Source organism: Ovis canadensis, chromosome 3, assembly GCF_042477335.2.
Source record: "Ovis canadensis isolate MfBH-ARS-UI-01 breed Bighorn chromosome 3, ARS-UI_OviCan_v2, whole genome shotgun sequence".
Taxonomy (NCBI): Eukaryota; Metazoa; Chordata; class Mammalia; order Artiodactyla; family Bovidae; genus Ovis; species Ovis canadensis.
The window spans coordinates 57958713-58202146 of NC_091247.1; the positions used below are offsets into that span (position 1 = coordinate 57958713).

At 45.3% G+C, this 243434-nt stretch overlaps 4 protein-coding genes, 3 long non-coding RNA genes, 2 other non-coding genes and 1 pseudogene across 27 annotated transcripts; 6 read left to right on the forward strand and 4 right to left on the reverse strand.

Moving 5' to 3' along the window:
* Window positions 1–31102: 31102 nt before the first annotated feature.
* LOC138438102 (uncharacterized) lies at window positions 31103–45177 on the forward strand. The gene is made up of 4 exons (XR_011256261.1): window positions 31103–31342; window positions 35969–35994; window positions 36659–36822; window positions 44618–45177. It is a non-coding gene; the product is annotated as an uncharacterized lncRNA (long non-coding RNA).
* A 23428-nt stretch (window positions 45178–68605) lies between these two features.
* Window positions 68606–75540, forward strand: LOC138436878 (uncharacterized). The gene is made up of 3 exons (XR_011255651.1): window positions 68606–68670; window positions 72038–72378; window positions 74700–75540. It is a non-coding gene; the product is annotated as an uncharacterized lncRNA (long non-coding RNA).
* Window positions 72783–74243, reverse strand: LOC138435157 (small ribosomal subunit protein eS19-like; annotated as a pseudogene).
* Window positions 75541–77228: 1688 nt separating the features above from the next.
* Window positions 77229–162662, reverse strand: POLR1A (RNA polymerase I subunit A). The gene is made up of 34 exons (XM_069583088.1): window positions 162479–162662; window positions 156023–156227; window positions 154525–154674; window positions 150668–150775; window positions 149439–149524; window positions 148936–149039; window positions 141983–142069; window positions 141276–141381; window positions 140846–141008; window positions 138902–139072; window positions 138008–138130; window positions 135150–135380; window positions 127212–127466; window positions 121601–121792; window positions 105173–105322; window positions 103403–103586; window positions 100737–100819; window positions 100463–100621; window positions 98698–98796; window positions 97554–97706; window positions 96205–96287; window positions 95585–95750; window positions 94552–94773; window positions 93224–93438; window positions 90737–90904; window positions 89562–89697; window positions 88933–89090; window positions 84022–84148; window positions 82357–82467; window positions 81460–81768; window positions 80600–80800; window positions 79254–79371; window positions 78611–78775; window positions 77229–78236 (listed from the first exon to the last, which is right to left on the reverse strand). The coding sequence occupies exons 1-34, from the start codon at window positions 162553–162555 to the stop codon at window positions 78136–78138; spliced, it is 5166 nt and encodes a 1721-aa protein (XP_069439189.1). The 5' UTR covers window positions 162556–162662; the 3' UTR covers window positions 77229–78135.
* On the forward strand, window positions 154805–154931 carry LOC138438502 (small nucleolar RNA SNORA76). Its single transcript, XR_011256427.1, has one exon. It is a non-coding gene; the product is annotated as a small nucleolar RNA SNORA76 (small nucleolar RNA).
* Window positions 162663–162973: 311 nt separating the features above from the next.
* PTCD3 (pentatricopeptide repeat domain 3) lies at window positions 162974–192967 on the forward strand. The gene is made up of 24 exons (XM_069583109.1): window positions 162974–163118; window positions 164701–164753; window positions 164860–164896; window positions 168813–168858; window positions 172292–172360; window positions 172836–172940; window positions 174379–174502; window positions 176280–176395; window positions 176883–176953; window positions 178246–178333; window positions 178788–178848; window positions 179326–179411; window positions 180509–180653; window positions 181318–181368; window positions 185318–185407; window positions 185700–185728; window positions 186573–186679; window positions 187736–187814; window positions 187935–188025; window positions 188895–188980; window positions 189519–189667; window positions 191399–191440; window positions 191899–192057; window positions 192341–192967. The coding sequence occupies exons 1-24, from the start codon at window positions 163015–163017 to the stop codon at window positions 192417–192419; spliced, it is 2067 nt and encodes a 688-aa protein (XP_069439210.1). The 5' UTR covers window positions 162974–163014; the 3' UTR covers window positions 192420–192967.
* On the reverse strand, window positions 181507–184565 carry LOC138436851 (eukaryotic translation initiation factor 4B). The gene has a single exon (XM_069583110.1). It carries the CDS (start codon window positions 183614–183616, stop codon window positions 181784–181786), a length of 1833 nt encoding a protein of 610 aa, XP_069439211.1. The 5' UTR covers window positions 183617–184565; the 3' UTR covers window positions 181507–181783.
* LOC138438503 (small nucleolar RNA SNORD94) lies at window positions 190847–190982 on the forward strand. Its single transcript, XR_011256428.1, has one exon. It is a non-coding gene; the product is annotated as a small nucleolar RNA SNORD94 (small nucleolar RNA).
* A 5223-nt stretch (window positions 192968–198190) lies between the features above and the next one.
* On the reverse strand, window positions 198191–238930 carry IMMT (inner membrane mitochondrial protein). Of its 19 annotated transcripts, none has more exons than XM_069583092.1 (15): window positions 238201–238405; window positions 226212–226285; window positions 225308–225497; window positions 220469–220580; window positions 218246–218350; window positions 217807–217902; window positions 215096–215232; window positions 210914–211017; window positions 208241–208376; window positions 207568–207697; window positions 206166–206180; window positions 204605–204828; window positions 201811–201942; window positions 200482–200611; window positions 198191–199132 (listed from the first exon to the last, which is right to left on the reverse strand). In XM_069583092.1, the coding sequence occupies exons 1-15, from the start codon at window positions 238243–238245 to the stop codon at window positions 198498–198500; spliced, it is 2265 nt and encodes a 754-aa protein (XP_069439193.1). In that variant the 5' UTR covers window positions 238246–238405; the 3' UTR covers window positions 198191–198497. The 19 variants fall into 19 exon arrangements, 17 of the variants coding, with proteins under 17 accessions (XP_069439193.1, XP_069439200.1, XP_069439194.1 ...); XM_069583099.1 differs by having other exon boundaries at window positions 210890–211017; window positions 218246–218383; window positions 238201–238392; XM_069583093.1 differs by having other exon boundaries at window positions 218246–218347; window positions 238201–238380.
* Window positions 199126–200923, forward strand: LOC138436874 (uncharacterized). Its single transcript, XR_011255647.1, has 2 exons — window positions 199126–199492; window positions 200823–200923. It is a non-coding gene; the product is annotated as an uncharacterized lncRNA (long non-coding RNA).
* Window positions 238931–243434: the final 4504 nt, after the last annotated feature.

The window sequence follows — 243434 nt, forward strand, 5'->3', positions numbered from 1 at the left end:
CCGAAGAATTGATACTTTCTACCTGTGATGTTGAAGAAGACTCTTGAGAGTCCCTTGGATAGCAAGGAGGTCAAACTAGTCCATCCTAAAGGAAATCAGTCCTGAATATTCATTGGAAGGACTGCTGCTGAAGTTGACGCTCCAATACTTTGGCCACCTGATGGGAAGAACTGACTCATTGAAGATGAGAAAGATTGAAGGCAGGAGGAAAAGGGAATGACAGAAGATGAAAAGTTTGGATGGCATCACTGGCTTGATGGACATGAGTCTGAGCAAGCTCCAGGAGTTGGTGATGGACAGGGAAGCCTGGCATGCTGTAGTCAATGGGGTCACAAAGAGTTGGACATGATTGAGCAACTGAAGTGAACTCAACTGAGCCTTGTCTTATCTGTAGCAATAGGTAAGTAACAAGCACCTACAAGGTGCTAAGCTCAGCCCCTGCCTTTAGACTGCCCTGGAAGAGGGCATGGGGGGCAGACACTATAGAGCTGAGGCACTGAGGCCCCATGTGGGAGTCACAGCAAGCTTCTGAGAACCGAGTGACAAGCATGCTAATGGAAAGAGAAGGTGCAACCATTTCTGCTTCGGATCTAGGAGGATAGGGACCAATTTTCCAGGAGAGGCACGGTGTGTGCACACAGGATGTCGTTAGGAACCAGTGCTGGGTGCAGTGCATGCTGGCAGGAGGGAAGGCAGAGTCATTCTGAGCAGTTTGTTGGGGCAGAATAAAGGGCAACTGAGATGCAGATGTAACAGTGAAGATCAGATATGCTTATTGACTGGACAAATGGCTCAGATGGGCATTTTAAGTCATTCTGGCCAGCCTGGGGATGGTCGAGTACATAAGGGAGGCTGATAATGTGTCTGTGGTCTAGAAAGATTCCATTCAGGTCTCGACACACCAGGGCATGAGTTCCACAGGAGCTATACGGACTGAGTGTGCCCAGCCATGGTGAGAAGGCTGGTTCTACTCCGAGCAGCTAAGCTTCAGGCAGATATCACCCTGTGAAAACGTGATGATCCGAGGAAGGGCCTAGAGGCAGAGTTCGGATGCCTGTATATGTGAGGGATGAATCAATCCACACGGTCCAGAGTGTCACAGCAACACTCCAGGGAGCTGGATGAAGTCTGTGACCTTCCAAGGAAACAAGCCACCTAAGAGATGGTTGCATGCTGCTGGTGAATCCCGGGGTTTCCTGTGGCAGGACGTGTCCTCCCAAAGTCTCTCCCCACCCCGGGGTAGGAGTCAACTGACACAAGACCAACAGAAGCCTGAGAGGCACAGCTGCTCTTTCACCTCAGAAGAAATGATTTTGAACAACCAAGGAGTATTGAGGAACTGGAACCATTTGGGTGGCTTTGTTTGTTTGGGAAATAACTGAGTCAAAAGCTACTAGACTGGGTCTAGCAGCTAAGACTCTGCATTCCCAGTGCAGGGACCCAGGTTCAATCCCTGGTTGGGGGACTAGATCCTATGTGCCACAACTAAGATCCAGGGCAGCCAAATAAATATATAAATATAAATAAATATTATTTTTAAAATAACTGTTGTTTTTTTAAAGCTGCTAAATCAAAGGAAAGAAAGAAAAAGAGGAAGAGGAAACATGAGGGGAGGGAAAGAAGAGGGTTTGATCCTCAGGAGCCATAACTGAGCAGGGGCCCTGCCCCTTGTCAACTGCCTGCCCCTCGTATTCCTGATGGAGCCTTTGTCACCTTTTGGTAGCCCAGGCTTCCTTCTGCTGGATCTGCCCTGTCCTGATCTGGTGTTTTCTGTCAAGCTAACTAATCTGCCTCAACCTCCAGAGGACCTCTTCCATGTTGGCTAGGGGCTCAGGCCATCCCCTCTGGACACCAGCGATGGGCCTAGAGGTGAGCATGCATGTGAGTGCCTGCCAAGTTGCTTCAGTCACGTCTGACTCTGCAATCCCATGGACTGTAGCCCATAAGACTCCTCTGTCCATGGGATTCTCCAGGCAGAATACTGCAGTGGGTTGCCCCGCCCTCCTCCAGGGGATCTTCCCAACGCAGGGATGGAACCCTTGTCTCTTATATCTCCTGTATTGGCAGATAGGTTCTTTACCACTAGCGCCACCTGGGAAGCCTGACGGTGAGCCTAGTGACAGCTGTGTTACTTGGGGACTTAGACATGGGGAAGCCCCTCCCCAGGGCTGGGTGTGCAAAAACAGCTGTTTGTTATGAGCAGCTTGTGGCCACAGGTCCTTTCTCAGTGTCTGTGGTTTCTTCCCAAAGCAGCAAGTACTGGGCAGGTACCTAGAATTGCGTCCTGTGTGCAGCCTGCAATGCATTGTTAGACTATGGGGCCCTACCATCTTTTGATGGAGCCCCTGCCTTAGCTCTAGGGAAAGCCCACAGCTAGATAGTAGGTGGGGCCATCTGGTTCAGCTGGGGCTCTGACGCATTGTTGGTTGTGCCTTGGACGTGTGATGAAGAGCCAAGGAAGGGAAAGAAAGTTCTCTTCAGCTTCCTACCGTGTTTCCTCTTCTGTTCCCTGCTGCTCTCCTTGGGCACTTGCTTCTGAGTTGCTTCCATCCTGTTCCCCGACCAGCTCTGAGAGTTCCTGGCCGCCACTTCAGTTTTCCCTCTGGACGCAGGCAAGGGACTTCTGGTGTCCATGGCAACAACACTGCTTTGGATCCCAGACAGAAAGCCAAGCCGGGCTCTCAGAAATGACTGCTGATTCTTTGGCTTCGTGCCTGGTAATCTGACCCAGATGGACCACCTGCTTCTCATCCTGGGACACAGACGGCAGCTCCGACACCCTGGAAACCCCATGGGCCGAGGCAGGGTGATAATAGCAGACACCTGCTCGAGACCCCGCTGTTTATGAGGCTCTGTCATCTCAGGCTTTCTCCCATTCTCCATGGCTGCCCTCTGAGAAAGCACGGCCACCATGTTCAGAGTGAAGAAGGGGGCTAGGGCTTGGCTGTCTGTACGCAGACTGGACCACGTGGGGGGTCAGAAGCGATGGAAGCAGCTGTCACTCTCCTCTGCTTCCCAGGGGAGTCCCTTCCCCTTCACTCCTGGACAGAGCAACACATGCTGGCCACCCTGGTGGCATGTGACTCACTGGTTTTGAGCTTGAGATGAAGGAAATTCAGGGCAGTCCCTGTAAGAGTGGTCCATCCTCTATCCTGAGAAAAGACATTCAAGGTAGAAGCAGAGCCCACGGTGCTCTGAGCACAGGGCAGAGTGGAGCAACAGGGTGGTGGGGTATGTGTTCCCTATCCTTGCCTCTGGGAGTTTAAGTAGCTTCTGTCCTAAAGTGTTTAATCAGCCAGCCAAAGTGCACATGAAAAATAAAAATGTAAAAGTAAACAATTTTTCCATTTGTACACAGTTAAGAGCTTGCAGAAGGGCAATTTCTGGTTTTTCTACATAGTTTCAGATCACAAGTAGACTTGTAACCCTTATTACTGCTCCAGGCTCCCTTTGCCCTTGAACAAAGCTCTGCCTTTCAGACTTCCTGGGGCCACCATAATTAATGTCTTCCGTGCAAACTGTTTTTCCTTTTGTTTAAATTTGAGGGCTCCTTCTGGTCTGCCCTTCTCCTTAGATTCAAGCCACATTGTGTTAGGGGTTTCCACCTGCACAGTCTCATGAAATTCTCCCAGGCAGCCCATGAGATTGGTTACTTCTCTTGGTTTTTGAGATAAAGAAACAGTTTTTGATTGAATCATTGAAGCATCTGTTCAAGGTGACCAGGCACTGCTGGCCGATGTCACACTGGCATGTGTGAACATAACACGAGCCCACCCAAACCTTTCCTAATCCCACTCATTCTCAATTGTCCTGTTTGTGTTTCTCTTAAAACTTCCCCCTCCCCTGACCTCAACCGCATCTTTCAAGTTATTCAGTTATTCATGTGTCTGGATTTATCAATCCAGCCTCTTCACAACGCGTAACCTTCCCCAGTGCCCCTTCTCATCCTCTCAGGACAAGGAGCTTCGTCATAGACTACAGAGACTCTCTGAAGATCTGTTAAGAATGTATAGGGACTTCCCTGGTAGTCCAATGGCCAAGGCTCCATGCTCCCAATGCAGAGGGCCTGGGCTCAATCCCTGGTCAGGCAGCTAGATCCCAAATGCCACAACTAGGAGTTCACATGCCACGACTAAAGATCCCACATGCCACAGTGGAGATCAAATATCCTGCATGGCACAACTAAGACCTCGTGCAACCAAATAAATAAAAATAAATTTAAAGAAACGGTACTCTCTCTACACGAAACATCTCTCTCTCTGCCCCAGTTACTCCTGCGATAGTGTTGGAAGTACCTATACATTTTATTTATTCAATAATTTTTCTCATCCTCAGTATTCTGGTAATAGTACTCTTTTTTTTTTCCCCTGTGGGGGAACTGCCCCTCTCCGAGTCCTGATCCTGCCCATCATGGTTCTCCTCCATCCCCTGGCAACAAAGGAGAGATGCATGACTGAGGTTCAGCCGGTCAAAGGACCTGATCCCTCTGGTTGTCATAAGGGCACGTGACCCAATCCAGTGCTTACAATTTCCCCCTCTTTGAGTAATGATGCAATGAATATACTCTACTGGCACAGACATCTTCTTTCATTTGTCCAATCATTCCCATAGGCCTGGTTTGGAATTGCTGAGTCACGTGTATGTGCATTTTCAACACGGGCACATTGCATGAAGTTGCCCTGTGGAAAGACTGGCCCAAATTTACACCAACCCAGCAACGTGTGAGTGCTGGCTCTGCACACCCCGACAACACCTGGTATTGTCAGTCCTTAAGTGTCTGCCAGCCTGAAAAGAGAAGACAGCTGTTGAAATCTGTTCCGTTCTGGGCCTCTTTCTGGGTCATGCTTGTGCATGCCTGCCCCTGAAGTTACCTACCCCCAACCTTGCTTCTAAATTGCTTGTCTGGTCCTTTGTCCAACTTTATCAGTCTCTTCTGTTCTGGTCTCACTGTACTAGACTGGAACATGAGTCTCTCCCTTTTCTCTTTAAGGTCCTTGCCAGTGCCAAGAATTGAACTATCTAACATGCTTGCCTGCATGCATGCATGCTAAGTTGCTTCAGTCGTGTCTGACTCTTTGTGACCTTATGGACTGTAGCCCACCAGGATCCTCTGTCCATGGGATTTTCCAGACATGACTACTGCAGTGGGTTGCCATTTCCTTCTCCAGGGGATCTTCCCAACCCAGGGATCGAACCTGTATCTCTTAGGTCTCCTGTACTGGCAAGCAGGTTCTTTACCACTAGCACCCCCAGGGATGGGGGAGCCTGGTGGGCTGCCGTCTATGGGGTCGCACAGAATCAGACACGACTGAAGCGACTTAGCAGCAGCAGCAGCAGCAGGAGTCTTGTAATATTTTTAGATACCAAGAGAAATTAGACAAACAAATCCCTGGTGGCTCAGATGGTAAAGAATCTGCCAGCAAAGCAGGAGACCTGGGTTCAATCCCTGGGTTGGGAAGACCTCCCAGAGAAGGGGATGGCTACCCACTCCAGTATCCTGGCCTGGAAAATCCCACGGACAGAGAAGCCTGGTGGGCTACAGTCCATGGAGTAGCAAAAAGCTGGACTCAACTGAGCGACTAACAACCCAGGTTAGCACTGACTCAAATACATGCTGCTGCTGTTGCTAAGTCGCTTCAGTCATGTCCGACTCTGTGTGACCCCATAGACGGCAGCCCACCAGGCTCCCCCGTCCCTGGGATTCTCCAGGCAAGAACACTGGAGTGGGTTGCCATTTCCTTCTACAATGCGAGAAAGTGAAAAGTGAAAGTGAAGTCACTCAGTCGTGTCTGACTCTTCGTGACCCCATGGACTGTAGCCCACCAGGCTCCTCCATCCATGGGATTTTCCAGGCAAGAGTACTGGAGTGGGGTGCCATTGCCTTCTCTGACAGGGTTCCTACGTGGTGCCAATGGTAAAGAATCCACCTGCCAATGCAGGAGATGCAGGTTCAATTCCTATATCGAGAAGATAGACCCTGCAGTAGGAAATGGTAACCCACTCCAGTATTTCTAGTCTGGAAAATTCCACGGACAGAGGAGCCTGGCAGTCTACAGCCTATGGAGTTGCAAAGAGTCAGACACGACTGAGCATGCACACACGCTTAGGAACCTGGGTTGATAAATGCCCAAGAACATCACATTTCAAAGATCCTGATATCTTAACCACTATATTGGGTGTTTAGAATCAGAACACAACTATCCCATTCCAGACTGACACTCCCCATGGGATGTCCTTGACTAACACATTTTTACTGAAATCTTCATATCTCTAGTGTGGAATCAAAAGACACAGTCGCTGATCTCCAGTAGCTTAGTCTCTGTGAGAAGGAAAACTAACCAGAAAAGGATTTGAAGTGGGAGCTCTGTCCTGTGACATTTAGGAAACACAATCCCTTGGGGAAAGGGGAGCCTAATTTGAGCTGGAAACATTTGAGAATGTTTTATCAAAGAGGCAGCTGTTAAAGGGATATTCATGAGGATTAGTGTACCACCATAGGTACCCCACTTACCTCTGGGAAGACCTGAAGTCACAGCTCTTCTAATATGAAGCACTAAAAAGTCTCTAGCATTTTTTCTATGTTTCTTAAGCTGAGTTATTCACCTTCTTGGTTCTTGGATTTGGCTACTTGATGGTCAAGAATTCAGTGTTTTGGGAGGAATGTCACAAATTGTCAAAAGCTCACCAGGAGAGGAAGCAAACATTTCTGAGTTAGGAGTGAGTGCTGGAGTAGCCAGGGCTTCCTGGGTGGCCTAGTGGTAAAGAACCTGCCTGCCAATGCAGGAGAGAGAGGAGACCTGGGTTCGATCCCTGGGTCAGGTAGATACCCTGGAGGAGAGCATGGCAACCCACTCCAGTGTTCTTCCCTGGAGAATCCCATAGACAGAGGAGTCTGGCAGGCTACAGTACACAGGGTTGCAAAGAGTCAGACAGGACTGAAGTGACTTAGCATAACACACATGCTGGAGTGGCCAGGATTGCTCACAGGTTTCCCAGGTAATAAAAATTCTCAAGCTGAGACTTCTCTAGTGGTCCAGTGGTTAAGACTCTGAGCTTCCAATCCAGGGGCTGTGGGTTCCATCCCTGGTCAGGGAACTAAGATTCCACAAGCAGCGTGGGGTGGCCAAAAAAAGAGAAAGAAACAAAAGTACAAAACAAAAAGTCCCAAACGACTTCAAAGGAATCTGGATTTTGTCTTCTCTTTACTGGTACCAGGACCCAGAGGGATATAGCTGTTAGAATAGAGGACTCTAGCACTCTGAACAGGGAACTGGGGACTCCCCTGGTCATCCAGCAGCTAAAACTCCATGCTCCCAAAGGAGGGGACCAAGGTTCAATCCCTGGTCAAGGAACTAGATCCTGCATGCTGAAATGAAGCTCCCTCACAGCCAAATAAATAAATGAATAATAAGTATACATACTGCCTACCATCAAACCAGTCAATCCTAAAGGAAATCAACCCTTAACATTCATTGGAAGGACTGATGCTGACGCCTTACAAATAGCTTAGGAAAGAAAAGAAATGAAAAGCAAAGGAGAAAAGGAAAGATATACCCATCTAAATGCAGAGTTCTAAAGAATAGCAAGGAGAGATAAGAAAGCCTTTCTAAGTGATCAATGCAAAGAAATAGAGGAAAACAACAGAATGGGAAAGACTAGAGATCTCTTCAAGAAAATTAGAGATACCAAGGGAACATTTCATGCAAAGATGGGCACAAAAAAAGGACAGAAATGGTATGGACCTAACAGAAGAAGAAGATATTAGAAAGTGGTGGCAAGAATACACAAAAGAATTGTACAAAAAAGATCTCCATGACCCAGATAATTATAATGGTGTGACCACTCACCTAGAGCCAGACATCCTGGAGTTTGAAGTTAAGCAGGCCTTAGGAAGCATCACTATGAAAAAAGCTAGAGGAGGTGATGGAATTTCAGCCAAGCTATTTCAAATCCTAAGAGATGATGCTGTGAAAGTGCTACACTCAATATGCCAACAAATTTGGAAAACTCAGCAGTGGCCACAGGACTGGAAAAGGTCAGTTTTCATTCCAATCCCAAAGAAAGGCAATGCCAAAGAATGTTCAAACTACCACACAATTGCACTCATTTCACATGCTAGCAAAGTAAAGCTCAAAATTCCCCAAGCCAGGCTTCAACAGTACATGAATTGAGAACTTCCTTATGTTCAAGCTGGATTTAGAAAAGGCAGAGGAACCAGAGATCAAATTGCCAACATCCGCTGGATCATAGAAAAAGCAAGAGAATTCCAGAAAAGTATCTACTTAGGCTTCATGGACTACGCTAAAGCCTTTGACTGTGTGCATCAAAACAAACTATGGAAAATTCTGAAAGAGATGGGAATACCAGACCATCTTACCTGCCTCCTGAGAAACCTGCATGCAGGTCACGAAGCAATAGTTAGAACTGGACATGGAACAAAGGACTGGTTCCAAATAGGAAAAGGAGTATGTCAAGGCTGCATATTGTCACCCTGCTTATTTACTTATATGCAGAGGACATCATGTGAAATGCCAGGCTGGATGAAGCACAAACTGGGATCAAGATTGCTGGGAGAAATACCAGTAATGTCAGATATGCAGATGACACCGCCCTTATGTCAGAAAGCAAAGAGGAACTAAAGAGCTTCTTGAAAGTGAAAGAGGAGAGTGAAAAATCTGGCTTAAAACTCAACTTTAAAAAAAAAAGGTCATGGTATCTGGTCTCATCACCTCATGGCAAATAGATGGGGAAACTATGGAAACAGTGAGAGACTTTATTTTCTTCGGCTCCAAAATCACTTCGGATGGTGACTGCAGCCATGAAATTAAAAGACACTTGCTTCTTGGAAGGACAGTTATGACCAAACTAGACAGCATATTAAAAAGCAGAGACATCACTTTGCCGACAAAGGTTGTTCTAGTTGAACCTATCGCTTTTCCAGTGGTCATGCATGGATGTGAGAGTTGGACCATAAAGAAAGCTGAGCGCTGAAGAATTGATGCTTTTGAACTGTGGTATTGGAAAAGACTCTTGAGAGTCCCATGGACTGCAAGGAGATCCAACCAGTCCATCCTAAAGGATATCAGTCCTGAATATTCATTAGAAGCACTGATGCTGAAGCATATAATTTGGCCACCTAATGCAAAGAATTGACTCATTGGAAAAGACCCAATGAGTCTGGGAAACAACCCAATGCTGGGAAAGACTGAAGGCAGGAAGAGAAGGGGAGGACAGAGGATAAGATAGTTGGATGGCATCACTGACTTGATGGACATGAATTTGAGCAAGCTCTGGGAGTCGGTGATGAACAGGGAAGCCTGGCATGCGGCAGTCCATGGGATCCCAAAGAGTTGAACAAAACTGAGCTACTGAACTGATGCTGATGCTGAGGCTCCAGTACTTTGACCACCTGATGCAAAGAGCCAACCCTTTGGAAAAAGCCCTAATGCTGAGAAAAACTGAAGGCAAAAGGAGAAGAGGGCAGCAGAGTATGGTATACTTATATAGCATCATCAACTTAATGGACATGAATGTGAGTAAACTCCAGGAGACAGTGGAGGACAGAGAAGCCTGGCATGCTGCAGTCCATGGGGTCGCAAAGAGTCAGACATGACTTAGCGACTGAACAACGTAATAACATACTATCTAACTCCATAAAACAAACAAAAAAAGCAGGGAATTAGACCCAGCCTCTGAATGGGGGATAGACATTAGATAAAGGCTGGGGATGAGGGGACAGTGAATTCCAGGTAGATGAATGAAGAGCATGTTCAGGGGATTTTGATTTTTTTTTTTTTTGAAGGCTAATTACTTTACAATGTTGTATTGGTTTTTTATAAGCGACTTTAGCCAGCAGCTTTCTGTATAACCCTAAAGTGGTTGTTATTATCATAACTGTTCTAGGCTAAAGAAAACCTGAGATTCAGAAAGGTTAAAAATCTTCTTCGAGGTGTCTCAGTTACAATTCAAGCATAGCCTTGAATTTACATTCTCTGCCTGGACCTGGCATCCAAAATAATTAACGGTGAAAGTGGTACAATTTAACCCATTTCCTCTTCTTGGATCAGCACCGAGACCAGATTTCCCAGCCTCCTTGTAATTAGAGTGGTGTGTGCCATTTCCCAGCCAACACCCAAATCTTTCACACAAAGTCCCTTTGTGGTCTTTCTCCCTCTTCTAACTTGGAGCAGTGACTCTGGAAGACATGCATTCAGAGGGCAAAGTGTAGAAGGAGGAGCCCAGGCTCCAATGCCCGCTTAGAGGAGATCCAATCACAAATCAGGAAGAGCCACTTTGTTGTCTTCTTCTTCTTTTTTTTGGTCAGGCCTGTGGCATGTGGGATCATAATTCCCAGTGAAAATGTTAGTTGCTCAGACATGTCTGACTCTTTGCAACCTCATGGACTATAGCCCACCAGGCTTCTGTGTCCATGTAATTCTCCAGGCAAGAATATTGGAGTGAGTAGCCATTTCCTTCTCCAGGATATCTTCCCGACCCAGGGATTGAACCCGGGTCTCACACATTGCAGGCAGATGCTTTACCGTCTGAGCCACCAGGTAAGGCCTAGATCAGGAATCAAACCCACATCGCTCGCATTGGAATTGTGGAGTCTTAACCACTGGACTGCACAATTGCACTCATCTCACACGCTAGTAAAGTAATGCTCAAAACTCTCCAAGCCAGGCTTCAGCAGTACGTGAACCATGAACTTCCAGATGTTCAAGCTGGTTTTAGAAAAGGCAGTGGAACCAGAGATCAAATTGCCAACATCTGCTGGATCATCAAAAAAGCAAGAGAGTTCCAGAAAAACATCTATTTCTGCTTGATTGACTATGCCAAAGCCTTTGACTGTGTGGATCACAATAAACTGGAAAATTCTGAAAGAGATGGGAATACCAGACCACCTGATTTGCCTCTTGAGAAACCTATATGCAGGTCAGGAAGCAACAGGTAGAACTGGACATGAAACAACAGACTAGTTCCAAACAGGAAAAGGAGTATGTCAAGGCTATATATTGTCACCCTGCTTATTTAACTTATATGCAGAGTACATCATGAGAAACGCTGGGCTGGAAGAAGCACAAGCTGGAATCAAGATTGCTGGGAGAAATATCAATAACCTCAGATATGCAGATGACACCACCCTTATAGCAGAAAGTGAAGAGGAACTAAAAAGCCTCTTGATGAAAGTGAAAGAGGAGAGTGAAAAAGTTGGCTTAAAGCTCAACATTCAGAAAACTAAGATCATGGCATCTGGTCCCATCACTTCATGGGAAATAGATGGGGAAACAGTGGAAACAGTGTCAGACTTTATTTTGGGGGGCTCTATTTTTGGGGGCTCCAAAATCACTGCAGATGGTGACTGCAGCCATGTAATTAAAAGACGCTTACTTCTTGGAAGGAAAGTTATGAGCAACTTAGACAGCATATTAAAAAGGAAAGACATTACTTTGTCAACAAAGGTCCGTCTAGTCAAGGCTATGGTTTTTCCTGTGGTCATATATGGATGTGAGAGTTGGACTGTGAAGAAGGCTGAGCACCGAAGAATTGATGCTTTTGAACTGTGGTGTTGGAGAAGACTCTTGAGAGTCCCCTGGACTGCAAGGAGATCCAACCAGTCCATTCTGAAGGAGACCAGCCCTGGGATTTCTTTGGAAGGAATGATGCTAAAGCTGAAACTCTAGTACTTTGGCCACCTCATGCAAAGAGTTGACTCATTGGAAAAGACTCTGATGCTCAGAGGGATTGGGGGCAGGAGGAGAAGGGGACGACAGAGGATGAGATGACTGGATGGCATCACTGACTCGATGAACGTGAGTCTGAGTAAACTCTGGGAGTTGGTGATAGACAGGCAGGCCTGGCGTGCTGCGATTCATGGGGTCTCAAAGAGTCAGACGTGACTGAGCGACTGAACTGAACTGAACTGAACCACTGGACCACCAGGGAAGTCCCAGGGATACCCACTTTGGACGTTATCTGAAAAATAAGCTGTGTTCATCCTTGAGACACTCTACATTTTTTGTTACAGCATCTTGAAAAAGTGGAAGTGTTAGTCGTTCAGTCATTCCTGACTCTGCAACCCCATGGACTGCAGCCCACCAGGCTCCTTGGTCGGTGGGATTCTCCAGGCAAGAATACTGGAGTGGGTTGCCATTTCCCTCTCCAGGGGATCTTCCTGACCCAGGTATCAAATCCAGATCTCCTGCCTTACAGGCAGATTCTTTACAGTCAGAGCCACCAGTACTTTATCCTAATTAATTCAGACCCCAACATACTGGAACAGAGGTCAGCTGTAGCACTCTATTAATTGTTAGGGGAAAGTAAATTCCCAGGCAGGTTCAGCTCTCCATAGCCTCAGGATGGCCTTCTGAGAGTGAACTGCAGGTGCTGGATGTGGGGGGGTGCAGTGGGGGAAGGAGAACAAAGTGATTAAAAAAAAAAAGTCAAGCTAAGCACTGGCATTGTCCAGTGGGGCCAGATTACAGCTAGAGAGGAATTTGAGCTTAATGCTCCATGCAGAGGGGACTGGAGTAGGTCACTGATTTGGGGTGTTTGGGATGGACTTGAGGGTGTCCCATGGTCTCATGATCTGCTCTCCCCACCTGCACACACACACTGAGTCAGTCTTGTTTCTAAACTAGAATGGCTCATTTTCCTATGAGCTCTCACCTCCAATCTCTTCCTATCTCTTACCAGGGAAGCCCAAGAATACTGGAGTGGGTAGCCTATCCCTTCTCCAGCGGATCTTCCTGACCCAGAAATCAAACCAGGGTCTCCTGCCTTGCAGGTGAATTCTTTACCAGCTGAGCTACCAGGAAAGCCCTACCTCCAGTCAGCTCCCCTCATCTCAGTGGCATATTTAGTTCAGAGAAATGTCACACTCCTTCCTGAGCATTTCTGTCAGTCCAGCCAATTCACTAACACCATTGGATCAAATTCAACTTTTGATTTCTGTGACCCTGAGTTCTAGCCATGCATGGAATCTAGAAAAATAATTAACATGTGTTAAATGCTATTTCCCAGACTTTGTGCCAGGTGTTTAAAGCAGTTCATTAGCCACATGCTTCACGGTCCCTGTGAGGTCCAGAGGCACTTCTAAAAAGAATTCCCCTCATAGCCATTCCTGAATGGGGGGGAGGGGCACACCGGGAAAATGCTCTACACCTCAGTTTGTTTCCAGCAGTAAAAATTGTATTGTTTCTATTTATTTTTGAGAGTTACTTTGTTATATTTTCATTTGTTTATTTGACTGTGCCAGGTTTTAGTTGAGTCATGCAAGCTCTAGTTCCCTGACCGGGGATTGAACCCAGACCTCCTGCATTGGGAGTGCAGTCTTAGCCACTAGACCACAAGGGAAGACCCATATTGTTTTTAAATTTGAGTCTTGCACATTTCTTATTGGGTCTATTAGTTTTGTGTGTAGTAAATAGGATTCTTTTTCTGTGTTGCTTTGAAATGGGCTGTGGTGTGGAGTATTCAGTCATGTCCAAATCTTTGCAGCCCCATGAACTGTAGGCCATCATTCTCCTCTGTCCATGGGATTTCCCAAGCAAGAGTGCTGGAGTGGGTTGCCATGTCCTTCTCCAGGGGCTCTTCCTGACCCAGGGATCCAACCTGTGTCTCCTGTGTCTCCTGCATTGCAGGACGATTCTTTACCTGTGAGCCGTTGAAATTGGCTACTAGTTTTTAGGTTTATTCTCTTTGATTTTCTAAGTCGAGAAGTATCTTCTAAGTAGTAAAATCTTGTTGTGGAGAAAATATTGATTTTTAACAGCTTTGAGGGATATAATTCAGATACCACACAATTTGCCTATTTAAGTGGTATAATTCAATGTTTCTTTCGTATATTCACAGAGTTGGGCAACTATCATCACAATCAACTTCAGAACAATGAATGGCGATTTAAATGAAAATTTTCCCCTTATTGAATTGGTTAGTGTCACCAGTAGACTGTTAAACAGTGATGATGATCACGGTCAGCTTTGTCTCCTTCCTGATTTTTCTGGAATGTCTGATTTTTCATCATCAAATAGGGTAATTACAAACAGTTTTTGGTAGTTAGGCTTTATCAGGGTAAGAAAAGTTCCTTCTACCTCAGCTTCCCAAGAATTTTATGTTCTTACTTACAAATAGGCGTCTATGTTATCTAATTCATTTATCAAAACATTTATTTTAATGGGAATACATTTGCTCCCTTTCAATCTATTCCTATAGCAAATTAATTGTTCTTGCTTAAAATCATCTTTGGATTATTTACGTATAATCCTTTTAAAATACCATTGGATTTCCTTGGCTAATGGTCTGTTGAGAATTTTTGCCTCTAAGTGTTTAGTATGATTAGTTTCCTTCTTACCTCCCTTGCTTCTATCCTCCCTTCCACCCTTCCTTCTTTCCTTAATGGATATGGTGAACCAAGGTCACACTTTTCTCAGGGTGCTTCCAGGTAGTGACTAAGCAAGACTAAAAAAGGTACAGGTGCCTGCCCATTTCTGTAGGATCCTCTAAGGCAGCAGTCCCCAACATTTTTGGCACCAAGGACTGATTTTGTGGAAGACAATCTCTCCATGGACTAGGATGTGGGGGTGGGTTGGGTTGGTGGGATAGTTTCGGGATGATTCAAGGGTATTACATTTATTATGCATTTTATTTCTATTATCATTACATCAGCTCCACCTCAGACCACCAGGCATTAGGTCCTAGAGGTTGGGGACCCCTGCTCTAATGCAGTCTTTGCTCTGGAGCTTCTTGTTAGGCTAGCAAAGACTTGGTCAGATCTACCTCTTGGTCTGACAGCTTTCCCTGCCCAGTTTGGATTCTGCCCTTTCCCTTTCACAGCTGTTACTTGCCCTAAAACTGCACACCCAATTCCAGTCAGCATCTGCTTCCCAGAGCCCCAGCTGACACACATACGCTACCTTTCCCAGCTTGGTGTGAAGTCTTGTTCATTTCTAGACTCTGGAAAAAGTTATGCATTGTAGAAATGATCAGATCCTTGAGAATCAGATGTAATTCACCAATAAAACCATCTTAGCCTGTTGAGGTTTTTTTTTTTAAGGGAAAAAACTTTGACAACAATTCTAATTTCCTCTGTGTTTATTGGTCTATTCAGGCTTTCTATGTCACCTTGTATGGATTTTGGTAATTTGTGTTTTCTTAGAAATTTTTGTATTTAAATCTAGATTTTTAATTTTTTCATTAATGCAGAGGCCCCTTCTCTGCTAGCTGGAGGAGAATTACAGATATCTAAGTAGTCTTCTAAGACCTGGTTTATTGCTGGAACCCTGGAGGTTCCAGGGCAATGTGAGAAAGTTCTGGAACCCAACTTGGTTCCTAAGCCCTAAGGAAAAAGTAGTAGAGTGCAGACATGTTAGCACCGAAGGGACCTTAGATGCCAGTGTACCAGTAAGGGAACAGGTCCAGACAAGGGGAATGGCTGGCCCATGCCCTCACAGCTCTGTGAGAGCAAAGGCAGTGTGTCTGTGTGTCTGTGTGTCTGTGTGTCTGTGTGTCTGTGTGCGTGCGCTAAGTTGCTTCAGTCATGTTCAACTCTTTGCGACCCCATGGACTGTAGCCCACCAGTCTCCTGTGTCCATGGAATTCTCCAGGCAAGAATACTGGAGTGGGTTGCCAAGCCCTCTTCCAGGGGATCTTCCCAACCCAGGGATCAAACCCACATCTCCTATGTCTCGTGCATTGCAGGCGGATTCTTTACCACTAAGCCACCTGGAAAGCCCAGCAAACTCAGTTGCTGCTGCTGCTAAGTTGCTTCAGTCGTGTCCAACTCTGTGTGACCCCATAAACGGCAGCCCACCAGGCTCCGCCATCCCTGGGATTCTCCAGGCAAGAACACTGGAGTGGGTTGCCATTTCTATCTCCAATGCATGAACGTGAAAAGTGAAAGTAAAGTCACTCAGTCGTGTCCGACTCTTCGCGACCCCATGGACTGCAGCCTATCAGACTCCTCCATCCATGGGGTTTTCCAGACAAGAGTACTGGAGTGGGGTGCCATTGGCTTCTCCGAACAAACTCAGTACTGCATCCCAAGTCTCCCCACTGCCAGCCCCACCCCTATTTGGGGCTATAGACAGTCTGACAGTTTACTAAGAGACACTGATGGCACCCCAGAGGTACTATAAGAATAATAGTATCTTTCTCCTTGGGGTATTGTGAGATTTAAATGGAACACTGTCTATGGAACAGTTAGCACAATGCCTGGACCCCATAGGCGTTCACTCCGTAGTAAATGGACAGCAAACAAATCTGTCTTTAATGGCACTAACTGCAAAGGGAAAGGCATATTTCTGCTTTGAGGGGTGGTGAGCACACAGGCAGGGTTTACAGCCTCCTTAGGACCTGAGACACCACGTGGCAAGAAGTGACTCCCAGGAAATCTGGATCTTGATTCAAAAAATGTCAGGATCCTGTGTTTTTGACTTGAACTTGACTTTGGTGTTTAGCTTCTATTTTCTGCCACTGATAGAATTCATGAGGTGGTAACAACCTTATTGTGGGCGGGGCCCCTGGCTCTGAGACCACGGGCAAGTTAATTCATCTCGCAGCTTGAGCTTCCCCAAAGGTGCTGGAAGACTAATATCTTCCTCCTTGTGGTATTGTGAGGTTTAAATGGAACATTGTCTGTGGAGCAGTTAGCACAGTGCCTGGACTCAGTCCATGGGAACCACTAATAATGTTGTTACTAATACATGCACTGTTCTGAGATTATGAGAAGCCAGATTTGGGCTCTGGTGCTTCACTTACTATCTGTGACTTTAATCCTAACAGTTAGCTAGTAGAATTTTTTGTACTTTACTAATAAGGAAACTAATATGCATGTCCAACCTCAAGTCTTAAGATCTGGGTCACACACAGCTATTGTTTTCTAACAAACCTTTTTAGGTATGGTCTCAGCAAAATGATTGTTCAACAAGTTTGTTTGAAGAAAAGAAAGGTGAAAGCAGTCTGATATTCCTGGGTGAGAGTAACACCCTAAGGAACCACATTTCCCAGGAGCCCTCAAGACAATCTAGAAAATTATTCATTCTCCCGGCACTGGCAGACAAATCCAGCCAGGATGCAAGAGGGTCCACTTATAATCGACCTAAGGCACGGCCACTCAGTAAACCTGCCGACTGAGAGCCAATGTGTGGACGAGGAGAAAGTTTCCCTCAACCCTCTTAGGGTCCACCCTGAGTGGATCTGGAAATTAAATGGACAAAGACAGATTTATAGGAGATTAAATTCATACAAAACTTATTGAACTTTTACATGCACATGGAGCCTTCACAAGAGAATGAAAACACAAAGATGTGACCAGAGCAAGAACTTCTAAGTCCTTAGACAAAGAAATAGTTTGTGAAGACTTGGCAAAACAAAGAGAGATTGGGGCTAGGGGCAGTAAGTGGTGAAGAATTGGCTAGGAAGATAAGGGTTGGTTTAACAGTGATTTCTTTGCCCCGGTTCCCTGTCTCTGGTGATGAGAATATATTCCTTCTTCCTGGGGACCTTTCACATGGGAATTTCATGACTTGTTTCAAGCAAGAAGTGGGCAGTGATCAGAATGGCCTGCCTGTTCCTGCCATTTTCTCAGACTCAGTTTAAGATATCCAACATGTCAAAGTACCATATTTTTGGCTAGTATGTCCTGAACTCAGGTAGCTCAGTGGTAAAGAGTCCACTTGCAAAGCAGGAGATTTGGGTTCGATCCCTGGATTTGGAAGATCTCCTGGAAAAGGAAATGGCAACCCACTCCAGTATTCTTGCCTGGGAAATCCCATGAATGGAGGAGTCTGGAAGGCTACAGTCAATGAGGTGGCAAAGAGTCAGACATGACTTAGTGAATGAGTATGTATGTACATCCTGAACCCCATTATATACATCTGGGAGCTTGTCAGAAATTATGATTCTAGGGATTCCTTGGTGGTCCAGTGGTTAGGACTCAGCTTCCACTGCAGGGGGCATGGGTTCCATCACTGGTCACAGAACCAAGATTCCACATGCCTCACAGTGCAACCAAAAAAAAAAAGAAAGGATGATTCTTCCTCCCCAACCCAGACCTATTGAAACTTCAGTTTGGAGGTGGGGGGCCAGCAGTGTGTTTTGGCAGGCTCTGCAGGTGCCTCATTGGCACAACAAGGTTTGAGAAGGGAACAAATGAGAGCACATATGTGTGGACAGCATCTGTGATGCCTTTCCCAAAGTGGGACCACTGATCTGCTCTCAGGATCTTTGCCAAGGAGGAAATAGGATGAAAAGAAGAAATTGCATCAAGAATGTGGGGTTTGTTTTTTTTTTTGGTTATTCTCCCAGCTTTCATCCAACATAGTTTTTTTTTTTTTTTTTTTGCCTTCAGCAGAATGCCAAAGTGAACACAATGGGTGTGGTGTGTTTGGCAGTGTAGAACAAATCTGAGGGGTATGAAATGGATTCACGCTCCACACGTGTAAGCCAGGCAGGAAAGCAGCTGGACTGGAGGACTTGGCGGGTGTGACAGGGTCTCAGAGGTGGGCCTCGGTCTGTGAAAGAAAGAAGGAAGGAAGGAAGAGAAGAAGGAAAGAAGGGAGGCAGGAAGGGAAGGAAGAAAGAAAGAAGGCTTCATCTGTGGGGCACACATCAGCCTGAATTCAGCCGCTGCCCTGTTATGTCACTTGCCATGGAAACTTGGCCGGGGGATGTGGCTTCTCTCAGCTGGGGGAACAATGTGTGTGAGAGTACCTGGCACCCAGCAGGCAGTCAACAAGGTCAGAGTAACCCCAACTCAGGCTCTTGCTGTGAAGGGGGTGGTGGCCCAGGGCATAGGCCAAACCATCTTTCCACCTGGCCTCCATCATGCCAGGGGCTCCCAGGATCCCTGGCTTCAGGTGTCTCCCAGATAAGCCACAGAGTATCAGGGTTTGCTGTGACCCCTCCATCCCATTCAATGTGTCCTTATGGAAAAGGTGTCCCAACGTGGAAAACTCAGAGCACTTGATGTGGCCACAAGCATACCCTCTCTTTCCTTTGGAGTCCCTGCTTCTTACTCTCCCCACACCTCCAGCCCCTGGGCCCTTTTTACGTGCTTCCCACTGCGCCTGGTCTCCAGTATGGATGGCAGGTCCTTCCCAGCCATGTTTGGTTCCATGGCTGGTTAATGGGCAAAGAGAGGTAAGAGGTGGGATGGTGGGTTTGACTAGGTTTTGTAAGGATCAGCTTTGCAGTGGTACATCTATAGCATTAGATGTTCAATCTATTATACAAAGAGTAAACCTCCTGCCTGCATTTCTGCTCTAGTTTTTTATGCTAAAATTGTATTTGTCTCTGCTCAGTGGTAAAGAATCTGGCTGCCAAGAAGGACACATGGATTTGATCTCTGGGTCGGGAAGATTCCCCTGGAGAAAGAAATGGCAACCCTCTCCAATATTCTTGCCTGGGAAATCCTGTGGACAGAAGAGCCTGGCAGGCTACAGTCCATAGGGCCACAAAGAGTTGGACACAACTGAGTGACTAACACTTTTTTCACTTTCAGCCTTGAGTGCATTGTGGAGGTCTCAGGAATCCCCAGCCTCCAAGAAAACAGGTGTAGAGATGGGAAGAACACTTGCCTCTCCAACCCTATTATTACTGATTTTTCATTTTTATTATTTTTTTAATTTTTGGCCACACTGGATTTTCATTGCAACATGAGTGCTCTTTGTTGTTACTCCAAGGCCTGTGGGATCTTGGTTCTTTGACCAGGGATTCATCCCATGTCCCGGGCATTGGAAGGCAGATTCTTAACCACTGGACCACCAGGAAAGTCCCTTCGCATCATTATTATTGATTGATGTTTCCTAGGGCATCCTCAAAAGTGCTTGTAGAGCCTCACTCTGAAAGTTTCTCCTCTTCACCTTGCTGGAGAACATAAGCACTTTGGTCATCAAATGAGGATTGTATCATACACTCAAGAGCCAAAGGGATAGCTTGTGAGGACTCTTCCCCAAGCCGTAGTCCTGTGCCCTCATGGTTGAAACAGTGCTTCGTGGAACCAAACAAAGCTGCTCAACCCCACAGGAGGCTCCAAAGTGAGCCATATATTTCCTTGACGACAACCGCCTCAATATGATTTGGGGCATCCCTGGTGGCTCAGATGGTAAAGAATCTGCCTGTGTGATGTGGGAGCCCTGGATTCAATCCTTGGGTTGGGAAGATCCCCTGGAGAAGAGAATGGCAACCACTCCAGTATTCTTGCCTGGAGAATTCCATGGACAGATGAGCCTGACGGGCTATAGTCCATGAGGTCGCAGACAGTTGAGCAAAACTGAGCGACTGACATTTTCACTTTCACTGTTCAGAAACTCATTATGTGTTATCAGAATGTGCAATCTCAGAACTCTCAAAGCCAACTCTACTCCAGACAATTGCTTGCTGAAATAAAATTTATATTTTTAAGATAGGACAATGAAAAAATTAAATATCAAATTTTCTGTGTGTTTGGGCCCCCTCTCCCCCTAATCTTCAGTGTATAACTGCATTATCCATTAACCAGAACTCCTCAAAGTATGGGGGGGGGCCTGATCCAACATACAAGATCCTTCTTTTTTTCTTCCTTCTGATGTTAGCCATATAACTTCTTTTTTTGTTATATTCATTATTTTTATACTTTATTTATTTTTTGTTGAAAGATAGTTACACTATTGTGTTGGTTTCTGCCAGACATCCACATGCATCACCCATAGGTGTGCATATGTCTCCCCTTCCTCTTGAGCCTCCCTCCCACCCCCAACCCCATCCCACTCATCTAGGCCATCACAACAGTGGTTTACTTCTTAAAAGAGGGTTCTTGCCCAGCTCTGTAGCAGGTCATGAGCAGCACTTTGTACCTACCTACTTGGACTATGTATCCTTGATGAACTTTATGTAAAATAGCAATATGTCATTTTAATGTGTGATGCTTTGACTCAAAGATGTATATGATTGTGCCTTTGACTTCTAACAAGTGGAACAGTTCTCAGAGCTTTCTGAGAATCTGCTTCCTAGGTTATAATCCTGAGTTTGGCTCAACTAAAATTCTCTTTCTCTTTTTTTTTTTGTTTTTGGCCCCTATATTTTGGTAACACTGAGTGTGGCACGTGGGATCTTTGTTCCCCCACCAGGGGTCAAACCTACTCTCCCTGCAATGAAAGAACAGAGTCTTAACCACTGGACTGCTTGGGAAGTCTTTCCCTTTTTTCCTTCTTAATTTGATAGTTCATTGAATTTTCACTGACAGGCTTCCTGGAGAGAGGGGGTGGTTAGGGGCATAGAAGATTGGAGAGGCTTTTAGCGACACTGTTTATTTTCTCCTCCTCCTGTCCACACCCAGCTTCTCTGACTGCCCTCAGTTATGTTTTATTGACATCTTTCTTTTTAAAACAAAATCATTTGTTTATTTATTTATAGCTGGGTCTCTATTGCTTTTCTCTAGTTGCTGCAAGCAGAGGCAGTCAACTCTTTAGCTGCAGTGCACAGGCTTCTCTCTTGTTGTGAAGCATGGGCTTTATGGGCTGTGGGCTCAGTATCTGTGGCGCATGGGCTTAGCTGCTCTGCCACCTGTGGGATCTTCCCGGACCAGGGTTCAAACCTATGTCTCCTGCATTGGCAGGTGGATTCTTTACCACTGAGCCACCAGAAGCCCTATTTATGTCTTTCTATTATAGCTCCTGCCTTTCATCCCTCCCAGTTGAGATGGCCTCTAAACTCCATCACCAAGTTCCTCGATGCAGATGGAAAACACCCTGGAGTTTTTGCATCCGGCAGTGAATATCTCACCTTTTAACCATACTTCATCACTGACGGGGAGAACTTTCTTCCAAACCTGGCCCTCTGCCCAGCGGGATCAAGAGCCAGCGTGTGATTGCCGCAAGATGGAGTTCTGTAATGGATTAACAGGAGAGTTGCATTTAATAAAAGCCAAAGAACTTCTGAACACACATATTGGAGGAGAAAAGAAGCAAGTTAGAACTCAGCAACTGAACAGACACAGGGCATGGGGTGGGCGTTGGGGAGAAGATGGTTCTCTCAGGACCATAGGCACAAGGTCCTAAGGGCCAAGACGGAATCCTTGCCAGGAGGCAATATTATTGTGCCGTGTGTTCAGTTATGTCCAACTCTTAGTGACTCCATGGACTGTAGCCCACCAGGCTGCTCTGTCCGTGAAATTTTCCAGGCTAGAATGCTGGAGTGGATTGCCATTTCCTTACTTCAGGGGATCTTCCTGACCCAGGGATCAAATCCATGTCTCCTGCATCTCCTGCTTTGGCAGGGAGATTCTTTACCACTGCACCAATAGTAATAATTCATGCTTCAGACAGGCACTGCTCTAGACCCTGAGCCTATAAAAATGAGCACCAGAGATGGATGAATATAAGGCAAGGATGTTTTTTCTGAAAACGATTTCCCAGAAAAGACTAACTCCAAGGAGTCTTACTTTGGAGTCCTTGCTCGCATGCTGCCTCCCTTCCCCTTCCTTCCTACCCCTTCCCTCATACCCTCTTCCTTGCCTCTTTTTTTCTCCCTCCCTCCCTCCTTTCTTTCTTCCTTCCTCTGCTTAAGTGATGACAACTGTCTGGAGAGGCTGCTTTAGCCTGAAATGACCTCAACCAGTGTTAGTTTGTCTGTTTGTGAAGGTATTTTGATGACACTGGTGAAAAAAAAAATAGGCAAAAAAACTTTAAACACAAATAGAGTGAGTCTCCCTGGGGATAAGAACTCACCACAAAAAGAGTGGTGTGTTTTCATAAACAAGGTTTTTAAAGGTCATTTAAAAATATGAGCTCTGAAGATGACAGCTATATATATACCTTCTGGGTAGATGCAGGAGAAAAACCGTCCTAATGTTATGTGGAGGGGTAATTGTTGTTTGGGGTGAGATTTCCGATGTCAGCATCACGTGTGTCTTCACAAAGTACCACCGCTCAAGCAATTTAGATGATGTGAAAATGAGATATAGAAAACTGAGTCAGAGGCTCAGAAAATGCTCCTTGAGAGGCTGTTAGTTTCCTGCAGCCAGTAAAGCTCTGTTCGCTCTCCAGCTCTCAGACCTCAGGTCTCGGGGGAGGGAAGGTCAGTGTCATCTTAGCTCCTCAATGCTGCTTCCAAACCATTCTCCCTCCTTCCTTCCTAAAAAACCAGCCACTTAAATCTCCCTTTGAATCTCATCAAAGCTCACTGCTGACCCCTTTGCTTGTTGCCAGCGCGTGCTGACCCCAGCCTCCATGAGGATTTTGAGTTCACACTCACTCTCTCCAGCACTGCTTTTCTTTGCTTTCTCTTGTTTTTGTCTGTGCCAGATCTAAGTTGCAGCACACAGGATCTTTGGGTGTAGCATGTGGAATCTAGTTCCCTGACCAGGGATCGAACCCCAGCCCCCTGCTTTGGGAATTTTAATCACTGGCCTGCCTGCTAAGTCGCTTCAGTCATGTCCAGCTGTTTGTGATCCTATGGATTGTAACCCACCAGGCTCCTCTGTCCATGGGATTCTCCAGGCAAGAATACTGGAGCGTGTTGCCATGACCTCCCTCCCGGGGATGTTCCTGACTCAGGGATCATACCTGTGTCTCTTAAGTCTCCTGCATTGGCAGGTGGGTTCTTTACCATGAGTGCCACCTGGAAAGCCCCTTAACCACACCAAGGAAGTTCCGTCTCCAGCATTACTTTTATTTATCTCATGATGATTTCAGCACCCACAGAGAAGATCCTCTCCGTATCCCAGTGACTTCATCTGTCTAGGTTGATGTAACAGCCACAGACTGAGTGGCTTATAAACAACAGAAATTTATTTCTCACATTTCCCGACACTGGGAAGTCAAACCATCCAGCCACACACAGATGATAACCCACTTCCTGGTTCCTAGAACCAGGCCATCTTTCTGTTGTGTCCTCACCTCGTGGAAGGTGCAAGGGAATGCTCTGGGTCTTCTTTACAAGGACACTAAACCCATGCATGATGGCTCTCATGACCTAATCACCTCCCCAAAGCCCACCTCCTAACACCATCACCTTGGGGACTAGGTTTCTACGTAAGAATTTAAGGGAGAGCTTCCCTGGTGGTCCAGTGGTAAAGAATCCACCTTTCAGTCTTAGGGGACTAGATAGAGCTACCTGGTCCTGCAAGATTCCTCATGCCTCAGGGCAACTAAACCCGTGTTCCACTACTACTGAAGCCCAAGTGCCTGAGCTCACGCTCCACAAGAGAAGCCACCGCAGTGAGAAGCCCAAGCACCATAACTAGAGAGGAAGCCCCACTGGCTGCAACTGCGGAAGGCCCATGTGCAGCAACAAAGACCCAGTGCAGTTGTAAATAAATAAAATAAAAGTAAATAAATCTTAAAGAAAAGAACTGAGGGGGCACAAGCATGCAGTGTCCTTTCAGGTCATGACCTACTCTCCGCTCCTAACCTTGACACCTCCGACCCTAGCACCCCCTCCCACCTTCATACCCTGGAACCTGTCGCCACCACTGACTACAGCTCTTCCTTATCTTCACTGCTGGCGGCCCGCTCTCCAGACACTACACCCTGTCTTTCCAGCTCACTCCTTCTCTTAGATTCCAATAACTCTTCTTCCAGCTGAGACCTACAATCTCTGACTCAACCATGTCTTCACTGATAACTAGCCCCTTCCTTGCCTCTTTCCCCTTCTGACCCAACCTAGAATTCACAGCTCATCATCACAGAATTTCCTGCCCACACCCACATCCTCTGTTGATGTGCCTGGCAGAATCTGAGCACAGCTGGCCTATTCAGGGACAAGATGGAGAAACAAAGCAACACAGAGGTCTCTCCCTTTCTCTCTCATCCCACTTCCCATTGTTTCCTTTCTCTGCTTCCCCTAAGAAAATTATCCATTTACTATCCCAATTCCTCTTCTCCCCTCCTGCTGGTACTCTAACTTTACTGGCTTTGCTACCTCACTCCCCTGAAGAGCTTGTGTCAAGACCTCTGAGGACTTTCTGTTGCCAAATCTAATGGGCAACATTAATCTAATCTAACCTGACCTCATCTTGTTTGACCTTTTGATGGAGCAGCTCACCCTCCTGACACACTCCGGGTGTGGACATGCACCCTCCCCCGCCGGATTTTCTTCAACCTCATTGCCAATTCTTCACATCTCTCTGGCTCTAAACACTGGGACGTACCAGGATTCAGGCCTTGGCCCTTCCCACTCCTTTCTGCCTCATCCAGTTCTCAGGGATTGAATGACTCCCAGAGTTAGATCTCCAGCCCAAACCTCTCCCTCAAATTCCAAACTTCTATCTCCAACTTACAATGTGACCTCTCCACTTGGATGTCGAATGGACATTCCAAATTTACCATCTCCTATCCCTCCAAAGTGTTGCTCCTGACTTTCTTCATCCTTGAAAAGGACAATCCCAGGCGAATCAATGCTCAGGCGAAATAACCCTTGAAAGTTATTCTGGATTCCTCACTTCTTCTCATGCCCTACATACAATAATTACTAAATCATGTTGGCTTACCTTCAGAATACATCAGAACCCAGTGCTTCTGTTTCACTGCTTCTAACATGGTCCAAGCCACGACCGTCTCTCACCCGAATTATTGCTGTAGCCTCCTACCTGGTCTCCCTGTCCCTGCCCTCATCTTTACCATCCACTCAAAGAACCAGAGAAAACCTTTTAAAGCTCAAGTCAGATCAAATTACTCCTTTGCTCAAAACCCTCCTGTGGCTTCTCATCTCATACAAAACAAAAGCCCAAGTTCTGGGACTTCCCTGGTGGTCCAGAGGTTAAAACTCCTCAGTCCCAATGGAGGGGGTGTGGGTTGGGGATTGAACATGCCACTCAGCACCACCCCCTGAAAAAAGCCCAAGTCCTTACAATGGCCCACAGGCTTTATATTATCTGGTCTCCACCAACCCACTGACCTCATCTCTTCCTTCCTCTCCACCTCACCCTGCTTCAACTTCACTGGCCCATGTTGGATGCACTGAGCACGTTCTTGTCTTAGGGTTTTTTTCATTTTCTTGCTCCTTCTTTCTAGGACAGTTTCTCCTAGATTGTCACACGCGCCTTTGCTTTTGATGTCACCTTGTCAAAGAGGAGTTCTCTGATTGCTCTTTATCAAGAAGTATCAAGCCTACCCCTGCCCCTGTCTCCCTGTCCCCTTCAAGTCTTGCTTTACTCTTTCTTCTCAGGGTGGCGGCTCTCAGACACTAGATAGAGAGAGAACGGTGAAAGGCAGGGCCCCTGATGTTCCATCAGTGATGCTGGAACAAAAGCCAAACCCTGGCGCTTCTCCAGCCTCACCTCATGTCTTATGTTTCAAGCTGCCCAGCTTCCCTGCACATCTCCAGGTGACTTCCTGCTCAGGTGTCCTCATCACTCTCTTCCCAAACACCTGGAGTGTGGAGAAGGTCAAAAGGAGAGAAGATACCAGCCCATATGTCCTACCAGCCTCCCAGAATCTTTTCCACTGAAATCTATCTTGGCTGAGCCATGCGTTCACCACAAGGAAGGACTCTGAGTCAGAATGATTGGCCAGAGACAACCCAGAAACTAACCCCATTACTATAAAACTGAGACTGCGAGCCACACGGCAGAGTAGCCTTTCTGGGTCCCTTTCCCATGCTCTTCTCAGTCTGGGCACTTCTTCCTGATAATGCCTCTGCTTTGTCAGCACACATGTCTCCTCAAACAATTCATTTCTGAGTGTTACACAAGCGCCTGCTCTTGGGCCCTGGCAGAGGGTCCCGCCATCCTGCAACACCACACTACGTTTTGCACGCCTTCTCCCAGCATTTGTTGATGGTGAGGACCAGTCTTTCTCCTCTGGTCTGTCTGCCAGCTCCTTAGAGATGCCATAGTGTCTCATCTCTCACCTCCATCTCTGATCCCCAGTCCTTCACACTAGGTTGGTCCTCAGTACCCATTCGTTTTCCTATGAATGGTTGTCTCACAAATCTCACGGTTCACATAGTTCTGGGGTTAGGTGGGACAAAAGAGGCTTCTTGAGCAATTGTCAGCAACGGGGAACTAATTGCCACCACTTACTGGGTGGGACTCTCTATATGGAATATTTTATTTGCATTTCATAAGAATCCCTTGTGAGGGAATTCCCTAGCAGTCCAGTGGTTCAGATTTGGTCTTTCAGTGAAAAGTGTACAGGTTCAATGCCTGGCCAGGGAGCTAAGATGCCACATGCCCCATGGCCAAAAAACATAGAGCATAAACAGAAGAAGTACTGTAATAAATTCAATAAAGATTTTGAAAAAGGAAAAAAAAAAAAAAAGAATCCCTTGTGAGTGAAATGTAACCATCACCATTTCAGATATGAACAGAGGTAGTGAACCTATGTCACCGGCCTCGCCTTCTGGGGTAGCCCACTTCTCTGAGGGTAGGCCTCCCTGTGACAGCTCTCCCAGGATCTCTCATTTAATTTAACCCTACGTTTACTCTAGGAGGAAGAGGCTGGAGTTCTCACTTTATAGAAGAGGTGAAACCAAGACTTTCCTACAGGCAAATGTGTGAGTATGCTTAGTCACTCAGTCATGTCCGACTCTTCGCGACCCCATGGACTATAGCCCGCCAGGCTCTTCTGTCTATGGAATTCTCCAGGCAAGAATACTGGAGTGGGTAGTCATGCCCTTATCCAGGGGATCTTCCCAACCCAGGGATCAGACCTGGTCTCCCGCATTGCAGGCAGATTCTTTTCTGTCTGAGCCACAAGAGAAGCCACCAACTTTGGAGTAATTTGTTGTGCAGCCAGAGCTGGGACTAGGGTAAAGCAGGTGAGGACCCCAACTCTGAAAACAAATGCCTCCTTAACTCTGTGCCCTAGCTTCCTCATTTGCCTCACCTTAGTCCCAATTCTGTGTCTGTATTTAGTTGCTATGTCATGCTTGACTCTTTGCAACCCCACGGACTGAAGCCATCCAGCCTCCTCTGTCCATGAGATTTTTGAGGCAAGAATACTGGAGTGGGTTGCCGTTTCCTCCTCCAGGTGATCTTCCCAATTCAGGGATCAAACTTGCGTCTCTTACATCTCCTGCTTGTCAGGCAGGTTTCTTACCACTGTGCCACCTTAAGGCAAATCCAGGATTTTAAACACCATCATCTCAGACTAAGATTCAGATGGAAGGACCAGATGAGAGGAAAGCAAAGCCTACAGTCATGGGGGGAACATTACCTAGAGGAACTGCCGCAGCTCAGACAAGAAGGAAGTTGATATTCCTGGAGTCTAGGATCTTCCTGGCCCTCAGCCCTCAGGGACACCCAGCTTGAGCCTTCTGTCACCCTTCCAAGAGGTGTTAAATATGTATCTTAAATGCGGGGCATGCTGGGAAAGATGTCTTGGGCTTAAAAAGTCAACAGTTGGGTCTACACAGAGCTGGCTTGTTGGGACGGGTCAACCAAGGAGCAGGAGGAGACACTGAGCAAAAGCTTCTGGGGTAAATTTCTGGCTTCTGGAGAGTGCCAGCGGCTCTTCCCAGAAGCCTCACCTCCCCAGGTGTGCATCCCAAACACGGGAAGCTACAGCAGAAACCGGGTTTCCTACAATCTGTGCTGAATGCAAATAAATTTCAATTGTGTGGAAATGCAGCAGCTTGACTCCTTAGTTTAAGAAATATTTTTTAAAAGAAAAACAAAATTGTAGCACTTCCCAGAAATGTTCAAGATGTGAAAAGAACGCATGCAAATGTGCTGGGTGCACTAGAAAGGAAGCATCACTCTGTCCCCAAGGCCTAGATAGTCCCACCTTCCAAAGAAGGAGGCCCAACTCAAAGACGTAACGGAGGCCAGTGGCTCAGAAATGCCAGCAACAGTGACTGACACCCCTCAACTTAACACTGCTTTTCTACAGCACCCCAGTCCCTCTGGAGGTCAGGCCCAGACACAACAATGATCAGGGTCTCCATATTAAAAGGAAACAAAAAACATTACATGTAGTAGGACAAATGATTTCAGATTTGCGACTAAATGTACAGAGGTATTGTAGGGTTTCCCTGGTGGCTCAGTGGTAAAGAATCCTCCAGGAGAGAGTAGGGACCATACTTCAGACTTGTCCCATCTGAGAGGAGAGGGATGGGGAAGATGTCCTCCCATGCCCCTTTACTTCTGGTGAACCCCAGGACAAAGCCCTGGAATGGGGGTGGCTGCCTGCATGTGGATGTTCCTGGCAAGTGTGGGCAGGGTCCCAGCAGGGCCTCTTCCACTGGCCTTCCTCATCCAGACCACCAGCCCTACGCAACAGAGCAAAACCCCAACAACTTGCTCCTCCAGAAACTTAGACCTGAGCCAAAGTTGACCAGGGGAGGTGGTGCAGCCTGGTGGGGCAGACATGGGCTCTGGAGTCAGCCACACCTGGGGGACGACTCCTGCCCGAGTTGTATGACTTCTGGCGAGTAGTGACCTAATGGCCACAGTTTCTGCCCATAGGGTGCTAGGGGGAATCCCCTGAGGCTTTCTCACCCAGGAATTTCTCTAACACTCAACTAAGTCAGCATCTTTTGCCCCCATATCCAACTCTTCTGTGCAGCTCTGCACACAACTCACTTCACACGCATGTAAAACACACACTGTCCAGAAGCCCAGCCCCCCTCCACTTGAGAAGACCTGGGAGGACAGTCCTGAGCTGCCACAGGGAACATAGAGAGAGACAAGAAGTGTGTAGGTGTAATATCAGGCTCCCGGGCTCCAACAGAGACAAGGCGGCAGCCCACCCCGGGCTGAAAGAGGACTTTAGAACTTCTTTTATCCTCATTTGTTGTTGTTCAGTTGCTCAGTCGTGTCCGACTTTCACGACCCCATGGACTATACAGTCCACCAGGCTCCTCTGTCCATGGAATGCTCCAGACTGGAGTAGGTTGCTATTTCCTTCTCCAGGGGATCTTCCTGACCCAGGGATCAAACCCACATCTCCTGCACTGGCAGGCAGGTTCTTTACCATTGAGCCACCAGGGAAGCCCATTCTCATTTTCAGTTATCCCTTTATTTTTAAATTTCTGGCTGCTTCACACAGCTTTTGGGATCTTAGTTCCCCAGCCAAGAATCAAACCCAGGCCCCCAGCAGTGAAAGACCAGAATCCTAACCACTAAACCGCCAGGGAATTTCCCAGTTATCCTTTTAAAAGTTGGTTTTGCTTTTGTTTCATAACAACCATAATAGAATTGTGCAAGCGCATAATTTATGCATAAGTAAGATACAGATCTTAGGGCGTGTGCTCAAAAATATCTTATTAGTGTGTGATCCAGTAAGTTTGGAGACACTTGGAATAGATCTTTCTCTCTTGGCCTGGGTAACATGCACCTGGCCTCTTTCCTCTCTGGACTCTTGAAACACCCCACCCTACCTTCAGTCTCAGTCTCTCTTCATAGAGCTACCGCTTGCTGCAGTTCAGTTCTTAACCTCTCAGGCTGTATAAAGAAACGTGTAACTTGCGGGGACTTCCCTGGTGGTCCAGTGACTGAGACTCCGCACTCTCAATGCAGGTGGCCTGGGTGTGATGCCTGGTCAGGGAACTAGGTCCCACTGTATCCCTCACACCACAACCAAGACCTGCTAAGAAAGAAAGAAATAGACACACATTTTTTCTAAGTGTGAGACTTCCCTGCTGGTCCAGTGGTTGAGACATGCCTGCCAGTGAGGGGGGTGGGGGTTCTATCCCTGATCCTGGAGGATCCCACATGCCTCAGGGCAACCAAGCCCGAGAGGTGCAGCTACTGAGCCCGCATGCCCTAGAGCCCGTGCTCGGCAGCAAGAGCAACCACCACAATGAGAAGCCCGCCCACTGCAACTATAGAGTAGCTCCACTCGCCACAACTAGTGAAAGCCCACTCTCAGCAACAAAGACTCAGCGTAGCCAGAAATTAAAAATAAATTCTTTTAACTGGAAAAAAAAGTGTAACTTGTTACTTGTATGATCAACACAGGAGGCCCAATCTCGCCCCTTCCCAGCCTTAGATCTCCTTTTCTAGGCCTTTTGCCAACCCCACCATCACATTTCACACCTGTTGTTTCCCTCATCAGAAACTATCTGGGTCTTCCTGTCCGTGATCACAGGCCAAGCCCAGTTTCCAGGATCAGTTTCCAGGAGCCCACCCACTTCCTGAGTCATCTCCCATGGTTCCTGTTTCCTGGCTAGTGCTCCAGCCAGACCATGCATTTGCAGTCCCCGGAGCAGACCCAGAGTTTCCACCTCTGCTCCTTTTCTTGAGGTTGCCTCGCTCCAGCCCTGTAGGTCTAAAATCTCATCTGATTCTGAATCCCAAAGCAGTGACTCCATCTACCTTGATGCTTCCCTGGAGCCTCCAGCAAACATCCTCCAGTGGCCCCCAGAAACTATCTGCATGGCCCCCAGAAGTTATCTTCATGGCCCCAGCAAGACATCCCAGGTGCTGCTTTGGGTCAGGACTGGCTGCATGTTTTTGGGCTCGGTGTGTGTGTGTGTGTGTGTGTGTGTGTGTGTGTGCGAGTACTCAGTTGTGTCCAACTCTTTGCGACAGTATGTACTATAGTCCACCAGGCTCCTCTGTCCATGGGATTTCCCAGGCAAGAATCCTGGGTTGAGTTGCTGTTTCCTCCTCCAGGGGATCTTCCCAGCCCAGGAATTGAACCGGCATGTCTTGTGTCTCCTGCATTGGCAGGCAGATTCTTTACCACTGTGCCACATGGGAAGCCCTGTGTGCTCAGTACAAAAGGAAAATATAGCAGCCCTTGTTCAAAAAAAACGAAACAGTATCATTAAAGGTACTAAAATATAAAGTTTGTCTTTCGGCTGAAAGCTCTTTCTTGACCTGTCATGGTGCTTATTTTTTTCTTTTAAACATTGGAGTGTAATTGCTTTACAATATAGTGTTAGTTTCTGTTGTACAGGAAAGTGAATCAGCTGTATGTTAACATATATCCCCTCTTTTTTGGATTTCCTTCACAACCTGGTCATCACAAATGCATTAAGTAGAGTTCCCTATGCTATACAGCAGGTTCTCATTAGTTATCTATTTTATACATAGCATCAGTAGCGTTAGAGGATGAGATGGCTGGATGGCATCACCAATGCAATGCGCTTGATAAACTTGGGCAAACTTTGGAAGATGGTGAGGGACAGGAAGGCCTGGTGTGCTGCAGTCCATGGGGTCACAAAGGGTCAGACATGACTGGGCAACTGAACAACAGCATCAATAGTATACGTATGTTGGGCTTCCCTGGTGGCTCAGTGGTAACGGATCTACCTGGCAATGCAGGAGACGAGGGTCTGACCCTTGATCCAGGGAGATCTCACATGTGTCGGAGCAACTAAGCCAGTGCGCCACAGCTACTGAGCCTGTGCCCGAGGGCCTGGGAACCACAACTACTAAAGCCCATGCCTAGAGCCCATGCTCTGCAACGAGAGAAGCCACCACAGTGAGAAGCCCGTGCACCACAACCAGAGGGTAGCCCTCGCTTGCTGTAACTGGAGAAAGTCCAGGCAGCAACAAAGACCCAATGCAGCAATAAATAAATAATAATTTTTAAAAGTCGTGTATATATGTCAGTCCCAATTCATCCCATCCCTGCCTTCCCCTCCTTGGTATCCATACATTTGTTTTCTACGTCTGTGTCTCTATTTCTGCTTTGCAAATAAGATCATCTATATGCCACGATGCTTTTGTTTTCTGTTTAGTGTTATTGGTCCCTCAGGCTTGGGGATATTGATGGCAGATGCTCACAGGCATCCAGCCAACCTGCTCTCCTCAACTGGGTGCTCACACATCACTGGTTGTCTGATTCCCCTCCCACCATAGCTGCAGGATCAGCATGGAGAGCCATGCATCTCCCTTCCTGTGGGCCTGTGCTCCGACCCCTGGCAGACAGGTGACCCTAAGGGGGATGTGCTGGGTACATGGATCAGGGAGAGCAAGAGCCCTGCCTGAGCTGAGTGGCCCATGATACCAGTCCAGGGGAGAGATGGCTGCCCCCATCCCCTATCCCGAGACACAGCAGGGCCTATGTGCCCAGAACCCTCCAACCAGGGCTGAAAGGGGCAGTGGTTTCTGGGCAGAGGTAAGAAAGGGAGTTGGGAGAACTCAGGACACAGGTAGTCAGAGGAGTGGGCAGCCAAAACCACATCTTAGGGAGGTGGCAGAAGACAGTGTGGCGTGTGAGACAAGGCTCCAAGCCGCTGGGACGTGCTTCCTTGTCTCATGGGACTTCACTTACAACCTAGAATCTCAAAGGGACCTCTTTGGTGGTCCAGGGGTTAAGACTGCCCACCACTGCAGGGGATGACGGTTCGATCCCTGGTCCAGGAACAATGCCACAGGGCAACTAAGCCTGCATGCCATAATTAGAGAGAACCCCATGGGCCACAACTAAGACACTATGCAGCCAAAAACAAATTTAGAAAAATTTTAAAAAGCAGGGGGCTCAGGCCCAATCCCTGGTCAGAGAACCAAGATCCCACACACCACGGGGCATGGCCAAAAGTTTTTTTTAATTAAAAAAAGAACACACACACAAAAAAACCCTCAAAATTATTAAAAACTTCATGCACCCTCATATTCATTACAGTATTATTCACAATAACCAAGATGTGAAAACAACCTAAGTGTCCATCAACAGATGAATAAAGAAAATGTGGTCTCTATCTATCTACCCCTATCGATTTATAGACAGATACATGGCAGAATATTACTTGGCCATAAAAAGAATGAAACTGTGCCATTTGCAACAGCATGGATGAACCTTGAGGACATTACGCCAAGGGAAATGAGTTAGACAGGGAAAGGCAAATACTGTATGATCTCACCAACACGTGGATTCCACAGCAAAAACAAAAAACCCACAAAACTGAGCTCACACATACAGAGAACAGACTGGCCAGAGATGAGACAGTAAGGGGGTGGAGTGGGAATGTGGGTGGGAGGAATGAGTAAAGGTGGCCAAAAGTTAAACTTTCAGCTATAATATAAGTCAGTCATGGGAATGTATAGCATAGTCACTGTAGTTAATAATCCTGTATTGCATATTTGAAAGTTGATAAAGGTCTTAAGATTCTCATCTCAAGAAAAAAAAATTAGTGACAAAGAACAGTGACTGATGTTAACTAGACTTAGCCTGTGGTGAACATTCTGCAATACATACAAAATAGAATCATTATGAAACTAACATCCATCACCTGAAACTAACATAATGTTATATATCAATTATATCTCAACTTAAAAAGAAATTTAAAACTTCAAGACAATGTGCAGCAGAGCATTAAACCCCCAATACAGGACCCTTCTGACCACGGGGCCCATGACTGCCCTGGTCTCACACCCATGAGTTGGGCCCTGTTTTAGGATATGATTATTAATACATATTGTGTGTATCAGATTTCCTCTACAAAGTCAGTGTTTCCTCAAGTGCTGTTCACACTGTGGCTGACACACAAGATACCTTTAGGTGATATGTGAGCAGGTATTTAAAATATTTTAGGGACTTCCCTGGCTGTTCAGTGGTTAAGGGGGTGCAGGGCCCATCCCATTTTGGGGAACAAGATTCTGCATGCTGTATGGCCACTTTTTATAGTTTTCATTTATTGTAATGTGTATTATAAAAATTATGACTATCACATTCAGTCTATAATTTCACAGCGATACTGCCTTGTGTTCAGGCTGCTATAGGAAAAAAACCCCACTATAAACAGAGTGGCTTCCCAACAACAGAAATTTATTTAAGATATTTGTTTTTACTATTTCTTTGTGTGGCTGCTCCAGGTCTTGGTTGCAGCATGCAGGATCTTTGATCCTAGCTGTGGCATGTGGGATCTCATTCCCTAACCAAGGATTGAACCTCTGCCCCTGGCATTAGGAGGCCAGAGTCTTAGCCACTGGGCCACCAGGGAAATCCTTAGACTGTGAATTCCTTACAGTCATACATGGCTTGTCTACACATCTCCTCCACTTGCTCCATCAGCCTCCCCCAGCCCTTCCTTTAGGGGCAGCCAATGCTAAATAAATGAATAAACCAATGAATCAGTGGAAAGCTGGACACTCAGAGGTGAAGCCTCTCCTTTGAAATTTTCATTTGCAGAACTTCTTCTGATTAATCAACTTACATAGTATTCATCTACACATTTTAGGAAAAAATTGCCAAAGAAATTAATTCTTTTAAAATATACAGAGCTTATTTTAGGATAACCTGCCTACCTCCCTTTTTTTGAGTCCTCTCTATGACCACCAAATTAAAAAACTTGCCTGGTGACAATCATAGCCTAATGGAAAGTGCCATGGGCTCCCAGTTAACCTGGAGGCTGTGTCCTGTGGGTGTTCGGGTGTTCGGAGATGATGCTTTGTGATGCGTATTTCCCCGGGGGGTGGGTTAGCTTGTACGGCTCTCAGGACTAGAAATTGTTAGTTGATATCCTTGGGAGGGGGCTCCCAAGTGGCTCAGTGGGTAAAGAATCTGCCTGCAATGCAGAAGACAGGTTCGATCCCTAGGTTGGGAAGATCCTCTGGAGGAGGGCATGGCAACCCACCCCAGTATCCTTGCCTGGAGAATCCCATGGACAGAGGAGACTGGCAGGCTATAGTACATAGGGTTGCAAAGAGTCAGACACAACTGAAGCAACTAGCCATGCATGTACCCTTGGGAGGTCCTCAGTGAACAAATGGCCAAAGTTTTACCACCAAAAAGTTGTCAGTCCTTAGAAAAATGATCTCCAGCTTCACCTTTCAAGCAAATCTCACCTTGTCAAACAGCAGAGCCACAAATTATTTAAAAGGACCAAGACTGAAATGTCACCCGTGACAAACATTTTGGAAGCAAGGTTTTTTGAAAATGGAGAAAAATGAGAAACAAATTCTTACTGGTTATAGATCAAAGCCACGACCTACAGCTTCACTATTCTTTGCCAGGTGGCCTTTTTTTGAATTATAATTAATATGTGTTTATATGGGTAATTTTCTGTTAATTTTTAATCTGACAGAAAGGACATTCCTGGCATGCTGTTTGCAATCTCCTGGAACATATCACTAATATTCTCTTTATTTTTTTAGGAAAAACTTTATTTTGAAGTTTCAAGGTAAGCATCTTGAGTGAACTGGCACATTTCAGAGCTTACTCATCACATAAAAGCAAGAGATGGGTTAACAGGACTTCCCTGGTGGTCAGGTGGCTAAGACTCCATGCCCCCAATACACGGGGCCTGGGTTTGATCCCTGATCAGGGAACTAGATTCAACATGCAACTAAAGATCCAGCATGTCTCATTTAAAAAGAACCCACATGCTGCAACTAAGACCTGGCACAGCTAGAGAAGTAAATACTTTTAAAAAGAGAGAGATGGATTTACACGTTCATTGTGAAAATCCGAACATTATAGATATGGGTGACTCAGAAAATGAAAGTGCCCCCATAATTATGCTTTCTAAATATAATCAGTGTTTCTAGTGGTTGGTACATTCTTCCAGATTTGTCTGTGCTTGTGTGTAAAGATCTACCATGTAAGAGGACTTTTTGAAATGATTCCCTAGTAGCCCAGTGGTTGGAACTCTGAGCTTCCACAGCAGGGGCATGGGTTCAGTCCTGGTTAGGGAACTGTCAATAGAATCCCACATGCTGTGAGCCATGGCCAAATCAATAAATAATTAAATAAAATGATTCATCAGATTCGTATTTTTGTCAGACTCAGTAGAATGCTGTAATTCTGAAAGCCTGCTAAATCTGATGTTTTCCTCATTACCACAGGACAGAAAAGTTGATTTTCACCAACTCCTAGGAAATGGCCACCTCTTCTCTGAGACCATCCCATGCTCGCTGCCCACAACCCACAGCCTGTCTGCCTATCCCAGCTGTGGGCTCTGCTGTTGATGCCCACGGGCCTGACTGGGCCCACCCACCTGGCCTAAAAGGTGAGCCCCAGCATGCATGCTAAGTTGCTTCAGTCTTGTCCAACTCTTTGTGACCCAATGGACCATAGCCCACCAGGCTCCTCTGTCCATGGGATTCTCCAGGCAAGAATTCTGGAGTGGGTTGCCATGCCCCGCTCCGGAGGATCTTCTTGACCCAGGGATCAAACCTGCGTCTCTTAATGTCTCCTGCATTGGCAGTTGGGCTCTTTACCACAAACACCACATGGGAAGCCCCTTTAAGGTGAGCCCAGGCAGATCCAGTTTATCCACTGACCACTATCCTCACAGGAAAACTTTGCATTCTAGGGAAAAAACTTAATTTGCTCCAAAGTATACAAAAAAAAAAAAAAACCCTGTATAATCAAAATGAATACAAGTTTAATTAAATGCCTACAAAGTGAACCATTATGTCAGCTACATTAATTGGTAAATTTAGTATTTATAATAATTCCATTACATTTGACAAATGAAAGTAACATTTTCTCCTGTGCAAGAGTGTGTGGAGATCACCATAAAATAACATGTGCTGTTCATATCCTATGATTTTCAAAAGCAAAATTATTAAAGCCAGTTAAAAATACTTTGTAATAAAAATATATACAATATGTATATGAGTATATTATATGTATATATATATGCATACATCTATCATAGTCACTGTGGGTTGTATTTAACATGTTTGATACATTATTTTTCAAATTTATTTATTTTTGGCTGTGCTGGGTCTTTTTTGGTGTGTGGAGCTTTTCTCTAGTTGTGGTGCATAGGCTTCTCATCGCAGAGTGTGGGTTCTAGGGTCCTCTGGCTTCAGTAGTTTTTGCACAGGGGCTCCGTAGTTGCGGCTCCTAGGCTCTAGAGCACAGACTCAATAGTTGTGATGCACAGGCTTAGTTGCTCTGCAGCATGTGGGATCCTCCTGGATCAGGGACGCAACCCATGTCTCCTTCATTGGCAGACGGATTCTTTACCACTGAGCCACCAGGGCAGCCCTTGATATGTTATTGAACAGAGTCTTTAAACATAAGCACAGGGCCCAGGGACCGCCCAGGTTCTCATGAGGCGCAGACCACCCGCAAGAAGCCTTGTGCTCAGTCAGCATCCTTTTCTGCAGGCGAGGGATAGGAGGAATCCAGAGGAAGTTCTTCTTGAATCATCTCTAAAAATAGTCCCTATCATGTGGGGCAGGATATTAATGGTCTGGGAATCAGGAAATTCAGAGGTAGAGTTTAGAAAACTGGCAAAAATGGAATCCCACAGCCTAGAAGGGGTTCTCAAGTCTCTGTTGGCCTTCTTGAAAAATGTCAAGTTCTTTCATTAGAGCCAATGCCTTTATTGGCCTAGATCCCCACTGAACTTCAGTGAACATTCAGAAGAAAATTGCTCTATGGCAAAACCAATACAGTATTGTAAAGTAAAATAGAGTAAAAATAAAAAACTATTCACAAAAAAATAAAAAAACAAATAAATAAATAAAAAATAAAAATCCTAATGCAACATATGTAACAAAGAGCATACTTTTTTCTTTTTGGCTGCACTAGGTCTTGGTTGTGGCACATGGAGTCTTTGTTGACGCATGAAGGATCTTTAGTTGGGGCATGTGGGCTCTAGTTCCCTGACCAGGGATCAAACCCTGGGCCCGCAGCATTGGGAGCATGGAGTCTTAGCCACTGAACCACCAGGGAAGGGCTAAAAGCACATATCAAGAGTATGGCCGAATGACTTATTACCTAGATGGTAGATAGACAGATTAGACAGATAGATAGATAGACGATAGAAAGACCCTGCTCCCCAGGTTAGCACCACCCAGATCACCACCGACTATCTCTATCACTTCAGAAGTCTCCCTCTGCTCCCTCCCAGGTCAAATCCTTCTATCCAAGGTAACCTCCATTCAGATGTCCATCACAGGTTAGTTTTGCCGGTTCCTGAATTTCTTATTAATGGAATCCTGCAGGATGTACACCTTGGGGATGTCTTGCTCAACATGACATCTGTGAGATTTGTCTCTCTGCTTGAGACTGATTATAGGCCTTTCGGGTGTTCAGAGTCAGGTTTGCATGTTGCCCCACACACCTGTTACCGCCTGTCCCACAGTCCCTTCTGAGACCATGCAAAAATCTCTCACCTTCCTCCTTCCTGTATAAAGGGACAAACAAAAGCCCATTTTTTACAAGGTAAATGTAATTTTTTTCCTAAGTACAAAAATTACACATGCTCATTTTAAAAAGAAAGAAATTCTAGCCTTGAGAATCTTGCATGGCTTACCCAAACACAGCCAATAGATCGGCTGGCCAGTGGCCTTTGACTGTGTAGCCTGGCTCTGAACAAACAACTGGGTCAGTCACATTCCGCATCTCAGGAATGTGACCTCTCGAACTCAGAGGGAAGTTGCATTTGCCAGTGATGCTGGTCCCACCTGGACTGTGTGTGGTACCACTGGGACCCTCCTTCAGGACCGAGGGGCCTATCTCCCCAAGTGCCACGCTTCTTGGTCCCAACTCAGGACAGCTCTCAGAGGCCAGCCCAGGAGAATAAAATCTGTCACTGCTTCCACTTTTTCCCCTTCTGTTTGCCATGAAGTGATGAGACCAGAGGCCATAATCTTAGTTTTTTGAATATTGAGTTTCAAGACAGCTTTTTCACTCTCCTCTTTGACCTTCATCAAGAGGCCCCATGCCCCAAGATTCTCTAAACATTCCCACCTCTTCACCTTTGCTTCTACCCACTCTACCTGCTGAGGTCCAACTCTTTTACCAGCTCTTCTCCAAACCCTTCCAAGAATCCCCAGGCCACTGTCACAGTATTTTCTTTGTATAATGATGATAACATTTGCCATTAGCTGCCTTGCGCTAAGGCTTAACTAGGTGAACTAGCTACAAAAATGCCTCTTTGGTTTAAAAAAAAAAAGTGAGTGGCATGTCCTCAAGGCTTGGCAACTTGTAAAATGCCCATTCCTCCAACCTGGAGAAACTTATCATTCCTATAGATGAGTCAGTAGAGGGAAGAGTTAATTGATTGGCTTAGATTTGGGGAAAATGCAGAGAAGTGATTTGAATCACCTGGCTGTCCCTCTCCTGGGATGAGCAAGCCTAAATGGAGACCCCACACAGTGCCGTCCCAGGAAAGCCCTTCAACATCCCCCCACTTTCCCAAGGCTGAGGAGGGGATGGGGAGACGGTCCCTCTGCACAGCACTAGGGCCATTCACAGGGCTGTTTCCCCTCCCCCACCTCCACCCCCCGGAGAGAGGCGGGAGACAAGGACTCCCACACAATGTCCCCATTGACACTTGTGGCCAAATTGGGGCTGGGTGCCATGGAAACCTCTCTTGGGAGCAGAAAGGGGAAGCAATAACTCAGGCCTCCCACACTGAGCCCATTGTCCCCTGAGCTGACCTCCCTCAGTGGGCCCTTATCACTGCTCTCCTCTGCCAGGCCTTGGCTCCAGGCTCCACACCTCACTAGAGGCACCCACTTTCCTCCTGCTGGCCCCCCCGGGGAGCCACCACCCATCCTGCTCTCCCCACACACACCGCGTGAAACCCAAGGCAGCCCAGGAGTGAGGCCAGGGAGCTCATTTCACAGCCACCCTGATCCCTGAGAGCGGAGGAGACGCCAGGCAGGGAGGCCTAGGAGGCTGGTAGGTCACGGCACTACAGGCTCTGTCCTCTGGTCGGGGCAGTTTTATGCCCAGAGTGTGCCAACTGCTGTGTCCCGTTGGCCTAGAGGAGGAAAGCCAGACTCCGGAACTGGCCTTGGGGCACTAGAGTAAACCCATCTGGGCCACCCAGGCCTGGGCTCAGCTGAGACCCAGCCCATAATCTTCTCCTCACCTGAGTCTTGAAAACTGCTCCCTGGTTGTCGCTCGTCCCATCGCCTCCCTCCCAGGGCTCCTGGTGCCTAGGCCTGGCTGTATGAATCTAAAAAGAGGCCTGAGGGTTCCCCTGGCGGCTCAGTGGCAAAGAATCCACCTGCCAATCCACAAGTGTCAATGGGGACATTGTGTGGGAGCCCTTGTCTCCCACCTCTCTCCGTGGGTTCTATCTCTGATCCTAGAAGATCCTACATGCGGTGGAGTGCCGCCCCTCAGCCGGAGTGCCACCACTATCGAGCCTGCGGTCTAGAGCCGGGAGCTGCAACTCCTGAGCCCATGGGCCACGGCTACTGAAGCCTTAGATCCCGTGTTCCACAACAAGAGGAGACGTTGCAATGAGAAGCCCGGGTACTGCAACTAGAGACTGGCCCCCGCTCACCACAGTTAGAGAAAAGTCCATGCAGCAGTCAAAAAATAAATTTTTAAAAAATAAGCAAAAAATAAAAAGAGGCCTGAGAAGGGCTTCCCTGGTGTCTCAGTGGTAAAGAATTCCCAGGCAATGCAGGAGCTGCAGGAGACGTAGGTTCACTCCCTGGGTCAGAAAGATCCCCTGGAGGAGGGCATGGCAACCCACTCCGGTATTCTTGCCTGGAGAATCCCAGGGACAGAGAAGCCTGGTGGGCTACAGTCCATGGGGTCGCAAGAGTTGGACACGACTTAGTGATTAAACGATGAACAACCGCTAGATGACAGAACTTGGTGCCCACAGCACCCCTTCTCACCAGCTGTCACGTGAGTGACACAATGATATCACCAACAAGGGCACCGCCTTCAGGCAAAACCCCTGAGGCCCTCAGGCAGGGGGTGGGGTGAGGTGTCCAGATGGACAACTGAGGAGCCTGGGCTTCAGATGGGTGCAGGGACGTGGGAGAGCTTCAATCCCAGCTGGATGACCTGGGAGAAGTTAGGTAACCTCCGTGAGCCTCAGCTTTACCATCTGTAAAAAAGAGCAGCAAAAACTTTTGACAAAGGACTTCCCTGGTGGTCCAGTGGCTAAGACTGAGCTCCCAAATCAGGGGGCCTGGGTTCCATCCCTGGTCAGGAAATGAGGTCACACATGCCGCAACTAAGACCTGACACAGCCAAATGAACAAATAAACATTAAAAAAAAATGAAAACCAAAACTTTCAGCACACCTTACTAGGACGCGGTGAGGACTTGACAGGATGGTAAAGAGTGCACACTAAGTTGCCTCAGTCACATCTGTCTCTTTGCGACACAATGGACTACAGCCTGCCAGGCTTCTCTGTCCCTGGGATTCTCCAGGCAAAGATACTGGAGTGGGTCGCCATGCCCTCCTCCAGGGGATATTCCCAACCCAGGGATTGAACCTGCATCTCTTGTGTCTCCTGCCTTGGCAGTGGGGTTCTTTACCACTAGTGCCACCTGGGAAGCCCAGCAGGGCACAGAGAGCACACTGGAGGAATGGGCCAGATGCTACTATTATCCATTTGACAACCTTTAACCCCCACAACTCTGGGCACTGTGTCGGGTGCTTGGGGCTAAAAGAGCCACAGGGAGCAAGGGACAGCCATCAAGTGACCTCCCAGAGAGGCCCAACCCCCCCCACCCCGAGGGAGGAGTCCCTGAGGGAGGACAAAGCAGCAAATGATGGGGTGGCAGGGAGCATGTGGTCCCCGGCAAGAGACTCCCCCCAACATTCCCACTGGGGTTTTACACAGGGTGGCTGGTTAGTTCCTGGAATGTCTAAGAAAAACAAACTGGTTATTCTGAGTGAAATTGCAGCCTGGCTAAGGCGGGTGGGTCTGCTTTAAATTAAACACAGCGTTGCTGAGATTCTTTTCATTTCGTGGCCACTGCTGATCAGCAGAGACGTTACCTCACCTCACCTTCCTGCTCTGAGATGGGGAGGCTGATAGGGAGTGGTTCAGGGACTGGGACAAGCTGGAGGAGGCTGATGAGGCCCTTCCCCTCCAGGTTCCTGGGAGCCAGAGGTGGGAAGCCCACCCTCCTCCAACAGCTCAGTCTACCTCTAGGGCTGAGGGTTCTAAACTGTGGGAGCACAGAGATGATCTTAAGTGCATTCAACTTCGTCCTTGGTATTTAGCTGAGGAATTACGGCATTTGCAAATACACTGCTTTCCCAGGAGTACTTGAAAAAAACTTGGCGGCAGTTTTACAAGTCCAAGGTTGGTCCCTTTCAAACATTTAGGCACTGGGTGGCCGGGCCTCCTGGCTCCTCCCAGGACTCCAGCTGCTTTAGCTGGCAAGCTGATGGAGAGGCCAGCGTCCCCATGGGGTGCCTTGGTCAAGGGTGGAGTTACCTTCTGGTTTTGGAAAGTGCTTTTGACCAGGCTTGCCAGCTCATGGAGTCCTAGAAAATTCCAGAGTGTTGGAGTCAGGCAGACCTGAGTGTGTGAGGACCAGACCCCTAGGTAAAGATTGCCTAATGTTAGACCTAGGATGTGTGCATGCTCGGTCACTTAGTCTTCGCAACCCCATGGACTGTAGTCCACGAGGCTCCTCTGTCAGTGGGATTTCCCAGGAAAGAATACTGGAGTGGGTTGCCATTTCCTTCTCCAGGGGATCTTCCTGACCCAAGAGCTGAACTGGGGTCTTCTGTGTCTCCTTCATTGGCAGGCAGATTCTTTACCACTGCACCACTGAGAAACCCTAAACCTTGAATAGACTCATCTTTAAAATGGCCATAAGAGCAGAAGTCCCTGGGGGTCCAGTGGTTAGCACTCCATGTTTTTCAGTGCCAAGGGCCCCAGTTCAGTCCCTGATTGGGGAAAAACTAAAAATAATGCAGTAAAATGGGGGGACTTCCCTGGTGGCCCAGTGGTTAAGACTGTGCTGCCAATGCAGGGGGCCCAGGTTCAATCTCTGGTCAGGGAACCGTATTCTACATGAGCAACTAAGAGTTCACAAGGCGCAACCACAATATCCTGCGTGTCACAACTAAGACCTGGCACAGCCAAATAAAAAATAAATAAATATTAAAAAGCAATAAAACAATATGGGAACAAGGGAACCTACTTCTCAGGGTTGTTACATGGATTAAATGCAAACGTGTGCATAATGTTCTTTTGTTTCAAATTAAATGTATCCCTAGTTTTTTGGTAGTAAGAAATAGAAACTTCCTCAAGCTGCTGTATGTAAAAGGGAAACTTTTTCTATGGAATTCATGAAAACAGGCCCCCAGTCCCTCTCAGAGAGCTAAAACTAGGACCTGAAAATGAATTTGCTGTGTTCCTCATCCTGCTTTGTCTCCACATGTGCTTGGGTGGCCACTTCTTGCGGTCTCAGAGCATCTCCTCTCCCTGCAGACCACCTTTCAAAGAGAAAGACCTGTTTACTTACCAGCCTTGGCTTGACATCATTTCCTCACGCTAGGTCCATAGTCGGTGCTCAATAAAGAATAGCCGGTTTCTACTGTGTTTCTTTGATTTGTATGTCAATAGTAATGCACTTGGAGAAGGAAATGGCAACCCACTCCAGTACTCTTGCCTGGAGAATCCCAGGGATGGGGGAGCCTGGTTGGCTTCCATCTATGGGATCGCACAGAGTCGGACACGATTGAAGCGACTTAGCAGCAGCAGCAGGAGCAGTAATGCACCTTAGTTACTATGGGGTAACTAAGCCCCTGGGCCACAGCTACTGAGCCAACACTGTAGAGCTTTCGAGCCATGACCACTGGCCCTGTGTGCCTAGAGCCTGTGCTCCCGGAGAAGAGAAACCACTGCAATAAGAAGCCTGTGCATAGCAACAAAGAGTAGCCCCCACTCACTGCAACTAGAGAAAGTCCACGGACAGCAATGAAGAACCAACACAGCCAAAAATAAAAAGAAATAAATAAAAAATTTAAAAAACAAAACAAACTAACACAAATAGTAATGTGCTGAATATTCCCTTCATCTCTCCGAATCCATTCTCTCTTCTCCACTGTGCTCTGTCCTCAGGAGCTGACCTGCATCAGTCGTCACTGGATCTCCCTCCCCTTCTGGGCTCTGGCTGACTTCAGCCCACAGCAGACACCAGCAGGAAATAGGAGGGGACTTGGAAAGTACCAGCAGAGCGCTGACTAGTCTAACGCCCTTGCCAGTGGAGGATGGCTTGGCAGCTGTACACCTGGTTCCTACACGGAAGGCCCCAGCCGCTTTCCAGCAACCCCATCCTTCAGCTACAGGCCTCGCTGGGTTCTTTTAACCACTTCCTCTCCTGGTCCCTTCAAGCTGACAGTGCTGATGGTGCTGCATGTTTCTATCCTGGAGATGCTGCCTCATCCTTTTCGTTTTCCTTTCATCTCGCCCACGTGTCTAAAATTTCTCTGTTTATCATGTCCTCTCCAATAACACAGCTGTAACTTTGTTGCCGTCTCTCTCTTGCTGGGACTCAGATGACACCATGTGTCAAGGAGGGGAGTTGTCTCCCTGCTCCACCTCCCACTCTGGCTCTGGCAGGAAGTGGATAAAGAACTAGAAGGTCTTTGAGATAAACATTATACACAAGGAATCCAAAATCAAGATCTCCAGGATTCTTTTGGCAGGGAAGAATAATACATGTGCTGGGGTGGGGAGTGGGGAGGGTACTTCTTTTGGAAGAATCTCTCCATTTTCCTGGGAGAATGTGACCGACATAGTTCAGTTCATTTCAGTTGCTCAGTTGTGTCCAACTCTTTGCAATCCCATGGACTACAGCATGCCAGGCTTCCCTGTCCATCACCAACTCCCGGAATTTACTCAAACGCATGTCTGTTGAGTCAGTGATGCCATCCAATCATCTCATCCTCTGTTGTCCCCTTCTCTTCTTGCCTTCAATCTTTCCCAGCATCGGGGTCTTTTCAAATGAGTCAGTTCTTCCCATCAGGTGGCCAAAGCATTGGAGTTTCAGTTTCACCATCAGTCCTTCCAATGAATAGTCAGGACTGATTTCCTTTAGGATTGACAGGTTGGATCTCCTTGCAGTCCAAGGGACTCTCAAGAGACTTCTCCAACACTACACTTTGAAAGCATCAATTCTTCAGCACTCAGCTTTCTTTATAGTTCAACTCTCACATCCATACCCGACTACCGGAAAAACCATAGCTTTGATTAGACGGACCTTTGTTGGCAAAGTAATGTCTCTGCTTTTGAATATGCTATCTAGTTTGGTCATAACTTTTCTTCCAAAGAGTAAGCATCTTTTAATATCATGGCTGTAGTCACCATCTGCAGTGATTTTGGAGCTCAAGAAAATAAAGTCTGTCACTGTTTCAACTGTTTCCCCATCTATTTGCCATGAAGTGATGGGACCAGATGCCATAATCTTAGTTTTCTGAATGCTGTTTTAAGCCAACTTTTAAATTCTCCTCTTTCACTTTTATCAAGAGGCTCTTTAGTTCTTCTTAACTTTCTGCCATGAGGGTGGTGTTATCTGCATATCTGAGGTTATTGATATTTCTCCTGGCAATCTTGATTCCAGCTTGTGATTTATCCAGCCCAGTATTTCTCATGATGTACTCTGCATATAAGTTAAACAAGCAGGGTGACAATATACAGCCTTGACGTACTCCTTTTCCTATTTGGAACCAGTCTGTTGTTCCATGTCCACTTTTAACTGTTGCTTCCTGACCTGTGTACAGGTTTCTCAAGGGGCAGGTCAGGTGGTCTGGTATTCCCATCTCTTTAAGAACTTTCCACAGTTTGTTGTGATCCACATAGTCAAAGGCTTCAGCGTACTCAATGAAGCAGAAGTAGATGTTTTTCTGGAGTTCTCTTGCTTTTTCCATGATCTAATTTGATCTCTGGTTCCTCTGCCTTTTCTAAATCCAGCTTGAACATCTGCAAGTTCACAGTTCACACACTGTTGAAGCCTGGCTTGGAGAATTTTGAGCATTACTTTGCTAGCGTGTGAGATGAGTGCAATTGTGTGGTAGTTTGAGCATTCTTTGGCATTGCCTTTCTTTGGGATTGGAATGAAAACTGACCTTTTCCAGTCCTGTCGCCACTGCTGAGGTTTCCAAATTTCCTGGCATATTGAGTGCAGCACTTTTACAGCATCATCTTTCAGGATTTGAAAAGCTCAACTGATTCCATCACCTCCACTAGCTTTGTTCATAGTGATGCTTCCTAAGGCCCACTTGACTTCACATTCCAGGATGTCTGGCTCTAGATGAGTGATCATACCATCATGATTATCTGGGTTGTGAAAATCTTTTTTGTATAGTTTTTCTGTATATTCTTGCCACCTCTTCTTAATATCTTCTGTTTTCTGTTAGGTCCATACCATTTCCGTCCTTTATTGTGCCCATTTTTGCATGAAATGTTCCCTTGGTGTCTCTAATTTTCTTGAAGAGATCTCTAGTCTTTGCCATTCCAAAGAGCTGGAAATATGCATATGCTACCAATTCAGTTAGGGCTCTCTTTCTTAGAACAGAGCTACCAGAAAGCAAGCAGTCATATAGGTTGTGAACAGAGGGTTTTGTTTTTTTTTTTAAGGTGTATTTATTTCGTTTTGGCTGTGTTGGGTCTCCGTTCATGCAGCTGGGCCTTCTCCGGCTGCGGTGAGCGGGGGCTACTCTTGGTTGTGATGGCGGGCTTCTCCCTGCAGTGGCTCCCCTCGTTGCAGAGCAGGGGCTATAGGGCACAGGCTTCAGAAGCTATGGCATGTGGGCTCAGTGTTTCGGTTCCTGTTCTAGAGCGCTGGCCCAGTAGCCGTGCCTCATGGGCTTAGTTGCTCTGAGGCATGTGGGATCTTCCCGGAGCAGGGATCAAACCCCTGCCTCCGTCTTTCCCTTTCCTTTTCTAGTTTGGCCCACACACATCTCACTTTGGGCTTTGACCACAACCACAGCCGAGGATAGACCTCCCTGTCTCCAGTCTCTTGTCCAGTCTGTTCCACAGCTCACTGTCAGATTCGTCTCAGTTTCACTCAGGCTTATAGAAGTCAAGACCCACATCAGAAGCATTCCATGGCTTCCTGGTGAAGTATCTGAAAGCTTCAGCTGACCTTCAAGGCCTCTGCAGTTCGTCCCCAACTCAACTTTCTGGCCAATCCCCCCCCCCCTCACCACCACACCCAGGAACTTCCTGCTCCTGACCAATCAGGTTCTATGCTGACCTGCCAATCCTCAGCCTTCCCCTCCTCCCTCTTTTCGTCCACATGTAGTCCAAATCCCACCTCTCAGGACTTCCCTGCTGGTGCAGTGGATCAGCATCCTCCTGCCAATGTAGGGGACATGGATTTGATCCCTGGTCTGGGAAGATCCCACATGCCACAGAGCAGCTAAGCCCTTGCACCACAACCACTGAGCCTGTGCTCTAGAGCCTGTGTTTTGCGGCAAGAGATGCTCTCACAATGACAGGCTTAGGTACTGAAAGGAAGAGTGGTCCCCACTTGCTGCAACTAGAGAAAGCCCTCACACAGCAAGAAGACCCAGCGCAACCACATACAAAAAAAAGAAAACACCAGAGATTAAAAAACAAACAAATCCCACCCCCAGGTAAGCATCCCTGCCCCTCAGCCAGGGGTGATGTCTCTCAGTGAACTCCTACTATCCAGAAAGGACTGTGCCGAGTCCAGGCAGGAAAGCTGAGGGAAGGATAACTGAGTTCCCATCAATGAAAGAGCCTGTGCTTGCCCACTTGGATAGCTCTCGTGGTCACTTAGGGGAACTTGGGTGTGCCTCCCTGTGCAGAAGTTCAGCAAACTCCATCCCAGGGAAGCCAAGGGGTTGACCCTTGGTGTCGTCTCCTCTTCACTCCATTCTCTGGTTTCACTCTCTGCTTCCATCACGTGGCAGTGCCAATGGCCTCTCTTCCTCTGGCTCTACCATCTGAGTCAAAGGTCAAAGTTTAAGTCAGCATCTCGTAGATTCCTGGAGACTGGGCTGATCTCCATTCACTGGAAATCTTGACCAAGCACCAGGAAGAGCTTCCTCTAAGAGGTGCACTCACGGCATGATCTGCTTATCCTCAGATGGGGAGTCCCAACCTGGCCCATGGAAGGCCAGGACACCTCCTGCCCTCTTCCACCCATATAGAAAGCCCAAGTCTTCTCCTACCTTTGAAGTTAAGCCTCAGTTGGCTTCAGCCATCTTTGGTTTCACACACACACAGAGCCTTGAGTATCCATAACACTTTTGATCATCCATCCCAGACTTTGTAATTGCCTTGACTATAAACAAATGCCTTTACAACACTGTTACAATGAATATCATGCAATTACTTTTTGGCAATGGATTATGCATGTGTTAAGAAACCATAGATTCATAAGTTCCTTTTTATCCGTGAGAGAATGCCAGAACAATTAGCTACACATTAGACGGTCATCACTTACAATACAAACTGGAAACAAAAAGAACTTGAATATTGCCACTGCTCATCTATTAGATTGGCCAATACACTAAACAAAACAAGACTAAATGTTGATGAGGATGTGGGGTAGCCGAAGCGCTCATTCGTTGCTGGGGGGGATGCAGAATGCACCATACTTTAGAAGATGATTTGACAGTTTCTGGGTCTCTGTTACAGGGAATTGCTCCATGTGGTGCTGTACTTTTTGGTGGATCCATGAGAGGAGGGAAATTCAGGAGCCTCCTAGGTCCCCAGCCTGGTGACTTTGTGCATTACCTTTTTGTGAGAGCATTAAAATCACTGCAGATGGTGACTGCAGCCATGAAATTAAAAGACACTTACTCCTTGGAAGAAAAGTTATGACCAACCTAGATAGCATGTTGAAAAGCAGAGACATTACTTTGCCAACAAAGGTCTGTCTGGTCAAGGCTATGGTTTTTCCAGTGGTCACGTATGGATGTAAGAGTTGGACTGTGAAGAAAGCTGAGCGCCAAAGAATTGATGCATTTGAACTGTGGTGTTGGAGAAGACTCTTGAGAGTCCCTTGGACTGCAAGGAGATCCAACCAGTCTATTCTGAAGGAGATCAGCCCTGGGTGTTCTTTGGAAGGAATGATGCTAAAGCTGAAACTCCAGTACTTTGGCCACCTCATGAGAAGAGTTGACTCATTGGAAAAGACTCTGATGCTGGGAGGGATTGGGGGCAGGAGGAGAAGGGGACGACAGAGGATGAGATGGCTGGATGGCATCACCGACTCGATGGACGTGAGTTTGAGTGAACTCCGGGAGTTGGAGATGGACAGGGAGGCCTGGCGTGCTGCAGTTCATGGTCCCAAAGAACCGGACACGACTGAGTGACTGAACTGAACTGATTAGTGGTCTTGTGACATCACCAGGCATTAGCAATCCTAGATCTATGATATTCAAAATAAGATTTAGGGTAAAGATAGAAAATTAAACAGAGTTCAATAATCTATGTTAAAAAAAGGAAATTAAATTAGAATATTTTTAAGGTGGGAAAGAAAAAAAAAAGAGGGCTTCCCTAGAGGCTCAGTGGTAAAGAATTCACTTGCCAATGCAGGAGACATGGGTTCAATCCCTAATCCAGGAAGATCCCACATGCCACGGAGCAACTAAGCCTGTGCACCGCAACAACCGAGCCTGTGCTCTAGAGCCTGGGAGCCACAATTACTGAGCCCGTGCTCCACAAGAGAATCATGTGCACTGCAGCGAGAAGTAGCCCCTGCTCTGCACAACGAGAGAAAAGTCGGAAAGATCTAGCACAGACAAAAATAGAAAGAAAGAAATATAACTATTTTATTAAAAAAATAGAGAATATACCAGTCGTTAGAGCCAGTGGTTTTCCTGTTGTTGCTGTTTTGTTTTGGAGTATTTTGACTGTGCTGGGTCTTAGTTCTGACATGCAAGTCTCTATAGTTGCAGAACACAGGATCAGTAATTGCCAACCTCAGGTTTCTCCGTTGTGGTTCTCAGGCTTAGTTGCCCTGTGGCATGTGGAATCTTAGTTCCCCAACCGGGGATTGACCTGTGTCCTCTGCATTAGAAGGCGGATTCTTAACCACTGGACCAACAGGAAGTTGCAGAGCCAGTGATCAATTTACTAAGTCATGCCAAACTAATTTCATTTTCCCTGTTTATAGAGTCACCAGGCTGATAGACAGACAGTCCAGGAGCATTAGGTGAAGTGTATTGGTTTCCAGTGGCAGATCGTAAAGTCCCTCATAGTAGCTGGGATAGGCATTAGCACTGTGCACAAAGATTCCATCTCTCCTCCTCTCACCCATGTAGTGAAGCTGAATCTGGCCTCTGAACCCCAGCACTGAACTAAATCTCAGAGTTTTGGGTGAAGTAGAAAAGAATAGCATTATTGCTTCGCCAGGCAAACAGGGCCACTGTGGGCTAATGCTCTTAAAACTGTGTGATCCAACTTGGAGGAGCTAGTGAGAAGTAACAGTTCAAAGAGGGCATGATCAGCTTGTGGACATTCTTCTGCTTGGTTGGTGCGAGATAAGTGAGAGTCAGCATCCTCCACCTTCTTGTTCTAACCCTTCTGGTATCCTTGTGCTTGTGGGCAGTCTAGTGTCATTAACCTTTAACTTCGCCCACCTGGTGGGGGTTTCAGTATCTGCAAAACAGTTCAAAGATATTGTGTGTATCCCCTGCTGGGAAGCCAGAACCTTGTCCCAAGCCAGCACTGTTGTTTATTTTGGCTGTTACTTCGCTATCTCTGTCTCTGGAATCTGCCTGCAATGCAGGAAACCCAGGTTCGATTCCTGGGTTGGGAAGAGCCCCTGGAGAAGAAAATGGCAAACAACTCCAATATTCTTGCCAGGAGAATCCACATGAACAGAAGAGCCTGGTGGGCTACAGTCCATGAGGTCCCAACGAATCGGACACAACTGAACAACTAACACTTTCACTTTCAATCCTGTCTCTGCAACCCCTTCCTTCCCTAATTAGCAGCTATTTGAAACTGCTGTAGGAACTCAGGGAAGGTCATGGAGACAGAAGGAAGTCTATTTCCTGTAATCAAAGAAATGGAGAACAGGGACTTTCCTGGTGGTCCAATGACTAAGACTCCATGTGCCCAATGTAGGGGGCCAGGGTTTGATCCCTACTTAGGGAACTACATCCCACATACCACAACTGAGTTTGCGTGCCTCACCTTAAGAGCTTGCGTGCTGTAACAAAGATCAAAAATCCCAGGTGATGCAATTAAGACCTGGCACAGCCAAATAAATTCACAAATATTAAAAAACAAATGCCAGGCTCGATGAAGCACAAACTAGAATCAAGATTGCTGGGAGAAATATCAATAACCTCAAATATGCAGATGACACCACCCTTATTGCAGAAAGCAAAGAGGAACCAAAGAGCCTCTTGATGAAAGTGAAAGAGGAGAGTGAAAAATCTGGCTTAAAACTTAACATTCAAAAAACTAAGATCATGGCATCCGGTCCCATCACTTCATGGAAAATAGATGGGGAAACAATGGAAACAGTGAGAGACTTAATTTGAGGGGGGCTCCAAAATCACTGCAGATGGTGACTGCAGCCATGAAACTAAAAGAGGCTTGCGCCTTGGAAGAAAAGCTATGACCAAGCTAGATAGCACATTAAAAAGCAGAGACATTACTTTGCTGACTCTGATTACTGGTTTTTCCAGTAATCATGTATGGATGTAAGAGTCAGACCATAAAGAAAGCTGAGTGCTGAAGAACTGATGCTTTTGAACCGTGGTGTTGGAGAAGACTCTTGAGAGTCCCTTGGACTGCAAGGAGATCAAACCATTCAATCCTAATGGAAATGAGTCTTGAATATTCATTGGAAAAACTGATGCTGAAGCTGAAACTCCAGTACTCTGGCCACCTGAGCAAAGAACTGACTCATTTGAAAAGACCCTGATGCTGGGAAAGATTGAAGGTAGGAGGAGAAGGGGATGTTGAAGGATGAGAAGGTTGGATGACATCACCAACTTGATGAACATGAGTTTGAGCAAGCTCCAGGAGCTGGTAATGGACATGGAAGCCTGACATGCTGCAGTCCACAGGGTCACAAAGAGTCAGACATGACTGAGAGACTGAACTGAAAAAAACAAACTTTCAAACTGTATGGAGGAGCTGGAAGGCTTTGAGCAAATACTGAAAATGTATTTGCTCCACTCTTGATGAAGGTTACTGGTTGGGGCATAGACTTGGATAACTGTGATATTGAATGGTTTGCCTTGGAGATGAACAGAGATCATTCTGTCGTTTTTGAGATTGCATCCAAGGACTGCATTTCGGACTCTTTTGTTGACCATGATGGCTACTCCATTTCTTCTGAAGGATTCCTGCCCGCAGTAGTAGATATAATGGTCATCTGAGTTAAATTCACCCATTCCAGTCCATTTTAGTTTGCTGATTCCTAGAATGTTGACGTTCACTCTTGCCATCTCTTGTTTGACCACTTCCAATTTGCCTTGATTCATGGACCTGACATTCCAGGTTCCTATGCAATATTGCTCTTTACAGCATCGGACCTTGCTTCTATCACCAGTCACATCCACAACTGGGTATTGTTTTTGCTTTGGCTCCATCCCTTCACTCTTCCTGGAGTTATTTCTCCACTGATCTCCAGTAGCATATTGGGCACCTAATGACCTGGGGAGTTCCTCTTTTGGTATCCTATCATTTTGCCTTTTCATACTGTTCATGGGGTTCTCAAGGCAAGAATACTGAAGTGGCTTGCCATTCCCTTCTCCAGCAGACCACATTCTGTCAGACCTCTCCACCAAGTCCTATGCCCCAACCAGTAACGCTAAAGAAGCTGAAGTTGAAAGGTTTTATGAAGACCTACAAGACCTTTTAGAACTAACACTCAAAAAAGATGTCCTTTTCATTGTAGGGGACTGGAATGCAAAAGTAGGAAGTCAAGAAACACCTGGAGTAACAGGCAAATTTGGCCTTGGAATGTGGAACGAAGCAGGGCAAAGACTAATAGAGTTTTGCCAAGAAAATGCACTGGTCATAGCAAACACCCTCTTCCAACAACACAAGAGAAGACTCTACACATGGACATCACCAGATGATCAACACCGAAATCAGATTGATTATATTATTTGCAGCCAAAGATGGAGAAGCTCTATACAGTCAACAAAAACAAGACCAGGAGCTGACTGTGGCTCAGATCATGAACTCCTTATTCCCAAATTCAGACTCAAATGGAAGAAAGTAGGGAAAACTGCAAGACCATTCAGGTATGACCTAAATCAAATCCCTTATGATTATGCAGTGGAAGTGAGAAATAGATTTAAGGGCCTAGATCTGATAGATAAGAGTGCCTGATGAACTATGGACTGAGGTTCGTGACACTGTACAGGAGACAGGGATCAAGACCATCCCCATGGAAAAGAAATGCAAAAAGCAAAATGGCTGTCTGGGGAGGCCTTACAAATAGCTGTGAAAAGAAGAGAGGCAAAAAGCAAAGGAGAAAAGGAAAGATATAAGCATCTGAATGCAGTGTTCCAAAGAATAGCAAGAAGAGATAAGAAAGCCTTCCTTGGCGATCAATGCAAAGAAATAGAGGAAAACAACAGATTGGGAAAGACTAGAGATCTCTTCAAGAAAATTAGAGATACCAAGAGAACATTTCATGCAAAGATGGGCTCGATAAAGGACAGAAATGTTATGGACCTAAAAGAAGCAGAAGACATTAAGAAGAGGTGGCAAGAATACACAGAAGAACTGTATAAAAAAGATCCTCACGACCCAGATAATCATGATGATGTGATCACTAATCTAGGGCCAGACATCTTGGAAAGTGAAGTCAAGTGGGCCTTAGAAAGCATCACTATGAACAAAGCTAGTGGAGGTGATGGAATTCCAGTTGAGCTATTTCAAATCCTGAAAGATGATGCTGTGAAAGTGCTGCACTCAATATGCCAGGAAATTTGGAAAACTCAGCAGTGGCCACAGGACTGGAAAAGGTCAGTTTTCATTCCAATTCCAAAGAAAGGCAATGCAAAAGAATGCTCAAACTAACCGCACAATTGCACTCATCTCACATGCTAGTAAAGTAATACTCAAAATTCTCCAAGCCAGGCTTCAGCAATACATGAACCGTGAACTCCCTGTAGTTCAAGCTGGTTATAGAAAAGGCAGAGGAACCAGAGATCAAATTGCCAACATCTGCTGGATCATGGAAAAAGCAAGAGAGTTCCAGAAAAACATCTATTTCTGCTTTATTGACTATGCCAAAGCCTTTGACTGTGTGGATCACAATAAACTGTGGGAAATTCTGAAAGAGATGGGAATACCAGACCACCTGACCTGCCTCTTGAGAAATCTGTATGCAGGTTAGGAAGCAACAGTTAGAACTGGACATGGAACAACAGACTGGTTCCAAATAGGAAAAGGAGTATGTCAAGGCTGTATATTATCACCCTGCTTATTTAACTTATATGCAGAGTACATCATGAGAAATGCTGGGCTGGAAGAAGCACAAGCTGGAATCAAGATTGCTGGGAGAAATACCAATAACCTCAGATATGCAGATGACACCATCCTTATGGCAGAAAGTGAAGAGGAGCTAAAAAGCCTCTTGATGAAAGTGAAAGAGGAGAGTGAAAAAGTTGGCTTAAAGTTCAACACTCAGAAAACGAAGATCATGGCATCCGGTCCCATCACTTCATGGGAAATAGACGGGGAAACAGTGGAAACAGTGTCAGACTTTATTTTTTGGGGCTCCAAAATCACTGCAGATGGTGACTGCATCCATGAAATTAAAAGACTCTTACTCCTTGGAAGAAAAGTTATGACCAACCTAGATAGTATATTCAAAAGCAGAGACACTACTTTGCCAACAAAGGTCCATCTAGTCAAGGCTATGGTTTTTCCTGTGGTCATGTATGGATGTGAGAGTTGGACTGTGAAGAAAGCTAAGCGCCAAAGAATTGATGCTTTGAACTGTGGTGTTGGAGAAGACTCTTGAGAGTCCCTGGGACTGCAAGGAGATCCAACCAGTCCATTCTGAAGGAGATCAACCCTGGGATTTCTTTGGAAGGAATGATGCTAAAGCTGAAGCTCCAGTACTTTGGCCACCTCATGCGAAGAGTTGACTCATTGGAAAAGACTCTGATGCTGGGAGGGATTGGGGGCAGGAGGAGAAGGGGATGACAGAGGATGCGATGGCTGGATGGCATCACTGACTTGATGGACACGTGTCTGAGTGAACTCCGGGCAATGGTGATGGACAAGGAGGCCTGGCGTGCTGCGATTCATGGGGTCGCAAAGAGTCGGACACGACTGAGTGACTGACTGAACTCACGAAGGTTGGAAGCTGGAATGAGCATAACAAAGGTTTATGAGCATTCACCGAGTGCCTGAGGCTGGGAACGGAGAACAAAGGGTTATACGCCCCGCCTTGAGGTGTTTGAAGGCTTCCTTCTGACCACCTGTTTCTGAGAGCAAGAACTGTTGTTTCGTGATAAGACTCCCTTTAGAGTTTCACCAAAGCTACGTTATGGCTTGGGCAGTGGGAACAGTATTTTATGCTTAAGTGCTTTGATGTTTATCTGAAATGGCTACGTGCAAGTCTGTCTTATGCTCTATTCCCTGAAAATTATAAAACTACACAATTGGATAATAAACTTTGTCAGTCCACTAGAGGCTGTCCCTGAATGTCCTTTTCAGAGTGCGTTCTCCGAGCCTTACAAACTGTGGTGTTGGAGAAGACTCTTGAGAGTCCCTTGGACAGCAAGGAGATGAAACCAGTCAATCCTAAAGGAAATCAACCCAGAATATTCATTGGAAGGAGTGATGCTGAAGCTGAAGCTCCAATCCTTTGGCCACCTGATGTGAAGAGCTGACCCATTTGAAAAGACCCTGATGCTAGGAAAGATTGATGGCAGGAGGAGAAGGGGAAGACAGAAGATGAGATGGTTTGATGGTTTGATGACATCATTGATGCAATGGACCTGAATTTGAGCAAACCCCAGGAGATGGTGAAGGACAGGAAATTCTGGTGTCCTGCAGTCCATGGGGTCACAAAGAGTTGGACAGGACTGAGGGACTGAACAACAACAACAACAAAAATCAAAACAAAAAATAAATGGGGGACACAGAAAAGGCCTTTGTGCCCGGGAACCTCACAGGGTCCTGCTTGGTATCAATAGCAGTGTTGCATTTTCTTGCCTTCTTTGAAGTTAGGTGTTATTGTGTAAATAGCTTTGGACAATGAAATGTGAGTGGGAAGACATTCCATGAGTCCTTGGATAAGCACTCACGGACAGTGGACACCTTGACTGCAGCCTTGTGGGACCTTGAGCAACAGCCCAATTCAGTCATGCCCAGACTCAAGGAAACTGTATTATACTTGGGTTTCTTTTAAATAAAGTTTGTGGTTATTTGTTAGGCAACAAATACAATGTTAACATATCCTATTGTGGATCTAGGATCTTCTCCTGTGTCCAAGGAGAAGTTATGGGCTTCTTTAAGGATGAGAGTGTCAGGATCAGATCTATATATATTTTAAAGTTCACTCTGCTTTAAAGAAGGTGAGTATGGGAGCAAGGGAACCACTTGGGAGGCTACTGAGATGACAGAGCAGAGGCAGGAGATGACACAGTTGCTGCGACTCCACTAGTGGCAAAGAACAGAAAAAGATGGGCAAGTTCAAAGTATACTTGGGAGGTAGGTGACAGGTTGGGAGGGTTGGGGTCAGTGAAGGAAGAGTCAACGGTGTTTTCCTACTTTGGGTGTGAGTAGCTGTGACTCGGAATCCTAGAAGGGAAATACCTCCTTGGAACCCTTCCTGAAAATTATCTGCTATTCAGGAATGCAATGGCTGCTAGTGACAGAAAACCCAATGACTGGGGTTTAATGATAAGGATGGTTAATTACATTGCATAACAAAGGCCTGCTAAACAGGAGTACCAAGTTGGTTCAGCAATTTGTGGAAAGAGGAAACTATACGAGCCACATATTCTTTAATTCAGCCTTGGCTAGACAAGTTTAATCCAAGTTCAAGGCTGCAAGCCTGAGGTTAATGAAGAACTTTGACAGAATGGGAGTCAATGACACAGATGATTAAGGAAAACAGGCCCTGAGCCAGCCATTATATCTTGTGAGATAAAGAAAAAGCAAATATTTACATGTCTATTACTATACAATGAAAGTTAAAATGGTACTTTTGGGGGTATAATTTCATTGTAAAATTCAGTTTCTACTGGTTCACTTCTTAATGGAGAGGGACAAGATCTCTCCTGAAATAGGGAAAGTTTGCAATCATAGGTTTAAGAATCTTACAAAACCTTGAAATGTTGACTTACAAAATCTTGAAGTCAGAATATGTTTATTCCAGCAATATTTCCCAGGACACTTGTAGGAAACTGAATTTGTTCACATGCGTGCTAAGTCGTTTCAGTCATGTGTCACTCTTTGGGACCCTATGGACTGTAGGACTGTCAGGCTCCTCTGTCTGTGGGATTCCCATTTGTTCACATAAACTTTCAAATTCCATTTGAAATAGGCATTTGATCTTACCCACTGGTCCAAGTGATAGTGAACTTCCCTTGACCTCACTGATCCATTTTCATTTCCTCAACTTACATACAAGAACTGTATGTAAGATACATATTGTACATACATACAAAATTTTAAGAAGATTTTCTTAAAATTAGGAAATTAGTGAAAGGCATGGTCCTTTTTGTAAAATGTAAGAGTGATGACAATAGATGAACTTTAAAATTCTATGCAGAGGACTTCCCTGTTGGTTCAGTCACCAAGAGTCTGCCTGCCAATGTGGAGATCACAGGTTCGATCCCTGATCTGGGAAGATTCCACATGCCACAGGGCAGCCCAGCCCGTGTACCACAACTGCTGAAGCAGCACAACAAGAGAAGTCGCTGCAATGAGAAGCCTACACATTGCAGTTAGAGACTAGCCTGTGCTCACTGCAAGTGGAGAAAGCCTGTACACAGCAACAAAGACCCAGCACAGACAAAAATAAATTAAATCAAAGCAGAACTGAAACTGGTCACAGTGTTACTGAACCAAACTTGGGTCTGCTTACCCACATGGAGTAAAGCCAATCTACTGATACCAGCCTGGGGGCAAAGTGCAATGTTTCTTGCAAGGTGCCAAGCAAAGAGACCACATGGCTCACGTTCAAAGTCCCTAAACTCCCTAAAGGATTTCAGCAAAGCATTTTAAAGGCCAGGTGAGGGACAGCGTCCCAGGGTATGTGATCAGCTCGTCACAGTTCTCTGATTGGCTGATGGTGAGGGAACATGGTGGTGTCACAGGGGTTAACTTTTTTAATCCGTAGGCACTTATAATCCCCAGTAGGTCTGGGGGCTATATGCTTTTAGTCATCAATTAGTTAATTTCTTCCATTTGATTGGGGTCTTAGCATCTGTGAAAACAACTCTGCAAGTGTGCATCAGATACTATTATCTAGGAACTACAGAGAGGAGCTAAAGCAGAGGATATAGGGGAGAGGTCTGTCCCAGAAAGCCCCCACAGGGCTCTGCTCAGTGACAACAACAGACTCCATCATGTCAACCGGAGGTGGCCCTCTGTGGTGATGTGGTCTTCCAGGCAGGACGTTTGCCTCAGCTCTATACCCTTGCAGGACCACACACAGCAGGAAAGGAATGATAAGAATGGCCCTTTCCCTATGTAAATAAAAAATGTATTTTCCCAGAAGTTACTTACTTGTCATCAGCCAGGGTCAAGAGCAAAGGGACTGGAATTACTCTTGGCTTAGACCAAGCAGAGTATATTGCAGCCTGGTTGAAAGTGGGGCTCTGTTAGTAAGGGAGGCAGGGGGCCCAGGGTTGCTGATAGGGGCTGTACAGCCCTGGCCCTATTCTGGGAGCCCACAGTAGAAGACACATGATGGGCAGAAAATGGCTGTGAAAAGAGTCCATTTACTTTTTATTTATTTATTTTTTGGCCAAGCCATGTGGCTTGTGGGATCTTAGTTCCCTGACCATGTATTGAACTCTCACCCCGCTTCAGTGGAAGCACCTCGTCCTAACCACTGGACCACCAGTAAATTCCCCAATTCCATTCTTACAAAGCAATAAACATGAAACAACTTTCCTGGGGAATCAGGAGCCTCATAAAGAGTGAGTCACCCTGGCTTCTTGCCACAGGACTCAGGTTTGTCCACAAGCAGGCTTTGAACAGAGACCTGACCATTTCTCAACACACCACTGGAGGGGTCGGGTACTCAGTGGAGAGGCTGTTCCCCCAGAGCATGGGCGCCTCACCTTCTCCCTGTGACTCCACCCCAGGGGCTCCACTGCTTTCTTGGCTGGACAGGCGGGACCAGCAGGAAGATGCTGAGGAAGCGGAAAGGCCAGTGCCCTCCTTGTGGATCTCCTGAGACGACCTGGGAAGGGTCCAGGAGATGATCACTGGCTTTATGTAGCCTTGGGAAACTCGCTGGATGCCAGACCCTGGTTGAGAGCTGGGCCCTGGACCCCCACCTTAAGCACATAGCAGAACTGGGCTCAGCTTCCTTCTCTCCCAGTAGCAACTTCATGAGACAGTGGCCATGGTAAGGAGAGAGAACCCCAAGTGAATGGGCTGCAAGAAATCCTGCTTTGTTCTTGAGGTCGCGAGACCCAGAGAGCAGGCACCTGCTCTTTGCTGCCTGGGGCTTCCCCGGTGGCTCAGACAATAAAGAATCTGAGGAGACCAGGGTTCAATCCCTGGGTCAGGAAGATCCACTGAAGGAGGGCATGGCAACCCGCTGCAGTATTCTTGCCTGGAGAATCCCATGGACAGAGGAGCCTGGCAGGCTATAGTAAGTACACAGGGTTACAAAGAGTTGGGCACAACTGAAGTGACTTAGCACATTAGCGCGTGGCTCCAACAACCCCCCCAGATCTGATCTCCCCTTCCCAGCCCCGTGCTCCCACCATGACTGCAGGCAAACAGCAGGGTTCACTGGCCCAAAACACACCCACATACCACTGCGCCTGCTTACCTGTCCTTGACACCCAACCAGATGGGGGCATGGTCTCTGGCCTTCCCAACACACAGCCCAGCGTGGTCCAGTTGCTGACGCTGGCCATGAGCTCCTCGTGGGCAGGAGCACATGTCACAGGGCTAAGCATGGCACTGCCTGAGAACTAGTGCCCTGAGGGGAGATGTCTTAGCAGGCAGACCAGGAGCGAGGCCAAGGCAGGGTGTCTATCTGCAGTTCTGAAGGAGCTCAGGCACATGGCACACAGCCAGGCTGGCAGAGGCAACATGGCTGAGCATGGGCACAGGGGTGACAGGCAGGGGAGAGGCAGCCCCATAACACACACACACTCAGACACACGCTCACAATTATATGAGCTGCATTGCTAACAGGTATACTGGAGACTTCAGTGCATGCTTAGTTGCTCAGTAATGTTCAACTCTGGGACCCCATGGACTGAAGCCCAGCAGGCTTCTCTGTCCGTGGGATTTTCCAGGCAAGAATACTGGAGTGGGTTTCCATGTCCTCCTCTAGGGGATCTTCCTGACCCAGGGATTGAACCCGCATTTCCTGCATTGGCAGATGGATTCTTTACCACTGAGTCACCTGGAAAGCCCTGTGGTATACTGGAGACTTGAGTACATTTTCCCTTTAAGCGTGACACCCTTCCCCCATCACATACACCCTCACCTGCTCTCAATTTCCTGTAACACAGCAATGGTTAACACATGCCCCCAACTCCCATCAAAAGGTTAATCAGTCCCCACCCAACCCCCTTGCTCTATCAGACTCGGAGGCCACAGCATGTGTTTCACTCATTTGAAGTGACTGGTAGCCAGAGGATGGGGTTGGCGGCCCTGGGACGAGTGGGGATGCAGGAGTGTTGGGGGACAGCAGGAAGGGCGAAGGCCTCAGCTGCTCTAGGAGACAGTGGCAGCAAGAGCCACCTGTGATCCAGACAGACTCTGGTCCAGGCATCCATGCAGCCTCTAGGTCAAACGCAGCAACTCCAGAATGGAGTGAGAGACAGAGAGAGGGGTGAACACTTTCAAGATTTCTAAGCATCTTTAATTGTTTGGACCAACCTCACATTCTGCTGTGAAGCTTAAGTGAGATCATGGATGAGAAATGTGGTTTGGGACAACTACTCACTTGATTCATTCATCAAAAAATGTATTGAGAGCCTAGAATGTGTCAGGCATTGTGCTTGGGCCAAAAGAGAGAGCGGAAAAGATAAACACATAAAACAGACAAGAAAAGTACACAGTACACGAGCCGCCACAATCCCTCCTTTCTAAGCCCCAGATGAAAGTGAAAGGATCAGTCACTCAGTCATGTTCGACTCTTTGTGACCCCGTGAGCTGTAGCCCACCAGGCTTCTCTGTCCATGGGGATTCTCCAGACAAGAACACTGGAATAGGTTGTCATGCCCTCCTCCAGGGGAATCTTCCTGAACCAGGGATCAAAGATGGGTCTCCTGTGTTACAGGCAGATTCTTTACCATCTGAGCCACCAGGGAAGCCCCAGGTAGACATGAATAAACAACCATAGGTAGACGTGGCTAATCAACCATTGCTCTTTACACCACAGAACCTGGGAAGGACCTCAGAATTCTTTTTGACATAGTTCTCCTGGCTGCTGCTGCTAAGTCCCTTCAGTCGTGTCCAACTCTGTGCGACCCCATAGACGGCAGCCCACAGGCTCCGCCGTCCCTGGGATTCTCCAGGCAAGAACACTGGAGTGGGTTGCCATTTCCTTCTCCAATGCATGAGAGTGAAAAGTGAAAGTGAAGTCACTGAGTCGTGTCCAACTCTCAGCGACCCCATGGACTGCAGCCCACCAGGCTCCTCCATCCATGGGAGTTTCCGGGCAAGAGTACTGGAGTGGGGTGCCATTGCCTTCTCCGGTTCTCTAGGCAGCCACTCCTAATTTCTCTCTCTCTCTCTTTTGCCTTGCCACAAAGCTTGTGGGATCTCAATTCCCCAACCAGGATTGAACTTGTGCCCTTGGTAGGGAAAGCATGAAATCCTAAGCACTGGACAACCAGAGAATTCCCAGTCACTACTAATTGAATGTCTATTATGGATTGAATGTCTATTATGGATTGAATGTCTGTTTCCCTCCCAAATTCATACACTGAAGCCCTAACATCCATGGTGGCTGTAATTAGAGATGGGGCCCCTCCAGAAGTAACTATGGTCAAACGAAGTCATGAGGGTGGGGTTCTGATCTTATAGAATTAGTGTCCTTAAAAGAAGAGATGCCAGAGAACTCACTGCCTCTCTCCCCATGCTCACATATCATGTGAGCACATAGCCAGATGGCAGCCGCCTATAAGCCAAGACAAGAAGCATCAGGATGAAACCTACCAAGATGCTTTAAGAGCAGAATAAGGTGCAGAGGAGAAAGATGGGGAGATTGCCTGCCTCCTCTACCAATGTTTCAAAAACTCATCAAAATATGGAACAACTCCTGCGGAGCAACTTCTAAACAAGAGCAGAAGACCCCAGGCCTCCAAATAGGCAAGCTAATCTCCTTGGAACAAGGTAGAACAAAAGACAAAGACATTTAAAAAAACAAACAAACAAAAAACAGAGAATGAAACCTACCTTGATCTTGAACTTCCAGCCTCCAAGATCATGAAGGTAAATTTCTGTTGTTTAAACCACCCAGTCTGTAGTTTTCCATTAGAGCAGCCTGAACAGACCATGATACTCAGTCAACATGAAGGATGACATTTGTCATTGCTGAAGCAAAGACATGGAGCTATCAATAGGCAAAGCTGGTGTGAGAAACAGGGAGCAGCATGGCATGTCCCGTCCGTGGTATTTAGAGAAGGGAATGGACAGAGAGGGGGCTGGAGAGTGAGATAGTAGCTTTGTCACATATAGACATGTAGGTCATGCTGGGGCCGTGGGACTTGCCCTAAAGCATTGGGGAATGATCTTCAGATCTGTATTTAGAAAGATCAATCTTCTGTTTTTGTTTCTTTGGTGGCAATACATGGTTTTCAGAATCTTAGTTTCTTGACCAGGGATTGCCCCTGGGTCCCTGGCAATGAAAGTGTAGAGTTCAAACCACTGGGCCATCAGGGAATTCCCTAGAAGGATCACTATGACATCCATCTACATGTAGGCTCGATGTGGGGTGGGGAGACCAGGCAGGGAGGAAGACAGGAGGTCAGTAGATGGCTGCCCCATGGATCAAGTCTGGGATGCACTTGGGCCATGGGTGGGGACAGTCCTGGTGACCAGTTGGTTGCAGATGAAAAGGAGGTGAGGTGACTCCCTGGTCTCAGATCTGGATGATGAGTTGGATGGCTATCCCTCCCTTTGACAGGAATGTGATCTCCTGTCAAAAGATCTCCTATAGGCAAGCCCCAGGTTGAGAGCAGAAGTCCCTGAACCTCACTGCAACCACATTCTACTGGTCAGAGTTAGGCTCTGGCCAGCCCAGATCCAATGTGGGTGGCGGCTGCCTGCGGGTGTGCACACAGGACTGTACGGGTCCTGGGAGCCGCTGGGTAGCAATCTGCCACCACATCAAGGCAGCAGACAGGAGGGAAGGGGAAGGACAAGGCCCAAAGCCAGGGAAACCTGCCACCCAGGCCTGTGGCCTTTGACAAGAATTCCCTGAAGCCCTACTCTGACTTCCTCTGGGTCAGAAATGAACCAGGTCACATGACTAGGACCAGGTCACATGAGTACCCTTAGCTGCAAGGGAGTCTGGGAAACTGAGTGTTTTCACCTGAGCACATTGCCAGTCCTTCAGTGCTGGAGAAGACTCTTGAGAGTTCCTTGGACAGCAAGATCAAACAAGTCAATCCTAAAGGAAATCAATCCTGAACATACATTGGACAGACTGATGCCGAAGCTGAAGCTCCAATATGCACTGAAAAAGACCTGATGCTGGAAAAGACTGGGGGCAGGAGAAGGGGGCGACAGAGGATGAGATGGTTGGATGGCATCAATGACTCAATGGACATGAGTTTGAACAAGCTCCAGCAGATGGTGAAGGACAGAAAAGCCTGGTGTGTTGCAGTCCATGGGTTCGCAGAGTCGGACAAGACTTAGCAACTGAACAACAGAAACCTGAGTTCTCAGTAGGGAGAAGAGTAAGGCAACTCTTAAGTAGGCTATTAGCAGAGTCTTCTGTAGAAACCTCAGAGGACTGGGGAGGAAATAATAGCCACTGAGCACCTTTCTGGGAGAGAAGCCATGCTTAGCACTTTATGCAGAATCTGGTTCAGTAGGTCAAGGATGGGGCCTGATTATTTGCATCTCTAACCAGCCCCCAGGGGATGCCAAGGCTGCAAAAGCAAAACCACACTTGGAATAGCCCTGAGCTGGGTTACACCGAGGAAACAAGCAATCTCCAAATCTCAGAGGCTTCAGTGACAAAGGCTTGTTTCTTACTCATTCAACCTGTCCACTGTCAGTTGCTAGGGCTTTGCTCCCAGGAGTCAAGTGACCAGAGTGAAAGGAGAGACATCATGGCAAAGCACCATCTGGGGTGATCCAGTGGCTAAGAATCCATGCTGTCAGAGCAAGGCGCTTGGGTTGGATCCCTGGTCAAGGAACGAAGATCCCACATGCCACAGCTAAAAATTCCACATACAGTCCATGGAGTCGAAAAGAGTCAGACACGACTGAGCAACTAACACACACACACACATTGCAACAGAGATCGAGGATCCTGTGTGCCACAACTAAGGCCCAAGGCAGCCAAATAAATAAATATTTTAAAAAAGATATACTCTTAAAAAAAAAGCACCATCTGACTCTTTGAAGTTGCATGACTGTGCCAGACATCAGACACAGAGGATGAGGTGGTTTGGTGAGCCATCCTGCAGGCTATTGCAGGCTTCACAGAAAAGGTGGGATTTGAACTGGCTGGGCTTTGAAGATAAAACAGTAGCTTTCCCTGCTGCAGGCTGAGGCAACACCATACATAACTACTGTTGACTGAGCACTGGTTATGTGCTGAGAGCTTCCAGATCTCCTCCTTCCTGGCCCTCACCAGAACCCTGAGATAGTGTCCGTTCATTTCATAAAAGAAGAGACTGCAAGTTTGAAATCAGGTCACAGCATCAGAGTATGGGAGCCCAAGAAGTCAAACCCAATGTCCAGAACTTTCTCTCCCTTGTCACAGCAGAATCGTGTGGCTGTGTAGGATATTTGCCAAATGATCTGTATGCTTTGTTTCCCCGATATTGATTCCAATTTCCAGGGGATTTGGGGGTGGGGGCAGTGGGATTCGTTAATGGATAGCAATTTTTATTGTGGTGAAATAGATATGACATGAAATTGACCATTTTAACCACCTTTAAGTGTACAGTTTCAGGGGCATTAAGTACATTCACATTGTTGGACAACCATCAGCACCATCCACCTCAGACTTGCGAAACTGAAATTCATCTTGCAAAACTGAAACTCCGTACCCATTAAATGCTTCTGCTGCTACTGCTGCTGCGTCGCCTCAGTCGTGTCCGACTCTGTGCGACCCCATAGACGGATTAAATGCTAACTCCCCATTACTCCTCCCACTAGCCCCTAGCACTCACCCTTCTTCCTTTTGTCTCTATGAAGTTCACTACCTTATTTCGTAGAAATGGAATCATTTTAGTATTTGTCTTTGAATGCCTGGCTTATTTCACTTGGCATAATGTCTTTCCAGTTGTACCATGTTTTTGAAAAAGGGAAAGTGGTAGTCATTCAGTCGCGTCTGACTCTGTGACCCCAGGGACTGTAACCCCCCAGGCTCCTGTGTCCATGGGACTCTCCAGACAAGAATGCTAGAGTGGATTACCATTCCCTTCTCCAGGGGATCTTCCCATCCCAGGGACTGAACTCTGGTCTCCTGCACTGCAGACAGATCCTTTACCGTCTGAGCTACTAGGGAAGCCCCAAGCATGTTTCGGGCGGTAGATGAGGGGGGAAGCTTTTTTTATGGCTACACTGTGCAGCATGCAGAACCTTAGTTCCCTAGACCAGGGATCAAACCCTCACTCCCTGCAGTAGAAACATGGAGTCTTAACCACTGGACTGCCAGGGAATTCCTTGAACCATGTATTTGGAAAGAAAGTGACAGTCGCTTGGATGTGTCCGACTCTTTTTGACCCCGTGGACTATACAGTTCATGGAATTCTCCAGACCAGGATACTGGAGCGGGTAGCCTTTACCTTCTCCAGGAGATCTTCCCAACCCAGTGATTAGATTCAGGTCACTACTTATTTTAATGGCTCAGTAATATCCCATTGCATGTATATACCCCATTTTGTTTACCATATTCATCCATTGATAGATATCTGGGTTATTTCCACCCTTTGGCTCATGCTGCTATGAGCATGGGTGTGCAAATGCCTTTCCAAGCCCCTGATTTCAATTTTTTGTGTATATACCCAGAAGTGGAACTGATTTGTCTGGAGGAATTTTTAACATAGAGGACTTTACATGGGTAAGAGGTACTGGTGGGGTTTGTTTGGGTCCAGAGGAACATGCTGCCCACCAGCACTGTAGGAGGAGGCCCAAGGCCCACCCTGTTCCTCACTGCTCCCCTTCCCCAGGGTGTCCTATTTAGGCATCCCTCACCTAGTGAGGGGCTTCCCTGGTGGCTCAGTGGTAGAGAATCACTTTCAAAGCAGGAGACCCAGTAGACTCAGGTTCTATCCCTTGATCTGGAAGATCCCCTGGAGAAGGGAACGGCAACCCACTCCAGTATTCTTGCCAAAATAATCCTATGGACAGAGGAGCCTGGCAGGCGACAATCCATAGGGTCACAAAGAGATGGACATGACTGAAGTGACTTAGCACGCAGGCACACACCTACTGAGGGGAGAGGTGGGGCCGTAGGAGGTCAGACCTACCACTCGAGTGCAGGAAGTCTCTCCATCTGATTATTTAAACTCTTGTCAGGCATAGATCTTGCCCCTCAAGGAGTTGGGAACCCCTCTGAGCCTCTTTTTCTGTCTATTAAACTGAGGTGCTGTATTTGCCCTCACAGATTGTCAGTTCAGTTCAGTCACTCGGTTGGGTCTGACTATTATTAGTGACCCCATGGACTGCAGCATGCCAGGCCTCCCTGTCCATCACCAACTCCCGGAGTTTATTCAAACCCATGTCCATTGAGTCGGTGATGCCATCCAACCACCTCATCCTCTGTCGTCCCCCTCTCCTCCTGCCCTCAGTCTTTCCCAACATCAGGGTCTTTTCAAATGAGTCAGCTCTTCTCATCAGATCATCTCATCTCATCTCCTCTATCGGAGTTTCAGCATCAGTATCAGTCCTTCCAATGAACACCCAGGGCTGATCTCCTTCAGGATGGACTGGTTGGATCTCCTTGCAGTCCAAGGGAGTCTCAAGAGTCTTCTCCAGCACCACAGTTCAAAAGCATCAGTTCTTCAGCACTCAGCTTTCTTTATAGTCCAACTCTCACATCCATACATGACTACTGGAAAATTCGTAGCCTTGACTAGACGGACCTTTGTTGTCAAAATAATGTCTCTGCTTTTAATATGCTGTCTAGGTTGGTCCTAACTTTCCTTCCAAGGAGTGTCTTTTAATTTGTCAGGCAGCTCAAATGAATTAATGGATGTGAGGGACACAGAGGTGCCGCAGCCTGCTGGAGACCCACCGCCCTGCAAAGGCTGCCCTCCAAGTGCTGCACCCCCCATAGGTCAAACACGTGCGATGCAGGGGCAACTGTCTGGGAAGGCTGAGGCTGACTGTTTCCTGAGTTCAGCCCTGGGGCTGAACTAGCTTTTAAAAAAGGGACAGTGTGGTAAGAACACTTCCTCCTGACTTTTCTGGGGCAGTGATTTGCAAATTAGAGCCTGACCAAGAATCCCCCAGAGGGCTGTAAAAACAGAGCAGGGGCCCCACCCCAGAGTCTCTGACTCAGGAAGGTTATGGTCTGGTCCAAGGATTCGTGTTTCTACAAATGCTTGGGTGACCCTTGGGCTGCTGACCCAGGGACCGTACTTTGAGAACCACAGCTCTGCAAAACGGAGGAGAAAATGTGCTTATCTTGAAGACATGACACATGAGCTCCCTGCATCTGCCCTTTCCTCTCCTCTCCCTTTCTTAATTCTTTCCTTCCTCCTTCATCGGATATGTATTATTAGAGCACAGAGTCTGGGCTGGACTGACCAGATAGTCCTTGGCTGCCCAGGGCCTGAGCTGTGACCGGATGTGGAGGAGTCCAAGTGAGTCAAGCTGCTGGGGGAGGGAAAATACCCCTGGTCTGGGAGAGCCCAGGGCACTGTGCAAAGCCGGGGCAGCCTTCACCCGGGGTCAGCTGGTCCCCTGGCAGCAGACTGCTGGGTGAGGAACTGGTCTTGGGAGAGGCGCCTAACACAGCACCGTGCCGGGTGCAGCAGCCAGGCCCCAGGGTGCTTGCCAGGCCAGGCCTCTGAGGCAAGACTGGAAAGCAGGCTGGGAGGCTCAGAGAGTAGGGGCAGAGGTCCGTGGGCACTGGGAATGGCCAGCCCTTGGCCTTAGATGACCAGCCAGGTTGTGATATTTTTCTTTGAAGGCTTCATCACCCTTGTCCCGCCCGTGACCCACAGTGAACCCTGCCGTCCAGCTTCCTGAAGACTCATCCATCAGACTTCTCTGGACCTTTCCCCCCGACCCCAGCTCCCAACCCAGTCCCAAACAGACCTGGGTCTCATTTCCCAGGGCTCCCTTTTCTATTTTCAAAGGAGATTACAAACCCATGTGATCAATAGAACCTAAGACTCATCCTCAGTTAGTGAGTTCAGTCATTCAGTCATGTCCGATTCCTGGCAACCCCATGGACTGCAGCACACCAGGATTCCCTGTCCATCACCAACTCCTGGAGCTTGCTCAAACTTATGTCCCTCAAGTTGGTGATGCCATCCAACCATCTCATCCTCTGTCATCCCCTTCTCCTCCTGCCTTCAATCTTTCCTAGCATCAGGATCTTTTCAAATGAGTCAGTTCTTCCCATCAGGTGGCCAAAGTATCGGACTTTCAGCTTCAGTATCAGTCCTTCCAGTGAATATTCAGGATTGATTTCCTTTAGGATGGACTGGTTGGATCTCCCTGGAGTCCAAGGGACTCTCAAGAGTTTTCTCCAACAGCACAGTTCGAAAGCATCAATTCTTCGGTGCTCAGCTTTCTTTATAGTCCAACTCTCACATTCATACATGACTACTGGAAAACCATATCTTTGACTAGATGGACCTTTGTTGGCAGAGTGATGTCTCTGCTTTTTAATATGCTTTCTAGGTTGGTCAAAGCTTTTCTTCCAAGGAGTCTTTTAATGTCATGAAATGGGGTGGATAGGATGAATGCCGCTGGCCTGAGGGGATCACACCAGATAATATAAACTTCCTGATGTTCAAGCTGGTTATAGAAAAGGCAGAGGAACCAGAGATCAAATTGCCAACATCTGCTGGATCATGGAAAAAGCAAGAGAGTTCCAGAAAAACATCTATTTCTGCTTTATTGACTATGCCAAAGCCTTTGACTGTGTGGATCACCACAAACTGTGGAAAATTCTTCAAGAGATGGAAATACCAGACCACCTAACCTGCCTGTTGAGAAATCTGTATGAAGGTCAGGAAGCAACAGTTAGAACTGGACATGGAACAACAGACTGGTTCCAAATAGGAAAAGATGTATGTCAAGGCTGTATATTGTCACTCTGCTTATTTAACTTCTATGCAGAGGACATCATGAGAAACGCTGGACTGGAAGAAACACAAGCTGGAATCAAGATTGCCAGGAGAAATATCAATAACCTCAGATATGCAGATGATACCACCCTTATGGCAGAAAGTGAAGAGGAGAGTGAAAAAGTTGGCTTAAAGCTCAACATTCAGAAAACGAAGATCATGGCGTCTGGTCCCATTACTTCATGGGAAATAGACGGGGAAACAGTGGAAACAGTGTCAGACTTTATTTTTTGGGGCTCCAAAATCACTGCAGATGGTGACTGCATCCATGAAATTAAAAGATGCTTACTCCTTGGAAGAAAAGTTCTGACCAACCTAGATAGTATATTCAAAAGCAGGGACATTATTTTGCTGACTAAGGTCCGTCTAGTCAAGGCTATGGTTTTCCTGTGGTCATGTATGGATGTGAGAGTTGGACTGTGAAGAAGGCTGAGTGCTGAAGAATTGATGCTTTTGAACTGTGGTGTTGGAGAAGACTCTTGAGAGTCCCTTGGACTGCAAGGAGATCCAACCAGTCCATTCTGAAGGAGATCAACCCTGGAATTTCTTTGGAGGGAATGATGCTAAAGCTGAAGCTCCAGTACTTTGGCCCCCTCATGCGAAGAGTTGACTCACTGGAAAAGACTCTGATGCTGGGAGGGATTGGGGGCAGTAGGAGAAAGGGACGACCGAAGATGAGATGGCTGGATGGCATCACGGACTCAATGGACATGAGTCTGAGTGAACTCAGGGAGATGGTGATGAACAGGGAGGCCTGGCGTGCTGCGATTCATGGGGTTGCAAAGAGTCAGACACGACTAAGCAACTGAACTGAACTGAACTGAATATCACAGGAATCCTTGCTACCTTGTACTGCTGTCCTCTGCAGTAAAGGGCTTGCACCCAGGTTTTGAGGTTCTTTCCAGTAACACACATGATATATTTCCCCAAATCTTCAAAATTTACCTCCAAGGATTTCCCTGGTGGTTCAGTGTCTAAGACTCTGAGTTCCCAATGCAGGGACCTGTGTTTGATCCCTAGTCAGGGAACTAGATCCCACATGCCACAACTAAAGATCCTGCATGGTGCAACTGGATGCTTTTGAACTTTGGTGCTGGAAAAGACTCTTAAGAGTCACTTGGACTGCATGGAGATCAAACCAGTCAATGCTAAAGGAAATCAGTCCTGAATATTCACTGGAAGGACTGATGCTGAAGCTGAAGCTCCAATACTTTGGCTATCTGATGTGACGAGCTGACTCACTGGAAAAAACCCTGATGCTGGGAAGGATTGAAGGCAGGAGGAAAAGAGGAAGACAGAGGATGAGATGGTTGGATGGCATCACCAACTCACTGGACATGAGTTTGAGCAAACTCTGGGAGACGGTGAAGGGCAGGGAAGGCTAGCATGCTGCAGTTTATGGACACAGAGTCGGACACAACTTAGTGACTGAACAACAAGGCGCAACAAAGATCAAAGATCCTACGTGCTGCAACTAAGGCCCAGCACAGACAAATAAATAAATAAAATAAATACTAAAAAAATTTACCTCCACTTTAGATTGGGGTTCTTAGCTCCTTAATGTGGCTGCTGGCCATTTATTTGTTCCAGTTTCATCTTGTGAGCTGCCAGTTCCCCGGCCAGGCAAAGCACAGGAGCCCCTCTCCAGACCTGGCTGTCCCGTCTATATGCCCAGGAGGCATACTCAGGAGGGGTGCTCCTTGGCCTGGGGAGGCATGTGGTATCCTCACATTTACCTGCTCCTCCGATGTGAGACCCTTTCCCCAGTGCCTCAGCAGAGGGGGTGGGCACAGTGTGGAGACCGGGAGCCCAGACTCTTGAGCTGGCAGCCTGGCTCAGATCCTTGTGCTTCTGTGTGTTTTCTGTGCAGCGTTGCCATGAAAGGAGGAGCATAACTGCGTCCCTCATTGCCCTGGATGAGATGCAGGGGAGAGTGGGTTTCTGCACCTGGAACCCAGCTAAGAGCAGCCACTCAGGAGTGCAGGGCTCTCCACGCTCTGCTCCTGACTTCAGAAACTTTCTGCGGTTACCATGGTTTCTCCAGCACCATGGAAATGCTATCACATATGGAGATTCCTTGTTAGTCCCTCACAAGGGAGAACTTGCTTTGTCAATCTCTGTACCTCAGAAGATGACCAGCTGTCTTAACTAGAGTCAAGAAGTGAGCACAGCTCTGTGCAGCCAGCAGTGAATCTCCTTAACCACATGGTGGTGAGTTCTTGGTCTGTATAATCTCATTCGGGCTTCCCTGGGGGCTCAGATAGTAAACAATCTGCCTGCAGTATAGGAGACCCAATTCTTGGGTTGGGAAGTTCTGCTGGAGAAGAGAATGGTTACCCACTCCAGTATTCTTGCCTGGAAAATTCCATGGACAGAAGAGGAGCCTGGCGGGCTACAGTCCACTGGGCGGCAAAGAGTCTAGTAACACTTTCACTTTTCTTTATCTCATTCATTTAATTTGGGTGGGGGGTTGGGGGGAAGTAATGCAGCTGCCAAAGGTTATCTATTAATATAGATGTAAGAAATGAGTCCTTTAAAATTGACAGTAAAGGTCAGTGGAAACCAACCAACGGGAAATGGGCAAATGATACAAATAGACAGTCTCACAATGCAAATCAGACTAGCCAATTCACCTGTGAAAAAATGCTCAGAATTATGACAAGGGACTTGCAGACTAAAGTAACAATGAGATGGTGTTGTTCGGCTCTGAGTGGCTAAAATTTAAATGATTCCATTTTGTAAAAGAAACAATGTCACCCCCTGACACCCCCACCGCACCCCCACCGCCACACATGTGTAGGAGGCAGGGTTTCTCAGCTCTAGCACCGTGGACATTTGGGGCCAGAAAATTCTATTCATTCATTTCTTTGGCCGTGCTGAGTCTCCCCTGCTGCCCATGGGCTTTCTCTAGTGACAGCGGTGGAGGGCTGCTCTCTAGTTGTGGAGGCCTCTCATTGAGTGGCTTCTCTCTTTGCTGAGCGTGTGCTCTAGAGCACACCAGCTTCAGCAGTTGCAGCACGTGGGCTCTAGTTCTGGCACAGGCTTAGTTGCTCTGCCGCACGCGGAATCTTCCTGGACCAGAGATCGAACCCATGTCTCCTCCATTGGCAAGATGGGTTTTTAACCACTGGACCACCCCAGAAGCGCAGTTTTTCTTTTTATGAATCAAGCAGTTTATTAACCCAGTATCATTTGTTGCAATGTTTTTTTTTTAAGCTTTTTTTTTGATGTGGACCATTTTTATTTATTGAATTTGTTACAATATTGCTTTGGTTTTATGTTTTGGATTTTTTGCCTGGAGGCTCCCTGACGGGGGGTCCAACCTGCACCCCCTGCATTGGAAAGCGAAGTCCTAACCACTGAGCAGCCAGGGAAGTCCCTGTTGTAATGCTTCTTGTCTGCAGCTGCCACCTGTCTTCCCAGGTGGTGCTAGTGGTAAAGAACCCGTCTGCCAAAGCAGGAGACGCAAGAGACCCTAGGTCGGGAAGATTCCCTGGAGGAGGGCACGGCAACCCTCTCCGGTATTGTTGCCTGGCGAATTCCGTGGACAGACAGGAGCCTGGTGGGCTACACAGTTCATGGGGTCACAAAGAGTCGGACACGACTGAAGCGACTCTGCACTCTCGCAAGCCACCTGTCTGGCAATTCTGTCCAGATCTGTCCTGGACGTGTCGATTTGCAGCTCCCATCTTGGTCCTTTTCCACCATCTTCAGGCCCTCCAGGGCTAGGAGGACCTGGCAGGCCCTGCTCTTGGGGTTGGTCAGGCAGCATTTCTCTGACACTCTCTAGAACTATTGGTTATGGAACCACCTCGGCACCACCTGGGAAGTACAGATGCTGTGCTGTGGAAGCAGCTCGTGTGTAGAACCACAGGGACTGAGCTCTTTATGCTTGGCCAGCCTGACAGCATCCACCTTTCAGCTTCCTGGACTTTGTGAGAAAGGCTGCCAGGGCTCTGATGAACTCCGGCTGGTTCACGTCTTTTACGGTAACTCCAGGCATGTCCAGGCCTCCACATTGCCACCCAGGGGAATGTGCTCATGGGCTCAGTTGTGTCTGACTCTTTGTGACCCCATGAACCTTTGTGACCTCATTGACTTTTGGGACCCCATGGACTGTAGCCCGCCAGGCTCCTCTGTCCATGGGATTCTCCTGGCAAGGATACTGGAGTGGGTTGCCATTTCCTCCTCCAGAGGATCTTCCCCACTCAGGGATTGAACCTGAGTCTCCTGCATTGGCACGGGGGATTCTTCACTGAGTCACCAGGAAAGCCCGCCAGTAAGCAGAACATGGAGGGGTAATTCTTTACTGTCCTTGGATTGCAGGCGATGTAGCATTTCAGACCCCTGCCCACTAGGTAACAGTAGCACCCCCTGCTCTCCAGCTGTGATGACCAAAGATGACGGGGCCAAATGTCCAGGGGGCAAAACTGTCCCCCACTCCCACTTAAAAGACCACTTGCTATATAGGTAAACATTTATAGCCGCATGTGCTTTTATGAACACGGATTTAATTTTAATCACTTTTACAGATAAGGAAACTGAGGCACAGAGAGGCCAGCTGAGGTCCCGAGATTCCACGAGTCGTCCGATTTCACAGCTGTTTCTTGCCTGAAATGCGGCCATGCTGCTCAGCTCCATTCTTGAGGTTTGACTGGTTCAATATACCAGCACTTCATGTTTCCAGGCAAGAACCATGGGTCAGAGAAGACTTGAGGCCTGTGGTTTCTGGCTGGTATCTCTCTGAGATAACAGTGCTGGGCAGCCAGTGTGGAAAACAGTAGTCAGTGGATGCATGACCTGTGAACAGGGTTGACTACCACTTGCAAAGAAAGGCCTGGGGGGCTGCACCATCGAGGGAGAAGGTGGGGGAGCTGGGCTGGGAGTGGGTGCATGAGGAGGGTGGTGATGACTGGACTGCTGATTCTTTCTCATTCCCCTCCCTTCTGGCTTCTGGCACCCGAGTGCCTCCTCACTTCTCCTTCCCACTCTGGCTTCTCCCCAGAGCCAGCTGCGTGGGTGAGGGCCTCACCCCGAGTGGCAGGGGAGGGCAGAGTGCATGTTTATGCAATGCCTCATGACTTCCTCAGCCTCTGGCTGGGTCACACAGGCTGAATTTCCGATGTGCTTGTCAGTTTGGGGCCCTAGACCCTGAGCTCAGCAAAAGCAGGGCCTGTATACTTCCTGTATCTTTGGGAGCCTGGTGCAGTGGGCATCAAGACTGCGTGTGTGCAGAAATCCCCTGGCAGTTCAGTGGTTAGGACACTGAGCTTTCACTGCAGGGGGCAGGGGTTTGATCCCTGAATAGGGAGCTAAGATCCTGCATGCTGGCATGCAATCAGAAAAATAAAATAAACAACCTGTCGTGCTCAGTTGCTTTAGTTGTGTCCAACTCTTTGTGACACTATGGACTGTAGCCTGCCAGGCTCCTCTGTCCCTGGAATTCTCCAGGCAGGAATACTGGAGTGGGTTGCCATTTCCTCCTCCAGAGGATCTTCCTGACTCCGGGACTGAACCTGAGTCTCTTGCATCAGCAGGCAGATTCTTTACTGCTGAGCCACTGGGGAAGCTTGCCACCTCTTAAAAAAAAAAAAAAGATACCCATGGAAAGATAGTGCATCAAAAAAAAAAAAAAGATCGGGTGAGTGCAGGATGAGGGGAGGGGGAAAGAGGGGCAACTGCTTAAGCGCTGAGCAGCTCCAGGGACAATCAAGCCCAGCCCAGGTGAGCTGAGGTGCTCAGCCCTGCTCCCGGGTACCAGGTTCTGGCCTCTCCCTGGGGCTGCGAACAAACCAGAGCTATATGAACTCAACAGAGCTCTTGATTACCTCTCCAGGGAGGAGCAAGGAACTGCTTAAAGAACTCAAGGCATGATTCTCTTTCAGGAATTCAAGCTTAGCTTTTTAAATGGGAACTTCTCAGAGCTGCTTCTAGAAACACTTGCTGGTCACGTCCCCTCCTCCTGCCCCTGCAGGAGCCCTGCTGCTAGGAACTTGTAAGCTGAGCGAGCAGGTGCCCTGATGTGCTGGGCTGGGAGGCAGCTACAAACCTCTTGCTTTCTGGCCAGAAGCATCACCACCTCTTTGTTTGCTGAGGCTCCAGGTAGAGCCTATCAAGGTGTCCTTTGAATCACACTGTATTCTTGGCACCATGAGAGCTTCATCTCATACATACACACACACACACACACCCACCTGCTTCTTGAGGGCAGGTATCAGACCTTAAGATCTTTGTGGGGAAATCAGGTGTCTGACTCACACAGAGAAGTCAACTCACCAATTAAGAGGGGATGCTGGCTGTGACCTGGCACAACCCAGGGCTTATTCTAATAAGTTGGAGATTCTCAACCCTGCTCATATTAGACTCATGCTTGTTGCTCAGTGGTAAAGAATCTGCCTGCCAAAGCAAGAGACTCAGGTTCAATCCCTCAGTCAGGAAGCTCCCCTGGAGAAGGAAATGGCAACCCACTCCAGTATTCTTGCCTGGGAAATCCCATGGACAGAGGAACTTGGTGGGCTACAGTCCACAGGGTTGCAAAGAGTCGGACACAACCGAGCACACACACACACACGTGGGGTACGCAGGATCTTAGTTCCCCACCCAGGGAATGAACCCACGGCCCCTGCAGTGGAAGCGTATCATCCTAACCACTGGATCGTCAGGGGAATCCCAGGTGAGTCCTGTTTCTGCCAGCTTTCCCCTGGTGCCAGTGCAGGACACACAGGCTGAATATGGTCATCATGTGCCTGGAGGAAGCAGCGTGGGCACTGTTCTCAGACGAGGCCTCCCGTCCCAGGCCAGCCATCGCTCCCTCCCACTGGCTTCTACTCCCCTGGCCTCAGGGCTAGAAGCTGGTTGTGGACGGGGGACACCGTAGGGACTGGCTGGAGTCAGAGGGGGAGGCTGCCAAGGTTGAGCTCTCCTTCCACACCCTCTGCCAAAAAAGCAGAACAGGAACCTGAGCTCTGACTGCGCTGAGTAGTTTCACTTGTGAGCTCTCAAATCACAACACAGAAACCATAAACCAAAGAGTCAAGAACAAAAAAACCAAAAGCCTGAGGTCTCTTCCATGTTTCTCCTCCTGCTGGCTGGTTCCAACGATGTTTATTACTCAGCCTGAGTTGGAATAACATTAGACAAAAATAGAAACAGCCTCTGGTTCTACAAAGCCTGGGTCCAAGTCCTCTGACTTTTCTGTCCATGCCAGGGCCCCACGCTGCTGGTACCAGAGGTCAAGGGAGCCCCGGATGGGGCAGAGCCTAGAGAGACACAGGCCTCAGTGCTGGATTGAGAGCAGAGCTAGGGAAAGACAGCCAGGCAACTCACTCCAACAGTGCAGCCCAGCTGGGGATTCAGGGTTTCAGGTGGGAGTGAGCTGCCAGGGCCCCGGAGAGGCATGCCCCAGGCTCAGGGCTCATCTGACCAGCTGGGGTGCAAAGCCACACGCCCCAGGCACAGAAAGCGGGTGGGGAGAGGTCTCTACCATCCTGTGCTTGGTCCAGAGAGAGAGCCTCAGGAGGGACTCTTACGGAACTCTGTCCCCAGGGGCAGGTGCAGCCAGCAGAAGCAGGCCAAGGGGCAGCAGTGTTCTGCCCGTTTTGAGCCCCCAGGAAGCCTGCCTGCAGTCACCGGCTGCTCACAGCACTGAGACCTCACCTGCTTACCCTGGGGGTATCTGGGGGTTCCACCTCCGAGGTGTCCTGCAGCACAGGGGAAGGTCCAGCCACTTTGAGCCAGGGTTAGGGGGTCTGGGGGGTATCTGGTAAGGACTTCATTCGCATCCTGAGATGGGAAGGGGTGAGGATGAGCAACTCATCCACTTCCCAGGTGATCTCAGCCCAGCTCAAAGGCCAGCTGCTCTTTGGACCCCCAAAGTCACTGCCAGGCCCTGCACCATCACTGTGAACTGCCCAGGACTCTGGTCTCCCGGTTCTCTCCTGTGACGGGCGGGCTGGTGTGCAGGTGTCACTATCTTAGTGGCTGCTTGAGCTCGAAGAGGCCGGTCCCACCCTTGACGACCTTCCCGACCACGAGGCAGGCTGATGGGGACCTCAGTTCGTCATGGGATCCTGGGAGACACAGAGCACTTGTGAGGTGTAGCTGGGAGTGATGGGAGGGGAAGGGACAGGTGTGGAGGGCACTCAGCAAGACGCTTGGCGGTTAGGGCACCTCCAGGGCCACGAGGGTGGTCCTGAAGCTTGGTGCCTGGTGGGAATGATGCCGCTTTGCTTCTGCATTTTGAAGAGAGGAAGACCCTCCCCTTTCCTCCAAAATGCAGAGGCAGCCCTCCAGTCTGGTGCCCACCCACCAGCGCTTCCTGTGTGACAGCCCAGGCTCTCCCCAATGTGCGAGGTTGAGGAAGGGTGCCTGAGGGATGAGCCTTGTCTGCCCAGAACAGAGTCAGGCAGGGGTGGGGAAGGCCAACGATGTGCCCACGACTGACCCAGGAGGGTGGCCTGCTTCAGAAACTGGAAGCTGGTCTCAAACGTCATCTGCTGCAGTGGTGAGGAGTTTGACCGGATCCCAAAGCGGTTCAGGGGCTTGTAAACACCCTCGAAGCACATGTAGTCAGCCACCAGCGAGAGGTGGCGGGGGTCAACGGCGATGCCTGTCACAGGGGTGGCAACAGAAGGATGGGGGTTCAGCAGTGAAGAGGGGATGGGGAGGGGGGCAGCAGCGTCACCTGACCCCAGGGCTCCCCCCGACCCAGCTCCGTTACCTACTCACTCAGCTCTCTGACCTGACCTCGGTGGGCAGCCCTGTGTCCCCGGGCATCACGACTGAATCTAGCAGTGTGGGGAGTAGCCCTGCAGGACACGAGCCGCTACAGCGCTGTGTGCCTTTGGGAACTGAAATTCTGAAGGCGAGGTGAGGAAGAGGCTCTCCCTGAGGCCAAGATCAGAAACATGCAGGGGGGTGGGGAGGCCTTGGGGATGGGACTGACAAGACTGACACCCAGGGACCCTTCTTTATGGGGGCCCTGAGGGTCCCGTGGGCTCCACCCTCGCTGCACCCATATTTCAGCTCCTTGAAGATCTAGACTGGCACCCCGGGGCCTCCTGCCTGCCACCCGCATCCCCTCTCACCATATACGGCAAACACGTCCTTGATCTCCTTTTCAATCACGCGCAGTGCGGCCTCGATGCCGTACGTGCTGGCCATGGCATGGATGTCGTTGGAATAGAGACGGCGCAGATCTAGGACCTGCGGGAGGTGGGAGAGGATGGCGTGGAGGGCCTTGCCTTCTGCTCCCTCCCACGGACATGTTCCACCCCAGGGCCTCACTGCCTCCTTGGCTGGCGTGCTCGGGTGCAGCTGATGACAAAGTGGGCATGAGGTGGCTCAGGACTAGCCTAAGGAATGGTGTGAGTGGAGTGGCCGACAGCATGCTGGCTAGGCCCAGGGTCTCTCTCACCATCAGCCAGGGCTGGGTGATGATTTGCTACCCACTTTCAGAGTCAGGAACAAAGGTGTTTGTTTATATAACAGAGAGACCTGTTTCCGAGGGTGGAGGCTCTGCTGGTAGGTGAGGCAACTTCCCTGGCAGAGATTCAATTTCCTTCCCTGGGCACGGGGGTCTGCCAGGCCTCTCCAGGGACCTGAAGCTCCAATTCAGCCATCCCCAGGCGGGGCTCACAGTGGCTGTGTGCTAGGGCATGTCACCGCCAAAGGAAACAGCAGAGGCCCCGGCAGGGTGTGACTGATCCCACAGGCATGACTCGAGTGCGCCCTGTCAGTGGCTGGCACTGGGGAGGCCTGAGCCCTGCCCGCTCTGTCCTCTGGTGAAGCAGCTGGCAAAAGGCTCCAGGCAGAGGTTGGGCGTGTGCAGGGCAGTGCTGTGGGAGGAGGTGTGTGAGGCTGGAGGGCCCTGCCAGCTTAGTGTAGATGAGGGAAGAGTGGGCTGGTCCCAGCAACTCAGAATACAGTGGGGAAAACTTGTGCCTGGGGGTTGAGAGCACCTCAGAAGGTTCTGGGAGATGAAGCGAACTAGGGGGAAGCAAGAAAGAGCTCAGAGGAAAGGATGCGTGTGCTTGGGAAGCAGGGGGAACAGGATACAAAGCACTCTGCCGGGTGTGGGGGCCCAGGGCCCCGATCACCAGATAAACCGAGCAGCTCCCCAGCCAGCACTCAGGATAACTATTTCTTACAAGTCTATCTTCGGAGGTTTCGATTTCAAAGAAAAGAAACTGCACACAAATTAATTTTGGAAACTCTCAGTTCAGTAAAGTTAGGCAGGTTTCGTTTTGCAAATCTTAACCAGACTCATGTGCACTGGAGATCCCCCAGAGGTGGCCCGGGCTGCAGACTTGTTTTGGGAACCCTGGGTTAGAAGCATGAATAGCCCAGGGAAGGCCAGGACACAGCGGCTGGAGCCTGAGCTTGCGTGAGGACCCATCCGCAGGACAGCATGCGACCCTGAGGAGACACGCACCTCGGCATACTTGAACAGCTCCGGGAGGTTGATGCCTTCTGTGTTTAAGACAAGCTCCTTCTCGTTCTTACTGTTGGTGGTCTCATTCAGGAGGCACCTTGTGATACCCTTGGTTGCATAGATGACAGCTCCTTGGGCCAACGATGCTACCAGGGAGCTCATGTCAAAGTTGACCTTCATGAGAGGGAGCTTCAGCGTCACCTGCAAGAGGAAGGGGAGCTGAGCCAGGAGACAGGGGTGCCCCAGTGCCACACCACTCAGGGTCCCTGAGAGACCCCTCCAGAGCCCCACTGGGGCAAGCTGGGCAGTGGACTTGGCACGTGAACATGGGCTGACGTAATGACCACATGGCAGCCATGTCCGGTCCCACAGACTGAGGTGAAAACGGCAGAGCACCATCCATTTTCACAGATGTCGTTGAGGAAACTCACCTCCATACAACATGACCTCCACTCAGCATCACCCTTGATATCCTTTCAATGACCAGAAAGCATAACACACATCCCTCTGTACATGTACTCCTGGTCAATGACTCATATCTGTGCTACCATTTACGAATCACTGAACTGGATCAAACGAAAGGACTAAAGCCAGTGTATGTGTAGACGTCTAGGCATCCAGACCAGCAAGCCTTCCAGGGACACTGCAATCCTGGAAGTGATGACCAGGCAGAAAGGTGGTGTGAGGAACGCAGAGTCTGCCGGCCTCTGTGATGTGTGTCAACACACGGGTTGTATTGAGGCCTGAAGTTCCCACGTGAAAGTACCTACAGGGCCCAGGCTGTTACTGGAAAGTCAGAGTGAGTGGGCCCAGGAGGGGGCTGGGACCTGGGGTTGGCTGACCCCCTCACGGGCACTGACCTGGCACCACAGGCTGCCCTGTGTGTCGTACTGGTAGTCCTCTATGAACGGGTGGCACTCGCGCACTGCCTGTGCCCGGCGCTCCACTGCCTCGGCCCCCTGGGGCTCCCGGCTTCGGGCGCGCTTCTGTGGCTGCATCAGGGGGGCGCCGGGGAGCGAGCTCTCCTCGGGGGCCCAGCCGCCTTCCTCCTGCTCCTGCTGAACGTCTTCTTTGAGGCCGGCCCTTTCCTCCTGAACGTCCTCGTCCTCCTTCTCCTCGTCTTCCTTCTCCTCCTCCTCCTCCTCCTCCTCCTCGCTGTCGTAGTCGACCTGGTGGGGATGGAATTCAGGCCATGTCACTTGGGCCTGACCAGCAACCTGAACTTGACCTTGCAGAACAAGTGCCACGCCCCCTCCCCCACCGCCCACCCCCAGAAGAGCTCTCATCTGCTGGCCGACCCCAGCCCTACCGGCTCTATCGGCCTGGCCTCTGCCCTCTGTTTGGCCCCTGGGGACGCCAGCCCCTCAGTCCCAGGGCTCCCTCCTCGGAGCTGTATGCCCCTCTCTAGCTCTCTCCTCCACACCACCCTCTGTCCTGGCAGCAATCGTAGTGGTAAAGGACTGAAAGGGGGAAGCGGAAGGACGCATTTTCACGGTAAAGACAGAAAGTGGCCTGACTTTCCCTCCCAAAGGCCTCGGGGTCTCCCAATTTGATTCAGGTACAGGGACAGCCAGTCCTGAAAGGGAGCCCTGGGCCGGCTCCTGCCTACTCGCCACCCCATGAACACCACCTTCTCCATCGAATGATTGTGCTAGGCAGACTGGTCTTGCTTCTGCATGATGCAGAGGCATGTCCTTACACACCGGGGGGAGCCCTCAGGTGTGACAGAGGTGTCACCTCGGCCAAAGGCCCCTCACCTCCTCCTCTTGTTTTTCCTTGCGTTTGGCATCCGAGGCATCAGCATCGCCCTCCTCAGCTTCAGCGTCCACAATGTGCCCCTCCTCTTCCTCGTCGCCCTCCTGCTCTCCCTGGGGTTCCGGAATAAGGAAGAGAAAGATGAGCGCCATCTATCCATGCATCAAACTGGTCATCCATCCACCTGCCTGTCTCCTTACTCAGCCATCCAGCCACCCACCTGCCTCTCACCCATCTATTCATCACACAGTACCGACCACCTTCCCAGTTCCATCTACATCCCTTCCACCCACCTACCCAGCCCTGGATTCCATACTTCTTCTCTTCAGCCTAAATCTTTATACATACCACTTGTAAAACCTTGTATCAAGAAGAAAAAAAAAAGTGCCAAGGCTTTCCAAGTTATTAAAAGAAGATGGTGCTAATATTGTTTCAAGTATTTATGCTTTGGGTGGAGATGAAAAGAAAGAATTACCTTGGCATTTTAGAAACTAAATATTTATTCCTTTCTCCTGACCCTGGCACCTAGTTCTTTATGATCTCCTTCTGGGTGATTTAAGAATTAAGACTGGGCAGCCTTCCAAAGACATTCCAATTGGTAGACTCCAGGGCAGAAGACCTGGAATTCTGTCTAGGCCAGATCCTCATTTTAGGGATGAGGAGACAGGCCCAGAGAGAGGAGGTGTCATAGCTGAAATCACAGAGCTGGAAAAGGATGGGACCAGTCTTCACTGCACCCCTGTCCAAGCAGAGAACAGCCAGCTGTTGGCTCAGACAAGACCCAGGGAGCTGGCCACACACTGCCTCTGCGTCTCTGGGCAGATGTATGTATGTATGTCTTAGTCGTTCAGTTGTGTCCCATTCTTTGCAACCCCACGGACTGTAGCCTGCCAGACTCCTCTGTCCATGGAATTTTACAGGCAAGAATACTGGAGCAGGTTGCCATTCCCTTCTCCAGGGGATCTTCCTGACCCAGATAAGGTATCATCATTCCTGGATTATTTTGCCTCCAATGGCGTCCCTCTGGCTTCTTCCTTTTCCATCACTGGAGCCCAGCTTCCCTGCTTCAGAATGCCTCTCTGGTCCCTGCCCAGTACTCTGTGAGTCTCAGTTCATCTGGCCTAGGTAAGTCAAAGGCAGAGCCGATGAACACATAAAAAACTTCCAAAAGTCTAGTAGGTACCATTACTTTGAGTCTATCCTCAGGATAAAAAAAATTACCTACAGAGGAGAGGGGGGCCCTGAGAACAGACAGATGGATGAGCTGGGGCTCGCACCCAGGGCGAGGCAGGCCGCCCTGGGTGGCTGCCAGTGGCAGCTCCCCTCCGTGACCCTCCACACCCAAGAAGGAAACACTGCTTCTCGGCTCTCAGAGCAGCAGATAAATCCTCAGGTAAGGGACTGCCCTTGTGGTCCAGTGGTTAAGACTCCATGCTCCCAATGCAGGGTGCACAGGTTCAATCCCTGGTCAGGGAACTAAGACCCCACATGTTATGTGGACACACACACACAGACACACACACGCTAAGGTAAGCAGAGAGAGGCCAACCCTAGGAAGGGGTGCAAGGAGCACTGAAAACAGTCACAGAGCCACCGGCACCCTAAGGGGGTCCCAGCCTTGGACCTCCCTATGATGGTCCCCAGGGGCCCCCAGGGGACTCGCTCACCCGACTCCTCTCCGACTCGCCAGCATTGTCTAGATCCCGCTGGGTGGCTCTCCGTGTGTTCACACTTCTGAAAGCTGATGCTTTACTGTTCTTCTTCCTGATGGCTTCCATCAGAATTTTAAAGAATCTGAAACGAGAAGAAAGCCCCGCAGCCCCGTTCAGTACAAGCATCTCCACTTTCCCTTCACTGCGGGGACAAGATGCTCTAAGTTCTTCACCCACTTGAGGTGATGCTGGGGACGGATTCAGGAGACAGAGACCATGGCTCTCCAGTCAGCTCATTTTTCCCCCTCTTGCTATTTCTTGGCGGGGGTTGGCGGGGGGCATCAGAATGGCAGGGCTGAAAGTGTGCTCCACCATTCGCAGGGGGCATGGCCTGGATCACCACCAAAGGTCTCATGGGCCATTCCCAGGGGGTGTGGCCTCAATCACCACCGATGATCTTCTGAACTTTACTTCTCTTGTCTGGAAAGTGTGGGTGTCATGCAATCTTGCTTTAGGGATCAGAAACATCCCCATGTCCACCAAAACCTGTCATGGGGCCTGGTAGGCCGGCTGCTCAATAAGTGACAGTTGTTGGTGCTGTGTGGGGCCAGCTAACTAGTACAGCAGGGCCTTCAGTAGGAGCGGCATCCAGGCTGGGACCAGGGCTGCCCCTAGCCCACCTACTGCATCTCCAGGAAGTGCTTGGGGCTGACAACTTGTCTCCTTGGTGTGGGAGCCCTGACGATTTGATGAGAGAACTAAGCTGTGGAAGAGCTTATCAGAGTCTCCAAAGCAGTGGTAACGTGCTTTGTAGTAAATCATGTTGACAGATTGTGGTGGTGGTTGTTTAGTTGCTTAGTCCTGCCCAACTCTTTTGAGACCGCATGGACTGTAGTGTGCCAGGCTCCTCTGTCCATAGCCAGGCAAGAATACTGGAGTGGGTTGCCATTTCCTTCTCCAGGGGATCTTCCTGACCCAGGGGTTCGATTGGCAGCTAAAGTACCACTGAGCCAGCAGGGAAGCCCAACAGGTTAGGACCAAGGGAATTTAAAAGGACTAACTCGAGGCAGAAAGAGCCCAGCAGGCCTTCCCTGGCCCCTCCTCCTGGGTTATCTATTCGTCGCCCGCCCTGTCTCCTGTCCCCTGCTCCTGTCCTCGTATGTCCTCTTGCCGGCCTTCTGACCGGCAAGCAGCCCACCAAATGGGCTTTTAATTATACAAGCTATCAGTTCCTCATCTGCCCAGCCAGCCAGCCTGTGTTCTCTGAGCATCTGTGATGTGCCTGCCATGTGCCAGCCCAGGGGGCAAAGCCAGGATGAAAAGACAGGCTCTCAGGACCTTAACTGGAGGAGTGAGCCGGTCACGTGTTTACTATTTTGTTTAGTAAAAGCAACAGACTGCTACTCTCCCTCCCAATTCCCCGCCCCACCCCCGCAAGTTTCTAAAGCTGTAGATGGTTTTGGCTGAGGTTTCTGCCTTTGGAAGGCTCCTTACTCACTGATCCAGGAAAAAGCCTGGTCACCAGGCAGGAGCACAGGAATGAGAGGGCCAGACAGGGAGATGCCCGGATTGACTTTAGAAAGATATATAATCAACGGGAAAGAGAGGGAGGAAGAGATGCTTCTGAAAGGACAGGTTCAGCTCTCCACTCTGCCAGAGGCTGGAGAGAGACAGACGAGGGCCTTGACCTCGTGCAACTGTGGGGACCACTCCCGCCACACGCCCAGAGTCAGGGAGCCGGAGGCCCACAGTGATCACTCTGCGAAGGTCATGCCATCTGTCAGAATGTGACAGCTGAGGTGGAGCTGGACGGGGGCAGCAGCGGAGAAACCTCCCTCCCCCATGAATTAATTACACAGGGAACATGACTCTCGGCTGTTTCCGAAGGTGCCTGCCAACAGCTCACCACCTGCAGGGTCAGCCTCACAGAAGCCAACCTGGTGTGACACAGCTGGGGACCGGAGGTCGGAACTCTCCTCCTGCCTCTGAGCTCAGTATCCTTCCCACCTCACAGCCCCAGCCTGCCTTCTGAATCATTTACACACACACCCAACAGGATGGGTGCCGAGAGGAACATTTAGGGGAGCTTCATGGCTTATTTGTGTCCATTAGGAAAGCGCCTCACGTGTTTCTATCTTTTTTCTCTCCCATTTATGGAAAAAGAGTCTCATGAGGGACTTCCCCAGCAGTCTAGTAGTTGAGACTCCACACTTCCACTGCAGGGGCTGCGGGTTCAATCCCCGCAGTTGGGGAACTAAGATCCTATAAGCCGCACAGCGCAGTCAAGAAGATAAAGTCTCGTAATTCAAAAGAAGGGAATAACAGGAGGGGAAAACGGAAGAGAGGCGGAAAAGAGGTGGAGAGAGGTGAAAAAGGGGAGAAGGAGAAAGAAAAAAGAAAAAGCTTCTGGGGGTATGTGTGCGGGGTGTGGTCACCCTTCTGAAGGTACATTCCCATCCCTGTGTGGTCTGCATGGGGCCTGAATGGGGAAGGCCTGGCAAAGGCAGCCCAACCACTCACCCCACCATGCCACTCCCTCGCTTGAGCCCTGCCTGCGCAAGCCATAGAGTAGCTCCACCAAGGTTGAGGGCCCAAGGCTTTGTTAATCACAGCTTTTCAAGTGCTCCAGCCAAATGCAAAGTAGGAGCCGACTAAGTATTTCACCACTGAGAAGAGAAGTCAGGGCTCTCCCTAACAAGAAGAAATTTTTAAACAGTGATGGATTTTTGATTCCCCCAAATGAATATAAACAGACAGAACTCTGGGCACTGCATGGTGCATACCTCATGCGACTTTCCTGCCTACACCTGAGATGTGTGGAAATAGGGCCGATTGGCCTGCTCTCAGTAATTCTCAAGAGGCCACATGATCCTAATTCCCGTTTCTCAGACAAGGGCTGCCTGGTCAGCACAAACACGTGGCACGCTGGGAGAGATGTTCCTCCCAGTTAATTAATGAGCTGGCATCCGGTCTCCTGCAACGTGACCCAGCACCCCGAGAGCACTCCTGACAGAATGAGCCTCCTCCACCCTGGCGAGGGGTGACGCACATGCTCCCCAGGGCCTGGCCGGCTCCCCCATCCAAAGGGCTGAGCTCACATCCAAGGTCATCTAAACAACCCTGGCTGTCCTACACGCCACCTGCTTAGTGGGGCCAGGCTGCAGCCAGCCTGAGTCTTCAGGTGAGAGGAAAGAGGGCCTGGGCAAGACAGTCGCTCCCTCCTGGCCACGCTTCCCCAGGACTGCCCTGCGAGTGGGCGGCACTCATCAAATATTCGTGGGATCACTGTGTGGCTGGACATCCTGCCTCCACTCTGCCCTTGGTTCTTTGATTCTGAGTAGCACTGGAAGACCTGAGGGCTGTTTCAGACTGAAGACAGGGGCCAGGGGTCTATGGCCAAATCCTGTTAACATATCTAGTTGAACCTCAACAGGCTTTTACAAAGGTATGAATTAGCTGCCAATGCTTACAAATTAGAGACTAATTTATAAAAGTAAAAGCAAGCAAGGGCTTCCCAGGTGGCGCTAGTGGTAAAGAATCACCTGCAATGCAGGAGACATAATGAGACGTGAGTTCAATCCCTGGTTTGGGATGATCCCCTGGAGGAGGGCATGGCAACCCACTCCAGTATTCTTGCCTGGAGAATCCCCATGGACAGAGGATCCTGGTGGGCTACAGTCCATAGGGTTTCTAAGAGTCAGACATGACTGAAATGACTGAGCAAGCACACACGCAAAAAAACCCTCACAAAACCCACCAACCAACCAAAGACAGGAAAAAAAAGAGAGGTAGTTTTCTTATTACTTTTTTTGAACCAGAAGGTCTGGCTACCCTGGCCCACATTCCTGCCCTCTCGAGGCAGGTGACGTGCTCTCCAGCTGGCCAGGGGCTCCCAAATGCCTCACCAGCCTTCTTACCTGCCAACCCCACAGCCATTTCAGTCTGCGCTCCACCATCCAGGGTCAGCTGGCGGGTCACCTTTGTTGGCTCTTGCTGGCTTGCACCAGCCCTGAGATGAAACCCCCTTCCAAATCCTGGGCACTCAGCACTGTGACCCGTGCTGTCCAGTACCTAACAGTGACTTGAACTTGAGAGAAAAATGGATGCTCAATCTCCCTGCCAGAAGGGAACCAGATCTTCTCCATAAAAAGGTGGAGGTAGAACCTCCCTGGTGGGTCAGTGGTAGAGAATCTGCCTGCCAAGGCAGGAGACGTGGGTTTGATCCCTGATCCAAGAAGATACCATATGTCTCGAAGCAACTAAGCCCATGTGCCGCAACTACTGAGCCTGTGCTCTCGAGTCCAGGAGCTACAACTACTGAGTCCACGCACTGCAGCTACTGAAGCCCAAGTGCCCTAGAGCCCATGCTCCAAAACCAGAGAAGCCACCGCAATAAGAAGCCTCTGCACTGTATCTAGAGAGCAACCCCCATCTGCCGCAACTAGACGAAAGGCCACGCCATGACAAGATCCAGCACAGCCAGAATAAATAAATAAGTGAAACTATTTTTTTTAAATGAAACTATTTTTAAAAGCTGGAGGTTAATCCCACTTATAGAACCATGTGTAACAGCAGCATGTTGTTAGCACAGGGCTCCTTCCTGACAGAATATAAATGTATTAAGAACCACGTCATGTCAGAAATGACCACCACATGCTGGTCTGACACCACAGCACCATCACTCTGATAAAGTTCTGTTCTCTTTATGGTCCATGTACTCCTATACCTTAAATCCTCTAAATACGAGTAGATGAAACTCATGGGCCAGAGAGTAGGAGGCAGGCAGGGTAACGGAGTCATACCCACAAGCGAATCATCTGGGCAAGAGCCCTCAGGCCCTGGGAGTTCTGTGGCCAGGAGCCCTCAAGGTTGAAGACAAAGTCATACAATAAGAATCTGCCAAAGTCAAATGGCCTGAGCCCTGACCTGGTTTCCATGAAGTGTAAGATGTCCTCGGGCCTCATGCACTTCTCCTGCTGGTAGTACGCGTGTGGCAGGAACTGAAACCGCAGCTTGTATACCCGGAACTTGTTCTGTTTCTCCCCCATATAGAAGGACTCCTGGACATCAATTTTCTCCAACACCTAGAACCAGACAGACAGGCAGGACCCAGTGTGCCCCATACCTGGGACTGAGCATTAAAAGTGGGAAAACTGAGTTTGCAGGCACAGGGGCTGGGACCACGAGCCAGTTTTAAATGAGCGCTGCTGATGTAGATCCCTCTTGGGCTAGGGAGAGGGACCCCCAACCCTGTAGGTCACACCTTCTGAGAAGGGCCTGAGGCTGTAGGGAGAGGGCTCCAGTGGGGGTGGTAAGTTAATCAAGAAAGTATCTTTATTTGTAAGGCACATAAGAATGCTACAGAACCAGTGGTTACTTTTAAAGCTTCCTGACCCACTCCTGTTCAGCACCTGGCAGAGGAAGCCTGCCTCTCTCACTGGTGAAGTCTGAGCCCTGGGTCAGAAAAGCTGACAAAGGCCCTTCTTCCTGGATGGGAGGATGAATGGAGGGGACACAGGAAAATGCCCGCAGCTGGGTCTGAGGGAGATCATTACCTCCCCGAGACACACTCTGGTGAGTTGCTTCTTCAGGCTTTTCACTTTCTTCAGCGCTTTCTTGGTATTGAACACAGGTACACTCATCATCGGCGTCTTGATGTTGGCACTGGCCACCATGAGGATTTCCCGCAACCTGTCATGGAACAGGGGCACACCTGAGCCAAAGAAGCACCTGGAGTCTCTATTTTGCAAAGTCTTTCTCATCAACATGCTTGAGTTCTTTCAGGATCTGCAAGAGACCTTAGGATCTTGAGGAGGAAATACACTGATCAGGTGTCCCCGCTCTGGCCCTGTGACAGCAAGGGACTCTGCAGTCAGCTTCCTCCACTGAAGCATGGGCTCCTCAAGGACAGGGCTGTGTCTTCTTGCTTCCTGTCCCCTGTGCCTCACTTACAGCGCTCACTAAGGGCTTACTGAACAAACGAGAGATGTAAGGGAAACAGTGTCTGCAGCGCTCCTACTAGGCACAAGGACCACGGCCAGGCCTCAGCCACGGCTCAGTGAGCCAGCCTGGCCAGCCTGCACTGTGGCCCCTGCCCTCCTCCTCTTCGCCACAAACCCCGAAGCTGAGAAAGCTGAGGAGCCTGAGTCCCTCAGCTAGGAAGCGGCCTGGGCGGGCAGGTGAGTGTGATCTCTGTTCTCTTCTCTTGCCCAGCAGCCGTCATCCTGCAGGGTGCACACTGACCTGAAGAGCCAGGGTCCCTCTGGATTCTGTTCTAGGTGAGTGGTATCACCAGAGCCAGGCAACCAGATGGCCTGACCCCGGGAGCCTGCAGTTTCACAAGCATTCCAGGGAACTGGGATCCAGGAGTTGGTGGAGAACTAAATGGAGATGCTGAGAGGCCTGGGCATGGATCCAAGTGCAGAAACCAGTTGGGCTCCGGAAATTCCAACCCTGACCCCCGCTCTGATGACCCCATTTCTCATTCACAAACATATACTCTCAAAACTTCATACACACACACCCCCACACACTCTCACATTCATACTTACACACACTCTCACCCACACACTCATACATTCATACATACACTTTCACATTCATACACACACACACACACACATTCACACACACACACATTCACACACACACACTTTCACACTCTAATGAAATGCCCTCCTCCCCAGGAGCAGGCTTGGACAGACCCTGCCCGTGTACCCTTGAAGCCCACCTCGGAATGCCCAGGGTGACGTTCATCTCGCCTCTGCCGGCAAAGTGGAAGGTGTTCAGCGTCATCTGTGTGGAAGGCTCCCCGATGCTCTGGGCGGCCAGGAGGCCCACGGCCTCACCCGGGTCGCATAGTGAGCGCTGCCACTTGAGCTGCAGCAGAGTCCTCAAACTGGAAACAGGGCGGGAGGACATAAGGGGTCAGAGACACAGACACCACCTGCCTGTCGCGAGCTGACGACAGACCCGTGAGCAGGGTGTGTGCACCTGATGCCTCGTCCTCCTTCTGGGCTTGTTTTACCAGGCAGATGGTCCTTCTAAGCCTTCAGTTCCTGCCAACGACCCTGAAATGTCCTAAGTGACACAGCACAAAGCCCAGCTGGGTGGCTGAAGCTCTGGGTGTCCATGTTCAGACGGCTCACGTCTACCCAGAGAATGTCACGGAACCTGTGAACTCACTGTTCACATTTCCCTTGGCTAATTCTTTATTCCCCACTGGCTATGACACCTTGGAGAGGGCTGAAACCTCCCTCTGTACAAACTAGGGAGAGGTTCACCGAACAAGCATGGAGATCTGGTGGGGGAGGCGGGAATAAGGCACTTATCTTCTTAATTAGTGCAAACGGCTATGGGCCACTTTGGAAGTATGCATGCTATATGATTTTGTAACCTTTGTAACTTACTAATAACCCTTTTTCCTATTTTTAGAACAGCCACAGAAACACTGTGTGACCCCAGCACATAGGACAAGGAATCGACTCAACAAATCACGACTAAATGGACCTTACGTGTGAGTGCAGAGGGAAGTAATAAAACTACATTTCTATGCAAGTTTTTTATTAATAAAAATCAGACTTCTCACTAACCTGATGTGTATTCTCTCCCAACTACTTCAAACCAGTGAAGTCTGAGTGCATATCAGTATTCCTGACAGAAGAAACCTTCAAATACATTGGGGTTGCCCCCAGAGCTTGAGGCTTGCAAACAGAGCCTCTGAAAGTCACGGAAGCGCACTTTCCTCCCCATCTTGGCCCGCTGAACCCAAGTGATGGTCCCCGGGGCTAAGCCTGCGCCACTCCTGATGCAGCACAGTTGGAGGGAGGACCCACGTGGTCCTTCTGAAAGTAAATGGCAGCATCCTGAGTGGCAGGGGGGGAAGGTGAAAGGGAATCGGGGCCTTGCTCTTGCAGGGAAAACCCAGTTGGCAGCTCAACCACAACCTGCTGTGATTTAGTATTCCATCTTCATACCTCTGAGGCCTGGCTGGAGAAACCAGTTTAAGGCATAAAAAGTGACAGCTGTCCCTCCACTCCAGGTCCTCCACCCAAGAATCTGTCTTTGCTCCCCCACCCCCGTCGCAGTCCCACTCCCTGGACCCTCAGACTCCCCGTGTATCTGCAGGGTTTCATCAGGGACAGGACATGCAGCCAAGCTAGAGCAGATGACCTCAGGCCTCCAGCTCTGCAGGCCAGGCTGAGAGAACTGAGCGGGAAGGACCCCCTGATGACTGCTCTGAGACCAGTGCCCCAGCAGACATTCCTTGGGGGTACATGTCACCTTTCAGTTCACTCTGGCTCAGTGCTGGTCCATGCCTGGCTTCTCACTTGTCCTGTTAAGTCACTTGTCACTAAGTCGTGTCTGACTCTTTGCAACCCCATGGACTGCAGCATCCCAGGCTCTGCTGTCCAAGGAATTTTCCAGGCAAGAATACTGGAGTGGGCTGCCATTTCCTTCTCCAGGGGATCTTCCCGATCCAGGTTGAATCTATGTCTAATGCATTGGAAGGCAGGTTCTTTACCACGGCACCACCTGGGAATGGGAAGCCCAAACTCTACTTCAAAGGCAGTCAAAGACAACAACGATCAAGGAGCCATTCATTAATTCCTTAACATTCTAGTTTTAATCACGATGGTTATTTATACTGGCTTTGAGCAACAATATTACATTACGCCATACTAAATTTACAGCTGACAAAACTTTAAGTATTTTTCATATTAATTAATTTCTTTTCCCTGTTTTATTTTTCTGTGAACAAGTCCAAGCTGGGGACTCTATGTGGTCCTTCTTCCTCAAAGCTTTCAAACTCGAAGCTCAAAGGGTCACTGGAATTATCAGACCCAGCTCCTTACAAAAGGCTAAGATGTGGTGTCAAAGGGCAAAGGATGATCTGTGCCAGGTTCCAGGGTTGGCAGCTGCTGACCAGAGTCCCTGCCTCTCACTGAGCCATGCCTACCATCCCACACTCAGGAGAATGGTCATTATGTAAGTCTCCTTCCCCGCAGAGCAGTCTCCTCCATCTTGGCCCAGGTGGGGGACGCACTCCTGCCTAAGCTCTCATCTGTCCCGCAGCCCTCGGGGCTTGCAAGGTGCCCTCTGTTTCACTTCCCTCCCTCCTGCTAGAGTCTCAGGCCCAGGAGGCTGCCGGAGTGGGCAGGGAAGGGCCTGAGAGAAGCAGTCTCCCTCTGCAGGCGCCAAAGGTTGATGTTATTACCTGTCGAGAGAAAGCCCCGATTTCTCGTAACTCCTCTCTGCCTGAGCTGCCCACTCACAGCTGTAGTCGTCCATCTTCTTTTCAAACGTTTCTGACACGGATGCAAAGTAGATGTCTGGGCGCCAGACAGACAGACTGGGGTCAGGACAAGGAGCCGCCTTCTTCTGGTACTTCCTCCGGCTTTGTTCATCTAACTCAGCCCACATCCTCAGCATCTGGAAGGAAGGACAGGACTCAGCTATGTGGGACAACACCAGGAACAGGCTTCTCTTCCTGGGGTGTCCAGTAGGATGAGGAGGATCAAAAGGCCTTGCTTCAAATGACAGTATGGGAAAGAGACAGAAATCTGACAGCATAGGAAAGCCATCTTGACACTGGAAGCACAGAGAAGCCGAATCCATCCCAGGGCGTACTGCTTGACCACGACTCTAGGAACCATTCGTTGTGGCCCTTCAAGCACAAGCAGGGCGACCGTGTAAGCTTCTCTCCAAACTGCAATTCTTGTAGAATAAAATGGAACTTTATTAATAATCACCCTGGGATGAGAGGCAAACCAGGGCTGTCTCAGGCCAACGAGGACACAGTCACCATGAGCCAGGTGACCGTGCCGATCCCCGTCTATCCTCTGTCCAGGCTTTCACATGCCCGATGCCCCAAAGCTGACCCATAGCAACCGCTTCAAAGTGCTCCCCTGCCTCCTGGCTCAGCTATGCTTAGAAGGTGGGAGATCGCAGAAGAAGAGGGGAAAGAGGGAGGAGAGAAGGCTGGATATCCAGTCCCCACCCTCAGGGGTCTCTGAGCCCCAGTCTCTCAATGAGGGCTCCTGTCACGTGGTCTCTGCCCACGGCCACCTTCTCCACTCCTGGTGACTGTTCACGTCCTCGGGGAGGCTGGGGAACCCAACTTGCCAGCCCCAGTTAGCTGCCTGGAACCCTGCCCACACCTTAGTAAAGACGCCTGCACGCACGCTCAGTCGCTTCAGTCATGTCTGACTCTCTGTGACCCTATGGGCTATATAGCCTTCCAGGCTCCTCTGTCCATCGGGATTCTCCAGGCAAGAATACTGGAGTGGGTTGCCATGTCCTCCTCCAGGGGATATTCCTGACCCAGGGATTGAACCCGAGTCTCCTGCACTACAGGTGGATTCTTTACCTCTAAGCCACTGGGGAGGCCTCTTTGAAAAGATTTCTCCTCCTCAAATTGATATTTGAGTGCCTTTTTTCCTGGCCAATAGTGAATGAAGCTAGAGTTCATGGCTGGACCTTCCACCAGGAAAACAACCCCTCATCCCCTCAACCCCACTGATCCCCCGCCTCCTCCAGCATCACCTGGTAAGTCTCGGGGGTGCGGCCGTTCTGGTTTGTGCCCTCAAGGTTCAAGGCTTTCACAGCCGCCTGAATTTTCTGGGAGTAATTCAAGAAGGCGCCTTTCCTCAGGAAGGCGTTGGAATGCTTGCTGTGCCATTTTTTGACGGCTCTGAAGTGACGGAGAGCTTTCTGGGGATCCGCTCTGGATAAAACTTCATGGAGATGCTTCGATTTCATTATTACCTAGACAAACAGACCACACAAGCAAGAAAGAAGAGGTGAGGGTGTAACACAAAGGCCATGGCACACAACTCACACAACCTCATAGGAGGCGGCCCGTGTGGAGTCCTCACAATGCCCCTTGGGGGGCTGAGCACCCACTGCTAACCAGGGCCTCACTCTGTGCCAACCAGAGTCAGGAGCTGGTGGTCTCAGGAGCTGAGGTCATAGGGCAGAAACCCTGACACTCAAGAGTCCTTCCAGAACATGGGTATTTCTGAGAAGAAAGGAGGAGGGGACAGCTACCAGGATGGAAAGGAGCTGGCCCTTAACTTTCAATCTGACCACCTGCTCATGACCTTGAACAGGTCATGTCAGTTTCAGTGTCCCAATCTGCAAAACCTGGGGAACTGCTCAGCCAATGCTGACGATCCCTCTTGGGCCAATAAGGCATGGAATGAAAACCACGGGCTTGTGAGTCAGAGGGCCTGGGTGCAGACACAAGCCCTGCTCCTCACCAGCTCGTCACTTAAACTCTGATACTCAGTTGTCTTGGCTGTAAAATGGGCAGAGGGGGCCCTGTGTGCCCAGGCAGCAGTGAGGAGGCAGGCAGGCAGCAGCCACAGTGCACTCGAGTTTAGGACCGTAAATGTCCCCAACAGTGCAGCTGTTCGAAGCATCTGCCATGCCAGGTGTTCCAGGGCATTGCTTGGTGCTTATTCTCCCTACTCTAGTTTTCAGCAGTCACTCTGATTGGGTGGCAGAGCTCAGGGTGGGAGGTCCACCACATAGGCCCTACCCCGCCACCCCCAGGCTCCGAAAGGTGGCACACTACCTCATAGTTGCTGGCGAGGAAGGGGAACTGCTTAGGCTGCAGGAACTGTGTCTTGGGGATGTCCAGGCCGTCCTCCCCGTACAGGAACTGCACCACGCTGCCGTCACTGTCGCGGACTGTCAGGTCATACTGGACAACCAGCCCCTCCAGGTGTTTGATGATGCACCTGTACAGAGACCCTCGGCTCAGTGCCTACTGGGGCTCCCTGCCTCCTGGGGCAGCCTTTGATGGGGCAGGTGGAAGGCAGAGGCAGAAAGGTGGACTGCTGTTCTACAGCCAAGCAAGCCCCGGGACAGGCTGGCTCTCGTGCCCCTGTGCGACCCTCGCTCCCATCTCCAGCCGTGGCTGCCTGCCCTGCTCAGGGAAAGGGCACACCTGCTGACACCTGGACCCTTCCTGTAAACCTCTGAGTTCACGCTAAACCAATCCTCTAGAAGGAGAAGAATGCTGGCTATTTTCTGTCTCAGAACACCCATGGATTACTTTTCAGAAGTTTTTTTTTTTTTCCTTTCCCAAAGGGATCTTAAGCAAATTGGCAATGAAAATGTGAAAAAGTGACAGAGCTTGAATGGACCCGGGATGCTGAGCCACCTGAAGGTGGCAGGGCAGGTGCTTTTTACCTCTGGAGGTAGCCGGAACGGCTGGTCTTCACAGCAGTGTCCACCAGACCCTCTCGCCCGGCCATGCAGTGGAAGAAGAACTCCTGTGGGAGAAGCGGGAAGGTCCAGGGTGGCACAGTGAGGACAGCCTGCTTCCTGAAGGGCGGCTCAGGCCAATGTCCCCAGCAGCTCTGATGGCTCTGATGACGCCAGAGACATCTGCCCTCCCCTGGGGTGACCTCTGTCTTATCCTGCCTGAGAGCAGAGGAACAAGTGGAGGAAAAGGGCCAGTTCTCATTCTCAGGAGTCCATCCACAGCGCCATACTCCATTTTTCAAACAGAAATGGCACTTTTGCCTCATTACATAGTGTTTTCCAAACTTCCACAATGAGACATGTGTTTGTAACAATGATTGGCAAACGTACATACATCCACACACGTGTGTGGATAAAGATACATGATTCAAGCTAAAACTATGAAACTTTATGAAACGACCCCAGCCCTCACTCTTTATCACCCTACTCTATTTCATCACATAAAGCCAGTTGCTATCTTTTACCACGGTTTCATGATTCACTTAGGGGTCGCAACCAGATCTCAGAACTCTCTGGTCTACATCAGCTCTCCACCACCCTTTGCCAGAGGCCATGGACAACCACTGGAGAGCCTGTGTGAGACCAAGAGAGAAGCCCTGGGCGTAACCGACGGCCTTGACACAACAGGTCAGTCCTCTTCACAACCTAGACTTAGTTGTCTGACCACAAGAGGCGTCTTTGCAGAGACGCACTGGACTAGGGAACAGAAAGCCCTAATTGAAAAACCATTTCTCAAAGTCTGAAGAGAAAACCTTTCTCTTAGGGGAGAGTTCTATCGCTGATGGAGGAAAAACTAGGCATTTGCTACAACTGGTCAGTTTCCCCAGGGTTAAGGAAGAGCCATGAGGCTCTCTTAGGGGAGCTTTGTAAACTAAATCTCTGTGATGCTCCTTTTGGCAGTGGAGAGCACTCTGGCGAGGGCTCCCCCTTCCCCAGCTGCCCTCAGAGGCAGGGAAGAACCAGCTGAGAGAAGGCACGAGGCAGGAAGAGGTCAAGCTGGGCCTGATCTTGTTCGTCTTCCCACTCATCAGCAATCCTGCCTGAGCACCCACGATGTGCCAGGCACCGCCTTGGGCTCTGGCATTCCGAAGGTGAACACGATGTGGCTCTTACGGGTCTCAGGGGCCCCTGCCATCTAGAGGGTAAGCAAGGATGTGGTGGCATTTATTTATTGACTATCTTTGCTTAAAGCCGTTGGTGAAGGTCACAGGCTTCCTACTCCTGAGTGTAGAAATGAGGAGGAAAGCCAAAAGGAAAAACCAAAAAGTACATACTGGAGGCTTGATGCCAGTGAGGAACCTGCCAGTGATGAAGCCGCCAGCCCTGGGGGTGAATTCATAAGGCTCGAAGCAGGGCAACGACTTGCCGGATGCCATGAGCGGGGGTCTCCGACCTTCCAATTCAATCTGGCCCAGCAGGCACGAAATCTGGGAGAAAGGAAACCCAGATGGGACCGAAGACCCACACACGCCTTAAGTGATGCTCTGTCCCGACAGGGGATGGAGCACCTGCTCTTCAAGAAAAACTGCATGGAAATGGAGTTCCTGAAGATTAACCTACATTTCTTAATAAACCAGGAAAGCTGATGTTTCAGGGAAATAATTGTATCGTCCTTTCACTACTGATTAGAATTTTCACATTTGGGGTCAGCTGAAATAGACAGTGCTTTGCAAAAGCAGTCATGTTTCAGAAGAATCTCATGTAATACCTGAAAGGGACCTCCCTAACATGGAAACTGAGACGAGCAGAAAAAATTGTTTATTGTGATCCTGAACATTCTCAGGTCAAAAGAGAATGAAACTGCCCAGTAATGCTCTTGGGGACAGTGTGTCTGGATTTTACTTAGTCAAAAGGGCTTCCTGATGGCCTCGAGGGCTTCCTAATGGCCTCGAGCCTTGTAAGCCCATTCCTACTATTCTGTACTCACCAATGAGATGGTCCTTAAGACTCTCTCAAGGTCATCAAATTTTAAAAAAGTTGCTAAGATTTGTGAAATCATTGTGATAGCACTGCAACATGAAAATATATAACCATACAGTATCTAAATTTATAATAGGCATCTGTATGATACATTATGGAGAAGGAAATGGCAACCCACTCCAATATTCTTGCCTGGAGAATCCCATGGACAGAGAAGCCTGGTGGGTCACAGTTCATGGGGTCACAAAGAGTCGGACACGACTCAACACGTACACACACGATACACTATCTGGATATTTATCTCCATGTGTCTACAACACCGGCATGTTAACAGTGGTTAGCTCCTGTACTGATTTCGACACACACTTCTGTATTGTGCAGTACTTGGCATGCTTTACATGGAACATGGATTCTTTAAAAAACAGAAACAAATCTGCAAAGTGCCTCCTACAACCACCCCAGCCTTCTGTCAAGCAGCCAGCCCGCCTTTGCTCACACCTGCATGGTGTTCACTGTTGAACCTTTGGCCCCAGACTGCACCATCATCTGCAGATTGTTCTCTGGGAACTGTCTGTGCAGACCGAAGGGCATGCATGCCTGCGGATGGAACACACACATCGGTCAGTGACTCCTCCTTGGGAAGCTTGGGTTTAGAAGGTAAATGCGGGAGCCCACTTAGACTATGAATCTGGAGAGCAGTGCCAGATCCCATTTGAGGTTAAGAAGAAGTCTTGTCGGCATTAACCCTTTGGCTGGAAGCCCTAGAAAGAGGTCTGAACAATGGCCCCGGGTGCCACGCTCTCGACACCTCTGCCAGGAAGCCGGGAGGCAGATGTAGAGGGGCCAGCATCTTTAGTTCGTGATGCTGAGATGCAACTGATTAAAAATAAAACCTAAGGCGGTGCTCTTGGGAACTTACCCATTAGAGCATGGCCTGGCCCCGGACAAGCAGCCATGATGACCAGTGCCCGTGTCATACTCTTATCTGCCAAAAAGCTGCCCAAGCGCCAACCAGGCGCTTCGCCTCAGCTCCTGGGACAAAAGAGTAGCCAAAGCCCCCAGGTGGATTGGGGAGATGCTGTGGAGAGGAGGGGGTGGCTCTGAGTTTATCTAAGCCTCTTCCTAGGGATGCAGACACCCACTCTCACACAGGAGAGACAAGGTGGATGTCAAGAGACAGAGGAAAAGAAATACAGTAATCCTGAGGCGCTTGAGATGACCCCCACCTGCAGCATCCCCAGTGAGCCCTGGAAGCTGAGCCTCCCTGTTCTCAAGCAGTGCTGGAAGGCTGGAAGGAACCTCGCCTTGCAAGGACAAAACTGTACCAACAAGGTCTGCTGACAGCCAGTCAGAACTGAGTCAGCAAACACTGACTTCTGCTAGGCTTGGTCCTCCCTCCCTTTCTCCTCAGGTGGGGTGTGAAGGCCCAGGAGGCCGGGATGAGGGCCAGTGGGCTCCTTCAAGCCGCAGGACTGGGAGCCCCGGCTCTGGGGCAAGAATGGGGCTCCCTCTCCTTTCTCAGCTGCGAGGCTTTGGAGGACTGGTAGAGTGGCCAGACCTCACCCAGGACTCTGTGCAGATGAGTTCCTGAATCCTGCCAGCAAATCCGTAAGGCAGGCGATCTTCCCATCCCTGCCCCAGGGGAGGACACCTCGCTCAGACCGCTCACATGACACAAGGCCGGAGATCTCACAGTAAGTCCATGGAAGAGCCAGGATTCAAACATGGGCCTTCACCCCAGCTGTCCTACACACGCAGCACTGGAGGTGCTGATTCTTTACTGTGCCCCTCCGCCCTGCAGAGGCCCCTGGAAAAAGACTTTCTTCAGTCCCCTTTAAGGCCATTGCCCTACAATACAAACATTTAAAACGACAACTACTGCAGAATTCACTGGCGGTCCAGTGCTTAGGACTAGGCGCTTTCATTGCCGAGGACCTGGGTTCAACCCCTGCTTGGGGAACTAAGATCCCGCAAGCCAGGTAGTGTGGGAAAAAATAAATAAATAAAAGAAAGAAAGAATACTGCAATGCCTTCATGCTCAGCATTAATCAAAGGAAGACCTCTCCAGACCCTAACTGAGGGTACAAATCCCTTGGCTTTTCAAAGTGATCAATTCTACTCGCCCCATCTTGAGTGTCACCTAGTCAGCTGTTCAATAGTCAAATTGCTCCAAGAGGCCCAGAGTGAGACTCAAAATGTAATTAAAAAAAAAAAACCCAGCACTCAAAATGGTGGTGGTAAGTGCACATGCCGCTGGACTAACCTTGTTAATTTCATTGCTGTAATGGTTCACTTCCTCCTTGAACTTCAGGTCAATCATGTTAAAATCCCTCTGGTCTTTATTCAGATGGGCATCCTGCCATTTCCCTTGGACCTCATCACACGACGCTGCCTCTGGCAGGTTTAACGCAGCCCTGACGGCCTAGGATTAAAAGAGGAAACACTGGAGGCTGCAGGCAAGGGAGGAAGGTGTGGGCCCCATCCTGCTGGAGCCCGACCGACTCTGCTGTAGGTGGTAGCCCCCAGGCCCTCCTCACCCGTGGCCCACAGTGGGTGGACTCTTTAATGATTCCATGTCTCCTGACATCCGCCTTCGGCTTGACCAAAATGTCTTCTACTCCTATGAAGTAAAAGAGAAAAGTCTGGATGCAACTGGGCCTGACTTCTCATCAGGTTGTGAACTTGGTGAGGTCAGGGCATGGGGCACAGTAACAGGCACCCAGGGAGCACCTGAATAATGATGGTGACATCCCCATCACCTCAAAGAGACTGCTACCATCTCTTAAGTGCTTACCATCTTACAAATGACAAAGCTAAGGCTCAAACTTGAGCCCACAGGTACGGAGGTAGAAAGCCAACCCAGGGCCAAGTCCCAAACTTGGCCACCAGCTACAAGCCCTCCATTCAATAAAAACAAGTTGGATGCATGGGACAGAGGTGAAGATGACATTCTGGGTGAAAAACTGGGGTTGAGGAAAACAGAAGAGGGAGGGGGCAGACATCCCAGTTTTGACTTCCAGAAATCACATGTCAGCAAGGACTGCACTGTATAGTGGTGAGAATCCGTGGGCAAGCACACACAGACACATCCAAGCCTGGCTGACAGGGACAACCATTGCGGGGTCCTCTCTTGCTCTGGAAGGAAAAGTGCCTGGGCCACTTGAATGAAGCCTGTCCCTCTGGCTTCAAATGGCTAAGGAATTCCCCACCTTAGGCAGTAAGTCTTCCCACTTCATTTTCTGTCTATATTTGAGAGCTACTGACCTCACCAGTCCCTTAGCCAAGGTCTCAGGGGGAAGGGAATTCAAGGCTGCAGTGTTGCAAAGCTGGGCTAAGATGTCTGGGACTCCCACATGCAATGTCCTGGAAGCCTGAGTGCCTCTAAAGAACTTGAGGAGGAGAAAGAATCTGTCCCTCTGTGAGAAAGCCACACCATGACAATGGGCCCTTCCACAGGGTCGGCTCCAGGCCATCTTGCTGTCCCTTCAGTGACCTCTGGCTGCGAGGGCTGAAGGCACTTCCATTAGCCTGGACTCCCCTCTAAGCTTGACGCCCAGCTTGGCCCTGCTCCCTCTCAGTCTCGGCACCAGACAGTCTTTGCACTTCGGCCAGTTTCTCCTCGGATCACGTGCTGAGCAGAGCCGCTTGTTAGGTTTGGTGATGAGGTCACAGTCTGGGTGTGGATTCTTCCTCTACTTTTTAAAAAATTTATTTACTTTTGGCTGCGCTGGGTCTTCATTGCTTTGCTCGGGCTTTCTCTAGTTGTGGCGAGCGGGCGTTACTCTTTGTTGCCGTACGTGGACTTCTCATCGTGATGGCTTCTCTTGTTGTGCAGCACAGGCTTCAGGCGTGCAGGCTTCATTAGTTGTGGCACACAGGCTTACTTGCTCTGTGGCCTGTGGGATCTTCCTGGACCAGGGAGCGAACCCATGTCTCCTGCAATGGCAGATGGATTCTCATCCACTGTGCCACCAGGGAAGTCCATCTACTTTCCATTTTTAAAGACATTTGTTCAAGGAAGCTCATCCGAGAAATATTGTGAGAACCAGGAAAGAGCTAAAATGTCTAATAACAGGAACTGGTAAAATTAACCATGGTACGTCTACAAAAGCATAATAGTTTATAGCCACGCACCTGAGGAAGTCAGTTTATATTTGCCCACAAAAGGACATTTATAAAACATTATCTGTAAATGGTGGAGGGGTGCAGATTACAAAACACTAGGTATTACTGCAGGAACCCCTTTTTTTCTGAAAGTGTTTATACTTGGAAACTCTAGAAAGACACACATCAAGTCAATATTGGTGTTATCTCTGGCAGTTGAATGCTGGGTGATTTTTCATTATTTTCATGTCTGTGTTTATTTTGACTTTTGTACAATATAAATTTTATAATTACGATTGCCTTGCTTCAGGCCAATGAGCAAACTCCAGCAGACCCACTGGCTCCCTGTCTGCACGTGAGCCAGTCCATGAACTCAGTCTCATCAGCTGGATGATTCCCACGCTTGCTGGGGGTCCTGCTTAGTGCGAGGCCTGACACCCATTCCTCATGCATGGGAAACTGCAGAAGGGCTTGGGCTCCGCTATGCACACCGAGAGATACACCGCTCTGAATGAGCTCATGGCATGGAAAATATCGGCCCCCTTGTTTTCTTTATCAAAGTCAACTTCCTAAAACAGTGGGCAGTCATTTCCAGGGAGACAGCTCCTCTTTCTGTCTTAGGATCACTTGACAGGTCTGCCCCAATGTGGTGTTTCCAACAGAACCTGCTGTGTCAGGAGGTGCGGGCCGTTCTGACAACGGGGAAGACTCCAGGTGGAGGGCAGAGTGCCTGAAAGATTCTGGAAGGGCACTTGCAGGAGAGAATGGAGGTATGAGTGTGAAGAAAAATCAGTCTAGGAGACTGGAGACTGTAAACAAAAGCGTTGAGAAAGGGACAGAATGGAAATGCAGATGGAGGGGAGGGGCGTCACTCTGTGCTGTACGAAAAGATGAAGAGACTGGGGTGGTATGGGTGTGTGGGTGGTGGGGAAGCACAGAGAAGAAGCAAGGCTGTGCAGTGTCACTGGAGGCCCCGTGAAGATGCCCTCATGAAGGGAGCCTGGCTGTTCCCCTGTAACCGGGAGACACCCTGGCAGGTGTGCTGGCTGCGGAAGTGGACTGAGCGGGGTGGGGCCCCAGAACCACCTGCCTCACTCACCCAAGGTGAAGCCTCTGTAGAGCTGCAGGTAGGCGGTGAAGAGGCGGGCCAGGCAGGTGAGAACCCTGCCGCTGGTCTCCCCACCGTAGATCTCGTAGCAGCAGTGGACCAGGCCGTAGGCGGAGCTCCCGTAGTGCGCCTTGTCTAGCACCCCGCACAGCAGCTCCCCTGCTCTGATGATCACCTGTGGATGGATGGCCACTGGCGCTGGGTCGGGGGAGCCCCCAGCCCCTCCCTCACTCCATGTCTTACTAACCTTATAACCCTCACCTGCCTCAAATTCTTGATGCAAAGAAGGGGATAAAGCCGGTGAGCACACAGAGAACAACATTCAGGGCTTCCCTGGTGGTTCAGTGGTAAAGAATTCATCCGCCAATGCAGGAGATGTGGGTTCAATCCCTGATCTGAGAATATCCCACATGCCCTGGAGCAACTAAGTCTGTGAGCCACAACTACTGAGCCTGCACTCCAAAGCCCAGGAGCCACAACTGCTGAGGCCTGTGCTGCCCAACAGGAGGGGCCACTGCAGTGAGTAACCTCCAGGCTCTCCGCAGCTAGAGAAAAAGCCCATGCAGCAACGAGGACCCAGCACAGCCAAAAATCAAATAAATAGAATAAAAAAAAGAACATTAAACAAAATTCTTTTTCGGGGACTACACCCCCCTTCCCACTATAGACAGTTCAGTGTGTTCCTACGTGCCCCATTCCCATCACCCATCCGTTCTTAATTGGGGTCACATATCCCTGACAAAAACTTTGTGACTGAAAAGGAGTACATTTTGAGTCTAAACTTCATAACTGTGACCTTGGCCTAGGCACTTCCTCCTTGGAACCTTGGAGTAAGAAAAACATAACCTTTCTAATATCCTTCAAGGCTTGAATTTGTACTTCCCTAAAGCTTGTTTCAAGCATCAGAAGCTAATTTAAAGAAGGATTTCTAGTTTGAATTTAAATTTAAAACTAAAATTTAAACTTCTAGTTAAAGGATTTCTAATTTAAAGAAGAGTGCTATACACATTAAGCGTATGATCTACAAAGGGAAAGAAAAAGGGCATCTTGGGTTCTATTATGAATGGCATGTCTGTTAGACCCTGCGACAAAGCCTTTTTGAGTGGGGGCCCTGGGGATACTTCCCCACCAAGAAATCTTCAATGTGGGGTCACAGTCTCACTTTCCTGCAACAGCGCCGTGTCCCCAGGGTTTGGCTGTCCTGGAGCTGCTTCTGAGGCCTGGTTCCTAGGCATGGAGCTGGGAGGTGTGAAACCTCAGCACAGGGTGATGATAGCCAGCCACTCACAGGTCTCAGGTCTGCATTTCCAAGCTTTGCAGAGTAAAGTTTGAGGCCTTTTGCTGGAAGAGCCTTCCCAAGCTGGTTAAGAGCTTTACATAGGAGTCAAGTGCTAATGGTAGGGGACTTCCCTGGTGGTCTGGTGGCTAAGAGTCTGAGCTCCCAAGGCAGGGATCTCAGGTTTAATCCCTAGGTCAAGGAACTAGATACCAGATGCCGCAACTAAGAGTTCACATGCTGCAACTAAAGATCCCACTTGCCACAACTAAGACCTAGTACAGCCAAATAAATAAAGAAAATAGAAAATATAAATTTAAAAAGGAGTGCTAGCGGTTGACTCTACATAGCTCGGTACAACTCTTTCCTTCAAGGCATGCCTCCTCTTTCTATACATGTGCCTCTACTTCTCTGTCTTGGATTTAAATCAAGCCGCCTAAACCTGGGACTGGAAGTCTCCAATGCACACAGCTGGGCATCCATACCTGGGACTCGCACATGGAGTCGGGGTTAAAGCCGGGAACGGGCCGAGGAGACTCCTTCACCCAGGCCTTTCCACCGATCTTTGCCTTTCCTGACAAGTTCAGGGGGATATGGTCCTCTGGGATTATGTTGATGAGCAATGTGGACACAACCTGGAAAGAAAAAGAAGACAAAGCTGATGGAAGGAAGAAAAGCTGATATGTTTCCTTTTCGGTCCACTTATGTCTTTCTTAATCCTGAAAGGCAGACAACTTCATTCTGATGAGCTATAGGTAAAACAGAAAAAAAAAAAGAAAACCAACCAACCACCACCACCACCACCACCACCAAAGGGATAGTTCCTTGTCTGTGGGACAAGCTGACCTCAGATTTTTACTTTTTTGCTTATGTGATTTATGTATAATGTACAGCATGTGAGAGTTGGACCATAAAGAAGGCTGAGCACTAAAGAATTGATGCTTTCAAACTGTGGTGCTGGAGAAGACTCTTGAGAGTCCCTTGGACAGCAAGGGGATCAAACCAGTCAGTCCTAAAGGAAATCAACCCTGAATTCATTGAAAGGACTAATGCTGAAGCTCCAAAACTTTGGCCACCTGATACAAAGAGCCAACTCATTGGAAACGACCCTGATGCACGGAAAGATTGAGGTCAGGAAAAGAGGGTGACAGAGAATGAGATGGTTGGATAGCATCACTGACTTAACGGACATGAGTCTGAGCAAACTATGGGAGATAGGGAAGGACAGGGAAGCCTGGTGTGCTGCAGTCCGAGAGTTAGACATGACTGAGCAAATGAACAACAACAGGATTAGAAACAAACACACACTATTAAGAACCTCACTTCTTAGAGTGCATAACCCCCTGACCTGAAAGTTAAGTTCCTGAATAGATCGAGGGAAGAAAAAGAAAATAAATTGCTGTGGGCTCACAGCAGAGAAAGATTTAAATTTGTATGTGGTTTAAAAAAAAAAAGGAGGAGGACAGCAGGATTGAAGGATGCAAAGGCAGCCCTGCCATGTCAGCCCCAGGACCAGGGCGAAGGTCCAGGAACGCTCACTGGAAGCCTCCTTCTCCCATTTTCAGACCGCACCAAAGCACATGACAACTGTCCCATACAATCAGTAACGTCCTCCTGCAGAAGAGCACTGACTTTCTGGCGCCAAGGAGGAAAGGATGTGAAGACTAAGAACTCAGAGCTTTCCCTCGAAAGAGCTTCAGAGAGGAGGCCCAAGTATCTGACTGAGAAGTGAGATGCAGTGAAGCTTTGAGACTCTGGGGGTGTCCCAGTGTCCACTCCATCATACTGGTCATGAGTTGCGGTGCAAATGGTTCTGCTCTCTCAGCCTTAGCATTGTGCATGTGTAGAATACAGTTACGATCCGTTCATTCATTCAGCAATTATATGTCGAGCGCTTACTATGAACCAGGTGCTGGGGGGAGTGGTGAATAATACAGTCGCCGCCCTCAGCGGAGGCTCCAGGCCCAAGCAGATCCACACTTTGGAGGAAAATAAAGTGGTGAAGGAACAGCTAGGGTAGAGCAGGGGGAGAGAGAATACCTGGGATTTTGCATAGGATAGGCAGGGCCTTACCACCACGGAGAAGGGAGCCCAGAGGAGGTCAGATCATTCATTTCTGGCAGGAGGCTTTTCATTCAAGTGTAAAGGAAAGGTATTTGGAAGATTTTGATCACAGAAGTGACGTGCTCAGATTCCACTTTTAGCAGGATCCCCTGTTCCACATACTGACCTGGCCAAAAAGTTCCTTTGGGTTTTCCCATAACCTGTTACAGAGAAACCCAAACGAACTTTTTGGTCATCCAACACATTCCTGGCCTGGACTTCGAGGCTAAATCAATGAGGCAGAGAATAAGCCTCCCAAGTGACACTGACAAGAAGACTTGGCACTTTAGAAGCAGTCATTAAGGCAACGTGAGTGGGGAGCATGCAGGACGGAGTCTCTGTGTGGGGCCCAGCACAGGGCACACTGGTGAGGTGACAGCTTGGCCACCCGATGGGCTGCCACACGATTCACTGTTACAGAGCTGATCCCTGAAATTGATTTGCCTGGAATTAATTATGTCTACTTGAAAGGCTGGGGAGTCCTGCTTAAATCAGTATGGCCATCCTCTCAATCTGTTGTTGCTGAGTTGCTAAGTCATGTACCACTCTTTCACAACCCCTACAACTGGACTGTAGCCTGCCAGTGTCCTCTGTCCATGGGATTTCCTAGTCAAGAATACTGGAGTGGGTTGTTCTTTCTTTCTCCAAGGGATCTTCCTGACCTAGGGATCTAACCCGCTTCTCCTGTATCTCCTGCACTGGCAGGCGGACTTTTTACCACCAAGCCACCTGGGAAGCTCTCATTCACTCTATGTGTATATATGTTCAAAAAGTCACGTTTGAGTCTTTGCAACCTGCCAGGCTCCTCTGTCTATGGAAAATTTCCAGGCAAGAATACTGGAGCAGGTTGCCATTTCCTCCTCCAGGGAATCTTCCCAACCCAGGGATCAAATCCATATCTCTTGCGTCTCCTGTATGGGCAGGCAGATTCTTTACCACTGCACCACCTATGCAGCTACTAACAGAAAGTCAAGGGAGGCAACTTCACAAACAGCCCACATGGGAGCAGCTGTACCTGGGATGACCATGGGGCAGTTCTGGAGAGGCCAAGAGCATGCATTCCCAAGGAAGAAATAGGCTTGAGGCAGGCAGACCGGTTGGACAGGTCCTGGGGCGGCGAGGGGGTAGGTAGGCGGGGCAGGGTTGGACGGCATTGGGAGCCATCGGCTGGCATCAACAGCTCTTTGTATGCCTGTACCAGGCCCATAAAGAAGGTTCTGTATGTACACAATGGGGTCAGGGCGGTTACGAGAGCAGCTGTCTTTTCATGCATGTGCTCCAGGAGCTGGGGAACAGCTGGCAACAACATTGTTACAGAAAGCAGACAATACTCCTTGTATCTCTGAGGAAAATGACCAGGGAGGTCTTGGCCCTTAGTCTTCACAAGGCCAGCACTGGCAGGACAGAGGGTAAGGAGGAAAGATAGCAGGGTGCCTTCCCTGGGATGCTGACTACGAGCTGCACTTAAACCACAGTGCCACATGCACAGTGGGAACTGCCAGCTGGGCACAGTCAGGATGGGAAGTCTGGCAGAAGGGTAACACATGCAGCCATATACATGTAAGGAAGGGAGACGGACCTGCCACTTCATCTGTAAAATCAAGGGAGCAGGAAACGCACCTGACAATCTCAATACCCTTTCACGATACAAACAGTCAACAGATTTGGAATAGGCAGCAACATCATCCACCTGATGAAGGCGAGGCACTGATGTAAAAACTACCACTGCCATGTGGAAGACAATAACATACTATTGAAAGAAGTTAAAGAAGACCTAAGTAAATGAAAAGACATCATGGTTTGGACGACTTAATATTGTTAAGATGGCAACACTTTCCAAATTGATCTACACGTTCAATGCAATCCCTATTAAAATTCCAACTTGCATAACTGACAAGTTGGCCCTAAAATTCAAATGGGAATGCAAGGGACCCCAAATGGTCAAAACAATCTTGAGAAAGTAGACAAAACTGAAGGACTCATATTTCCAGATTTTAAAATTTATTACAAAGCTACAGTAATCAGGACATGGGTTCCCAGGTGGCATGAGTGGTAAAGAACCCACCTGCCAATGCAGGAGACATAAGACATGGGCTCGATCTCCGGATTGGGAAGATCCCCTGGAGGAGGGCATGGCAAGTCATTCTAGTATTCTTGCCTGGAGAATCCCCATGGACAGAGGAGCATGGTGGGCTGCAGTCCATGGGGTCACAAAGAGTCGGACACAACTGAAGCGACGGCACACAGCACTCATTGGCGTAAAGACAGACATACTGACCAATGGAACAGAAATAAGAGTCTAAAAGTAAACCCATACCTCAGTGGCTTATTGATTAATAAGAACATTCAATGGGGCAAGAATAGTTTTATTAACAAATGATGCTGAGACAACTGCATATCTACCAACAAAAGAATAAAGGTGGACCCCTATCTCATAATACACAGAAAAATTAACTGAAAATGTATCAAAGACATAAATGTCAGGGAGAAAACCATAAAACTCTTAGTTGGAAACACAGCTGTAAACCTGTGTGACCTTGGAATTGGCAAAAGTTTCTAAGATATAACACCAAAAGTACAAGGAACAACAAAAAAAGTTGATAAATACGATTTCATGAAAATTTTTAAAAATTATGTGTCAAAGGACACTGTCAAGAGAGAAAAAAAGAACCCATAAAATGGGAGAAAATACCTGTGTTCTCATATATGTGATACAGATCTGGTAGCCAGAATATATAAAGAAATGTTAGAATTTAACAATAAAAAGACAAACAACCCAATTAATAAGTGGGCAAAGGGCATATATAGACATATCTCCAAAGAAGATATTACAAATGGCCAGTAAGCACATGAAAAGCTGCTCAATATTATTAATCATTCAATTCAGTTCAGTCGCTTAGTCATGCCCAACTCTTTGCGACCCCATGAATCGCAGCACACCAGGCCTCCCCGTCCATCACCAACTCCCAGAGCTTACTCAAACTCAAGTCCATTGAGTCAGTGATGCCATCCAGCCATCTCATCCTCTGTCATCCCCTTCTCCTCCCGCCCCCAATCCCTCCCAGCATCAGGGTCTTTTCCAATGAGTCAACTCTTCGCATGAGGTGGCCACAGTATTGGAGTTTCAGCTTCAGCATCAGTCCTTCCAATGAACACCCAGGACTGAACTCCTTTAGGATGGAACCCGTGAAGTCCAAGGGACTCTCAAGCGTCTTCTCTAACACCACAGTTCAAAAGCATCAATTCTTCGGCGCTCAGCTTTCTTCACAGTCCAACTCTCACATCCATACATGACCACAGGAAAAACCATAGCCTTGACTAGATGGACCTTTGTTGGCAAAGTAGTGTCTCTGCTTTTTAATATAGTGTCTAGGTTGGTCATAACTTTCCTTCCAAGGAGTAGGCGTCTTTTAATTCCAAGGCTGCAATCACCATCTGCAGTGATTTTGGAGCCCAGAAAAGCAGTCAGCCACTGTTTCCACTGTTTCCCCATCTATTTTCCATGAAGTGATGGGACCAGATGCCATGATCTTAGTTTTCTGAATGTTGAGCTTTAAGCCAACTTTTTCACTCTCCTCTTTCACTTTCATCAAGAGGCTTTTTAGTTCTTCTTCACTTTCTGCCATAAGGGTGATCAAATTGCCAACATCTGCTGGATCATCGAAAAAGCAAGAGAGTTCCAGAAAAACATCTATTTCTGCTTGATTGACTATGCCAAAGCCTTTGATTGTGTGGATCATAATAAACTGTGGGAAATTACCAGACCACCTGACCTGCCTCTTGAGAAACCTATATGCAGGTGAGGAAGCAACAGTTAGAACTGGACATGGAACAACAGACTGGTTCCAAATAGGAAAAGGAGTATGTCAAGGCTGTATATTGTCACCCTGCTTATTTAACATATTAATCATTATGGAAAGGCAAATGAAAACCATAATGAAAAACTACTTCACAAGATGGTTATTTTATTTTATTATTATTTGGCTGTGCCACTTGCTTATAAGATCTTAGATCCCTGATCAGGGTTCAAACTCAAGTCCTGGGAGTGAAAGTGCCAAGTCCTAACCATTGCACTGCCAGAGAACTTCCCTAAGATGGTTATTTTAAAAATAAAAGAAAAATAAATGTTGGTGAATATGGAGAAATTGGAACCCTCATGTACTGTTGGTGGGGATGTAAAATTGTAAGCTGCCTTGGAAAACAGTTTGGTAGTTCCTCAAAGAAGTTAATTCCCATATGACCCAGTGACTTCTCTCTTAGCTATATATTCAAGAGAATTGAAAGTACGTGTTCATATAAATGAGTGCATCAGTTTCATGCACCAGTTATGCATGAATACTCATTACAGCCTTATTTGTAACAGCCAAAAAGTGGAAACAAGCCAAATTATCCATTTATCAACTGACAAGTGAATAACAGGTGGAATATCCATACAATGGAATATTATTCAGCCATGAAAGAAATGAGGTACTGTTCACGCTACAACATGGATGAATGGTGAAACCATTATGTTAACTAAAAGAAACAAGCCATAAAAGGGTACCTATTGTATGATACCATTTATATGAAATGTCTCAAACAGGCAAACGAATAGAGACAGAAAGTGATAGCCAGGGGTTGGGGAGGGAGGAATTAGGGCTGAATGCTAATAGGAACAGAGTTTCTTTTGGGGATTATGGAAATGTTCTGGAATTAGACAGTAGAAATGGTTGCACCACAGAGAATACACTAAAAATAAGCACTGAATCATACACTTACTAAAAATGGTAAAGTTTATGGTATGAATTATAGCTCAATTAAAAAAAAACAAACAAGGGTGGCAGACAAGATTCTGGGTCTCTTCCTGCACTAATATTGTAGAAGTGTATAATTTACTTTCTGGTCATAAACTATGCTAGGAATAAAAGACCATCCACAATATTCTCAGGGAACTAAGATCCCACAAGTTGCATGGTGTGGCCAAACAGGAAAATAACTGGACACTCATTAAATATTTGCCATTAGAGGGACAGTTAAATCAACTATCAGTTCAGTTCAGTCGCTTAGTCGTGTCCGACTCTTTGCAGCTCCATGAATTGCAGCACGCCAGGCCTCCCTATCCATCACCAACTCCTGGAGTTCACTCAAACTCATGACCATCTTGTCGGTGATGCCATCCAGCCATCTCATCCTCTGTCATCCCCTTTTCCTCCCGCCCCCAATCCCTCCCAGCATCAGAGTCTTTTCCAATGAGTCAACTATAGAATATCCATATTACTGGGTACAACACAGAACGGGTTAAGAAGAATGAAGTCAATCTACATGTACAGACAGAGAATGAACCCCATAATAGACGATTATCATAGCACGCCTATTCAGTCGTGTCTGACTCTTTGCAACCCCAAGGACTGTAGCCTGCCAGGCTCCTCTGTCCATGGAATTCTCCAGGCAAGAAGACTGGAGTGGGTTGCCATTTCTTACTCCAGGGGATCTTCCTGATCCAGGGATGGAACCCACGTCTCCTGCACTGGCAGGCAGATTCTTTGATCACTGTGACATCTGAGAAGCCCACAGATCATTAAATGAACTAAGTATGTCACAAACCAATTATAAGAAACATTCTAGCACATGAAAAGAGTTAAATAAACTTCTTGCCATATCTGAAGTATGTTAGGGTGGTTCAAATTGCCTGAAATAATGGGATTTCTTGAAATAATGGAAATAATGTCATTCCCTATGGAGGACCTGACAGCTCATTTAAAGTAAGCCATCTTACAGATCAGTTAAAATTGAGGTCCACATACCTATGGATAAGGAAAATGCACGTCTCAGGCAACAGAATAACATGGATAAAGAAGCAGTCTGAAATACAAACTCAAAACTGACTGTCAAATCTAGTCATGGTTCATGGTTCCCCTGAGTAGGTACATGATTTCATTTTTATTTCTTCTCTGTGAGAGTATGCACTTAGATGAACAATGGAATTGGAAAGAGAAGAAATTTTTCCTTTTTCCTTTGATATTACTATCTCTTTAAATAAAAACTTACATTACACTTCTATAGTTAATAAATGAAATCAGCAAGGTTGTGGAATACAAGGACAATATACAAAATTAGTTGTATTTCTATATACTAACCATAAACAAATAGGCAATTCAATAAATAAAATCATCTATAATAGCAATATCTAGGAATGAATCTAAGGAAAGATGAACAAGACTTCTATGTCACTGAAAGAATGGAATATTCAGTACTGGAAATGTGTCCATTCTCCCTAAAGTGATCTGTAGATGCAATGTAATTCTAATAAAACTCTTAGTAGCTATTTTTTGGCAGAAATGTACAAGATGGCTTTGAAATTTATATGGAAATTCATGGGGCCAAGAATATTCAAGACAGTCTTAAAAAACAATGCTGGAGACTATACTATCAAAAATCAAAACTTATAAAGCTACAATAATTAAGAGTGTAGTATTGGTGCAATGGAATCAAACAACCAAAGGAACTGAAATGAATCCAGTAGACCTACATGTATGCAATGAGTTGATTTAGGACACAAGAGATACTAAAGAGCAGAGGAAAAGCAAACATCTTTTCATCAGTTACGTCATGTCAACAGGATAGTCCTCCAGGGAAACAATGAATCCTGACCCCTACCTCACACCAACACACCCACAAAACCCAACTCCAGGCAGAAGCAGAGCTAAACGCGAATGGGGAAACAATAAAACTGCTCAACAGCGACACAGAGACATATCTTAGTGACCTTGGGGCAGGCAAATAATTTTTATACAGGACTAGCCACAAAAGGCAAACCCTGGTGAATTATATTACATAAAATAAAGATCTTACATATTACATATTTTATATTACATAAAATAAAGATCATTAGAAAACAGCATTAAGTGAAAGGGCAAAAAGGCTGGCCATCAAGTAGAAGGTATTTGTAATACCTGTAATCTGGTAATGGACCTACACAAGGATATACTTCTAAAACTCTAATCTATTAATAAGAGAATGGCATAGGATTGAAAAAAGGCAAAAGACTTGAATAGGAACTTCACAAAAGGTGAGATCCCAATGGCCATAAGGATATAAAGAAGTGCTCAAACTCATTTGTTACTGTGCGTGCTAAGTCTTTTCAGTTGGGTCTGACTCTGTGTGACCCTATGGACTGTAGCCCACCAGGCTCCTCTGTCCATGGGGTTCTCCAGGGAAGAATGGGTTGCCACGTCCTCCTCCAGGGGATCTTCCCAACCCAAGGATCGAACCCACGTCTCTTCTCTTGCATTGGCAGGCAAGTACTGCTGAGAATAAGGAGCAACCATAACTCTCCTGCCCTGCTGATGGAGGTGTAAACTGCTACAGTCACTTTGAAAAACTGTTTACTAAACTATCTATTACAGTTGAAGGTAGATCTTATGACTCAGCAATTTGATTCCCTGGTATTTACCCATGAAAATGCATATATATGTTCAATAAGAGACATATACAAAAATGTTCACAGCAGCCCTATTTGTAACAGCCAAATGAAGATGACTGAAGACAACTCAAACATCCATTAATGGTAAAGTGAACAAGTATATAATGGTATAGTCACATAATATAAGAAAACCACTCAAGAGGCTGTATGAAATGCTCTGGAAAAACAGCCTAAGACTCAATTTGTTAGGGTAGTACAAACATTTCCCAAGCTAAGTTCCTTATCTCCTGATTCAAAACATGGCTTTTCTCTGTAGAATTAGACTGGGTCACTAACAAATTCTTATGCAGCGCAGTAACTGTTCCCTTCTTTCATCTACTTGTACAGAAATAACAGCCTGTACCAACCTTTCAAGAAACCCGGAAAAATCTCAAATCTGGGCCTATTTTCTAATTTTACTTGGTTATACAGTAAGCAGAGCCCAGAAATGTTAAATTATTCCTAACACAAACCAAATTATTCTATCATTTTGATCTTTTTTGTATCAAATTTTTGTTCATCTACATTTTTAACATGGTTCTGTTATTATGCAGAGAACTGTGTGGTCTATTTCTTCTTTCAACATTACGTTGAAAATTTTCCAGACTGTTACACAATGCTTTAAAGCCACTATTTTAAACTACACAAAGCTTTCCTGGTGGCTCAGACAGTAAAGAATCCACCTGCATGTGGGAGACCTGTGTTTGATCCCTGCATTGGGAAGATACCCTGGAAGAGGGCACGGCAACCCACGCCGGTATTCTTGCCTGAAGAATCCCCATGGACAGAGGAACCTGGCGAGCTACAGTCCATGGGGTTGCAAAGAGTCGGACACGACTGAGTGACTAAGCACAGCACAGAACAATATCTTAATAAATAGATGTCCCACAATTTACACAGCCCCAGTGCTGACTATCTAGATTTTGCTAATATTCCACCACTATAAACCATGATGTCATGGACTGCTTTTTTCAAGTAGCTTTTATCAATAATACATTTCAGATGATTTCCTTTGGCAGGATTCTCAGACTGAGGTGGATGAACATATCTGTAGCTCTAGTTATGTAGTCTTTGTCCACTATTTGGTCCTATTTTGAACACACTGCTTACATTTAAACAAAATTCTAATAAATTCTGGATGGTTCAGTTCAGTTCAGCTGCTCAGTCGTGTCCGACTCTTTGCGACCCCATGAATTGCAGCACACCAGGCCTCCCTGTCCATCACCAACTCCTGGAGTTCACTCAAACCCATGTCCATTGAGTCCGTGATGCCATCCAACCATCTCATCCTCTGTTGTCCCCTTCTCCTCCCATCCTCAATCTTGCCCAGCATTAGGGTCTTTTCAAATGAGTCAGCTCTTTGTATCAGGTGGCCGAAGTATTGCAGTTTCAGCTTCAGCATCAGTCCTACCAATGAACACCTGGGACTGATCTCCTCTAGAATGCACTGGTTGGATCTCCTTGCAGTCCAACGGACTCTCAAGAGTCTTCTCCAACACCACAGTTCAAAAGCATCAATTCTTTGGTGCTCAGTTTTCTTTATAGTCCAACTCTCACATCCATGCATGACTACTGGAAAAACCATAGCCTTGACTAGACGGACCTTTGTTGGCAAAGTAATGTCTCTGCTCTTCAATATGCTGTCTAGGTTGGTCATAACTTTCCTTCCAAGGAGCAGGCGTCTTTTAATTTCATGGCTGCAATCACCATCTGCAGTGATTTTGGAGCCCAGAAAAATAAAGGCAGCCACTGTTTCCACTGTTTCCCCATCTATTTGCCATGAAGTGATGGGACTGGATGCCAAGATCTGAGTTTACTTAACACTTAAAATCCCTTTATTTCTAAGATAACTTGAGATGGCTTACAAAATAAACATACATAAAAAAGAAATTAAAAAATTATAAACAGGAATAATAAGTGGACAAGTAAATGTTGTTGTTGTTTAGTCACTAAGCTTGTACAACTTTTTTACAACCCCATGGACTGCAGCTGGCCAGGCTCATCTGTCCATGGGATTCTCCAGGCAAGAATACTGGAGTGGGTTGCCATGCCCTCCTCCAGGGGATCTTCCCAACCCAGGGATCAAACCCACATCTCCTGCATTGGTGGGTGGATTTCTTGGCCACTGAGCCACCAGGGAAGCCTGGACAAATACATATATCCAACTAAATTAGCGGCTAGCCAACTACAGCCTATAGACCAAATGTGGCCCACCATGTGCCTTTGTGAAATAGAAGCTGAAATGAATCATAGGCAGGCTCATTCCAAAGCCTTGTCTGTGCCTGCTTTCACGTTATCATAGCAGAGCTGCGTAGCTGTGATTTACAGATCGTATGTCCAACAAACCCTAAAATATTTTCTATTTGGCTTTTATAAAAAATAGCTTACCAATTCCTGAACTAGACTATCCATAATTATAGATTTTAATCTTAAACTGCAAAATTCCCCTACTATTCTGTTAAATCAGCTTCTGTTTCTGGTCAGGATAGAGCCATGGTGACCTGATTTCACATCCACCAGATATAACAAAAACAAAAGCAGACATGAATATGAAACAGTGGTTTCAATACAATGCACATTAGCAAATGAAGGACGCAGAACAGCAATGACATAGTAGACTTGAACCTTGTTTTGCTGTTGCTCAGTCAGCCAGTCTTGCCCAACTCTTTGTGACCCCATGGACTGCAGCATCCCAGGCTTCGCTGTCCATCATTGACTCTGGGAGCTTGCTCAAACTCAGGTCCATTGAGTCAGTAATGCCATCCAACCATCTTTATCCTCTGTTGTCCCCTTCTCCTGCCTTCAGTCTTTCCCAGCATCAGGGTCTTTTCCAATCAGTCAGCTCTTCGCATCAGGTGGCCAAAGCACTGGAGCTTTAGCTTCAGCATCAGTCCTTCTAATTAATATTCAGGGTTGATTTCCTTAAGGATTGACTGGTTTGATCTCATTGCAGTCCAAGGGACCCTCAAGAGTTCTCCAATACGACAGTTCAAAAGCATCAATCCTTTGGTTCTCAGATTTCTTTATGGTCCAACTCTCACATCCATACATGACTACTGGAAAAACCATAGCTTTGACTAGACGGACCTTTGTTGGCAAAGTAATGTCTCTGCTTTTGAATATGCTGTCTAGGTTGGTCACAGCTTTTCTTCCAAACAGCAACCATCTTTTAATTTTATGGCTGCAGTCACAACCTGCAGTGACTTTGAGCCCCCCAAAATAAAGTCTCTCACTATTTCCAATGTTTCCTCATTAGTTGCCATGAATTGATGGGACCAGATGCCATGATCTTCATTTTTTGAATGTTGAATTTTAAGCCAGCTTTTTCACTCCCCTCTTTCACCTTCATCAAGAGGTTCTTTAGTTCCTCTTCACTTTCTGACATAAGGGTCGTGTCATCTGCATATCTGAGGTTATTGATATTTCTCCCAGCAATCTTGATTCCATCTTGTGCTTCATCCAGCCTGGTATTTTGCATGATGTACTCTGCATGTAAGTTAAGCAAGCAGGGTGACTATATATAGCCTTGACATACTCCTTTCCCAATTTGGAACCAGTCCATTGTTCCATGTCCAGTTCTAACTGTTGCTTCTTGACCTTCATACAGGTTCTCATGAGGCAGGTAAGGTGGTCTGGTATTCCCATGTCTTTTAAGAATTTTCAGTTTTTTGTGATTCACACAAAGGCTTTGGCATAGTGAATAAAGCAGAAGTAGATGTTTTTCTGGAACTCCCTTGTTTTTTCTATGATTCAACAGATGTTGGCAATTTGATCTCTGGTTCCTTTGCTTTTTCTAAATCTAGCTTGAACATCTGGAAGTTCACGGTTCACATACTATTGAAGCCAGGCTTTGGGAATTTTGAGCATTACTTTGCTAGCGTGTGAAATGAGTGCAACTGTGCAGTAGTTTGAGCACTCTTTGGCACTGCCTTTCTTTGGGACTGGAATGAAAACTGATCTTTTGCAGTCCTGTGGCCACTGCTGAGTTTTCTGTATTTGCTGGCATATTGAGTGCGGCACTTTCAGTGTCATCTTTTAGGATCTGAAATAGCTCAGTTGGAATTCCATCACCTCCACTACCTTTGTTCATAGTGATGCTTCCTAAGGTTCACTTGACTTCACACTCCAGTATGTCTGGCTCTAGGTGAGTGATCACACCATCATGGTTGTCTGGATCAATAACATCTTTTTTGTAGTTCTGTGTATTCTTGCCACCTCTTCTTAATATCTTCTGCTTTTGTTAGGACCATACCATTTCTGTCCTTAATTGTGTCCATCTTTGCAGGAAATCCCTTGGTATCTCTAATTTTCTTGAAGAGATCTCTAGTCTCTCCCATTCTATTGTTTTCTTCTATTTCTTTGTATTGTTCACTTAGGAAGGCTTTCTTATCTCTCCTTGCTATTCTTTGGAACTCTGCATTCAGATGGGTATATCTTTCCTTTTCTCCTTTACCTTTTGCTTCTCTTCTTTTCTCAGCTATTAGTAAGGCGTCTTAGAGAAGGAAATGGCAACCCACTCCAGTATTCTTGCCTAGAAAATTCCATGGATGGAGGAGCCTGGTGGGCTACAGTCCATGGGGTCACGAAGAGTCAGACATGACTGAGCGACTGAGCAACTTCTCTTCTTTTCTCAGCTATTAGTAAGGTGTCCTCAGACAGGCATTTTGCCTTTTTGCATTTCTTTTTCTTGGGGATGGTTTTGATCACCACCTCCTGTACAGTCATGAACTTCCATCCACTGTTCTTCAGACTTGAACCTAATTGACATTTATAGAGCACTTCATCCAACACAGCAGAATACTTGTGATTTTTAAGGACACACAGATCATTTCCCAATACAGACTATCTTTAAAGCCACAAAACAAATCTCAGTAATTTGAAAAGGATTCAAATCATTCAAGGTATGTTTTCTGGCCACTGTGGAATTAAAATTGCAATCAATAGGATACATATCTGGAAAATTCTTAAATATTTGGAAACTAAATCAAAGACTTCTAAATATCTCAGGGCCAAAAACAGAAATAAAAATGGCATTTAGCAAGTCTTTTGAAGTGAATGAAAATGAAAATACAATATATTCGGCAGAAATTTTATATATAAAATGCCAATATTAAAACAGGAAAAAAGTCTCAAATTACTGACTTCAGTTCCAACCTTAAGTAACTAGAAAAAGAAGGGCAAATCAAACCCAAAGTAAGCAGAAGAAAGGAAATAAAAAAGATGAAACTGAAATAAATGGAACAGAAACAAAAATAGAGAGTCAATAAAAGCTGGTTCTTTGAGAACAAAACTCAGAGCAAACTCATCAGGAAAAAGAGAGAAGACATAAATTATCACTATCAGGAATGAGAGAGGGGATCACCTTTAGGTTCCACAGACAGTAAAGGAACATAAAACAGTACAATGAATAATTTCATGCCTATAAATCCAACAATTTAGATGAAAAGGACAAATTCCTAGAAAAAACAAAGCAGTAAAGCTCATCCAAGAAGAAAGAGATGAACTAAACAACAGCCCTACATGTAATTAGAGAAACAGAAATTTTAGTTAAAAATAGCGTTCCTAAAGAGAAAACATCATGAGAAATGCTGGGCCGGAGAAAGAACAAGCTGGAACCAAGATTGCCGGGAGAAATCTCAATAACCTCAGATATGCAGATGACACCACCCTTATGGCAGAAAGTGAAGAGGAACTAAAAAGCCTCTTGATGAAAGTGAAAGAGGAGAGTCAAAAAGTTGGTTTAAAGCACAACATTCAGAAAACTAAGATTATGGCATCTGGTCCCATCACTTCATGGGAAATAGATGGGGAAACAGTGGAAACAGTGGCTGACTATTTTTCTGGGCTCCAAAATCACTGCAGATGGTGATTGCAGCCATGAAATTAAAAGACGCCTACTCCTTGGAAGGAAAGTTATGACCAACCTAGACAGCATATTAAAAAGCAGAGACACTACTTTGCCAACAAAGGTCCATCTAGTCAAGGCTATGGTTTTTCCTGTGGTCATGTATGGATGTGAGAGTTGGTCTGTGAAGAAAGCTAAGCACTGAAGAATTGATGCTTTTGAACTGTGGTGTTACAGAAGATGCTTGAGAGTCCCTTGGACTGAGAGGAGATCCAACCAGTCCATCCTAAAGGAGATCAGTCCTGGGTGTTCATTGGAAGGATTAATGTTGAAGCTGAAACTGCAATCATTTTGGCCACCTGATGCGAAGAGCTGACTCATTTGAAAAGACCCTGATGCTGGGAAAGATTGAGGGCAGGAGGAGAAGGGGACGACAGAGGATGAGATGGTTGGATGGCATCACGGACTCAATGGACATGGGTTTGGGTGGACTCTGGGAGTTAGTGACGGACAGGGAGGCCTGGCATGCTGTGGTTCATGGGGTCGCAAAGAGTTGGACACGACTGAGCGACTGAACTGAAAGAGAAAACTTTAGGTCCAGATGACTACACTGGTGAATTCCACCAAACACTTAAGGAAAAAATAATACTATATTGTACAAACTCTTACAGAAAACTGAAAGAGTAAATACTTCCTGACTTATTCTATGAAGCCCATGTTAACCCCGATAGCAAAACCAGGTAAACTTATGACAAGAAAAGAAAACCACACATCAAAATTCCTCATGTACAATGATGCAAAAGCTTCTGAACAAAAATTTAGCAACTACTATCTCATAACCAAGTAAGGTTTATCCCAGAAATACAAGTTGGCTTAATAAGAAAACCAGTCAAGTACCAGGACCATGGATTTAAAGAACTGCAGGGAGGGGGCTGGTGAGACCTTATAGCTCATCAACCTGAACACTTCTGCTTTGTAAATAATGAACTGAGGCCTCCTGAACCAAGATCACATAATTGATTAAGTATAATATGATGCTCTGGGTGTCAGAAAGTCCTGAGTTTGAATCTCAACTCTACCTCCTATGGACTTGGAGAAGTAACAACTTCTCCAAACCTCATTATCTTCATCTGGTAATAATGGTGATAAATGATGCTAAATGGTGATAATGATAGTATCTGCATCAGAGGTTGGTTGTGAGGGTTAAGTAATCTAACATATCTGAAGCACTCCCAACAAACATAACTACTGCTACCATCAGCACCACTGCCTATTACCACCATATCTAGACGATGAGGTCAGTGTTAAGTTAGAAGTTTCAGTTAGAAGCAAAGGACAGAAAATATGCAGTTGTAGACACTCCTTTGAAACCATCCACACCCAAAAACTCCATCAAAGAGATATTGTTTGATTTGTCATTTCTGTTTCTGGCCCGGACTCTCCTGGGAACAAAACCTTTTTACTGAGTGGCCGGATTCCTTTTTTTTTTAAATAAATATCCACCATTTGTTTCCCCCTAATTACCTGCTTTCCTGTCCACAGAGGAAAGGGCTTCAGGATGGCAGGAGGAAGGAGCTTCACACGCCCCACTTTGTCTGTGAGTCCTCGGTACACCAGCTCCATATACTGCTCCCGGCTGAAAAAGCAGCCTCGAATGGTCATGTTTGCCCCTGAAACCATGTGATCTTGGATCAGCCCCGCCAATGGCTGGCCATCCTACAAATCAAAACAGGTAAGAGAAGGACAAATTAAAAAAAAAAAAACAACAGAAGCCACATTCTAATTCCTAATCTTGTGCTTCGGAGCTACCCACTAGCAACAGCCCTCCTTACGTCCCCATGTTGTCCAGTCATGGCTGCACCTAGCCAGTGCTTGGGCCTCCCACCTTGAGAGCAAACTGCCTCCCAGAGCACATGACCAGGGCTTCCTGACCTGCTCCCACCTTTGCCTTTTGCCCACTGTTCAATATCAAAAGTGCTTCAAACCCATGCAGGCCCCCTGGCCTTCTCTCCCTAATCCCATCTGCTTCTCGTTAACTTCGGCATATTTCTGGCATTTACGCATAAATTCGGTCTGGCTGCTGTTGGCTGTGTTCTTGTTTTTATATTTTGGTTTTATGCTTTGGTGTTTTTCACACATTTCTGGCCTGGTTCTCCTCTAAATCAGTCACCCATTCAACAAATATTTATGGAGAGCCTACTGTATGCCGAGCCACTGGGTGAGACCAACCTTCAGTTTATTTTAGTGGCTGAAACACAGATCCCTCACAATGACAAAGAGCTAGACGGTAAACAAAACAAATGACTGGAGAGATACATTATTACAAAGAATTTTAAATGCCTGTGGAGGAAAAGAATGGGATGGGTCATCACATAGACTTGGGATAGGAGGGGATGGGCAGGAATGGTCTCTCTGGGGGCATCGACAGTACTGCAGTTTGGCCTGTGGAGTGACTTGGACTCAGCCAACGCAGAGAGTGGGGGGCTTGGGGAGAGGTGCCTTGAGAGAGTCATGGGTGGAGAGGGGGCTTTGATGTACGTGACTGCAGAAGGCAAGAATGCCTGATGTCAGTGTGTCTTCATGATCTTGCATGTAGTTACGGTAGGCTGTTATCCACCAGATGCCAAAACATGGGCTTTTAGAGAGTTCCCTGGTGGTCCAGTGGCTAGTACTTGGCCCTTCCATTGCCATGGTCCCAAGTTCAGTCCCTTGTCAGGGAACTAAGACCCCACAAGAATTGCAATAGGACCAAAAAAACCCCCAAAAACCCAAAGCCAAGGGTTTTTATAATAGCCCCAGTTTGGATGGATACATTCATCTTTTCTGATCCCTAGTCTCCTGAACCCTATCTGCCAGGTCTGCAGTCACGGCAACATAAAGCACACTAAGGTAAAAACAGACGTGCCCACTGGTATTTATTACGAAGGCATTTTTGCTAACTTTTCCCTGTTTATAGGAACTAGAGAAAAATCTTGGATCTAAAGATTGTTATCATTTGCTTATTTGTTAAATACTGTCCAATATTATGGCTGTATTGCATAACTAAGGAACTCTCAAGTGCAGCCATGGAGAAGTGCCAGGAATTTAGCCACACGCACTAATTCAAAGGCTAGAAAGGATGCTTGTCAAACAGTCTAAATACCATGGCAATGGGCTTTATGTAAACTCAGAGCTAATTATCACCAAGGAGCTAGATAGGTGTTGCAGATGGAAGGCGAGATCAGATGGGGCATGCAGCCTTTGAGTTATGAACACAGACAAAAAATTATACTCTGCAACTTGTTCCAAAGACAAGGTCTCATTTTGCTTAGGGGAAAAACTGAAAACAGTATTAAGCATTTGACTCATCCCACAGCCCTTTGGGGGCTTCCCTGGTGACTCAGTGGTTAAAGAATCTGCCTGCAATGCAGGAGACATGCATTGATCCCTGGGTCGGGAAGATCCTTAGGCAAGGAGATGGCAACCCACTCCAGTATTCTTAACCTGGAAAATCCTATGGACAGAGGAGCCTAGCAGGCTATAGCCCATGAGGTCCCAAAGAGTCAGAAATGACTGAGCTACTAAACAACAACAGTCTTTTGGGGCAGATATAGATTTTGCCTTTTTTTTTTCCTTTAAAGAACATAATTACAAGTTACAGGATCTAGTCAGTGCCTTCTCTTTCCATCTAGAGTTTTCCATGACTAGAAAATTACCTTAATGGATAAACTGCTTTCAATGCAATAAGCATGAATTCTAGGGAGGAGTGCTGATTAAAGCAATATACTAAGGGTCTACTTAAAATGCTGAATTTTCTAAATCTGCTTAGGATCAGAAAGACTAACTCTGGATCAAAAACCCACATAATTGTCAGCTATCCTATTCCACTTAACATCACAGCAAAATGACATTACAATCGATGTCTTTGGTCAGGATTCTTAAGAGAATTAGGGTATTCTGTGCCTTGAATTTTCTAGCTGAGTAAGTCAAAGTCAGGAAAGTATATCTCAAGCCTTGTTAAAAAAACTTTCCATGAAGCAGTGGCCCTTAATAGATAAAACAAACAGAAGGGAAAAAAGAAAGAATCCACAAAGAAACATGTAAATGAAAAAGTCTAACTGTTTTCTTGGAAAGGAAACAGCTCAAGTTCCCTTCATCTATTTTAAGATGACAACAAGCAACTCTATTAAATACATAAAACTAACAATAAAATGTACTTAAGTTGGGTACTATGGTTAGTCAAGGAAAAGAAACCTGAAAAATAGGGAAGCATTGGGACAATGAACAAACAGAAAAGAAAACAATAGGGAAATAAAGATACATCAAGAAAAATTAACAAAAAATGGCTTTCCTGGATTAAGAAAACTGACTCTTGCCATCTCAGGACTTTGCCATCAAACTACATGTTTCATTTTTATGCGTGTATCTGTGTGTGTGTGTTAAGTCACTTCAGTCGTGTCCAACTCTTTGTGATCCTAGGGACTGTAGCCCACTAGGCTTCTCTGTCCATGGGATTTCCCAGGCAAGAATACTGGTGTGGGTTGCCATGCCCTCCTTGAGGGGATCTTCCCTACACAGGGATCAATCACACATCTTTTACGTCTCCTGCATTGGCAGGTGGGTTCTTTACCACTAGAGCCACCTGGAAAGCCTTTCATTTTTATAACTATCACCAAAAACAGGATTTCTCCTCTTGGCACTTACACTAAGGGCTACACAAAATTTATCAAGAATCAAAAGCTCTTTACCGCTGACAAAAGAAGCTGTCTGAAGGTAAAGTGAATTCTCAGGTCATCTCCTAGAATTGTCTTGGTTTGTTTCTTACTTTTTTTTTTTCCTGATTTTTCTTTTTTTCAGCGGCACAGGTGGCATGTGGGATCTTAGTTCCCAAACCAGAGATATAACCCTTGCCCCCCGCAGGGGAATTTCAGAGTCTTAATCGCCAGAACACCAGAAAAGTCGCATTTTTTACTTTTTAAGAAATTAATTCATTGATGAGACTTTACTTTTGTTCTATCTCTGACACTGTACTCACAGGCAGGTGAGCATGTGATGAGGCACATCTGGAATTAAACAGGCCAGCCCTTTGCAGGACACGGTGTACGCAATGAAGTCCCCTATTCCATCTTATTCAATGAAAATCAAGCCTACATTGGTCTAGTGAATGCTCAAGTTCACTGGCCTAAGCACTTCAGAGCACCCCAACTCTTCATGAGGCTAGTGTCCAGAGGTCACTCTGCCAGCAAAAAAAATGAACCATCTGCTGTTTACTGGTAGTGTCCACCATGGTGAAATGTGACATTCTCTTTAGCAGGCTAGACAACCGGCACAGTCCTGTTAGCCACTTCTTTCCACAGACCCTCACCCAGGCCCAGCCTCGCCTGTCAAGGGGGACTAACCATACAGGAGGCTGAGCACACAGGCTTGGCGGGGATCAAAGGTGCTGGGTTCAAGTCCCAGCTTCTTCACTGGCTGACAAGTCACTCACCTGTGTTTCCTCACCTGAAAACTACACCTGCCACCTAAGGCTGTGGTGAGGACTAAGCCAGAATGGTGCAGACTGCTCAGAGTGGCGCCTGAGGCACATGGAGTGCTCAGGACAAAGTGGCTTTTATTGCCACCACCATCACAGCTACAACTAACGTAATTTACACGAAAACACAAAAGGCCAATTTTCAAATTAGTCAAATTTCTTATAATTATTTCTTCTAAACTATTAATTTAAAAATTTTTTGTTTTTTTTTTTTGGCTGTACCACAAGGCATGCAGGATCTTAGTTCCCCAATCAGAGATCAAACCCATACCTCCTGCAGTGGAAGCTCGAAGTCTTAACCATTGGACCATCAGGGAAACCCCTGTTAGTAAAAATTAATCAAAAACTATTTCTTCTAATTTCTTGGGGACCTGAGTGGGCCCTTAACCCCTCCTGCTCACGGTCAGGCCCTTCATTAATCAATAACCAGCCAAGGTGGGCAGAGAAGGGAAAGAAAGTTATAATCAACTAATTGGATCTACAGGAAGCCACACTGGTGTGCCTGGTAGGAAAAGAGGCTGGAATGCTGGGATACTGGTCACCTGCCTGGTTCTCCAGGTGGGATAGGGGAAGAGAAATTCCCAGGAGGAGAGGTCACTACCTGATGGGGGACAATCTCTAAGCAGCCTCTATGCTTCCTGGGTGCAGACGCCTCTGTGTCTTCTGTGGAAGGGTGGCAGGGCCCACGCCAGGGGAAAGAAGAAAAGCCACAAAGATCTGGGAGCTCCTGGCCCCTCCTCCCCACGCCCTTCCACTCCAGCTCTGTGTCCCTGGACATGTTACACCATTTCTTCACATGTGATTGTGGCTGTTAATAGCACCTACTCCAAGGACTGTGGGGAGGAGAAAAGGAGAGGCTTCCAAGGTGCTACGTATGGTGTCTGGCCTTGAAAAAGTGCTTGGAACATGGCAGCCATGGTTCTTTATTGTTTTATTACTACCCCACATTACAACCCAAATGAATGGTGTGTAATTTGTGAATCGCAGCAACACAAATGGTTTATAAAAGAAGCGATTCACAGCGGAGATTCCTCATGGGCTGCAGGGAATTTCATCTGGACCCTCAGGATTATGTTAGTCACTCAGTTGTGTCTGACTCTTTGTGACCCCATGGACTACAGCTTGCCAGGATCCTCTGTTCATGACTTTTCCAGGCAGGAATACTGGACTGAGTTACCACTTCCTTCTCCGGGGGATCTTCCTGACCCAGGGATCAAACCCTGGGGGTTGTCTCTTAAAACCCTCCTTATCTTAAAGGATCAAAGTCATCTGTGGACCGTGGGGATCCTCATAGGTGGGGTGCTAAGGCTTGCCAGAGGCTGATATATTGTAGAATCCAAACAGGCTGGAAGACAAGACCTAAGATGCAGGTACTGAACTCAGCTTCCTGGGATGACTGTTACAACTTCTCTCCTGACATCTTAAGAGGCAGCAAGAGAGAAACCTCCTATCTCTAAGCAACTAGGGGGCTGAAGACCCCACCCAGAAGAATCCAAGACCCTTTGCTCCATATGCCCCTGCTTAACAGACCCTGCTGACTCCAGAAGCTGCCTGGGGCCCGGACCTGAACTGCCAAGTTGGAAGCTGGTGATGATCATGGAATGGCCTCAAGGTCAGACCTACCTTGGGAACAAGGTACTGCTGATCGGTGCAGGCCAGGACGTAGGCCTCGGCCCGGCCCAGTTCACTCTGGGGGAAGTGGGCGTTCATCTCGTCTCCATCGAAGTCGGCGTTGTAGGCCTTGCAGTTGGCGTAGTGGAGCCGCAGGACTTTCTCCTCAGGAAGGACGCGGGCGCGATGCGCCTGGATAGAGGGCCTGTGCAGGGTGGGCTGCCGGTTCAGGAGGAGAATGTCCCCGTTCTTCACATGCCGGCACACCTGTGGGCAGAGCAGAGGAAGGGCTGAGCGGTGGCCACTCTGGCATCACTGCTACAATGCCAAGGGCTCACCTCGCCCTGGGCTGAGTGTGGCTTCTGCCTGCCTCATGTTTTACGCAATAAAAGGGAACTTTCAGTCCAGTCTGAAACCCTAGAAATCTATGAGATATAACTACTAAGCCCTAAGGGTCTCAGTGTGTGTGCGTGCTCAGTTACTAAGTCATGTCCAACCCTTTTGTGACCCCATAGACTGTAACTCGCCAGGCTCCTCTGTCCACTGGATTTCTAGGCAAGAATACTGGAGTGGGTTGCATTTCCTTCTGGAGGGGATCTTCCCAGGGACCAAACCCAGGTCTCTTGGCAACGGCCGGCAGATTCTTTACTACTGAGCCATCCGGGAATCCCAAAATACCACTTCACAGAGGAAACAGGCCCCTACTACCGAATCCAAATTCAAGAACCAGGCATGGTTAGGGTTCGAACTGGCATGGTTAGGATTCTTTAGTTTACGAGACAGACGCCTTAAGGTTTTCTGAGAAATAGCTGCTAACCTAGCAAAGTCCTGTCCTAGCTCTGGGCTCAGACTATTGCTGTTGTTTAGGTGCTAAGCCATGTCCAACTCTTCATGACCCCATGGACGACAGCCTGCCTGTCTCCTCTGTCCACGGAATTCTCTAGGCAAGAATATTGGAGCGGGTTGCCATTTCCTCCTCCAGGGGAGGGATAAGTCAATGATGCCACAGGCCCCTGTCCAGTAATGACTGTCTTCTTCAGACATGCACAACCTTTTTGGAGTTTGAATTCCCCTGAGAATTAACCTGAAAAAAGAAATGGACACATCCTAAGACAGCAGGTCTACACACAACCATAAAACTCCTGGGCTTGAAAGGATTTGGCAGACCTCTAGAATCCCCCACTGTAGCCACATCTGAGTACATTAGTCCAAATGTGAATTCCACGTTTCAGAAATACTTGCCCAACCTCATCCTTCAGAGCCAGGAGTGAAACTCAGGGTTCTTGATTCCCAGTTCAATGCTTCCGGAAAATATTTTATGGCACTTAAAAATAAGTAACAAGTTTAAATTGCCATGGTCTTTTGGGAAAGCAATTTCACAGCAGATTTTAGAACATTAAAAACTCATTTACCTTGGGCTTTCAGAACGAAAAAGGTGCCAATGCAAGGTTCTATGAATGATGTTTATGCACCCGTGTTAACAGTGGCAAAAACTGGGAAAAACCTGGCTGCCCCAAAGAAGGGGCATCAGTGGGTAAATCACAGTATGTACTATGGAATATTATGTAATGATGAAAAAGGACTTGGTGAAGGGGCACCCAGGCCATGGAACATGCAGGATCTTAGTTCCCCAATCAGGGATTGAACCCAGGTCCCCAGAAGCGGAAGCTGAGTCAATAGGGACTGCCAGGGATCCTTTAAAAAGGATGACTTAAATGTATAACAGTCTTGAAAAAATGACAAAAATGTATTTCAGTAAAAGAAAAACCATCCAGGTGTATTAGTGTCAGTCGCTCCGTCATGTCTGACTCTTTGTGACCCATGGACAGTAGCACACAGGCTTCTCTGTTCATGGAATTCTCCAGGCAAGAATACTGGAGTGGGCAGCCATTCCCTTCTCCAGGATCTTCCTAGCCTAGGGATCAAACCCAGGTATCCTGCATCGCAGGCAGATTTTTTTATCGTCTGAGCCACCAGAGAAGGCCATCTAAGGTGACAGGATGAGATGATTTTAAACCCAATCCAACTCTACGTGTTTATACACGCGAGGACAAAGGTATTTAGATCCTTACTGAGCTGCCGTGTGGTATCCTCAGGGCAGGGGGACATGGAAGAAGAGAAAGATCACCACCTTGACCTTTACATGTCTTAGTGCTATTCATGTTACAACAAGTGTGTGCAACTTTTAGAAAATTTTTAAAGATCTTCAACTATTTCTAAAGAAAGCACGAAAAACTGCACAGGTGATATGCTTACCAGAAGAGAATGAAAACCACAGTAATTTTACTCTTCAAAGATAACCACTGTTCACATTTTCTTGCTCTTTACCAATATCAATATGCCACTGGTCATGTCCTCCTGACAGGACACCTCCTCCCACAAAGCTGATTTTAAAGGCCTTTCATCTTTGTTGTTGTTCAGTCACTAAGTTGTGTGCAACCCTTTTGAGACCCCATGGACTGCCGCATGCCAGCCTTCCCTGCCCTTCACCACTTCCCAGAGTTTGCTTAAACTCATGTCCATTGAGTCAGTGGTGCCATCCAATCTCTCGTCCTCTGTCGTCCCCTTCTCCTGCCCTCAGTCCTTCCTAGCATCAAGGTCTTTTCCAATGAGTTGGCTCTTCGTATCAGGTGGCCAAAGCATTGGAGCTTCAGCATAATTAACTACTGGGCTTCCTAAATGATGCACAGAGATGCTATTTTAAAAAACAAATACACGGGAATTCCCTGGGGTCCAGTGGTTAAAAATCTGTGCTCTCACCGCCAAGGGCCTGTGTTCAATCCCTGGTTGGGGAACTAAGATCCCACAAACCACTCAGTGTGGCCAAAAATATAAAACAAACAAAAAACCAACAAATGCATGAGGCAACTGCTACCCCAATCATTCCGCATGCTGCCCTCAACAGCCCAGAGGAATGATGGAGACTTAGTGAGTGCTCCTCCCACCCCAAGTCTTCCCTAAATTACTCAGCAGGTAATAGGTTGGAGGAAACAAATTACTCAGAGTCTATTTCTTCTCATGTCATCCACATTATGAAGCTGGATCAGAGAGCTGGTTACAGAGAGAGGCTAAAGGTTAACAAGAGAGGCACCCACCTGCCTCCCCTCATTCCTGCTCAGCTGGGCTGAAAGTTTCCTCCAACTCAGGGAAACAGGGAGCAAATCCCTCAAATTCTAAAAGGCAGTCCTAAAAGCAGCAAGCAGGAACTCGGTCTTTCTGCTCCCCAAGGAATCCAAACCCATCCTTCTCCTGCCCCTACATCCATGTTTCCAAGGAGACCTGGATTCTGAGGATTCCCATGAGTGTCTGCCCAGGGCACGTCATGGAGCCTGAGCTGACTTTGAAGGTCTATTTCTTTAGCTTCTCAAGGGAGGAACTGCCCAGACCTGTGGCTCAGGCCCCAAAGCCCAGGCTGGGCCTCAGAACGGAGTCTCACAAATTCGAGACATCCTCCGGCATAAGCAAACCCCACAGCTGGGAAGACTCGCAGGCCCATCTGGCAGGCTCCAGCCAATCCAAACAGAAGCCCTGGAGCACAGAGTGCTCCCCTTGCCAATCCAAACCAGAGGCCCTTCCTTTCTCTTGTCTCTAAATAAATACCATAGTGAAAATTAGCGTGCTCCAGTGCCCAGGTCAGAGTTCTCAGAAGCAGAGCCAGAGCCAAAGAGCTGCTCTCGGGGCTGACTGCTGGGCCGGGAAATGAGGCTTGGCCAACTCGGCCACTTCCTTCTCCATTTACGGGGGCCAGTGGAAGGGGCAGAGACTTCACTCCTCCCTCTTCTCATCGAACCTGCGGTCTGTCCTGACCTGGATCTCTCCCTCCAGTCACGTAACCCAGCCCTTTGGCCTAGTTCTTATCTATATGGAAGGTGTTCAGCAAGAAAACTACTTTACAAATTACCAGTAGACTGTGAATGCACACATACTCGACTACGTGTATAAACGTGACATATAACATCACTGAGGTTTTGGAAACTAAAAAGAATCATTCTTAGTCCCCAGGTCCTGATATGTGCATGCATGCTCAGTCACCACTGTCCTGTCTGACTCTTCGTGACCCCATGGACTGTAGCCCACCAGGCTCCTCTGTTCATGGGATTCTCAAGAATACTGGAGTGGGTTGCCATGCCCTCCCTCCGGGGGATCTTTCTGCTCCAGGAATCGAATCTGCATCTCTTACATTTCCTGCATTGGCAGGCGCCTTCTTTACCGCTAGCGCCACCTGGGCAGCCCAAGATCCTGATATAAGGAACACTTGTTTCAAAAGGTTCCTTCCTGTCTTTGCCCTGGGAGGGCCACATCCTCAGCTCGGTCCATGGAGCCTCCTGCACCTCAACATGGACCCATCCAGTCCACAGGGTGCTGGGGAGAGTGGAGGGTCTAATACCCTGCCCTTGTCCTCAGGGGTTTAGGACTTGAAGTGGAATAGGTGGGGGCCCGAGGAGTGACCCCACAAGGCAACGAGGGTGGGAGGTGAGGTGGGACACACAGGGAGGGGGATCCCACACAAGTGTGAAAGTGGCAAACTGCACACCACCTGTTTTTATAACTAGAGTTTTTCGGGAACACAGCCCAAACCAATGGCTTTGTACTGCCCTGGTGGCTTCCACAGTTCATGCTAGGAAAGTGGCGCTGAGTTGCTGCAACACAGACCATGTGGCTGACAAAGCCTAAGATGTTTACTCTCAGGTTCCCAGGTGGCTCAGTGGTAAAGAACCCGCCTGCCAATGCAGGAGACGTGGGTTCAGTCTCTGGATTGGGAAGATCCCTGCAGGAGGGCACGGCAACTCACTCCAGTATTCTTGCCTACAAAATTTCATGAACAGAGAAAGGAGCCTGGCAGCTACAGTCCAGGGGGTCGCAAAGAGTCAGACACAAATGGGCGACTGAGCACACACACGCACCTTGGCTGAAAACATGTGCAGGCTCCTCCCTGGAGGAATGAGGGCCTTGCTGAGGTACAGAGCGGCGATGGCTGGGGAGTCTGGGGAGGACAAAGTGTTTCCAGCATGTACGGGAAGTTCAAAGACTGAAGGGGAAGTCTGGATGGGATGCTGGGGCTAGGGGAGAAAGCAGAGATAGTATGCTGATATGAAGTTCAGCCGGGAGACAGATAAGGCCAACTTCCCTTACTTCCCTGCAGCTCAGAACTCATCTGCATCCCCTCTCGTAAGCTGCCCAGCAAGTGCAGTGAGGCCAACCTGCCCTCTCTGAAGCCAACTTCCAACCCCACAGACGTAAAGGGCCACATGAAGGAAGTGTCCCTGTGTATCTGCCTCATCATCACATCCCAGTAATGTCAGGAACCCCACCATCCTTCTACTTTGGCTCTAGCTGGAGATGACAAAGGTTCTGGGGCCCAACTCCTCCCACTTTGTCCAAACGACTCTCCTGGGTCACAGGTGGTCTCTGTCTGGGCAAATCTTATGCATCTTCCTTTCTCCCTCTCCTTAAACTTCATATTTAATTCCACAAACACCTCCTATGTGCCTCGGGAAGATGCCAAGGTACTCTGGGGCTGGTCTTGACTAAAGATGGGGGACGGATGCTGGCATTGAGAGCAAGCCCGGCTGGCCACCCTCCCTCAGCGTCCTCCCCACCAGCTTCATATTCCCATGGGTCCCCCCACTTTCTGTCTGTGTTACTTTGTGCTCAAAGAGCTTAACTCTCTGACAATTTCATTTTCTTTTTTTTTGGCCATACATGTGACTTGTCAGATCTTAAGTTTCCCAACCAGGGATCAAACCTGTGCCCTCTGCAGTGGAAGCGTGGAGTCTCAACCACTGGACCACCAGGGAAGTCCTGATAATTTCATTTCTTAACCCTAACTGAGGGCCCACACTTCTACCTTTTACGTGAGATAGGCCCTTAGGTTCTCCACCATCACCTCAGTTCAGAGGGGCCCAGATGCACCTCCTTCCAGAGCATTCCATCTTCCTGGAAACCATGGCTTCCTTCTCATCTTCTCTCTTCTACAGCCCTGACACCCAGTCTACCCCCAACCCCATCCTCTCCCTCGGAAACATACCCTCCTTTCATCCTGGGGTCCCCTGCAGCCCCCAGGCTGGTCCTCAATCATCTTCTGACGACTCCAAACACGCCCTGCACGCTCACCCCACCTCCTTTCTTCTCCAGCATCATGTGGATTCAGTCACCACCCTCCGTCACTGTCCCCTTCACACCATTCAACAGTGGTGAAACACTTATGGACTCATTCCCTGGGGGTGCCCCCACCAGGCTGTCCACCCTAGGGCAATAAGAGCTTGTCCATGGTGCCTGACAAAGTGCAACACAGCTTGCAGTGGGCCCTGCCACCACCTGACCCCACTCTGCTCTCCTCTCAATTTTTCTCTCAAAGTGTCCTACTCTCTCACATGCTTGACTTAATAGCATGGAAGTTATCTTGTGGTTGTCTTGTTTCACCATAAGTTAAGAAAAATACACCTTTATTTCTCTTGCATCTTTCACATAGCTCCAAGCAAAACATGGGGCCCTTAAGAATGGCAGAATAGGGGCTTCCCTGGTGGCTCAGTGGTAAAGAATCCACCTGCCAAGCAGGAGATGAGGGTTTAGTCCCTGTCCAGAAGATTCCACATGCCACAGAGCAACTAAGTCTACGGGCCACAACCACTGAGCATGCGCTCTAGAGCCGGTGCTCTGCAGCAAGAGAAGCCACCGCAAGAAGAAGCTGTGTACCACAACCAGAGAGCAGCCCACACTTGCCGCAACTAGAGGAAAGCCCATGCAGCAAGAGACCCAACACACTCAAACCCAAATAAAATTATTAAAAGAATAAAATTAAAATGGCAGGGTAAGTCTGTGAACCTGAACACAAACGTCAATTAATGCATAAGAAAAGAACAAACAGGTGGGTGGACCTGTCTGCCCCTGGCTGCCAAAACAGAAGACGCAAGGCCTGTTAACCACTGGACCTCGGGACAATGGTGAGATGGGGAGAAAGCAAGGGGACAGGCCTCGGTGAAGAGCAGTGCTCACCGAGACAAGGCTTCCTCTCCCTCTCTGTCCCCCAACCAAAGCTCCTTCAAGCTTCAACAGTCCTCTGCAGAGCTCGAACCCACCAAAAAGAAAACCTAGAGGGCAAGGGGAAGCCCAACAAACATGTAGACGGGTGAGGACGATGCACTCCATCACTCCCTGACTTGGGCAGTCACCATAAATTAACCCCAAACCCGTTTCACTCCAACGATTTCTGCCACTTTTGCCTGGTTCAGGGTTGTTTGCTATACCCCTCCCAGCTGGAATGGTTGTTACCTGACACAGACACAAGTGATATCATCCACTCATCTTACGCCCTCAGTAGACATTGCCAATCGATCTTGTATTCTTTCCGTGGGAGCCCAGAGAAAGCCTGGAGATCCCTTAACACAGTGCTACAGGTGAGAACTAGCAATCTCCAGAAAGTGAAGCATCAGCTGAAACCATCAGTTTTCACAGACACAGAATGTTTCCTTCCTACGGCAGCTCTCAAACTTCAGCATGCAGAGGAACCCTCCATAGACCTTATTAACACACAGATTCCTGGGTCATTTCCCGAGAGTCTCATTCAGGGCGGGGAAGGGGTAAAAAGGGAGGCAAAGGTGCATTTCCCACTGGCTGCAGGAATGCTGCTGCCGAGGACCACCTGTGAGCAGCCCTGTTTAAGGGCAGCAGATCACAGTGGAGTTATAATGAAAGGGCATTTTTCCAGGCCTGGTGTGTAACCAGAATTGTGCTGCCTGCATGCGATGATCAAATGATTTCATTCATGGTGCTGAGGCCCTAGGGAACACCCACAGGTGGGGTCAGCCCCTTGTGAGGTGCGGGGGGTAGGGGTGGGGTCGGGGGAGCAGAACAGTTCTCACAGCCCTCCTGCACTGGCACCACAGCTGAAATCACGGGGGAGCCCCAAAGGAGCAGCCTAACCCCTGACCAGATATGCCCGTTACTCACAATTTTTGTCCCCTGGGGCTTAGGGGCCCCCGTAGCTGGTGTCAGGAGCTGTTTGGCCACGGCCTCCCGCTGCGTGAGGTCCGAGGCGCTCAGGGCTGTGCGGCTGCCATCCTCGTTGATGACCATGGAGGCTCCGGGGTGCACGTTGGGGCCGTTGATGACGGCCTGCCTCAATTCCTGAACGTTCCAGGGGGTGACTGGTTGAGGGTAGGTCAGCTTTGTGGCAAACACCTGGAAACAAGGAGGGGATATGAAAATTCAGGGTGGGCAGAGACAGGTCAGAATGACCCCAGTGTGACTCAACAGGCTGTGTGATTTTTCCCGTAAGATGCAGACATGCTCCCTGAGCCAAGGTCCTCCAGCCAAACAAGCAACATCTCCCTGTCTTTTCCACAATCATTTTTCTAGACTTGCTTCCTCTAAGGAAGAGAGCAGGTCTCCTCTTCTAGCAGAGTAATCTGCCCCAAAAAAGTTATCTGAGGATAGTAATTTATGCAGCAAAATTTTTTTTAACCTATTTAAAAATTTTATCATTTCCTAGTCTGCCAATAAATTCAAGGTCCCAAATGATGGAATATAGCCTGGAACATGAGCTTTAGACAATTGGTGAATACCTGCTCTCAAGTATCACCCTCCTCCACCTATAATTCCCCTCCCCTCACCCCCAGCAGTCATCACTAATTGATGGTGGCCTGAGCCCAGACATGGCATCTTAAATCTCTTTATTTGGCCTGAGATAAACCTGATTCGGTCCCCCGATTGATGAGAAAATGGCAGTGATCCATCTGACACGCCAGGCCTGCACCACACTCCAAGAAAAACGAGTGCCCTGGTTAAGTGAGTTCTGAGCTGCTGAATATTAAAACCCTTTGGTGCTTCAAATGGCATATACCTATGTTAGAGACTCTTGAGAAGTCCCATGGAAAGGAACTCGCTGACTGGCCAGCCTGTGTGAATGGCACCCCCACCCCAACCCCCGCCACCCTGCCCGGTGCTCCCCGCCCTCTGGCCCTCTCCACTTCTGCCGACACACTGACCACTGCCTGACAGAGTATTTATGTACAGACTGTGCCCAACTTAGGATTTTTCGGACTCTGTAACGGTGTGAAAGTAACACGTATTTGGTAGAAATCATACTCCCCATTTTGAATTCTGGTCTTTCTCTGGGCTTGTGAAACGTGGTGTGATATTCTTGTGAGGGTGCGCAGGGGCAGTAAGCCTCAGCTGCTGGCTGTCGGCCCTGGGATCATAAATATCCCATACACTTAGAGCCATCCTGTTGTTCATTTTCAGGACAGTGTTCAATAACTTCTATGAGACATTCAACACTATTACAAAATCAGCTTTGCACTGGATGATTTTGCCCAACGGTAGGCTAACATAAGTGTTCTGAGCAGGTTTAAGGTGGGTTAGACTAAGCTATGCTGTTCAGTAGGTTAGGTCCATTAAATGCACTTTTGACATATGGCATTTTTAACTTACCACCACATCATCATAAGTCGAGGAATATCCTTACTTGTCTTATCTGTTTATGTGTCTCCACCACTGGAATATAAGCTTCACAAGGACACACTAGTCTTGTCTGGTTCATGACTGGGTCTCTAGCTTATCCCCCAACCTTCAACCTTCAACCTTCACCTCCCCTGCTTCTATAACACCTGTCCACAGTGCTCAATGGGAAGGGTGTGCACAAGAGATCAAGAGGCAGTTTCACACGCTCTGCTCCTGAAAACCATCCTGTGAGCAACAGGCCACCATGGCCCTAGGCTTAGGGCAGGCCTGGAGGTGGGCAGAGGGGGAACTTAGTCCCTCCAGTACCAAATGAACCCAGATCCAAGAAAGAGAAGACCGCTGAAGGTGGTAAGAGGAGCAACACTAAAGGTCTCTCCTGAAGCTGGGGACCCTGGAGGCACCATGAGCCTAAAGCCAACAGAGGTCCCTGTCCTCCTCTGTCCAAAGAAAGCAATGAACAGGTCACAGGCCCCTCCTCCCAGGGCCTCGGACTCAGGAATGTCACCACTGGGCTTCCCCGTGCTTTTCCCTGCCACCTGACCCAGCTTCCGGATGCAGAGACCCCTGGTACCCAGGAATGGGTGTTCTCTGACTCTTGTCCCCTCACACAAGAGCCCTTGCCTAGGAAGCCCACGTGTGCCTGGGGGACAAGGAGGCAGCACGCAGGAGACCATCAGAACACTCGAGCTCTGCTCTCTGCTCCTTGCCAGTCCTCCCCTGAGAGTGGCAGGGCCATGTGCGAGGAAATGAGCTGCTCCGCAGGGAGAATTAAACCATCTTCTATTACTGACCTCCAGGCCCATTACGGAGGAAGACGATGAAGGGGCTGTTGCTAATGAGTACCGCAGCCTCAAGTGGTGGGGAAGTGAGAAAAGAAAACTGGCTCCCTAAGGAAACACTAATGGGTGGACAGGGCAAACTGCCTACCCCTGACGATCTGGGAGTGATGCCTGCTCCCTGGGGCTCTCTTCCTTCCTCCGCGGCTGACTCCTGATGCCAGGCAAGTACACGGGACAGAAAGCCCCGCTCCCTCCTCATTTCTGTCATGTATTCCATCTGTCTAGAAAGCTTTAATGACTAGACCAAGATGGGCAGGAAGAGGAGAGGCGGGTGGGATATGCACCCTATAGGCTGCGCCCTGGTAGCCCAGGAGCAGGGGTCTTCCTTGTGGGTGGAGCATGTCTGGAGACCTGGCGGGGAGTGAGGGCAATGCCATGGCCTCAGGGTCCCCTTCTAAAGACTCAATATGGGGAGAGGCAGATGCTGTCTTCACCCAAGCCACCATGATCCCAAGCCTTCTCCCCAGCCTTTCTCGCCACTCCCATCTGCCACCTAACAGCACACACCATGGGAATTCCAATTTCGTTGGTGTTGATGTACATGTCCGGGCAGATGACCGAGCGGGCTGCGTAGTCTACGCGCTTCCCCATCATGTGCTTTCGGAACAAACCATCCTTCTTCTCCAGGATCTTTATGGGGGAAAAGTCCACAGCAATCATTAAAAAAATTTAAAAATCAAGACTTAAAATTATTAAGTTGTTAGAAAATATATGTTGCTGTTTTTTCGTTGCTAAGTCATGTCCAACTCTTTTGTGACCCAATGGACTGTAGCCCACCAGCCTCCTCTGTCCATGGGATTCTCCAGCCAAGAATTCTGGAGTGGGTTGCCATTTTCTCCTCCAGGAGATCTTTCCAACCCAAGGGTTGAACCCACATCTCCTGCACTGGCATGTGGGTTCTTTACCACTGAGCCACCAGGGAAGCTCTAGAACATATATATGCCATATTTAATTGTGGGCACAACTTAGCAATTGAGCATGAGTATGAAAGATGATACTTCTATTATTCACAAGCTTGTATAATGGTAACGGGTTGGCGAGAAAGGATGGATAAACCCAAACTTTTTGGCCAACCCAATACTATGCACATATTTATTATGTTTGGGTTTTTTGGTCTGCAATTTTAGTTTCATTCACTTCTTCAGTTAGGGCCATCTTTTATTAATATCTTCTTTTATTCCTCTTTCAGTTATTTTATACAGCTGAAATAAATCTTTCATATTTTACACTAAAAAATAATAAAATAAAAAGTAAACCAAAACTATAGTAGTGCCAATTGGTTAAAATAAAACAATCACTGTCAAGGAAAAAAAAAACAAGTATGGTTACTATTTTCTTCCTTAAGACAAACATGTTTATTATTTAACCCCTTCGGCTAGCAATGGGGATCCAACTGCTCACCTGTCTAATACCGGGGTACTTTTCCATCATTAATTTGTCCATCTCGCTATCAAACACAATATTAACGTGGCTCTGAAGGCGAATCCAAATGTTGTAAAGTCTGTCTGTGAGGGACTGGCCTGGAAGCTGACTCAGAAAGGATCGGTCCATAGTCATCGAAGAATCTTTTTCCTGCCAAGACACAACCAAGGAAAACGGGCGTGATGGAAAGCCCTCAAGAAGGCCAGGCCTGGTTCCGCTTTTCTTTTTCACTTGAGCTCTGACAAATGATGAACTCTGAAGTTGGCCTTTAAGTCTTTTGAACTTGACAGATTTGTGGCCCAAGTGCTAATAAATCAATCTTGTCTGTGTGCATCGACAACATATGAGGCGGTAAGCTGCCCTAGAGCACCACCAACTGACCGACTGTCTGGCCACCTGGACTGGGCCCCTTGGGCTGGGTATGTACGACACAGGAGAGAGACAAATGGTCCCTCGACCCAATGAGAGAAGAAACCTGTCAGCACTGATGAAGGGGGATCCAGTAAGTGAGCATGTCATGCAACCCTCTGGTGATAAAGTGGGCCTGTCCTCAATCCTGAGGAACAGAAGACTTCTCAGTTATAGAGAAGACAGGTGTGGTTTCTATTCTGGCTGAAGGAGCCTCCCAGGGACCCCTGTATGATGACAGCACCCCTGTCAGACTAACTCACTTCTGAAGGTATCAGCTGACTCAGGGCCACAAACCTACTTGTGAAATGGGTGAGACCAGTCTCACTGGTGTATCCTCAGTGCCTGGAATGGTGTACGCCTAGTCACACCCAGGCATTCATGATTCATGAGAGGGCCACTGTGCAAGTATGGGAAGAAAGAACCCTTGCTATTGATCAGATGGAAAAGAGGGCACTGTGACTTCAGGCAGCAATGACCTTAGGAATCTGAGAGGATGCTGCTCATTTCTGCTGAGATTTAGCTTTTTTCTTGGACAAAGGCTACCCTACTTTCAAGAGACATCAACATAAAATCCTTAGCTCTGGTCACTGGACGTGGCAATCCTATGGCCATCTCTCTGAAACTAGACCAGAACCTGCAGACGGCAGATATCGCTAATATTGAGCACTTTTTTAAAAAGCACATTTACACAGGCAGATCAGAAAACTTAAGCAAAACCAAAGAAATGCAAGCAGAAAGGCTGAGTAACCCACACACGGGTGTCCCTGACAGACTGTGGCGCCACCTGGTGATGGGCCGGTCCTACTCAGGGAAGGGAGCCTGGGAGCCTGTCTGGTCTACTTAAGGCTGAGACAGTCCTTCCTATTTGCATTTAGAAAGCGTCTTAAAGCTGGGAAGGATGTCAGCAATCTCAACAAACTTCCTGAGTGCCTGACTCATCTTTATACCCACTGTAGACCTAGGATACTAAAAGGGATTCAGGAAACGTCTGCTGAAACAGGAAAATGGAATTCAGCTCCACCATTTATTGGGGAGAAAACTGAGCCCCAAATCTGACACTCCCATTCCAGGAAACTCCTCCAAATGCCAACACTGACTTCCTGACCCTGATGCTAGAGATCTTCATGAGCCAAAATCAGACCTAGGTGGCACGGGTCTCTGGTACCAGAGCCCAGTAGGGACAGGCTCAGAGCCTGAGGACCACAGACTGTTCTTTCTAGAACTGCCAGTGAGAGCAGGTAGCCCAGACCACAATCACGGGTAAAACCTCCCCACAGATCACTCATTTTATTGTGGAGATGGGAACAAGAAACCAAAGCAACTCAATCAAGGTCACTGGGCACAGTCATTGGGGTCATGCTCAGACCCACACTTTCCCCCAGACATTGCCCAGTCCTGCCAAACCCATGGCGCACACACAACCATACAGAATTGCCAACCAGTATCTCCCAGGACCCACAGCATTCTGCACCCACAGCGTAGGAAGCTAGAACTATGATATCAGCTCCTGACCTCTTCTGTGGTGGGTGCTGCCACCTCACTTGGCAGCTCCTGTTCTTGGGCCATCAGTGCCAGAAGTTTTCGGATCAGAACCACGTCCTTCATGACAGCCTGCAAGTTCACCGTCTGCCCGTTGGTGAACATCTGGTCCCCAAGGCGGTTGACAGGGCGATACCTGCAGGAGGACATGTGGAATCAGTGAACACTTCCCTCAGCCTCTTATCCATCCCTACTCACATGCCCCCAGCTCCAAAGGAAACCCACATTCCTCCTGCACTCAGGAAAAATGAAGAGGAAAATAGTCCCACCACCTGCCAGCTGGGAGTAGAACTGCTGCTCTATTTTTCAGCACCTTTGACCCTTCCTTTCTCTCCCAGAGGTCATTATTCAATTATTCCATAAACCTTTTTCAGGTGAAATAAAGCCAATGAAAGGGTATTACCTTGAGGGTGGTACCACCAAGAAATCCAGAAAGAACATACTGGGGTTGAACCTGGACTCCATGCCAACATCTTCCAGTCCCAAAAAAAGGTAATTCAGAAAGAACCCTGTGTTTGAAATAAATCAAAAAGATCATTTAAACCTATACATTAAGAGCATGGAAGGATGACCACAAAAATTTTTACAAAAAGCCCAGAATATAGGACAATACGGAGAATAAGATCACGTGTCTCCATAAAAACTAATGAAGGAATTGCCTGGCGGTCCAGTGGTTAAGACTCTGCACTTCCACTGCAAGGGGTGCAGGGTCCATCCCTGGTCAGGGAACCAAAATCCCACATGCCACGTGGTGCAGTGAAAAAAAATAACAATAATGAAAATAAATAAGCAAATAAAATACATTAAAAAAAAATAAGGTGAGTTACACTGCACCTTCAAGACACATGTCAAACTGTATTAAGCAATGCCCACCCACAGCTATCATTTAATGATCAGGCTCAGTTACAGTAATCATCAAGTTCATGGTTCAAGGAATAAAGACATTTCCCACACTGTAAATCATCAATGATAATGTACCCTGAAGCCTGCCCCAAATCTATGGCTCAGTTTCAGGAGAGATCTACAAGAATCACAATTTTGAAAACATAAAAAGGCAGGGTAAAGGAGTCCAGGAAGTCAGTGGGCTGTTTCTTTAGCCTGGCACAGCACCTTCATTTTTCCAAAGAGCTATGAGGTGTTCTTGAGCACTGGAGGGTGTCAGGTATCCTCGTTTTCCCATCTGAGCTTCCTCAATTCCTGGAGTGGAAGAGGGCAATTGAGCACAGTAAGTCAATTACAGACACCCTTTCCGTAATGGGATTTAGCAATTCCTTTCCCCACTCCTCCAAGCCTGCAATCTGACCAAAAAATCAATCTCTAGAGACTTCCCTAGCGGTCCAGTGGCTAAGGCCCCACACTCCTAATACAGAGGCCCTGGGTTTGATCCTGGATAGGAAAACGAGATCCCACATGCTGAGGCAGCCAAAGAAACAAATTAAAATAAACAAATATATTTTTTTAAAAAAGTCAATCTCTAGGACAACCTACTCTCTGCTATGGATTTTCCCCCACCTTAATCTAATTTCTAAAGTAATGAAAACCAAACAACTATTGTATGAAACCTAAAAGGTGGAGCCAAAGGGGGGAAAAAATCACCCACAATTATATCATGTTATCACCATGACCACTTTTATATATTCTTTTCTGGTCCTTTGGTTTATTAAGTTTTAGATCATTACAATTTCAGGTGTGGATTTACTCTGTACCACTCTGCTAATTTAGTGTCATCTTGCGAGCATTTCTGCATGTTGCCCTATACCTTGTGTCTCACCATCATTTTTATTTTATTTATTTATCTGGCTGTATCGGGTCACTTAGCGGCGGCACACAGGATCCTCCGTTGCAGTGTGCAGGCTTACTTGCTTTATGGCACATGGGATCTTAGTGCCCCAACCAGGGATTGAACCCACATCCCCTGTACTGCAAGGCAGATTCTTAACCACTGGACCACATGGAAGTAAGTCCCTTGCCATCATTTTTTTTTTTTAACCCCCCTCCCACTTCCCTCCCCATAACATCTCTCTGGGTCATCCCCACGCACCAGCCCCAAGCATGCTGCATCCTGCGTCAGACATAGACTGGCGATTCAATTCTTACATCATAGTATACATGTTAGAATGTCATTCTCCCAAATCATCCCACCCTCTCCCTCTCCCTCTGAGTCCAAAAGTCCGTTATACACATCTGTGTCTCTTTCCCTGTCTTGCATACAGGGTCGTCATTGCCATCTTCCCAAATTCCATATATATGTGTTAGTATACTGTATTGGTGTTTTTCTTTCTGGCTTACTTCACTTTTAATTGCAGCATGATATTCCTGAGAGGATGTTTTTGTAAGTGACTTAACCACCTTCTAATAGTTGGACATCTGAGCTGACTCCAATTTTTTTTTATTACTTTAAGTCACACTGTGATAAATAGCTTTAGGCACATGGCTTTTACCAGAAAGGTTCACAGCAGGAGAATTATGGATAAATGAAGATGAACATTTTTATGGGTAAATGTATATTCAGTTTCTTCTTACAGCTATCATGCTGGTGATAAGTAGGTGGATCTTGATTTCTCAGATTAACCAAGATCACTCTGGGATACTCTTTAATCAGCCACTCCCAGAGTAAGTCACATTCAGGAGGTGTGGCCCCAAGCATTTAGATGATTAAGAAAGTGAGTAATGTGACCTCTAGGTTCAAAACTATCAACTTCAGCCTTAGTATAGGGGTGAGCATCCCCTCCCATCAAAACTATCAACCTCTTTTGGAACACATTCATCAAAATCATATACTGCTTGGGAATTTCCTGCCAGTCTAGTGATTAGGACTCAGTGCTCTCACTGCCGAGGGCCTGGCTTTGACCCCTGGTCAGGGAACTAAGATCTCACAAGCCTTGTGGCTCAGCACCCGACCTCTCCCCACAAAATCACTCAATATTTTTTTTTTTAATGCACTTATCAGGGTAGAAACTGTGTCTTGTCTGTGTTCCTAACAATTAACAGCATCTGAGGGGTTGCTAAGAGTCAGACAGGACTGAGCAACTTCACTTTCACTTTTCACTTTCATGCTTTGGATAAGGAAATGGCAATCCACTCCAGTGTTCTTGCCTGGAGAATCCCAGGGACAGGGGAGCCTGGCGGGCTGCCATCTCTGGGGTCGCACAGAGTTGGACACGACTGAAGCAACTTAGTAACAGCAAGACCCAGCAGATACTAAGTTTTCACTGGCTTAAATAAACATGTTCAAAATACTATAAGATAATCTATATTTAAAAAACCCACTCTTCTGCTTTTTTCTATATTTGTAAAACCCAGCTTCATTCACCTCTAATTCTCTACTTGGTTTCTTTACCAACTGTAGAAGATACATCATGGAAAGTTTTTAGAGAAATTTGTAACTTAGAAAACAATTAATAAGATGTACCATAATTTATTTAATTAGGCTCTACTAACAGGCATTTAAGCTATTTTCAATTCAAAACTACTTAATACTGTGGGGATGCATAATTCTCAGGATAAGATCATAAAAGCGGAATTGTTAGGTCAAAAGTGAAAACATTTAAAATTTTGATTTCTATAAAAGCAGAACATTTCAACCAGTTAATGCAGTTGAAGAAAGTGAGGGAAATGCAATGGAGAGAGGCTCTGACCCTTGGGGATAAGCCAGATATAGGAAGCTATGGGTGTTCAGCGGAGAGAAAAGACCCCATTAACCTAAAGGACAATTCTGTGGGCATTTCTGGAAACTTCTCTCTCACTAATCTGCCTTGATGAACTGAGGAAGATGAGCAGCATCTGGGAGCTCTCTTCAGCTCCTGACTCAGAGCTGCTGGTGGAGGAAGCGGCCCCAGCACAGTTTAACCCCTGTTAAGGCAGATGGAGGTCATTCACTCACTGAGTTTGAGTCAGAAGAGACTTGCCGAATGCCACCTCCTCACATGGACCACACCCTTCCTAACCAGGCACTTTTTGAGCCTGCAAAAATGCTATTTGCCTCAGGGACTTCCCTGGTGGTCCAGTGGCTAAGACTCCGTGCTCCCAATGCAGGGGGCCCGGGTTCCATCCCTAGTCAGGGAACTAGATCCCACATGCCACAGCCAAGAGTTTGCAGGCCATAACTAAGACCTGGCACAGCCAAATAAATGAATAAAAATGAATATTGAGAAAAAAATACTATCCAGTGACCTTGTTTAAAAAAAAAAAATGAAATCTGCTTCAACAGGACTTCAGAACAGCTGTAACATGTTATTTAGTTTAGCTCCAAGAACTCCTATATGAAAGAAAAAAAGTTGGTAAGTCAAATAGTGGGCAAGATTGACTCATGGTGGGCGAAGCACCTTTGCTGTAAGAGGTCTCACTTGAAAACGCTGCATAATGGGGCTTGAATAGCACACTGGTCATGTGTGAATTTCACAAGCTAACAGCACTCCTAGTGAGATCAGGAGTACATGGGGACCACTGAGCCAAGGCCTGACTGCATGGCCCCATTAGATACCAGGGACGTGGCCAGATCATTCATCCAAATGCTTACCTGCCTCTCCATCATCTCTGCCTGGAGTAACTGACCTGCCTCACCCACAGCCTTCCCTAAGAATGGAGGCCACAAGGTCAGATTCCCAGCTTGGCACTGGGCTCAGCCACAGGATGTTCCTGGGCATAAGGCTGAGCGCCCAACAAGTAAATGCCTGCTAAATACTACCAATCCAATCCGAAAACCATCCAAGACCACTGCTGACTTGTTTCTGATGCCCAGGATTTTGGTTGGCACCATCATATTCTCATAGTTGCAGTGACAATTACTCCAAAGAATTGGCTTGGCAAAGGGGCTTAAAGGCTGCCTATTAGATACCTGCCCCAAATAGTTATCCTCTAGAATTCTGACCACCTTTCTTCTCAATCTATGAATATTCCCTAAAGTGCCCTGAAGTCTAGAGTAACAGTTTCCAACCTTAAAAATTGTTTTAAGGGCTATGTATAGTGCAGGAAAATCCATCCTTGTGTCTGTTAATGGTTAAGCATTAAACAGACTTTCTAAATGCAGTGTAGTATCCTGGACTGGATCCTGGAACATAAGGAGGACATTATTGGATAAACTGGGCTTCCCAATGGCTCAGAAGGTAAAGAATCCACCTGCCAATGCAGGTTACAGTCCATGGGGTCACAAAGAGTCAGACATGACTTAGTAACCAAGCACACACTGGATAAACTGGTGACATTCAAATAAAGTTTGCAGGTCAGTTAACAGTAGTATACCAATGTTAATTTCTTAGTCTTGATAAACGTGCCATGGTGATCTAAGATGTTTCATCAGGGCAAACTGAGTAAAAAGTACGTAAGAATTTCTGTAGCATGTCTGCAATTCTTCTATACATCTAAAAATTAGTCTAAAATAGATTTTAAAGTAATAAACAAGTTTGCTATACTATGGTCTATCTGTTTATTATTTCCTCAAGATTCATGTGTTGAAAGGGCTTCCCTGGTGGATCAGTGGTAAAGAATACACCTGCCAATGCAGGAGATGCAAGAGACTTGGGTTCAGTCCCTGGGTCAGGAAGATCCCCCTGGAAAAGGGCATGGCAACCCACTCCAGTATTCTTGCCTGGAGAATCCCATGGACAGAGGAGCCTGAGCCTGGTAAGCTACTGTCCATGGGGTCGAAAAGAGTCGGGCACAACTGAGGCGATCTGCATGCACTCAGGCATAAGGTGTCCAAAACAGGTGATGCTTTTTCTGCCCTGGCACACTGACTGCATCATAATAAAACATGAACGGCCAGTATCCACATAGCACATTTGACATAGCAGGCACTGGGCTCAATATTTCAAATGGAAAATCTTTAGTCTTCACTACTTCAGAAGAAACACCAGAAAGCATTGTTCAGTTCAGTTCAGTCGCTCAGTGGTGTCCAACTCTTTGCGACCCATGAATCGCAGCACACCAGGCCTCCCTGTCCATCACCAACTCCCAGAGTTTACTCAAACTCATGTCCATTGAGTCAGTGATGCCATTCAGCCATCTCATCCTCTGTCGTCCCCTTCTCCTCCTACCCCAATCCCTCCCAGCATCAGAGTCTTTTCCAATGAGTCAACTCTTCACATGAGGTGGCCAAAGTATTGGAGTTTCAGCTTTAGCATGAGTCCTTCCAATGAATACCCAGGACTGATCTCCTTTAGGATGGACTGGTTGGATCTCCTCGCAGTCCAAAGGACTCTCAAGAGTCTTCTCCAACACCACAGTTCAAAAGCATCAATCAATTCTTTGGCACTCAGCTTTCTTCACAGTCCAACTCACATCCATACATGACCACAGGAAAAACCATAGCCTTGACTAGACGGACCTTTGTTGGCAAAGTAATGTCTCTGCTTTTCAATATGCTATCTAGGTGGGTCATAACTTTCCTGCCAAGGAGTAAGTGTCTTTTAATTTCATGCCTGCAATCACCATCTGCAGTGATTTTGGAGCCCAAAAAAATAAAGTCTGACACTGTTTCCACTGTTTCCCCATCTATTTCCCATGAAGTGATGGGACCAGATGCCATGATCTTAGTTTTCTGAATGTTGAGCTTTAAGCCAACTTTTTCACTCTGCTCTTTCACTTTCATCAAGAGGCTTTTTAGTTCCTCTTCACTTTCTGCCATAAGGGTGGTGTCATCTGCATATCTGAGGTTATTGGTATTTCTCCCGGCAATCTTGATTCCAGCTTGTGCTTCTTCCGGCCCAGTGTTTCTCATGATGTACTCAGCATATGAGTTAAATAAGCAGGGTGACAATATACAGCCTTGACATACTCCTTTTCCTACTGGAACCAGTCTGTTGTTCCATGTCCAGTTCTAACTGTTGCTTCCTGACATGCACATAGGTTTCTCAAGAGGCAGGTCAGGTGGTCTGGTATTTCCTTCTCTTTCAGAATCTTCCACAGTTTATTGTGATCCACACAGTCAAAGGTTTTGAAGGCAGAGGAACCCGTGATCAAGTTGCTAACATCCACTGGATCATCAAAAAAGCAAGAGAGTTCCAGAAAAACATCTATTTCTGCTTGATTGACTATGCCAAAGCCTTTGACTGTGTGGATCACAATAAACCATGGAAAGCATTGTTAAACAAACTTAAAACTACAAAAATGAAAAGGCAGTAGCACTAAGTCTCTCAAATTTCTTCTCAGGTACCCCTAAAAGCAGGGCAGAGCTAAGTGGGAGACACTCTATTCCAGGGATCTGAGAGGACAGCTAGAGCAGCCTGCAGGAGGCACTAATGTTCTTTAGATGCTCACAGTTTTTCTTTAAAATCCACCTACATTTTTAATTTTGAAATAAATATATTTTTTATTTTGGCTGTGCTAGGTCTTTGTTGTTGTGCACGGGCTTTATCGTCTTCCCAGTGGCTCAGATGGTAAAGCGTCTGCCTGCAATGCGGGAGACCCAGGTTCGATCCCTGGGTTGGGAAGATCTCCTGGAGAAGGAAACGGCAACCCACTCCAATACTCTTGCCTGGAGAATCCCACGGATGGAGGAGCCTGGTAGGCTACACCCCATGGGGTCGCAAAGAGTTGGACACGACCGAGCAACTTCACTTTCACGGGCTTTACAGTTGTGGCACGTGGGCTGAGCTGTCCCGAGGCATGTGGGATCTTATCTCCTGGACCAGGAATGGAACCAGCGTCCTCTGCATTGGAAGGTAGAGTCTTAACCACTGGACCACCGAGGAAAATGTCCCTCACCTACATTTTAGTTCTAAATATATCCTCACTTGTTTGACAACAAAATGGTTTGAACTATTTATCAAGTAGATTTCTTAACTTCTTCCTCAAAAATCTTTCAGAATAGTGACCACCTGTGGCAAGAGGTGCCTCATTCAGGCCGTGGGGCACTGCCTGACACTGTATGCTAGTGGCAAGGACTGAGCATGCACCAGGATGCCCGCCGGTTCTAAGACCCCAGACACCCACCATCTGCCGGCCCACCACAAACATACATCCAAGAAGCATTTGGTACAGAGGACCAGGGATCCCCAAGTCGTGGGACACGTCTGATGGTCACACGTGAAAAACACACGGAGGGCCGCCCAGGACCTGCTTACCCTGGGGTTCAGTGTCCTTCTGGTCAGCTCTCCTGTGCACCATGGCCGGATACGTGATGGTCAGTTTGCTATTGTGCTCCTTTCGGATCACTGACCGCCCAGTTCTAGACATGAGGACAGTTGTGAGGAGAGAGAAAAAAAAACCCAACAATGTGAAATCTAAGATATGATACAAATGAACATATCTGGGAAAGAAAAGCAGACTCAAGAGATTTAGAGAAGAGACCTGTGGTTGCCAAGGGAGAGGGCAGGTAGGTGAGTGAAGATTTGGGAATTTGGGATTAGCAGATGCAAACTATTATGTATAGGATGGATAAACAGCACAGAGAATGATATTCAATATCCTACAATAAACCATAATGAAAAAATATGAAAAAGAATACATACAGATGTATATAACCAAATAACTTTGCTATATAGCAGAAATTAATACAATATAGTAAATCAACTATACATCCATAAAATAAAATTTAAAAAATCAGAGGCAAGTGCCTAGGACTCACTTGCAGTGGGGACATCTCTTAGCAGTCATATGTACCTTCCAGAAGACAGAGATGAGTTTGCTCCTGCTCTCACAGACATTTTTCACCTGTTAAAAAGAGTCAAAAAGCCTGAGTGCCATCCTGAAGAGAATCTAGTAGGTATACATTTTGTAGTTTTCACCTATTATTGAAAAATCAGAGGACGCCACCCCATTTCTTAAAATTCTCCACAAAACCCTAACATAACCAAACACTGCCAATCACTAAGCGACTTCTTTAAGTTTCCTCATTCATAATAGGGGAAACTTACCAACCTGTTACTAAGATGAAGAGATCATGAGGGCAGTGGTAGGCTTGGAAGACAGCAAGGATCAATAAATTTAAATAATTTAATAAATTAAATAATTTAATTTTAAATTAAACCTGAGACAGCAGCTGCTATCTCCCCTGGATGGATCTCAGGGCTCTGAGGCAAGGCACGTCCACAGTTAAGCAACACTAGTGGTTTGGAGCTAATTCTGCAAACGAGACCCACCCTGGGGGCTTTTGTACCCCTCCGTGGGGCCCCAACCCAGACAACTTAAGTCATAATCTCTGGTGTGAAACTTGGGCATTAGGTGAACCAGATCTCAAGATTAGCCCTGCAGGTTGATTACCTACACCATTCATTGGCTGAACAAATTAACACTTACACAGATGCTACGGGGGAATGGGGAGGCAGCGGTCACTTAGCACTGGAGAGAGAAGCGAGAACAGGACATGGGCCTCATTCTCCAAGTGAGACGTAAGCCAGCACCTCACTGGACACTGTACCCAAAGCACCTAATTTCTTCTAACCTTTTCCTCAGCTCTACAGGCAGGTATCAAAGATGAGGAACGAGTGGCTTGGGGACGGTTATGTAACTTACAAGGTCACAGGCTTCACAAGAGGCAGAGCTGGGATTCAAAGCTGACCCAGGTCTGCTTTGGGAAGCCAAAAAAAAAAGTGTTTGACTCTTTGCAACCCTACGGACTGTAGCCTGCTGGGCTTCTCTGTCCATGAGATTCTCCAGGCAAGCATACTAGAGTGGGTTGCCATTTCCTGCTCCAGGGGATCTCTCCAACCCAGGGATCACATCTGGGTCTCCTGCACGGCAGGGGGATATCTTTATCGTCTGAGCCAAGGGATAAGTCAAAGACAGTGTAGCGGGAACTGTGATAATTATGCTAAAAACCAAGTGTTCAGGGAACAGAGAGATGAGATAACTCACTTGTGCACCCTGGGATCCCAGGAGGTTGTTCTGCAGGATTTCGATTGTATATTGTTCTAGCTCTTCCTGAATTTCACAGGCAGTAGGATTAGCATTTTCTTCCAGAAACTGAAAAACAAGAGAAAAGCCATGTGATCAAAGTAAAGCAAGTATATGATGAGCAGCAAAAGGGGCAGCCCCTCCAAAGTGGGGAAAGCTTTATCTGAGGGGAGAGAAAGGAGAAACCTCAGGGCTGCTATGGTGTCTTTTCAAAAGTTTGGCCACGTTGCTGGTTTAAAAAAAAAAAAAAATCAAAGTTGAGAATGTCCTGGGACTTCCCTGGTGGTCCTGTGGCTAAGACTCCAAGTTCCCAATGCAGTGGGCCCAGGTTCAATCCCTGGTCAGGGAACTAGATCCCACATACCACAACTAAGAGTCCACATGTCACAATGAAGACAGAAGATCCCACCTGCCACACTGAAGACCTAGCATGACCAAATAAATAAACAAACATATGTAAATGAGACTATTCAGCTTCCAATGATAGTGGGCTATATTATTAAGGCTTCCCTGGTGGCTCAGACAGTAAAGAATCTGCCTGCAATACTGGAGACCTGGGTGCAATCCCTGGGTTGGGAAGATCCCCTGGAGGAGGGCACTGCAACTCACTCCAGTATTCTTGCCTGGAGAATCCCGATGGACAGAGCAGTCTGGCGGGCTACAGTCCATGGGGTTGCAAAGAGTCAGACATAACTGAGTGACTAAGCATAGCACAGCATGCAGATTATCAAGTCCAAATGAAAAATTAAAAAAAAAAAAACAGGATAAAATATTTTTAAAAATGTAAAGTTCTGAAGAGTTGTCAGAACTGTGAGGGATAATCAGGCCATAATGAAGGGAAAATGGGGATTCAGGTTAAAGAGCCCAGGGCCAAGGTTGTTCTGAGCAGGGCTGCCGCACCGCCCAGCACTGGGGCAGCCTTCAGCGTAGCTGTGTCCCTCCGGGGAAGATGCTGATAGAGGTGGGATGCTCCCTGGAGCTGTACAACGTGGCAGCATGGCCTCGGAAACATTTTACAATCCAGTAATTTTGAACTTTTCATTCTGAGGGTCTTAAATGATGAACAGGACAGAAATCTAAAGCCTAGAGTGAGTGAAAGGATAGGAATCAAACAAGGTATCTTCCTGCCACATCCCATCCCACAAACACAGAAAGCTGGGGACCTGAAGGACTGTGTCCTTGGGAACTAGAAGAGCCCTGGAACAGAACACCTGGATTCCCACGGCCTGCAGTCCAGGGAGCCTTCAGCCTTGACTGTGGACTCTGATGGTCCCCAGGTCACCAAGCACAGGGCAGAAGCAATAAGAAGCCTCTCTGGAGAAACAGGGCAGCATCCTAGACCTCAAATTATTCCAACGAAGAATTTGCTAAGTACAGCGTTGTTGCTTAGTTGCTAAATTGTGTGAGACTCTATCTGACCCCAAGGACTGTAGCCCACCAGACTCTTCTGTCCATGGGAGTTCCCAGGCAAGAATGCTGGAGTGGGTTGCCATTTCTTTCTCCAAGAGATCTTCCTGACCCAGGGATTGAAATCATCTCCTATATTGGCAGGCAGATTCTCTACCACTGAGTCACCAGGGAAGCAAACACAATGACAAAGCGTCAAAAATAAGCACACCAGGAGGAGAAAGAAGAGAAGTTTCTGGAAATAAGGACTATAGTTTGATGCTGAAGTCACTCATGCCAGTGATGGTTACTTTATAAGCCTTTGTTAGACTGTGGGTTAATTAATGAATTTCTGTGTGTATACTCCACCCCAAAATATTTTAAGGTAGAGGGGATCCCGAATAATTTTACATCAATAGATCTGACACTTTAGACAAAATGGACAAATTCCTGCTTGATAAGCTGTTTCAGTCGTGTCCGACTCTGTGTGACCCTATGGACCATAGTCCACCAGGCTCCTCTGTCCATGGGATTTCCCAGGCAAAAATACTAGAGTGGGTTGCCATTTCCTTCTCGAGGGACCTTCCCGACCCAGGATGGAACCCATATGTCATGTTTCTTGCACTGGCAGGTGTGTTTTTTTTACCACTAGCGCCACCTGGGATTCCAAAAAAGTATAATTTACTCTGAGTAAAGGTGTAAGAAAACCCTTCTCTCTCAACACACAAGCTCTCTCGGACAAATCTGACCTGAGATTAGTTTTTTAGCCACGTGCACACACAGATACGGTCTTGTTTTGAATGCTTTTCTCATCTCGTTTGGGCTCTGACAACCCACACCATGTTGCATCTCTGTGCGGAAGCCTACCTGCTCTGCCCACCTAATGTCATTAAGAATGAATTATTCAGGAAAGGGAAGGGGAAGACGAAAGGTGAACGGTTTCCCCTTGTAACAAGAAGCAAGACAAGGATGCATGCTGCCCCTTGAACAAAGTCTTGTAGATCCTAGGCACCTAATAAGGTCTGAACAAGAAATGAAACATATAAAGGCTGAAAATAAATAAACTTACTATTATTCACAGGTAATATGAGTGTGTTGAAAAACTGAGAAAAATCCACAAACAAAGTATTAGAATTGATGAGATCCTTGTCTCATTGAATTGTCATACCCTGATGAATAACCAGGTTATTTCATACAAAAGTGAGTAATATTTTGATCTACCAACCAGAAATGAATTTTAAATAAGATATTTATAATAACACCAGGTCATCCCTGGTCATTTAGACTGTAAAGAATCAGCCTGCAATGCAGGAGACTTGGGTTCAATCCTGGGTTGGGAAGATACCCTGGAGAAGGAAATGGCAACCCATTCCAGTATTCTTGCCTGGAGAATCCATGGACAGAAGAGCCTGGTGGGCTACAGTCCATGGGGCTGCAACAAGTCGGACACGACTGAGAGACTGGCACTTTCACTTTTTACCAGGTTATTAATTATTAATCATGAATAATATTTACAATAGCACCAGGTTATTATTAATCACGAAGAGAATGTCTCTTTACAAGAGAGATCTGGTGGTCACCATCCATTCCAAATCACCAAACCCAGCATCACCAGTAGCAAAACTGGACAACAGGTGGCTCCTAAAATAAGGCAATACAAAGGATTCTGCATCAGGTAGGTATAATCTTACCGAAATGTGAATCTCATGAAGAAATAATTGGACAAATCCAGAATGTGAGAAGTCCACAAGACAACTAGTCTTATGTCTTCAAAAAAGTCAGTATCAAGGAAAGAAATTCCCTATATTAAAATATCTTACATTAAAGCAGATCAAAGAGATATAACCATTCAAAGCGATGCATGAACTCTGGTTGGATCCTGGGTTTGGGGGGGAAAAAGCTTACTGATGGATACAATTGTATTTGTATGTTGTTTTCACGAACATTTCTTTAATTATTCTTATAGCTTCATGTTTTTAAGCCTAGTTATTTGTACTCAAAGTCACCAGACTTAAAGCTCCAGCATTCTGGTGACCTTTCTTTGTGGCTGCCCTGGGTCTTAGCTGCTGTGCATCTAAGCAAGTGGGGCTACTTTCTAGTTGCGGTGCTCGGGGCTTCTCACTGCAATGGCTTCTCCTGTTGCAGAGCTCAGGTTCTAGAGTGTGGGTTCAGTAGTTGTGGCCCACAGGCTTAGTTGTTCCACGGCATGTGCAATCTTCCCAGACCAGGGATGGAACCCTGTATTACCACTGGACCACCCGGGAAGACCCTGGTAACTATTCTTAGGGGACTATTCCCTGGCGTGCTGCGATTCATGGGGTTGCAAAGAGTTGGACACGACTGAGCGACTGAACTGAACTGATTCGTATACAAACAGCTCTTGTGCCTGTCACTCTGGCCTGTCTGATTACCAGGATAGTCACATTACCTACCCTGTAGAGAATTCTCTCCAGCTCATACACTGCTTGCAGGGCCCCAACTTCCAGGACTCTCAGCTGGCAGAGTAAGAGGTGAACCACAGCCCGGGGGCAGGTCAGCATGTGACAGTTTAAACAGGAGCCCCGGAGCAACAGGTAGAGTTTCTGAAGAGAGGGAATAAAAAGAGACAGGATATTAGAAAGTGACATAGCAGTCCAAGTGATTTTCAACATACATACTTATGGTTTTTGTTTCCATGTCAGCAGTTTACCCCTTTAGGAATTCCACTTTGACCTGTTGCCTTTGAGCCCCCACCTTACCTGGGTGTGGCAAGCTACAGTGCCAGAGCACGTGTGCTCGGGCATAACTAGGGTCATCAGCTCCCTCACAGGCGGCCCTTTTTTAACCTTGAGCAACAGGGCAGCCCTGGGGGGCTGGGGCTGGGGTATGGGGGCGGGGGGGGGAAGAATTCCATCTCACCCTATGTACCTGGAAAGTCCTTCTTCGCCTTAAGAATTTGATAGATATTCTTCTGTATTTTTCACTTACGGTTTTATTTTAATCCATTAACATTAGAAATTTACTTTGGATCTGAGATAGGGAACTACCTTTATTTTATTTAAATACTAAATTTAATACTTCTTTAAATATTGAAAATTATTTAAATATTAAACATTTAAAATATTTTGTATTTAACAAGACATTCTGCTTCCCCTAAAACGATTAAGACAAAAATCACGTCCATGTACACTAATCTGAGTAGCTTAAACTGAATCCCGGAGGTTGAGTTAACTGATGTTAAGAAGCTGGAAGTGTCTAAGTAGCACTGGATGGTCATCATTCTCAGCTCAGCGCTGGGCCTTCTGGCACTGTTCCTCCTGCCACTAAGTAAGCGCCTACAAATCCGCCGGAAGGCCTCAGGATGGCCTAGAGAATTCCAAAGTCGTCTATGGCAGTGGTCCCCAACCTTTTTGGCACCAGAGAATGGTTTCATGCAAGACAATTTTTCCACACATGATGGGGTGGGAGGGGATGGTTTCTGGATTACATTTATTGTGCAGTTAATTTCTATTATTATTACATCAGCTCCACTTTGGATCATCAGGTATTAGATCTGGGGAGTTGGAGACTCTTGCTCTATTGCCAGGGAAGCCCCACCCACATTTCTGAAAGGCATAAAGCCTCTGAAACAAAAGCGGCTGGATCTGAGCACTGCTCCCCTCGCCCTTCTTCCTCTGTTCCCTCCCCCTTGCTTTGCATAAAGATAACCCAGCTTTGGTGATTCTCAACAAGAATCAGACTGAAGTTCATCTAGGCAGGGCTAGAGGCTAAGTCGAATATACTGGCTTTGGCTCCTCCAGGTTTTAAATCTCAAAGTAAAGAGCACTTTCACTCAGAGTGTCTGTACTAACCTCCTCCTGAGACACCTGCCCTGGGGAGAGGGTGAGTACTCACGAATCCCACCCGCAGTCCTGAGACCCACGTGGGCTGGATGGCCTGGTCAGGACTTACATCGAAGAGGAGAGGGTTGTACACGGTGAGCGGGAGCTCGATGTGGCCCAAGTGCCCAGAGCAGTGGGTGAAGTCCTGCACGCAAGTGGAGCACACCTCTTTGGAGTCGGCGGGGCCCAGAGCTAAATCATACAGGCCATTTACGGAGGGGTTCCCCAGGCTGTCCAGGTACCGAGGGTTCGTAATGGACTTCACACTTAATTTCCTAAGGAGATAAAAACCACCAGGGAAGACTAAGGTCACCCAACTTCTCAGATGTTTCCTCTTTGGCACTTACAAATTCATGCTTTAACATCCGGACCCTTAGCTGTGCTGACAGCTCCAGAGGGCAGACTTGGTGTCTGCCTTGCTCCTCACTGCAGCTCAGCACTTAGCACACAACGGAGGCTGAATGAAGAAGAGTGAGTGGTAACGTCTCTGAAAGCCAGATTTAGTGCAAATCTTGCACTAACTGAGCACACTGGAAGGCTTCATACGAAGGAGTTAAGTACTCACTACACGACAAACGCTCTATAAGCAGCAAGCTACCCAGTATTTTCCAGTATTCCTGCCTGGAAAATTCCATGGACAGAGGACCCATGGGGGGCTATAGTCCATGGGGTCGCAAAAGAGTCTGACATGACCAAGAGTGCACGCGTGTGTATGACTTTAACTCTCCGAGATGGGCATTATAATGTGTGTTTTTCAGAGGAACAAACAGGCTTAGAGTGGTCAGGTGATTTAATCCAGGTGACAAAGCCCAGAAAGGCGGAGGCGGTGTTGAAGGTAGGAGAGAGAAGTGGACTAGACTTAATGCCAAAGCCCACACAGGTCAGAAAAGGGGAAGTGTTAGCACTCAGTCGTGTCCGGCTCTTTGCAATCCCATGGACTATAGCCTGCCCGGCTCCTTGTCCATGGGATATCCCAGGCAAGATACGGGAGTGGGTAGTCATTTCGTACTCTAAAAGAAATCCTATACACATTAGCAGTCACTCTCCATCCATCTCTACCTCCCTCCACCAGTCCTAGGCAGTGACTTACTTACTTTTTTTCTCCAGAGAACTGCCCATCTAGACATTTCACATAAATGAAATCATGTGATATGTGGTCTCTTAGAGCTTGCTTATTATACTTTGCATGCATTTTAAAAAATATTTACTTTTATTTATATTTATTTTGGCTGTGCCACTTTTAGTTGTACCACACAGGATCTAACTGCTTGACTGAACCCAGGCCCCCTGCACTGGTAGCACAAAGTCTTGGTCACTGGACCACCAGGGAAGTCCCTGAATAGTTTTAAGGCTCATCCACATCATAGCCTGTATTTATACATATATATTTTTTATTTTAAATAGCCAAATAATATTCCATTTTGGGTTTCCCAGGTGGTGTTCGTGGTAAAGAATTTGCCTGCCAGTGCAGGTGATATAAGATATTAGGGTTTGATTCCCGGATTGGGAAGGTTTCCTGGAGTAGGAAATGGCAACCCACTCCAGTATTCTTGACTAGAGAACCCACGGGCAGAGGAGCCTGGCGGGCTACAGTCCAGGTGGCCGCAAGGAGCTGGACACGACTGAGAGACTGAGTATGTACACAATATTTCATTGTACGGCTATACCACTTTTATTGGCTTACTTTTACACTTTGGCTATTATAAATAATGTTGACAGAAACTTCTGTATACAAGTTGCAGTATGAATACACTTAGTCTATTTCTCATGGATATATACCAAGGATTGGAATTGCTGAGTTACATGGTAGCTCTATGTTTAACTTTTTTGAGACCCTTCCAAAGTGTGGCTGCACCATTTTACATTCCCAGCAGCAATACACCAAGGCTGTGTGTTGTGTGTGTGTGTGTGTTGCTCAGTCACATCCGACTCTTTGCAACTCCGTATCTCCAAAAGGACATTCCCAGCAGCAATACACCAAGGCTGTGTGTGTGTGTGTGTGTGTGTGTGTGTTGCTCAGTCACATCCGACTCTCTGCAACTCCGTATCTCCAAAAGGACATTCCCAGCAGCAATACACCAAGGCTGTGTGTGTGTGTGTGTGTGTGTGTGTTGCTCAGTCACATCCGACTCTTTGCAACTCCGTATCTCCAAAAGGACTATAGAAAGAAAGAAAGTGAAGTCGCTCAGTCGTGTCCAACTCTTAGCGACCCCATGGACTGTAGCCTACCAGGCTCCTCCATCCATGGAATTTTCCAGGCAAGAGTACTGGAGTGGGTTGCCATTTCCTCCTCCACACCAAGGCTCTAATTTCTCCAAATCCATGCCAGCATATTTTGTGATCTTTCTGTTTCCAGTTATCTTAGCAGGTATGAGGTAGTATCTCACTGTGGTTTTGATGACTAATGATGGTGAGCATCTCTTCATGTACCTATTGGCCACTGGTATATCCTCTTTGGAGAAATGTTTATTCAAACCCTTTACCTATTTTTTAACTGGGTTATTTGCTTTTTTATTACTGAGTTGCAAGACTGCTTTATATATTCTGAACACGTGTGTTTTATCAGACATAAGATTTGCACATACTTTGAGTTCTGTTCTTTCACTTTTTTGATGATACTGTTTGCATAGTTTAAAATTTTTTAATGATTTAAACTCACTACTATTACTACTTTCTCCCACTACCTTTAGGCTAAATCATTCTTCATTGGACTTGGAGAAATATTCATCTACATTTCCGTCTCTCATTTTACTTGGAGCTCTAAAACTTAACTGGAATTATAAATAAGAAAAACATTTACTGCGTCAGGCAAACACAAACTAATTAGAATAAGGCAAACACTAATTAGGTCTGGGTGCAAAGATCCTTTACCACTAGATCCTAGATCCTTTTTCTAGATCCTTTTTCCATCACGTTCCATAAGTTGGTACTTCACTTCCCTTGCCTGGAGCCTATAATGATGGAAAAAGAGTAGGCAGGTGGGTCCAACACAGACCCGTGCCAACTGGCAGAACTGTGTCCTGTGCTTGTAAAGACTATACAAAGAGCTCACACCCAAACTGAATGTATGTTTTTGTCTTCATCCTCAGTCTTTCTACGGTAAGGAACAAAGCGCCTCTCTCTAGCTGGGGAAAAGGAGAAAATTCCTCTAATTATTGCAGGAATGGGATACAGAGGAAGGGCAACCAGCAAGAATTCCACCAGAGAGAACAGAGTTTAAGACTAACAAACTTGGGTTTCAGGATGACCTTTGCTGCTTCCTAGAGTCACCTTTGGAGAAGGCAATGGCAACCCACTCCAGTACTCTTGCCTGGAAAATCCCATGGATGGAGGAGCCTGGTGGGCTGCAGTCCATGGAGTCGCCAAGAGTAGGACACAACTGAGCGACTTAACTTTCACTTTTCACTTTCATGCATTGGAGAAGGAAATGGCAACCCACTCCAGTGTTCTTGCCCGGAGGATCCCAGGGACGGGGGAGCCTGGTGGGCTGCCATCTATGGGGTCGCTCAGAGTCAGACACGACTAAAGCGACTTAGCAGCAGCAACAGAGTCACCCTATTCTCTGGAAAGGAATTTTTCTCCTATAATTAGAGTCACCCTCACAAATGGTTGTAATAAAAATGGAGAGGACCAAGAGCTGAACAGATAGCTCCTCTGCCCACCCATGCATGCACTTAACAAATAGTGTTTTTAATGTGCCAGACACACTTTTAGATGCTGGGAAAACAGACAAGAGTCCCTGCGCTCATGGGCTTTACATCCTATTGAAAGCAGGCAGACAAAAACCAAAATTAGTAAGCACATAGTTTATTAGATGGAAGAAAATGCTATGAAGAAAAGCAAGCAGAAAAGGGGAGGATGATAGAGTGGGCCAATGGTTGGGGAGAGTCCATACTGAGAAGCTTATACTTGAACAAAGGCCTGAAGATGTAGGAGCCGGCCATTACAGGAGGTCACCTTCACAGGAGGAAGAAGCAGGGAGTGCAAAGGTCCTGAGATAGATGTGTACCTATGGCACTCTGGGAACAGCTAGGAGGCCAGGGTGAGTACAGAGGTAAGTTCAGAGAAATAACCAGGGGGCCAGAATGACCTTTCTGGGCCATTTTAAGGACTTGGCTTTTACTCCAAGTGAGCTAGGAAGCTACTAGAACCTAGAACAACAAAAGGTAGCATAATTACTGAAATTTCTCAACCCTAGACTCAAATAGATCAAATGTTAGTAATGGGTATAAATTTATTCATGCAGTTCTCTGAAAACTCCACAATTCACTTGTAAAAAAAAATCAATTCTCTTGTTTTTGAATGAAATAGTATCAATTTATGGCTAGTGATGATACAATTGAATTTCAGGAGCAGCATACTGTTGTAGCTCAGGAGTTTATTCATCCAGTCAGTCAATGAGAGTTAAGGATAAAAGAAAGGCCAGTGGAGAGAGACAAAAATACAAACAAGCACAAAAAGTAACCAAGGAACCATGACACAACTGTACTAGGTGCGGAAAAATCTCAGAAATGAGGGAGGTTGAGCTGCGCCTTCAGTGTAAGAGATGCTCTCCAGATGCCTCCTCCAGGGGGGGCAGTGGGGTGAGAGCAGGGAAGCAGACCCCTCTGGCAGAGGGGATAATGCATGTGGAGGAAACAGCCTGAAGAAAGGCGCAGATGATGAAACCTGATGGCAGTTTATGAAACGTGCAAGTGGTTTAATAGGGCGAAAGAAGGGATGATGTTATACCTAAAATCAGCACTGGCCTGATGATCATGGGTAAACCTGTAGGCTAAGCTAAAAAGTATCATTTACCTGAGGGGAAATGGAAAGCCTTTGGAGGATTTTAAGGGTAATAGGAGCATCATCGCATTTGCACTTCAGAAGAATAATTTTAACAGCAAGGTAGAGGATGGACTGGAGTGGTGTAAAGGCAGGGAGATGGAAGGAAAAGACAATTCAAACAAGAGATACGATGTGATGAAAAGGAGGGTAGACAATAAAGAAATACATAGACGACACACAATAAGAACCCAATAAGCAAGTAAGATGTCAGGAGAAATGGGTCTAGAATTACAGCCCTGTCACAGAAGAGTGAATATTTTGCACTAGATTAAGGTACACCATTTTGGAGGGGCAAGTTCTCCCTCTCTGTAGGGATAGCTGTTGAGTTTTTGATATATGAGTTTAAGATCTTGGTGTGAAATTCAAATAGAGATGCCCAACTGCTGCTGAAAAAAACAAGTCTGAAAAATTAGGGAAAGAAATTTGGGTTGGAGATTTATATTTGAGAGTACAGATCATGAAAGTGGTGAAATTGTCTAGGGAGGACATTTTGGAAAAGAAAAGCTATTTGACTAGAATAGAATCTCAGGGAACAGCAAGATTTAAGGAAAGGAGGAATCAACTAAAGAGCCTGAGATGAATTCGAGTATAAGCCCCTCCTTCACCAATGTGTCAGGAACGCGGCTCAGACGGTAAAGAATCTACCTGCAATGTCAGAGACCTGAGTTCGATCCCTGGGTCAGGAAGATCCTCAGGAGAAGGGAATGGCAACCCACTCCAGTATTCTTGCCTGGAGAATCCCATGGACAGAGAGCCTGGCGGGCTACAGTTCACATGGCCGCAATAAGTTGAACAGGACTGAGAGACTAACATTTTCACTTTTCATGAACACCTAGCTTGCTGCTGCTGCTGCTAAGTCTCTTCAGTCGTGTCCGACTCTGTGCGACCCCATAGACGGCAGCCCACCAGGCTTCCCCATCCCTGGGATTCTCTAGGCAAGAATACTGGAGTGGGTTGCCATTTCCTTCTCCAATGCATGAAAGTGAAAAGTCAAAGTGAAGTCGCTCAGTCATGTCCGACTCTTAGCGACCCCATGGACTGTAGCCTACCAGGCTCCTCCATCCATGGGATTTTCCAGGCAAGAGTACTGGAGTGGGGTGCCATTGCCTTCTGCAGAACACCTAGCTTAGTGCCTGGCAAAAACTGGATGATCAATAAATGTTAGTGGGTTGATAAACTGAGCCAGGAAGGAAACAATACATGTCACAGAAATAGAAGAACCTGAAAATAATTAAGTTCTGTCAAACGCTACGGCGATGAAAAGGAGGGCTTAAGAGGGTCTTTTTGATTTAGTATTAATAACTAGGCAGAGAACACAGACGGTCCAACCAAGAAGTTGTCCCATGAATTGAGTCTTGAAGAATAATCATCTTACAGACAAGAGGAGACTCATCATGCGCTTAATAAACTACGTCAGAGACATTACAGTAACTCCACAAACCAGGCTGATCTAACGAGGAGACTGGCGAACGATAACGCTTCCATCTGGGAACCCCCACCTACCCAAGTGCAAACGAGCCATACCGGGCTCTAGGCACTGCTCAGTAGCCCAAGACGTTCCCAGAACTATAGGTCCCAGCAGGCCATGCGCTACACAGCAATGGACTCTGAGGAGAAACTGGGCGCAAGACCTGCTGGGAACAGTAGTTTACGGCCCCGACCCCAAGAGGCTCTTGCATGCTTCCCACCAACTCCTTACTTGAGTTCTTCGGCCGAATACATCCCAAAGGAAATGCCCTGCAGCCTCCGCCAGGGCATGTTCTTTGAGCCCAACATCCTCCAGTTCAGTTCCGAGCTCCTACACCCAGAGAGACGGCCCAGTCACCACTGTTGTACTTTTTACACCACCTCCGGTCCGCAACCATGTGATTTTAAACTGCGCTTGCGCGCGAGAAAGGCTCGCCTTAAGATTTACAGGGACAATACCATTTCCGCTCGAGTTGTGGGGGGGGAAGAAAATAATTTCACGACTCTCGCGCGCCCCTTTATTTCGAAAATAATCGAACATATATAAGAAATTAAAATAACCTTTTAGGAAAGATCTTCGAGGGAAATGAGGCCTACTGAGCCTTTAACTTCTGAAGCAAAGTCTTTCAAACCACGAGCTTGTAACCTATTTTATGATTGATTTCTTCTTGTTCCGTCTCAGCCAATAGCCGAGCCATTCCCCGCCCACCTCTCCCGCCTTACGGCGGAGGGCGTGCTTTCCCGGCATACTATGCAAAGACGCCAAATATGGCGTCCGTGGCGTCCGCAAGGTGGCTGAGGGTCGGCTGTGGGCTTTGCGTACCGCTGACGGCTCGGCGGGCAGGTGCCTGTGGACGGACCCCTAGTAGCAGGTAAGAGAAGCTTGGAGAACCCATGAGAAAGAACCAGGATCACCTTGGCTCTTTGTATCCCTTTTCCCCCTTATTGCTGGGCAACTAGATGCGGTGGAGTGGAATGAGCGCGCTCGTGGCCGCGCGACCCGGCTAGCCAGCACGCGGTGCGGCACGTTTTTGAGCAAGGGCTCCAAACGCGCTTTTTGGGGGTGGAGATTTCTTACTTGGCTGGTCTACGCCGGGGTTAGAACTCTCGGGAAGATTAGGATTCTTCTGTTGGGGAGTCCTGCATTCTAATAAGTGTAGCCATTACCCCGTTCCACGTATTTTTTTTTTTAAAAAGAAAACTTTATCCGCCCTTACTCGTTTTCTCCCACCCGGGAGGAACGGGGGGAAATCAGGTTTTCCCAAATTAAAGGCCGTTTACGAGTTCCACTGGATGTTGTGGGGATGTTTGACGGAAGAAATTTTCCAAGTGTTCGTAAAAACAGGAAAGCCCAAAAGATGTGAAGACAATCTGAATGAAGTCGCTGTGATTGTTAAAACTACACGTGTATCATTTGTGTAATTTTCTTTCAATACAAACAATACCGTTGTGGAAGTAGGAAAGCCAGCAATTGCTTGTGAAAGTTGGAAATAACCTAATTTTAGATTGGATGTTTGCATTTCCTTTGCGAGGTGATAGTAGACAAATTCCCTTATGTGTAGCCTGGAGCTAGTAGTAGCCATGGGAAAACAGTGAAGAATAAGTGAGTTGTGTAATTTACAGTGTACATTTTATATTAAGGCCTTCCCTAAACTCGGCTCACAAAAGAGAATACGCTCCACCAGGTAGTGCAGAGAGGGGTTGATTTAAGAGGACACTGGAGACCAAAACCAATAAAGGAAGTAATTTCCTATCTTAATCACATCTTGACAATTTTCTGAAGGGTATCAGTGCTGTGTAGGAGGAAAATACTTACAAGATAGTGTATGTGATCTGTGTGGTATGTTGACTTTATTTTTTTTAAGTGATAACATTTTAAAACTCAGGGGTCAGTGGTTCTATATTTTGGGTTAAAAAAGTTTATATTAGGACACAGGTATTTGGTACATTCCTGAGTGTTGAAGGAAGTGGAATGAAAAACCATGGTGATCTTAGTTTCATAATTTGCTTTAAATGGCTTTGTCTTTTATTATCATTACATCATTATGATCATTAGATCATCATCCATGTATAATCAGGAGCCCATTAAATCATTTCTTTTAGCCCCAGTGTTTTAGGTCTTCAGAGTTGAAAGTCCTTTATATTTCAGGTCAGCTGTTAAAATGTTCAAGTACTACTAAATGTTTCCCTTTTTTCCTATGATTTTATTTAATGAGACTGCCTGATTTTAAAAATTGTTGGCCATATTATATCTGTGTCTTGTATTTATCTTGTAGTGGTTTTGAACTTGCCATTGAGGCCATGTCTTCTCAGCATACCTTGACATGAATTATCCAATCAGTTTGATCCATGATAATTGGAAAATTTTGGCTCATTTGCACATAGTTGGGGGTGAGCTGGAAAGTTCATTAATGAGTATTAGCTTTATAGCTTTTATTTATTTATTTATTGCAGATTTTATTCTGGAAGTGCAGCTGTCCCAAAGGTTGAAGGAGCTGATGTAGCAGGTATATAAAAGTGTATTGAAATAACTCCGTTTTTATGTTAATGCATTATACTTCTTTATATATATATTGGAAATTGATTTTCTTTTGTTTTATTTTTTGCATTAAGGGACTGAAGAAATAGTCATCCCAAAAAAGAAAACTTGGTGAGTATTCAGCATTCATTCAAAAAGTGGTTAAGTGCCTGTGAGAAACGTTGTTAGATAAGAAGCCAGTGACAGGAATAGCAATTGGAGGTAGAGAGAGGTGAGTGAATAGGGAGTGAGATTTACTTAAAAGACCTATCTGAACTAAGTTTGGGTTAATATTTACGTAGTGATGGTCAGTCATGAGTTATCATTATTAGAGTAATTTCTGTTTTTCTTTCTTAAGGAGGTTTCACATTGTTAGAAAACCTAAAAAAAGAATTATCTTTGTGGTCTTTAGTAGGTAAATGGTGCAGACTGCAAAATTTACCTTTTTTAACCCACTGGATAGATCCTTGAACAAATTGCCTTATACATATTCAACAAATATGTAAGAATTAAAACTTACAAAAACTCATATAGTAATGATATTACTGAATGCATTGAAAGATTTTTCAAAAAACTAGGTCTTTTTTGAGTATGACTTGAAGATTCAGACTCATTAAAAAAAAAAAAAAACTTTCTTAAATTAATGATCATTGCCAAAAGGGGAGTGGGATAAATTGAACATGCAAAAAGGAAATATAATTACCACCAATGACCGTATTCAAAGACAAGTTACTTAATCTGTCTTTGCCATAGAAGAATGTAGGTAATATACCACCTGCCTCAGAAGATTACATGAGCATTTCAACAGTTAATGCCACATAATCAGATCTCAGTAGATAGCAGCTATTATTTTAAAGTTCTGCAGTATAACCTTTTATATATAAGTAGTATGTGGACATTTAGTTTAGTAGTGATTTGTTAGACGTACTGTTCTGTATTCTGATTTTAATTTTGAGTGATTACATAGTATTTTATTGTATGGATATATTCAGGTTCATTTTTACCTTCCTTAGTGGCTCAGTGGTAAAGAATCTGCTGGCCAGTGCAGGAGATGTGGGTTCGAGCCCTAGGTCGGGAAGATTCCCTCGAGAAGGAAATGGCAACCCACTCCAGTATTCTTGCCTGGGAAATCCCATCAACAGAGGAGCCTGGTGGGCTACAGTCCATGGGGTAGCAGAGAGTCAGATATGACCCAGTGACTAAAACGTGGGCCTGAGAATCAGAACCAAGATCAGAATAGGAATATACATAAGCATGAATGAGGCATTTCTTGAATGGCATTCATGTCCAGTGCGCTTTACCAACTCTGTGCCTCTTTCCCTTCTGACAAAGGTCCCACGGGGAATACAAGAGAGGGAGTGTATTGAGGGTGTGTTCAGATGGCCTACAGTCTAGTTAGAGTGCATATTTTATACTTTATTGCTTCCGTGGTGTCTCAGCTGGTAAAAAATCCACCTGCAGTGCAAGAGACCTGGGTTTGATTTCTGGATTGAGAGGATCCCCTGGAGATGGGAAAGGCTACCCACTTCAGTATTCTGGCCTGGAGAATTCCATGGACTATATATAGTCCATGGAGTCCTAAAGAGTCGGACACAACTGAGTGACTTTGACTTTTCTTTATTGATAATACAGTTTAACTGTACCTTAAAATGGGTCAGATGATTTTATTGGCATCAGAGTCACCTGGGAATTTTGTTTAAAATGCATGTTCTATAGGTAATTCTTTTGCATAAGCCCCACAAATCTGGTAAACAGTAAGGCAGGATGGGGTGTGATCATGACCTAACTGTGGTGGTGGGAGATCATGCAGGCCAGCCTCTAAAAAATGCTCTCTTAAAATAGGAGAAATAATGTAGTTGATATAGAGCCTTGGTTAACAGATTGAGGCCTGTTTATTTATAGCCCATTAAGTAAAGGTTTAAAAGAAGACTTTCATAACACAAATTTCCATGTTAATTAAATTTCTTTTTTTTTTTTTAGAACACAGCCTCAGTCACTTAATAACTTACTATCTATGGCTACTTTTATGCTCCAAAGGCAGAGCTGAGTAGTTGTAACAGAATCCTTATGGCCCATAAAGCCTATAATATTTACTGTCTGTCCCCTTAGAGACAAAGTGATTGATAGAGGTTCTCTAATAGAGAGCCTCTGCTTTCCAGGCTCAGAAATTTGTGCTTTTAGATTGAAAAGAAACTATAAAGACTATGAGTTCTTCTTGCCTTATTTGAAAGATGAAGCATCTTTTAAGGCTGTGATTTCCTAGATTGCAAGTGCTGTAGAAGACTTTAACAAATTGTAGAGGGTTATTCTGAATTTTCATATACACTGTGACAGGATAGAGTATTCTGAGCACATTAGTCTGTGTTGTGTAGTTACTTTAGGGAGAGCATGGAGCCCAATTATGATCAGTGCATAGGTGACTGGACTCATTAAAGAAATGGATGTTAAAATTTACCACACTGGCAAGAAGATGTGGAAAATGGATACTCAAATACATTTGTTGATAGGGCAGTCAACTGGAACAACACACTGGAGAGAAATTTGGCAGAACCACAATTTTAAAATGTGCAATACCTAATTGGTTAGCCATTCTGGAGGAACACTTACAAATATACCCAAAGAGACATGGATGAGAGTGCTCTTTACAACTTGGGAATAATAAGGTGAAATGGCCCCAATGCCCATAGTAAGGAGATGATTAAAAAATGGTTATCATACAATATAACATTTAAAGAAATTAATTAGATTTTCACATAGTAACATGGATAATGCAAACTTATGGAACACATACCCAGAATGATGACATGGTTTTTTTTTTTTTTTTTTTTATGGTAGTATGTGTGCAAAAGTACCCTTTAAAGTTCTGGAAATACAAACACTAAACCTACAGTAGAGTGGGGGCAGGGGGATCACAAAATAACATCAGATAGAATAGTCTAGTTTTTTTTTTTTAATTTATTTTTTAATTGAAGGATGATTGCCTTATAGAATTTTGTTGTTTTCTGCCAAATTTTTTTTTTCAGTATAATGTGTTCATTGAGATTATTTTTAAAACAACCCTTTAAGATGGTAATGATAACCCTGTATGCGAGACAGCAAAAGAGACACAGATGTATAGAACAGACTTTCGGACTCTGTGGGAGAGGGAGAGGGTGAGGGTGGGATGATTTGGGAGAATGGCATTGAAACATGCATACTATGATGTAAGAAACGAATCACCAGTCTCGGTTCGATACAGGATACAGGATGCTTGGGCCTGGTGCACTGGGATGACCTAGAGAGATGATATGGGGAGGGTGGTGGGAGGGGGGTTCAGGATTGGGAGCTCATGTACACCTGTGGTGAATTCATGTCAATGTATGGCAAAACCAATACAGTATTGTAAAGTTAAAAAAAAATTAAAAATAAAAAAATAACCCTTTAAGAAACTGGTGACTGATTTGAATGTTCCTAGTGTTTTCGCTTGCATTTGTTGAGTATGTTATGAAGATTACTCACTTGATAAGACTTAAATATGCTAATGAAAGATTTAGTTAGGGAATACTGAGAAAAGAATGTCTTTCTCTTGCTAAAATTACATTAACTGCTATTTTAGAAAATCCAGTAGATATTGTATACATCAGGGAATTAGTCTTAACATGTAAAGTTTTGTAGATGTTTTCTTTTTTTTTTCATGTCTATTCCCATATATAGCTGAATTGGGAGTCCCCAATTTAGATAATAAAGGCACGAATATTACAGAAAGCTGCAGTGAGAATGCCGAGGAAAATGGATAGGATGTAAGATTCAAGGTTAAGAAAGTTTTATGAGATGAGAGTGGAAATTGCTAGCCCAGGGTGATGGTTATAGAGACCAGGCCAGAGAGGGTAGCACAGCATAGTAGGAACATGTACTAACCACCTTTGGTCAAAAGAATTGAACAGTTTTCTCATTTTCTAACTTATTATTGTAGTGATATTATTCTAGAGATCAGAACTGGCTTTATGCTTGTTCACATTGTGAGTGTGAGTAGCCCTGATGAGGGTTAACTTGTGATTCTCGTTCTTAGGGATAAAGTGGCTGTTCTTCAAGCACTTGCATCCACGGTGCACAGGGTAAGTAGGAATTTCAGGGTTTTGTATCTAATTCAGCTGATAATAAACTTAATGTTCATACCTCTTCTTTATTCACAATTAAACTGTTGTGGATCTAGAGAGTTTCATAGCACTATCTAGCCCAGACTCTTCATGTGACGAATGAGAAATCTAAAGCTTTTAAAGTAATCAGCCCAGGGCTGCTCAGGATATTAAAACCTTGACTTGGTGCCATGGTTTTTCCCTCCAGATTCAGTGTTTTTATACTATGCCAGTGATTTTTAACCTCCTAAAGAGCTTGTTGAAATACATGTTCCTAGGGAATGGTTGGGTATGATATTCTAACGCAAGTGACCTGTAGAACCACTTTGAGAACGGTGTACCCACCGTATTCAAAGAAATTCAGTGATTAAGAATCTGGGTCTTGGGGCCAAATGTTCTGTTTCATCTTTATCCCAAAGTTACCTTTTCTCTTGATACATCAGGGAATTAGTTTTGACATGTAAAATTTCCTACATGTTTTCTTTTTTTTAATGGCATATATTATGAATGTTATATCAAACTTATTTAGAAAAATACATCTGGTTTATAATCTGTTTTCTTACCTGTAAAATGGGTGTTCACTTATAGCACCAAACATTGAGGTTTCGGGTGAGAAATAAGTTAGTACATGTGAAAGGGCCTAGGACATCAACTAGCACAAAGGACATGCTCTGTAAATGCTGGCTATTTTTTTATTGCTCCAGCTATCTGATTTATTTGTGAATAAATTCCTCCCTTCACAATTCAAGAATAGGGCCTATAGTCTTGATAGATAAAATGAAATCATAGTAAATGCCTCAGAGATAGAACTTTCAAGTTCTCTTTTTTTTTTAACCACAATATCTATGTGGATTCTCACCCTCATTGAGGCAGTTGTCACAGATTTTCAGAACTGTTTTTCGACTATGGGTGTTAAACTTATGGGCCAAATACATCCTGGAAGTTTCTGAGGTTGGTTTTAAAATACTGCATCTCCATTCTAGCAAGATACTTAGATTTTCAGCTCACATATCCATAAATAGGCACTTGAAATGTAAACTCAGGGAAATAGACCTCAGAGATTGTTGTCAGTTTTTCAGTGAGATTAACCCAAGGGGTATTTAAGTCAAAGAAGTTGTAGAATTATGTGCACACTTGTCTGATTTGGTCCTGGGCTCTTAAAATCCCGGGGACAATTATTCATTCATTCAGGAACCACACATTCCAGCCCTTAATGGTGCTTACCAGGTCATCCAAGCCACCATCATCTCTTACTATGTTGGATTAATTACAGCAGTCTCTGTTCTCTTGACTTCCTCAACCCAGTAAGCAGCCATAGCGACCCTGCTAAAACGTTGACTCACATCACTCTTCTACTCAGAACTCAAATGGCTTCTGATTTGTTATAAATGAAACAAAAACTGAAACTGCTCCAAGGGCGCCTGAGGCCCTGCCTGATCACCCCCATCCCCACCCTAGCTCTGACCACATTTCCTGCCATCTTTCTTGTACCCTGCTCTAACCAGGCAGCCTCCTAGCTAGTTCTCAGTTTCTTATCAGGCACAGGTCTGCCTCGAGGCTTTAATGCTTTCTATTTGTTCTGCCTAGTTTATTTTTCCCTGAGATAGCCACATAATTTCTGCCTTTATCTCATTAAGTCTTTTCCTTGAGATCTTCCCAGACCATACCATATAAAATTGTATGTTTATTTTCTGTGACAGCTTGTCCTCCCTCCCTCCCTTTTCCACAGCAGTTACCGCCTTTAAATTTACTATATGTTTTATTTGCTTTGTTTTCTGGAGATTTTATTCCCCACTAGATTTTGAGTTCTGTGGAGGATAGGATTTTGTTGTCTCCCTGGCACATATGAGGTGCTCAGTAAATATTCAGTGAGTGAATAAGGCAGTCACTGAACTAAGCAGCGGTGGCTGGGGAAAGGGACAGTGGAGTAGGTAGAGGATTTAAGGAACTGGAGTCAGCCACAACTGATGACAGCTTAGTTGAATGGAAGTAGCGGGAGAGGATCTTTAACTTGGGTTGCAGAGTGCTTGGTACCCTTCACTGAAATGGAGACGATAAGAGGGGAGGTCAGAGAAGAACAGTTGGAGGTAGATTTGGTGTGAGGCATCTGGGCTACAGGACCAGAGTTGAGGAGTTTCTCAGAAACCATTAAGGTCTTGGAAATCACTGAGGGAGGAAAATGTGGGAAACAAATAAGAATAAAGTCTAGTGAGAGAGGTCCAGCATGTGACCCAAAACTAGAGGCCCAAACAGGTATTTGATAAAGATGGTGGACAGGACAGAGCCAGGCAGCGGTTGGGAATCATGGAGTAGATGGTCCAAGGAGGCCGTCCTAGAACTGCTTCCTCTGAGTTGTCCTTCATACCCGTCACGTCGTAGCAGAGAGTGGATGCATGCGTGCTGAGTGGTTTCAGTTGTGTCCAGCTCTGATCCCATGGACTGTAGCTCGCCAGGCTCCTCTGTCCATAGAATTTCCCAGGCAAGAATACTGCCATACCCTCCTCCAGGGGATCTTCTCAACCCAAGGATCAAACTCATGTCTCTTACTCCTGCATTGGCAGGCAGGTTCTTTACCACTTTCGCCACCTGTGAAACCCAGAGATCACCTGTGAACCAGATGAAATGAGCCTCAGAGGAAGGTAAAGGGAATACAGGATTTGAAAGTGGTATCAGGAACTGAGAGCCCTAAAAAGTACTGCTTCTAGGCCCTAGGTCAGGGCATCCTTCTATTAAGAACCACAGGGAAGCTCTCCCCCAGAGAGTCCAGGTGAATACTTCAGGGTGGCAAGGGGACTGTCAGAAGAGATTCAGGAAGTAGGTTGAGTTTTTTCTGTGAAACAAAGTTGCCAGAAGGTACAGAGAAGGGGGCTGTGAAGGAGAGGGGAGGAATAGAGGAAGTAATTTGAGGGCCATTCTAAGAGAGACTGCTGGTGCCAAAGAGTTAATCTTGTTCAGGGTTCTACCTGAAACAACTTAAAGAAGTTTGGAACCTTGGGAAACAGGACACTGGAGACGCTGCTGCTGTTCCCACTTCCTGAGAGGGCCGCGTATAAATGTTATCCTCCATTTGAAGGAGCCTCTTGGGTGGTTAGTGCCATGCGTTGAAGGGATACCCTAGTTCAGGAAACTGGTGCCCAGGCTGGTTAATTCAGAGGCTCTTGACTTTGCATTTAAAACGGTGATATCCCTGCTGATAGCAGCCCCTAGTTAAAACCAGTCATGGAGATTTAAGCCATTGTTTGCTTTAAATTGTGCATAACTATAACCAAGTCTCACAGAGCCTAGGGTACAGCGTAGGTGTTAGTGTCTACCAACATACATATTTCTGCATTTGTGATACACGCAGTTAAAACTTCCACACGGTCCTCTTAATAAAAGCCTAGCTAAAGAGACTTGTGTGTCTTCTCCACAGGATACCACAGCTGTACCTTACGCATTTCAGGATGATCCTTACCTCATCCCGACATCCTCTGTGGAATCTGTGAGTATTTTTAGGTAACTTGGCTAGTGTTATGTTTTACCTTGTTGGTTTGGGTGACAGGATGGCACATATGACTTATTTTACTTGTAGACACCTTTGGAAAGTTCATAGAGGCTAATAGATAAGTTGGTAGATTTTCTGATTCCTTTACTACTTTTATCAAAAAGTTTTAGAGATTGGCTATGGAGAAGGTATTTGGTTTGGATTTTTAGTACTTTGAAATCTTTCCCACTCTAGAGCAATTCACTCAGTTTAAAGGTATTGTTTTTACACACCTCAAGCTGTATGTAGGATCCAACCTGAAATCATGTCACATTCAGCGGAATAATAATAATAATTAGGTAGTTTAACTTGGAATTCTGTGTATTACAGTGTTGTTTAGTTGGGGCGGGGGAGGGCAGAATAATTCTTGCTGAGGGTATGACTTTGATCTAAATTATATGTAGTATCAATTTACGTCTTTTTCTTTATACAGCATTCATTTTTGTTGGCAAAGAAGTCCGGAGAGAATGCAGCAAAATTTATTATTAATTCATATCCCAAATATTTTCTGAAAGACATAGCTGAGCCTCATATACCGGTAAGGAGAGGTAATTGCAGTTTTCGGATAATACTATGTAAATATAAACTTAAGCTGTCACAACTAACGTTTCAGTAGCCATTTGAATGTCTACAGTATTTGGGTCTAATATTATTTCACCCAGATAATATTTACGTCTTTTAATATTTATGGTTATCATTGCTCACTGTACTCACCTTTATTATCATTTTTAAAACTACATGTATTTGCTCTTCATTTTGTTTTCTTCATTTGACTTCTGCAACACCAGGCTCTCAGATCTTTACTTCTGACTGCCCTTTTTGGTTCCCTTAGTTGATTTTCCATCCACTCCTCAAACCTTGGTGTCTTTTTCTCATGATTCCGTACTTGGTCACTCTCTTTTTTTTCTCACTGTAATCTTCCTGCTTCACCAACCCTTATACTCCATTTGGCATTCTTGTATGTTGGCCTCAATGTCTCTACTTTGGACTCCAGACACTTTTTTTCCAGCCCCCTCTGTTCTGTGGGCGTGAGGGGTGAGTGTGGAGGGCCTGCTGGGTGTTTGGCATTGCACTTAGTGGGTCCCACAGTGCTCAGCTGAACATGGGCTCTGCCTCTGAGCTAAGTAGTGGAAATAGTAACTCAGACTCATTGTGTCTAAAACTGCTTCCTCTCATATCTCCCTACTTTGTAAGCGCACACACCCAGCCACCCAGACACCCCTTGTGCTTCTCAAACAGCAAATCTTAGGGACAAATTAGGACGTCAGAGTGATTGTGTCCATAAAGGTTGAAATCCTGAACGAAGACAGTGACAGCAGTGGAGTGACCATTTGTAGGGCCTGCTCTCTCCCCTCTATGTTTCTGACCAATAGTTACTCTTCTGTGTGTAGTTCACTTCTGCTTGAAGCCTTCCCTGGGTCCCTAAGTATTTGAATAATTTGGTGAGTGAGGTAAAATCAACATACCTTGGTTATACTGAATGTTTACAGTAAAAGAAGTTATCAGGGAGCGAAGGTTTCCGTCTTTACAAACTAGATATACTGTGGAACCTTCGGCCAAGATTGAGAGGAAAGTAGGAAGGGTGGTTTTAGCAAGGGAAAAATAGTAAGTTCAGCTTGAAATTAGGGGATTTAGTTCACTGGGAACTAAATTCACTGGGAAAAGTGGAGACTTTTAATTCATTAGGCTGTAGTTCTTCGATATGGGATTCTTCAAATACAGACTAAATATTTATAATTAGGAGCTTTTAAATTCTTTGCCCCAACTTAGGAGATCTCTAAGTAATCTTGTTTTGGTGACTAGAGAGGTAGAGTTAGATTCCTTAAAGAGACATTCATGTTAAAATGATAGGTGGTATCTAATGCATGAAGCATGAATATTATGGTGTGTTAATCAAATACTGTGGTGTGTTGTCTTACTCTGTTGTGCTTTCCCATTGACCTGTTGGCACTGACTTTAACCATCTTATTTTCTAGTGTTTAATGCCTGAGTACTTTGAACCTCAGATTGAAGAAATAAGTGAGGCTGCTCTGCAGGAACGAATCAAGCTCAAAAAAGTCAAAGCTTCTGTGGACATATTTGATCAGCTTTTGCAAGCAGGTGACTAAGTTCATTTGAAGCCCCCAGGTTCATGTGAAGCTCCCCTGGGAATGTGGGCGTGGAAGTAGGCCACAGTTGTGCACGTGATCTAGACAGTTGTGAGTACGAGTTAAAAGTGCTATGCTTCTTCCTCTGCTTGGTAGCTGTTTTTATATTTTTTATAGTTTAGGAAGTCATATTTCAAGTTCTGCTTTAGTGTCATTTTAAAACTGGGTAGGATAGAGTTGTCCTTGCCCGTGTGTTGTCCTCTTGTGCAGGTAGAGAAATCTTACAGCCATTCTTTCTTAGCTTCTATTTTTAACATGAGGTTTGTTCATACTGTATTCACATTTCTTACATTCTTTAAGTACGTGTGAGAGGCAAAAAACAGACTAGAAAGAAATACTTAAAAAGGAAAGCGCACTAAGCTGCAGGATCAGACGCTTGGGTAGGTTCTGGCACTGATTAGTGCTGTAGCCTTGAAAAGCTCAATTCCTTTAATCCTTCTGTCTCTCAAATCCTGTGGCTATCTGAATTTGATGTGGATGAACCTCTAGGGGTTTAGGTGGCAGGGCTTGTAAGCTACCATGAGATGAGAATATACCTAGAGTAGCATGAAGGCAGCAGCATTGCTTAAGTTTTGGAATCTGGTATGCTGGTCAGTGGTTTAGGATAAAAATCAGCCAAACATTCAGTCCAGAGAGAGAAACTGGACTGAATCACTCAGTATAGTCTTGAATATGGCAAGAAACATTTTCAGAAAACTTAAAGAATTTTGGTGTGTAGCCTGTTAAAGCGTCAGGTGTACAAATGAATTGCTGATGCAGATTGTCATTTAGGGAGGCTTTTTCCTCTGCTTGTTGAATATGATAAACATCATTATATTAAGACTTGTCTTCCTCTGTCTTACACACTGTGTGGTGTAGATGCAAGCAGCTGTTCAGTGAACCTTAGTAAAGACAGGGTCAGAGCTGTAACACTCAGCTCATTCAGAGTAATGGAATGAGTCGACATACTAGGAGAGGAAATATAGAAAATTTTAATATCAAGGCCTAATAAGTGCCAAGCACTTTGTAGGCATTTAATTCTGTAACACCTTATGAGTTGGTGTGCTTGTAGTCATTTATAAAGGAAACTGACTGACTTCAAGTAATCTTCAGGGTCACAGCTTTGAGATGCTATGAGGCAGTCAGGTTACACACCATCACCTGTTTCCCCTGCACTCTGTCTTTTGTCTTTTCTAAAGGCTTTTAAGTTTCCTGATAGCCATTTGTATTATCAGTATATTTTCTTAAGAAAAATTCAGCTACTTTTCTTTTTAAAGCACTAAATTCATACTGCTTCCTGTTCCCTTTTCTCCCTCTTGATAAGTGTCAAGTTGGGAACATAACGTTTGAAACAGTAATTTTTTAAAGGCTGCTATCTCTAGGCATGCATTTCAGCGAGGGCCTGGATCTAAGCGAAACAGTCCGATTGCGTTTGTGAAGGAACTGGGCTCTGGGGGACTACATGGCAATCATTTCCAGAGCGTTCATTTCGAAGGTGATAGGTAGAACTATGAGAGGGTTTCTCTGGGAATATGAGTACATAGAATAAATGAGCCCAGGGTCAAACTTGGCTCTGGTATTTTATCTCTTCTGTCAGACAGCACTGTTAGGGATTCTGTGCTATCTGCATCACTCCAGATGTTTAAGCTGATGTGGGGTGCAACTCGCCCTTGGAGAATGGAATCCAATAGGCTTTAGTTCTTTGATGTTTGAAAGATTCTCCCCCTCACCCTTTTTTTCCCCACCCACAGGAACCACTGTATCTCTGGAAACAACTAACAGTCTCTTGGATTTGTTGTGTTACTATGGAAACCAAGAACCCTCCACTAATTATAATTTCCAACAACAGGAACAATCAGAAGAGTTGGTAATGATTTTTTAAAGTTTCTTTTGGTAGTAATTCTTTCTCATTTTAAGGTGATTTCTTATGCCTTATGTTAGAGATTTGTGCTGAGGTGTGATATAGCACAGTATGTAGCCTGGACAAAAGGTGATGTGGAGGAAGAGATGGATTTTAACAATTGTTTTACCCTGGTTCCCTCCTTAAAAGTATTTTGACCTTGCCTGCCACATGCAGAAACCAGTGACCAGAAATGTTTGGATGGGCCCCTTTGTTGTTGTTTCTCAAAGTGACAATATGTTGTATATGGGACAGAAGGGAACACCCCTGGCCCCAGCCCTCTTGAAAATTCATGCATATATAGGCAGGGTCTCCTTTTTACCTTCTACCAAATCTTTATTTCCTTTGCTTTTCTGAAATTTCCTCTACCTTACCGGTTCTGAGTAGTATAGCTTGGAGAATGCTTTCCGTTGTCGTATTCTGTTTTATATCTGTTGGTGATGGCTCATTTCAGGAAGAGGGCGAAGAGGGGGATAACGTGAAGTCTAAGAAGAAGGCTGGTCACCAGCTTGGAGTTACTTGGAGGTATGTTACAGGATAATTAGAACGTTTATGGATCCTTACGGTTGTGGAATGTTCTCCGTCACCCCCTGAAGAAGACACAACCCTGTAGTGTTCTAAAATGCAGTTTGTTCTCTGTGTGCAACGTAAATGTCACCATTGTTTTTCATATGTGTTTGGGCCATTTTTTATTAGATCTTTACTTCCAGCCAGCTAGAGGTACAGGACTGGTGTTGGTTTCTTTTTTTTCCTCCCCCGCCTAACTCCATGTAACCATCATGGTATGGTTCTTTTGGTAGTTTCATTAGTAGTCCTACCTTGCACTATATGCCTCTAACTCTAAAAAGGTTCAGAATTTTAAAAACTATGTTAGAATACACAAATGTCAGAGCGTAGTTCTAAATTAAGACTGCTGGCTAACAAATAGAAGTATTCAGTACCAAACAAAAGATAAATATCATTTATGTAATGATTCAGGATTCAAATGAACTGAGTAAAACTGTCTAAAAGAAAGGTATTTCGTAAGGGTGTCTGGAAAAGGAAAGCTACTGTTAATATCAAAATGAGTGAATAAAAAAATTAAACTTCTTCAGTAGATACTAATAATTTCTTATAGTGGTTGAGAACAGGGACTTGTGAGTACCATTTTGGCCCAAATGCAGGCTCTATTTTCCAAGATGTGTTGGTAACAGAAAATGAAGGTGCAGCGTGATTTGTATAACATAGCACGTTGACTGACTGACTGAAAGAGCCAGATTATATAAGCTAGAATAGGATAATGGATTCTAGGGCACCACATGTCTGCGGTTGCCTCTGATTATTTATATCCAGTTGAAAGAGGGTGGAGGAACTTCACTGTGTACCCTGCTGTGCAGTTTGCTTTTTATTTATAATGCTGAGTATATATTCGGAGAAGGCAATGGCACCCCGCTCCAGCACACTTGCCTGGAAAATCCCATGGATGGAGGAGCCTGGTGGGCTGTAGTCCACGGGATCGCTAAGAGTCAGACACGACTGAGCAACTTCACTTTCATGCATTGGAGAAGGAAATGGCAACCCACTCCAGTGTTCTTGCCTGGAGAATCCTAGGGACAGGGGAGCCTGGTGGGCTGCTGTCTGTGGGGTCACACAGAGTCAGACACGACTGAAGTGACGCAGCAGCAGCAGCAGCAGCAGCAACCAGATCTCCCTCTCTGGGTGGGAAGAATTACTTGAAATTATATGCAGAAAATGCTTGGAACATTGCAAATACTCCATGTGGTAGCTGTTACTGGTTTTATCTGTTTCCACTGGTTCACGTTTACTCTTGTGTCTAGAGCCAAAAACCATGCTGAGAGAATCTTTGCTCTGATGCCTGAGAAAAATGCACATTCTTACTGCACAATGATTCGAGGAATGGTGAAGGTAACATTTGTTCTGGATAGTTGTATGTTTTTGTCTTTAATTTCTACTGAATCGGGGTTTCTCAGCCGCAGAACCCTTCACAGCTGGGCCACATAGTTTGTTGTCGTTGGGGGTTTCCAGAGCCTTGAAGAATGTTTGAGAACTGCCTCTACCCACTTCATGCAGTAATTCATCCTCCCATCCCCCAGTTGTGAAAATATAATTCTCATAGTTGTTTTTTCATTGAAATAAGATACACTTATTGAAAAAAAATTATTAGGAAAAAGTTTTTAAAAATTGAAATCACCGCATTGAAGTAACAGGAATAGAAACTGTATTATGCCACACTGCTCATTTAAAAGGAAAAACACTGTCCATTCTGGTCTATCCTTTTACTTCTGAGAACAGTAGATATGTAAATATTTATTAAAGACAACTTTTATGGTGTTTAATTTTCATCCTTTCCCTCTTCCAGCACCGAGCTCATACACAGGCATTAAGCTTGTACGCGGAACTGTTAAACAACAGACTGCGTGGTGAGTTGTGTCTGGAGAATTCATCTCTGTCCTTCCTTTCCTTCTCATATGTGGGCGTGTGTGCGTGCTCAGTCATGTCCTAGCTCTGCATGCCATGGACTGTACCTTGCCAAGCTCCTCTGTCCATGGAATTTCCCGGGCAAGAATACTGAAATTGGCTGCCATTTCCATCTCCAGGGGGTCTTCCCCTCCCAGGGACTGAACCCGAGTCTCCTGCATTGGCTGGTGGACTCTCTACCTCTGCATCACCTCTGCATTCTTACCTGTGTATCATTGTATCAGGAGTGTATACAATCGCAGGATTTTGCCTTAATGATTTGCTCATTCTTAATCTTTTCCTCTGATGTTGGTGATTGAAACGAGAATCCAGAGCCAGAGAAAAGAGTGGTTTTCTAGTTTTGTGGACTCATGTGCATGACCACTTGGCCTTTAATCACTGACCCCAAATTTTGTTAAAGTAGTTTTCTTCTTTTATAGCTGATGTGCACACCTTCAATTCATTAATTGAAGCAACAGCATTGGTGGCGAATGCGAAATTTGAAGAAAAGTGGAATAATATATTGGTAAGGAGGAACCCTCACTTTGGCTACTAATAGGCCAAAATATCCTTTGCTGGGAGTCCTGAAATGCAGGAGACACTAGTTCATTCCCTGGGTTGGGAAGATCTCCTGGAGAAGGAAATGGCAACCCACTCGAGTATTCTTGCTGGGAAATGCTAGGAATAGGGGAGTCTGGTGGGCTACAGTCCATGGGGTTGCAAGAGTTGTACATGACTCACCTACTACACCACCACCAACCACCATCCTTTGCTCGGAGTGCATGGGGTGGAGAGAGCATTCACTGAGCTTCTTTGTGGTGGTCATCTTTGCACTGGGCACTCCACTTGCAGTGGCCTGTTCACACCCTTCTAGCAACCCTTAGTTTAATTAGCTGTATCTGACATGTGACCCAAGCATACAGCTAGAATCCAGGAAGATCAGTTTGCTATATTATATTCATTTGTTTCCTTATAATCATGTGGGGTTTTTTTTATATTAAAACATTTATTGAAAAAAATTACTCGGAAAGTTTTTAAAAATTGAAATCACAGGAACAAAGTAACAGGAATGGAAACCACACTATACCATTCATTGTTGTCCAGTCACCCAGTTGTGTCCAACTCGTTGCGGCCTCAGGTACTGTAGCCCGCCAGGCTCCTCTGCCCATGGGATTCTCCAGGGCAGAATACTACAGTGGGTTGCCGTTTCCTTCTCCAGGGGATCTTCCTGACCTAGGGATCGAACCCGCGTGTCCTACATTGGCAGCTGGGTTCCTTAGCACTGAGCCACCAGGGACGTGCATACCATACCATACTGCTCATGTGAAAAGGGAAAAACCAGTCTGTTCTAGTCTCTACTTTTGCTTCAGTCTTAGACTCTTTAGGCCACTAGACTCTTTAGGCCACTAGAGACAGTTGGACACGGACATCACATGGGGGTTAGAGTGACTGTTGAAAGGGCCTTCTCTCAGGGGCACTAGATAATTCTTAAATGGGGGGCTTATTAATCTGCTTTAAACATAGGCAGACAGCCCGATTCTTTTAGTGTGATCTGTTAGTTTATTGGACAAATTACCCACCGGGCATTAAAAAAAATAATACTCCTGCTTTTGATTCAACTAGGACCTGCTGAAACAAATGGTTGCACAGAACGTGAAGCCCAATCTACAGACTTTTAACACTATTCTCAAATGTCTCCGAAGATTTTATGCATTTGGAAAATTGCCAGCCTTACAGACCTTCCGGGAAATGAAAGCCATCGGGATAGGTGAGGGGTGTCCTCATGTCCCCACTGGAGGCAGTGCTGACCTGAGGCTTCAGGTCCAGGTGATCCAAAAAGAGACTAAACTTTTCTGTGCTGTTTACATAATATGGTAGGAATTTCCTTTCCACCATTAAGCACACTTTTCAATGATGTATATTTAGTATAATGGGAGCTCTTTATCATCTTTTTGCTGCTTATAGCGAATTACACTCTTGGGATTTTAGATACTTTTTAATGGATTTCTTGATTCTAGGGAGAATTGTTCACTTACAGTTGGCTGGTTTTAAAATCTCGTGACATTTTCTGGCATAATTTAAGTATTTGAACCCAATTGTGTGCTAGTATGTTGTATATTTTTCAGTATTTATGTTATTGAATCAGTTCACTTCTATCTTTTAGTGTTCTTAAATGAAACTCACAAGAGTATTGACTGTAATGTTTTAGTGATAGGTGTCTGGACTTTCTAAGAGGAATTTGATCTCTATGACACCTTTCCACCTTTACATTAATCACATCAGCTGGGAAATGTCTTTGTTCAGAGGAACGGAATGCATCTTCTACTTACGTAATACCACTAATGTTTTTATTCACAGTAAGCTATATTTTGTATAGCTGTGTTTGACATTTCTTTCTTTTTTTCTTTTTTCTATGTACCTGGTAACATAAGAACCCTCGCTTGCAACATATCATCATATTATTCAGCTGTTTTATCAACATGGTATGTATGTATGTCATTATGTTTATGTAGAGATTAGGCTAACTTCACTGCTAATGAATAAAGATTGGATAGTTCACATAATAGCGTTGTCTATAGCCTGAGCAAAAAGTTACTCGTGAGGGTACTGTCATCTTTTTGTGATGTAAAACTTAAGTCGGAGTGGAGGAAGGTCATTAAATGTACTAACGGGTAGTATATGGTTTTGGCCAGAAGGTACTTGAGTTTGGAATTCCTTTTGCCCTCTAGAACTGTGCTGTCCGATACAGTAGCTACTTAGCCACACGTGGCTATTTTTTTTTTTTTTTTCTTCCAGGAGATGGTGAGTTTTATTTTGTCTTGTCTGGATAGAGGTTTGATTTGCTCTCGAATGTTCCAGGTTGGAGAGAGACTAGGAGAAAGCACAGAATGCAGAGGTCTATTCGGTGTAATCTCCCTCATTTTCATCTTCACCGTCAATGGCAAGAGCAGCGTATTTGCTTGCAGAACTGAACTTCGAGGCTGGATTTTCTTCAGCTTTCTTTGGCTCAGGTGCAGATCTGGAGTCGTGATCCTTTTTGCCATCTTTCCTGTCTGCCTCCTTCCAGTGGTCTTTGTTCCCTCCGTCTCCCGGACCACGGCTGGAGTTCCCACTTTGGCCTTTTGGGGCACTCACCCCATCTACTTTATTTTCATCTTTCCTTGCTGATCCTTCCTCAGATGGTTGAGCTGGAACTACTTTCCCTCCACCACTTGTAGGGGACTGCTGCTCTGTGTCTGAGCTCTGAGATCGAGCAGGAGGGTTAGAACTTCGCTTCACCCAAGCATTCTCCTTTGGTGGAGGGGCTGGCATTACCTTTAGAGGCTGTTCAGGTTTGGGAGGCTTAGAAGTTGGAGACTGACAGTCTTCCTCTTTATTGGGGGTTTCATTTTCTAGAGACTTCTCACTCTCTCTTCTTCGTGCATTTCTGCCAGATGTGGCTGAGGTCCCAGTCTGTGATGACTCACTTCCTGTCCTTGATCGTTCCCGTTCCTGAGTTTCTTCACTTCGCCAGCTCGGGTGTCTCTCCCGAGGCCGTCGCTCTAGTTTTGGCTCATCCAGCTGACGCTGCAGTTTCTCCTGTTCCTTCTGTAGCCGCTCTTCTACTTCTCGTTCTCTAGCAGCTGTGTCAACAGGCTTTGCCCCTCCAAAGATAGAGGCTGCGCGACTGGACTGGGAGGTGCTAGCGGAGGAATCATCTTCCTTAGGAGTACTCCGAGGCTTTAGGTTCAGTTTGGGTCTTTGGGGGGGACCTCTGTCATCCCGCCTATAATCATCCCGAGAGTAATCATCTCTCGAACTCCAGGACCGGTCATCTCGTCTGTCGTATCTGTCTTCATAGCGGTCCCCGCCTCCTCTGTAGTCGTCATCCCTACGGTACCCGCTACCGAACGCTCTTCTGCCACTGCCTATCCTGGAATCGTAGCCTCTGTCATAGTCTCTGCCACCTCGGTCATCATAGCGATCTCGGCCCCCGTATCGATCCATGTCCTGGCGTGGGCCATCACGGTAACTGTCCCGATACCCGTCACGATATCGGTCTGAATCGTAACGATCTCGATACTTGTCTCCAAAGCTATCATCACCCCTTCTAGGCGGGTAGTCATCAAAGCTGTCTGCAGCAGGACGGGCCCTCCAGTCTGTATCTGTTTTGTCAGAATCACGATTTCTATCTCGGCCAAAAGAACGATCATCCCTGTCTTTATCCTGTGCTTGATCAGCAACGTCCACTCGAATTCTCCTGTTACCTAGAGACTCTTCGTTGAGGCTCAAGGCACTGAGCAAGGAATCCAGGTCCTCAAACTCAGCATAACCAAAACCTTTTAACCTCTCAGGATTGCTGGGCTCACGCGGTAAACGCACCGCACTGATATTTAATCCTCTAAAGAATTCCTTAATGGAGTCTTCTGTCACATCATAGGGCAGGTTCCCTAGGAAAGCAGTGTAGGGTGGAGATTTGGGAAGACGGCTCCGGTCGATATTGGGTTCCCGAGCAGCCCGTGGAGCAGTGGGCAGGATGGAACGGTCAATTGGAGGTGCCCGATACACATCATCATCATTACTATGCCAAGTGGTTGAAACATCCCCTTCCAGATCGTCTGTTTCATCAGCCCAGCTGACTGGTTTGGGGACATAGGTGCTGCCTCCACCAGTCCCTCCATCCTCAGCCAGAAAGTCTGTTAGGGAGATAGTCTTCCCCTTCTTATTCTTCTTTTTCGCTGAGGCCGCCATGTTGGGAGAGGGAGAGAGAACGCCCACACGTGGCTATTTAATTAAATTCCTTCATAGCATTAGTGCTCAGTAGCCACCTGTGACTGCTGACTGCATCGTCAGTGATACAATTATAGAACATTTCCGTCTTTGCAGGAAGCTGTTGAATAGTCCTGCTCCACAGTAAACATTATTTTGAAGCCTCATGGGAGAACTTCAAGGCTCCATTTGTTACCTAATTTTAGGTCAGCTGTGCTCTATTGAATGGATTTTGGAGCAAGGCACACCTCAGTTGAAATTTTATCTCTACCATTTACCAGATGTGTGGGAAGGGACTGGATGTCTTACCCGAGTGATGCCATCACGATGTAATGATGAAATGAATTATGTGTAGTGTCCCGTTCATGTTTGGGAGGCATGTAGTAAGTACTGTAGGTTCTTAGCCATTTGCCCCAACCTGCGAAACAACCCTAGGTATAGAAATGACAGTTCCAGTCTTTCTCTCCTGTAGTGGGCTTTTTGTGTGAAAACAACAGAAAATCTTTATTTTGGAAGGGTAGTTTTGCAAAATTCACATTCTCACACATAGGGAAGTAGGAGCCGTTAAATGACTTTATCTTGAAAACAGGTGAACTGTTTCCACAGTAATTTTGTCATCTAAAATTTTACTAAACTTTGGTGGTATTGTACTGCTACTACTAAGTCACTTCAGTCGTGTCTGACTCTGTGTGACCCCATAGACGGCAGCCCACCAGCCTCCCTCGTCCCTGGGATTCTCCAGGCAAGAACACTGGGGTGGGTTGCCATTTCCTTCTCCAATGTGTGAAAGTGAAGTCACTCAGTCGTGTCCGACTCTTAGTGACCCCATGGACTACAGCCTACCAGGCTCCTCCGCCCATGGGATTTTCCAGGCAAGAGTAGGTATTGTACTAAAACTAAGTAATTCTCACCCTAAAGCCTATTCCACTACTACATCACACATCACCTTGGCTAACTAAAGTCACTGGTGCTTGTGTTTCCTAAGTAACACCCAGGGTCATAGGGGCAGGAGTGTCAGTGTGTCTTAGGGATATAAATCTATTATTGTCTGTAATAATAGTTGCTAGGAATTTACCCAAAGGAAAAAGCCTAAAATAATGAAGAGATGATACATATGAAATAGGCTATTAGGAAATAGAATAATTAGAACAGTAACAAGTGCAAACATCCTTGAGGAACTAGAAGTACATCTGTGCTGTCACTGAAACTATATTATCACTTGCAGGTGCATAGGTGGGGAAGGGAATATAGATAAATAATGTGAAATGTTCAACTGGAAATGTCACAGATACATTTTGATTCTATAGTTTTCTGTTTCTTGGCTCTCATCCTGGTTATATTTAAAAGGAGCACAAATGTTTATTAGCAAAAAACATGTTTGTTTTCTAAGTAGGCAGGCTTGGTGAGGGTATCCGTCTGTCTCCCATTTCAGTGCAAGTCCGCCTTGTGAGGAGACTAAGAAGGAGGGGCTGCGTCTGTTGGGAGCGCTGTAACTGACCCAGGCCTTGGGGAGAGCTGCACTCAGCAGAGGGTGCTCTCATTCCTCTCACAGGGATATGCTTGGCCAGCTCCATGGCTTGGGTGGAGGAATGAGAAAGGCAGCCTTAGGACTAGTTCTGCCTACCCCATGGAAGTGCGGGAAGTAGGCTCCTGAGAAAACCCAGTTGCCTTCTTTTTCTGCAGAAAGCCCTTCAAAAGGATCATCCCTCATCATCTATGATATCATGGATGAAATAACGGGAAAGAAGTTTTCTCCAAAGGACCCCGATGATGGTACGTGCAGAAATTGCTGCCGTAAGACAGCCAGCCTCTTTTCCTGACTGGGGTTATAGAGCCTTGTGATGAGGATGGGGTTTGATTTAGTTTAGCCATCTTTGGGTGGTTATTCTGAGAAAGCAGAGTGTCAGTGGCTTGTGCTGTATGTTGCTTCTCCTTGTGTTTTCATTCTTTTAGGTTTGTCCTACACCTTACCAGTTTTGTTGCCAGGATTTTTAATTAATGTTACTGACCTGAAAACATACTTTATGCATAGTAACCAAGGCTCTTCTGAACTTTGATTTTTCAGATATGTTTTTTCAGTCAGCCATGAGGGTTGTAAGTACCATTTCTTGCTTAAAACTTCGTTTTTCTTTTATCCATTTCCTAAATTCATCATTGGTGGTTGGGAGGACTCTCCCTGATTCTTTCACTTCCTAACTCTTGTGTTCATGTCATTAGTCCTAATTTTTTATTCCTCTAAAATCTCTACAAAATCACAGCATTCCTACCCTGTGTTGATTGTGTTTGTTGTCTTTTTTTATACCTTTCTTCAGATAAGGTTTCAGAGTATTTCATATTTGCCTGTTGTTAACTTATTAGATTGATGGTTATATCTAATTTTGTTTTTTCAGCTTATCGTGCTAATCATAGGAAACATTTTCAAGCAGTTTCAGAATGAATTTAGCAGTCTTATTTCCTGAGGATAATTGCTTTACTACTTAGTGTGTGTCTTTCTAGGTTCTTTCCTCTGGGTGTTCAGACATGCATGTCCACACTCATTTCCGTGGTATCTTGTTTGTTGTTGGCAATATAGTGTTTCATAGAAGGGAATGACTTGTTGTTGGGTGGGTTTTGGAGTTATTTCATGGGGATTTTTGCCAGTATAGTGATGCTAGAGATAGCACTCCATCTGTCTTAAGCATGACATCCCAAGTGTTTTTGTCTAATACTAAATATAGGTGTAATCACTAGATTAACATTATTTTGTTTTAAATTTCACTGAACTTGGTGATTTTATCCCTACCCCCAATTTCTTATAATTCATTTGCTGTCAGTCAGTAAAATGTTAAATCAGTATACGTGTTTCCCCAGGTATCTACTTTCTTGCTTCATGTAGTGAGCCACCTTTGGCTGATAAGGATCACTGAGTGATGGTTATTTACTACTTCTACATTTTCAGTGCTCTTCTCTCAGAGATCTAGAACTTGCTTACCAGGTCCATGGCCTTTTAAACACTGGAGACAACCGGAAATTCATTGGCCCCGATCATCGGCGTAATTTTTATTAGTAAGTATATTGGAAATATATCCTTCGCATTAACGGAACACCTGTATGCAACTAGTGGTCAGTTCTGCAGGTGGGAGACTTGGCAGTCTTATTTTAGGCAGCATGATCCTGACTTTAATGATACCAGTTATGTGAACACTTGGAAGGTTCAGTGGTAAAACTGATTTGTCAAACTGAGGTGTCCACTGTGTATCTTTTAAGCTATTTGTAACTTTAAATCTGTGTATCTTTTCCTTCTGTTGTTCTGTGCTTATTCTCTATCCTGTCAGACTTTTTGCGACCCCATGGAGCCCACAGGGCTCCTCTATCCATGAGGATTCTCTAGGCCAAATACTGGAATGGGTTGCCATGCCCTCCTCCAGGGGAATCTTTGCAACCCAGGGATTGAACCCAGGTCTCCCGCATTGCAGGCGGATTCTTTACCCTCTGAGCCACCAGGGAATCCCAAGAATACCGGAGTAGGTAACCTAACCCTTTTCAAGGGGTTCTTCCCAATCCAGGAGTCGAAATGGGATTTCCTGGATTGCAGGCGGATTCTTTACCAGCTGAGCTACCCAGGATGCCACACTGTCCTATTTTATATTTTCAAATTCATAGCAGGGTGAATCCCTAAAGATTTCATCTTAGCCTCTCTTGTTTTTAAAGATGTTGGAGCCCAAAGAGACTCCTTACATGGGTTTGCTTTTAGGCAGATAAAAACAAGAATGTAAGAAGGCAGCCTGTTCATAGGTGCGTGGTGGTTCCCTTCCATGTGTCCAGATCCTCTCTTCACATTGAACACTTGTTGAGTAGTATCCTCACTCCTCTCCACCACGAGCTGAGAGTGTATGGCGTTGGCATCAGTGACCAGTTGAAGATAAGTGTCAAACTGGAAAGTCCAGAAAGCACAGTTAGCAGCACCTCCTCGGTCACGCATTGAGCTCTGTCACTTGAAATTGTAACATAAATTGTCTTTAAGTTCTGTGTAATATGTCATTATATGACTGTGCTGTAATGTAATCATTCCCCTACTAGGCAGGGATTTTAGACTAAACCTGTTTTCTTTCTCCGTCACAGTTCCAAGTTCTTTAGTTTGCTTTGTCTGATGGAACAAATTGATGTCACCTTGAAGTGGTATAAGGACCTGATACCTTCAGTAAGTGATTCATGACTTAACATTTGTAGATGTTTGTGTGTGTCTTAACATCATTGTAGATGTTTGTGTGTGTCTTTGCTGAGTAATACTTAAAAATGTATTTGTATTTTTCTTAACCAGGTCTTCTTTCCCCATTCCCAAACATTAATAGATCTTCTCCAAGCATTAGACGTAGCCAATCGACTAGAAATGATTCCTCAGATCTGGAAAGGTCAGTTTCAGTCTGTGTGTCCTGACCCATCTTACTCTGTTGTCTTACGTTTTGATTCACAAGCGTGTTAATGTGGTTAGGGAAGAAAGCTTCCATTTTTTCACTAAATTAAACTCTGTAGTTGAGGTCTCCTTCAGGGTGACTTGCTTGTGTTTCATGTTGGATTGCATGAGTAACAGTGGGGTGGAAAGGACTTCAGTTGGTTCCTCTGTGACCAGAAAAGGCTGGGTTTTGTGCACTTGTGTCAGTTACATGGGTCACCCGAGATCGCAACCTGCAAAGCCTGTGCCTTTCATTCACTGGACTGTGATGCATCTCTGTGCCTCAGGAGCGAACAGTGATACTGGTGATAGTATGGTTTCGAAGGAGCAGCCGTGACTGTGTGTGTGTGTGTTACACATGTAAACTGACTGCGGAAGATGCTGTAGCTCACCCACGAGGTGACTGTGATCGTAAAATCCGTTCCTCTTTGCCTCAAGTTGACATGAGACACTGAGACCATAGCTCTGCCGTCCTGCCTCACAAGATTGCTCTGGTGGCAATGTACAAGGACCGTTGACGACTCCCACGCGCTGTAAAACCATGGGGAGCGGGAGTCTGCTTGAGTGTGGCCCACATGCTGTTAGCAGTTGCCCGGGAGCCAGTTACTGGCGCTGGCTTTCAATACTCTCTGGTCCTTTTCCTATGGTGAATCATGCTAGTTTCTAGAATCCTGGAATACATATCAGCAATGAATTTTCTTATTTTCTTCTCCCTTCCCCCACCCCCCACCCTCTGCCCCAATATGGATGACTGCTGACAATGGACAAAAAGAATGTTGGTTTTACATGATGGTGATCATGTCTCACTCTGTTCCTTTTTGTTTTAAGATAGTAAAGAATATGGTCATACTTTTCGCAGTGACCTAAAAGAAGAGATTCTGATGCTCATGGCAAGGGATCAGCACCCACCAGAGGTAGGCTTGTTTTGCTCTCTTTGTCAGATATACACTAGCCAGCATATCCTCTAATACTGAGCACTTAGGGAGGGTAATTCCCATGGTTTCATCTACTCTGCAGAATTTTGCCACCTAAACCCAGATTTAAATCTACACATCTGACTTCCCTGGCAATCCAGTGGTTAAGACTCTGCACTTCCATAACAGGGGGCCCAAGTTAAGATACTGGATGTGTGTGGTGTGGCTGAAAAGATAAAAAAGACACATCTCAACATACCCAACCAATTTGAATACCCTTCCTTCGTTTTTCTTTCCTTTTTTGTCTCTAAAGAGAAAACCCATGGTTGGATTTGAAATACATGGCTAAACAAATTATCACATCAATGTCGGGTGCTTTGCCTTTTTTTGTTGTTATTAATATGTATGTGCTGTACATGCGATGTGTTCAGATGGTAAGATGCAATGCTCAGAAATTTTAATGGTCCTGTGGAGTCTCCTGTTCTTAAATTGTCATAAAACTAGCGAGGCAGTTCTGCTGACTCTCGGGGCCTCTCAGCTGCAGGCGGCATTTGCTGACTGTGCTGCAGACATCAAATCGACTTACGAAAGCCAAGATGCTAGACAGACTGCTTCAGAGTGGCCAGCCAATTCTCTGAACTACATAGCCATCCTCTTCTTAAGGGCTGGGAGAACCCAGGAAGCCTGGTGAGTACACGAAACACCACACGTGTCACTGGAAGCACCTCTAATGTGGCTGTGTGATGTGTGGTTTCTCAGGAGACAGACGGGTTTCTGCACAATGAGTTGTGTTTTGGTTTCTTTTTTTTTTTTTTTTAAATTTTGGTTATGCTGGGTCTTCATTGCTGCACCTGCTTTTCTCTAGTTGCAGGAAGTAGGGCTCCTGGTCTAGTTGTGGTGCACAGGTTCTCATTGCGGTAGCTTCTTGTTGCGGAGTGTGGGCTCTCGGGCTTCAGTAGTTGTGGCTTCTGGTCTCTCGCGGAAGTTCAGTAGTTGTGATGCACGGACTTGGTTGCTCCACAGCATGTGGAATCTTCCCACACCAGGGATCGAACCCGTCTCCTGCATTGGCAGGCAGATTCTTTACCACTGAGCCACCAGGGAAGCCCTATAATGAGTTTTCTATGGGAACGTGCAAATACTAACTAAAAAGCAAACTTGGGGAAGAAAAATCAATATGCGTGTGTAAGGAAGGATGTGGTTCAGTGGGCTCAGTCTCTTTATCTTCATTTTCTGTACCTCTAGTCACCTAAATAGAACACAATGACCAGAGAATCTTAATTTTGAAAGTGTTTTGGGCATTGGTATCTCATTTATGAATGGTTTCCACACACCCATAGCCCTGGCTTAAAATGTGGGCTGTCTACTGGAACTTAAGGAAAGTGGCATTTACCAGTATCGACTAAACCCAGCCTTGACTAGAGCCCATCATTGGTTTGTGCCACTGTATTCTGTTTCTGTGTGTTCTTGTTGGCAGTTCATTCTCATACTCATTTCTAGTGTTTAATTGTGAATGGAGACGTTATGCATATTCATTTTTCCAAAAGCAGAGAAGTCAACAAAGGAGTACTTGGTTGGGGTGGTCATAGTTGCATGATTCCACTGTATGTTGTTTTGGATTTAATGTTAGTTGTTAGGACCAGTGAGGGGGTAGTTGTGTATGGTTGTTCCCAAGAGAGGACCTTATGTTGAACATAACGACTGTCAGTCCAAGGTGTGGGTGTTCGCTCTCTCTAGGAAAAGCTGGTGGAGGCTTTGCTGCCTCAGCTGGTCTTGACTGGTGGTGAATCACACAACTTGCTGCACAGCTGCTGACCTGTGATGCCTGGAGTTGTTGACTCGGGCAGGTTGACACACGTTGTGAATCAGGCTGTGATGATTGGCGCAGGGGTACGGACCTCAGCTGATGATGGGAGCTGAGTGTATGTGCTTCTCCTTCATCCTGCATGTGGCAGGATGCTGGTGAGCGCTTACATGAGACTAGTGCCTTAATCTGAGCCTGCTCTTCATAATGTCAGCTTAAGACACGCTGGATCACGAAAGAGAGGAGATTGTACAGCATTTGCCTCCCTCCCTTCCCTCTGCCCACGTGATACTTTCCCTCCCTGGGGGGACTGAAGTGATCCTCTAGAGGAGGGTGAACCCCAGCAATTCTCAACGCTCATAACAAAACACATTTGCCTGTGCAGCGTGTCATGTTCACACATGAAGTTGGAGAAGAGGGTTGAGGCACCTGGAGTGATTCTTATGTAGAGATGAGGCTGGGAGCTGGTAGGGCTTCCAGATGTTTGTCTCCGGGAGCTTCCACTGTAGGTGGAAGGACACTTAGTGTCTGCGTCCGGAAGAATAGCTCTGGTCACTCGATTGCCGTCTGTTCTGCTACTGTTCCTAATCTCTTTCCTATCTCATCTTGAACAGGAAAATGCTGGGGCTTTTCAGGAAACATAATAAGATCCCCAGGTAAGTTCAAGTTAACAGGCCTTCGTGCATACATCCTACATTAGCCATGTAGGTTTCACTCTTACAGGGTGGGTGGCGGTGTGGAATTTCTCATGTACGTTAGTGGTGGCAATTGGGCACTTTTCTGTTAGGCAAGCAAATGGACAGTCACTCCCACCATCTGAGGCATCCTGAGGCAAGTGCAGTTTTCTTACTCTGTGCTTAGTGGTCACATGTTAATATACTGTGGATAGATCCACATTCAGCATGCTGAATCATGTTGAAGATGGTAAATGTAATGATGAAGATGTTGAGGATGAAGGCATGTTGAATTAACAGTATTCATTATCTCATTAGCCCTTTAAAGTTAAACTTCATGTAACTGTCTCCAAAGCTACCGATCTTTGTAAGATACTAGATTCTGTATGTAAATCTGTGAGGGGCGTAGCTAGCAGATGTTGACATTTTGCCTTTTACAGGAATGAGTTGCTGAATGAGTTTATGGATAGTGCCAAAGCATCCAGCAGCCCGGCCCAGGCCATTGAGGTCATTAAGCTGGCGAATTCCTTCAGCCTGCCTATTTGTGAGGGCCTCACCCAGAGGTTAATTGCCGACTTCACCCTCAGCCAAGAACAGAAGTAAGTGGGCTCTTGGGCTCTGGGTCATCACCATGAAGAAAAGTTAAGAGATGAAGCAGCCCATCTATCTGCCCATTCACATGTCTGTAGCTTTCTACCCCTGAATTCCCTTTTTTTAGAGAAAGTCAGGATGTGTTGGTTTAATGCTGTTTTTTGTCATACGAGTCAGGGAGGCCTATACATTGACTTACTGGATCTTGTCCTCTGTTGCTATAGTGCAGCTGTAGAGACCCCCAGCCCCCAAGCCTGAGTTTCAGTGTGACCCTATTTATTTTTCTTACAGGGAAGCCCTGGGAGACCTAACCGCACTGACCAGTGACAGTGATAGTGAAAGGGATAGCGATACCAGCGAAGACAAATAAAATAAAAAGTGTGTGAATCAGGAGCAGCTGTGACCAAGCCTAGCTGTGATTACACTGGATACCTGAGATGTTAATATCTGTAATAGGAAGAAAACAGTACAGATTTGGTGAACCTTGAAATACAGTTGATACACACGGGCTTGTTTAGGTTAAATTCCCAGGCTAGCCACCTGTGTGAGGGTTACCACGTGGAGAGCAGCAGCACCGCTGTTCTCACTTCTGTGGACACACTGTGGGGTGTGCAGCTCGTTGGAGCACACCTGCGGCAGGCATCTTGTGAGCTGACGTCAGCGCCATTTGCCCTCCCCTGCTGTGGACTGTACCCTTTGTTGGCTGATGCTGTGACAGTGGCCCTTTCTCCAATTCACAGAAAGAGTCTAAAGGAAGATTTTGTGCAGTTTCATCACATTGATACTGGGTCAGTAGTATCCCAAGTTCAGGGATGTTTGTATGTGGAACATGGTGCATCTGAGAACTGAACAATCACAGGACTTTAGGCTGCACAGCTGGGAAGATGAAAGCTGTAAATAAATATTGTGACTAAGGTATGTGTGTATGCATCTGCCTTCTTTCTGCACACCCCAGTCTCCCAGTAGGCTTGGGGCTGACACAGGTGTGTCCTCTCCCCCTTTCTCTGAGCGTGCTGGCACCTTCTTCAGGTGTGCTGTGCTTCCAGTGATTTGATTGAAGGCTTGTGAAAAGAGGACTCAAGTGTTTCTTTGACATGACTGCCTGTTGCTGGTCATCAAATCATGTAAGTGTACCTGGTCATGATGTAAAGCTGTTTTACTGCTGGTAACAGGACCTGCTATGAGACAGCTGTCATTAGTGTGGACGGGTAAGGCAAGGTTTATCATTTAGAATCATTTAGATCTTAGTGGAGGATTGCCAGTATACCAGAGAAATGGGCTTATTTCTTTGAGATAAGGCAGTGTGTTAGGGCATGGGATGCTGAAATGAAAGGTATGCAGAGGAGGGTGGGAGGTGCTGAAGGAGTCTCCAGCCTGGCCCAGGAAGGAGACTAACCTGTAAAAGAATGCTGTCTAGCTGACCTGCACAACCATGGGCTTTATAAAAGATTTTAGAAAGGTGAAACCCAAGAATAGTTTAGCTCAGAAAGACTTGAGGGACTTCCCTGGTGGTAGAGTGAATAAGAGTCCACCTGCCAGTGCAGAGGACATGGGTTTCATCCCTGGTCCAGAACATTCCACATGCAGCTGAGCAACTAAGCCTGTGCACCACATACTGAGCCTGTGAGCTGGTACTAGAGAGTGGCTGCTATCCACAACTAGAGAAAAGCCTCCAGCAGCAAAGAAGAACTAGCACACCCCAAAATTAACCCCAGTTCAGTTCAGTCGCTCAGTCGTGTGTGACTGCAACTCCATGAATCACAGCATGCCAGGCCTCCCTGTCCATCACCAACTCCCAGAGTTCACCCAGATTCATGTCCATCGAGTCAGTGATGCCATCCAGCCATCTCATCCTCTGTCGTCCCCTTCTCCTCCTGCCCCCGATCCCTCCCAGCATCAAAGTCTTTTCCAATGAGTCAACTCTTCGCATGCCAACATCCGCTGGATCATGGGAAAAGCAAGAGAGTTCCAGAAAAACATCTATTTTTACTTGATTGACTATGCCAAAGCCTTCGACTGTGTGGATCACAATAAACTAGAAAATTCTCTTTCAAGATGGGAATACCAGACCACCTAACCTGCCTCTTGAGAAATCTGTATGCAGGTCAGGAAGCAACAGTTAGAACTGGACATGGAACAACAGACTGGTTCCAAATAGAAAAAGGAGTGCGTCAAGGCTGTATATTGTCACCCTGCTTATTTAACTTATATGCAGAGTACATCATGAGAAATGCTGGACTGGAAGAAACACAAGCTGGGAGAAATATCAATAACGTCAGATATGCAGATGACACCACCACCCTTATGGCAGAAAGTGAAGAGGAACTAAAAAAACCCCAACCCAGGCCTAAACAGTCTACTGGATTCCCAAATCAAAGGACATTAGATGCCATGCAGACTTGAATATAACAATCATTAGCTGGTATCAGTTCAGTTGCTCAATTGTGTTCACCTCTGCAGCATGCCATGGACTGAAGCACACCAGGTTTCCCTGTCCATTACCAACTCCCGGAGTTTACCCAAACTCATGTCCACTGAGTTGGTGATGCCATCCAACCATCTCATCCTCTGTTGTCCCCTTCTCCCACCTTCAATCTTTCCCAGCATTGGAGTCTTTTTAGATGAATCAGCTCTTCGCATCAGGTGGCCAAAGTATTAGAGTTTCAGCTTCAACATCAGTACTTCCAATGAATACCCAGGACTGATTTCCTTTAGGATGGACTGGTTGGGTCTCCTTGCAGTCCAAGGGACTCTCAAGAGTCTTCTCCCAACACCACAGTTCAAAAGCATCAATTCTTCAGTGCTCAGCCTTTATAGTCCAACTCTCACATCCATACATGACCACTGGAAAAACCATAGCCTTGACTAGACGGACCTTTGTTGGCAAAGTAATGTCTCTGCTTTTTAATAGGCTGTCTAGGTTGGTCATAACTTTCCTGCCAAGGAGTAAGCATCTTTTAATTTCACAGCTGCAGTCACCATCTGCAGTGATTTTGGAGCTCCCAAAAATAAAGTCTGTTTTATTTCCCGTGAAGTGATGGGGCCGGATGCCATGATCTTAGTTTTCTGAATGTTGAGCTTTAAGCCAACTTTTTCACTCTTCTCTTTCATAAAAGGCTCTTTAGTTCTTCACTTTCTGCCGTAAGGGTGGTGTCATCTGCATATCTGAGGTTATTGATATTTCTCCTGGCAATCTTGATCCCAGCTTGTGCGTTTGATTCCAGCCCAGCGTTTCTCATGATGTATCCTGCATATAAGTTAAATAAATGAAGCAAAAGTAGATGTTCTGGAACTCTTGTTTTTTCGATGATCCAGCTGATGTTGGCAGTTTGATATCTGATTCATCTGCCTTTTTCAAATCCAGCTTGAAAATCTGGTCACGGTTCACATACTGTTGAAACCTGGCTTGGGGAATTTTGAGCATTATTTTACTAGTGTGTGAGATGAGTGCAACTGTGGGATAGTTTGAGCATTCTTTGGCATTGCCTTTGGGATCGGAATGAAAACTGACTTCTTCCAGTCCTGTGGCCACTGCTGAGTTTTCCAGATTTGCTGGCATATTGAGTGTAGCACTTTTACAGCATCATCTTTTAGGATTTGAAACAGCTCAACTGGAATTCCATCACTCCACTAGCTTTGTTCATAGTGATGCCTCCTAAGGCCCAATTGACTTCACATTCCAGGATGTCTGGCTCTTGGTGAGTGATCACACCATCATGGTTATCTGGGTCCTGAAGATCTTTTTTGTGTAGTTCTGTGTATTCTTGCCACCTCTTCTTAATATCTTCTGCTTCCGTTAGGTCCATACCATTTCTGTCCTTTATTGTGCTCATCTTTGCATGAAATGTTCCCTTGGTACCTGATTTTCTCGAAGAGATCTCTAGTCTTTCCCATTCTGTTGTTTTCCTCTATTTCTTTGCACTGATCACTGAGGAAGGCTTTCTTCTCTCTTCTTGCTCTTCTTTGGAACTCTGCATTCAGATGCTTGTATCTTTCCTTTTCTCCTTTGCCTTTTGCTTCTCTTTTCTCAGCTATTTGAAAGGCCTCATCAGACCACCATTTTGCCTTTTTGCTTTGCTTTTTCTTGGGGATGGTCTTGATCACTGCATCCTGTACAATGTCACAAACCTCCATCCATAGTTCTTCACGCACTCTATCTAATCCCTTGAATCTATTTGTCACTTCCACTGTATAATCATAAGGGATTTTATTTAGGTCAAACCTGAATGGTCTCATGGTTTTCCCTACTTTCTTCAATTTAAGTCTGAATTTGGCAATAAGGAGGAATTCGTCATCCATCTGAGCCAGTTAGCTCCTGGTCTTTTTTTCTGCTGACTGTATAAAGCTGCTCCATCTTTGGCTGCAAAGAATATCATCAATATGATTTCAGTGTTGACCATCCGGTGATGTCCACTTGTACAGTCTTCTCTTGTGTTGTTGGAAGAGGGTGTTTGCTATGACCAGTGCATTTTCTTGGCAAAACTCTAAACCTTTGACCTGCTTCATTTTGTACCCCAAGGCCAAATTTGCCTGTTACTCCAGGTATTTCTTGACTTCCTACTTTTGCATTCCAGTCCCCTATAATGAAGAGGACATCTTTTTGGGGTGTTAGTTCTAGAAGGTCTCGTAGGTCTTCATAGAACTGTTCAACTTCTTCAGCATTACTGGTCGGGCACAGACTTTGATTACTGTGTGTAATATTGAATGGTTTTCCTTGGAAACTAACAGAGAACATTCTGTTGTTTTTAAGATTGTATCCAAGTACTGAATTTTGGACTCTTGTTGACTGTGAGGACTACTCCATTTCTTCCTGCCCACGGTAATACATATAATGGTCATCTGAGTTAAATTCACCCATTCCAGTCCATTTTAGTTTGCTGATTCCTAAATGTCGATGTTCACTCTTGGCATCTCCTGTTTGACCACTTTCGATTTGCCTTGATTCATGGACCTAATGTTCCAGGTTCCTATGCAATATTGCTCCTTACAGCATTGGACTTTACTTCCATCACCCATCACATCCACAACTGGGTGGTGTTTTTGCTTTGGCTCTCTCTTCATTCTTTCTGGAGTTATTTCTCCATTCTTCTCCAGTAGCATATTGGGCCCCTACCAACCTGGGGAGTGTCGTACCTTTTTGCCTTTTCATACTGCTCATGTAACAATCATCAGCTGGTATACTCCTGCAGAAATAATCAATTGTCTCTTTTTTTATGATTTCCAGGTATGTTGCTCAGATTAAAATGCCTCTTCAGTAATCTGTGTATGAACACATGCCTCCACAAAATTATGATTTTGGAAAAAAATGTTGACAGTAATTTCATGAAATGAAAAATAAAAGATAAAACATTTGTTAATGCTTACCCACTAGGAAATTGTTCTAGTCTTCAGAGAAGCAAGGTAAGCAAGTTCTCTGGGTCTGACAGCAATCCAGTTCAAATCCCTTTAAGATTCCAGGCTCACCACCCCACTTCATTGGAGAGATTCACAGTCCACACACCAAATAGGAACAAGGGCAGCTACCGGGGTGTCAGAACTCAGAGCCAGGAACTCTTCTGAGGGCTGTGGCATTAATTTGTGGGCAGAGAAGAGACCAACATTTCTCTATGCCACAGACCAGAAGAGAGTGCATCACAAGTAGAAAAGAGGGACTTCCCTGGTGGTCCAGTAGCTAAGATGCCACGTTCCCAATGCACAGAGCCCGGGTTCGATCCTGGGTCAGGGAATAAGATCCCACGTGCCCCAACTAAGAGTTTGCATGACACAACTAAAGATTCCACGTGTCACAACCAAGACCTGGCACAGCCAAATAAACGATGCTAACAATAAAGAAGGAGTGGCTCCAGAAACTGTTTCAGGTACACACACACATCAGGGCATGTGTGAATGTATTGTGCCCCAATGGGAAACAGTTTTTCCCTGTGGTAGCAATCAAAGTTTGGGATACACTCTATTTCTAATGCCTTCGAATCACTGGAATGATATATTTCTAATTATAAATATAGTGCCATTTTGGCTTATCTATATAACCCAACTCACAGCCTAGAAACTGAGCACCCAGGAGTTCCTACTTCTGTTGCTGCTTCTAAGGAAATTTTCTATATACACAACAAACCAGAAATGGTACTTTTTGAAACGGGATAAGCTACTCAGTTTTCATCTTTTTATTTTATTCAGTTTGCTCCAAGGGCAAAATCAATAGTAATAGTGATCACAAACATTATTTGACTGGCTCACCAGCCTGATCAGTAAAACCTGAAGAACAGAAAATGTTACACAAGTTGCAAATAACATACTCCTGGAGTGGACTGACATGATAGCAGGTGGATGCAACAGGTGTTAACATTTGCAACAGTACTCGTAACTTTCTCACTTCTAGACAATTCTAAGACCCTGTTGCAAAACCTTCAGGTGTTACTGCCGATTTCCTCTGATACAGAACATGACTTTACGGGACTCTTCCTAGGCCTTCCTGCTGTTGCACTTGAGTGGTCCCTATCCCCACAGCACTGGCATATGCTGTCAGGATCTCTACTATCTGCCTGGTTTCCAGGGTCACACGGGCTTCCTTTAGCCAGCCCTGGGCTGCTCGTCTGGACTCCCCTTTCAGCTGATTGACGAACTTTGCTGCCAGCTCGAGGTCGCCGTGCTCAAGGCAATAGGAGGCGTATGACAGGAGCGTAAACGTATCTGCATCCTCAGGGCAGAGCTCTGCTGGCGGCTTCAGCTGCTGAGGGGGGAACAGGAGCAGGGACTGTATGTAGGAGAGGAAGTACTGGTATAAGCTATTTCTGGTCTCATCGATCATGGCTACCCTGCGGGCCAGTTTCTGGACAGCATAGAAACGGACTCTAAGGGTCTCTTCACTGTACACCCCACGGGTCAGGGACTCTGGAGGGAGGGCCGCGGTTAGTGCCTGGGCAAATTCACTATCGGAGCAGCTGGCTCGGATGGCCTCAACAGCACTGCCCAGGGGAACCGTGGGCAGGTCTGCAGACGCTGTCTTCATGCGGTACCTCAGGGCCTCCACTGAGAGCCAGAGCTGGTGCACTTTTCGGGCCTCCTCCTCAGCAACTGCATGACCTACAAAAAAAGACAGACTGTTTTCCCCACTTAACTACAAGTCCATCTCACACATGCAGAGAACTGATGCACTTTCAACAAGCTGAGTCCACAAAAGGGGAAGATGGGGCTGGACAGAACCTCTGCCTCGCCCATCCCACCACTTGCTTCTGGTGCAGTCTTTCCTAGCCGGCCTCTTCACATGAGGACACCAGTCACAACATACTTGGCTGAGGACTTCGTGGTGGTGGGGGTTTTTTGTACACAAATTTTCATCACAACTTTATTTGTAATCACTGGAAACAACCCAATGTCCATCAGTGGCTGAGGACTTGTTTTGACTACAGCTCTGGAGGGAACGGGGCAGATGGATGTACACAGGTGAGTCTCCCTTCCCTCTCCCTGTGACATCTGGGACAATGCACGGTATCTAATTCAGATATGTTTATCTCCAGAAATGTTTGAGAAAGAAACACACCTCTTAATCTAGGCTAAGACTTCTACTAAGGCCATCAGAAACTTCCTGCAAAAGAATGGGAGGCTACTGGATCCTGAAATTTCATGAATACTCAGTTTGTTCTACTAATCTGACAAAAAAAAAGGCTCCATCACACCCCAAAGAAGCCCATTTCATTAATCACATCTTCACTGTCAGGACATTTCCCTCTCAGTGCGGCCCATGGAGGCTTCAGTATTAACTACTGTCCATCTGGTGGGTGGAACAGCAAATCACCCCCAGCTAGCCCTGTGACAGCAGGACTGCACATGGGTCAGCAGAGCCTTGCGGGTAAGCATGCCACAACACTGACCTTTTCTCCACTTGGCGTGTGGGACACAACCAAAGTATGTAGGGTAAACTGCCATGTAAATGGTGACCTCATGCTGGTCACATAATGAGCTAACTGCAAGGTATTTTAGGTTTAAGTTTTAGATTCCTTAAGTTTTAGGCTTCCCTGGTGGCTCAGATGGTAAAGAATTTGCCTGCAATGCGGGAATCCTGAGTTTGATCCCTGGGTCAGGAAGATCCCCTGGAGGAGGGCATGGCAACCCACTCTAGTATTCTTGCCTGGAGAGTCCATGGACAGATGAGCCTGGTAGACTACAGGCCATGGGGTCACAAAGACTGGACACGACTCAGTGACCAACACTTTAACTTTTAGATTCTTTTAAGTGTCCTCTCACAGCTCTGTAATCCAAACTTAACCAAATCTGATGCTAATTTTCTAAGAAATGAATAAAACTTATTAGAGTGATTTTGGCATCTTCATTCCCTAATGTCAACGCAAGTACGCCATTATCCTTGTAACGAGAATTTACTCTTAAGAAGTAGGGCTGAATGAAGTCAGCTGTAAGAGGTTCCACGTGCTTACTCTGAACGGCCTGCTCGATTCCTCTCAGTCTGGCATAGGCAGTGTTTATATCCAGAGTAAAGTTGTCAACCTGCTCCTGGCTGAGCCGACGAAACTGTAATTCTTGTTCAGCAAGTTTCTCAGACAGGTCCTGAAATTATAACAGTTGACAAAAAGTGATGCTACCTCCATGTATGTCACTTATTGGGTCACTAAGTCTTCCAACAACTGCAATGTTCAAAAGCAAAAAGGACCTTTATCTCAAGACAGGTGTCACGAAACTCCTACAGTGTGTGTCAAGTTTCAAAAATTTCTTAAAATTTATAGCTGATGTTTAATTTTAATCTCCTACAAATTTACAGGTGGAACCTAATATTAAGAGGAAGAAGACCAGAAGGAAGAAGTCTATTAAAATGAGAAAGTGACAACTTTAGAAAATAAAGTAACTATATAGCCACCCATATTTACATTCAATTCAGTATCTTCTTGAGTTCATTTTTTTTTCTCAGAAAAATATGCAACAAATAGAATTTAAAGTAATACACCTTTTCCTATCGGCATAAATTTCAATTTTCCAGAAGCTTTCCTTAGTTAGAAAACCTCATTTCCTTCTTGTGAGACAAGATAATAATGTATTATAAAACGGCCGGAGTAGAAACTATTTTCTGTATTTCCAAACTTCACCTCTCTGGGATGTTTCCTCAGATATAAAAATCAGTACTACGTAATCCACAGAGTTTGTGGAGATAAAGCAGGAAATGCATGTGCCAAGTATCATCACCTGCATACCTGAAACCCCTGTACCAACACTCCTTAAAGCTCTGAAGTCTCCAAATGACTAGGACATAGATATAAAACACATATCTGATCACACAGGACACCTTAATGTAAGAAGGAGCAGATTTGCAAATATACAAAAGCCCACCACTTTACCCACTCAACCCCCAACCAGGACTTACCTGGTGGTCCAGTGGTTAAGAATCTGCCTTGCAATGCTGGGCACTAGGGTTTGATCCCTGGTCAGGGAACTAAGATCCCACATGCTGAGGAGCAACTAAGTCTGCTGGCTCAACTACTGAGCCTGCACACCACAACTTGAGTCTGTGAGCCTCACAAAGATCCCACATGCTGCAACTAAGACCCAACGCAGCCAAATCAATGAATATTTACAAGACAAAAAAGCTCCCCCTTCCCCTGCACTCCACGATGGGTACCATTAGAAACTTTTCTCCATGCTTCCACACCTCATATGAAAGGACGTGGAGACGTTAGATGAAAGCAGTGACTGTTTATAACATAAATGGGAAAAGAAGGTTGAAGAGGAGACAATGCTTTACAACAGGTCCTCACCTGCTCAAACTCATACTTCAATTCCTGCTCTTGGACCCTAAGGACGTCTCGTAAGTGATCAGTGTGGGCAGCAGCCTGCCGGCGAAGCTGGGTTCTCATTTCATTCTCCATGGCGTCTCTGACTTCCTCTACCTGTGAAGCCAAGCACAGTAATGAGGAGTTCTCAAATCTGCACAAATGCTTATGCAAACGAGAAAGACCAGTAACCACCATGATGGCAGCTTGTTGGTCTGGAACCCCTATGATTGGCTGTCAATGTGAACACACTCTGTACTTCGAATGCTAATATGAATCAGAAAGCTAAGTGTGGGGAAGCGACTCATATAAGGTCACACAGCTATGTCACATGGCTATAGCAAAATCAGATTCAAACAGGGGCTTCTTTGACCCCTCCCTCAAACTTGTGTTTCCTCCATATCACCAAGCTGTCTCCTAAACAAACACTGTCATTTCCTGAATCACAAACTCCCCTGGGAATTAAGAAATCCAAGGTCATTGAAAAAAACAACTATAAAGATTTGAGATCAAACACAGCTTCACTGCAACTATCTGTCTGCCCTCAGGGAAATTATTCATCATCTGTCTCCATTCTATCCTCTGTGAATAATAATGCCTACCATGCAGAAGTGTTAAGAAAATTAACAAATATCTGGCAGTTATTGAACACAATCTCTCTCAACAAAGAAAGCTTCTCTGAAACTGCTGATTTTTATATGAATTTAGATTCACACAGGCCAAAGCAAGGCAAAACTGGAAAGTCTATCAAGTCTGGCTTAATAATTAGACATGGATCATGCTACAAATTACTTAACACTAATTACCTAGAATTCATAACTTAATTTTTCTCAGAAACAATACAGTTAATGAATGAATCCATTCAGTCAATGGATAAATATTTATGAAGTGCCTGTCCTGTGCCAAGAACTGCCCACTATAAGCGTGAATGAAATGGTGCTCAAGGTAGACAAACTTCTCGCACTATTGCCAAGGTATACTATTTCAAGAGAGGAATGAGTGACATCTCAGACTGTGATACCTGTTTTTAAGAAAATAAATAGGGCAACAGACGAAAAAGTAATACAGAGGCTCCACTCTAGAGGGAAGGGAATAGGAATGGGAGCATTTAGTTGTTGGTCAGTCACTCAGTCGTGTCCAACTCTTTGCAACCCCATGGACTGCAGCATGCCAGGCCTCCCTGTCCATTACCAACTCCCGGGGTTTGCTCAAACTCATGTCCATTGAGTTGGTGATGCCATCCAACCATCTCATCCTCTACTACCCTCTTCTCCTTCTGCCTTCAAAAAGATGTAGTCAAGGCACCAAAACAACATCAACAAAAAAACTCAGGGAACCTGCGAAATAAAACAAGTAAGGGAGGGAGCCTGGCTCAAACAGGAATGAGATCAAGGGCTTTCCAGGTGTAAGTTACGAATTTGGATTTTATATTAAATGCAGTGGGCAGTCAGTGGAGAATTTTCAGCAGCATAGTGTCTGATGAGAATATATTTTATAAATAAAGACCACCTGCCTGTGTAAACAAAGAAAGATGGGTATGCAAACAGGGAACCTGCCAAGAAGACAATGTGGACTAAGGCGGTGGTTAATGAGAGAGAGACTAGTGGAGAGTTTGGGGATTTACTCTTGATGCAGAGCTTGGCAGACTCTCAGTGGCCTGAACGCGAAAGTTGATGGAAACACCTAACTGGGCACGATTTCTAGCTTGATCAACTGAGTGCATGGAGATTTATTCAGAGAGAAACAAGTTGAGGGCCTGGAAAACAAGTTGCACAGAATCAACAAATTTGTTTTGAACATGAAATGACTACTGAAAATCCAGCTGGAGTCATCAAGTCAGCCCAAGAAACCAAGGCAGAGATCAGAGCCTGCAAAATAAATGTCAGTGACATTGGCCACAGATCTAACTAAGAGCACCTGGAGGCAGCAAGATGGATAAAAGGTTTCAGGACAATGCGAATGCACGCTGATATTTGAAAGGCTGAGCAACAGAGGCCAAAGAGTGTCAGCAAGGTGGGGGAAGGGCCGGCAGAGTGTGGTATCTGGCAGTCTAAGGAAGAAAGCACTTTTAGGAATAAGTGACCAGCTGTGCAGCTGAGAATACCCGAAGGTAGAATGAGTAGCAAGGTTCCTAATCAGTCAGTAGACACCTCTTTAATACAGTGTGCACAGGCAGAAGACCACAGCTATTTCATCCATGCTTAACTACCAACCACTCAGAAACACTCAGAAAAAAATATTCTCAGAATCCAGTAGGGACTCCTGGGCTTCCCAGGTAGCTCAGTTGGTAAAGAACCCGCCGGCCAATGCATGAGACATGGGTTCGATCCCTGGATTGGGAAGATCTCCTGGAGAAGGAAACGGCAACCCACTCCAGTATTCTTGCCTGGGAAAGCCCATGGATGGAGGAGCCTGGCAGGCTATAGTCCCTGGGGTCACAAGAGCCAGACACAACTGAGTGACTAAACAACAGAGACTCTTTCAACACTGCTTAAGGGGCTGAAAGGCTCCACTGGGAAAAGATAAGCTAGATAATCCTGGATGCTAGCAGCTCATTACTTTCTGGCATTTCTGCATCTGCTCAACATAAAGGCTTGCTGTTAGACCCGTCCTTCCCTAGAAGTTCTGACAAGAACAAGGGCAGAAGCTCCATTCAAAGGTGCACTGGCCTAATTGACAGCTAGTATTCTGAAGTCAGTGACTGCTGCTATTATTTTCGAGAGGTAGATAATCAAGCTAGATTCACATAAATATTGGTTAACTTTACTCATTTCTTTACCTTTCTGTCCTGTTCAGCCTGTATCTCACTTCTGTGATGCTCTAATGCTTTTGCTACTGCAGAGTCAAATGCCCGCTTTTCCTCCAGCTTCTGTTTCTCCAAGGCTAAGGCAATGTGCTGCTTCTCTGTGGCTTTCTGTTCGGCCAGTGCTCTGTTCAGCTGGTCAATGCGGCGATGAGCATGAGCAATCAGGGCGTTCAGGTCGTCGGCAGACAGCTTGTCAGCTAAACCAAACCACATGAAAATGTCAATGATGTCACCCAAATCACAATCCAAGTAACTTGCCTCAACTGACTGCAATTTAATTTTCAAAGCTAGAAAGAAAAGACAAGAGGAGCTGACATTTCATAAGAGATACAGAGGCTGCAGTCTAATCAGAAATGCACAGCTCATGCCCAACAACTAGATATTTCCAATTCCAAGCAAAACTGTTCAGGGAGGACTTCAAGTATAGAATCAGTTTTTGTTTTTTTTTTTTTCCAGTAACCCAAATTAGTAGTTCTTCCAATCTAAACTAATTATAAACTGGCTTTATAACTCAATGTAATTTTGCCTCTCAGGACAAGCTTACATACACAATCATTTTCTTTCAAGCATAACAGGAATCCAAATAAAGATTCTTTTCTGCTAAAACTTGACTCAAATTCAAATTCTCTCAGACTTTTCCCTAATCAGAGCTATGTACTTTTTCTTACACAGGTAATATAATCCAGGACAGTCATCTGCAGCCAGACCTGTCCATCAGAACCATTTTTAGAGCTTTTCAAAATAATCATACTCAAAGATTCTGATTCAATTTTTTTTTTCTTTCCCAATCTCACACTCCACAAGTGTTCAGAGATATTACCACAGGTTAACAATTACGGCTGTAACAGCAAAATAAAGAATATGGGAAATACTATATAACAAATGATGCAATTCCACAATTAAGTAGATCAAAAAGCAAAAAAAGAATAAGATTTATAGACCAAGTTCAGTATGTGTAGCTACTTTAGATATTGATTTGATCAAAAAGAACTTAAAAAAAAAAAAGACTCATTCCAAAAAGTGGGCTATTTGAAGTCTGAAGCAACATTTGATAACACAAAGAATTATTGTTGAGGGTGACAATGGTTTGGTGATAACAGTAAAAAATACAGAAAGTTTTTACAAGTGAAAGAATATGCTATTTTGGATTTGCTTCAACATAAGCTGGGGGAATAAATGAGACAATACCAGCCAGGTGTTGGTAACTGCCAAAGTTGGGAGACAGGTCCACAGGAGTTCATTCCAATTTTCTTCTTACTTTTTAATGTTTGAAATTTTATCAAATAAAAACTTAAAATATATATCTTCACATATATCACATCTATAGGTTTCCGATCACACGGTAAAAACATTTTTGTTACTGAGAACATACGGATGACAAAAATATCCAAATTAGATTTATGGCATGCAACATAATTCTACTTTATATTAATTTTGATAGTTTAGTATGAGAATCACAGGCAAAATAAAGACTTGAGCCTTTTTAAGACTTAAAACACAAGTCTTTAAACATAAAATGCATGTAACTACTCACCTAGGTCAGAAATACCTACAAAGGAAAAGAACAATGGTTTGAGAAAAAGAAAGTACATGCATCAGTTATTAATCACTGTATAGAAATATCCAAAAGACAACAAGAAGGAACCAGAAGCCAGTGGTAGAAAAAGCACATTTTAGTGCTGAAAAGCAAAATGATGAGTGTATTTCCTAAAAAAGTTTTAAAGGATCATAAAACAATATAAATCAAGGTAAATCCTAACATTTCAGAGAATCAGAGATTGAATGCCACTGAAAGTAGTTTTGGTTTCTGGGGACTCATCTCTTTTCATGAAGCAATCAACTAAATTTTCACACAGGAACTACAGTTCTTGTTTATTCCCCCACTTCACATCAGCTCGCAGGCTATTTCAGGAAGTCACAGTCCATTAAACCAACCACTTAATCTGGTTCTCAACCAAAGAAACAGGGAGCTGACCCAATGCTGCAGGAAGAACAGGCAAAGATGGACAAGGCAAATAGCTCTGTCTCAACCTATTGCCAGACTAAACTCGGTGGATTTCTCCACTTAATCCTTTCATACAAATCCTGATTTTATTTTCTGCTTTGACGAGAAACCGCTATCTATCTCCCTCTTAAGTGAGTCAACCACAAGAAAAAGAAAACTAACTTCATGTCTGAGTTATTTTTTGATAGCCTTGATTCTACTTCTTGCCATTAAATCATTCTGGTTGGCCCTAATGCCGTTAAAATCCCTGCACTGGTATTATTACCTGAGCTACTTAGACCAGCCTTGGTTCTATGATGCAGTTTCAACACCCTCACCCGAGAGAGGCCTATATCACTAGTTCTTCAAATGCTACCTGACGTTCAGTTTCTAAAAGACACTGGCATTTAGGAAGTACTATTTTGATCTTGAGACTCCAGATCTCTGTGATTTCAGTCACACAGCGCTTCATGCAGTTACAATGTGTAATTGCCACCAAATTCCCGGCAATCTGAGCTATTTGCAAGCTGAAGGCCACACAGCCTGACCTTCCCTTTTCACCTAATGTCCCGGGGTGAGTTCTCAATCAGGGTTGTCACAGAGCAGCCACAAGGTATGCTTAAGTAATTCATTATGAATATTTTTAAAGTGCCAAACCTGTTCAATAATTTTACATATAATAGGCAAATAAAGTCAAGGTTAAAATATCACTTCACTCACTAAGATTCCACACTGGCTGGAATTTGCGTTCACCATTGCTAAACCGGGTGTGTCACCTGTCACAGGTATGACTGAAATAAAATGCTGAAAACACTATACTGCACAAGAGATGAAATATGCATGCCAGACGGGTTTAGACCAGAGAATGGAACTGACAAGTTTAGATCAGATGATCAGTTGTTTAAAAAAAAAAACTGAAAAAGTAAAATACCAACACTTCAGTTGCACTTACTCATCCCCTTCCACCCGGGCAAGACTTCTGGAGTAATACTGTCCAGCTCTCGTTTAAAGTCGTCCCGGGCTTGGACCACGAGCTCATGATACTGAGACACGACCTTAGCCTCAGATTGAGCTGCCTGAACCTGAACAAATACAAGGGGTATGTGGTTAAAGTGAACAAAAAATACCATAAACACTCCAAAAAATATGTCATATTCATGTATTCATTTACATTTGGTTGTGAATATATAAGTAATACATAGGAAGAAATCTAAAGGTCAGAGAAAGGAATGTAAATATTGTCTTTGTTTCCATCTAATTCTGTTCAAATGCCATGGATAAACCCTTTCCCATCTCCTTACGCCATTGGCCCTCTTTCTCTGGGTCACGGAAAAACTGACCACACAGATCAGAAGTGCAGACAAAAGAGATGCTACAAAATGGAAATTTCCGTAAGTAGTAAAGACCATGAGCAAACACTTACCTATTATAAAATGTATCAACAATACTGAACAATCCACTTCATGTCCAAAGCAAGTTTCTAAAATTAGTAACAACTAATATTCTTTTCCAGGGGAAGGGAGAAAGATGAAAGGAATCTTAATATTTTCCTGAATTCTTAAAAACCCCTTGACAAAACGACATTAAAAAATAAAAAATACTTATAAAAGACCTGAAAAACACACCTTTTGGACCACATTATCCAGATCAACGATCATGTTGTGAAGCTTCCCCTCTGCAGCGGTTATATGAGATTTGGCCCCAGCAACCTCTTCTTTCTTTGCGTTTTCAATTACACTCTTCATCTTCTCTAACTCTTCTCTGGAAACCAATAAAACAAAGGTTTAGTATTAATCCTTGGCAACTTTATTAAAAAAACTGAAATCAATACAAGTTATAGCCACAATTGTAACAAGTTACAATTAAGTCTATGAAACATTTAATTTGAAACAACTACTCAATGCTTTTTCACACTCAATAGGCAGAGAAGTTTTCCTCACCAACTGAAAACACCTCAGTTTTTTAGCACCTCAAGTTAGATTTAAAGAGTGGACCACTTTCTAACACCGTACACAAAAATAAACTCAAAATGGATTAAAGATCTAAATGTAAGATCAGAAACTATAAAACTCCTAGAGGAGAATATAGGCAAAACACTCTCAGAAATAAATCACAGCAGGATCCTCTATGATCCACCTCCCAGAATTCTGGAAATAAAAGCAAAAATAAACAAATGGGATCTAATTAAAATTAAAAGCTTCTGCACAACAAAGGAAAATATAAGCAAGGTGAAAAGACAGCCTTCTGAATGGGAGAAAATAATAGCAAATGAAGCAACTGACAAACAACTAATCTCAAAAATATACAAGCAACTTCTGCAGCTCAATTCCAGAAAAATAAACGACCCAATCAAAAAATGGGCCAAAGAACTAAATAGACATTTCTCCAAAGAAGACATACGGATGGCTAACAAACACATGAAAAGATGCTCAACATCACTCATTATTAGAGAAATGCAAATCAAAACCACAATGAGGCACCACTTCACACCAGTCAGAATGGCTGCGATCCAAAAATCTGCAAGCAATAAATGCTGGAGAGGGTGTGGAGAAAAGGGAACCCTCCTACACTGTTGGTGGGAATGCAAACTAGTACAGCCACTATGGAGAACAGTGTGGAGATTCCTTAAAAAATTGCAAATAGAACTACCTTATGACCCAGCAATCCCACTGCTGGGCATACACACCGAGGAAACCAGAATTGAAAGAGACACATGTACCCCAATGTTCATCGCAGCACTGTTTATAATAGCCAGGACATGGAAACAACCTAGATGTCCATCAGCAGATGAATGGATAAGAAAGCTGTGGTACATACACACAATGGAGTATTACTCAGCCATAAAAAAGAATTCATTTGAATCAGTTCTGATGAGATGGATGAAACTGGAGCCAATTATACAGAGTGAAGTAAGCCAGAAAGAAAAACACCAATACAGTATACTAACACACATATATGGAATTTAGGAAGATGGCAATGACGACCCTGTATGCAAGACAGGAAAAAAGACACAGATGTGTATAACGGACTTTTGGACTCAGAGGGAGAGGGAGATGGTGGGATGATTTGGGAGAATGGGAATTCTAACATGTAAACTATCATGTAAGAATTGAATAGCCAGTCCATGTCTGACATAGGGTGCAGCATGCTTGGGGCTGGTGCATGGGGATGACCCAGAGAGTTGTTGTGGGGAGGGAGGTGGGAGGGGGGGTCATGTTTAGGAACGCATGTAAGAATTAAAGATTTTAAAATTAAAAATAAATAAATAAATAAAGAGTGGACCAGATGAGTAGCATGGTGTACAGGAAAAGACATAGGCTTCAGAACCCGGTAGACCTGGATTTAGCTCCCAGATCAGCCTCTCCTTTGTTGCTCACCCTGGCATAGGGATTAGAAGTAATTCATGAGCAGTGTTTTGCACAGTACCTGCTACTGTGCTATCGAGAGCACTCAATAAATGGTAGCTTTTGCAAGGATTAGATTGATTCCCTTGCCAATGAGAGCTTGAGAAAGACGAAGGCAAGGGAGAAAATCAAAGAGCTCACTGAGCATAGAGCTGGGTCTTCTGGAGCCCTCTCGATTCAGGCTGGGTAGACTATAATCTACAAACCACAAACACAGAACTCAGAGCTCTGAATCATAACCTACTGATGTGATGAACATCATGCGGTCAATCTCCTAAAAGACATGTTAGCTTTATCAGAAAGCTTCCCTTTCTCTATCAATTATAAATATTATGTTAAGACAACAAAATTCTGAATGACAAATAACAGTTCCATAGTGTTGATGAGAACCCATTTTCAAATACAGGTTCCTATTGACAGAGATTGAACTTATGTTTGGTTTGCTTGCTTGATTCTAGTTTTAGCCAACTTTCAGGAATCAAGGTCAAGGTAGCATAAAACTAGACCTATTATATGCTAACTACTTTGGTAGTTAAGGCAAAGAGAGTGTGACACACTCCTTAAATTCTTATAAAACTGCTCAACCCATCCCAGAAAAACCTTGAAATAATGGCAGAATCTCTGTAAACCATAGACATATCACCTAAGTAATACTGCAAATAAAATACAAAATTGTTTATGTAAGTTTCTGCCACATTTATTTTGGCCAGATTATATATTCTATTCTCTCTCTTCCTTTTAAATTTTCATGTTCCTAAAACCAAAATACAGTATAGGTGGAGAAGGGAAGGGTTTCTCTGCCTCCTCTTTCTATGTAGACAGTACAAAGAAAACAGAGCCAAAAGAAAGCCACCAGGAGGCCCTAATTACTTGTCAAAGTCCATGAGTAATTACTTGGCTTTGAGAAGGGCATCAGCAGCCTCATCTACTGCCTTTCTGCGTTCCTTCAATGCGCCCTCCACTGTGCGCCACTGAGCTGATTTCTTGTCACCTGCAATCTAAACAAAAAGCTTTAGTTATGAACACATGAATAAACATTAGTACTGTCACAATAACATGACTAAATACAGAAAGTCAAAGGTTAAAAAAGTATATATAACATTCCTCCCAAACAGGAACTCTTAATCTAATGTTCATGAGAGGTTCAAAGAAGTCCATGAATCATCTCCCATCAACCAACCCACCAAAACTGTAAGAGTGTGTTCCAGTGCACAAGTATACTATAAGGAGAGAGAATATTTTTACTAGATTCTCAAAAGGAGATATGAAGCAGAAAAGATGAATAAGAACAACTTGTCACGAACTGTCTGTGAATTAAATCTTTCTTCAATGAAGCATCAGTACTTAAAATTTTCTTACTTGCAGGTCTACTGAAATATTAGTAAGTATAATAAAAAGTTTACACACTTGTGGGGTTTCTACTTCCCCAAAACATTACCCCCAAGAATGACTCTCCATAATCTTTAAGGAGAAAATCAAGTCTTGTCAAGAACACCACTCCACTTTGAGCTGGTTTTACACAATGTGGACTTCATACAAATGTCTCCCTTGGAAATTCCTTAAGGCAGGTTCAACATTTTTTGCTCCAGCATTGGAACTGACTGCCACCTTCTTCAGCTGAGCAGAGCTGGCTCATATTTACGGCATGTATCATACCAAAAACAAAAACCACCTCTAGCAGAATAATCACACTCTATGAAGCAAGATGCTCACACAAGAGACGTGTAAGAACCCTTGCAACTGAAGGTGTGGCACAGATGAGTCCAGTTTCTATCCTCCCCCTCACTCTGCATCACATAAACAATGAGCAAGATGCTATCTGCAACTGTTTCAACTCTTTAAAACTACTTTTAAAATTAGTTATTAACTATTTTAAATGACCTTTCCTTCTCCCTTTCCTTTGCCAAGTAGATATAGGTTAAAGTAGTATATTATGTTTAGATATGACAAAACCACCTTAGGGCTTATCTTTAAAGTACAGCTGACCATTTAACAACACAGGTCTAAACTGCACGGGACCACTTATATGAAGATCTTCTTTCAGCAGAGTACTACACAATAGATAGCTGGCTCAATCCTCAGATGCAGAAGGGCCAATTATGAGAATTGAGCATCCCTGAACTGTGGTATCCCTGGCTGATACTGGACCCAAATCCCCTGTACATACTGATGCGTGACTATACACTATACCAGGACCTTGGTGAAAAACAGGAACATATTAAATTATCAGAAAATAAAATATTTATTGTCAAGGAAAAAATGACTACAGTAGTTCAATAATTATAGTTCACAAGTCACCAAAGAGAGTCACCGCAAGGGCTGCTGCACACCCAAAACATGAGTGCCCTCTGAGTTAGGTGTCCTGGGCCTTGGATGACCATCCTGTGTCTTCCACTGTCAGAAACACAAGTGGTTTTGCCTCTGAGCCCCAGGCCTGCTACTTGAAGGGGAAGAGGACTCAGTAATGCCTCTGCTTTGGATCACTCACAAGCAATTCTCAACCTTATGCGTTCCCCTTGACATCAAGTGTGATCTTCATTTTAAAGGTACATTCATTATCAACAGAAAGTTTAAACAACCAAGTTCCTTAAGGCAGGATTAACCTGGCCACTGGACCACTGTGACAGTCTGAGGAAGCCTCTCTGAATAACATTTTTAAATGCTTAAAATGAAACTACGAGATTACAAAGGAGCCCAATTACACTGAAATTTGATTAAAAAATATGTATTTTTTAATTCTTTGACACACAAACCAAGATTTAGTGGCAGGACTAATAAATACTCTAATCTAGAAGTAGTGATGAGCATAAATGATATTTCAACAGTCTGTAAGTACCCATAATGTGATAGGAAAATACTTGCGCTCTCTCTTGGTAATAAAGTTATGAATACTACTAACACTACTGCTTTTGTTGTCAATATAAATAAATGAAGGAAAAGCTTTTGAGGCTAGTGAAAATAAAGATATTTTCCATCCAAGTTTAATGAGCCCCTGAATTCTATCCAGACTTGACCCTAGGTTAAGAACTGCTTTTAGAAGAAATACTTGGTACTTTTTTACCTTTGTATCTCACTTTTGAACTTTTTATGTTTTACATAGATTGTTGTAAAGTAACAAAACAAAGTTATTTCATGGTACAAATAATCAAGTTGAGGTTTAGGTAAACTACCACTCTATCCATCCTGCAAAATAAAATATATCAAGAAAGCATGCTGGGGTTTCCCTGGTGGTCCAGCAGTTAAGAATCCACCTGCCAATTCAGGGACACAGGTTCGATCCCCGGTCTGGGAAGATCATGCCTCGGAACAACTAAGCCCATGGGCCACAACTACTAAGCCTGTGCTCCAGAGCCCAGGAGCTACCAACTACTGGGCCCCTGGGCTGTAACTACTGAAGCCTGCACGCCCTAGAGCCCAAGCTCTACAACAAGAGAAGCCACTGCAAACAGAAGCCCACACACCACAACTAGAGTGCAGTCCCTGCTTGCCACAACTAGAGAAAAGCCTGGACAGCAAAAGAGACCTAGCACAGCCAAAAATAAATAAGTTTTTTCAATTACTAACAAAAAAAAAGAAAGGATGCTGGTTTGGGCCATGTCAGTATCTTGTCATGTGCAAAAAATTTTACAAGACCTTACTGTATGCTGTTACAAGACCTTGATATCATACTAGGATAACTCTTCATAACTAACCCAAATAGACTCATGAATCATGTTAAGTGTCAATAACATATCTGGGGGCCAAAATGGATCTCCCTCCACTTGTAGAGATCCAAAGATAAGCTGTCCTATAAAACAGACACCAGATTCCCCTACAATCCTCTGGTCCAACTGTTTACAGGCACTGCCTTTTAGAAAGTAACTCAGTATATATTATAGAGTGAGCCTACATGCACCTACAGCTTTTTACTAGAAGAAACAAAGTTGGGATCAATTTTTAACATTCCAAAACTTGTGCTCGTACATTTTTCTGGATTATTTTGTTAACACCAGCTAACTTTGCCTAATCTGGTTAACTTATACTATAAGGTATCCTTTAGTTGTAAAATCTAAATTATAATAGATTTTGTACTGTTCAAGCGACATGCACCACATGTTATATGTTCAGTGGGGAGAGGAAATACCCTCTTATGTATAGCCTTCCACCAAAGTAATACCATTGACATTTTAAAGTTTCTAATCACTGTCCTTCTGAAAGAACTTACTTGGGTTCACACTCAACTTCCTGATATCATGCAACTTTGAGCTTTCTCACATGTATATAATCAGTATATTAAATATTCCCTGTGTGGTTTCTTAGAATGAACTTTTAAGATTTAAGCTTTGTTCTTGGACTTTAAATAAATAGAATCTTCTTTTAATTTTTCCAAGGCTGTAGTTTCTTGGCTGTTTGCAACAGAAGTATAATTTAACTGCTTTGTGATATATGTGCATATGCCTAAAGCAATGTAAAGTGTATTTAACTTTTAAAAACCTCAGTCATGATGGCAAAATAACTTTATTGATGATGCAGAATCCTGATCCCTGAGATTTATTAGGTTCTCTATTTTATTCTTTAAATGACTTGATGTCAAGATGCATTTTTATACACTGAATAACTGAATGTAATGATAAAGGAAATTTACTAAGTCTCAGTATTACATTTTAATTAGTGTAATTACTTTATTCTTTGAAGTGTATAATGCAAATAATCAGCATAAACATTTAAAGTAGCTAGTGTTTTGGGAACCCTGGGATCTCTGTATTATTTCTTACAACTGTGTATCCATCTCAAAGTATCTCACAAAAAAGTATACTTTAAAAAATGGTTGGCAATTTTAAAGCAAAACAACAACAACAACAACAACAAACACATTCAAGCAGTATTAAAACATGAGAGCAAATTCAAACTAATCTTAATACCACATCATGGTTGTGAAATAAAGCATTATATATAAAATTCATTAAAAAGAACATTTCAAGTTTTCTTTTTTTTTTTTTCATTTTTCTAAAAAGACAATCATTCTAGTTTGCTTTCACTTGGTGAGAGAAAGCCAAACCTAGGAGGAAGAAATCACATGTAACGTTCTTTGCCCACCTCAGAATCATCCATGGCTGCTTTCAGAATGTTCGCATGGGCAGTGACAGCCTGCACCGCAGCATTCTGAGCCACAATTGCCTGCTGAGTGATGCAGGCAGTCTGGCTCAGAGCATCTTCTAAGCTCTTAGCTAATGCTGAAGTTAAAAGAAAAAAAAGTTAAAAACCAGATCTTTCCCCACCGATTACTTTAATCTTTCCCTCTTTACCTGTTGAGTCTTGTGTCACATTTCCCCCCAAAATGAACAAACAAAATACAGTTTTAGAGAATCAAAGTTACACTTAAAAGTATGATAAAATTATTGAATCCAGGGACTTCCCTGGTAGTCCAATGGAGGGGGCACAGGTTCAATCCCTGGTCAGGGAATTAGATCCCACATGCTGCAACTAAGACCCGGTGTAGCCAAATAAATAAATTTTTTAAAAAAATTTATTGAATCCAGATGATCAATCTATGGGGGTTATTATACTATTTTTACCTTTATGTATATCTGAACTTTTCCAAAATAAAACAAGTCTGGGGTTTTCTATACACAAGGGAAAATCACAACAGGAAAGACAAATGTATGAAAGGATTGACGGTCACTTAAATAAGTTAGTACATAGTTTAGAAAATAATCCAGAGAATGCTGTGAAAGCAATTATAACTACAAGGAAGAGGAAAAGGATAAACATGAAGATATAATATAGGATGTCAAAATGAATAAATGTGAGGAAGGGGAGAAAGAAAACAGATATTTTAGAATGTGCTTGAGCTTATATCACTATCAGCCTAACACAAGTACATATAGTAATAAGCTAACATACTTGAAAACCTGGGTAACCAAAAATCAAAAAAATATGCCACAGATTCACAAACACCAAAAAGAAAGGAATTCAAGCATAATACAAATGAAAACCATCAAACCACAAAAGTGAACACACAAAGAAAGAACTAGTACATTAACTGGAAAATAAGGTTTAAAATGGAGATAAATACATATACATCATTAATTATCTTAAGTGTCAACAGACTGACTAATCCTAACAAAAACACAGAGTGGCAGTACAATGAGAAGTCTGCTCACCACAACTAGAGAATAGCCCACATGCAGCAGCAAAGGCCTAGCACCTAGAGGGGTGGCATGGGGAGGGAGGTGGGAGGGATGTTCAGGTGGGAGGGGACATGGGCAAACCTATGGCTGATTCATACTGATGTTTGGTAGAAACCAATGCATTATTTTAAAGCAATCATCCTTCAATTAAAATTAAATTAAAAAAAAAAAGACAGCATAGCAAAAAAAAAAAAAAAAGTTACAGATTGGATAATAAAACAAGAATCTACAATATGCTGCCTATAAAAGACCCATTTCAGGGTGAAAGATACACACAGATTGAAAGTGAAGGGATAGGGATGGAAAAAGATATTTTCATTTCATGTGAACAGAAACAAGAAAGCAACAGAAGCAAAATTCGTATCAGATGAAACAAACTTTAAAACAAAGGTCATAAAGGACAAAGGTGGACACTAATGATAAAAGGATCCATAGAAAAAGAGGATATTTTTTATACTCATTAATATATATGCACTCAATATAGGAAAACCTAAATACATAAAAGAAACACTAACATACATAAAGGGGGAATCTGATGTGAATACACTAATAGTAGGAGACTGTAACACCTCACTGCCATTAATGAGCAGATCTTACAGACAGAAAATCAGTGAGGCAACAGATCCTGTAAATGACACAATAAAACAGACTTAGCTGATATCTATGGGACATTACATCCAAAAAATCAGAATACACATTCTTCTCAAGCATGCATGGGAACGTTCTCTAGGACAGACTACATAATTGGACACAAAACAAGCCCAACAAATGTGCTTATACTGGCCCATCTACTCTTTACACAATTCTAACAAACTTGCTTCCTAGGAATAAGACAGAATTTTAGAAGAAAACCAAAAATCATTAAAGGGAGAAAGACAAATAAATGGAAAGAACACAAAAAAAACAAGAAAAAACACCTACAAACAGCTGTCATAAGAGTTTAAAACTAACAACTCTCAGTCTAGCAAAAAACTACATGCACACTACCTCCAGGGACATCAATATCCTGCAGCATTATACAATAAATTATGTTCCATGTGCCTTAAGGCAGGAAAATACATTTTTAGATAACTAGTATCTTTTTTCTTTAAACTATCAAAAAACCTAATATAAAACTGAAACCTAAAAAAGGAATAAGCCTCCGCTGGGTGGAAACCCGCAGTGTGTGGAACATTCCATCCCTCAACAATGTCATAAAAAAGGACGATGATACTGAGTCCAGAGGCCAGGTAACAAACTAGAGAAGGAGCCATTTCTGACCTGCACAAATAAATGTATAAGCATAACAATTAGAAGACTTTTAGGCAAGGTGTCAAAACATAAATTATTCCTGTTCTGCAAAGTATATAGAATCTTCAGCACTAACCATACTAAAAACAAATGAAGAAAGTATATGTATCACTTGGAATTTACACCAATTTTACACTAAGAATAACCCCTTGACACCTGGGTAAAAGTTTAGATGGAAAGAACACAAATGATGAAATAAAGGTGGTGAATAGGAGCAATGCCACTAAAGAAACCGCACAGCTGACAGATGAGAAACTTGCGCAAAGGTTGAAGAAGAAAGCAGCTGAGAGACATGACCCAATACTTAGAAAGCGTCTGGTTACATACACTCAATCTTAACTTGTTCTTGCTTCTCTTGTTGGGCAAGTCGTGCTGCAACTTCTTCAGGTGGCCGCTCCCTTACAGAAGTTGAGGATGCTTCCTCTTGCAGCAAAAGTAAATAAGAGGAAATCAAATTTCAGCACAGAATTTCAACAGCTAATGGGGACACAAAAACACCATCATTTGTATTTGCCAGCTATATCAACTTGAGGGTATTTTTGTGATAAAGACTATATGATTCTAACATGAAGAAATACAGGGTCAGTGCTAAAGCCCCTTGTTTTCAAAGATTTATTCTCTGAAATATCAAAAATTAGCTAAGCAAGGCTGCAGACCTAAAGACAGTATAAATGTGCACTTAAGAGTGTCTAGCAATTGCCTAGACAGTACACAGTTCTGATGAACACATCATTTATAAAACCACATATACAGATAATTTAACTACCTGAAGTTGCAGGCTTGGGTTTTCCTTCACCAGTTTCAGGGTGATCAGTTTTTATAAGTTCCTCATGCTGAACCACAGGGGCTGGGACCGACAGTGTGTCACCTGCTGCAGAGATAATTTGAGCTGCCTCTGTAGGTGCTATAAATATATGTTACATATGGTATATAGTTCCTGGGTTAACAGAGAACACACAGGAATCTACTACTACTACTGCCACTTCACATCTAACTCCTTAAAGACACAAATGCATGTGATGCCACTACTCAAACACACAAATTAGTCAGGGGCTCTGTCCACTGCATAAATCCACAAGCAAAGAACAATGGTTGGGAAAGCACAAGAGAAAGGAGTCTGGTCAGCATCCATATGTATTCTAGCCATCATTCTCAACCAAGGCTTCTAGTAATAGTATTAAATGGTACTAATACTTAACATGAGAAGGGGACATAACATGCGAAAATAACAAAGGGGGAAAAGGAGCCTGTAATGAAGAAAGAAAGCAAAAAAAAAAAGTAACCAAAAACCATTTTTTTAATTGCTTTGAAAAACGGTAGAGATGAATGAAGAGGTGTGAACAAAAACAAGATGGCAATTTTAAACACAGAGGAAAAAAGTTCAGTTTAGATGGTGAGTTAGAGAACTCAGTCAAAAAACTTATGTCATAGACATATTTTTAAAGAAAGGAAGGTTTAAAAATCAAGAGCCTATAAATTATAAACAAAAGTGTTGATGGAAAAGTGATTAATTCTGAAGATAGAATAGATGCAGGGGACAACAAAATGGAGAAAAAAATTTCTTAAATAAACTGAAGGTCCCATTTAAGAGTTATAGTTGGATTATCACAAAGCCCACTAACTGGTCTCCTTGCTCCTTGTTTCCTTTGTCTATCCTCCACAATAGCCAGCCTGCATATCTGCTTAGTTGCTTGGTAATGCCCAACTCTTTGTGACCCTATGGACTATAACCTGCCAAGTTCCTCTGTCCATGGGATTTTTCCAGGCAAGAATATTGCAGTGGGTAGCCATTCCCTTCTCCAAGGTATTTTCCTGACCCCAAGATCAAACCCAGGTCTTCTGCATTGCAAGTGGATTCTTTACCATCTGAGCCACTAGAGAAGCCCACAATAGCCAGTGCCAGTAGTCTTTTTAAAATAAAAGCTATCAATCCCCTGACCCATAACCCTCCCAACAGCTTCCCATCTTACTCAGACTAGAAAGCAAAACTCTTAACGATGGTCACTAAGATCTGGCATGCTGGCTTTCTGCTCCCTCTCTGACCTCATTTGCTGTTCTCCGCTTACTCCAGCCCAGCTTCATTTACTCCTTGCTTGAACATGCCAAGTCGGCACTAGCTAATCCTTCTACCTGGATGCTCTTCCCCACAAGCCTTTTACATGACTGACTCCCTCATCTCTGGTCTTTGCTCAAAAGACGCCTTCCAGAGGAAACTTTTCTGCCCACTTCATTTAAAACTGCAATATTCCCTCCCACATTTACCATTTTATGCCATCCTATACATAAATTACTTGTGCATCTACATACAATTTCCCTCCCCTCATCCCACCAAGAAATATGCACAGCATTTGTATGCTTGTTTTTACTATTTTGTTCATGGCTATAACCTCAGTGCCTAGAAGACACCCACCACCTGGCACACAATAGATACTCAGTATTTACTGAATGAAAGGTGATTTCATCAAGGCAGAAGTGAGTACAGAGCAACAATAAATTCAAATGTATGCTGAACAGGTGAGGATGCGGTAAATGCTGTAAACTGGTGTGGGATTACTTATAAATCATGAAGACAAAAACTACCTGCATATCAAAACCTAGATCAAGACACTTTGATCACTAAGACAGAAGAGAGGAGAACGAATTGGTGAACGAGTAGAAAAAAGAAGTGGGGACAGAGAGCAAATCTTAAAATCTAAGGAGAGGGAAAACTAGGAGTCAGAGCAAAGGAAAAAAAAGTAACTGTGTTTCAGGCAAGACCGAATCCTGTTCTTACCAGTACTCAGTAGCTGTTCATAAACAAAAGCCCCATTCCATATCCCACTCAACCCCTAAAACGAGGGCCAAGAAGACACAAGAGAATATTCCTTTCCCAGGGTCAGGGAAGACTCCTTCATGGGGACAGAATCCCTCACCTTTGACCATGGGTACAAATACATTAAAACAATTCATTTACCCACAATTTTAAAAGAAGGATTCTAAATATAGGTACCTGTTGTTGAAGCTGAAGTATCTCCCTTTTGTTTCTGAGGTGGTGAGGCAGGCTGTTTTGATTCTTTCATTACCTCTGATACACTAGAGATTTTCAGTGGACCAGACTCAATCTTGGAAACGAAAAACATTTAACGTTTCAGACATAAATAGTGTTTTTTAAAAAGGCAGCATACAGTAACTTGTATTATTTAAAAAGTCAAGTTTTTCAAGCTTGGGAGTTATCAATAATTCACAACAATGTATTTTATTAACCACAGTAAAAGAACCCATCATACTAGGAAAATGCAGTCCAAAAGTAGTCCATATTTTAATAGTAACAAAAACTTCTCCTAGGGTAACTAATGTACGTGATATATGACATTCCCTTTAAATACCATTACTTTTATGTGTACAACACTGAGAAGGCTATTTCCATTCATTTTCTAAATCCAATTATGGTGTCTTCTAAATACATTCAGTTAGAAACAAACATTTTTTTAAAAGCTCTGAGTAAAAATAAAAATTCGTTTTTCCTTTCTTTAATCTCCAAGATTCACATACCTGCACTTCCGAGATATATGATGCAATTGCAATGCCTGCTTTCCTCTTTCTTAATAACCATATGGTTTAAGTTTAAGGCACCATTCATGAACAGGACTGTCAAATGATATGCCAGAGAAAACTACTGAGTAACAGAAATATTTTCATTTACAGCCTATGTGGTCTCCCTTTTTGCAAGAACTTGGTATTGGGACTCAGATATCCTAAGATGACTACTCAACCATAATAGAAATGGTTCTGAATTTTGTCACTACCAAAAATCAGAAATATACCAATTTTCTTTTTATTAAAATTTTAATACTTTTATCTCATAAAATGCATGCTCATTATAACAAGCAAAATAGTATCAAGATAGAGCATTGTTTTATTTAGGCTCTTCATTGCTCCTTCCAGGCTTCTCAGGGAGCCACTGCTAATGCCCTGAAATCTATCCTTCCACTCATGAGCTCAGGAATATACACATATGCAGTTTTTTATTTCTTTAAACAATCTAAAATAGGTAATTCTATATTATACAAGTTATCATATAACTTGCTTTTTTCATTTAACAACGCATTAATACATTTTTTTCATTTAACAACAACTCATTTGCTTCTTTTAAAGAAATTCTTTTTAAATTCTTTAAATTCTTTTAAAGAAATTAAGAAATTCCTTTTAATTGAATAATATCCCAATTTAATTGTATATCCCAATGGAATTTCAAATTCCGTAATCTGGGTCTATTATTCCACTATTTATGGACATTCAAACTGTTTCCTGTTCTTTGTTAAGCATTCTTGTCCACAGACAACTGAAAAGCACTAGAGTATGGTGTCTGCAGGATAGTTTGCCCCAAGAAACACTGGGTCAGAGGACTTGTATATTTTTAAGATATTATCATTTCACATGAGGTTCTAGCAACTCACATTCTCACAATGAACATGTATGTGTTTGTGTACAAATATGATCTATTTGTAGACTCAGTTGTTCTATTTCTCTAATTTCTATTCCTACGTCAAAATCTTCTTGTTTACAACAGTAGGATTATAACAAAATCAGTATCTGGAAAGGTAAGTGTCATCTGACTCCCTAACCCAACACTTTCAAAATGTCCTTGACCAGTCTTGTACATTCCTTATTCTTCCATGGGAACTTTAAATCGTGTCTAATTCTTCACCCTCTGGAAAAATCAATTAGAAATTTTATTAGATCTGTGTGTGTATTATGTATACACACATACATGTCATAAAAATATTACTTCTCTCAAATACATACACATTTAAGAGATTTGACAGAAACACATATATTTAAGAAAAATGCCATTTTTATAGTACTACATTCTATCCAGGTACATAACATTTGTCACTGTTTAGGGAAGTTATCGTCTACGCTCATCAAAAAGATTTTAGCAGGGGAAGGAGGGGGTGGAATAAATTGAGAGAGCAGTATTAAAACATATACATTACCATATGTAAAACACAGAGCTAGTGGGAAGTTGTATATAACACAGGGAGCTCAACCTAGTGCTCTGTGAGGACCTAGAGGTGTAGGATAGGGGTGGAAGGAGGTTCAGGAGGGAAGGAATATATGTATACTTAAGGCTGATTCACGTTATTGTACAGCAGAAACCAACACAACATTGTAAAGCAATTATTCTCTAATTAAAAGAAAAAAGAAAAAACTAAATTCAGATACAGCATTTGTATCTATAATGAGACAATAAACTAACCATGTGAAAAACATTTTAGGATTATCTTCTCTCAGTATTTACTGTCTATACATAAATAACCATGTTGACACTAAAAGGGTTACCATCAAATGAAGTGCAGTTTCTAAAATCAACAAGTTTGTAACAATGCACAACAACTGAGAGTACTGAATAAATGGGACAAAATAAAAACACTAACTGCTACCGGAATTCAGAGGTGAGAGAAAACTGACTTTGGTCTGCGTAGTGAAGAATGCCAGTCTTAAAGAAAACAACAGAAGACAAAAGAAAGGAAGTCATTCTGGGTAGAAGACAACCATGGGAAGAGGTATACAAATACAAAGATCTCTGTTTAGTCTTCTGCTTTACCAAGGACCTTGGAACAACGCCTGGTACATAATAATCACTTGACTGATATCTGAGTAAATGAATGAATGGAAAGTACAGGCATATCCATACAGTAAACAAGTACGAGACAAGGATTTATGTGCAGGACCATACAGAGATAAAGGCAGAAGTGTAAGTAAGAACCACACTGCCAAGGGTACTGAATGTCAACCGAAGAACCAGCAAAAACCATAAACCACAGAAATAAAGGAACCAATAGCCAGCTCCTAGGCTAACATTTAACCACTCTTGGCTTCACTTTTCTTATTCATACCATGAGACAATTCAAAGCCTTACTTGTTTTTATATTCTGTCTTTAAAACAATAGGAATCAAAGTCCCTGATTAAGTGATACAATGAAAATGTCATGAAAACACCACAACACTTATTCTAGAAGATTCTCTAAAACTGATAAAAGGATGGCCTAGATGATGTTAAGAGTGACTGGGGGGCGGAGCCTGGAGGTGGGAAAGAAAAGCTGTGTTAGGGAGGAACAGCACTGCTGACCTGCTGAGCAATTCCACTTGTCAGCTCTGCATGTCTGCATTACACCACCTCAAAATTTGCAGTCTTTTAATTCTTATTTTTCAATAACTTTAGTTTTAGTTGTACTGCGTCTTCACTGCTGCACGGGCTTTTCTCTAGTTTCGGTGAGCAGGGGCTACTCTTCGTTGCAGTGTGCGGGCTTCTCATTGTGGCAGTTTCTCCTTTGAGGCATGTGGGCTCAACAGTTGTGGCTCCTGGGCTCTAGAGCACAGGCTCAATAGTCTGGCACAGGGGCTGAGTAGCTCCACAGCATGTGAGATCTTCCCAGATCAGGGATCGAACCTGTGTCTCCTGCACTGGCAGGCAGGTTCTTTACCACTGAGCCATCAGAGAAGCCCTTGCACTCTTCTTAACTTGCTTTTTTTAATATTAATGATTGTACCATGCTATCAGGTAGCTAGGTTAGAATTCTTGGATTCACCTTCACAGTTGCCCATATTTTGCTTGCTATCCTCTCTTGTTTAAACTCTAATTACTTTACAATGTTGTATTGATTTTGCCATACATCAACATGAATCCGCCACGGGTGTACACGTGTTCTCCATCCTGAAGCCCCCTCCCTAAACTCTAATATTTATTCTTTTTCTTGCCACCATTCTTACCCTATTTCTGACCTTTAACAGCAGGGTAGCAAAAGTGGAGCAAGAAGAGGTCAAGGCTATTGAGAATGACACTTGGAAGTCATGTCCAGGGAGAAAAGAACACTACTCTGAACTGTGTAGCCTGACTCCATGCTCCTGGATGCTTCCAGCTATTTCTCCCAGGTCACGTACCTCAAAACAGACCCAGGACTTTAGCCACAGGATTCTGCTTCTACTGAAGCTGCAACTCTATCTTTCCTGAGCCAGCATAAACACTTTAAAGTTCACATGGATGAATAAACCATGTAGAACATTTTGTATCATTTGGGGAAGGGGCAGGAGAAGTCAAAGGACACCTGCTTTTCCATATAGTAACTCTGTCACACGTCTGGTCTCAAGACCTTGCTATATACTGGAGAAAAGACCTATACCCAGATTCTAACAAAGAACTGGTCAGCCATGTTCAACCTCATAGACTAAGGAAATATCCAATACCAAATCAGCAAAATTCATGCTCTCTTTCATGAATCTTTTTTTCAAGCACCTGTTTGAAAGAAGGAATATGTACGATGTTAAAAAAAAAAAAAATTGTAAGCCTCATGGAGAAAAGAAAGATGAAACTGAAGAAAATGCACAAAGTTCCAGGAATACTGGAAGATATTCCCGTCACTGACTCAGTATGTAGCTGAAAACTCTGTGACTGCTTTGTGATCTGAAAGGGCCATTACTAACCATAACATGGGATCCTGGTGTCAGGACCACTCTTCGTTTACGCTTTTAGTGTTCTAAGTCAGAGTCTGAGAGCTGCAGTGCTGGAGGCTGACACAGAATCCCTGGGTCCGCAGGGCAGCCAGGGTTACTTCAGCCCAAGCTGCTCTTCCATTTAACCTGTGGGCCACATAATTATTTTCCATGTAATGTGGACTAAATGAGAGCACGTATGGGACTCCAAAGGGATAAAAATCCTTTATAAAACATTAGTTCAAGTTAAAGAAAAATGACAAACAATGCTACAAACAATGCTGGCAAAATATTTTCAAGATGAAAACAACCTGCTTTTCAAACAGGATAAACTGAAACTGTTTAAAACTCTTACCGGTTTCTTTGGCAATGGAACAGTGTAAGGTGGGGAACCAAGGACCATCTCAAAGAGTTTATCTGAGTAAGGTATGGTTTTCTCTACATTCTTCCGGAAATGGGAATCCCATTTGGCATACAGGATGGTGCCACCAATACCGCCACCAACAAATAAAATGCCAGCTCCAGCAATTTTGCTAGCAGACAACCTAAGTGAAAGAAATAGGAAACACAGGTTTATTTTTTTTTTTACTCTCCTAAACCTTCTTTCCTAGACCAGTAAGTCTCAAAGACCTTTAAGCTCCACTTCTCTACCACTGATTCAGATCATAGCAGCCCAGTTTATCTCCACACGCTGCACATCACCTTCCCCTGGTTTGTTTTTTAACATGTCCAAAGTAAAAAATAACATTTCTTTATGGATAACTTTTCCTTAATACAGTAATATCTAGGATAGGAAGAATGAAGCAATCGGCCCTTTCATACTTAAAACTTAGCATGTTCACACTCATGAGGCTTTCTTTGAACCCCCAAAACAAGTATCACTAATTTTCAAAGCCCCTTAATTAAGCATTTCTGTAAATACAATAAAATAAATATTAAGCTCCAGTGTGCTGAGTTCTAGATATAAATCTATTTGCCATATAATGGAAGCCAGCACAGGGAGCAGGGGATGTCCACCCTGGATGACATCCAACCACCAAAGAGCCAAAAGGAGCACCATAACAAATTTTCACCTACAAATATATATGCTCTAAAGGTATTATGAGAAAACTCCAGTGTTTCTACCCTTTAGAAAAGAAGATTTTAAGTAGATATTCCCATATTCAAGGAATGAACACAAACACACACACACACACACACACTTCAGCACTTTTACACTTCCCTGTAAAAGTCTGTTTACAGGGAGGTATGCTACTTACCGAGAACTGCCTGAAGCGGAGTATCTTCGGCATGGTCGCAATGGACGGAGGACAAACTTCCCACAAAGACAATTCTAGAGAGGAAAGAGAAAACATTACAACCAACAGTTACAAGAACCTAGAAGGTTTTTAGGGTAGGGAAGTAAATCCTTTTACTACAAACACAAACTTCTTAAAATTTTATTTTACTTTCATAAACCAACTTACCATGAAACATATTTACAGGTCCTTAAAAACAGTTGACACGTCCTGCACCCCAAGACTCATATAAAATTAAAGATTTCAAAAAAAAGGGACTATGAAACCACTTTCCCCTCCTCCCCCACTGCCTGCACCATGCAGCTTTCGGGATCTTAGTTTCCTGACCAAGGACTGAATCTGGGCTCCTGGCAATGGAAGCATGGAGTCCTAACCACTGGACCACCAGGGAATTCTCCAGACCACTTTCTTTTTTTAATTGAAGTATAGTTGATGTGGGCTTCCCTGGTGGTTCAGTGGTAAAGAATCCATCAGTCAATACAGGAGACATAGGTTCAGTTCCTGGGAGAAGGAAACGGCAACCTACTCCAGCATTCTTGCCTGGGAAATCCCATGGACAGAGGAGACTGATGGGCTACAGTCCATGGGGTAGCAAAAGAATCAAGACACAGCTTAGTGACTAAATAACAACTACATAGTTGAGATACAATATTATGTTTCTCGTTTACAAAACAGTGTTCACAAATTTTTAAAGGTTATATTTCATTCATAGTTATTATAAAATATTGGCTATATTCCCTGTGTTGTACAATATACCCTTGTAGCTTATTATTTTACACACAGAAGTTTCTACCTCTTAGTCCCCTACCCTTATCGTACCTCTCCTGCTTCTCTCTTTCCACTGGTAACCCACTAGTTGGCTCTCTTTATCTGTGAGTCTGCTTCTTTTTATTGTAAGCAACTAAGAGTCGCTCGGTCATGCCCAACTCTTTGCGACCCCACAGACTGCAGCCCACCATCTCTCTGTCCATGAGATTTTCCAGGCAAGGATACTGGAGTAGGTTGCCATTTCCTTCTCCAGGGGATCTTCCCAACCCAGGGATCAAACCCGGGCCTCCTGCACTGTAGGCAGATTCTTTACCGACTGAGCTACAAGGGAAGCTGTAGCTTTTTTCTGGAGAGAAAAGGAGGATGCAATTGAGAAGGTTCACACAGGGCTTCTAAGAGTAATGCTGCAATTTTTAAAAACGTGTACACAAGTGTCCTGTTGTTCATGTAAGTGATATCATATAGTACTTGTCTTTGATTTATTTCACTTAGCACACTCTGATTATAAAATAATCCTTGCATGATTTTACTCTCATGGTTTCATTTTTTTACGTTTAAATCTTTAAATCCAGTATAAAGTATATGGTATAGATTAACTACTTTTTCCTAAATGTCTATTCAGTTATCCCTAAATCACAAACTGAATAATTTATTTCTTCCAACAATTTGAAATGCCACCTTAAAATATACTCTATTTCTTGATGCATTTAGATTTCCTAATTTGTTCCACTGTTCCACCCTATTCACACACTTCTATTAATAGACAAATACCACAATGTTTTAAAGACTGCATCTTACAATTAGTTTTAACCTGGTAGAGCTAGTCCTCTTTTCTAGTACTATTTTTTTTTCAGAATTTTTCTGATTCTCTTGCTTTTGTTGTTTTGAAAGCTGAGCTTTCAATTAAACAACTATAACAACTGTAATATGCACCCTGATTTAAGAAGATTAAATGTAAAAAAAATTTACCTTTTATGACCAAAAAATAGTAGCAGTTTCATATCTCTATGCCAAAAAAAATAAAATAACTGACTGTATCTTGACTCAAATTAGTAGGTATTTTAAATCTGAAATAGTGGCTCATGATTTTAAAAACTGTCTACCTGCATAGTCTATAATAAATTTTATATTCCAAATAAAGCTTTAAAAGTCAGGAAATTGAAGCTTTTTACAGTTTTATCATATAAGTATGAATCCCTAGATATAAAGTTTAATCTTGCCTATTAAATATACTTAGACACCTATATCTTCTAAGTCTCTTAATCCTCAAATCTTTTACTCTATAGATGTTTCCTCCAGTCATTATTGGAAGAATCTGCTTGTTCGGTCTGCAGAGTTTTCCACAGACTGGTTCTGTTCAAGGTGCAACTTAAAACATGCCAGTCCTCTGTGTTTCCTGCAGCCTGGAGCAGAAACCGGGCACCTGACCAGACTCAGGCTTACTCTCTTTGGCGAGACTTTACATGGTGGTGTCTTCTTTCACTGTGGAGGCACACAACGCCTGCCTGTCTCTCTTTTTGTAATGTTATCAACTGTGCTGATCTACAATGTCTAGATCCATTAATTTATTGGAAGTTGCCAAAAGCGGACTGCGATTCTACTTTTCATTTATAATTTGACATATTTAATAAAGAGATGCTTACCCTCGTCTACAATTTACTCAGCAGTACAGTTTATGGAGGAAAGGAAGGATAAATGGTTGATTCTTTTTATCCTTTTATCCAGTCATCCTCTCATGACGAACAATTGCAGGGTTTTTTGGTTTTCATTTATTGTGACAGATTGTATTTTCCCAAACTTGCCACATTTCACATGCTTTTCTAGAACCTTGCCACCTCCCCACAACCCTGTAAGCTTATACGATCCCAAGAACCTCCTAATGTAACCTCCTTAGAAATGAAAGATAAATATTTACTATTATTTCCTTGTATGTATATATGCATATGCTAAGTCACTTCAGTTGTGTCTGACTCTTTGTGACTCCACGGACTACAGCTCACCAGGCTCCTCTGTTCATGGGATTTTCTAGTCAAGAATACTGGAGTGGGTTGTCATGCCCTCCTCCAGGGGATCTTCCCAACCCAGGGATCAAACCCACATCTCTTACCATCTCCTGCACTGGCAGATGAGCTCTACCACTAGCGCCACCTGGGAACCATGTGCTAATCTTTATCTGTATAATAATAAATACAATTTACTGTAAAAGAACAAATAATGTTATGGTTAATTAATACCACTAGGTTTGGGGTGATCTGTCATACAGCTATAACCAACCATATGCTTGCACCTGGAAATGGGGTGCTACTATAAAACATAAAACATGTGGTAATGACTTTGGGATGGAACTGGGGGGTGGAACTGAAAGTTGGAAGGGCCTTGAGGAGACTGTCAGCAGAAGCCTAATGATCTTCACGGAAGCTGTTTTGGTGAGGGCTTAAGAAAAGCGTGAAAAATATTTTGGGAACCTGGAGGAAAAAGGAATCTTTGTACGTAGTGGTAGAAGTTTATCAAAACTCTCACGATGGTAAGATGTGGAAAACAGAAAATTAGGCACTGCTGTACATAATGAAGGGGCTTCCCAGGTGGCGCTAGTGGTAAAGAATCCGCCTGCCAATGCCAAGAGGTGCTGGAGACAGGAGTTTGATCCCTGGGTTGGGAAGATCCCCTGGAGGAGGGCGTGGCAACCCACTCCAGTATTCTTGCCTAGAGAATCTCATGGACAGAGGAGCCTGGCAGGCTACAGTTCATGGAGAAGCAAAGAGTCAGGCATGACTGAAGTGACTTAGTGCACACTGTCTAATGAACTGATGGATTTAGCTAGACAGAGTACCAGGCAGAATGTTCACAAGCGCCAAGTGGTTCCTTTCAGCAGAGTAAAAAGGATAGAGTCAAGCTTCTAAAACATAAATCAAAAAAACTGTTTAGCTTGCAAGCAAAATTTGAAGAAAATATAAAAGACCCAGTACTTGGTGGGTTAAAAAATGAGACTGTTTCTCATTCTCAGCCTCTCCAGTTAGCACAGATCCTTTAAGACCTCAGAAAGATCTCAGGAGGTGTTCCTCATAGAACTTTTTACACTGAGAAAAGGCTCGCTAAGGACAACCTTAAGAGTATGCAACCCATATTCCTTTCATTAAACAACAGGACTGCTGAGAAGCTTAAGGGGTTTCAGACCACAGCAGCCTCACAGGGAGCCTAAAATGGAGAACAGCTTATCCTGGTCAGATTTACGGGTATGGCTTTTGTCTAATGGAGGAAACCCCAGAAAGACCCATAAGAAACCTACAAAGTCATTAAGATGAAAAACAGGCCAGCCTGGATCAAAGGGGAAAGAGTACAAAATGAATTGAAGTTTTTGGACTCCAGAACGTCTACAGACAAACATTAGACTGAGAAAATGATTCAGCTGCCAACAGGCTACGTTTCTAGAATAGGAAGGATAATTTAAGGAGTGAAACCTGAAGCCCAGAGGGTAGAACCAAGAGTTAAGGAGAAACATTCCTAAGCAGAGGGACTAAGTCCTAATTAAGCACGCAGCAACTCATGCCAGATAGATCTGACATTTGTTATGAACAGTGACTGCTGTGTGTCTTTTTTTTCCTGCCTTTTCGGATGGGAGTGTCACACTATATTGTACATAGGACACATGGGGAACAGATAACTTGTCTCTTTAATTCACAGGTCTTTAGACTGAAAGGAAAAGCACTTAAGGAACTGCACCCAAGGGATCACACCCAAGATGTTTTGTGTGCAAAGGGAACTGATTTGATGACAGGATCCTGGTCTGTTAGTCTAAGTCTGATGCTGTGATGGGATGAGGTTCTGGAGGATTCTAAGGAAGGTTGTGAATACATCTGCATGTGGGAGGGATGCAAGCTGCTGTGGCTACAGGACAGACCATATTATCCAAAACTGACTACAGTAGTACTTCCTATCAGTTCTTCCAGCAACTCGCTGTCCTCCGTCAAACTGAGATCTATGCACCATTCCCCGGAACCAGGACAGGCCTAAGTTATCAATTTACTAATAAGGGCAGTGAAAGTGAAACCAGGAGGACATAAAGGGAACACAGCTTCTGCCTGGCTCTGCCTCTTATGACACTTGCTCTTGGAACCCAGCCTGCAAACAGTGAGGAAGCCCAGACATGTAAAATCCCACATGTAAGTGTTCCGGCCAACAGCATCAGCTGAGGTCTCAGCTGCAGCCAGTATCAACTGCCAGACATGGGAGTGAGGAAGCCTTTGAGATGACTCTAGCCCTAGCCACTCACTGCCTGACTACAGCCTCACAAGGGATGCTGACCAAACTGGCCACCTGAGGCCAGCAAACCCCCAGAACTGAGTGAGGCAATAAATCTTTTACCCCAAGATCAAGGTGTCTCATGTAGTTACCACAAACCAAAACAGGATCTTTACCAACTCACAGATTTAAATACTTTTGATGGACTTAAACCAGCTGCAATTATCATGTTTGAAAATTCAAATTGTCCCAATTTTGGCCAATGGATACTACTTCAAGTTTATTATGTGTTATATTACTTTAATATTACACACACACACACATCTATTTATCTGTCTTTAGATATCTACCTGGAGGGCTTCCCAGGTGATGCTAGTAATAAAGAACCTGCCTACCAATGCAGGAGGGCTTCCCTTGTAGCTCAGTTGGTCAAGAATGTGCCTGCAACACAGGAGACCCAGGTTCGATCCCTGGCTTGGGAAGATCCCCTGGAGAAGGAAATGGAAACCCACTGCAGTATTCTTGCCTGGAGGATCCCATAGACAGAGAAGCCTGGCAGGCTACAGTCATGGGGTGGCAAGAGTCAGACGTGACTTAGTGACTAAACCACCACCAATGCAGGAGATGTAAGGGACGTGTGTTGGATCCCTGGGTCAGAAAGATCCCCTGGAGGAGGGCACAACAACCCACTCCAGTATTCTTGCCTGGAGAATCCCGTAGACAGAGTAGCCTGCTAGGCTACAGTCCATAAGGTCACAAAGAGTTGGACATGATTGAGCATGCATGCACACACTTCATGTATCAGTTCATTTCCAACTTCCTGGTGCTTTTTCTCTGCACGATAAAATTCACTTATAAAAGTCACCATTCAGAGTGCACATGTCAGTGCCATTTAGTACATCCACAATGCTATACAACCCTCACCACTATTTAGTTCCAGAACAGTTTCATCACTCCAAAAATAAATTCCTGTACCACCAGGTCTCCCCACATTCCGTTCCCCTAGCTCCTGGCAGCAATTATCTACCTTCTGGCTCTACAGAGCCTGTTCTGGACTTTTTGTATAAATGGAATAATGCAATATGTTGCCTTCTGTGGCTTGTTTTTAAGGGTCATCTATGTTGTCACATGTATCACGTATGTAACTCGTACTTCTTTCTGTGAAATTAGTTTGAACTAGTTCAAACTGAATGAACTAGTCTGTTGTATAGACATACCATATTTTGTTTATCTAGATATCAGCTGAACATCTGAATTGTCTCTATCTTTTGCTATAAACATTCACCTACACATTTTTGTTTGAATACCTGTTTTCAGTTCTTTGGGGTGGAACTGCAGGGTCATATGGTAATTCTACGTTTAACTCTGCACCATTTTACATTCCCACAGTGAAGTATGAGGGTTCCAATTTCTCCATATCCTCAATTATTATTTTCTGTTTTTATCAGAACCATCCTGTTGGCTACAAAGTGGCTATTTCACTGTGGTTTTGATTTACATTTCCTTAATGTCAAAGGATTTTGAGCTCTTTTCTAGTGCTTGTTGGCCATTTATACATCTTCCCTGGATAAATGTCTAGTTAAGTCCTTAGCCCATTTTTTATTTGGGTTGTCTTCTTGTTCCTAAGTTGTAGGAGATCTTTACATATTACGGATACTAGATTTTCATCAGTTATATGAGTTGAAAATATTCCCTCCTGTTCTTTTCATTCTTGTGTCACTTGATGCAAAAAATTTTTTAATTTTGTGAAATCAAATTTATCTTGTGTCTTTTGGTGTCCTGTGTTGAGAAACCACTGCCAAATCCAAGGTCTACCTCCAAAATTCTTTCTTAAGCACCAGACTAAACTCTTTCTTTATTCATACAAACTAAATATCCTAACTTTAACACAAAAGATACTGGACACCTCTTAATTCTGGAATACCTTTTATTAATAATAAACAACAATATAGAAAAGACATTACTGTTTCAAAACAATTTGCCTTGACATATAACTTTGTAATAAATGTTGTAAGGTCAACGCTACTGCTTCCAACCTATAAAAATATGATTTTAGCAAACAAACCAAACCAAAGGAGAGATAAAACACAATTTTCATGTGATGTTTTGGTACAGACCACTAATTACTTAGCCTTGCCAAACTAAAGTGAACATAGAAAAGGAAACCACAATCCTGGAAACAGAGACTGTAATACAAGGACCCTCATATAAACCCTATCTGGAGATTGCAGGTTTCCTTTCTAGACTAGGGGGTAGCTGTAACTGATATTTTTGAAATCTGTCATAAGAATTCCTCCCACACAAACAAAAGACATCCAGACATTAATGGCCAGTTCTACATTTGAAATACAGATTAATATGCAACAACTTTTTCTACAGTTAACTAAAAACACTTGATAGGAATCATGGATTAAGGTTAAAAATATACCACACATAAAAATACAGTAAATTTTATATGAAAGCAGTATTATTTCTCAGTAAATTCATATTCTAGATCTAGGAGAAAAAGGGCTCTTCAGTTATGATAAAGAAATGGCAGATATTCATCAGTATGGCAGAAGCAGGAAGGTGACATTTCCCTAGTTTTCTCTGCATCTATGTGTGGATATACATTACCTATATATTCTCAATCCTGTACTCTAAGTCACAATGTAAAATGTATTTCAAAATGGTTTGAAAACAACTGATCTAGAGAAATAAAAATGAAGAATAAAAAAAAGATTCTAATATCTGTAGAAGTAAACAGGCTGCATCATGTATTAAACTACTTTCTACCATGTACACCTCGCTACCTACATCTATCACTGAGCAACAGTGTTTTATTATCCTAGTGAAAAGAAAGAATTCTAAAAGATGATAGCTAAAAATATCCACACACAAGTTCAGTCTTAAACTAGCCCTGCTGTCAAACTTGACCTTAGTTAAATAAATTAGCTTAGTCAATCCTCAAGAATAATAATGTCTCCTTCTCTTTTAAGATCAATGCATATGCAGTGAAGACTCCCAAATTTATAGTCTGGGAGAGCGTCAGGCTAGACTGAAAGCCTGGGTCCTCCAAACCCCATGTCCACCTCAAAAAAGGTTGGGCCTGGCCATGCAGTCCTGGGACTAAGAGAAGATGGATGGTGTCAGGTCTGGCAAGTGAGGAAGAATCAGCTCTGAAGCTCATTTCTGGGAAAGAAAGAGCAATTCATTCCTGCTGAATACCCACATGGATGATTAAGTTCAAACACTGAGAATCAGTTAGATGTCAGCTGAGGTGGTTAATTTTATATGTCAAAATAGGTGGTTTTAGACGAGATCAACATTTAAATCAGTGAACTATGAATAAAGTGGGTTGCCTTCCACAATGTGGGTGGGCCTTATCCAACCAACTGAAGGCTTGAATAGAACAAAAAGACCAGCCTGACCAAGCAAGAGGCAATTCTCTAGCAGACTGCCTTCAACCAAAACTGCACCATCAGCTTTCCTGGGTTTCTGGCTTGCCAGCCTTCAGACTGAAAATGTACCATCTTCTGGGTATGTGCCTATCAAGCCCACCAGCCTCCATTACAGATGTTGGACTTGATAGCCTCCACAACTGTATGGATCAAATCTTTATAATAAGTCTATCTATATACGCATCCTATCAGTTCTGTTTCTCTTTGTGTGTTAGTCATTCACTTGTGCCTGACTCTCTGTGACCCCATGGACTGTAGCCCGCCATCTCTTCTGTCCATGGAATTTTCCAGGCAAGAATACTAGAGTGGGTTGCCAATACCTTCTCCAGTGGATCTCCCCAACCCAAGTATTGGACCCAGGTCTCCAGTACAGCAGGCAGATTCTTTACTATCTGAGCAAAGTTTCTCTAGAGAAGTTCTAAAACCTATGGAGGTTTAAGGGAGGTCACATCAATACAGTGGCTGACTTGATTTTTCTGGGCTCCAAAAATCACTGCAGATGGTGCAGCCATGAAATTAAAAGACGCTTACTCCTTGCAAGGAAAGTTATGACCAACCTAGACAGCATATTAAAAAGCAGAGACATTACTTTGTCAACAAAGGTCCATCTAGTCAAGGCTATGGTATTTCCAGTGGTCATGTATGGATGTGAGAGTTGGACTATAAAGGAAGCTGAGCACCAAAGAACTGATGCTTTTGAACTGTGGTGTTGGAAAAGACTCTTGAGAGTCCCTTGGACTGCAAGGAGACCCAACCAGTCCATCTTAAAGGAGATCAGTCCTGGGTGTTCTGATGTTGAAGGACTGATGTTGAAGTTGAAACTCCAATACTTTGGCCACCTGATGCAAAGAGCTGACTCACTGGAAAAGACCCTGATGCTGGGAAAGATTGAAGGCAGGAGAAGGGGACGACAGAGGATGAGATGGTTAGATGGCATCACCGACTCAATGGACAACGGTTTGGGTGGACTCCGGGAATTGGTAATGGACAGGGAGGCCTGGCATGCTGCAGTGGTTCATGGGGTCGCAAAGAGTCAGACACGACTGAGCAACTGAACTGAACTGAACATCCTCTTATGGAAATTAAGAAAAATTCACAGAACACATTAATCTTTCATTCAAACATGTCACACTTGTGACATGTTCATTTACTGAGTATCTATTAGGAGCTACGGGCTACTATGAGTACTGATATAAATACAGTCCCTTTGAGGAGCTTCCATTTGAATGTGGAAAATACATAATTAATACACAGTATGTCAGGAAGTATAAAAGCTAAAAGTAAAACCAAGTAGGGTAAGGGTAGGTTCCAGATTGATGCAAAGGAGAGAGTGATCAGAGGTGTTTTAGATAGGGAAGGCCTCTCTAAAAGAAAAGTGATATCTAAGAAAATATCTGAATGGAGTGAGCTAAGCAAAGATGTGTGGGAGGACTTCAGGGCAAACAGCAAATGAAAAGGCAATCAGAAGAACAGAATGAGGCAGAGTAAAAAAAAAAAAAAGATATGCAAAGAGCCAGATCATGAGGAGCCCTGTGGATAGGTAATGAGTTTAGACTTTATTGTGATACGATGGGATGTCACTGGAGGGCATGGCATGGTCCAGTCCATGTGCTTTTTTAAAGGCCTTTGTTAACAACAAGGTAAAGAACTGACCCTAGGGTAGACTGAGGAGATAGTTCAGTGACAACCATGCTGTAACCTTTGGGCAGAATAAGGAAGAGTGGGCCTGAAAGGAGGGCCCCAAAGATACACCTCTACAGTTTTGCCCTGAAAGATTGCTCCGCTTCCTTCATACTCCCAGGCCCACTTGGCTTTTGGTAGCCCAGATTCTAAGATGGCTCCCATGATCTCTGTCCCCAGTGGTTAAGCCCATGATTAGACCTGTACAGGCAAAAGGGATTTTACAGATATAAGGGGGTTTCTAATCAGTTGACCTGATTTATCAAAAGGGATTTATCCAGGTGGGTTTGCCCTAATCACATAAGCCTTTTAAACCTAGGTCTGGAAATCAGAAACAGGGAAGATATATTAAAGTCTGAGAGACAAGCTCATGGTAGCCTGCAAGAAAGTAAACATCTATGTTATAAACTGCTTCTGAGAATCTTGTGGCAAAGAATTTCAGGCTGCCCCCAGGTAGGTGAGGTGGGAGCTAGCAAGAAAACAGGGACTTCAGCCCTACAGCTGCAGGGACTGAATCCTGCTAATGAACTGAAGGAGCTTAGAAGAGGACCCTGAGCTCAAAAGAGAACCACAGCAGGGACACACTTTGCACCCCTGTATGACAGCAAGCAGATAACGGTAACCATTCACCTCTAGAAACAATAAGGTAATAAATGGGTGCTGTTTGAGGCTGCTCCATCTGTGCTACCTGAAATGTACACACAGCAATAGAAAACTAATACATACTCCACTTTCCTACAGAAGAGCCTGCTTCTCTTACCCTGGAAACGAAAGGGGAGATGGAAGATAAGCAAACTTGGAGGAAATGAAAAAAAATTGACTTTTCTAACCCACTGAGGCCAGGGACTTTGCTCAATTGCTCGAGTCACAGAACCTGTTTTGTAAATTCCACATTTTGCCAAAATACAAATTCTCTTTCAATTGTGAGCAATGGAAGTAGGTTTACTATTTTAAATTTCAGTAAATTACTTTGATGTGTGTGCTTAGTCGGTCAGTCCTGTCCGACTCTTTGCGACCCCATGGACTGTAGCCTGCCAGGCTTCTCTGTCCATGACAGTCTGCAGGCAATACTGGGGTGGATTGCCATTTCCTTCTCCAAAATTACTATGATAATTATGCAGAAATAAAGGTAACTACTTGGACGTCTGCCAAAGTTGTTCTAGCACCTAGAGACAGAGATCCTCAGGCTAATCTCAGAAACGAGCACAAGGTCAGGGGCTTAACCTTCCTCGAGTTCTAGAAGCTCGAGCTCTTACTCTGTTTTTGTTCAGAGTAAGAATAGCTCAAGAGGCGTTCTCAGCTACTTAAAGAAAGGCAGTCCTTCCTGGATAATTACAACCTTGACCCCTAAAACGCGGTCTCTAGCAGTCCAGGCACCTCCTTAAGGTGCAACAAGCCAAGAATATGCGCGTCCCTCTGGGAACTGTAGTTTTCCCCCCGTCGACCTTCAACCACTGGATCCGCGAAACCTCTCACGCGCCCAACCGGCGACCCGGGCGCCAGCAGCCTCGATTGGTCCTAGACTGAGGCAGCGAGGGGCTGATTGGATGGCACGTCCCCAAGGCCGTGCCTCCCGTCCTACACCCGCCTCCCCGCCACCTTCTCTTCTCCACGCCCCATCCCGCTTCAGCAATAACCCTCCAGTCATTCCCGTCCACCGAACTCCCGAATTAACTGCCTCACGGGCCCACCCAGGACTCTCGCGATAAGGGCGGCCCGGAGACACGCCTCTGTCCTGGGGCCTAGGCAAAGCCAATGCCTCCCTTATTTTCCGCTGGTCAGTTCACCCACTATGCGCTGTCTCCCGGCGCCCCCGTCCTCACCTGGGCGGTGGATGTCACGCCGGATAACTGACAGGCTCGCAGCATCTCTACTAGGCTGACGCCGCTGCGGGTGTAACTGGGAGCTAGGGCGGCGGCGCGTGTAGGGGACACGGTGCGTCCGTGCGTGCCTGCGTCCGTGCCGCCTCTCCGCGCCGGGCGTACCGGAAGGGCAGCAAACGCCACTGCGCATGCGCAGGCCCGTCTTGCTCCTGTCCCGGCCATTTGAAGAGGGTGGGCCCTTTCCAAGCGGAAAGGGCAATTTCCCCTTCCGGGTCGCGCTGAGACGTCGGCTCTGTTACCCGAAGTATAGATTGTTAGGTAAGCGGGAGGGCTGGCGGTGGATCTGAAACTCAGGCTTTGGTCCGCCCAGGAACCAGGCAGGTGTGACTCGTCGAGAATTCAAGCAAGAAATTATCTCAGCCATTTCTGTCAGCTGAATATTTCGTAGAAAGAAAGGGATTTGCCGAAAGTTACGTAAACAATGGTGTGGTCTCTGCGCGTTCCTTTTGTTTCGCAGCCCTTCAGGGAGTCATCCTGCTTAAGGGAGATTCAGTTCAGTTCAGCTCAGCCTGTCAGTCGTGACCAGCTCTTTGCAACTCCATGGACTGCAACACTCCAGGCTTCCATGTCCTTCACCGACTCCGGGAGCTTGCTCAAACTCATGTCCATTGAGTCGGTGATGTCATCCAACCATCTCATCCTCTCTCGTCCCCTTCTCCTACCCTCAATCTTTCGCAGCATCAGGGTATTTTCCAGTGACTCAGCTCTTCGCATCAAGTGGCCAAAGTATTGGAGTTTCAGCTTCAACATCAGTCCTTCCATTGAACACCTGGGACTGATCTTCTTTGGGATGGACTGGCTGGATCTCCTTGCAGTCCAAGGGACTCTGAAGAGTCTTCTCCAACGCCACAGTTCAAAAGCATCAGTTCTTCAGCGCTCAGCTTTCTTTATAGTCCAACTCTCACATCCATACCTGACCACTGGAAAAACCATAGCCTTGACTAGACGGACCTTTGATGAAAAAGTAATGTTTGCTTTTTAATATGCTGTCTAGGTTGGTCATAACTTTCCTCCCAAGGAGTAAGCCTCTTTTAATTTCATGGCTGCAGTCACCATCTGCAGTGATTTTGGAGCCCCCAAAAATAAAGTCAGCCACTGTTTCCCCATCTATTTGCCATGAAGTGACGGGACCAGATGCCATAATCTTAGTTTTCTGAATGTTGCACTTTAAGCCAACTTTTTCACTCTCCTCTTTCACTTTATCAAGAGGCTCTTTAGTTCTTCGCTTTCTGCCATAAGGGTGGTGTCATCTGCATATCTGAGGTTATTGACATTTCTCCCAGCAATCTTGATTCTGGCTTGTGTTTCTTCCAGCCCAGCGTTTCTCGTGATGTACTCTGCATATAAGCTAAATAAGCAGGGTGACAATATATATCCTTGACATACTCTTTTTTCCTATTTGGAACCAGTCTGTTGTTCTATGTCGAGTTACAGCTTTTGCTTCCTGACCTGAATACAGGTTTCTCAAGAGGCAGGTCAGGTGATCTGGTATTCCCATCTCTTTCAGAATTTTCTACAGTTTATTGTGATCCACACAGTCAAAGGCTTTGGCATAGTCAATAAAGCAGAAACAGACTTTTTTCTGGAACTCTCTTGCTTTTTTGATGATTCAGTGGATGTTGGCAATTTGATCTCTAGTTCCTTTGCCTTTTATAAAACCAGTGTGAAAATCTGGAAGTTCATGGTTCACATATTGCTGAAGCCTGGCTTGGAGAATTTTGAGCATTTCTTTACTATGATGAGTGCAATTGTGCAGTAGTTTAAGCATTCTTTGGCATTGCCTTTCTTTGGGACTGGAATGAAAACTGACCCTTTCCAGTCTTGTGGCCACTGCTGAGTTTTCCAAATTTCCTGACATATTGAATGCAGCACTTTCACAGCATCATCTTTTAGGATTTGAAATAGCTCAACTGGAATTCCATCACCTTCACTAGCTTTGTTCATAGTGATGCTTCCTAAGGCCCATTTGACTTCACGTTCCAGGATGTCTGGCTCTAGGTGAGTAATCACACCATTGTGATTGCCTGGGTTGTGAAGATCTTTTCTCTATAGTTTGTCTGAGTATTCTTGCCACCTCTTCTTAATATCTTCTGTTTTCTGTTAGGTCCATACCATTTCTGTCCTTCATTGTGCCCATGTTTGCATGAAATGTTCCGTTGGTATCTCTAATTTTCTTGAGATCTCAAGTCTTCCCCATTCTATTGTTTTCCTCTATTTCTTTGCATTGATCACTGAGGAAGGCTTTCTTATCTCTCCTTGCTATTCTTTGGAACTCTGCATTCAAGTGGGTATATCTTTCCTTTTGTCTTTTGCCTTTCGTTTCTCTTCTTTTCTCAGCTATTTGTAAGGCCTCCTCAGACAGCCATTTTGCCTTTTTGCATTTCTTTTTCTTGGGGTTGGTCTTGATTACTGCCTCCTGTACAATGTCATGAACCTACGTCCATTGTTCTTCAGGCACTCTATCAGAGCTAATCCCTTGAATCTATTTCTTACTTCCACTGTATAATCCTAAGGGATCTGATTTATGTCATACCTGAATGGTCTAGTGGTTTTCCCTACTTGCTTCAGTTTAAGTCTGAATTTGGCAATAAGAAGTTCATGATCTGAGCCACAGTCAGTTCCCGGTCTTGTTTTTGCTGACTGTATAGAGCTTCTCCATCTTTGGCTGCAAAGAATATAATCAATCTGATTTTGGTATTGACCATCTGGTGATGTCCATGCATAGAGTCTTCTCTTGTGTTGTTGGAAGAGCATGTTTGCTATGACCAGTGCGTTCTCTTGGCAAAACTCTATTGGTCTTTGCCCTGCCTCATTTTGTACTCAAAGGCCAAATTTGCCTGTTACTCCAGGTATTTCTTGACTTCCTACTTTTGCATTCCAGAAAACTAACCAATCTGATCACATGAACCACAGCCTTGTCTAACTCAATGAAACTATGAGCCATGACGTGTAGGGCTACCCAAGAAGATGAGTCATGGTGGAGAGTTCTGACAAAACACAGTCCACTGGAGAAGGGAATGCAAACCACTTCAGTATTCTTGCCTTAAGAACCCCATGAAAGTGTAAGCAAAGTTGCTTAGTTGTGTCTGACTCTGAGACCCATGGACTGTAACCTATCAGGCTTCTCTGACCATGGGGTTTTCCAGTCAAGAGTACTGGAGTGGGTTGCCATTTCCTTCTCCAGGGGATCTTCCCCACCCAAGGATCGAACCCCGGTCTCCTGCATTGCAGGCAGATGCTCTACCATCTGAGCCACTTGATCTTAGCCAAGAACCCCATGAATAGTATGAAAATCAAGGTAACGTGTTAAATATTGAGCAACATATTCAGTACTATTAGTAGTAATAATGATCTTACCATCACAGTATAGTGGAAACTAAACTTGTGTATCTGTTGCATTTGCAAAGTACTTTCAAGTCTTAATGCTACCAAATCCCATTTATAAAATAGAGAAATAGATTTGAAAATTATCTAAAACCAGGTAATTACTTATGTTTGTATAGGTTCATTACTTTTCAGAGTACTTTTGTCATTGTATTACACTGTTTCATACTGCTATCACTTAACAGCTTCCAGAGCAGCTCCCATTTTTTAAAAATTAATTTTGTGCTTGAACTGCCACCGCAACCCCTCCATCCCATCCCTGCCCACTACTGTCAATTTCTGTAGTTTCCTAACCTCTAGTTTAACCAAGTCCTTAATCCTCATCTTCCACATGCAATGTAAAATTTTTTTATTTTTGCTTTAAAATGGCCTCTCCTAAAGTAACTTAGAAATTTAATTCATTCCCTTGTTCAAAACTTTAGGTGACTCCCACTGGCAATTCAAAGATCCTTAAGAAATGTCTCAGAGTACTTTTCCAGCCCGTATTCATGTTTTATGGCTCAAAGTGGCCACCGTAGGTAGGAGATCAAGGTAGCAACAACGAGGTTCATGTGGTTCATGCTCATCAGACTCTTGTCTACCCTAAAACTCAGAGAAACTGAAATATAACCAACTTAGAGATTCTCAAAGTGTAGCCCAGGACTCCTGGTGAACCTGAAACCCATAAAGAGGGTCCATAAAATCAAAACAACCTTCATAATTTTAGATATTTGCTGTTTTTTACTCATTATTCATAGTTGTAGAGTTTTCCCAGACACTAGGTAACAGGTAATACCACAACAAATTGAATGCATAAGCAAATTTCAAAATCCATCTATTAACCCAGACCTTGAAGAGACTTGAAAAAAGGTTAAACAATGCCACTCTTCTCATTAATTTTTTAAAAATTTACTTTCTTGTTTGTGTCAGGTCTTAGTTGTGGCAACCAGGATTTTTTAGTTGTGGCATGTAGGATCCAGTTCCCTAACCAGGGATCGAACCTGGGCCCCTGCCTTGGGAACACAGAGTCTTAGCCACTGGATCACAGGGAAGTCTTCATTAATTTTTAATTTTGAAATAACTTTTCCTAAGATATTTGTTAATATGTAACAGGTTTATAATTTTTTTTCTGCACCACATCAGCATGCAGAATATCAGTTTCCCTACCAGGGATCTAGTATGCAGGTCAAGAAGCAACAGTTAGAACTGGACATGGAACAACAAACTGGTTCCAAATCAGGAAAGGAGTATGTCAAGGCTATATATTTTCACCCTGCTTATTTAACTTGTATGCAGAATACATCATGAGAAACGCCGAACTGGATGAAGCACAAGCTGGAATCAAGATTGTCAGGAGAAATATCAATAACCTCAGATATGCAGATGCATAAGTCACTTCAGTCGTATCCGACTCTGTGCAACCCCACAGATGACAGCCCACCAGGCTCCTCTGTCCACAGGATTCTCCAGGCAAGAATACTGGAGTGAGTTGCCATTTTCTTCTCCAATATGCAGATGACACCACCCTTATTGCAGAAAGTGAAGAACTAAAGCGCCTTTTGATGAAAGGGAAAGAAGAGAGTGAAAAAGTTGGCTTAAAACTCAACATTCAGAAAACGAAGATCATGGCATCTGGTCCCATCATTTCATGGCAGGTAGATGGGGAAATCGTGACAGACTTTATTTGGGGGGCCTCCCAAAGCACTGCAGATGGTGACTGCAGCCATGAAATTAAAAGACACTTGCTCCTTGGAAGAAAAGTTATGACCAACCTAGACAGCATGTTAAAAAGAAGAGACATTACTCTGCCA

Bases quoted from the DNA above. Each gene is read 5' to 3' on its own strand.
- POLR1A (XM_069583088.1), bottom strand. From the start codon at position 162,555: ATGTTGGGCTCAAAGAACATGCCCTGGCGGAGGCTGCAGGGCATTTCC. The intron at 142,070-148,935 runs GTAAGCAGGTCC...CTTCCACTCCAG, and splicing joins GAAGGACACTGAACCCCAGG to GAATTGAGGAAGCTCAGATG. The intron at 139,073-140,845 runs GTCAGGAGCTGA...GTGTCTTGGCAG, and splicing joins CAGCACCCACCACAGAAGAG to GAAAAAGATTCTTCGATGAC.
- PTCD3 (XM_069583109.1), top strand. From the start codon at position 163,015: ATGGCGTCCGTGGCGTCCGCAAGGTGGCTGAGGGTCGGCTGTGGGCTT. The intron at 164,754-164,859 runs GTATATAAAAGT...TTTTGCATTAAG, and splicing joins TGAAGGAGCTGATGTAGCAG to GGACTGAAGAAATAGTCATC. The intron at 188,981-189,518 runs GTAGGCTTGTTT...GGGGCCTCTCAG, and splicing joins GGGATCAGCACCCACCAGAG to CTGCAGGCGGCATTTGCTGA.
- LOC138436851 (XM_069583110.1), bottom strand. From the start codon at position 183,616: ATGGCGGCCTCAGCGAAAAAGAAGAATAAGAAGGGGAAGACTATCTCC.
- IMMT (XM_069583089.1), bottom strand. From the start codon at position 238,422: ATGGCCGGGACAGGAGCAAGACGGGCCTGCGCATGCGCAGTGGCGTTT. The intron at 200,612-201,810 runs GTGAGGACCTGT...TTATAATTTCAG, and splicing joins TGAAGTATGAGTTTGAGCAG to GACCTGTCTGAGAAACTTGC. The intron at 199,133-200,481 runs GTAAGCACGTGG...CTTTTTTTGTAG, and splicing joins AATCGAGCAGGCCGTTCAGA to GTCATGCAGTTGCTGAGGAG.